General features: G+C 38.8%; 17 protein-coding genes across 20 annotated transcripts in view; 7 read left to right on the forward strand and 10 right to left on the reverse strand.

Moving 5' to 3' along the window:
• The first annotated feature begins 878 nt into the window (after positions 1-878).
• On the forward strand, positions 879-7208 carry ccdc173 (coiled-coil domain containing 173). The gene is made up of 9 exons (XM_041807637.1): positions 879-1001; positions 2213-2421; positions 2514-2687; positions 2760-2965; positions 3072-3228; positions 3303-3442; positions 3530-3722; positions 5729-5893; positions 5981-7208. The coding sequence occupies exons 1-9, from the start codon at positions 947-949 to the stop codon at positions 6332-6334; spliced, it is 1653 nt and encodes a 550-aa protein (XP_041663571.1). The 5' UTR covers positions 879-946; the 3' UTR covers positions 6335-7208.
• Positions 7209-8388: 1180 nt separating this feature from the next.
• Positions 8389-16550, reverse strand: ppig (peptidylprolyl isomerase G (cyclophilin G)). Its single transcript, XM_041807639.1, has 13 exons — positions 16435-16550; positions 15758-15841; positions 13261-13335; positions 13065-13172; positions 12843-12887; positions 12667-12754; positions 12532-12561; positions 12301-12440; positions 12006-12183; positions 11739-11924; positions 11559-11649; positions 11239-11378; positions 8389-10201 (listed from the first exon to the last, which is right to left on the reverse strand). The coding sequence occupies exons 2-13, from the start codon at positions 15816-15818 to the stop codon at positions 9205-9207; spliced, it is 2139 nt and encodes a 712-aa protein (XP_041663573.1). The 5' UTR covers positions 15819-15841; positions 16435-16550; the 3' UTR covers positions 8389-9204.
• A 492-nt stretch (positions 16551-17042) lies between these two features.
• fastkd1 (FAST kinase domains 1) lies at positions 17043-25610 on the forward strand. Of its 3 annotated transcripts, none has more exons than XM_041806336.1 (15): positions 17043-17349; positions 17468-17961; positions 18041-18109; positions 18323-18448; positions 18533-18931; positions 19008-19118; positions 21388-21519; positions 21589-22075; positions 22155-22269; positions 22340-22468; positions 24182-24313; positions 24412-24525; positions 24878-25022; positions 25097-25211; positions 25304-25610. In XM_041806336.1, the coding sequence occupies exons 2-15, from the start codon at positions 17627-17629 to the stop codon at positions 25397-25399; spliced, it is 2505 nt and encodes an 834-aa protein (XP_041662270.1). In that variant the 5' UTR covers positions 17043-17349; positions 17468-17626; the 3' UTR covers positions 25400-25610. The 3 variants fall into 3 exon arrangements, with proteins under 3 accessions (XP_041662270.1, XP_041662271.1, XP_041662272.1); XM_041806337.1 differs by having other exon boundaries at positions 17506-17961; XM_041806338.1 differs by having other exon boundaries at positions 17043-17227; positions 17506-17961.
• Positions 25611-28023: 2413 nt separating this feature from the next.
• Positions 28024-31017, reverse strand: klhl41a (kelch-like family member 41a). Its single transcript, XM_041807581.1, has 6 exons — positions 29893-31017; positions 29658-29815; positions 29462-29569; positions 29189-29374; positions 28356-28502; positions 28024-28223 (listed from the first exon to the last, which is right to left on the reverse strand). The coding sequence occupies exons 1-6, from the start codon at positions 30976-30978 to the stop codon at positions 28112-28114; spliced, it is 1797 nt and encodes a 598-aa protein (XP_041663515.1). The 5' UTR covers positions 30979-31017; the 3' UTR covers positions 28024-28111.
• Positions 31018-32405: 1388 nt separating this feature from the next.
• bbs5 (Bardet-Biedl syndrome 5) lies at positions 32406-37707 on the reverse strand. The gene is made up of 12 exons (XM_041807406.1): positions 37548-37707; positions 37102-37184; positions 36956-37021; positions 36750-36799; positions 35321-35448; positions 35077-35212; positions 34867-34962; positions 34604-34666; positions 34366-34500; positions 33598-33681; positions 33365-33388; positions 32406-33258 (listed from the first exon to the last, which is right to left on the reverse strand). The coding sequence occupies exons 1-12, from the start codon at positions 37607-37609 to the stop codon at positions 33157-33159; spliced, it is 1029 nt and encodes a 342-aa protein (XP_041663340.1). The 5' UTR covers positions 37610-37707; the 3' UTR covers positions 32406-33156.
• A 1807-nt stretch (positions 37708-39514) lies between these two features.
• col28a2a (collagen, type XXVIII, alpha 2a) lies at positions 39515-62627 on the reverse strand. The gene is made up of 35 exons (XM_041807608.1): positions 62481-62627; positions 61656-62230; positions 61144-61164; positions 60953-61012; positions 59885-59938; positions 57726-57770; positions 57616-57642; positions 57492-57536; positions 57337-57381; positions 56627-56680; positions 52495-52563; positions 52309-52377; positions 52112-52180; positions 49597-49665; positions 49160-49228; positions 48984-49052; positions 46276-46344; positions 46086-46157; positions 45905-45973; positions 45750-45821; positions 45474-45542; positions 45222-45290; positions 45061-45129; positions 44629-44697; positions 44475-44543; positions 44279-44347; positions 44056-44124; positions 43897-43977; positions 43683-43718; positions 43562-43598; positions 42184-42741; positions 41788-42080; positions 40503-40746; positions 40141-40332; positions 39515-40066 (listed from the first exon to the last, which is right to left on the reverse strand). Exons 1-35 carry the CDS (start codon positions 62614-62616, stop codon positions 40059-40061), a joined length of 3690 nt encoding a protein of 1229 aa, XP_041663542.1. The 5' UTR covers positions 62617-62627; the 3' UTR covers positions 39515-40058.
• Positions 62628-67463: 4836 nt separating this feature from the next.
• On the forward strand, positions 67464-71487 carry LOC121522914 (ATP synthase subunit beta, mitochondrial-like). The gene is made up of 10 exons (XM_041807610.1): positions 67464-67614; positions 68183-68356; positions 68458-68632; positions 68850-68971; positions 69878-70062; positions 70196-70354; positions 70446-70568; positions 70649-70861; positions 70956-71157; positions 71243-71487. The coding sequence occupies exons 1-10, from the start codon at positions 67512-67514 to the stop codon at positions 71338-71340; spliced, it is 1554 nt and encodes a 517-aa protein (XP_041663544.1). The 5' UTR covers positions 67464-67511; the 3' UTR covers positions 71341-71487.
• Positions 71488-71520: 33 nt separating this feature from the next.
• zgc:172182 (coiled-coil domain-containing protein 89) lies at positions 71521-76680 on the reverse strand. Its single transcript, XM_041807611.1, has 7 exons — positions 76604-76680; positions 73961-74433; positions 73595-73725; positions 73377-73513; positions 73211-73287; positions 73036-73135; positions 71521-71629 (listed from the first exon to the last, which is right to left on the reverse strand). Exons 1-7 carry the CDS (start codon positions 76661-76663, stop codon positions 71543-71545), a joined length of 1065 nt encoding a protein of 354 aa, XP_041663545.1. The 5' UTR covers positions 76664-76680; the 3' UTR covers positions 71521-71542.
• Positions 76681-77465: 785 nt separating this feature from the next.
• lrp2a (low density lipoprotein receptor-related protein 2a) lies at positions 77466-141585 on the forward strand. The gene is given in 82 exon segments (XM_041806558.1): positions 77466-77556; positions 77559-77738; positions 82192-82299; positions 84166-84288; positions 84751-84867; positions 85284-85394; positions 85519-85632; positions 85727-85843; positions 86365-86508; positions 86615-86734; positions 87490-87618; positions 90073-90242; positions 92650-92873; positions 94964-95170; positions 95264-95466; positions 95575-95715; positions 95867-96070; positions 96625-96817; positions 97427-97552; positions 97719-97849; positions 99343-99480; positions 99580-99861; positions 99945-100184; positions 101852-101971; positions 102430-102546; positions 102689-103069; positions 103407-103421; positions 103714-103962; positions 104566-104777; positions 104906-105090; positions 105171-105399; positions 105558-105735; positions 106991-107119; positions 107826-107992; positions 108128-108271; positions 108414-108523; positions 109547-109724; positions 109813-110026; positions 110119-110358; positions 110499-110687; positions 111979-112911; positions 113011-113176; positions 113255-113413; positions 113506-113795; positions 113892-114092; positions 114834-114860; positions 114966-115001; positions 115091-115333; positions 115432-115557; positions 117326-117445; positions 117991-118122; positions 118721-118922; positions 119007-119302; positions 120257-120923; positions 122949-123119; positions 123202-123429; positions 123545-123718; positions 124520-124716; positions 125035-125280; positions 125453-125581; positions 128393-128512; positions 129076-129192; positions 129552-129668; positions 129747-129884; positions 129974-130096; positions 130995-131123; positions 133952-134083; positions 134180-134311; positions 134421-134564; positions 134656-134821; positions 134911-135039; positions 135130-135353; positions 135479-135658; positions 137232-137351; positions 137497-137587; positions 137709-137776; positions 138416-138533; positions 138623-138743; positions 138962-139069; positions 141065-141172; positions 141260-141331; positions 141413-141585. Coding segments are annotated over 82 exon segments (14238 nt in total). The 3' UTR covers positions 141581-141585.
• Positions 141586-141614: 29 nt separating this feature from the next.
• On the reverse strand, positions 141615-154781 carry rdh1 (retinol dehydrogenase 1). Its single transcript, XM_041806560.1, has 6 exons — positions 154610-154781; positions 150481-150516; positions 147619-147949; positions 144004-144262; positions 142741-142904; positions 141615-142658 (listed from the first exon to the last, which is right to left on the reverse strand). The coding sequence occupies exons 1-6, from the start codon at positions 154610-154612 to the stop codon at positions 142429-142431; spliced, it is 1023 nt and encodes a 340-aa protein (XP_041662494.1). The 5' UTR covers positions 154613-154781; the 3' UTR covers positions 141615-142428.
• A 136-nt stretch (positions 154782-154917) lies between these two features.
• Positions 154918-165254, reverse strand: dhrs9 (dehydrogenase/reductase (SDR family) member 9). The gene is made up of 5 exons (XM_041806561.1): positions 165086-165254; positions 161698-162014; positions 157835-158093; positions 157590-157753; positions 154918-155418 (listed from the first exon to the last, which is right to left on the reverse strand). The coding sequence occupies exons 2-5, from the start codon at positions 162008-162010 to the stop codon at positions 155195-155197; spliced, it is 960 nt and encodes a 319-aa protein (XP_041662495.1). The 5' UTR covers positions 162011-162014; positions 165086-165254; the 3' UTR covers positions 154918-155194.
• A 7519-nt stretch (positions 165255-172773) lies between these two features.
• Positions 172774-188706, forward strand: abcb11a (ATP-binding cassette, sub-family B (MDR/TAP), member 11a). Its single transcript, XM_041806927.1, has 23 exons — positions 172774-172940; positions 173058-173142; positions 175421-175554; positions 175635-175806; positions 177575-177699; positions 177772-177946; positions 178023-178136; positions 178224-178334; positions 179850-179975; positions 180071-180274; positions 180373-180543; positions 180626-180815; positions 183346-183415; positions 183510-183765; positions 183852-183956; positions 184043-184204; positions 184296-184499; positions 185137-185378; positions 185465-185621; positions 187193-187390; positions 187484-187690; positions 187856-188002; positions 188127-188706. Exons 1-23 carry the CDS (start codon positions 172774-172776, stop codon positions 188325-188327), a joined length of 3723 nt encoding a protein of 1240 aa, XP_041662861.1. The 3' UTR covers positions 188328-188706.
• A 4893-nt stretch (positions 188707-193599) lies between these two features.
• LOC121523110 (glucose-6-phosphatase 2-like) lies at positions 193600-195024 on the reverse strand. The gene is made up of 5 exons (XM_041807883.1): positions 194807-195024; positions 194616-194725; positions 194442-194520; positions 194201-194346; positions 193600-194111 (listed from the first exon to the last, which is right to left on the reverse strand). Exons 1-5 carry the CDS (start codon positions 195022-195024, stop codon positions 193600-193602), a joined length of 1065 nt encoding a protein of 354 aa, XP_041663817.1.
• Positions 195025-195823: 799 nt separating this feature from the next.
• spc25 (SPC25 component of NDC80 kinetochore complex) lies at positions 195824-203016 on the forward strand. The gene is made up of 8 exons (XM_041807884.1): positions 195824-195938; positions 198496-198667; positions 198904-198969; positions 199190-199336; positions 199447-199572; positions 199940-200038; positions 202310-202444; positions 202840-203016. The coding sequence occupies exons 2-7, from the start codon at positions 198517-198519 to the stop codon at positions 202432-202434; spliced, it is 714 nt and encodes a 237-aa protein (XP_041663818.1). The 5' UTR covers positions 195824-195938; positions 198496-198516; the 3' UTR covers positions 202435-202444; positions 202840-203016.
• Positions 203017-203143: 127 nt separating this feature from the next.
• Positions 203144-213943, reverse strand: nostrin (nitric oxide synthase trafficking). Of its 2 annotated transcripts, XM_041807881.1 has the most exons (16): positions 213848-213943; positions 213662-213747; positions 213495-213578; positions 213224-213286; positions 213055-213136; positions 212906-212968; positions 211195-211293; positions 210955-211080; positions 208230-208328; positions 208025-208150; positions 207526-207634; positions 205243-205331; positions 205013-205138; positions 204085-204337; positions 203886-203978; positions 203144-203806 (listed from the first exon to the last, which is right to left on the reverse strand). In XM_041807881.1, the coding sequence occupies exons 1-16, from the start codon at positions 213941-213943 to the stop codon at positions 203670-203672; spliced, it is 1731 nt and encodes a 576-aa protein (XP_041663815.1). In that variant the 3' UTR covers positions 203144-203669. The 2 variants fall into 2 exon arrangements, with proteins under 2 accessions (XP_041663815.1, XP_041663816.1); XM_041807882.1 differs by lacking the exon at positions 212906-212968 and having other exon boundaries at positions 213848-213892.
• Positions 213944-216550: 2607 nt separating this feature from the next.
• cers6 (ceramide synthase 6) lies at positions 216551-247159 on the reverse strand. The gene is made up of 11 exons (XM_041807841.1): positions 246813-247159; positions 244011-244116; positions 243787-243917; positions 232585-232642; positions 227164-227214; positions 226988-227080; positions 222002-222130; positions 221645-221751; positions 220204-220360; positions 220011-220034; positions 216551-217516 (listed from the first exon to the last, which is right to left on the reverse strand). Exons 1-11 carry the CDS (start codon positions 246980-246982, stop codon positions 217358-217360), a joined length of 1185 nt encoding a protein of 394 aa, XP_041663775.1. The 5' UTR covers positions 246983-247159; the 3' UTR covers positions 216551-217357.
• A 3658-nt stretch (positions 247160-250817) lies between these two features.
• stk39 (serine threonine kinase 39) overlaps positions 250818-286035 on the forward strand; it is a 53495-nt gene continuing 18277 nt past the window's right edge. The window contains exons 1-15 of the mRNA XM_041807842.1: positions 250818-250904; positions 251237-251382; positions 255843-255955; positions 256218-256326; positions 259912-260050; positions 260370-260425; positions 263046-263155; positions 263331-263432; positions 264628-264761; positions 264864-264912; positions 268075-268140; positions 275292-275414; positions 276113-276142; positions 276489-276545; positions 278763-278824. Coding sequence (XP_041663776.1) covers positions 251277-251382; positions 255843-255955; positions 256218-256326; positions 259912-260050; positions 260370-260425; positions 263046-263155; positions 263331-263432; positions 264628-264761; positions 264864-264912; positions 268075-268140; positions 275292-275414; positions 276113-276142; positions 276489-276545; positions 278763-278824 — 1256 coding nt within the window. The 5' untranslated portion in view covers positions 250818-250904; positions 251237-251276. The remainder of the gene's footprint in view (positions 250905-251236; positions 251383-255842; positions 255956-256217; positions 256327-259911; positions 260051-260369; positions 260426-263045; positions 263156-263330; positions 263433-264627; positions 264762-264863; positions 264913-268074; positions 268141-275291; positions 275415-276112; positions 276143-276488; positions 276546-278762; positions 278825-286035) is intronic.

Raw genomic sequence — 286035 nt, forward strand, 5'->3', positions numbered from 1 at the left:
TACAGCTGCTGAACATAAGTATAACAGAAGTGTTTTTATAGGATTTTTATGCCTTTAATAGTAGCGAACGTGTTAACATCTCCCCTATCTTGACACTAGGTCAGGTCAACAGAGTCCATTCATTTCCCATCTAATTCAACAGATGCTGTTCATCACCTGACTCATTAGGCTGCACATGACCGCCCTCACCCCCTTTAGGGCCAGCTCACTAGTTTGACACTCTTTTCTCTTTAGAGTGTATAATCACGCACTGATTTCTGTCTAAACCGTATGAATTAAATCATATGGTATCTTTTGGTGTATTTGCTTAATTGGGTCTGTTTTACTCTGAACACAAATATTATAAAGTCCAACAATAAACCTGGACCTTTTATTATGCCTCTTTCTTCACATTCTTTATGTTACTAAAATATGGCTGGATAAATTTGCTGAAGGCCCTCATTAAGTCATTCTTAATCTCATCACTCATAGCAAAAATATTTCAGAGCTAATTTTAACTCCCAAAAGTAATTCAATGTCATATAATTCAACGGCCTTCAGTGATGAAGTTACAATAGACTGTTAATGCATTGTGTTGGTCCAGCTCTGTACAGATACTTTACGATGCTTTAACGTTTTAAAGTTAGATTTATTTTAATCTGTTTGCCAGCCGTTTCTAGCAAATTTATAGTGAAAGATTCAAATAATCCTTAGAGTAAACTACTAAGATCTATAACTGGGATGATGTCAGATTAATGCTGTGATAAATACATGTCAGCTCACAGCGCCACCTGCCGTCCATCAGCAGAAAGCCTTCAGGCTGGCTCAAGTGTTGCCTGGTGACGACGCAACAAACGCGGCTGCTGACATCAAGTCACCTGGTTAGAGTCATAGCTAGCTCCTAAAAATTCATATTAATAATATTTTGTTTGTTGTATTTGTTAATTCTTTTAAAGGTGTAACTGAAATGCAGATGGCGTCGGTGGTTCAGCACGGTCGACGAAGAGGTTCCAGTAGGAGAGGTAAGAGCAAGAAAAGAGAGTTTGGGGTTTGCAAAATGTACTAAAATGTTCTGGATTTTAAGGTTAAAATATGTTTTTATTGCTAAGTCTGTAGCAGGAGTAGCCGCCTGTAAGCCTTACAAGGTCCTGGATTAATCAAAAATTAATTTGAACGAAACGTTTTAATTGACCTATAACCTATTTCTCTTCAATTAAAACAACTTCCGGCACAAAGGTAGGCAGCCTGTTCTAGGGCTTTTACATTTTATATTCCCAATAAGGTCATAAACAGGATTCAAGGGAGGGGAACTGTGTAAAAAAAGAGTAAAAATCTTCCTATCAATCTTAGAAAAATTAGAATAATGATTGATTGAGTTGCCATTTTAAAGTGTTCCCTCACTCTGTCTTAATCATCTCAAGATTCATTATATGAACTAGTGAATCTATTATTTTAAAAATATTTTTTACATAAATGTAAATGCATAAATCAGTATATATTTCTTATATATACTGTACAGAAAAATCAGTTGGACCCCTGCTCTCTGTCAGATAACTTCGTGTTGTAATGTTGCATGAAAAACTTTTCAACACAATTAATGAGGAAATTTAATCTAACTTAAATCTCAAATTTCTGACTTTAAACTCAGATTTGTGACTTTCTTTAATCTCAGAATTCTGACTTTAATCTCAGAATTCTGACTTTAATCTCAGAATTCTGACTTTAATCTTAGAATTCCGAATGTAATCTCAGAATTCTGTTTTTAATCTCAGATTTCTGACCTTCTTTAATTTCTGATTTCTGACTTGAATCTCAGAACTTAGTCTGTAGTCTCAGATTTCTGACCTCCTTTAATCTCAGAATTCTGACTAAAATCTCAGAATTCTGATTTAAATCTCAGAATTCCAAATTTAATCTCAGAATTCTGACTTTAATCTCTGATTTCTGACTTTAATCTGTCATTTCTGACTTTAATCTCAGAATTCTGACTTTTTTCTCACAAGTCAAAAGAAAAATCGTCTCAGTTTTTTTTTAGTGGCCCTAATCCTCTTCCATAATTAAGAGTGGAAGCGTGCCATAAATGTATGTTTGAAAGTCTTAATTGAAGCGCCTTTGAACGACCTGAAAGACACAACCTGATGGTGCACATTTACAGTTCCCTTACAGTGAAGAAACTTTATTTTTTCAGTTATATATGATATCTTTTTTCAGTTATTTCTTCTCTTTTTAACAGTGGTTTCAGCGGATGATGCCAACAAAATAATCCCGCCTGTAGACCTCAGTGAAGTCGCCGTTTTATCCAAGGCTGATTGGCTGAGGATTCAGGATGAACTGAACAGGGTTAACAAAGAGAAGGAGCGTTTGAGAGAGGAGGCAAAAGAAAGAGAAAAACTCCATGTGAAATCAAAGGAAGTGGTTAAGATGTGGTCCAACACCATCGCTGTAAGTTGCCAGCACTTAGAATTTCCCTCTGATTAAAGGAGTGATGCAAAATACACAACTACTTGTTAGCACATTGTTTACATTTGTCACAGGGTCAAAGGCAGAAAAAGCTGGAGGCGAAGAAGATCCGGGATCAGATTGAGGAGGAGAAAAGGAAACAGATTGATAAAGAAGAAGCTGAATATAGAGCACAGAAGAGGAAAGAGGCTGTCGAAAAAGCCAAGATGGAGCTTTATTATCAAACAGACCGAGTTAAAGGATTACACGTCAGTATCACTTCAAAATGACTCTCCCTTTCCTCTTTGCTTTTCACCAACTAACTGTTGCTTCTTCTGCAGCGTGCACTGCTGTTGACAGAGGTGCTGAAAGAGAGGGAGGCTCAGATTGAACTAAAGCAGAAAATCCAGAGCGCATCCAAAGATGTGGATAGAAAATACACAGATATGGTGAAGACTAGAGAGGAGGAGGCCTCGAGAAAAGACCAGGAGAGAGGACTGGAGAAAAAGCGGGAGAGGCGGGCTGTCGCAGAGGAACTGAAAAACCAGCAAGTCTCACATTTCAAGACAAAAAACACCCCAATGTTTAGTTTCAAATAAGAGTCAGAGAGATGAAAACATTTGGTTTGACTAAAGTATTTTTTCTTTCTTTAGGATCAAAGAAAACAAACAAATGAGAGAGCGAGAGAAAGTTGAAGTCATGAAGGAAGGAGAGGAAATCCAACAGCTTCAGGAGCTCTATCAGCAGGAGCAAAGGATGGAGGAGGAAAGACAAAAACAGCAGAAGAAAGACCTCATGCTAGCTAATCTGGTAGCATTTTTACACTTTCATACCGTTTCATCCAGCTCTCTATATATGTACTATTAAAAGCTTTGTTTTTGCAGGAATATCTCTCTACTAGGGATCTTATTAAAGCAGCTGATGCACAAAAACAAGCAGCTGAAGAGAAGCAAAGGAAGCTTTTTCTCTCTGCAAAACAAAAAATGATGAAGCTGCGGAAAGACAAAGAAAAGGAATTATTTGAGTAAGAGACAAATTAAGCACACCGTTTTTAAATCCTGGAAGGTACAGTAAGGTTTAATCATGTTTGTGTTGTTGATGTATTCTGAAGTGAGGCTCAGGCACACAGGGAGAAGATCATGGACAAACTGACGGTCAGACAGCAGGAGCAAACAGTCAGTGAGGAGCAGAGGATCGCAAAGGCTGTCGCAGAACAGGAGGCGAAGCGAGCACAACAGCAGCGGGAGGAGTATGAAACAAAGGCGACGATGCTGAGGTCAATGGCCGAACACAGAGAACTGATGGTAACACAAATTCAGAAAATGCTTCTAGGTGGTTTAAGTGCAGGATTAGTATTTTCAAGCTTTTTGAATGCCTCTTTTCTCATCAAAGTAAATTCAGTGCCAGGTGAACGTCAGAATCATCTCATTTTAAAACTTATGTGCTACACTTACCTGACAAACTGGTACAAATTCATACCCAAGTTATAAAGGCACCACCTGACACATCAACATGAGATAGTCATGGATGAAATTATTGGCACCCTTTCAAAACTGTGGGTAAATCATTTTATTTCAAGCATGTGATGCTCATTCAAACTCATCTGTGGCAGTAACAGGTGCTGACAATCTAGAAATCACCCCTGAAGCCAGTTAGAATGTCTAAAAGTTGACTCAGCCTTTGTGTTGTGTGCCTGTGTGTGTCACACCAAGCATGGAGAAGAGAAAGAAGAGCCCAGAATTTTCTGAAGACTTAAGATGCAAAATTGTGGAAAAATATGAACTATCTCAAGGTTACAAGACCATCTCCAGAGATCTTGAAATTCCTTTGTCCACTGTGAGTAATATAATTAAGAAGTTTATAACCCATGGAGCTGTGGCTAATCTCCCTGGACATGGACGAAAAAGAAAAACTGACAAAAGAATGCAACGCAGGATAGTTGGAATGGTGGATAAACATCCTCAGTCAACTTCCACACAAATTCAGGCAGTCCTGCAGACTCAGGGTGCAAAAGTGTCAGCTTGGACCATACTTTTTCATCTGAATGAGATGAAGTGCTATGACAGGTGACTGAGGAGAACCCCACTGCTGACAAAGAGACATAAAAATCCAGACCAGACTGCAGTTTGCAAAAATGTACCTGAGTAAGCCTCAATCCTTCTGGGAGAACATTTTGAGGACAGATGAGACTAAGGTAGAGCTTTTTGGAAAAGCACGCCATTCTACTGTCTACAGAAAATGCAATGAGGCCTACAAAGAAAAGAACACAGTAGCTACAGTCAAACATGATGGAGGTTCAAAGATGTTTTGGGGTTGTTTTGCTGCCTCTGGCACTGGCAGCATTGACTGTGTGCAAGGAATCATGAAATCTGAAGACTATCAAAAGATTTTGGGCCGCAATGTAGGGCCTAGTGTCAGAAAGCTGGGTCTGCATCTGAGGTCATGGGTGTTCCAGCAGGATAATGACCCCAATCGTACCACAGAAAGCACCAAGAAATGGTTGGAGACACAGCACTGGAGAGTTCTGAGGTGGCCAGCAATGAGTCTGGATCGAAATCCCATTGAACACCTATAGAGAGATCTCAAAACTGCTGTTGCAAGAAGGCACCCTTCAAATCTGAGAGGCCTGGAGCAGTTTGCAAAAGAAGAGTGGTCCAAAATTCCAGTTCAGAAGTGTAAGAAGCTTGTTGATGGTTATAGGAAGCAACTGGTTTCTGTTATTTTTTCCAAAGGGTGTGCAGCCAAATATTAAGTTGAGGGTGCCAACAGTTTTGTCTGGACCATTTTTTGAGTTTTGTGTAAAATTATGTCAATTTCGGCTTTTTTCTTGTTTTTTTGTGTTGCTCCAATTCACATAAAAGAAATAAACATGTGTATACAAAAATATTTGTAATTGCAACAGTTTCTGGGAGAAATTATGTATTTTCTGGTAAAATTCCAGGGGTGCAAATACTTTCATCCATAACTGTATTAACTGCTTTACCATGGTTTAAATAATATTTGCAAATCCAGTTTTGGCAGCCTCAGGGCAGACAGCCCATGGACAGACCAGGGGCACATATTTTTGCTAGAAAAGCCTAAAAAAGTATATTTGCATAATATGTCCCCTCTAAGACATTAAAAGAGAATTTGCTTGCCTAAATGGATTTTTAAAATAATCATAGGCAATGCAGGCCTCATTTTTGCCTGTAATATAAGTAGTCTTGTTGGTTGGACTTGGCCGGAATGGCTTAAAAATATCTATGATGAAATAAGACCAGTAAACCTGTTCATTTCTTAGTGTAACTTGTAATGCTAACTTTTTCATCAGATCCAAGAAAAGAAGCAGAAGGAGCAAAAAGAAGAGCAGATCAGAAGAGAAACACTTGAAGCCAAGAAAGAAGCAGACAGAATATTCTCCGAGAAACAGCGTCTGAAGGCTCAGAAAATCAAAGAAGACCGGAGAAAACTACAGGATTTCTATGCAACACAAGTGGTATTAATGGAACAACTTTCACCACACCATTCTAAATGTGAGGCTAGAATATGTGCATGTTATTTATTCTTTTTCTTCTAAATACAGGCTGAAAAAACAGCAAAACAACAGCAGTTAAGAAAGGACGACTACGGTTACGAAGTGAAGAACACAGAACTCCTGATTGAAGATGAGAGCAGGTTTCAGCAGTACTCACAGCAGGTCATAGAGGCAGCAGCAGAGGCTCAGAGGAATGTGTTTCCACTCTGCAAAGCTGCACGAGAGGGGATCGGAGGAGGGCTCGGCCCCGTGTTTAACGGAGTCAGGCCGAGCTACCTTGTTCAGGACTGCACTGGTGCTCAGATGCCTAAATATGTCTCTGGTGTTACACAGAACATTAAAAAGCTCAGTGAGACGGTAGATATTCAAGATGCTAAGAGAAGACTCGGGTTTACCTGGTAAAAGGTCTCTGAGGTTTTAATTGTGGTTTTTATGACCATATCCCAGAAATTTCCAGACATAAGGGGGTCTTTAGCTTTTCTTAGACACGAGAAGGGGGGAAGGTTGATATATAGTAATATTTAATACAATATGTCCCTAACTGATCACTCAGTAAAATGGTCTTTGTATGTTTGAAACTCAGTGTATAATCAACTCATCTGGGCTAAAACTTCAACTTTAGCTCACACCAAACCTAATGATTTATCACCCCTTCATTAAAGGAATGTACCTGGATGCATGTTATTGATGTTACCAACATTGATTACATCATTTTTGGGTTATCAGATTATGTAAAGGTCCAGTATTTATTCTTTTTTTTTTTATGTTGTAACATAAAATAATTGTGTCTGTGTACTATACTACAAGCAAGCAGACAATCATCACTCTCGTCAACTGACTGATCGTCAACTGGAGTCACCCATGTCCCCAGAACACGATTAAAGGTCACATATTTTACCCTTTTAAATTAAGTTTAAATTGGTTTCAGTGGTCCGCAAAACATGACTGTGAAGGTTGTTGCTAAAAAAACACTCCAGTATTTAATTTTTGCATGTCTAAAAAAAACCCCTCTGTTTCATAATCTGACATGCCAGATGGATTTGTTTCACACATCCTTCTGATAAACCTTCTATAGACAGCATTTGGAAAAGGGCCGAGCCATTGAAAAAACAAACTCTGAGGGTGACTGGATGAACGTTCTGTCTCATTTTTATAGGCCAATCAGAGCAACAAAACATGGCATCGTAGTTCCTAACTGAGATGCGTCGCCACAACAAACTCCATAGATAGCTTCATAATGCGAACCATGGCGACTGTAACATGTCAGTACACAACTTTTGTCGTTTCTGAGAAGAAAAAGTCACTGCTGTTCTTCTTTTCACAAAGATATGTCAAATTCTGATAAAACTGGTGCTTTAGCAGCATCCACGCTAATCTCTTCCACCATACCTGCACCGGCCTCTTCTGGCTGCTTGCATACGTCACGACTCCGCCACGCCTGAGAGTACTGCCCCTCAACTCTGATTGGTTCTGTGACTTTCTAACCGGGCCCAAACTGTTCAGATGGGAGCTTTGCAAGATGGATTTGCATATCCATCTGCTTTGCAAGGATATCTGTTTTAACCCTGCTCAGAATGAGCTGTTTCAGTGTCAGTGGCTTTAAATGTTATTGAGCTGTATGACTCAGCCCCTCTCAGGAAAAGGATGTGGCTCTCCTGATTCTGCTCGCAGCTGGCAGGAGGATGAGGGGAGGAAGGCAGAACTTTCTTCCAAGCAGGGGCGGGGCTAACTCCTCACATGACATCACGAGAGGAAAATCTGAGAACGGATTGTTTCAGCACACATTTTCTGAAGGGGGGGGGGGGATTTCCTGCTTGTTGGGGGGATTGTGGACAGGCAATGGGCATAGATTTTAGTTAGAAAAGTCTGAAAAGTGTATTTTGCATCATATGTGACCTTTAAATTAAGAACAAGTGAAGTTGTTGTGGTTTTAATAATATCTTTTGTCTTTAAATACCTACCTAAACAATTATTGGGAGAATATTCTGTTTCTACAGTAGTCCACCTATCAGCCATGATTTATTGTGCATGATACACGCAGACTTATCTGTCAAATCTTGATTCAATCTGCAGTTTTCTGCATCAACTTTCCACTTAAAGTCAAAATACATCAACTAATAATTGATAAAAGACTTAGATCGATAGACACGTAACAGGCTAACTTTTTAAAACTCTTTTAGCTTATTTGATAGTATGACAAACACTGAATCTGTCAAGACAAATCTGGCCCTTGTACAACTCTAGTTGATGATACCTGCTCTATAGCATTACAGGACTTTCAACATGGTGCATGATCAGTATTTTCAACTTCAGGTGTCCCCATGATGTTCTTATGTCTCTGAATTTTCATGTTTCTCTTAGCATTAAAAATAAAGTCTGAAAATTTAAAGTTGAGCCTTTCAATTCACTGCAATTATATTCTTAAAACTATTTTGCACAAAACACAATTATACAAATTGTTTTATGTTGTAATTACAGCTTGACATTGGCATTTTTTCATTTAAGAAAAACAAAATGGGTATCTTGAAACTGGTAAACAAGAGTTGACAGTAAAAGGTTGTGGATTCACAAAATAAAAAGTCATGGTGGTACATTTCATCAATGGGAGAGGCATGCAAGAAAATACAGGTGTTCTCTTTTAGTTTGATGGTCGTAAAACAAAATAAAAATTAAAACCTTTGACGTTTAACAACTTAGGCACTCCTCTCAAACACCGTTTTAAATAACATTAAAACTAATGTCCTCATGGCAAAGACATTAAAAGGCTCTCTTCTGCAGTAAAATCTTAAAACATGTTTTTACAAAAAGTCTGAGATTTAATTACTACCGTAAAGTCAAAAAACAAAATTTACCAAAGAATGTGAAACAAAGAAAAACTATGGACCTGGCGCCTTCACGCCATGTACAATTAAAAGACAAGCTGGGGCTTTTTGTCCAGCTGATTGAACAGTTCAAGCTGTAGGTCAATCTTCTTTTTAGTCACGATTCATTATCCTTTAACCTCTCATGCAGCTTCAGCTTCCCAGCAGCAGTGAAATCCACAACTTCCAATCAGAACAAAGTCCAGAGTGTAGGTAGAACTGATTTATCCAGCCTGGGGAAACTAGTTTGAATAGGTTTGGAGCCACTGTGTTAGATGTGGCTGAACTGCTCCAGGTGAATAAGTTAGCACCACTCTGGGTGGAAAGCTCAAGCTGCACATGTGTAAAGGGTAAAAAAGACAGGGATTGATTTTAGAAATCCAAACTTTCTTTAAACATGTTATCACAGTCTTAGTCACTGTCAGAGCTTGAGCTCGAGCTTGATTTCTTCCTCTTGCTGACACTTCTGCCATCTTTACCTTTTGTACTGTCTGGCCTGGGTTTGGCCGGGCTTCTTCTTTCTCTAGATTTTGAGGTACTATTCGCCCTGCCTTTTCTGGCGTCCGGGCTCTTTCGGCTCCTCCTTTTCCCGTCTCTGTCGCTGTCAGAGCTGCTGCTTCGTCTCCTCCTCCTGGTGGTAGCCTCTCTGTCTCGGTCCTTTCTGTGAGATGAGCGCTCTTTGCTGTGGTCTCTTTTGTTGCTCTTGCTTCTGGAGCGCCTGCTTCTGTGAGAGTCTCTAGGTTTGTTTCTGTCGGGGCTTCTCGTCCGACGGTCTTTATCCCTGGAGGATCCTCGTTTCTTATTCTCTCGGTTGTTACTGTGTCGTCTCTCCTGACTCCTGCTGCGGTCTCTGGCCCTGTCTCTGTCTCGTTTTTCTTCTTTGTCTTTTGAAGGTGCCACTCTGTTCTTATCCCTGCTCCTGCTGTTAGACCTGTGCCTATCTTTTGTCACTGATCTTTCCTTGCTTTTTGACTTTGCTCTAACTCTCTCCCCATTTCTTCCTTTGGCGTCTTCTTTATTCTTTTTATCCGTCTCATGACCCTTCTCTCTATCTCTACTATGATTGGATTCTGACTCCTTTTCTTTCTTAGCAGCACTTCGGTCTTTGCTCTTTGAGCGACCTCTTTTGTCATCACTTTTGTGCTTGTGTGCCCTATCTCTGCTTTTTGACCTCTTACTCTTCTCTCTGCTTTTACTACGGCTATGAGATTTGTCCCTTTTCTTTGCCTTGTGTTTGTTTTGTTTCTCATCCTTCTCGGCAGTGTCCTTGTCTTTGCTTTTGGATCTATGTGGCCGAGTTTTCTTGTCTTTTTTAGCCTCAGCTGCGTTTTCATGCTTTGTGTTAGACGTCCGTCTCTCTCGTCTGGGAGGTTTGGCAGCGTCATCCTTGGCTTCATTCATGTCACCTCTGTCACGGGGAAAGCAAATGGTCATATATGGACTAGAATAAGGCAGGCAACATTTTTGACCACCATAGCCATGTTTAAGACATCACAATTAGGCATTGATTAGCTTTAGAAAATCACACAAAGACTTATCCCAGCTAAGAGCACAAAAATACATTTAATGTGCAAGTTTTGATTCGCATGTAACTAATGCTCTAATGTGTCCCTTTTTTATTGTCTTCTGTAAGAGTTTATGATTTTATTTGTTGCTTATAACATAGAATTTGGGGCTTTAAACAACTTTCCAAGAGGGCCAACTTGAGTGAATTCTTAATGTGCCGTTTCAAATCAATTTTAAGGTTTTGGAGAGGACAAAGCATTTGAAATGGCATCCTAACAAAGAAGCCCTCTGATGTACTATGTTTACTGGACTTGTTTTACCTGTGGATCTGGTAATTTGTGAGTTATCCCCTGATGTCAATGTTTGGTGTGATGCATTCTCACAGGATAGGTGAAGTCAGTAATGTGCTCGCATTTACCATCATTTCTGAAGGATACCAGTGATCCAATACTAATGTGAACTTTCTGGCCTGACTGTACAGACAAGTAAATTGTTTTAGACCTATATTTGGCTCAGAACATGGCTCAACAAATAGAATCATAATGTACAGTATCTCTGTGACCCTAAAGATGTTCTCCTGCTGATTATTGAGTTTTACTCCTAAAATAGCAATAAAACAGGGGGCTGCATCACAGACTCTCTCTATCTCTCTCTCTATTGTGCTCTATATGGGCAGCATCACTTGATTACGAAACAGCCTGCAACTGGCTGACCCTCACAAAGGGAAAACAATCAAAACAAAAATGTCCTGCATGATTATTGAAATTACCAGAGGTCCCTAAGTAATAGTAGTCCCATGCAATAAGATATTAGACTGGAAAAAGTCTGTAATTTTCCCACTTAAGTGTTCAAACATAGAACTTCTTGGGAGTGTTATGAGCATGATCAAATCAGATCAGACTAAAAAAACATTGCTGAAAGTTTGAGTGACATTCTTACTTGTCCCCCTTTATCCAGCGCTCCCCAGTTACGGCCCTCATCCTCTGACGATTCATCTCCAGGCGCCAGTGCGGAGGGGTTTCACTGCGCCGAAAACGATCTCTGGACCTTGAGCGAGAGCGTGATGGAGTTCGGTACCGCTGAAAGAGAGAAATGGAAAAACAGTTACTTCTGCTCTACAGAATCAAAACATTTGAAAAGTGTCACAGATTAAATTGAAACTGTTTAAATTAAATATGAACAGATTCTAATTTCCTTAGAATAATGACAAAGTGCTTAAAGTCTCAGCGGAGCTCTCCTTGTTGGAAAGGTGGACCTACCCTTGGACCCCTGCCTTTAATCTTTCTCCCGGACCGTGTCATCACGAGTCTTCTGTGATATGCTGACCGAGAGTTAAATGAAATGCCGGCACTGGAGAGAAAGAAAAATAAATAACTAAATAAAGCAACACCATTTCATGTTTATGTTTGTCACAGTCACTATAGCTGAAGCAGACTCACCTCTCTCTTGGCCTCTCTTCTTTATTTCGTTCATTCTTTTCCGTCTCCTCCTTTGGCTTCTGCACCTCCTGGGGACTCCTCCTCATGAGGAACCGATTCTCTGGGATGGGAGGTATTTCTTCAGGACGTACAGTAGAAGTAACTAAATCTTCTTGTTCTTTTTCTTCAGCACTTTCAGCCTCAGACCTAGAAAAAGCATAGCAAAGAAAATTAACAACTATAGGTACTGTTTACATTTCAAAAGAAATATGAAATGAAGTTATTTACTTTTTCTTCTCCTTCTTCTTCTGTTTCTTTTTTAGCTTTTTGGCCTTCTTTTTCCTCTTCTTAGATTCCTTCTCTGATTCCTCAGAATCAGAGGATGATTTGGATGAGCTATCAGAGTCGCTGGAGCTACTGCTGGAACTGGATGAGGCTTGCTCCCTCTTTTTCTCATCTTTCTTTGCTGTAAAGAAATGAGAATTGTTTAGGAGCACTGCATGGTTAAATCCAAGAAGCTACATTGGCAAGTTCAAGCTGGAGTTTCTTGTAAAGATGCAGAGAATGTTTCTGGCAAACAAACCTTTTGATTTTGGGACTAGCTCTCCACAATTCAACACTTTGACCTCAGCGTATGGTCGGCTGTTAGGGTCCGTTTTCTGGTTCTCCATGGTTTGAACAACCTCTTGGCCAGAGATTACATGGCCAAAAACCACATGGACACTGAAAAAATACGGTAGTTGGGAGCTTAGATTCAGTTGTGCTGATCTGCATCAAAATAATGTGCAATCATTCAGTTTAAAGTGGCACTTACCCGTCCAGATGTGGCGAAGGTTTCGTTGTTCTGAGGTGTCACAGCAGCCCGTCAAAGGAAAAAAAGGCACATCACTATTTGTACAACACAGTGGACAAATGATCTGCATTTTTTCTAAAGAGACTACGTGCTTACATGAAAAACTGTGATCCATTAGTGTCTTTGCCCCTGTTAGCCATAGAAAGTAGGTACTCCTTGTTGTGTTTTACAGCAAAGCTCTCATCTGGGGGAAAAGGAGAAGATTGTACTGCCATCTTGAAGCCAACGTCGGTTTGGATAACAACTGACAGCTCTGACTGTGGCCTCTTTACCTTCAAAAAAGCCTCCATAGATGGATTCACCTCCTCTTCCGTTACCTGTGATACAAGAGAGAAGAAATAGAATTAGGAAAGGGTGTTGCTACTGAAAAAAAACAAACAAACATAAAAAAAGATTTATGTCATTTGAAAACTTTAGCTGTCTGGTAAAAACCAACAGCTTAGTAATGCTATAATAATAACCATCTTTAGGTTGACCATATTTGTTTTTAGTACCTTCACTGAAGTCTCCTCCTTGAATCATGAAGTCTTTTACAATTCGATGGAACAGACATCCTTTGTAGTGGAGTGGTTTTTGGGTTCCTTTCCCGATGCCTTTCTCACCTTGATGAAACCACAGTATGTATTAATATCAAGCAGTTCAAAAGTAAGAAGTTTTCTGTCATATTGTTGTGCAAAATTCAATATTTACCCGTGCAGAGGCATCTAAAGTTTTCACAGGTTTTGGGACAGATGTCAGAAAACAGTTCCACTATGACTCTACCAACTTTGAAGAAAGAGAATTGATACATTATGAGAAATTAGCTTCAGATACACGTTCTCTGACATCAGCTACCAAAAACGAATGAAGTTGAAAACAAGACGAGCCAACATAAACTCTCTGTCGGAGGAGTTAAAAGAGCATTACGTCATTTAAGAGGCTGTGGTTGGTGGTGATGTTGAACTGTGATGCAGAAGAAGTTATTCCAATAACTCTTTTCCTTCTTGTTTCTGTAACTTTGCACTAAATATGACTGATTTTTGTACACTACATTTCTATGACAGACCACCTGACAGCAGAGGTGGAAAGTAACTAATCACATTTACTCAAACTACTGTAACTGAGTAGTTTTTTGGATACTTGTACTTTTTTGAGTGCATTTTGAAATCAGTACTTTTACTTCTATTTAAGGAAGTTTTAACCAGAATAACTGCATTTTACTTGAGTACAATATTTGTTATAACTTAAGTGATCTGGTTAAAGATCAATATTTATTTGTTATTATTGCCAATAATGACCCCCCTCCACAAATACTGAGATTGAATTAGGGCTGAGCAATTCATTGAAAATTAGATTAAATCACAATATGGCATGCTGCAATTTTGAAATTGCAGAAGTTTGAATATTTCTTTTACATTAAATTTGTGTCAAAACAGCAGTTTGAAACTTTTTTTGCAGCAGAGGTGCTATGCATGATATGTCATGCAGTCATTCAAATGCCATTTTTAAAAATAGTCTATAAAAAATCCTACCTTCATTTGTGTACGTGTTGTCTTATTAAATAAGAGAATTGCAAAAATCCTTCAATGCACCAATCACATCCACTTTGCAATACGAGTCCAAATCATCATGATTAGATATTTTTAAAGACTTTAAGACGCTCTAAAAGAGAGTTAAGGAATATTCGCATATTAAATCACAATCGCAATATTGGGGAAAAAAATTGCAATTAGATTATTATCCAAAACCGTTCAGCCCTAAATTGAATATGCAATTGTTTTTAATTTCCTCATCTTAAGTATTTTCAACCAACAAAAGAAATCATTCTACATTATTGCAATAAATTAAATATAAACTGTTCTTTTATTTTCTTCCTTAGATACTACATGAAGCACTATGAATTACATTTTTTTATTTATATACTATAAATATATACTCAAATAAACACAATGCCAGTAGTAAACTGACTGATTTACTTAACATGCCTTGTTAGCAATCATCATAATGACAAAAAAAGCTCGGCCAAACAAGTGTGGTGCAAACATCAATATGAAAGTCAGTAACCAATCGTGTTGGACGATTTTGAAAAGATATCTGATTGCAATTATTTGGACTCAAATTGCAAATTCAGTATGAATTGTTGTATAAAAGGGAATGATCATTTTTATGGCATTCTCATCAGTGACAGATTTAGAAAACAGATTTTGGAAAGTCCTACTTATAACTTTTTTCCATTTTTGGTTATGTTTTAATAACCAAAATCTCTCAAAATATGTATAAATATAACTGATCATATATTTTCATAGTTCTTATTATTAAATATTTGTTAAAAATAACACAGTTACACTAATTTCAATTTCATTTAAATTTAATTTTAATTTGTCATAGTTGTAGCCTAACTGTCATTAAAATTTCATTGTGTAGTCAATCAAAGTGAGGAACCCTTTGTTTGATTTGATTTATGAATTTTATTCTGATGTATTCACTAAAGAAACTAATTTAAACTACACTAAATGACTTACTTTGGGTATTTTTGAAGGAAAAAGTAAAAAAAAAGCAAGATATAATTCTTTTTTTTTTTAATTCATAATTTCACACTTCAATGAGTTTACCCCTTAAAATTCCAAGTGGTCTGATTACAGGCCACTAGTAGTCTGGGGGAAGTAAGGACTTTTGCAAACTACTCTAAAAAACTGACTCATGTAAGCACGATGTGTGGAAAATTGCATCTCTGCTGCAAAAAAATGTATTAAACTCATATACTGACACATTTCAGTTGAGAGAAATATTGCAGAATTTGGTGGATTTGAAAAATTGCAGTAGGACATACTGTGATTTAGTCTAAATTTAGATTAATTGCCCAGCCTTTGTAGCTACTCAGTAACTAAAGTAATACTTTATTCTTGAGTAGATTTACAGACAAGCAATTTTACTTTTACTTTAGTAAATTTTTACTGAAATAACTGTACCTTTACCAAAACTAGAGTCCAATAGTCCTGTCCTATTTCCACTGGTGTCTTGTAGCGTCCAACATAAACTAAAATTATAATACAGCTCTAAAATTGGATGGACAAAAAGTGATTATAACTAAAACTATAGTGGCATTGTTGCAGGTCTATCACGCTGTGTTGATTTAGGCTATACACAAAAATAAACTGATAACAGTGAATATCAAGATGACAGCATTAATAAGAGTGAACTTTCTTACCAAGCACATTACTGATTCCTATGTCAAGGAAGCATCGAGGGCGCTGAGCCTTGACCCCCATGATCACCTTCACTGATCACACACCTGAGAATGAGACACAGATGACAAAGAGGAGATCAAAACACTCAAAATACAACTATCTCAGGAATGTGCTAGAAGATCCTGTGAAACTACCGGTTACACCGGGTTTGACAAACTAATGGTAATCACTGCAACCCACTTGGTGCGACATAATCAATATCTTGACTGAATCATTGCAGGACATCACATGAGTAACACTGACCCAATTACCGCAATAAAAGCAGCTTGATTACAAGGGAAACTGGGTTGGCTAATATTCGTATATTTATGACTGGCATGCTAACGTTAGCTACCTAGCAACGATTTAAAATCTGGCTTGAGCTAAAGAGTCAAATGAGAATTTTAGTTCTAGTTTCCCATGTTGAAAATTCACTCGCGTGCAAACCCATTAATCTAAATTTTGTTGTTGGGGGTCCGCATAAACACCCAGACATCCACATCATCTTTCTAAAGTTAGGCCTGGTTTTAGCATTAGCGTGGCTACCTAGCGAAGACAACATGAAGGGGTTCTTCTACAACGGCGAAAACCTCACAATTTGGAAAAACGGGAGACATAAATATATAACGGAGACGTGGTTGATGCGAAATTGAGCTACCTGGAAATGTAAGAGTATTACTCCATATAACGAGCAGTCCTCTCAAACGACGAAAATTAAGTTTCATTCAGTGTAGAGCTCAATGTTTTCCAAAGATGGCGCGGCGGGGACGTCAATGTATTTCGAGACGCGTGCGCCAGTCAAACCGGTGGGGCTCGCATCTTGTTGGTTTAGTGATACAGTGCCCTGAAACTTTCCTGTAAGGTACAACGTATTCCCCTCTGCGAGGGTCGTCCACATCAAAAATTCTTTACAAACGGAATCACTGACGCACTTGGGTTCTGCCATTACGACCAATTAGCAAAATACGATAAGTTATTATGGACTGTATCTTACAGTTTATGTTTGTCCTTCGGTTCTATGGGAAATGTCTGTCCTAACTGTGGCCATCACTGTGCCTCTTTCGGTTAGCAGTGTTCCTGATATACACTTTTCATGTGATCAAACATATACATTTTTTTACATACTACTCTGTGACGGGATATATACATGGCGTAATTGCTTTTTATCTAGCGTTCAAGACCTAAAGCGCGCATTGACTAATACCTGCCAGGCAGAACCCGGGGATGCCAACTGCCCTCGCTTCATTATGTCACTGCTACGGAAGTTAACCGTTGTAGCACACATGATGGGTAATTTTGACTTTGAGCCGGGGCTTTTAATGTCATTATTCTATTTGTGTCAGTTAAACAATCTGTTAATCTATTTAGACTGCAAAAATCCAGCTTTGAATCCAATCAGCAGGGGCGAGCTCGGGTTGACAATAATTTAAGACAATTGTTTCTCCATCCACGTGAGTATCATGTTAGCAATCTTAAGCTAGCCACTGTCTGCTAACTGTAGTGGAGTGGGGAACCAGATGGATGTCAATCTTTGAATGAAGCTTTCTACAAGAGGAAATCGCGTGAACCCGAGGTCAGTATGTTGTACACATCTAATACCATATTCCTTAAATTGTTTTTATGATTGAACCTTAATAGTTTCATGTATAGCTGCATTGAGATGCTATTTACAGTTTCGTTTCTGTTGACAGGTTCTTGGAGTAACACCTTACCTCTTCTAATTCCTCAGGACTGTAATGATGTGGACATGACACCTGCTCACAGAGTGCACCTGTTGGTTTGACACTGAGGTGGCTGCTGGACTCTGTGCTGGTTCAACTGAGAGCTTTTTGAGGTAGAGATCTGTGAGGATGTTTAGGCTCCGTTGTGTGAACTCCTTCCTCCGGAGGCTCCTTCACAGTGGGACAGTGAACAGAGACCAGGTTCTGGAGCAGCTGCGGGTCTGCTCTGTGGCAGACCAGGTGTTTGATGTGGTGGGCAAGAACACAGCCAAACTCTCAGTGAACCATGTCAGCCTGGCTGTGGGGATGCTGTGGGAGTTTCAGAAAGAGAAGCCTCAAATTCTCAGGACTATTGATCTTGTCAAGAACCACCCACAGTTTTTGACTCTCCGGGTCTTGGCGGAGAACAAAATTGCACACATGGAGGATTCTGAGTTAATCGATATGCTTTATAATTTCCTGAGGTACATAATAATATGAACAAGAACAGGTTTATGTGTTACATGGTGGACATGATAATAAGTCATGTTGTGAATCTTTTAGGTTTAATGTGGATCAACATGATTCTCTAGTTCAGCAAATGGTGTCAGAAGCATGGCTCAGAATAGAAAGGTAGGACTGTATTATTCAAGACATTATTTCAATGTATTTTTTACTATTGAGATGCAAGTAACTATGCTATTTATTCATCTGGAGACTTTAAATGATTTAGGTAAATTTAGCATGTATGGAACTCTTTAAAGTGCATAAAAACGACAAATTTCTTAATTCATTTTATATTAGCTTCTTATTAAGTATATGATTAACTCATGTGAACTTTTGCAGACTTTCTCTGGCGTCCCTGTCCAAGTTTGCAATATGTCTAAATGATCAGCAGCTTCATCACAGCCCTCTGATGGGACACATCACACACATTGTTGATCAAAAGCTGCCATCTATTGATGATGTCAGGTTGGTTTTTAAATATATCCAACCAAAGACCTCAAATGTAAATTCTTCATGTTGTGTATTGACTATCTGGCTGTGCTTTCCTAGAATCCTCTCCACCCTGATGATAAGTGTGTCGTCCCTGGTGTCTCCCCGACTTCGGGACAGCCTCATCACCAGAGCAGACCTTTTGCTCGACTCCATGGATCATTCACATTACAACAACCCTCGGAGAATAGTGCAGTTCTTGCGCAGCATGAAGTACATCCACCGGCCCCTGCTGGAGAAGTGCAACGAGATCTTCTTGTCAAACATTCCCAGTATGGACGCTGAGAATATCAGCATCGTCTTGGGGTTGTGTCAGTCCCTGCAGTACAACAACTGCGACTTCAGACTGGCTGTGAAGCAAAGACTGACAGAGCTGATCGACTCCAGCACCGATCCTTTCTCATTCAGTAAACTCTTTGTGGCTCTGGCTCCGATGGCCAGTCAGGAGATGAGAGAGGGGTCAGTACCGATAGCAACAGCGTAATCCTCACCACTTTGAGCTCATATGTCTCTAATGTGGTTTCCCCTCTTTTAGGTTGGAGAATAACGCCCTCCTATTGGCAGATGAGTTCAGCCCACACCAGGCTCTGGCTGTGAGTGAAGCTCTGGAGGAGATTCAGAGCAGGAATCTTAGCTTACTCAACAAGTGAGTTTCAGAAACAGCCTTTTACATGACAAAGACTCTTCAATAGTGATTTGTTAAACTAAAGGCAGGGTGAGATGTTTAAGCCAAAACAGAAACAAGCCAGAAGTTCCTCATGGGACCTTCAATGTGTAATTTTACAATTAAGTTCCTAAGAGAGTTTTGAAGTTGATAGTGGATACTCTTGATCAGAGGTTCTAAATGCTATAGATAAAAAAATAAAGGTGTTAGAGACCGGGAACTCCCATAGTACCTGAAGGTGTTTGAAGCATAGTTGAACACAGCTATGCACATTGAGGAATAGTCATGTGCAGACAAGGCCGTGCATAAGGGGGGATAATGGGGAGAGCTCTCTGCAGCCAAGCCAAACTGGGGATCAGCAAAATCATAGTCCATGGTAAACTTAAGATGTGATATCCATATTTTATATTTAACCTGAATAATAATCACTCTTATCAAAGAAACGAATATATTTTTTGTCGTTTGTGTCGTATTATATAGCCATCTAAAAATATAAATTCCTTTTCTTAAAAAGAGAATTAAAATGGGTTAAAAATATCAGAAATTGGTGGAAAAAGTGGTGTAGTGGGAATTTATAAGTAGAAAAAAATGGGTCAGAAGTGAAAAAATGTGGCAAAAATTAACAGAAATTGGCAAAAATGGGTTAGAGTGGCAAAAATGAACATAAAAGTAGTAAAAGGGGATTAAAAAGTGGCAAAAATGGGTGGTAACAGTGGTGAAATGGGATTTAAAATGGAAAAAAACGGTTTCAACTGGCAAAAATGGGCATAACAAATGGTGTAAAGTGGTTAAAATGGGAATTAATCAGTGTAGAAAGTGGTACACAGGGTTACAAGTGGCAATAATGGGTCAACAGTGGAAGCAAAGGGTGGGAAGTGGCAAGAATAAAAAAAAAACAGGCAGACAAAAGTGGTGGAAATTGTTTAAAATTGACAAAATGGTACTGAAGTGGCAAAAAATGTGTTTTAATTGGTGAGGAAGGTTATAAAAAAGGTTAAATGTGGCAAAATTGGTGTGAAGTGGGTAAAAAGAGGCAAAATGGGTCTAAATTAGGGCTGAATGATTTGGGAAAATAATCTAATTGTGATATTTTTCCCCCAACTTTGCAATTGCATTTGATATGCAATTATTTCTGAAGTTCCTCATCTTATGTTACTTACAGCAAACACAAGCAATAATCATTCTATACTATAACCAACACAATATTAGATTAAACTAGGGCTAAACATTTCGAAAAAAATAACTTCTTGTGCTGATTTTGACTCCTATTGCAAATTGGATATGAATTTTTGTATTGAAGGGAGTGGTAATTTTTTATATCAGTCTCATATTTAATAAGAAAAATGTACAGACATGAAGAGAGTAGGATTTTTTGCAGACTATTGTAAAAAATGTTAATTGAATGGTTGCATGATATGTAATACATAACATCTTGACTGCAAAAAAAAAGGTGTAAGCTGCTATTTTGGCACAAATTTCAGATCAAGGAAATATTGCACCTTCTGTGATTTGAAAACTGCAGCAGGCCATATTGCAATTTAATTTAATTTGCGGTTAATTGCCTTAGTCCAAATTGTGCAAAAATTGTTGAAAAGTGGCAAATCATAGTTGCAAAATTCAGTGGGAAAAGTGGTTAAGCCCAAAAATAATTTGACACACTTATCAACTCCAAAATGAGGGAACTGTTAGTCAGTACGCTAGCACCAACGGTTCTGATAAATCACACATTTATTGATATCATCAATAAATCACAGAGAGTCCATTCTCTGAGTTTATCAGGAGCCCAGACAATTCTGAGAGCAGACTTTTTGACAACTTTGATTTCAGCATAAATCTCACCAAATTACCAGGTTTTTATTTTACATTTAATAATTTCATACTGTATTTTCATAAAAATTGATAAAATATACAGTTTGAAATAATTTTAAAAAATATTCCTATTTGTTTTAAGGCATCTGGCGACCCCCATGTTGAAAACCACTGCTCTAGATGACCTACAAAACCATACTAGTCCATTAGCTATGTCACTTCAGTATCAAATATTTTGGGGTAGTATGAGTCGAGATCACACTTCTTTCAAAAATATTCTAAAGTGAAGTTTTACTATAGATTAGGAATTTTGGTGGAAAATAGAAAAAATATATATTCCTTTTTCAGAAACCTCTACCCATGAATGTCTAACAGGAGTTTTAAATATCGATGTAAAAGAAAAAAATTAATTGATTTGTCAAAATGTGTATTTTTTTTCTAGAGTAGCATCAGTAATCCAAAGAAACCTTCACGTCTACAAGCCAGTGGAAGTAGCCAGAATCACCCAAGCCTTTCTTATGTTGCAGTACCAGAATCCTGAACTCTTCTCTACTCTGAGAACCACTCTGTTAAAGTAAGTGCCCTCTTTGTTTCCCATTTAGATTTTTATAGAACAAGCACTGAGGATGTTTCTTTCTGGCAGGTTTTTACAGGGCAGCATCATCCCCTACGAGGTCACCATGCTGGCCCGCGTTCTCTCCATGCTGCCCAGCATTCGACTTGACGAGGGCATCATCTCCCGGGTGGAGGCGGTGGTGCCACAGTGCAACCTCAACGACCTCAACGCCATTTCTTTTGCCGTGTCCAAGTGGGTGCGCAATGACCCCTCCTACCGCCACAACACCCCCAGCAAGTACGTTCGCCTGCTGCAGACCCTGAACCGCTGCGGTCATGAGAGGCTGCAGACTGCTGAACGGCTCGACCTGCTGTTGGAGGAGCTCAAGTACATTTCGGGGGAGTGGTTTGAGGAGATGCTGGTGGAGGAGACGATGGTGACACTGAAGAAGATGATAGACCAGATCAGCTGGACCAATGGGCCTGAGCTGGCTCTGTTCTTAACCAGGATAAACCACATCTGCCCTCCTTTGATGGACCAAATCGCCAATGTGGCCATTAAAGACATGGACAAGGTGTTTTGTTGTCATTACAGCATGTGAAGTCTGAAAGAATCAAACATATATTAACCTTTCTTTTTCTGTTTTTTCAAAGATTTATCACTCTGCAATATATGCCATCATACTTCCCTTCTCTGTCCTCAATTATGATCCTGTTCAAGCAGATGAGTTGTATGATGCTTGCATCCAACGTATCACTCCTCATATCAGTAAGTGAGTCAGTTAACACACATTTCACTTCTATCTTCAGCCTTCCCTTACAATTTTCTCTGTTTGTAGGCTCCTTTGACCCACATCTGCTAGTCCTCCTGGCGTATGCCTTTGCTGTTGCTGACACTTTTCCTGAAGTACTCGTCAGAGAAATCTTCAGTATCAACTTCCTGGGAAAGCTGGACGCACAACTAGAAAGTATGTCCCACTTAGGCTGCAGTTGTGTTAAGAGTATAACTGCTAGCATTCAGAAGTATTTAAAATGTACAGTGTCATGCTGATTTTGTGATTTTGTTTGCATATTTATCACACTTCACAATTTACAATCACATCACAATTTAAATATCTCACAACGACAACCCAAGTAAATTGAAAATCTATTTTCTAATTGATGATTTTATTTATTAAGGGGAAAAAAAATCCAAACCTATCTGGTCCTGTGTGAAAAAGTAATTCCCCCCTTAACCTAATAACTGGTTGTGCCACCTTTGGCAGCAATAACTGAAATCAAACATTTGTGATAACTGGTGATGAGTCTTTTGCATCGCTGTCGAGGAATTTTGGCCCGCTCTTCTTCGCAGAATTGTTTTAATTTACCCATATTGGAGGGTTTTCCAGCATGAACTGCCTGTTAAGGTCACACCACAGCATCTCGATTTGATTTGATTTGGCCACTCCAAAACCTAATTTTTTTTTTTTTTTAATTTTTGAGCCATTCAGAGTTGGACTTGCTGGGATGTTTCTGGTCGTTGTCCTGCTGCATAACCCAAAAGTGCTTGAGCTTGAGGACACAAACTGATGGCTGGACGTTGGCCTTCAGTATTTTCTGGTAGACAGCAGAATTCATTGTTCCATCAATCACAGCAAGTGGTCCAGGTCCTGAAGCAGCAAAGCAGCCCCAGACCATCCCACTGCCACCACCATGTCTAACTGCTGGCATGATGTTGTTTTTATCACATGCTGTGTTATTTTTACTCCAGATGTAACGAGCCACACACCTTCCAGAAAGTTCAACTTTTGTCTCGTCAGTCCACAGAATATTTCTCCAAAAGTCTTGGGGATCATCAGGATGTTTCTTGGCAAATGTGAGACGAGCCTTTGTGTTCTTTTTTGTCAGCAGTGGTTTTGGCCTTGGAACTCTCCCATGATGCCATTTTTTTCCAAGTGTCTTTCTGATAGTTGAGTCATGAGCTCTGACCTTAACTGAGGCCAGTGAGGCCTGCAGGTCTTTGGATGTGGTTCTGGGTTCTTTTGTGACCTCCTGGATGAGTCGTCGTTGCACTCTTGGAGTCATTTTGGTTGGCCGACCACTCCTGGGAAGGTTCACCACTGTTCCCAGTTTTCTCCATTTGTGGATAATGGCTCTGACTGTGGTTTGCTGGAGTCCCAAAGCCTTGGAAATGGCGTTGTAAGCTTTTCAGACTGATAAATTTCAATCTCTTTGTTTCTCATTTGTTCTTGAATTTCTTTGGATCGTGGCATGATACGTTTCTTTCGGAGATCTTGTAGCCTACTTCACTTTGTCTGACAGCATCTATTTAAGGGATTTCTATATTCAACAAATCTGGCTGTAATCAGGCCTGGGTGTGGCCAGAGAAACTGAACTCAGCTTTCCAAGAACTGTGGTTAATCACAGTTAACTCATGATTTAACAAAGGGGGGCAATTATTTTTCAAATAGGGCCAGATTGGTTTGGATTTTTTCCCCTTAATAGATAAAATAACCCTTTACAAAAACTGCATTTTCTATTTACTTGGGTTGTCTTTGTGAGATATTAAAATTGGTTTGATTATCTAAAACATAAAAGTGTGATAAATATGCAAAAAAAAAATCAGAAATCAGAAAGGGGCAAATACTTCTTCACACTACTGTATATATTTAGATGTGTCTCAATGTTGTTGCTTTCTGCAGCCCTCCCTGATGCCCTCAACATGCGGACGAGACTGCGCCTCATGGAGCTCAATCGTGCCATTTGCCTCGAGTGTCCTGAGTTTCAGGTTCCCTGGTTTCATGAGCACTACTGCAAACAATTACAAAAGAAAGGTAAAGGGTGCAGATGAAACTACAATCCAGTTAAGGATAGTTTTTGAAGGAAATCTAAGTAACTGTTTCGACTAATTCCTGGACTAAATGCTTTTCAGGGAATGGTTCTCTCAGTCCAGCTCAACAGCAAATCCATAGAATACTGGGGGAAGTTCTGGGCGGTATAAACTGTGTTCGAGGAGCAGTCGTCACTCCATATTATTACAAAATAGGTAAGTGAGATTGGATTACTTCACACAGTTGCACTGTTGTAGTGATTTGCTCTTTTTTAATTATAATAGATCCAACTCAAAATTAAGTCTCACCTGTGCTAGAAGTTACCTGTAGTCTCAGGTAAATTCTCCCTGTAGTGTACCATATAAAAAGTCATATAATCTACCGATATATGTGGCCAGTATAGTATCAACTATAAATATTGAGTTAAATTTATATATGTCAATACTGAGCTACACCATGTGGACAAAAGTATTGAGCCACCCTTGTTAATCGTTGAATTTAAGCATTTCAGTCAGACTTGTCACACAGGTATAAAACATTCTGAAACTGCGTCTTTTGTCTCATCAGACTTTGAATGTGTCTTGGACAAACGCCTTCAGCCGGTGCCATACAGCGAGCCAAGCACTCTGCAGATCTCAGACATGGGGAAGGTTCACTGGGGGACGAGCTCAGTAGAAAACGGCATTGATGAGCTGCCACCTGGAGCTCAAAGGTACTTAAAAATACAGACAATCTGACTTCTCAAATGTGAAATGTGTTTGACACAGTCTTCTTCTCATCACTCAGAGTTGCCGTGGATTTTCTTGATCCAAGGTCTTTCTGCAAGAACTCTCACCACATGAAAGGGGAAGCTCTGATGAGAAAAAGACACCTTGAAATTCTAGGGTATCGTGTTGTTCAGGTCAGAAAACAATCTAAGGTTGCACGTATTATCTCTACTTAAGTATACTAAATATCACAGCTGAAACTTTGTGAAATCTTTTTGTTTTTCAGATTCCTCACTTCGAGTGGAACTCGATGGAGCTTTCAACGCGTGATGCCTGGAAGGAATATCTGAAGAAGAAAATATTTAAAGAGCTTTCATCTTGAAAGTTTTATTTATTGAATGTTTGGAAGATGTTACATTCAACAGTGAGCTTTCAGTTGAAAATTTTAAGACTGAAGGACTGAAGAGTCTAAAAATCACAGTGATGCATCAAGTGTTCCTTAGGTTGACATGAATCTACCTCATTCATGTTAAAGATTGTGAATCTTTTTTTTGTATGAAAAAACGTATTTCAAAATAAAATGTTAATCTCAATTTTCCTCTATTGCTTATAAACGGAAGTAATATTCTGACTTGCACCATTTGTACAACTGAAGAGTAAAAGTGAGACGCGCATCTTGGCCACCACGCAGTCTGAGTCACGTGTGCCTGGCACGCAGGTCTCATGCAGAGAATCTTGAGAGAGAGGCCTACCATTTTTACATGGGCTGGTTATCAGCAAGAATAGACAGGAGAACGATAGAAAGAGATATTTACCTTGTTTTAGCAACTATGTCCGTCCACACTGGTAGCATACCTTTAGCCTCATAGCATAATTACCTACGTCATTTTTTTGGGCCAAATTATATCTGCCTAACTATACTCTCCTAATGCTGCTGATTAATTGTGCCTTATTTTTAAGAAAATCTTAAAATATCACTTTGGCATGGGGTTCACGATATATATTTGTGATTTGTTTCTTACTGTTGCAAGCCAATAATTCCAGGATTTGCCACTTTCCAACACCTTTTAGAACACTGGGCAAGTTGCAAAGCACTGGAAACAATGCCATTCGTGGCATTAATTTTGGTGTTTCAAAATAAGATGCCGTTAAAAAAGGGGTTTCGAAATAAAATGGTCATATTTATCTCAAGGACCATCCAGCATCATGAAGTGCTTTAATGTGAACTCTTTCATTTTCAGTCAGCTCTCCACCTTTTACCATTTTGAACAGGAATGAGGGATTTCAAACTGAATTCACCCAAATTTGAGCCGGCTCACTGGGCTTCTTTGAGAAGTCAGAAATTAATCAAGCATAACATTCAACCACTAAAACTCATTTTTCTCTTTAGGAATGCAAGTAAATAAGATAATTTCACATATTCATCAAGAAATATTAATGTGCTTTACTATTTTTTCCGTTTTTTTGTAAATCATTAAATTTGAAAATTCATTGATAACAATAATAATTATATTTAAGCATTAAAAATATCGTTTGGGTTAAAGAGCTTCTACATATTGGTGTATTAACCATTGCAGAAACACCAAAAAAGGTTTTGTAATTACCAATGCTGTTAATTTAGGGCAGCTGTGGCATAAACCTTACTTTGGTTAGGGTAGGGTGGTCTAATAAATTTGTTAAGCACTGTATATACTCAAGTAAAAGTAAAAAGTTTAAAAGTTTACATTAAGTACTCAGTGGCTTCTAGGCCTGAACAATTTGGGTAAATAATATTGTGATTATTTCTTCAAGTGTTGCATTTTCAATTTGACATGCAGTTTTTTTTTAGTTCATCTTAAATAGTTTCAGGAAACAAATGAAATAAATCATTCTAAATCAAAACCAACACTATTAGATAGATTAAACATATACTGTTCTTTCCTGTAGGCCAGGCCTATATATGAGAATGACATATGATGCATGAATGGGTGTGATTTACATATCCGTATTTATCTACTTTAATCACAGTAGTAAACTGGTTTTTGTTTAATTTAATAGCTTGTGGCAATCATGACAACTATGGCTGAATTATTTTGAATTGTATCTTAGATGCAATCTGATTTGATGTATAGAAGGGCATTATCTTTTTTGTCATTCTCATTTTTAAATAAAAACATTTACAAAGCAATACATTTTTTGTGAACTATTGTAGGAAAAAAATAATGCTTCAATGTTTGCAGAATGTGTAGCACATAAAAAAAATGCATGAAACAGTTTTTTTTTTCTATTGCAACCTCTGCATTTCAGAAATTGCAGCAGGACACATTGTGTTTTAACTTAAATTTAGATTAACTATCCAGCATAAGAAGCTACTGAGGAGTTGTATAGTGAAATATGAACCAGGTTTTTCAGGTAAAGTCCCACCTTTATAATAAAGTAAAATACAACAGCTGGTTTGGGATGTGATCTGGAATCATTCCCTCTCTAAGTATTACTGTGTAGACAACAGAGGTGGGAAAAGTGCATGAGTACTCAAGTAAAACTACGGTTACTGTACTCTGGTTAAAGCTTGAGTGAAAGTTAAACTACTGATTCTAAAATGTTCTCAAAAAGTACTAGCAGCAGAAAATCTGCTTATTTACAGTAATATGAGTAAATACAATTAGTTACTTTGTGTTCCTGGTGGCCACATTGTATTTAACACATGCTGCCCCCTTTTTTTAACAATCTGATGAAGGTCACGTGCCAAACTGTTGCAAGTACATTGCTTTTTAAGTGTATGGGCGTTTTCTTGGAATTTCTTATTCAATTCCTGAAAAGAACCTTCATTTTTATGCAAAGTTTATGTTTACAAATCATAGAAAAGGGAACTCTTGTCACCTAGTGTTTTAAAACAAAATCAACATAAATGTTTGGTAAAAAAAAGAATAGTAGGCCTACATTTAAACACAGTGAGGACTCAGGAGGAATATACTCACCAAAATAATCACAGAATTTATTAAAGCAGCCAGACAATGGAAATAGGACACTAATGTGACCTGTCAAAGTCAATAAAAACAAGCATGTACATAATATTCTTGCCTACGGTGATGAAGTAAAAGTCTGTCGACTGACTTTACAGTCTGGGCATTTTGGCTGCATTCAGTCTCATGGACACACAGGAGGCTCCAGCTGCGTAACGCATCTCTCGAATCATACCTGTCCACTCTTTCTTATCATCTTGATACCTGGTAAAACAGAAAAAATTAAACACTTTAAGATAGGGGTTGTAGTTCTGGTAGGAGTTAATTATTAGAAAAACAGCTGACATTAATTAATAATGAATCCTGCCAAATATTCAAACTGAAATCAACACGTACTGCCAAATGTCAATGACTTCTGTGGGTGCACACTCTTTGTTTTCATTCTCCACCATGGCGAAGCCTCCCACAGCGTACAGCAGCCCTCCACTGCTCACCAGGTTCACTGAACTCCTCTCCTGTGGAAACTCTGTGAATGGTGACCACCTGCAACAAGGTACAATTAGCTACATCATGTCGTATATCAATACTTATTTTAAAAAATGTCAGTTCTTTTGGCTTCATAGTTCCATGAAGGATTTATAGATGTGCTTCTAGTTGGGGAAATACAATTAAAGGAAAAGACTTTAAAATGTACTAAATGTTTTTCATTATTCAAATACTTTTTAATGAATGCCTTTCACCTCTACTAGATAACAGTATCAATTTGAATCAAAGGTTACATATTATGTAAAATGCACTTTTTCAGGCTTTTCTAGCAAATATATGTGCCCCTGGCCTGTCCACAATCGGCCCCCCAAGAATCAGAAAAATCTAATTTATTCAGACTATTTATTTCAATACAATTATCTATATATACATATATTTAAATCTTTTTTTCACTTTATTTTCCATACCAAAAACATTCCAAACCGTGACTTCAAAACCAAGGTACGCACCGAACCAAAATTTTTTCGTACTGTAACACCCCTACATTTTTAATGGCTTACTTTCTACTTTTATTGGATTAGATTTATAGACCAGTACTTTTACTTCTACTCCTACTCAAGTTAATTTTGCCCAGAGTAACTGTACTTTTACTTGTGTACAATAGTCTGGAACTTTTCCCACCTCTGCTTTCCACTCCTAATGAAACAATCATAATGAAATAAAACGATGATGAAAGCATTTACTTGTTCGTTCCAAAGTCGTAGGCTTCACATGTCCCAGTGAGTCCTTCTTCATTGATTCCACCAGCCACGATTATCTTCCCTTTGTGGATCACTGCACCAAACATGGATCTGGGCGTTTTCATTGAGGCCACTTCCTTCCACTCTGACTTCTTGTGGTTGTATGCAAACATCTTGCTGATCGTCTTACTTTAATCAGCGACATGATAAAGAACAACGTGTCATGTGCAAATCATAATTTGACTTCATAAATACACGTTTGAATCACAATCTTACTTGTCATCTGTTTTCCCTCCTATGCAGTACACCAGGCCGTTCTCAGAGACCACACAGTGGCCGTGGATTTTCAGGGGCAACTTTTTGGCTTCAGACCACTTCATTTTCCTAAAAAATGGCAGGCAGGTTACTCAAAGAATGTCATGCATAGATAAGAGCCTTCACTGAAGAAACACGTTTAAAAGGCTGGACTCACTCTGTGTCATAGCACATAACAGTGTCATGAGACTCGTTGGACTGTAAATCTTTTCCTGCCACAGTAAAGATGAGGTTTTCAAACTCCCCCATAGCAAACAAACAGCGAGGCGAGGGCATGGGAGGCAGAGCGATCCACTCAGAAGACAGACTGTCTAACTGTAAAACACATGGATATCTTAACAAACTAATTCGATCATTTAAATGGGGTTGGCTCTATGATGCCAATAAAGTACCTGGTAGAAGTAACACTGCAGAGGGGTTTCTTTGTCCTCTTCATCTACAAATAGCCCCCCCAGCACATACAGGTTGTTCTTCTTTGACATCAGGCTGACATGGTTTCTTGGGATCTGCTCTGCCATGGCAGCCAGGAAGCACTCGTTCTCCTGGGCGTCGTAGGCGACAGCGGCCGTGTCAGTGATCATCAGCACCATGTCTCTTGCATACATACCATGTCTGCGGCTATCGTTCAGATAGCCAGGCAACTTCCCCTCCTCTCCTTCCTCATCATCCTTTCCTTTCTTTTTCTCCGGTAGCTTCCCTGCAAAGGCCTCTTTTATCACTTTGATTTTTTTGACCAGTTCAGGGTCTGCCTTTATCAGCTCATCCTTCTCCACCTTCTCCTTGAAGTACTTCTCTGGGAGCAATCGAAAGCGGATGCAGTCGAAGGCCTCCCCTAAGGATTTTGCTCGCTTCTCCTTGTCTTTCCTGATCCACTTCATGAGGGACTCAAAGACCACCTCCTCCTTCTCCACATTCAGCACATCGGCTCCAATAATGGCAAAGAGTTCAGGTGGAGCAAGCTCTATGAAATCGTCATCCTTCGAAATGATCTCAAAGCGATCTGCAATGTAATCTCGAGCCGCCATTGCCAGCCTGACACAGTTCAGCATCAGTCCCAGCCTGTAGATGGCGAGGCAGTTTGCCTTTGAAAGCCTCTTCTGGAGATAATTCACACAAACTGTGAACACTGACGGGATCTGGAAGCGATTAGAAACCGCCAAAATGTCCTGCACATTATTGTCGTTGATGTCGATCTCAGCTGAGTACATGTAGTTTATGATCGCCTCCAGAATGCCAGGATCGAGATTCTCCAGAATGACCTCCTTTTGGTCCATTTCTTTGCCGTCCTCTGAGAAGAAAATCTCCCTGAAGTAAGGACTACAGGCTGCCAAAATGAGACGATGGCAGGGGATGCTTCTGTCCCCAACCTTCACCACACAGTCGATCAATTTATTCTCATTCAGAAGCTCTTTGAGTCCATCCTGTAGCAGAGTGGTCTGAAAAAGACGCAGATCTTCCCTCAAACCCTGGGGATCCATTCTGTAAAGGAAGGGAACTGGCTGGAAGTGGATGAAAGAGTGTCCTGTCTGGTGAAGACAGAGAACTATAGGCAGCCAGGTCTGGGGCGACTTCAATATAACCGTGTCCCTCTAAATATAGACAAACAGCCACTCCATGAAGAATTCAGTTTGGCTGGATCAGAGAGCTCACACAGCTGTCATAGAGCAAACACTACTGTGGGGCCTTGTCACCATAGTGATTTGTAACAACACTGTTGTATGTCCACACAGGAATAACCTATGATCTTCTCATGTCATTTAACCTTTACCTTCTGTAGAGTGAAATCAAGTTTGATAACTTAAAACACAGACTAACAGCAATTTGTTCCAGAACTTTCATAGATATGGCTCACGTTTACTACAATCATGTGTGTATTTATGGACGTGAATCATGATTAACCGACACAAGTGACCACTTCATGACAGAGTGATACAGTCTTTGTGTGTTAGGCATCCACAGAGGAATTATCTAACACACAGACAGGGTCAGGGAACAGCTGCAGCCTCAGGAGGTGACCGTTTGTCCTGTTTTTAGATTTTTAAAATACCTCAATGTCCTTAGCGGTTATGTGTTTAACATTAGATCATTGTGTTCCTTACACATTCAAATCAATTATGGGTGAGATAGAGCACAAAGATACAGCAATAATGACTAAAACATTTATTATTTTTATCAATTTAAACATCAATACATTTCAAATTATATGCACAGAAAACTATTTAGCAAATAATTCAACAATAAATACATAACCTTAGTCACTAAAATTTTCCTCTTATAAAAAGTATGTATGCAAATTGTACAACCTTTCATCTAACACATATAAATACACAGTTTTATCATTAAAGTCCCTGTGAAGTGATGACAAAAATAATAATTTAGGTCCTTTGTATGACTGGCCACTGTGATATGAACCACCAGGCCAAATTTCAGTCATGAAAATTATCTCTAAGGTTATAAAATTGAGCTTCAAAATCATCAAAAATGAGGCAGTAAAATCTGCTCTAGGACAGTGGTTCCCAAAGTGGGGGTCGTGAGATGCCTTCCAAGAAACAGCGAGTATTTTTAAATGGTTTTAAATTGTGTATTTTGCGCATTTCTGAAGAAATATATGCATAAAATTGGTTAAATTACAAATAAAAACATGGTCATTTGTTGAAATTTATGCTGAAATCAATGTTCAGAATGTCCTGCACATGACGATTCTTGAATGTGCATGCCTGTGTTCAACTATGCCACAACCAATATTCGGGACAGTGGGGGTCCCTGGTATTCGTCACTGTTACTTCGGGGGTCACAGGCTGAATAGTTTGGGGACCCCTTTTCTAGGATGGTGTGGGCGTGTGTAAAATGTGCTGAAGCCACGCCCACTCACAAAAAATACAATCCTCTCAAATAAACAAAAAAAAAGCTTCTGATCATAGAACAGCTGCCTGGCTCTGTGCCAGAGCACACAGACAGAAGTTGGGGATTAAATCTACTGTTTTCTGGCACAAATCTCTCTGTTTTGATACTTTTAATGACATGCTGACCACCGTGGCTGACAGATTTGGGAAATTTACCTCACAATGAACAAAAACACAGCATATAACTGGCTGTTAACTTTTAATGAAGACAGTGACATCAGCTAACAACAGGCTGTATTGAGATGAACTGCTCTGTGATTTTATATCATTGTAGCATTAGGGGGCAGGGTTATTCCCCATCAACACTGGTGATGTCAGAGGCTCCAATATTTGCCTTGCCCAATCAATATTTGCCAAATAAAGCTCAGAATTTCTGTAGTTAATCATGATTAATTACATCCTTTTTTAGCCAGTTTTAAAATGTCATGTTGCTGCATTCAAAACTGTTTTTGTGTCATACTGATTTTTTTCTACTATTTTAAACTAAGGGTGATTCACTTCCTGTTTGGAAACCTACTTGCTTTTATATTTAGATTGAATACATTTTATGCCTTTCCGAGACCAGCAATCAATCCTGTGACCCATGCACTGAGGACTATAGCCTCAGTATATGGATGCCTGCTCTACCCACTAAGCTAAACTGGTGCCCAGCTGTGTTTTTTTTTTTAAGTAAGTTAATAATTAATAGTAATTAATCTGTGTTTAATGTTGACAGCCCAAATTATTGTTTTTACATACATGTCTGATAACATTTCAGCCCATGACTTCCCACAGTCCTTGCAGAGTGAATCCATCCTTCAGTTTTTCCACAGCAAGGCCCAGCTCCTCAGAGAAAACTGGCTCACGGTCTTGTTGCTTTGAAAGACAAGTAAACAAATGTCCAAAAGACATGATTACACAACACATTAAACAAATTAACTAAATACTTCAGCTGGCATCAGAATGAACTTTTAGATTTTACCTTATTCCCATCAGCAAAGTATGCCTGTGGGCAAAAACACACACATATCACACATTAGAATAAGAACAAGTTATGATTAATAATCTGCTGATGAGCATCCCCCTTTACAAACATGAGCACCAAGCAACACCAATTCATGTTTGTCATTACAGCTATTCTGAGAGTCTGAAAACGAAGCCGCCCTGAAGCCCAGCAGAGTGATCAGTGTAAGGAGGGCCAACGGAAACACTCACGGTGAACGCATCAGTCTGCTCGTCTGGCTCAATTTCCACATCATCAGGAGGCTGTTCCACTGTGAGCTCATCCAACGGCTGGGGCTGCAATCATTGAAAGAGAACAAGAATAGCTAGACTGGTGAAATAGCCAGATATGATGGGAGAAATTCAAACCGTGTGAATTTTACATGTTAAATACACAGATTCAGAAAAACATGAGTACAAATACATCATTCTTACATGCTTGAATGCAATACGATCAGTGAGTAAGTGATTCTACAGTTAGGTCTGGAAGTATTTAAACAATAATATAATTTTCAAATCATTTTCCTTACCACAACAACGGATGTGAAATAAAACAATCAAGATTTGACTGAGGTGCTAACTTTCAGTTTTAACTGAAAGGGTTCCAAAAACATGCTATTTATCATTTAGGAATTTACAGACTTTTAAAAAGAATACCTCTGACAGCATATGATACATTTGATAGCCCTTTATAACTCTTGGATGAAAATCCTTGGTAGTCAATGAAGTCTTTTTTTGTCTTCAGTAAAAGAAAAATTTGTTCTTTTTGTCTAAAATTGGGTGATTGGCTTAGCCACTGAAGAATACTCCACTTCTTTGCCATATTTTAGTGAAACCCCTCCACTTAAACCTCAAAGTCTGCACTCCAATCAAATCTTGATTGTTTTATTTCAAATCTATTGTCAAAGTAAACAGAAGTAAAATGCTAAAAATTATGCTGCTATTTCAAATCCTAACTGTGGTTCTGGCATGGATGCCTACCTTTTCTTCCATTTCATAGTCCACTCCAAAGATGGGGTTGGCAGAGTATACCTTATGTAATGAGTTGATTTCTTTTAGTGCATCTTGAAGCTTCTCTACGGGGTCAATCTTAAAACCCAGCACATAACCACCGCTCTAGTCGACAACAAGACAAAGTTTAGTTGTGTATTATGAGTGTCAAAGTAAGAGGAGGAACAACTGATATTGATTTGCAATTGTGGTACTGTGATCAGCTTACCTGGCGTGAACTCTCGATCACCAAAGCCAAGCCGAACTTTGAGTCTCTTATTCTGATGGACCACTAAAACAGGACAAAGAAACAAGATCACACATGCAGCTAAATACAGGGATGCCTGTAACTGAAATGGGACTCAGTTGTTACAACTTTATCGCAAAAACACTTGTATGCAATGTTTAATGACCCTACAAGTGTAGCAAAGAGTGAAGACTCTTATATTGTTGTATTCATGCTTTTATTTTATTTTATTTTACTACACTTACAATCTGGAGGTAAGGAATGCTGACATTGAAGCTCTCGTTCATATTGGCATGCCACACAATCCGAACATTGGTGATAAAGAAGGTACCAAGGTTACCCTAAATTTAAAAAAACAACACAGAAAGAGGAGAAAATACAAAGTCATGATTCAAACTAATCATCTCTGATTGTGAAGAATAATATTTCAGCTGACACATTTTATGCTTTAATACCTGATCACTGGATAAATTCCAAACTCCGTTGATTTTATCATACACTTGTTCCCGAGGCAAAAGTCTCAACTGTTTATTTTGAATAAGAGCAGCTCGCAGTTTCAGATCCCTGTACATTTTAGATGTCTCATAGGCCCTGAAACCAAACAACATATTTAGTAAAGTTCATTACAACATATATTGCACTTTATGAATCTTAAATAATCTACAAATTAAACTGAACACTCGTCTAAAGTTGTTTTACCTGTGCACAGCTATGACAGAAGTAAAGAGCCTGGGACTTCCTGGAACCACGTTTGTAAAAATGAACTCAAATCTAGTGTTGTTGGACTTTGTCAAGATGTAGAGTGCCTCAGTTTGTCCCCTTAATTTCTGCAAAGAGAAAAGTAATAAATTGCTATTGTATACCTGCCTTTATCACATTTATTAGTTTGTATTTTTAAATCACTTCTATGGGATGTCGAGATGATATTGCAAATTTTGGTTTGCCATTGAATAGATAATATCATGAGAAAAAAACCCCCTCAGAAATCAAACAAAAAACAGCAAAAAAGGAAGGAAATTTGTGTTTGGTAGATTATTTCTTTGTTGTAACAACACCTCTTAGCAATAATCTTATATCACAGGAAATCATGTTTATTTACCTTTTAAATGGTGCCACATCTGTAAGGAACATGTATTTGTGGGATGAGCAGTAGAGCTAAGTATGTGGGTTGCGCCCATGTAAAGTTAGCCAAATCTGCTCTGCCAATGCCACACAGCTTATTCTGCCATAGACTCTTGTTTGGTGTTTTTTGGTAAACTGGATGATTGAAGTCTGGAGAAACAAGACATATTGGCAATTCAACAATTTAATCATTTAATAAACAGGAGCCTCAGTAGCGTGTGGAAGGACCCAGAACCCAGCACTTCTTCCTCATGCTGGTCACACACTGCTGTGGGATGGCATCCCATTCTTCAATCAGCATTTGTCACCAGTCAGCCAGTGTGGTTGTTTTGGTCACTCTGGCACTAACAGTACACCCAAGCTGATCCCACAGGTGTTGGCAAGTGTTGTCATCTTGGAGATAGAGATCAGTCCCACACTGTGGAGAGATGGGATTGCCACTGGTTGCAGAATCCCATCTCGCTATCGCTGCAATGAGATTGCCTCAAACGATGACAAGCCTTGTTTTCCCAGTGAGGGAGATGCCACCCCACACCATCACACTGCCTCCACCAAAACATGTTACTCTATCAGTGCAAAACCAGCATAGTGTACTCTGTGTCTTCTCAACACTACAATCTTACTGCTGTAGGCAGCATCTGGACTCATCACTGACCATAACAGGTGCCAATCAGGCACCTGATTGTCCGCACCTAGGAGTACTAGAACTTCAAAACAAGTGTCAATAGCAACAGGAAAATAAGCTGTCTCAGTACTGGCAGAGAATATTTGGCAGATTTTTCATAAGCGCAGCCCACACACTCAGCTCCCCTGCTCATCCCACAAATGCACTGTCCTTACAAATATGTCACCATTTAAAAGGGAAATAAATAGGCTTTCCAATTTTATAATATGTATTTCAATTGAGTGTTTTTGTGCTAGGTTTATGTTACGTTTTCTGAAAGTTCCAAACAACCTATTCCTAAATAAATATCAACTGTTTTAAAGGGGAAAAGGGTTTACTTACAGAGTTAGCTGTCCTTGTTGTAATGTTAATAATGGAGTTGTAACCAACAGCTGCAAATTAGCACACACTTTACATTAAGGTCAGCCATAAAATGTCATGCATTTTAAAAATAAACGTTCAACACAGAAACATGTGGAGTTATGGGCTTATACAAGAGAAAAAGTCAAATATGATGTAATTTTTGCAGTATGTGAACATATACTCACACAAATTGACTCTTGGCAGGGCCAAAGAATGCCAGATGATTCTCAGGTTTGTTACTAACAGTCGTCCTGCAGGAAAGGAAGCATTACATCGTCAGCCTCCTTGGGCTTCAGATTGGTGGTTATAATATTGCTCAAATAAATGTTACCTCGATCTCCGTTGTTTCCTTTTGTGTCTTCTATGGAGTCCAGACAGTCTATTAATACTTCTCCTGGGCGAGTTTTCATCTGCCTGTATCATACATGAAAATGATCAGTTGTGGCCGAGGGACGAAGCGGGTTTAGGGATTTTAATGCTAAAACGATGTGACAGTAACGTTATACTACCACAGATACTGATGACAACAGCGTTGTAACATTATTGGGCGAAAGTAAGGCACCTCTACAGATCTGATATTAAGATGCACTTAAAGCATTTTTTAATGGGATAGCAAATTAAGCTAACCTAAAAAATACAGAAAACCTTACAGTCTAATAACAGCAGCAGCGCTTTACTTTGTGTTACTTTGGTTATCCACTTAGCGCAGCAGAGCTAACTAGCATGTATAAAGTCAAAATATTCCCACATATTTAACTCAAAGAAACGTTAACTTACTGAGCTGTTATGTCAAATCTTACGTCTCTGTCTTCCCAGAGAGCGTCCAAGACAGATGCCATGGTTGCAGTTTTTCACTCTCCAGAGTTTGAGAGCGATGTGAACAAGGTTAGCGAGCTAGCATAAGTGCTACACAGGCTTATCTGAAAAAGCCTTTCGAGCGTCACGATCACCGTGGCAACTGTGATCGGGACGGCAAGCCAAATGGACAATATTCACAACATGTGACAGGTTTTTTTAAACTGAAATAATAATGGGAAAAAATAAAATATCAGTTATTTTGACCATTCACATATTTTGAAATAGCCATAAACTTATGCAAATAATTTAAACATCTATGTCAAAAATACGATCAAGTAATTATTTATATACATATCTTAAAAATAAAATCAGCAGTATAGAAAAGCTCATAACATTTACCACCTATAAATAAAAACATATTTGGGCTATCAACTAACTGTGTCTCCTGTTACTCTCGAATACTCAGCAGGAGGTAGTCTATGATGTTTATATAAAAACAGAAGGCATCAATCACCAAAATCTTCCAAATATCTTTTTATTATCATACTAGAACATTTCCAAAAGAAACCTACGAGGGATTCATTAAACGTCATTGAAGTGCTGATTGTTCGCACCTGTGTTCTTAGTTGATGAATGTCAGGTGCTCAAAGCTCCTAATTAGCATAGGGAAATACATTTTCTATACCCATATTAGGACATATAAAGGACGTGTGCAAAGACAGAGGGTACACTGGAGTGAGAAAGACCCAAGCTATCAGTAAAGTTAAATCAATCATAAATACAACTGAAATAGTTTGATAGTTTTGGAGTGTATGCTTCAAATGACGCTAAAAGATGAAGAGTACATTCTATTTTTAGCACCAGTAGTGGATATTGAATATGCTGTTAAACAGTATGCACTGTTGTTGTTGTTGTTTTTTTTAACCATTTTATTGATTTTATAAATCAATCATGGTCAATATAATTTGGCTTTTAGACAAAAAATCTTTTTCTAATGTGAAGGAGAAAACAGATTTCTATAAAGCAATGTCAACTGAATACAAATATGTAATGTAAAATGAGTGTTCTTTTGTCTCCATGCTGTAATGGTAGCCAGGAATACTGATTAACCAGTAACTGGACCCTGCAGACACATGTCTTTTAACACATTCACTCTACTCAGGTGACCCCTATTTCACTAATTGGGAGACTACTTGCACCAGTTGTCTGGACCTCTGTTGAATTAGGTCAGTCACTTTAAGAGGGGGGAATAATTATGCAGTCACTTGTTTTAAATTACGTATTTTAATTGAACTGTTATTACTTTGTAGAAATCTGTTTTCACTTTCACATCCAGAACCAGGGATGTAAGAAGATCCACAGATCATCTGATCCATAGTTGAATTAGTAGAAAAGGGCCCTTGAGGAGCCTGTAATGAAACGTGTTTTTATCTATTTCTTTAGTGTCATTATTGAATAAAAAGCAACAAAATGAATCGGTCAACAGACTGAAATTTGTATCAGATAGAGTAAAATAAATACTGGGGGGCCTCTGCTCCTCCATTAAAAATGTCCAAATGGTATAGTCCAGCACTGTGAAATAATGCAAGTAAATTCATTTGGCCATAATAAAAATACTGCTCATACATGGGGAAATTATGCTTCAAAAATACATTAAAATGCATATATATTTGTAAAAAATGATACAACATTTGTTGCCTGGCTAGCCAGTTAAGGGGGGCCTGTGTAATATTCTCTCGGGGGCTCAAAACCCCTAGCTACACCCCTGCTGTGGAATATTCTTACCTAAAAAACAAATAACAGATATGAAAACTTGGGTGGATGTCAGGATCTTCTTTAGCATGGTTGGTGAATTAAGCTCAATAGAACCATAAGGAACAGACGAATACATTTAATTAATTTATTTTTACTATTAAAAACATACAGACACATCAGATATACACATACTGTCCAAACAGACAGGCCGTTAAAGGATAACACAGACATAAATGACTATCTATCGCAGCTGCCAGTAAAACCCATATAAACACATTCTTCTGACAACATTCAGAGCACACAACCCCCCCCTGCATATTTCTGCATTTAAAACATCGTAGCATCCCTGTATTGATAGAGATATATTTAGTACATGTAAAGAGATGGCTCACTGAGGTATAAGAATAAGAAACAGAATGTTTTTAAATTTTCCGAACTCTGAAAATGAGTTATCCTCACTTATCAAGCACCATAAAATTTATTTGAGGTAATAAAGTTTATATCTTTATGAGTAGCTTAGTAAGTCAGTCACTCATTGGGTTGGAGGAGTGTGTTCAATAGAGTTGATTAGGATGGTTATGACTTTTGTTCCATTCAACCAGAATGACATTTTTGATTGAGGACAGAGGTGTTAGAAAAGTGCACGAATTTTCTGAGCACAGGTGAGAAAAAATTGATCACTTTGAAATAACTCGTGTGTGGAATTTATTCCAGTGAGGATGACTTCTTCTCCATTTATCCTGCTGGGAACAAAACAGAATAATATTTAGAAATTAAATCTAAACAGATAATCATCCTCAAAATCCTCAAAACTTACATGTTCTGAACAGAACACAGGTCTTCTTGCATTCATCTTCTGTTTCATAATTGTTGTCATTTCCACCACAGCCTCCATACCAAAACTGGGCACAGGCATTGGCCTGTTTGTCGTAGTACCAGCGGATGGTGTAGCTCCTGCAGGTGCCTTGGCTCAAGGTGAGGAGACAGCGAGGATCAAGAACAGGGGCCTCTGGAGGAGACATGATGTTTCAGATGCATGTTTTCCAAATAATATGTAACACTAGACAGGTCATTTTATTCACACTTGCCAAAATAGATGAAATGAAGATACTACTATTAAGAATATCTATCATCCTTTATGCTGGTGCTTTTCTATGAAAAAGTCCTGTATGCACTGACCTTCAGGCACCACCAGACTCACTGAGGACTGCAACTGATTAGAGTTCAAAGATGAAACTGAGCCCAGAGATGATGAAGAGGATTCGGATGAGGCAGAGGATGATGAAGATGACACGACTGCCTCATTGAGGGTAGTGCTTTCTCCAACAGATATGAAAGTTGTTTTGTTGACTACAGCTACTGTGTTACTGCCCCGTGAATGAGCTCTCAGGTCTAAATCTTCACCCTCATCTTCCTCCACCACCTAGAGTGAGAAAACAACACATAAATGTGTCAGATTTGAGAAAAATTCTGTCATTAAAAGGTCAAATATGTGGCAGTCCATTTCTGCCACTTAAAAAAAAAAAAGGTGAAAGTAAACCATTCTAAAAAAAAATCCTTAGTCATACTTATGAGATAAAAACTTGAAATTTTAATATTAAAAGTCATAATTATGAGATACAAAATCAAAGTTAGGAGACAAAAAGTCAAAATTATGACATAAAAAAGTTAAGAGATTGTTATCTTATAATTATGAGAAAAAAAGTTAAAATTATGAGATAAAGTCAATATTGTGAAGTGGCTTTTATCTCATAATTTAAAATTTGATCTCATAATTTAAAAATTTGATCTCAAGATTATGAATTTTTATCTTATATTATTCCTTTTTATGTCATGATTGACTTTTTATCTCTTAATTTCAACACTTTATCTTGTAATTATGACTTTTTCTCTCTTCATTATGACTTTTTGTCATAATTTTGACATTTTATCTCAAAATTGAATTTTGATTTCAAAATTTCGACTTTTATCTCATAATTGACTCTTTATCTCTTAGTTATGACTTTTTGTCTTGTTATAATTACTTTTTACCTCATAATTATGACTTTTTATCTCTTAATTATGACTTTTTGTCATAATTGATATTTTATCTTGTAATTATGACTTTTAATGCCATAATTTCAAATGTTATCTCTTAATTATGACCTTTATCTAATGATTATGACTTTTTATCTCCTAATTTTAACTTTTTGTCATAATTTGAAATTTTATCTCATAATTTTAACTTTCTATCTCATAATTCTGACTTTCTATCTAATAATTATGACTTTGTATCTCATAATAATGTCTTTCTAGCTCATAATTTAAACTTTCTATCTCATAATCATGACTCCATATTCTTTTTTTTTTAAAGAATTTCTGAACTTTCACATTTTACTTTTTTGTCAAGTTGCAGAAACTGGCTTCCATACAAATACCATAGAAGTTTTCATGAAAACAATCCAGAATGAATTCCATTAAAAACCTGAACAGGGAGAGGATCAGCACTTATGGGCAGTGTGAAAGTGTCTCCACGTCCTCGACTGATGGTGCGTCTCTGATTTTGATTTTCCTCTTCATAATTGTAGCCGTCTGTGTTTCCGTAACCATTATTCCCATAGATATTATATTCAGTGGTCACTTCTCCATTCGCACCGTTTCCATTTACACCATAGCTGTGCCCATTGTTGCCATTCCAGTGTCCATTTGTAATACGATTGTAAATAAGGGCTCCATTTTCATCTTCACAGAACTGGCTGACCAGTTTAGACTCCAGTGCTGGAAAAAGAAGTTAAAAAAATCCTTTAATTACTTACTCTCATTTTAAAGTGTTCATTATTATGTTTAAATGGCACACAGTAAAGAGTAATCGGATTGTCACCTGGTAGAGTGTTGAAGTCATCAATGAGGTACATGTGCTCACTGTCAGGGTCAGAGGCAATAAGGTTGAGCTCTCGCAGGAACTCTGCCTGTGTTGGATCAGAAGAATTGACAATCCCCAGTGCATACATCTCAATGTTAGCAGCATGAGCCTCCCTCACAGCTATGTCCAGTTTCACAGGCTCCCGTTTGTCAGTTTGACCGTCGGTGATGACGATAGCTACTTTCCTGACACCAGACCGAGCACTGAAGAAAGCCTCCTGGGTTGCTTTTCTGATGGCGGTGCCAGTGTAGGTGCCCTCGCCCATATAAGGCATTTTCCTGATAGCCTGCTTGACGTCTTGTTTGCTCATGTAGCGTACCAAATTAAATTCCAAGTGGACATCCAGACTGTAGAGGACCAGGCCGATTCTGGTGGCGTTGCGTCCAACTGTGGTCCGGTCCACCAGTCTGATGACGAAGTCCTTGATGATTTCAAAGTTTTCAGGGCCGACGCTCTCTGAACTGTCGATGACGAACACAAGTTCCATCGGCCTTTCTTTGCATTTAACTCCACAGCCTGAAAACAAGGAAAGACTGTCACTACATGTACTTGACATGTGTCCTAAACTCACACTTTCTCAATGGTGGCATACAGGATATGTTTAAATTTCTAACAGTGGACAAATGGTGGTGCCTGGGGAAATGATGAACCCAGAAATAAAATGATCCATCAGCTGTTAAATCCTCTGTCATCTTTCAGTTTCTTTTTGTTGTGGACTCACTTCAGAAGCTCCTGAGCAGCCTAAGTATATTGTTTTGGGGGATATGGACATCATGAGCCCACATATTGGCCCCGCCCACATGAAACCAAGCCAGGAAAGAGGTGAAAACTTTCTAACGGTCCAAATCCAGAATGTAGTCACATGTAGATTTCACTATTTTCAGTATTTACACTAACCATATTCCAACATATCTAGGGTATTGAGACAAAAACGTCTGGATTCCACTTTACAGGGTCTTTAACATGCTTTACCACCACGTTGTTGTGAACAAATACAAATACATTTTAATGTCATAATCTCCATAAAATGCTACTTTCAGAGTCTAAACCAAACCAAAAAACAGGACACTGAAACCGTATGACATTTAGAATTGTGAAGGAGCGCATGCACAAAATGACTCACTAGATGCTTTCTTTATGTAAGTGACCCTGTTAATGCAAACAGTTAAGTCTAGAGATTTCCTCAACAAACTGTTCTCTGTTAAATTTTTTTTTTTTGCAAAATTTTCTGCCCTAGGCTAAGTAAATTTTACTTCCTGTTTGGATAAAGTCTAGCTTTTACTTTGACAATAAATAATGACTTTAAGCATGAACTAAACTTGGCTTGTTTTCTTACCACAGATTTCTTTGATCAGCTTAATAATGTCTTCTCTCTGAAACGTATCAAAAACATCTTTATAAGTAAATAATCACTGTATTTTGGGCTGTTCAAACACTTACTGAATCAGAAAACTTACAGTAAGGCCGGCTTCTCCTTTAGCGCCTGGCCTCCCCTGAGATTAACAAAAGTTGTAAACAAGATCACTGTTTCTGTATTTAAATAGTTTATCTGCAGTGGAAAATAAGCTGCATACGTTTTGCTTATACATATATCACACTACACTCCTGATAACAGGAGTAGTAAAAACATTAAATGGGATAAAAGTACAGATGAATTTTCGTTTTTCTTACAGCTTCACCAGGGACTCCAGGATCTCCCAGGTCTCCTTTAGCACCTTTTATTCCCCTCTCACCCTGGAACCCACGATCCCCCTGAAACAAGAAGTTTCTTAATCAGCACAAATCCCTTTATCCAAAGATTTTTTTAGCACATAAGTATAAATCCATCACCTTAGCTCCAGGAAGTCCGTCCCCTTGAGGCCCTCTTGGTCCTGTCATACCTTGAGGTCCTGGCTCACCCTGAAATAAGATTTAATAAATTACACCAAAACATCCTCCAATCTAAGGGGATCCTAAATAATCGCTTCTTTATGCTTTTTGCCAGACAGGTCTTATATCAGCACATATTAATGAAATCAAATTAGCTTTCATGTGAAACAAATGCAGCATTTACCTTTGGGCCTTGAATACCTTCACCTGCAGGTCCAGTTGGACCAGGAGGTCCTTGCCTTCCAACATTACCCTTAAAACAAGTACAGCGTAAGTCTTTAACCAGCAGTTGAACTGGTGTCATTTTGAGCTTCAACTCAAATATGAATATGAGTATTTTTAGAATTAAGACATGCTTCTTGTTAGATGATCTCTCTTACTGGTGGTCCTTGTATGCCCTCTCCTGGTGGGCCCGGCAAACCTGGCAGTCCTCTGAAGCCAATGTCACCCTGAAACAGTGATTTCAATTTTTCCGTTACCAGTTTCAGACATGCTGAAAAGAAAAATCAAGTCAAATATTGTAAATTCACAAACCTTTGGACCAGGGATTCCTATTCCCTCTGGACCTGGCTCACCTGGTAATCCTGGCAATCCTGGAGGACCCTGAATAAGAACATAAAGGCATTTTCAAACTTGGACAGCATTTACCTGTCAAAAAAATATAAAGCCCCTGTGAGGAACTCTGCTGCCCCCTGTGGTCAAAGTTGGACATCCTATTGCTCTTCTGATCTTGTCCTGTGCAATTTAGGTGGTTCATTTTAATACTACTTCTTTTAAAGGTCAAATAAAATGTTTCAGAAAATCCTTAAAGGCTGCCTCTTCTGCATGCTTATCTGATACTTTCCATATGGCAGCAAATAAATGCATTAAAAACCACAATATAGAAACAGTTGATCTTTTTTCTCATGTTCTAAAAACCAGTATTGACTTCTCAAAGGGGCTTTAAGTATGAGCAGTCATACAAACCAAAGGGCCAGGGTGGCCTTCGCCTTTTGAGCCAGTTGGACCTGGTAAACCTGGATGTCCACGCTCCCCCTGGTTTCACAGAATTAAAGTAAAACAACAATTTAATGACAGTTTGAAAAATATCTTTGAATAATTCTGTTAAAGAAAATCATAGTTTTTACCTTTGGACCAGGTAATCCATGGCCTGTTTCCCCAACAGGACCAGGTGGACCAGCGGGGCCGTTGTCACCCTGCAGACAACATCATGAAGTCATGGTGTTCAACAGCAGAAGCAGTTTTTTTCATGCTTTAGCTGCTTCTAAATTTCACTTGACATTTTGTTTGGCTGCCTGCTTCTTGTCTACCTTTGTGCCAAGATCTTTGTGGGCAGACAGTTTGATGATGAGCTGTTATTCATTTATTTATTTTTTTACCTTTGGACCTGCTATGGAGCGTCCTGGCTGCCCTGGCATGCCCTGCTGGCCTGGTATCCCACGTTCACCCTGGAAAACAAGGATTGGCACATGACTAAATATATGTTGCATGCTCTTCTTTATTTTGCACCGACTTGATCTGCCAACACTTTGCAGAAGTCTTGTTTTTGGCTTGATTCAATGGGTAGATATGATGCTATAAATCTATAACAGAAATGGAAGTGGGAAGGGCTGCTACTATTTCAGCAATGATATACTTGTCTTATTCTTTCTCACCTTTGGTCCTGCAGGTCCTGAAATCCCAGGAGGTCCATGTAACCCACGGATGCCCCTCAGACCCTGGTCCCCCTGGTCAGGATTACAGCACACATTATCTGATTACAATTCTAGCCAATTAATACAAACACAAGGACAAAAAATCTCAAACATACTTTTTCTCCTTGGGTGCCAATTCCTTGTGGCCCTTCAGACCCTCTTAAACCAGGCAAACCAGGCTCCCCCTGAGAAAGCAAAGGTAAATTAGACAGAAACCTTAAGCTGCAGCGAGTAGCTCTAAACAGTAACTTCTTTTTTAATTGAATACTTAAATTCATTTATTCGAGTGCATTTTACCTTCTGACCTGGAGCTCCATCCTCACCTGGAAGACCAGGCAAACCACCCAAACCAGCTGCTCCAGGCTCTCCCTGTTAAAGCACAATAGTATAAATGGATTATTGATAGATTCATTACACCAGCACAACCCATATGCCAACACTGACTGACTGTAAATCAACACGCTCAGTTCAGAACTTGTTGTCTTACCTTAGGACCTGGCTCGCCAATGCCTCTATCTCCTGTAGCTCCCTGCTCTCCTGGTAAACCTTGATCTCCCTAGAAGAAAAAAATACACACAATGCCACAGATTATTATGAAAACGTACCAAACCTAGCCTAACCTCTGGTGTTTCCTAATTATGAATCCAAGGCAGCATTTCCTCAGTTCCTCAGGTCCTGTGTTTTTGCCAAGTCAATGAATGTGTAGAAGAGCAGACCTTGATCATACATGTGAAATTTGAAGACAATCAGATGCTTTATATGAGAGTCAAGGTGACTTCCTGTCAAATGGCAAGAAATGGAAATTCTCACCATTGCCAGAGAGGCGTTCTTCAACAAAATGTCAATATTGAGGCCTTTATTTCAAACTCTAAGCTTGATAGCTTAATCATTGTAAAAAAGAACACACAAATTGCCTATTTGTGTCACTTCCTGTTGCCTGTAGGGGGCGCTTTTATTAGCATCTTTTACATGTAGGCAGATTCACTGTGATACAGATGTGTTGCCTGGAGAACACAGAATGATTAATACAAAAGTTATAACTGCTTAAAGTCATGTGGTTTCATAAAAATACCCTTTGAAGTTGAGCTGAAGCTAGTGGACCCCCTGTTGGGATTCTGGCATGGGTCCAAGAAGCGTTTTTGCAAGTCTACTAGGGATGCATACGCTGAACGAAACTCATCAGCCTAGGTTGAATGGTCTATAGGGGCTGATTGGTTGAATTGATGTAGGAGGGAAAAAAAATCATAGGGGGAAAACTCAAGCTTTTGATAACTTTATATATCCAAATTGTTTAGAATCAGCAAAAGAAATCTGGAGTCAATCAGATTAAATCCCTCTGACTAGTTAGTTAAAATCTGAGGCCTGTAAAACATCCAAAAAAGCCACAATTTGACCTTATCCTTCATGATCTTACTTCCTGTACCAGTGTTAATTTTGTCGACTAAAACTCTGACTTAAAAATGTTCATTGACAGCCTTGTTTTCATGGCAAAACAAGACTAAGTGCGACAGGATGCTACACCCGAAGTGTGTGAAGGAGAGGTACAGCAGGTATTTCCTTCCTGCTGCTGTTAGGATCTACAACAGAAACTGCTCAAAATAATCTGTGCAATAACTAATTTCTATGTATAATCTATACACGTTTGTATATATATATATTGTGTATACATATGTGTATATAGGTGTACATATTTATATTTCCACCAAACCCAACCTGTAATATACCCAACCTGTACATAACTGTTTGTAAATACTATTTATATTTTGTAAGACAATGTTTTTATATTCCATACTTGTATTTATTAGTGCTCTTGCAATACTTCTTTTATTTGTACTCTATTTCTATTGTGTTTCTGTCGCCAAATGGCCTGTTTTCTCTAATACTTTTTGCTGCTGTAAACTGGAATTTCCCATTGCGAGACTAATAAAAGGAATATCTTATCTTATCTTATCTTAAGACCACCAAAAAAAGATCTGTGAACTAAGTTTAGTTTTCATCAACATGACTAAATCTAGACTAAAATGTAAAGTAGTTTTCTTTGGACATTAAAAACCCATGGTATTTCTCTACTGTGGGTAAATCTGTCAAAAAACAATGCATCTATAACTATTCTGCCTCTCAGCTGTAGAAAGCAGGGACCCCAGGTTTGGCAGAGTGCATGGAACACACTATCATGATTTGGTACCTGATTTAGACAAGAGAATAAATACTTGGACGAAAAGTAAAGACTAAAACGTGAGGACTCTTTATGGACTGAGACTAGACTAAAATGTTTTGGAGTTTTCGTCGACTAAAACTAGACTAAAACTAAAGAGGGTAGAATGACTTAAATGGGACTAAAACCAAAAGACATTTCGTCTAAAGATGAAGTCTAAAATTAAAAACAGCTGTGACAGCTCATGTTTTCCAGTCTTGTCATTTCCTGTTTTATTTTGTATACTTACCTTGTGTCTCTTTTCCAGATCACGCCTTCCTGTCCATTCCTACCTGTTCCCCACATCTGAAATCACCTCATGTGTTTCACCTCCATTGATTGTCTGAGTAGCTACACCTGGTGATCCTTGTCTGGGTTGTCTTCCCTCTCCTTGTGTATTTAAACCATTCACTCCCTTCCCTCTGTGCGAGATCGTTTTGTTCTACTCCCTGTGTGCATTACTTTCGAGCCTTATTATCCTGATAGACCCTTTGTGTTTTGACCAAGTTTATGACCTTAGTTTTCCGTGTTTTGCCTGCCGTTTTTGTACTTTTGTCTGAGCTGATTGACCTCCTGTGTACTGAACCTTGCCTCCATTAAGCGGATTTTGACCTTTTACCTGTGTCCTGTGTCTGCATGTGGATCCTTTGTCTGGCATTTTGTGACATTTTGTTTGAAAGGACATGATCCATATGAGAACCAGTTTCTATTTATTTAGGGGCCCTCAAAAAAGGCTGATTTTGGCCCCTGTGAGGATTGACTATCTGTGAATTTGGGGCATTTTAAGGCCTTCAAATTAGCGATAAGTTTGCTGTAACAATCATAAAAGAAGTTTTCCTTCAGTTTTAATAGGGTTCTGGCTATGATTTCAATGCTCTGGCCCTAACAAGGCTACTGAAGTGTATGCTTCAATGAAGCAGTCAATGATACCTAAATGAAAAGCTATACCTATGACATGTGATCTAATACAGAACTTTGAGATAAGTGGGTGTTCCACGTACCTTAGGTCCAGGTAAACCCTCTCCTGGAAGTCCTCTGACTCCTGGAGGACCCCTTGGACCTTCAACTCCCTGAGAAGTGATGAAGATTTGAGGGCTTTTAATAGAGATGTGGTTATACTCTAGTACTAGGTGTGAACTTGACATGATAAAAACACAGATGAAGACAATTCACTCACCTTCTCTCCTTGTATGCCCACTCCTGTGGGTCCAGCCGGCCCTGGAGGACCTGAAGGCCCCAGGTCACCCTGAAAGAGATTTGCCAGTCTGAGAAATAAACTGCCAGGTGCACATTTTACCTTTGTGACAATTCATCAGGGATTTATCAAAATACCAAGCCCCGAATAATTTCTGAACACTATGAAACTCTTACAATCTGCGAAACTCAAAGGTAGTGATGAGTTAAATAGTCTAAGCTTGCAGTTTCAAATTGGAAGAAAACTGAATAAAACAAATGTTATAATTAAAACTATGGCTACTTTTATTTCAATAATAGCTTTAATGACATGTAAAAACATATCTTTATTTAACACTGACTTCAACAGTACATTTATCTACCCAATGCCCCAAACTTCTTCAGTTACAGTTGCTGTGAGGTGTTGGATTTATTACCCACCCTTTCTCCTTTGGTTCCTACCCCCTGCTGTCCCCTCGGCCCCCTTGGTCCAGGAAGCCCCCGATCACCCTGTGGAACAAAATCAGGTCATCCCCGTCAGTTAAATCACATACAGCTACCACTGGATCTCAGCCAAGTCTGCATTGTTCTCTGTTTAGAAAGTGTGGAAAAGAGCATGTTGGCTCCTGTTTCCCTCTTTTGATTGATAAAAAATGATCCCATGCACAAGGAATGGTACTGTTTTCCCCCTGTCGTCCTGGTGCTGCATGATCCTTCCACTTTTTCAAGCATCATTGATTGATGAAGCAGGAGGGAGTAGCATGAGTAATATCAGAATGAAATGAATGGAAATTTGATTGTATTACATTTATGTGTGCTTGTGTGTCAGACAGAACCTTCCTGATTCCTTTTTACAAGACTTATAAGATAGCAGAGGAGTAAAATGAAGGAAGTCTGGTGCAGGATGAACAGATGTTTAGTTGCTTGAGGACATTTACGAACAACTACATAAATATTCTCCTCCCATTGTCAGTTTGATCTACAAGTTGGGTCTTGTGAGAGGGCCATTTTTAAAACACTGCCTGGGGTATTATGTGCTAATCCTGCTTCACTGTGCTGCTTTTTATGTTTGTTGTACATTTCTTTTACTAGTTACCTTTAACTGGATCACATCTATCTTCTTTTGCAGTCTTTTATAGAATATATGAGGCAGCATGTTGCAGCATGGGAAATACTAGTGCTTTAACAGACATAAGACATCAACAACAGAGTGAGGAGGAACACCCGAGTTCACACCTGAGTTCTGACTCAGGGAGCTGGAACAGACTAAGATGAGGTTTCTGACAGATACAGGGCACGGACTGCAGAATGACCCAGAAACATACATTAAGATCCAAGGATTCCTACACAAATGCAACTTTTCTTTAGTAATGACATTTTTGTTTCATAAGTACACTATATTGCCAATAATATTCACTCACCCATCCAAATAATTGAAATCAGGTGTTCCAATCACTTCCACGGTTACAGGTGTATAAAATCAAGCACCTAGGCATGCAGACTGTTTCTACAAACATTTGTGAAAGAATGGGTCGCTTTCAGGAGCTCAGTGAATTCCAGCGTGGTACTGTGATAGGATGCCACCTGTGCAACAAGTCCAGTCGTGAAATTTCCTCGCTCCTAAATATTCCACTGTCAACTGTCAGTGGTATTATAACAAAGTGGAAGCGATTGGGAACTACAGCAACTCAGCCACCAATTGGTAGGCTACGTAAAATGATGGAGCGGGGCCAGCGGATGCTGAGGCGCATAGTGTGCAAAGGTCGCCAACTTTCTGCAGAGTCAATCGCTACAGACCTCCAAACTTCATGTGGCCTTCAGATAAGCTCAAGAGCAGTGCGTAGAGAGCTTCATGGAATGGGTTTCCATGGCTGAGCAGCTGCATCCAAGCCATACATCACCAAGTGCAATGCAAAAAAGTTTGGTGGAGGAGGAATAATGTATGGGCCTGTTATTGGGGTCTGGGCTTGGCCCGTTATCTCCAGTGAAGGTCTATTTTAATGCTTCAGCATACAAAGACAGCTTGGACAATGCTATGCTTCCAACTTTGTGACTGTACCCCAATGCACAAAGCAAGGACTATAAAGACATGGTTTGATAAGTTTGGTGTGGAAGAACTTGACTGGCCAGCACAGAGCCCTGATCTCAACCCTATCTAGGATCTTTGGGATGAACTGGAGCAGAGATACCAAGTCAGACCTTCTTATCCAATATCAGTGCCTGGCCTCATAAATGCTCTCCAGAAGAAATGGGCACAAATTTTCACGGAAGCACGTCAAAATCTTGTGGAAAGCCTTTCAATAACAGGGAAGGCTTTTATAGCTGCAAAAAGGGGGGCAACTCCATGTTAAAGTACATATATTTAAATAAAATGCCATCACAGCCCCTGTTGGTGTAATGGTCAGGTGGCCAAATATTTTTGTCCATATGGTGTTTAGTGGAGGAGTCCCCTGATAAAGTAAATGAAGCAGATGACATTTTATTATCAAATAAAAACTGTGCCATTTGATTAAAATGCAGTGCTTCCTTAGTGACAGATGGTGACCCAAGTTATCAAGTTTTGCATCACTCATGCATACATTTTGTTTGAATCAGTTTCCTGTTATAGAGATCTCAAAAAAATCTACACATTATCGTGAAAAAGTAAAAAATAAAAACAGCTTTTGTATCCCAAAATAATAAGATATAAAAGAGGAGATCACAAGACATCACCCAAAATCTACTCACGGAATTAACTAAAACATAAGGATGTAGTATGTCCGCTTTGGGCTTCCGTACATCAAAGCCTTTATGCCACTAAGGCACATGTTTGAGACCCACTGAAAACAGCACCATGACCCACTGGGTCCTGACCCACCAGTTGAAAACCAGTGACCTAAAGCACAATGATGACATTTTTTATTTGGTATCCAGATCGTTTAAGTACTTTTTAAATAAGCAGACTTGGAAAATGTACCTTTGGTCCTGGAAATCCCTCACCATGGGGTCCTTTTTCCCCTTGAACACCCTGTGGTCCTTGAGGCCCCTGCCAACAAAAACCAGAAGGGACACCCAGACAATGATTATGTCAAAGTATTGGCAACACAGTCACAAAAATCTCAATCAGAGGGTATTTTTGTTTGTTTGTTTTATAGCTCCAACTTCATCACTTACAGGAAGTCCAGGCTCACCCACTCCCGGAGGACCAGGTGGACCTGGTCGGCCCTGTAATCCCATGTCACCCTGAAGATGCAAATGGAAATTTTATTCAATAGGATCAACCAAAGAATGCAAAAAATAAATAAGAAAATCATTAGATTATAAGAATATGGCCAGAGAATGATCTGTAATATGACTCACCTTTGGTCCAGGGAGGCCTATACCAGTTTCCCCTTGAATTCCTGGAGGACCAGGTTGACCACGCTCACCCTGAATTAACAAACATGACATCTCTTAGTGCTATAGAGCTTAAATGAGCATCAATCAAAGACCTAAAAAATGTAAATTGGGGATATTTTTGTGACAATGATCATTCTGTGTTTAATCCAGTCCATTTAAACCTTTGATTGTCTTTTATATGTGAAGTATAAATGTTACACAGAGAGACCGATTTAACTCATCACTAAATATGAATGAAAACATGAAGCACACGTTGTGGATGTGCTGCTTTGAAGTTAAAACTTCTGCTTACAATCCTTCCACTGTTGTGGGTTAGTTGGCATGATATCAAATATCTCTCCACAGGTGAGAACAAATAAGAGCTTAATTTGAGCTTAATAGTCCACAAACAGCGTCAAAAAATCAAAGCATAGCTGGGAGCCCTGTACTGCTGCCAAGTTCGGATTAAATTACATATTTGTTTGATGTCTGGGTGACTTTATCTCAATTTGTATAGGGTAAAACATGGTTGTAGTGCTTGTTAATTAAATATACACCACATTATTTTATACTGCTTTTGAGAGTAATTAGGATAAGTAAAAACTGCTAAGGGGGGATTACCCAACCCTTCAATCATTCTGAGAGAATGACAGAATTAGGTACAACAGATTGTGTTTTAAAGCCCACAGATATGAAAGTAACACAAGCTCTCCTTCCTCCTGACATCCCTGCTCTTATCTGCAAACAATCGGTTCCATTTTAACGGCTTTTGTGCTCTCTGTTCCTTTTCAGTTATTTTCTGGTTAACAGTTATGTCATTGCGATTATCTTTTCTAACCTGTCTCCTATATAGAGCATTTGGGAAGAACTCCGGTCCATCAGAGCGACAAGATAAAATGAGGTAGTAAGCATGCACAATTCCAGTGCTACCCTTAGCACTACTGGATAATGCTGCGTAATCTGTGTGTGAATGGCACATTTATTCTTGGTGCATAAAATGCATGAAGCTTTCAGTGTGGCTCTTTGCTCTTATTTTAATAAGCTAATGGGGCCCAGTTCTGATTAAAATGCTGCTTAACTACAGCTACATCTGAGCTGATAGCTACCGTGGCAGCAGCCATTGCATGCATTGGCAAACCTCATCCATAATGATCACCGACTTATGCTGAAGCAGGCCGGGAGAAGAGCAAAAAACATCCAAACATGAAAAGCTTTCAGTGTTTCTCTTTGCTCTTATTTTGATAAAGAAATGTTGTCCCGGAGGTGAGGTGAGGGAGTGAGGAGAAGAGCCGCTGCTCCTTCACACCGAAAGGAGTATCTGATAAGGATGCCTCCTGGACACCTCCCTTTGGAGGTTTTCCGGGCACGCCCAGCTGGGAGGAAACATCAGGGAAGACCCAGAATGCATTGGAGGGATTATATATCCTGTCTGGTCTGGGATTGCCTTGGGATTCCCCAGGAGTTGGAAAGTGTTGCTGGGCAGAGGGATGTCTAGGTTGACTCGCTTAACCTGCTACCACCGTGACCCGGCCCCTGGATAAGCGGGAGAAGATGGATGGATGGATGCTGTCCCGTTCTGACAATACTACCGCTGTGGCTACATCTGAGCTAACTATTTCAAACTCATGCTGAAGCAAGTTAGCAGAAGAGCAAAAACATTATTTCCATTATGGAAAGCTTGCAGCATTGGTTTTGCTCTTTATTCCATAGAGAAACGTGGTCCAGTTCTGATAAAACTACCGCTATATCCAAGCTAACTGTGGCAACCATTGATACTGGCTTTCAGTGCAACTTCACCCTGCCTGAAGCCACCGCCTTGTTTTCCTCAAATGATGCCGATTGGTCTGAACCATTGTAGATTGGAACTTTGCAAGTTGGAGTTGCCTGATGACAGACATGAAGGCCGGCTTTACACGGTTACCAATGTGCAGGTTTTGAAGCAACACTCTGACCTATAGACAGCTTCCTTTTTAAGAGAAGGTCTTCAGCAAGACAGTGCCAGAGCACATCTTGCATATATTACAACAACACGTCATTGTTGTTAAAAAATCAAAGTGCTGTACTGGCCTACCTGCAGTCAGTTTTTGTTGCCAGCTGAAAAATGTAAACAGCAAAACTTTTAAGCAGCTGGGATCCTGCATCAAATGAGTATGGGACACATTCCACTTTCACAGAAAGCACGCTGCTCACTTCCCAGAATGCTTCAGTGTTATTAAAAGGAGAGTCAATGTTACAGAGTTGTATTCATGACTCTGCCCCAACTCTTTTAAAACATGCTACCTGTGTCAAATTAGAAATGTTGTTTTTTGTGCTATTTTTAGCAAAAGAATGGTTGGAGGTTTTTTAAAATCATCACATTATGTTTTTATTGACTTTTACAAAATCTCAGTTTTTACAGCCTTTGAACCACCGAGTGATGCTCATCTTTACAAATGTTTTCAGTCATATGGTGAGACCTGAGCATGTACAGTGCCCCCTTTCTGATTCCTGATTTTTTTTTTGCATATTTGTCACACTTCAAATCTGACGGTAATCAGGCCTGGGTGTGGCCAGTGAAACTGAACTCAGCTTTCCAAGAACTGTGGCTAACCACAGTTAACTCATGATTTAACAAGAGGGGCCAATTACTTTTTCACATAGGGCCAGATAGGTTTGGACTTTTTCCCCTTAAACTGCATTTTCTATTTACTTGGGTTTTCTTTGTGAGGTATTAAATTTGGTTTGATGATCTGAAACATTTAAGTGTGATAAATCTGCAAAAAAATCAGGAATCAGAAAGGGGACAAATACTTTTGCCCTGCCCTGTATGTACGTATGTTGTAATATGAGAGTCTTTTTGAGACACTAATAATAATAATGCTGTACGCTCTTTCTGGTCTGTAGTATAATAGCAGGATAAGCTATTAGGAGAGTCTATAGTTGTGATACTCAACACATGGCTCTAGACCCACATTTGACTCTTTTGTGATGATTTGTGGCTCTTTTATGTCTTCATTTGAAATATCCCCCGGAAAACCTTTATGGAGAGAAACTATGACCTCAGAAATGATCCATTGCAGGTCACATTAATCAGTTTTAATCACCATATTAATACAATTGGCTTTAATTTTTATTATTTGTCTGTACATTTCCACTGCACATATTTGCATTTTTTCTTGCCTTTTTTAAAATTTTGCTACTTTTTATCATTTTTTACTGCTTTAAGCCCACATTTGCCATATCTTTTTGCCCTTTTTTTTACTACTTCTATTCCATTTTTGCCACCAGTGTTTTGCCTCTTTTATCTTGCTTTTTACTATTTGAAATTTTTTCCTTTTATGCCATTTTTCGCCCATTTAAGCTGCGTTTTGCCATTAAATGCTACGGTTTAAGTATTCTTGCCACTATTTGGTGCTTTTTAACCATTTTTCCCATATTCTTGTTAATTCACATCACTTTTACATTCATTTTTTGCCATGTTTTTGCTGCTTTCTGACAGTATTTCCCACTTTTTGCCCATTTAAGTCACTTTTACACTCATTTTTTTACCCTGTTTTTGTTGGGTTTTTTTGGGCCATTTTTCAACCTGTCACTCATTTTTTTGGTAACTTCTCACCCATTTTTGCCACTTACTGCCCTATTCTGTCACTTTTTCTCCCATTTCTTCCACTTTTCACCCACTTTTTTTCGCCATTTATGCATACTTTGTCCCTTTTCACCCCTTCATTGCCACTGTTTGACCATTATTTGCCAACTTGTACTTATTTTTATAGCCACTTCAAAAAGTTTTTGCCACTTTCCACCACTTACATTGGGGCTCTTCCTAAGACATTTTCAACAATTTGGCTCATTGGTGGAGAAGGGTTGAGTAACGCTGGCCTATAGTGTAACTGTAGCTGATGCTTTAGCCTGTGTTGGTGAATCACAGTAATAATGGGGAAGACTTTGGCTCACTGCCACATGCTCACATAGGGGGTTTATTACTCAGACAAACAGGCCTCTGTGTCATGCTAAAGACCAGGGTACTAAAGCTCCTACCTCTTGTTTAAACTAATCATAAAAGGAAATGTAAAGGTCACAGCAGATGTGCAGCAGCATGAGGCGAGTAAAAGTTGTTGAAAAAAAAGGGGCTGACCTGCTTTCCCGGAAGGCCCTCAGGACCGACGTCTCCATGTGGTCCCGGTAATCCCTGAGAGGAAATAAACACACAGGTATTCATTAAGAAGTTCCCAGAAACACATTTTGTGTCTGTGCAAGTTTGTATTTTCTGTGCCAGTCTTTAAGGTTAGGAGGAAATGTTCGATATGATGTGGTGACTTGTGCAAATATCATTTTCCTTATAAAGGAGCTCTTCATTTGTCTTTAAGGAAGACAGCAAATGAATGGATTTTTCTAATCAAAACAATAATAATGGAGTCTAGTGCATCATCCTAGGTGATCAAACCATAAATCTGCTTGAGTATCCCTTTATTTTATGGCATAAACTTCCTTCTTTTGTCTGCTTGTTAAAGCAAACTGCCAAAGAGAGTTTTCTAAAGAATTAACACCATTTCCATTTGGTGTGTGTGTGTGTGTGGGGGGGGGCTGGAGCCTATCCCAGCTGTCATTGGGCGAGAGGCGGGGTACACTCTGGACTGGTCGCCAGTCAATCGCAGGGCTGACATATAGAGACAGACAACACATAGAGACAGACAACCAGGCATGCTCACATTCACGCCTATGGCCAGTTTAGAGTGATCAATTAACCTAATGAGCATGTTTTTGGTGGTGGGGGGAAGCCGGCATACCTAGAAAGAACCAAGAATTAACACATCAAATAAATTTTAAAACTACAATAAATCTGACCTGCAGACCTCTGAGCCCTCTTGCACCAACTGGACCCTCAGGACCCTAAAAATCAAACAGTGATGAGATATGAGCATTAGATCACATAGAGCATGGAGAAACTTCAAATTATTAGACTGAAAACAGTTTGATCAGTGTTGATTGTGTCGTTGTACCCTGTCTCCTTTGATTCCTGGAGTGCCGCACTCGCCCCTCTCACCCTGTGCAGAAATCACAGCCACTTTAATCGCCTCATACAGAATATAAATGTTATCATCGTTGCCAATCTGGATGACCTACCCGCTCTCCTTTGTATCCCGGTTTTCCCTGCAGAAAATAAAATGAGAAAGCTCTAATGTGTGAGCACACGACAGTAAGAATAAATTGATTTTCTTTACTCAGGCATTTACCTCAGCGCCCTCTCTCCCAGGTAGGCCACTTAATCCTGCTTCACCCTGATAGAAAAACACAGCATTAATTAAAAAGTGCTACTTTAAGGTACGGTCTGGGCTGCAGGAGTAGAGAGGTATAGAAGACAGGAAATTAAAGAAACTTCAAGCATTTCAAAATAAAAGCTTGTCAGCCCTAAACGTAAGATGAAGTTGAGCTAAAGATTAGATAATTGCATGACTGTTTACAACTATAATTTATGTGGAAATCTTAATGGAACCAAACTAGTTAAAATCTTTATGTCAATATCATTTTAAAGGGGACATATCATGCAAAAATAACCTTTTCAGGTTTTTGTAACAAAATATGTGCCCGTGCCCTATCCAGAAAATCCCCCCCCCCCTCCAATTTCAGAAAATGTGTGCTGAAACAAGCTGTTCCCTGATTTTCCCCTTATGATGGCATGTGGGGAGTCAGCCCTGCCCCCAGGATCAATTGGCCCTCCCTGCTTGAAAAATAAGTTCCGGCCTCCTCTCCTGATCCTCCTTTCAGCTGCAAGCTGAGAGGAGGATCAGGAGAGCCACATCCATTTATCATTGCCAAAAAAATTTGTGTGATGGCAAACTTTAAAACAGTCTTAATTCAGTTACAATGAATGCTGTTTTATAAGATTTAACTTGATTAAATAAAATGTGTGGTGTTGGTTTAAAGCTGGCCAGAAATAAAAAGTCCTTGTCATTTAAATAGTATGCCATCAGTTTTCTAAACAGTTTACTCAGTGTCTTTCAGAGGGTTAAAAACACAATGACCTTCATGTACAGAGAAAAATGATCTGATGATGATGATGTAAACCAAAACTACTAATGTATTGTCCTCTAAAGCAGTGGTCGTCAGCTGGTTGAGTCATGGGACCCCCCATCAACTCCTCAAGGAGAATTGTGACCCAAATTTTGGAGATTTTTTTGGTCAATCAGATGTCCTTACATGTTACATAATAAAACCCTTTAAGACAAGTTTGTACTGGTGTCAGGGGTTCCCAAAACATGCCTGTGAAGTTTGTTGCTGAAAAAAGCTCCAGTACTGGACTTTTACATGTCTAAAAACTTCTGTTTCAGCCCTGTTTAGAATGAGCTGTTTCAGTGTCTGTGGCTTTAAATGTTACTGAGCTGTCTGACTCCGCCCCTCTCAGGAAATGGATGTGGCCTTATGGATGTGGTTCTTCAGGAGAGGAGGACGAAACTTTCTTCCAAGCAGCGAGAGCAAACCTGACCAAATTAGCAGGGGGAAAAACTGTCAAATAATTGTTTGAATATTTTTATTTTCTTTCGAATGCATGTCATTTTCAGGACCTTTAACAATGAGATCAGTCCCTATATCAGAACTAGCCACAAGGGGGCGATTGAAATATTTTACTCTTACATTTCTGTGGCTATCATGTTGTCTATCACTGGGTTTGATGCCAATATGCTGTGTAGTGGTAAGTGGATAAAACCCAAGCAGGAAAATTTCACTCCCAAAATACCTGTTTCCATAGAAAACTGCAGTTTTTATCAAGAAAGAACGGGCTGATAAATACATGTTACATGTTGTTTTAACAGCTGCATTTGATAATATTCTAGGGGTCAGATGGGATGATGTAGGGGGCCTGATGTTGATTATTCCTGATATATAGAATAATAATGGGCTTAAGACTGAACCTTGTGGAACTCCTCATGCGATGGGAAAGGAACTTATTAATTTATGTATTCATATCTTTATACATCTATATAGCAACTATATAATAGCAGTGACTGCTTTGAAACCTGAAAGAATTCTTCCCCTTATTTCTTTAACAGCACTATAAAGTGAATTTCTTAATAACATCCTTATATCAAATTTGATTAGCAATTAGAACTTGATTGACCTTGACTATGAGGATAATACAATTAGGATGTTTTTTTCCTCTTTAACAATCAATAAATATATTTTTAAGTCAAAAATATACTAAGAATAAATGAGAATATTGAATACTGTCATACAAAGAACATATTAGTTCTAATTTCTCAATGATTTTTTTCAGTTTTACCAAACACTGTTACATTAAGGTGTTGAGCACTCATTATGTAATATTGGGGTGACTCTTGAAAGAACCTGCCAGCTAAAAAATCAATAGTCCATAAGTCCATCAGAGAGGGTGTACCTTTTGCCCTTTAAGCCCCGGGACTCCATCATCTCCAGGCCGACCTTTCTTCCCCTGGAGAATGAAACAAAGTCAGTGTTAAAGTTGATCTTATGCCATTAAAATGCTACTACTTCTTTGTTTGCATAAAAACAGGGCAGGATTTGTTTAAGAAATCCAGAGCATGAAGATATTAATGTTGCTTATCTGTGTTAAATATACCATTACTGATGCAAAGGCTGTCTGACGGTTGAAGCTGACAGTTGAAGTGAAAGGTTAACATGAGTCGTCTTGTCCAGAGGGCCGCGGGGGTTATTGTGTTGCACCTGGACAGCATGTGTCTGCTGCTGTCCACCAGAAATCGCTAGTTTGTGACCATTAAACTAATGAGAGCAATTATGAGAGCCTGTTCGTCTGAGTGTAAGAATTTAAAGAATCTCTCAGAGAAGAAAGCACCTGGTTAATGGCCTTGCAGCTGTCTGTCAGCGACGCGATTTATCCAGAGGCTTGTTTGAAAAGTTTAACATCATCTCAGTTGTTTTTTCAGACAAGGAGAGGGGCTTCAGTGGAAGTCTGCAAATGAGTGGGCTTATCTTCTAGTGCAAAAATACTGCCCGTTTTCATCTTTGCATAGCTGACACTTGCAGAAGGGTTGCAGGTGAGATTTATGGTGGTCAAAGGTCCAGTTTTACAGGGAGCCTCTGGTTTCCATGGGGGCATCGTATGTTACATGAAAAATGCAAAATACTTAGCCGAGACAGGGCACACAGAGTTGCAACAAACATATTTCTCTGGGAATAGTTGTCTACAGTGTCTACACTCTTTTCCTGTTGCCATAGATTTGCCTACAGAATGTGGGCCAGGACCACCTATCCACTTACTCTGCTTGTGCAAATGCCTGCAGGCTAAATTGAAAAAGAAAAACAGCAAATAATTGTCCTGAATTGTCAAAAACTGCACAATTATCATTCCTAAAATATCAGGCTCATGTTTAGATTTCAGGCATCCGTCCCTCTGACAGACTGACTTTGACACTTCAAAGAAAAATGGTTGTGGGATATTTGGAGAAGTTTGAAACTAAGTACTGACCGCAGGCCCACTTGGCCCCCTCTCTCCTTTCTCACAGGCGCATCGCTGAGCCAGAGGGCACTGAAAAAGAGACAAGCTTAGCGTAACTGTCAGAAATGTAATTCTATATAGTAAAAGTTGGCTCCTTCACCTCATTACACATAACTTAATGTCAAAGATGCTCTCGAAGAAATGTTCGTAATAGTACTCACTCCTTCATCAGCCAGGCCAATCTGCAAAGAGAACAAAAGCTCATTAGTATTACAGAGTATTTTAATTGTAGTGTTGCAGCGTGCTTTTTTTATGTCAGCAGTATATTTGGGAAACTAAAGATGTAAATGAAAAATAATTCAAATCAACATCTTCCTTCTGCTTTTTAAGAAAGCAAGTTAAATATCTCAATGAAAGTCCTTATAACTGTAAAGAGGCTGATATCCCAGCTGTTGCACCTTAAAGGAATATAGTGTAATACTGCAAGACAAAGTAAATCCTGGGGGATTTATGCGCATGCAGATGTCAAACAGTATCTTTCTAAAGCTGTGCAAAAAGCTTTAAATCCAGAGCTGTCACTCACATTCTTTCATTTGTTTCTCCAAAGCATTGTCATCATTCCATCTCTTAAGGAGAACCTGAACAAGCCTGCCCATGTGTCATCCCTGAAAAGATTCAAAGTAAATATATTCTTCTGAGTGTCGTCTGCTGATAGACGAGGTATTATACTCACAATCTTAGTGACGATTTTCCCAACAATGTCTTCATCTTGTAAATTATGGAGGAACTGGGAGGCTGGGGAGCTGGCTAGAAGCCGGAGTTGGGCAACGTTTGCTGGCTCGTTGGCTGCACGGGTGATGCCCAAAGTGAAGAATTTGATGCCCTGGTTTTTTGCGTCAGCAACAGCAGAGAAAATATCAGGATTCCTCGGGTGGGAAATGCCGTCTGTGAGCAGGACAGCGACTTTGATGCTGCTGTGACTGGATTCTTCCAGGTAGATCTTGGTCATGTTGGTGATGGCGTAGGTGGTGTAAGTGCCGTGGCCGATGTAGATGATGGGAGCGATGCGAGTTTTGAAGTTTTCGGCGCCCCTCCAGTCCCTGAAGGTTTGCTCTGTGATGACATGGCTGCTGTACTGCAGGAGAGCAACCCTCAGGCTCATGCTGCGGCCGGTCTGCAGCCGTACCCCTTGGAGCCTGTCCACTACGTTCATCGCAAACTGTTTCTCCTGTTCATGATTGTCTTTGGCGCTCTCAGAGCTATCCAACAGGAATGAGAGCTCCAAACTGCAGTCCTCATCTAGAATGGCTGTATGCACATAGAAGAAGATGAAAATTCTCAATATCACATGCTTTATAAGTTTCATAATTTTGACTGATAATAATTCTCTTCCTTCAAATCTAAATCAACGCAAAAGAATTAAGTATGGATCAGTTCAATCTAGATAAGACCATGCACATGCAGAAATATTGATGCTACAGGCAAAAAGAATGAAAGAATGCACACATATTTAGAATGAATAAAATCTTTGCAATTGCAAATTCATTCATTTTCCTACCTTGTCCATCATGGATATTTGCAGCCAGAGGTTTGTTCTTGGATTTCTTGTTAGATTTCCTTTCCTCATAAAAGTCCTGGGCCCACACACTGCACAGTGCTGCAAGCAACAGCACTGATGCAAAGGAGGGGAACATCTTTGCCCCAGCTATGGAGAAAAAAGAGCAATATAACTAAGCAATATGGTAACCCATAATTATCATTTCTATAGCAAATCACATTGGAGCATTTCTGCATCTTCACTTTTAATCCACTAAATCAAAAAGCATCTTAAATAGAAGGTTGACACTGTTTCTTTAGGTTGACTATATCCTTGTTATCCACTCACAGTCCAACCTCCTTTGGGAAAGCTGCAAGATCTACTTCTTTCAACGTGCAGCTTTAAACCTGAACCTGAAGATGACAGAAGTCACAGCAGAGGTTCAGACTTCCCAACGAGCTCCCGTTAGCTCACTGATCGTGAAGCAGCAGTAGCAGCAGCAGCAGCAGTGTCAGTCATCCTCAAGAGCAAAGAGTAAGAGACCCTGAGACACTCCTCTTTTATAAGGAGGCACCCACAGACCAAATCCTATGGAGCCTTGCCAAGACTCCCGCTTTGCCCTAAGGGCAGGGGAAGGCTGCTGGGATTGGTTTGCAACTGTGAAGCAACCCTTTTGTTCAAAAGTGCATTTAATCTCTTCAAGTACCATAAAATGAGTGTGTTCATAGAGGGTAACTCGTGTATATGCTGACAGAATTGTAAGATATATGCTGTAATTGCAGCTCACCTTATTTTCATGCAAAGTTAAAGACTCTTCTAAGCTTTATAACCTTTGCAAACCCCTGCAGTACAGATACAAAGTGAGATTTTTGATCATTTCTTACCTATGTGTTGGGGAAAAAATTTGGTCCCATCTGTTAAGTCAATAAAGCTTTGCCGTATAAACATGTTTCAACACAACAAATAAGCATTATAATAGAATAGCATTACTAACACAGGATCGCAGCAATAAAATGCAGCTAAAAGCTTTTTTAAGAGTCGATGTAAAATGGCACTGATGCCAGCATAAATTCCATAGGTATGAGGGGTTTAAAATTTAGAGGCCCTAATGGCAAAGGCCTGCTAACCTTTGGTCTCCAGCTTGGACATTGGAATGACCATAACAGCCCTGCCTGAGGAAAAGGGAATACAAGTTGTAAAAATCTCTACATTAATCATTAAATTATAAAGTACTGGTGACTACTGAAAAAGTGCTAAATGAGATGCTTTTTACCTTAGGGAGCAGCAACTTATGACAGCATTCTGACAGAAATCTAAACAAGACCAACCTATGAAAAGCAATAATCTTAATGCAAAGAATTAAAGCTGTAATATTTTAGACAAATACCATCTGAGGGGAAAAGTCCAATGCACGCAGATTTAAACTATCTCTAAACCAAACATTTTGAAAAATGTCACCTCATTTGAAAAAAGTGGAAGAAATAAGAAAGGTTTTTACTATGCCATGTTTTAGATACCTGCAAGGTCAGGTAAGCTCATACGGCCTCAGAGTAACCTCATATGCTTTAGTGCTCTAGATTTTGACTACCTTTAGGCAGCTATTGTGATTTGTTTCCATTAATTATCCCTATATGTAAAGGGGGTTGCAGCCACAGGTGAATGACATGCAATATATCTTTTAGAAAATGTATAACTGGAAGCGGTAGGTGGTATCACCTTCCAGCCTCAAGAAGATGACCATCTGATCGTTGAGCAGCAGACATGACCTTTAAGCCTTCTCCTCCTGGTGTGGTGTGGTCCTGGCTGAGGATTCATGGCGCTTTCTGTCTGCTGTGTTCAAGGTGAGGAGGCTTTGTGTTGCAAAGCTCCAGGCAAGCAGTAATTAGAGGAGACTTTCTGACACAATGGAATGTTGCACTGGATGAATGATTGCTAAATGGCAAAATCCACTCTGTCACTCTGCCCCATGATGACTGACAAGCTTTCATACTGGGCCTGCATTACTTAGTTGTTAAAATGAGAGACAGGTTGTGTTTCCTGGAAGTTCCTCAATGAGTGTTTTTGTTATGTTCTCTTTTATGCTTAGGACTACTGGAGAACACAAATGCTTAGACCGACTTGCAAAGAGAACATTTTTAAACCTAGGAAGAACAAAATGAATGACAATGAATTTAAACTAACTGAACAATCTGTTTTAGACTTTTATTAATTTTATAAATCAACTATGGTAAATAAAAGTGGGCTTTTAAGACAAAATAAACCTCTTTAATATCAAAATGAAAACAGATTTCTTCAAAGTAATGTCAATTAATTAAAAAGACATAATGTAAAATAAGTGACAACATAAACAGTCACCCCCTTCAAGTCAGTATTAAAGAGCTTTAGCTGCAGTCACAGCCCTGAGTCTGTCTCAGGTCTCACTCAGGCTCAAACATCTGAACACTGCAATTTAACTTCATTCTTCTTTGCAGAACTGCTCGAGCTCTGTCAGACTTTTTTGAGTCCAACCATAAAGTCACTATTGGATTGAGACCTGTGCTTTGACTTGACCACTCTAGAGCATTCTATGTAGCTTTTGCTGTATGCTTCAGACTGTCTTGTTGGAAAATAAATCCTTCCCAAGCCATAGTACTCCTGCAGACTGAATAAGATTGTCCTCCTGGCTATTCCTATATTTTGCCGCATTCATTTTACTCTCTGCCTTTATAAGCCTTCCAGGGCCAACGGCTGAGAAGCATCCACACAGCATGATGCTGCCACCACCGTGTTTCACAGTGGAGATGGTGTGTTTGTGGTGATGTGCAGCCAAACACAGCATCTTGTCTGATGACCAAAAAGCACCATTTTGGTCCTATCAGACCAAAGAACTTTGGAGTCTCCTTCATTCCTTTTGGTGAACTCTAGTTGAGATTTAATGAGTTTTCTTCAACAGCAGCTTTCTCTTTGCCACTCTCCCATAAAGCTTTGACTGATGCAGAACAGGGGCAACAGTGATTGCCTGCAGAGTCTCTCCAATCTCAGCTGCTGAAGCTTTGAACTCTTCAGAGTAGTCATACGTGTCTTGGTTGCCTCTCTCACTAGTCTTCTTCTTGCAGCTTGTGAGGACAGCCTGATCTAGGCAGATTTACCATATTCCTTCCATTTCTTCATGATGGATTTAAGTGAACTCCGGAGGATGTTCAGTACCTTGAACACTTTTTTCGTATCCATCCTGTAATGGTAGCCAGGAATATTGATTAACCAGTGACTAGACCTTGCAGACACTGTCTTTATACTACAATCACTTGAGACACATTCACTGCACTCAAATATTCCCAGTTTCACTAACTATGAGACTTCTAGCACCAAGTGGCTGGACCTGTGTTAATAAGGGGGGTGAATATTCATGAAATCACTTATTTGACCTAACATGGTTTGTTTAATTGACATTACTTTGCAAGATTCTGTCTTAACTTCCACATTAAAGAGTTTTTATGCAATAAAAATCATTAAAGGGTAGAACATCCAAGGGGATAAATACTTTTGTACATAACATTTTAAAATGATCTTTCTTAAAGGGGACATACTAATGCCAGAATCTCCTTTTCAGGCTTTTTCTAACAAAAATATGTGCCCTTGGCTTCTCCAACTCCCCTCATGATGTCATGTGGGGAGTTAGCACCGCCCTCAGGTTTGGTTGGCCCTCTCCACTTGGAAGAAAGTTCTGCCCTCCTCTTCAGATTAGGAGAGCCACATCTATTAAGCCACATCCATTTACTGAGAGGGGTGGAGTCATGGGCGGAGTCAGACAGCTCACTGACATTTAAAGCCACAGACACAGAAACAGCTCAGGGCTGAAACAGAAGGGTTTTTAGACATGCAAGAATCCAATACTGGAGTGTTTTTCAGCAACAAACTTCACAGGCATGTTTTTGGGGACCTTTGAGACCAATACAAACTTGTCTTAAAAGAGTAAAATATGCCCCCTTTAACTTTATAATGATACACTGCAAGTTGTAACTCATATAGAGCAGAGAAGTTATTTCTATGGCAGCATATGCCTCTGATTGAATTCTAAAAGAGAAAGTTATCTGTTTCTAGGCTTATTTTGTCAACGCTTCCGGTCAAAGCCTGACTCTTTTCTGCTGATTTTATCCAATAGATATATAAGTAGAATCTCATCCTGCTATCTTTAAGCAGTCAGATGTACTCATGGAGCATCCTTGTCATGGAAGAAGTTAAAAAGGATCTCTGTGCAGCATGTTCTCATTAATTCATCCTTCACCCACCCTGTTACAACAATTTCAGGCATTAGAAATGACTATAGAGCAGAAATACTCTTGTCTCAGATGATCCTATTATTATCATTTGTTAAATTTAACCTTTATTTAATCAGGTTAGTCCCCTTGAGATCAAAGATCTCTTTTTTTCAAGGGAGACCTGGCCAAGAATGGCAGCAATAAAGTTTCAAATATCAAACATACTCTGACTCACACAGTTCACAATAAACAAAAGGTACAGTATTAATAAAACATCATGTATATTCAGTCACTAGGCGCTGCAGTTTAAATGCAGTCTGCAGATTATTTCAAGCAGAGAAAAAACACAACAAAACAAAACAGAAAACCTAAAAGCTTTTGTAGGCCGTGAAGAGACATTTATATTGATTTGAGACTGCTCCATAACCAGCTAAAAACAAGGTTTTCGCACGTGTTGTGAGCCAAAGCTACTTTTATAACCTAGCTCCCTCATATACGTCTTATTATTGAACTAAGGGAATTATGAGAAATTTACATTTTTAAATAATATATAGTCGTTATTCGGTGATAGTTTTACTCACCCCATTTTCAACTATGTAAATATATTTCATGAAATAAACGAACTCAATTGCAGTATCACCATGTAGCATTTAGGGGCAGTATTAGCATCTGTATGTATTGGTTGTTGCCGCCCTCTGCCGGCACGCGAAGGGATGGCAACACGGCGGACTACGCATGCTCACACCGGCTTTTGAATTCACTGAGTGCTTACCAATATCTGCTGTGTGTGCCTTCACCTTCAGCCATCTTAACCATGTTGGGTGCTGTGGGACGGTGCAGCAACGGGGCTCTGCAGGCTCTAAAGCCTTTAAACTCTTTAAGAAGTACGAGTGGAAGACAAGCGGCCCTTTCTTTAAGTGAGTGACAACTTTTTAGAAAACACGTACCGGCTGTCAGCATTATATGGGTCTGTTTGCATTGTATTAACGCCAATGTTTGCACGCGCTATAACTCAGGCTTCTTAATAGCATGAAGTTTTTAATCCATTTGAAACCTGATTTTATCTATTTCCTTGTAAAGCAGCTGAGATAAGAAACATGCAGTTATTTGGGTGTCTGTGTCTTTAATCAGACCTTGTATATACACAAGTGAACTGTCTCCAATGAATGACCTTCCCAAGTGTCTCAGCACAAATCAATGTGTTACACACCTCTGAAACTTTTCACGCTGTGGACTGCATTGTCAACAAAACACGAACAGTGCTGTTAAGAAGCAGAAGTGCCATATATATTTGTGCAATTTGCAATGATAACCTCATGCTCCATTGTATAATGCAATATATCACATATAAACTTAAATTGAGCTTTGTTTATTCTCTTTCTGTGTGTCTTAGTTTCTGAAATCCTGCTGATTCTTTTGAATGTCAAAGCTCTTTAAAATAACTGAGTTGAAGTCATTGTCCTTTCTATGTTGCTGTCCTTTCAGGCAGAGGCTATGCTGCCCCAGCTGCAAAGGCAGCACTGGCCAATGGCCGCATAGTTGCTGTTATTGGTGCTGTGGTTGATGTCCAGTTCGATGAAGGCCTTCCTCCCATTCTCAATGCCCTGGAGGTGCTCGGCCGAGACAGCAGGCTGGTGCTGGAGGTGGCACAGCATCTGGGTGAGTTTGCTGTACAGATACTTGGTAGAAGCACGTGAATATTCTAATGTCTTGTCAGGAAAATACCCATTTCTTTATTGTTTTTCTTGTGTTTTCTCTAGGTGAAAACACAGTCAGAACAATTGCCATGGACGGCACAGAGGGTCTTGTCCGTGGTCAGCAGGTTCTGGATACTGGAGCCCCCATTAGGATCCCCGTTGGCCCAGAGACTCTGGGCAGGATCATGAATGTCATTGGGGAGCCCATTGATGAGAGGGGTCCAATTAGCACCAAACAGTAAGTGTTGAGGAGGGTTTCATGATGGCTGAGTTATGTTTTGATTATTGTCAAATATTCCCACTGAAAGTCCAATATTAAAAATGTGTAGAAGTTTGTAGTTTTTAATAAACAATCAAAGGTAAACTGTTTTCTTCTTTGCTGGTTATAGGCTTTTTTTGATACCAGAGAAATAAGAATATTTTAACAGCTTGTAAAAATAACTCATATCTTTTAGAACTGCTCCCATCCATGCTGAAGCCCCTGAGTTCACAGACATGAGTGTGGAGCAGGAGATCCTGGTCACTGGCATCAAAGTGGTAGATCTGCTGGCACCCTATGCCAAGGGTGGAAAGATTGGTTGGTGGATTTATATCTCAAATTGTATTTTCTTTGCACACATTTTTAGCTTTTTTATACAACAGTTTGATAACCGTGTATGCCAGGGGTGTCAGACTCAAGGCCAGGGGGCCAAATCCAGCCTGTGGTACAGTTACATCCGGCCCGCAAGATCATATCATATTTCTATTATAACTGGCCAACCAGTTTGAGATGAGGCTTGCAGATTTCCTCCAGTATAAAAATTTAAACTTATCCTTGATGATTTAAAATATCCTTGTTAAGTCATGAAAATCTGAAATGGTGTATGAAACAGTGAAATATTATTATAAAAAGTCAAGAAAGTGGGAAGTGATTAATTTGTTTGTCATATTTGCAATTTTGCATCTCAAAATTGACTGAAACTTATTATTTTGACTTTTCATTTTATAGTTTGACCCGTTCAACTCATAATTTTAATAGTTTATATCATATTATGACCTTTTAGATAAACAATTTTAAATTTGGAGTCATATTTTGACCTTTCAACTCTTAATTTCAGCTTTTTAATCCCATATTTTGGCTATTTAGACTTACAATTTGGAATTCCAACTCACATTTTGACCTTTTAAATTAATAATTTTGACTTTCTTTTATATTTGCATTTCTTAAAACATTTTGCTGTTTTAGTTTTGTGTTTTTTAACCCTTGAACTAATAAAGTTGACTTTTTATCTCAGATTTTGAGCCTTTTAACGTATCATTTTGACTTTTTATTTCAAAGTGATTTAAAATCATTGCTACATTTTTTAAATTTCTGGCGAAAAAGAGGTTGACAGTATATGGTCTAATTTTAACCATCTCAGGCTTTCAGGTTAGACTTAAATCCAGAATCTGGCCCCTGGTGTGATTAAGTTTGACACCTCTGTTGTACACTGTATTCTGTCAGGTCTGTTCGGCGGCGCTGGCGTTGGAAAGACTGTGTTGATTATGGAGCTGATCAACAATGTGGCCAAGGCTCACGGTGGTTACTCAGTGTTTGCTGGAGTGGGAGAACGAACCAGAGAGGGAAATGACTTGTACCATGAAATGATCGAGTCTGGTGTTATTAACCTGAAGGACACGACCTCTAAGGTGACTATTTTTACGTAAATGTTTTATCTAAACACAGTTCAGTTTTTCGGACTCATGCATAGGCTATTCGGTGCAACTTTTTAAGCATGAAATAATGCTAGATTCTCCTTGATTCTTGTCTTAATTTTCCCAGGTAGCTCTTGTGTATGGTCAAATGAATGAGCCTCCAGGTGCCCGTGCTAGAGTTGCTCTTACTGGTTTGACTGTTGCCGAATACTTCCGCGATCAGGAGGGACAGGATGTACTTCTCTTTATTGACAACATCTTTAGGTTTACCCAGGCTGGATCAGAGGTATGCTCAAGATTTTTCCTCATTAGCAGACATCCTTGCAAAAATGCTTTTCATTATCTTGCAACTGCATATCTACGCCCCTGTCCTGCAGGTGTCTGCTCTGCTAGGTCGTATCCCCTCAGCTGTGGGTTACCAGCCCACTTTAGCCACTGATATGGGAACAATGCAGGAGAGAATTACCACCACCAAGAAAGGCTCTATCACCTCAGTACAGGTGAGAGAGGGCAATCATTGTCATTAAAGTCTGATTTTCTAGATTATTCTTGCATCACATGCCCCTACTTTTTCTTACAGGCTATCTATGTGCCTGCTGATGATTTGACTGACCCTGCCCCTGCAACAACTTTTGCCCACTTGGATGCAACAACTGTGCTGTCCCGTGCTATTGCTGAGCTTGGTATCTACCCCGCTGTGGACCCTTTGGATTCCACGTCCCGTATCATGGACCCTAACATTGTGGGTTCTGAACACTATGATGTTGCTCGTGGTGTGCAGAAGATTCTTCAGGCAAGCTTCAAGTTGGATGCTTAGAAATTTAAGAATAGCTGGCAACAATTTAAACAATCCCAAAAATATAATATCTAACTTCTATCTTTTGCAGGACTATAAATCATTGCAGGACATTATTGCTATCCTGGGTATGGATGAATTGTCAGAGGAAGATAAGCTGACTGTAGCACGTGCTCGTAAGATCCAGCGTTTCTTGTCACAGCCATTCCAGGTAGCAGAAGTTTTCACAGGTCACTTGGGAAAGCTGGTGCCTCTGAAGGAAACAATCAAAGGCTTCAAGAGCATCCTAGGAGGTAGAGTGTCTAACCACGGGTAAAACAGGTCTATATGTGATAGCAGTAACAATAAAATTAATATTTATTCTTTTGTTTCTTTAAGGTGAATATGATGCCCTACCAGAACAAGCTTTCTACATGGTGGGTCCCATTGAAGAAGTAGTCCAGAAGGCTGAGAAACTGGCAGAAGAACACTCTTAAATGAAATTTTTTGCAAGATTTTATGAGACAAACATTTGTACAGTATGATTTCTTTGTAAGGAACTTCTAACACGTCTTGCCAAGTATGTTAATGTTGTGGTGCTGTTTCTCTGGAAAGGGGAAGATAAAATAAAACTTGTTAAAATATGTAAGTATGAACACTACTCATTTTAATGAAAACACGACTCACACAAGTTAAAATTTATCCCATCATGTGTCGAAGTTTCTTATTCAGCTCCCTCTCTTGTAAGAGAAGGCTGCTGCTGTGCTCTTTGTAGGCATCAAAGTCCTGTAAAAAAACAAAAAAACAAAATTAATGTACCCTCAGTCCTATATTGCATAATTGCAATTGCAATTTTCAATATACAGTCATGGATGAAAGTATTGGCACCCTGGAAATTTTCCAGAAAATACACCATTTCTCCCAGAAATTGTTGCAATTACAAATAGTTTTGGTATACACATGTTTATTTCCTTTATGTGCATTGGAACAACACAAAAAAACAAAAGAAAAAAGCCAAAATTGACATAATTTTACACAAAACTCAAAAATGGTCCGGACAAAATTATTGGCACCCTTTTAAAACTGTGGGTAAATCATTTTATTTCAAGCATGTGATGCTCATTTAAACTCACCTGTGGCAGTAACAGGTGCTGGCAATCTAGAAATCACACCTGAAGCCAGTTAGAATGTCTAAAAGTTGACTCAACCTTTGTGTTGTGTGCCTGTGTGTGTCACACATGGAGAAGAGAAAGAAGAGCCCAGAATTGTCTGAGGACTTAAGAAGCAAAATTGTGGAAAAATATGAACAATCTCAAGGTTTCAAGACCATCTCCAGAGATCTTGAGATTCCTTTGTCCACTGTGTGTAATATAATCAAGAAGTTTATAACCCATGGAACTGTGGCTAATCTCCCTGGACATGGATGGAAGAGAAAAATTGACAAAAGAATGCAACGCAGGATAGTTGGAATGGTGGATAAACATCCTCAGTCAACTTCCTCACAATTCAGGCTGTCCTGCAGACTCTGTGCAAAAGTGTCAGCTCGGACCATACGTCGTCTTCTGAATGAGACGAAGCACTATGGCAGGAGACCGAGGAGAACCCCACTGCTGACAAAGCAGCAAAAGCTGGGTCTGCGTCAGAGGTCATGGGTCTTCCAGCAAGGCCATGACCCTAAACATACCTCAAAAAGCACCAAGAAATTGTTGGGACACAAAGGGTTGGAGAGTTCTGAGGTGGCCAGCAATGAGTCTGGATCTAAATCCCATTGAACACCTATGGAGAGATCTCAAAACTGCTGTTGCAAGAAGGCACCCTTCAAATCTGAGAGAACTGGAGCAGTTTGCAATAGAAGAGTGGTCCAAAATTCCAGTTGAGAGGTTTAAGAAGCTTGTCGATGGTTATAGGAAGCGATTGTTTTCAGTTATTTCTTCCCAAGGGTGTGCAACCAAATATTACGTTGAGAGTGCCAGCAATTTTGTCTGGCCCATTTTTTGAGTTTTGTGTAAAATTGTGTCAATTTTGGCTTTTTTTCTTCTGTTTTTTGTGTTGTTCCAATGTACATTAATAAAATAAACGTGTACACCAAAAACATTCTTAATTGCAACAATTTCTGGGAGAAATGGTGTATTTTCTGGAAAAAATTCCAGGGGTGCCAATACTTTTGTCCATGACTGTCGATTTCAACTGACCAGTTTGAACTGCCGATATTTAGCTGTGGCTTCATCCAGAGCAGACTGGAGAGACGTCACTCTTAAATCTGCATTGACAGCTTCTGCCTCCTTTTGAAATCTAAAGTCAGATAAAGAGATACTTTTAATATATGAGGATACCTTCCATAGCAGCATTGTCTTTTCAGCGTCTTACCTGTCCTCTGCTTTTGCCCTGGCTTTTTTTTCGTCTTTCAATTTCTTCTCAATCTGCAGGATCACCTCTTGTTTCTCCTGTTTTTAACAATAACTTTTGTAAATTAAGTGTTCATTCATGCCTAAATGTTATTCTACTGAGGGCACTAAATACTCATTTCCATCACCTGTATCAGTGTCCCTCTCTCAAAAGACAGCTGCAGCAATTTGTCCTTCGCTCTGGTGACGCTTCTTATGCTTTCTTGCATGTCAGTTTCCTTTAAAGCATGCTCCTCTCCAACCTTTTGTAACTTCATCTGAAGGTCTGATCATGGATAGAAGGCCAAAAGTTCACAAGTGCCTGTAACAGTCTGTATTACTTCAGAGAATTCTGTTTGCAACTCACCTTTGCACAACCCGACAGCATCTCTTTGCTGTTTCTGAACATCTTTCAGCTCATCTAGTAGCGATGCTTCCTTTGTTTGATGCTGAGTTGCTTGCTCCTTGAGTTTTAACTGGCACTCTGATAGTTTCTCCCTTAAACACAGAAGAAGAATCAAAGTTGTATGTACAGAAAAAACATAAGCTAAATGACAGTTCCCTGATGCCCAAAGTTTAGTAAAACTATCATGTCAAAACTCAAATATTTAATACAGAGTAATAAAAGAATTGCATATCCTTAGATCACAAAAATGTTTATTAACTTCCTTTTTTTTCTACCATCAGATTTATCTTTCAGCAATCTGGAAAACGTACAAAAAAATCATCTTACCGATATCCATTTTCTTTCTTTGTGAAGGTCTCGGTTAGTTGCTTGATTTCTTGTGTCAGTTTTTGAACTAACACTTCTTTATCCTCTAACTTTTTAGAGAAAAGTGTTTCATTTTCAGTCTGCAGCTCTTTGTTTTCCAGCTTTAAAAGGCCATTTTGATTTTTGTACTCCGTCATGAATGCTATAATCGCTTGATTGTTGCTGGCTAAATCCTTAAATCTCTTCTCCATTTGATCTGCTTTCTTTCTTTCACTGTCCAGCTCTGTCTCGCAGTCTTTCATGCAGCTCTCCAGCTCTGTATTGATTTTCTGAAGGGCTTCACATCGTAGAAGGAGTTCATCTGCTCTCTGTTTCAACATGCATATCAGCCCTGATTGTTCATCAATCCTGGACCGCAGCATTCCAGTTTCTGTTGTCTCATCCAAAGAAAAGCAGCTGAGTTTTGCCAGTGACTTCTGAAAACATTCCATAGGCTGGGAAAAAGTGAAAAACACTTGTGTTAAAAAAAACACATTTGCAGCTTCAATATAGTTATGCTGTTAGGGGGCTAAGTGAAGAGACTTTAAGTAATATTCTGCTTTATTCAAAAGGCTTATAATCATAAATAGGTGGAGAAAATCCAATTGAGATATAACAATCTGAACTTGGAAGCGCTCTCTGTCAGACTGTGTAATCTCTTTGTCTTTCATTACCTACAAAGTGATGCTCATACTTAAAATCTGTCACTGTCTTGCCAGGTACAAATGACAAATTAACAAACTTTCTAATTCAAAAGGATTTATTTATTTATTAACTGATATATTTATCATCCAAACCGCTTATTCTTCAATACTAAAATAACCTAAGAAGTTAAGGTCCATTTATATCAAGACATTAACAATCAAGAACTGGAGAAACACTGATGTATTAAGAAGTCTGGTCCAAAATAATGTCCAAATAAAGACATTCAAGAATAGGCTACCTATATATTTATACTCCAAAGTAAGTTTGATTTTAGATATTTTCTTTAACCAAAAGATGTTTTTTTCAGTTGAAATTGAATAAAAAGCTGGGTTTAGGTTTTGTATACTCTTAAAGTATTTGTGACCAAAACTGCCCCACAGAAGCCAAATAATAATGCAATTTCTGATCCCCCAGCCATCGCAGTAGTAAACAATAATTTAATTTTATGATATTAGGCTTTCATTCTGGAGTCAGCTTGAAATTTACAGTTGACCCTGTTCATCACCAAATACCTACCATTTCCCAAATATCTTGGTTTCCTATAGGGTTAATATTGTAACAGTTTATTAAAATCTTAAATAATATCTGCATAAAAATCAAAGTTGTTGCCCATTATTTACAGATTCAAGGCTGTAATAATTGCCTTCAAGGAAATCCAATTTGCATGTAGTATATAAAAAATATTTCATTTTTGGGTATTTTACATTACTTACAACCATTTTTTGTTTCACTTGAAATGACATTTAAAGGCTTAAAGAAAAAAAAACTACTTTTGATATCAATGATCAGGTCTTATCATGATTTTTAAAAAATTATGTAAAAAAGGTGAAATTCTTTTAAATGTATTTTATTAATCTTTATGTATGGCGTCCATTTTTGTCCACTTACATCCTGAGAATAACAATTTATTAAAATCTTAAAAAACAAACAAACAAACAAACAAAAACACTAAAAAATATATTTTTGCAAATTTCCAAACTCAAGCCTGTTAAGATCACCTTCAAGGAAATCCAATTTGCATGTAGTATATAAAAAATATTTCATTTTTTGTATTTTATATTACAAAAAAAAGTTTTTTTTTCACTTTAAATGGCATTTAAGAAGTAAAAAAATTATTTAAAAAAACTTCAACATTAAATATTTATGATCAGGTCTTATGATTTAAAATCTATGTATTTATGGCGTCCATTTTTGTCCACTAACAGCCTGAGTCTAACAATTTACTAAAACCTTCAAATAATAATAATAATAAAAAAACTAAATTGTTGCTTATTATTTCCAAACTCAAGGCTGTGACGATCATAATTAAAGAAATCTAATTTGCATGTAGTATGTAAAAATATTTCATTTCTCTTGTATTTGACATTACAGACATCAAGGGTTTACAATTAAACTGATATTTTAAGGGTTAAATTCTTGAAAATGTATTAATTAATATTTGATGCTTATGATCAAGTCTTTCTTGATTAACATAGAAAAAAAAAAATTAATGTGTACTAATTTTTTTATTTATGCATGATGCCATTATTGGCCATTAACACCCTCAGGTTAAAACCTTATTTGACACTAATTCTTGTTTAATATTTTTTATGAATAATTTTATCAGCTACAGAGCTGCTGAATAACAGGAGTGCAAAATTTCAACAGGGAGGGCGTGAAACCGTCTGAAGTCGAGTACGAGACGGTAACGGTTAGTGGCTGTTTTTCCTCACCTAGCAAAATACTTTTTTCTGGGATTCGACATTCGCTGTTTTTAATGGAGATTTATGATATAATTTTAATAACAGAAATGCTTTTTTACAGTAAAAAATGGATATATATGTATTTACAGTGAATTTCCTGTTTGTTTAATGTGAGGTAAAACAGAGAGACGCTAAAATAGCTAACATTTTTTCTTCGTTACTGCTAACTTATACATACCTCAGTCACGTCGCCCTCCATCTTCAAGAAGTTTTCTGCATTTCTTTGTGGAGTTGCCATTGTGAACGTAAAGGGAGTTGTGAAGCTCTATCTCTTGTTTTTAAATAGTTAAACCATCATTCGTTTTCTTCCTCTGGGAGCATTTTAGTGAAAAAAACGCCGTAACACGCCAAAAGTTAGAGTTGCTCGGTCTCCAATGGCAACGACAATCTCCTTTGATTTACAGCCCTCAGCAGGTGAGCTGCTGGTACGCTGTTGGGCCGCATGGGGGAGCTGTCGGGCTTTTGATCAGCTGCCTGCACTTCGACGGTATGGCTCGAAGGAGCATTATGTACAGAAATCTTCACGTTAGTGTCATTCCAGGTGATAAAGTAGTTTTAAAAACAGTTTGTGGAAATGTTGATATGTTTCCAGAATTATTGCATTTTTAAGCATTTGCAATTAGTCTTCCATGACTTTACGTAGAGTGGAGAAATATATTGGCATCCGTACTATGTTTATTATCGTACTGTGTTTCAAAGCTGACGTATTAAATTCCCCTTTTGGCATCATGAAATCACTCATTTCCTGAGGCCTACTTTAATCAGTTTGATATGGGGAAATTTATGGTAAACATTGGTTCTTAGTCGGATTTTAACCGGAGACTTTAGGATTACGTGACTCTTCTGGGCCTGTATGATCCCCTGATTTAAAGCGTTTCTTTATTTTGTCTTTCTACAGTTTTAAAAGCCTGTTTTATCGTGTTTTTATTTTGCTTCAAATCACAGGTTGGCAACTTCCTCTCAAGTGTAGAGCAAGTAAACAATGACGACGGCCTGCTGAGAGTGAAAAATCACTGGCACTCGGGAAAAGTCGGAGCTGCATGGCATTATGCAGATTCCAGGGCCAGAGGGATTTATCCGGAGGGCCGAGGCTGGCTTGGGGGAGCGGCTGTCCTGGCCTTTGTGCACGCCCCCTTCATCAACTAGCGGGCCAAGAAAGACAGACAGAAGAAAGCAACAGCATCTCAGCCTCAGTCCCTACAGCTCCTCCATCTGCCCAGCGGAGCTGGACGGACCAGCCAGAATGAGGAGAGCACTGATACTTCAACTCTTTCTCATCTTCATATGCTGTGTTAGATGGTGCCACTCTGAAGGTAAGTGCTCTGACTGTTCTTTTCTTTACTTTTTTTTTTTTAGTCACACTGGCTGTCAGCTCAATGATTCATTGAGGACCTGCTGCAGAGTTGTGCTACAAGTGGTTCACTCAGTTCAGTAGCTGCTCGTCAAAACAAACCAACAACTGAATTTAATTATCAGCCAGTTTAACAAACTTCTGTTTTATCTTTGGCTCAGAGAAAACTGATACAACAGAATAAATGTCACGTGAACATGAATCATAAAGTTGATGCAGTACCCAAGCCTCTCATTTATTTCTTAGGTGTCCATTAGGTAAAGTAATTCCTCCACCAGGGCTAAATGTTTTACCACGTAGTATTACTTTAAAGGTTGAGCACAAAGCCTTCCTCAGACAGATTGGAAGTTCTCTTGAGGAACTTTTGCCTGAGCTTTACTGTTGCTAGGTAACAGAAAAGAGCATGTGACTTACAGACAATCTGTGAGGACTCAGCTACTGGTACAAATCTCATTCAGCGGAGCAGATTTTTACGCTGCAAAACACAGATTCAGACCTGACGAAGGCTCAAGGAAGAGCTTAATTTTCTGACTTGAGACAGAGACAGGGAAGGACAAAATGCACAGGCTCTGATTTTTATACGTCAGTCTTGTGTTTGTCTGTTGTGTATGTAGCACAGCTAGATCCTACTTCTCAAATTGTAATCTGCTTTCTTTTTGCTCAACCCTTAGTATGTAAGCTCCTTAGTGTGAATCAAGCAACTAATTACACTGCAGCTGCTGCAGAATGGGACCATTTCTACCTTAGGAGCAGTCTGAAGCTTGGAAAAAGTGTACCGAGAGTGAGGTCGTGGCTAGAGCTTTCATTCATTTCTTAAATGAGGAGTAGGCCGACTGTCCATACCCCCTCAAAAAGTGTTGCTTACTCTGAGACTGTAGCTTTTAAAACAAGCCACAGAGCATTTCCCTTGACATACTTCAGGTGCTTTTAGCTGACATCTGCTCATGACAACTGAAGGGTACAAAATGATGACTTAAACAGCACGCTCTCAGTAGACTTGCCAGTGAGTTCATGTTGATCATAAGGATTTGTTGTGATTAGCTGACAGGGATGTAGACTGCTTAAATTCATTTAATAAAGTCAATTATCTAAAGCCTCAGTGCAGCCACTCCATGTTATGTAGTGTAAATTGTTTCTAGAAAGCATTAAGCTGATGTGTTACACGATCTTTAACCAGACCTAAAGTTGGATTTATTTTGTAATGATTTATTTATTCATGTGATCATTACTCCTTCCTTGAGCTTTGGTAACACATTATCCAGCCCTTTTTGGGTGATGCTGCCACAGAATGCTTACACTAGCATAATAGCTAATGTGACAGTCTGAGGTGATTTCCCAGCGATGCACCGTTAACACCTATTTTTGCTGCTCCAGACATGTTTTACCAGTAAACTTGTTGTTTTTCTTGTAAATCATTGCCTAAATAACCTATTAAGTGCATAAGGTAGCACATGTAATTGAGTTACAAATTAATATCTTGTCTTACAGCAGGGTAAAAGAGACAGATGAGGTTTTGCAGTTAACGTTCTTGAATCTGCAATAATTATTTTTCTCTAATCGTTCTTTCAGACACTCAGTCTTGACCAGCAAATTCACTCTTAAACCTCACACATGCCGGCCTCTTTTCCGGCACAGGAGCCTAAATCCTTGTGCAACAGTTACACTGCGTTAGAAACAGGAACACAGTTGGCACCAATCAGGAGCAAATCCTTTGTTTTCCTGCAGCTCTCTGTCTAGGTTACAGACGCTTTGGATGAAGTGTGTGTTCCAATAAACAGTTGGCAACCTGTGACTCATTGTACAGGGATAAAATAAGTCGTCCAGTGGCCGTTGCATAGTACTTTGACAACTTTATTCAGCCATCTTTTAGTCATTTTTTTGTTAGGACACGCTCCAAAAATCATGTTGAGTATTCCCCAATTCTAACCAGACCATGGCTTTATTCCTTACTCTATTTATTCCTTCCTTTTGCTCCCATGCCACTGCCAAAGCCTCTCGTTTTTTTCCCAGTTTTGTGTGTAGCTGTAAGAGCCAAAGTCACTTGTTTGGCAATTGACTGCTTTCTGCTGCATTGATTTCCATATGAAATAGGCAGCAGCACTTCGCTCTGACAGCATAGACAGGTCCAGCGTCTCACGCTGCCAGCAGCCGCTTTCTCCACTTTTCTCTACTCACATTCAGTGAGTCCAGAGGACTTGGCCAAAACAAGACGGCATTGATGAAAGCTTGAAGACATCTTTCAGACGCCCCCACGTGACAAGAAAGAGGTGTTTCAGTAGTAGTGAGTAGTGGACAGGTGTTTTCTTAATGGCTGGCCTTGTGAGGGGGAGCTTATGTTTCCCTTTTTTTTACTTTATCGCGGGAAGTAAGCCTTACTGTACTTTCCCTTCTTCTTTTCATCTCCAGAGTGGCTTATTTTAGGGTGACACTTCCAGTTATGAGTTTGTGTCCCTGCTGGCACCTCTTTTGTGCCATTGTAAATTCACAGTGGGGTTTGAAGCATTTGGGGGGCTTCATTCTAATGAAAATTCCTTTATTGCTCTTCTTTGTTGGGCAATAGTAGGACGTCCTTATCTTCCTGCATGGAGAGTGTGGTGCTGTCTCCTGCTGTGGGTTTAAGTTCCTAATTAAAAAGACAAAACTAGAAAAGAGGGGAAAGGAAAACATGTAATTAAATAGACACCATCAAAACCTGAATACTTGGACTCTGAATCTGAAATGAAGTTATTAGTGTTTACTTTTTTCTTATATTGAATGACAGTGAAATTGTGGCATTGACAGGATAAAGATGTGGAATTAGGGGATTAAGGGAAACGTTACAAAGAAGACATTTTTCACTGAATGTAAGCAGACCCCTCACATGAGATAGTGCTGTTGAAAGGTTCAGCTTCAGTGTATCTGTCACCTTTCCCAGAAGTGATACTGTCAGGAAACACTGTTAGGAAACAGTGGCTGCATTTGAAAGCCTCTACCAGATCAGTTTCTACTTGGCATACATGCTTTAAAGTCAACCGCCATGGTCTAAATGTATGGCAGCTGCAACCATCTTTATGTTTCCCTCAATGTTAATTCATTATTTAGTTTTGCAGTTTCCACTGGTCAATGTAATAAGCTCTCACGAGGTTAAAAGTGAGGTTTTTACATCAGGTCATTCCTGTTTGTTTTAGTATGCTCTGCATTGTTGAAGGGAATATGTTTATCTTAATTAACGTTCATTTTTTGCTGTTTACTGTACACAGCCCTCATCCCTGCTGCCATACAATAGATGATGCGATAGATGAGACCTTAAGGGTCACTGCCTTTCAACAAAGGCTCCCTTTTTTAGCAGATTGTGAGCAATTTTATCATTAGTAAACTGAACAGGAAAAAGTTTTGCTTCCTGGATGGACGTCGAGGGGGGAACGTGCAGCTTGTTTTGTTGTGTTGGTCTTAAAGTAGCTTTCTTGTTTGCTGGCTGATTCACTAAGACAAGAATTCTTGACGGGGAAGTATGCAAAGCTTTTAGTGTAGTAGAGCAGGCAGTGATCCCACAACTGTTTGGGAAGTGATCTGCCTTTAAAAGAGAACATTAAATAACAGAGAGGACTAACTGCTGACTCAAATACAATCAATGTCCCATTCAGACAACATTTATGAAGTTAGTTTTAAGGCTGTGTATTTTGTGGCAGCTTAAATTCAACTTTGTGTACATAAGAATTTATTGTATTAGCCCCAATATTTTGCTACTGTAAGAGGCTAATTGATCAACAAGTGAGAAAACTAGATCAGATAGAACAAAGGTAGACAACCAACCCCAAGTGTGCACCATCAATCACCACCTCACAGCTCCTCTCAAAGAATTTGTGTTGAAACAGTTGTGGTACCACCCAGTACCACTATTTATTCCAATTACATCTCAGACCAGACAGGAACAGCAAGCACCATATATCAGACTGTCAGAGAGACAATCAGAAAAGCACATTCCTATATGGACAGCTCTGATGGAGTGCACTGCCTTCGAACTATGCTGCCTGAATCAATCTCTCCTGGAAAACGTCAGGGAAGGTAGAGTGGTGGTGGTACCTTATCTCTACAGATGCCACTCAGTGAGAACATCAAACGGAGGCTCATGATGAGAGCGGGGAAGGTTGTGTAACCGTTGGGGGGAGATGGCTGGCACGCTTGTCTCCAAGGCTCGTCAATGCTGTTAACAACACCCTCCATCAGTGGAAGGCACCCCTACCTATGTGTGTGTTTTTTAAATCAAATAGAAATGAAGAGTTTATTTATTCTCTCTTGATGCTACAGTTTTTATGCCTTATTTCCCTTCGACAAGGGTATAAGTGAAGAAACAGATGAAAATGACAACTATGGATACATTTTAATAGCTTGAAATTGCCCCGAATTATATGACATTAAATTTGACTTTTCCATAGGATGTGAGTCGGGGCAGTTCCGTTGTGGGACGGGGCGATGTATACCAAGTGACTGGCACTGTGATGGCACATCAGACTGTGTGGATGACTCTGATGAGCATGACTGTCGTAAGTTACTCTTTATATTACTCTGTAAGGACCATTATTCTAGCGAATAATACACTTATTCTAGTTACACGTCATGTCAAAAGATTTAAACATTTTTAAAGCATAATTAGCTAAATTAGAGCCCTCTTAATCCCACACCCATCTGCTCCCTTCCCTCTGACCATTACCGCCCACTCCTGCAGCACATGCCATCTATTCCCACCTGCACCTGCAACAGATGTGCCCAATCCCACCTGCATCACACATGGATTTTGACATTCCATGTTGAATATTCAGAATAATAGACAGTGCATTCAAATAAAGGCAATAATGATGTGTTAACTTATGCATTTCAGGAAACCCTAAAAAACAGCCTCATCCTTTTTATGCATGACGGTGCCACACATGGATAAAAAAGCAGCTGGGAGTCTCAGACTGATTTAATCCTGGTTTTGTCTTGGTAATTGAATTGTCAAAGTAATATTTTCTGGCCTTATTCACACATCATTTATTAAAATAAATGAAGTTTGATTGATTGATATCATTTATTTTGAGGTCATACAGAGGTGAACTTGTTTCTTTATCTCTGTAAAGTTTGTGTGTCGCACTTCCATCAGCTTTCCCAGATAGGAGGCTATTCTTTACACTATTTATGCAATTACCATCTTCATCATTATATGCTTAAATGCCACATATTTTACCCCTTTAAGATAAGTTAATATTGGTCTCAGAGTCCCCAAAGCATGCTTGTGAAGTTTGTTGCAAAGAAAATAAACCCCTCTGTTTCACGAGCTGTTTCTGTGTCTGTGGCTTTAAATGTTACTGAGCTGTCTGACTCCGCCCCTGACTCCGCCCCCTCAGTAAATGGATGTGACTTAATGGATGTGGCTCTCCTGATCCTCCTTGCAGCTGAGAGGAAGATCAGGAGAGGAGGGTGGAACTTTCTTCTAAGCAGGGAGGGGAGGGTGGTCCAACTGAGCCAGTGGGCGGGGCTAACGGCCCACATGACATCATGCAGGGAAAATCTGAGAACGGCTTGTTTTAGCACACATTTTCTGAAAGGTGGAAAGGGGGGTGGGTTTCTGATTCTTGGGGTGATTGTGGACAGGCCAGGGGCACATATTTTTGTTAGAAGAAGTTTATTTTGCATAATATGTGACTTTTAAAGCAAGAAGGTAATGGAAATGGGTTTTCCCCCAAATAATTGCATAATGGCTAGCATCTCTGTGTACAGGTGCATTTGCGCAGTGGTAGGCCAACAACACAATAAGCAGAGCATTAAAGCTGTGCTTTTTGAATTATTTGCAGGGATTCAGTGTGCCCACCGATGTTTTAATAAAGCATCACACAGCTCACCTGCCGTGTGATGCTGGCTACACGATGACAGACCCATTTACAAACACGTTTATGCAGCACCAGTGACTACAAAACAATGATTCTAACATCAACGTGTGACATCTCTCCTGTATCATTTTATTTTTATGAGCACAGAGAAGTGCTTTAAAGAGAGCTTACTTTGATCAGGGATCATGGAGCAGGTGTATCATCTCATCCAAATACGTTTCCCTATGGGTGTGTGTAAACTAAGTCCAGTTGTTTTCCGGGATGTGTCCCTTCCTCTTAACGAGCTTGTAGCAAATGGAACACATTCAACTCAGGTGTGACCAATTCGAGCAGTAAGATATACTTTAATTTAAACACAGTAGTCCTTTGTTTGCATTCCCATGTAAGTATTGAGGATTAGAGACATGTAGAAGCAGAAATTTAGACAAGAATACAAACAATTCACTTTTGTACAAATTTTTTGTAGAAAATGTACATTGCCACTTTCATAACTGGTGTAAAGTTGACTGTCTGAAATAATGAAATGCTCTGTATTATTTACAGCTCAGGTAACATGCGACGACCGTCATTTCCAGTGCCTGAGTGACGGTGAGTGTATCCCTGAATCATGGGTGTGTGATGATGAGGAGGACTGTGAAGATGGCTCAGATGAGAGACAACGTTGCCGTAAGTAATGTGCATTCAGCATTAAAACAGTTTTAGTAATAGTTTCACTGAAAATATCACCTAGCTAGTCGTTACTCCTGCTGTGTTCAAACATAGTAGTTTGTCCTTTTTATGCATTTAAATCACAAGTATGTTTTGAATGTTTCTCTACCAGTGATTCATTGAAACTTGAGTATATCCCACTTGTTTTTATTTAATTTTCTCCATTTGAGTTTCAAATTTTGTGGCTAAAAACATGCATTAAATGCATAGTCTGGAGAGGCTGATGAACTTATATGACTTTGAGTAATAAGCTCTTTATTAGTGGCTGGTCAATGGGTCTGTGGCACAGGAATTTAGGGAATTAGATAAGGTCTAGGTACTTATATCTGCAGTACAAGAACATCACATGCATATGAGAACCACTGTCAGTGAATAAAAGCTTTCTTCATGCTGCTAACTCACTCTCCGATCTTTCCCCAGCTGGAAGGACATGCACCAGTGGCCAGTTCAGCTGCAGTAATGGGGCATGCATCCCTGGAGAATACCGATGCGACCGTCTGGCCGACTGCTCAGATGGGTCTGATGAGAGAGACTGCCGTAAGTCTTCTCCAGGGTGGTTTCCCCTTTTTTTTTTTTTTTAATCTCGGGCTCCTGTGGCATTTTAATCAATTTGTTAAGATTAAGAGGCTCGCTGACTGACAGAATGGGCCACAATATGCTTCTTGTTGTCAGAGGTTGATTGCAGATTCTTTGGTGGATTAGTCAAGCTGAAGTTCAGCTGCTATGCTATTATTGTGCCGACATGGTCGACTCACAGCGCTACACACTGTGGTAATCTCACAATTGCATAAAGAATGCTGTGACAACTGTTGTTGTTATGGTGGTGGCATTAAATTTACGTCTCTTATCCTTCCCATTAGCCAAGCTTCTCACATTTTAAAGGCTACAGAGAGCACAGTTGTCAGGCTGATTTGGATGAATAGGATTGCCCTGATGATGATTTAATCTTTCAGATTACCCTGAGTGTACGGAGCTGAGGTGTGCTAATGGGGCCTGCTACAACAGAACCCAGCGATGTGACCAAGTACTGGACTGCCGCGATGGCTCAGATGAGGCAAATTGCAGTAAGAAGGCAGTAATTTTTTGCAACAAATGGTTTGAGGGGGCCACTATCAAGCTGTGCAAGAGATAACATCCATAGCATTAATTCATAAACAAGTTTGTGTCTTCCTGTTGTGTTTTCTTTAGCACAGCATTGCAATACAGGTTTGTTCCAGTGTCATAACGGGGTCTGTGTTCCTCAACGCTATGTCTGCGACCATGATGATGACTGTGGAGACCGAAGTGATGAGCTAAACTGCAGTACGTTGTCTTTAACTTTCTATGCTTTTCCTGTTAAACAGTTATACTTGTAACTGATTTTAATTGTGTTTCAATATTCTGACTTCACCTACAGCATATCCTACATGTAAAGGGAACTATTTTACGTGCCCCAGCGGCCGCTGTATCCACCAAGTCTGGGTTTGTGATGGAGAGGATGATTGTGAGGACAATGCAGATGAAAAAGGCTGCGGTATGTCTATAAACATTTAAAACAAGCTGTTAAATGTAGTTCATTTTACTATCTAGGACTAAAAGTAAGACATTTGGCTGGTAAAGATACACAAGAAGTAGTTAAAAACTCAGCTAGCCCTCTGTGTGATCCTGATTCATGCCCAGTCTCCATGGTTGGTTCGGGCTAGCAAGACGCTATGCCTGCACTCCTTTAAGTGTGTTATTCAAATGGCTCTTTGTGGCACAAGATCGTGCAGCCCCCCAAAGGGCTTTAGAATTCCTACACACGGCTGTGAAGAGTGTGTGTTTTTAGAGGATGGGCTGCAGAAGTCCTCTGAGCCCCCATGTGACCCCCTCAAAGCTCCACTCCCCTGCATCGATTTAAAGTGACAGTAATTTCCCTAACAATTAAATCTCCGTCACGGTTTCCTGAAGATCAGCACCCCAAACTTTTTAAAAGGGCTTCCTTTAAAATTCTTTAAATTACAGTCAAACAAACTTTCTGCTATTAAAGAGGACATGTTTTGTTTTTGTCTTCAGATAATGTACCGCGGGAGTGTTACCCCGGAGAATGGCCCTGTCCATCCTCTGGCCTGTGTATCCCTATGGATCAGCTGTGTGATGGGACGCCACACTGTCCAGAGGGAGAGGATGAAACGAACACCACTGCTGGACACAACTGCAGTCAGTACCAGTATACTATAACTAATCCCAAGTACACATCAGAGTTATTACTATTTTCAGAGCTTGAAGTTTACTCACTCACCAGTCTTGTTTTTGTGTTGGTTAGGCATTTGGAGATGTGCCTCTCTAAGCTGTGAGCATCACTGCCATGCTTCTCCTGATGGAGGGGTCTGCTCCTGTCCTTCTGGATATGTCATCAACAGCAACAACAGTCGCTCATGCATAGGTACTAGGTCTTAACAATTTTGGAAAATAACTTTCTTTTATTCCTAAACAAGGGCTAAACAATTCTTTCAAAGTGTCTAATTCTTATGATTTTGACTCGTGTTGCAAACTGAATATGAGTTGTTGAATTAAAGGGTTTTTGTCATTCATATATTTAATAAGAAAAAGTACAAAAATGAAGAAGTAGGATTTTTTCTAGACTATTCTAAAGTAAATGGCACCTAAATGATTGCATATGTCACGCATAACATCTCTGCGGCAAAAAAAAATTTAAAACTACTTTTTTGACACAAATTTAATTTCAAAGAAATATTGCCCCTTTTGCAATTTGAAAATTGCAGCAGGCCATATTGCGATTTAATCTAATTTTCGATTAATTGCCCAGCCCTAATAGGTACACGTCCTCCACTGACATTACACCACACTTGTCCCATGATGGAAGAATGAGTTGGAATATCAAATGCCTTTCAGTTTAGTCTAAAGTTTCTGCTTTTGCTAAGAAGAAGAAACAGTAGCAAGCGCTGGAAACATTTTCATATGTTGATGGAGTAAATGCAAATACTGACAATAAAGTCCAAAGCCTGCTTGAGCCTGATAGGCTAAAATAAGATTTGTAAGGTCTGGAATTACTTTGCAGCTTCACTCTTTATTCAGATTTAGCAGCTCACAGACAGTTTGCAATAGATGAGCATTTTTGTGACTGAAACAAATCAGCATTCAAACCTTATGTTCTACGGTTTTGATTCCTTGCTGAAGACTTTGACGACTGTTCGATGTGGGGTGTGTGTGACCAGCTGTGTGAGGATCGCATTGGCTCTCATCGCTGCAGCTGCCGACAGGGTTACATCTTGGAGCAGCACAGATACTGCAGAGCTGACGTATCAAGTGAGTATTTCCTTTCTGTTCATATAAATGGTCTTAAACTCATGCGCCCAGGGATTGAATGTGTGGCTAATTCATCCAAATGATGTTCATTATTATGGCCCCTTTCCTGTTTGCCAGGCACTGCTGCTGCCTTACTGACCGTCTGCTCATCCTTCTTGTGCATTGTTGCGTACCGGAGGTTGTTTTAGCTAATCTCTCTCCTTTGTGGAACATAGAAAGAGTGTTGACTGAGAGGCTGACCTCTCTGCCTTTGGTGAAAAGAGTGTGTCATGGTAGTGGCTAGAAAGTGCGCTACCTTCTGAGTCAGAGAGTCTGTCTGTAAATTTCCACTGATATACATGTGCATCTCAAAACATTTAAATGTCATGGAAAAGTTATTTTCCTATGATTTAATTCAATAAGTGAAACTTCCATGTATTCTAGTTCATCTTTACAAAGTGAAATATTTTAAGGCTTTTTAAAATATTGATAATTATGGCTTAGAGCTCACAAAAATATATCGCTTCAAAATATTAGAATATCACCAAACATCAGCTCAGAAAAGATGTATAATACAGGAATGTGGACACTCTGGAAACTTAGTAAATAGTTGGAGCTCCTTTTGCACAAATTACTGCATCAATGCCATGGAGCCAATCAGTCTGTTGCACTGCTGGGGTGTTATGAAAACCAGGTTGCTCTGATAGCAGCCTTCAGCTCATCTGTATTGTTGAGTCATCTGTTGTCTACCGTGGGGTTCAGGTCAGACCAGGCTGGCCAATCAAACACAGTACTAACATGGTCAACAAACCAGTTTCTGGTAGTTTTGGCTTCACTCTGAACAGGTGCCAAGTCCTGCTATATCATGGAAGCATGAAGTGCTATAAAATCTCCTGGTAGATGTTTGACAGTGTTGACCCCCAAACCATCACTGACTGTGGAAACCAGAAACACTGGACTTCAACCATCTTGGATTCTGTGCCTCTCTGATCTTTCTACAGAATCTGGGACCTTGATTTCCAAATGAAATCAACAATTACTTTCATCTTTAAACAAGACTTTGGACCCCTGAGCAACAGTCCAGTTCTTCTTTGGTTTGGTAGTTGTGGAACTGGATGATGTCGGGCATTGGCTTCTCCCCTTGCTTGGGTTTCGGAGCCAGGGGCCGGTGGGCGCAATCCAGCTCGGAAGGGGCAGGCAGAGTATCCTCGCCCAGGAGCTGGGTCAGTAGTGTGGAGAAAAGGTCAGTTGGTCGAGGGCCCTCAATCGATTTAGGAAGCCTGATAACGCATATATTGTTGTCCGGGCCAAGTCCGCTGCTTTGGCTTTGAGCTTCTCGTTGTTAGCTGTTAGCTCTGCACACAATAGCCTCCAGGGATAGCAGGCATTTGCTGGCAGAGTTCGGATTGGACTCCATAGACAAGATGCATTATCCGTGGTCACACACAGTGTTTTGCATAGTGTCCATTTTGGATTCTAGGGTAGCAAAAAGGGGTCTTGAATTCTGCTGCTTGGTCTGTCTTGTGGGTTTCCAGCAGACTAGTTAGCGCAGCCATGCTGACCTCACTGGAATCTGTCTCTCTTGGCGGTGAAACTTCCCTTCTAGTTAGTCTGCCGTATTTGTATGCCATTTCTTGAGCTATCCTGAAGACACAGTTTTGAAATTGGAAAATTAAGTTTTAAAAAAAAGGGGAGAATCGTTTGGGAGCGCAAGATAAAGGCTTCTACTCCTCATCTGACCGGAACTCAGGGTCCAGTTCTTTTTCTCCCCCTAGCCCAGATGAGTCCCTTATGACGTCTGTGGTCCAGAAGTGGCTTGATGCTGAGAACACAACATTTGTAGTCCGTTTCCCTGACCTGTCTGTGTGTGGTGCCTCTTGATCCACTGACCTCAGCCTCAGTCAACTCTCTGTGAAGCTCCCCTAAGTTCTCGAATCTGCTTTGTGTGACAATCCTCTGAAGGCTAAGCTCATCCCTGTTGCTTGTGCACCTTTTCATACCACCCTTTTCCCTTCCAGTCAACTCCTCATGAACATGCTTTGATGCAGCCTCTGAGAACAGCCTGCCCTTTCAGCAGTGACCTTCTGTGGCTTACCCTCCTTGTTTAGGATGTCAATGATTGTCTTCTGGACATTTGTCGAGTCAGCAGTCTTCCCTATGATTGTGGTTGTGTGTACTGAACAAGATTGAGAGAATGAAGGCAAAGGAAACTTTTCTATAATATTCAAATATTTTGAGATATTTTTTATTTTCATTAGCTGTAGGCCACAATCATCAAGATTAAAACAAAAAAAGTCTTGAAATGTTTCACTTTATATGAGACGAATCTAGAATATATGGAAATTTAACTTAAAAAAATGAACTTTTACATGATATTCTATATTTTTTAGATGCACCTGTACAAGCTCAGCACACGTACTACTAAACCAATCCTTGTTTTCAAATATCTCATGCTGTTGTTTTTCTCCTCTGCAGCTGGAGTCCCATCCTTGGTATTTTCTAATGGCAGAGACCTTCTAATAGGTGACATCCATGGAAACAGTTTGCGCACTTTGGTCCACTCACAGAACAGAGGGGTTGCAGTTGGAGTGGACTTCCATTACAATCTTCACAGGATTTTCTGGACTGATACCATTCAGAATAAGGTATATTGTGATATGTTGTTTGTGCATGAGAACTACTGAAATATTTTGTTTTCCCTGTTTAAAAGTTAGTCAGTCCCTTGTTTTTGGAAATGTTAGACTGGAGCTAACCACAATGAAATTCTTTTGCTATCCTTTAAAATATCAGCAATGTTGATACTATAATAATGGGATAGCTGTTGGCTCTTTAGCAGCAGGGCAGTAATGAAAGGAAGGAGATGAGAAATGGAATCCAAATGGCCTAATCTTGAAACCTGTCTGATAGGCAGGTATGATGTTCGCATACCAGGGTGCAATTTTTGTAACTTGATCTTGTTCAGAGTAATCATGCTGTATTTGTTTTCAGTAGTGCTGCCCATTTATATGGATTCTTTTGCCAGCTGAAAAGTCTTTGTTCAAACCCTCAATGTTTTAAACTGCAGCCAGTGGGCCAAAGGGCTAAGACATTTCTAAGACTGGCATCTGATTAAATGTAGTGAGGGTTCAAACAGGGCATGTGAATGCAACCAGAAAGGTTAAACTACCAGGCTATTTCCACATCTTCAGTTTCTCTTTAAACAGGTCAGTTGAAAATGGATCTAGTTTCCAAAGAAGCAAAGCTGCTAAGGGCAGTAACCCTCTAGCCAGCTGCTTGGAGGCTTCCAGTCTGAGAAACTATCATAGAATTGGTGAAAGGGCAGTTTCAGAGAACCACACGGCTTTGTAGAGATTAAAAGGGCAGAACCTTCATGCAAGCATGTAGTCTCACTCTGCCTTTTTCAACTGTAATTTCCAGAATGTTTCTCATACTGTTACCTTAAATCAGTGGTTCTCAACATTGGGGTCAAGACTCCTTTGGGGTTACGAGACACTGAAAGGGGGTCTCCAGATGCCTAAAAAACTAAGAATATTTTTAAAATTACGCTGTTGCCACTTAACACCAATTTATTTTATTTTAACAAATTTTTGTTATTAAAAATCAATTTTTGTTCATTTTAAACCCTTTCTACCAGTTTTTTTGGCTTTTCCACTTCTAAACCAATTCTTGCCACTTTCTGCCTTTTGTTGCCTCTGTTGACACATTATTGCTACTATTAAACACTTTATACCACTTGTTATACCAATTGACCATTTTAAAGGTCACATATTTTACCCTTTAAAGACAAATTTATAATGGCCTTAAAGGTCCCCAAAAGATGGCTGTGAAGTGTGTTGCAGAAAAAACACTTAAGTATTGGATTTTTCCATGTTTAAAAAATCCTCTGTTTTAGCCCTGCTCTGAACGAGCTGTTTCTGTGGCTGTGGCTTTAAATGTTAATGAGCCCTCTGACTCCGCCCCTGACTCCACCCTTCTCAGGAAATGGATGTGGCTAAATGGGTATGGCTCTCCTGATTCTCCTCTCAGCTGGCAGGGCCACATATTTTTGCTAGAAAAGCCTGAAGAAATGTATTTTACATAATATGTGACCTTTAAACACATTACACTGTTTGATATGCCCATTTCTGCCAGTTTCTGCTTATTTTTATGCCTAGGTTAACCCCTTTTTTTAAGTTTATATGAATTTTTCATCCCAGTTCACAAAATTACCACCAATTTTTGCCACTTTAAAGCCATTTCAGCCACTTTTTAATTCCCTTTTACCACTATTTATGACCTTTTGCCACTTTACCCATTTGTGATGATGTTAAAATCCAATTTTTTGCCATTATCAACCCATTTTAGCAATTTTTAACACATCTTAATTATGTTTTTAACTAAAGGAATTTGCATTTTTAACACACATGAATAAATAAATATATTTGATTCTTTGATAAGTGTGGTTATTATTCAGGTTAAATATAAAATGTTGATACCACAGCCTAACTTTACAATGGGTCATGTGTTTGCTGACCTCCATGAGCGCCCTGTTTGGCTGAGTCCCAGAAAGCTCTCCCATATCCCCCCCCCCTTATGGACAGCCTTGTCTCCACATGACTGTTCTTGACTGTGCAATGCTGTGTTCAACCACCTTCAGGTACAGTGGGGGTCCCAGCACCTTTATTTTGGGAGTCACAGCTTACCATTTTAAGCCTGTCTTTTAAAAATTATTCACATGCAAACATTTAATACTGTCAATTTCTAATGGAGCAAATTCTGTTTAAATCTTGGAGGCAAAACTTTGAAATTTGAAGAAAGCCTAAACTCCCCAAATGCAAGATTTATGGACTATTCTGTTCTCAGAGAAAAGGCCTTGGATAATGTCTCACATCATGATTATTTAAGTAAACTCATGATAGAATATCTTTGTGGCATTCAATTAGTAATACTGCAGAGTACCTGAAAAACATTTAGGTGTTTCAGTGACCTAGTTTAGTATTTTCTGTTTATTTCTGGAGGCACTGACCACTGTAGGACTAATTTCATATCAACAATTGTGTCTTTTTTATTCAGGTGTTCTCTGTGGATATGGATGGCTCCAACATGCAGGTTGTTTTAAATATATCAGTCGACTACCCTGAGAACTTAGCGGTGGATTGGGTGAACAATAAACTGTATGTGGTGGAGGCCAGCGTCAACAGAATTGACATGGTGGACTTTGACGGAGGTAACCGGGTCACACTCATCACCGAAAGTCTTGGAAACCCTAGAGGGCTGGCGGTGGACCCCACTGTCGGGTAAGCACATCTCCCCATTCATTCATCTACCCATTCCCGAACTCCACATACAGTAACTGTTGTGCTCCAATGGTGTGGAATAATGGGGTGTGTGTGTGAGATAAGCAGATTGCCCTGGGTGGATTAGTGAGGAGCAATGTAAGTGATGACCCTCATTGTAATCCAATAGTACAGTTCAAGGGGGGAGGAGAGCCATGTGGCAGTAGATGATTTTCTTATCTTAAATTAATGTAGAGGTCCTCGGTTGGATGCAAAGCCACCCACTTGGAGACAAAAGGCCCTATGGCATAGAGTGCATTTCTGAAAGTTAGACCAAAGAGATTCAGGGTATATCCATCTACATTTTTGTATCTAGACTGAGCAGAATCACAGCACAAAGCTGGGCGCAGAGCACACAGAGGAGGGATTATGTACCTTCATTACACATAGGTGGTCAATCAGAGAGTCATTTCCCAAACCAAGAATCCCCGGCTGGCATGATGGTATTTTTCTTACACATTAGATTATGGTTTTAATTCTTTATTAGACTGAACTGTGGCTGGATCTTGAGACCTTTTGCTTTTAATAGTGCCACTGAACACACAGGACACTAAAAAAATTGATCTTTAGAGATTTAAATTCTACTTCACTGATTCATTGCCAAAACACTAGAAAATATCAAAAAGTATCTGTTAACATTTGTATATTTATTTCATGTATAAGATTTATTGCAAATCCAACTCCTTGTTGCATGAGAGTGCATGAGCATTATTTAGTCATAACACACTCTGGAGTGAGTGCACGCCAGTGGTGGACACACTACTCAACCTCAGTACTTGGATCAAAGTATAGATACTCCTAGTCAAATTTTAGAGTATTTATCCATCCATCCATTTGCTATACTGCTTATCTGTTTGGGGTCATGGGGGGCTGGAGCCTATCCCAGCTGTCACTGGGCAAGAGGCGGGGTATACCCTGGACTGGTCACCTGTCAATCCCAGGGCTTACATGTAGAGACGGACAACAGGCACGCTCACACGCACACCTTCGGCCAGTTGAGAGTCACCAGTTAAACTAATGAGCATGTTTTTGGTGGTGGGAGGAAGCTGGAGTAGCCGGAGAGAACCCACAAATGGACGGGGGAGAACATGCAAACTCTGCACAGAAATTTAATCAAAAACATCTTAAAAGGCCAAGTTACATGTTAACATAGGACCCCTTTTTGGATATCACCTTCAAAATTCTTGCATCCATTGAACTTGTGAGTTTTTGGAGTTTCTGCTTGAATTTCTTTGCAAGATGTCAGAATGGCCTCCCAGAGCTGCAGTTTTGACGTGATCCCACCCTCACAGATCTTTTGCTTGAGGATGCTTTAAAGGTTCTCTTCGTAGCATGAGATGGTGCATTGTCATGCAGGAAGGTAATTTTACTATGGAAGGCACGGTTCTTTGTACCATGGAAGAAAGTGATCAGTCAGAAACTCTATATACTTTGTCAAGGTCATTTTCACACCGCCAGGGACCCTAAAGGGATCACGAGATACTGTCCAAAAACACAGTAAAATTTTAAATGATTTCAAAAAGTATATCAGCACTTGCAGCAAAGACTTGGAGCATTTCTTCCAGAATATCGTTATGTAAAATATAATGTTTTAAAGGCTGTTATATTCTTTTGGGCTGTTCCATGGTGAGAAAGTCCCAGTGATAGTCTCAAGCTGAGTGCACATTATGTACTTAAACATATTGATAGTAGGGATCCCCAGTCTCCGGCACTGTTACTTTGGGGGTCCCAGGCTGAAAAGTTTGGGAACCTCTGGTCTAAGGCGCAGTTTTATTCGGAGTCCTCGTGATAGCAGTGCACTTGCTAACAATCTGACTACTCCATGTTTTAAGACAATGACACCAAAGAACATAAGTTCATTTGCTATTTAAACAATGTGAGTGTTGGGCATAAAAATAACAAAATAGGAAAGACACATGCACAGCCCAAAATGTGATGTATGGCTGCTAGATATATTTAACAAGGAAGACGCAGCTACTATTTTATGATTCTTTGGTGTAAATAACACCTCAGTGAAAGCTAGAAGATTTAACATTTAACCTCCTTCACAGGTATATGTTCTTCTCAGATTGGGAGGCACTGAATGGACAACCAGGCTTGGAGCGGGCTTACATGGATGGAACCAACCGCTATGGGATTGTTCGAAGTAAATTGGGCTGGCCAGCTGGTATCACACTGGACTTAGAGGCCCAGCGTGTCTACTGGGTTGATAGTCGCTATGACTACATCGAAACTGCAACTTATGATGGCCTCCACAGGTAATTAATTATACAGCTTTCACCATGTAACCTCATCTGATGGGTAGAATTTAAATTACATTGTAAAATTCTTTCCCTTGTCATTTATAACAGAAAAACGGTGGTCCATGGAGGCACTGTGATCCCACATCCATTTGGGATTACTTTGTTTGAGCACAATATCTATTACACTGACTGGACCAAGATGGCTGTGATGAAAGCGAACAAGTTCACAGACAGCAGTCCCCAAGTTGTTTACAGTTCACCTCAGGCTCCACATGGAGTAGCAGTGATACATCAGCTGCAGCAGCCATATGGTAAGCCCTGCAGTTAGCTAAATATGTCGCTTTTTATTTGATGTAATGCGTAATTTGTTTTTTTCATATTGCTGTGCCAGTAATAGGGATGTTTCCATTTTTTTCCAGTGTCAAACCCTTGTGGTGTGGACAGAGGTGGATGTGAGCAGATCTGTGTTCTGAGTCATAGGAGTGACAATGGAGATTTAGGTTACAGATGTAAATGTCGCATGGGCTTTGATCTGCATGCTGATGGCAAGCGATGTTATGGTGAGAGAGCATTTCTCTGAAAACTATTAGATGTGTGTAAAAGTGCACCATAAAGATGTAAAGCTGTTCCTACTGGTGTTAGCTTTCTTTCCTGTTATGTTGTAACGGTAAGACTTCGGTATTGATAGTCTTCTTGATTTCTTTTTCTCAGCTGTGAGGCAGTTTCTGCTCTTCTCCAGCCAGCTGGCCGTGAGAGGCATCCCATTTAACCTGTCATCTCAGGAAGACATCATCTTACCCGTCACTGGATCACCGTCTTACTTTGTTGGGGTGGATTTCAGTGCTGAAGACGATGCCATCTTCTTCTCCGACACTGCCAAAGATATAATCTATAAACAAAAAGTGGATGGGACTGGTGAGTATCTTCTTGGTCCTATTGCTGCATATCCTAAGAAATGTACACATGGTGTCTTAACAGTAATCCTTGTAGTGTTTTCTGGTGTTTTCTCTGCTTACATCCTTGGAAAATGTCTTGCCTAGCAGAGAGCTGTACCATGTGATTCAGGCAGGCTTATACAGGGAGTTACGGGAGTGCCTGATGGGGCTGACTGGTACTATGGGGGAGGGAGTGGACAGGAGTATGGACAGTGGAAAAAAGATCATAGAATCAACTTATACTCGAAAATAAATACTTTAAATTATCAGGACAGATTAATCCAACATGCATTTATGATAATTAGTCTCAAAGCTATCACTTAGTACTTCCTAAAATGATAATCCAGGAGCAGTGACAATGCACAAGAACAGAAACTCCACTGCTCTGATCAGAGATGTTGTTTTTGGTACTGCTCTAGTTTTTTTTCTGTCAGGTTCACATGGGGAAAATGCAAGCTGACAGCCTATTTATTTAAATGTGTTCCTCTTTCATCTCGGTGTAAACCGGGGGTCTGACTGCTTTGATCTGCACAGGCAGGGAGGTACTGGCAGCCAATAGAGTGGATGGAGTGGAGGACCTGGCTTACGACTGGATTTCAAAAAACCTCTACTGGACTGACCCTCGATACAGGAGCATATCTGTCATGAAGCTGGCTGATAAGTCCAGGAGAGCAATCGTACAGAACCTCAACAACCCAAGGGCTATCGTGGTGCATCCTCTCATTGGGTAAATTAAGATAAGATGGGAGCAAAAATATTTTTTCAGGATTGTTGTGGTTTGTCAGAATTTTACATTATAGCTTTTTTTTCGATACAGACATGAAGAACATGTCTGTAGGAGGTTACATTAGTCAATATAAAACTATTTAAAGGTTGCCAGGATTCAGATAGATGAATAGTTTTCAGATAAAGTCATGATTATATGGGTAAACAGGGAAAAATTCCTACCTACTGTACAATGGCCTCTCAATGTCTAAGCATGAACTGGTATAATCAGTGATACACAATTCTTTCAACCTGGTAAAATGTCCTCCAATATTGCCTTATAAGGAAATATTCATGTAGAACAAGCTGTTATTTCCAGTTACCTCAAAGTCATAAGGCCTATACGTCTAACAGCTGAGATTAGTTCAGAGTGAAGGGCAGTATTGTAGAGACCACTAAGAAGTTGGCTTAAACAGAAAAGCTCAACAATGTGGAAGTATCCAAAATCTGAAAATCTGAAATTATAAGTTGTGCCTTTGTAACCTGAGTGATTTGTATCTTGGAAAGTTTTTAAAGTAGAAACATTTGAGCATGATTTTAGGTTGATGCTTGTATTTATTTTACATTGCAGTTATATTTTTTGGACTGATTGGTACCGGCCGGCAAAGATTATGAGGGCTTGGGGTGACGGGTCACATGCCCTGTCTATAGTAAACACTACTCTCGGCTGGCCTAATGGCCTGGCTATTGACTGGAGGTGAGTCATACATCCTAATAGCCTTTTAGCAGTCCCATTTCACCCACTTAACAAGTCTTAACCTGTATGTAATTTTTCATCAAATATTGTGGTTGCCAGAGCAATTATTTTTTCAGTTATATATTACTCATTTTTCTACTCTTGCTCTGTCTTTATCTCCACCCAGCTCAATGCGTCTTTACTGGGTGGATGCCTTCTTTGACAAAATTGAGCACAGCAACTTTGATGGGCGGAACAGGCTTTCTTTGGATCGTATTACCCAAATCTCACATCCATTTGGTCTCACCATTTTTGAAGGTAAGTGCTGAGTCTGTAACCTGACACGCCAGATGGATTTGCTTCACACATCCATCTAGAAAACCCCCCGTATACGGTAGGGATGGGCAAATAATTGAAAATTAGATCATATTGCAATATGGCCTACTGCAATTTTTAAATTGCAAAAGTTGCAATATTTCCTTGACCAGAAATTTGTGTCAAAATACCAGTTTTAAACAGTTTTTTTTTTTGCAGCAGAGATGTTATGCATGACATATGCAATCATTTAGGTGCCATTTATTTCAGAATTGTCTAGAAAAAATCCTACCTTCTTTATTACCTCTGCCAAGGAGGTTATGTGATCGGCAGGGTTTGTTAGTTAGTTTGTTAGTTAGTTTGTTAACAACATAACTCAGAAAGTTGTGGACAGATTTTGGTGACATTTTTAGAAAATTTCAGAAATGGCATAAGGAAGAACTGATTCGATTTTGGGAGTGATCCGGATCATCGTCTGGATCCAGGAATTTTTTAATGGATTCTGTACTATTGGGAGATAGGGCTAATGGCGGAGGTCTGTGCTCTCCGACTGCTAGTTTTTGTACTTTTTTTGTATTAAATATAAGAATGAAAAAAAACCCTCATTGCAACAATTCATATACTATTTGCAATACGAGTCAAAATCATAATCATTAGACACTTTTAAAGAATTGTTCAGCCTTTGTTTAGGAATAAAAGAAAGTTAAGGAATAATCACATATCAAATCGCAATTGCAATATTGGGGGAGAAAATCGCAATTAGATTATTTTCCAAAATCGTTCAGCCCTAATAGACGGTGTTTGGGAAAGGGCAGAGCCTTTGAAAAAAAGACTTGGAAGGTGATTGGATGAACGTTCTGTCTGTCACATCTTCACGGCCAATCAGAGCGACAAAACACGGGACATTGTAGCCGCTACTGATGAGTAAACGCCATAGAGGACTGCATAACGTGGACCATGGCGACTGTAGACATGTCAGTACATGACTTTAGTCGTTTTGAAACGACAACAACTCAGTGCTGTTATTTGTTCTTCTTTTAATGAAGACATGTTGTCAAGTTCTAAGAAAACTGACGCTTTAGCAGCATCCACGCTGATCTCTTTCACCATAATTGCACTGGCCTCTTGTTGCTGCTTGCTTATGTCACGACTCCACTGTGCCAGAAAGTAGTGCTCCTCGACGCTGATTGGTCCTGTCACTTTCTAACCAAACTGTTCAGATGGGAGCTTTGCAAGATGGATTTGCCAGTAAGAAACATGGAAACGGGCGAATCCATCTGCTTTGCAAGGTTACTGAGTCTGCCTATATAGTAGCATTAAAGGATCATACATTTTACTACAATTTAAAGGAAGCCTACTTCACTATAATTTACTCAGACTGCGGTTTGTCATTCTCGCTTTAATAATGCTCATGTTAAAAGAGCAGTTACTTTTAAAAAGAGGAGATGAAAGATAAATTAATCAAGGTTATGCCCTGTTACTTCTGTGTCTTGAAGGCTATGCATACTTTACTGACTGGCGCCTGGGTGGCATTGTACGTGTTCGTAAGACTGATGGTGGAGAGATGGTCGTTATCAGAAGGGGAATCAGCCACATCATGCATGTCAAGTCTTTCAACTCCAACTCTCAGACTGGTCAGTAGCTCCTCTCTCTTCACTCTGCTATTCCTGCATAGCTGAGACTCACGCTTGTCAGTCATATTCCTGGTAATTACTCTCCACTTTCCTTCTCAGGTTCCAACCTCTGCAATAGGCAGACAAATCCAAACGGAGACTGCAGCCACTTCTGCTTCCCGGCCCCAGACTCTCAGAGGGTGTGTGGCTGTCCGTATGGCATGAAGCTGTTGCCCAACCAGCAGACGTGTGTGGAAGATCCCTCCAATGAACCCCCAACACTACAGTGCGGGGCCAACTCCTTCTCCTGTGGCAATGGCAAATGTGTCCCAAACAGCTATAGATGCGATGGTGTTGATGACTGCCATGACAACAGTGATGAAGTCAACTGTGGAATTAACAGTAATGTCTTTTTTTTTTTTTTTAATCCCAGTTTGCACTTATAGACTAGCTGGAAAAAAATTATTTGAATTGTCTCCTTTCAGACACCACTTGCTCTCCCACTGCATTCACCTGTGCCAATAAGCGCTGTGTGCCAACGAGATGGCGTTGTGATGGGCAGAACGACTGTTTTGATAACAGCGATGAGATCAACTGCCCTACACGGGGTCCAGGAACATGCCCTGCCAATCAATTCACCTGTGCCAACAACCGCTGCATCCCACATACCTGGCGCTGTGACACTGATAATGACTGTGGGGATGGTTCAGATGAAACAGACTGCCGTGAGTGTCATTACAGCTTAACCCTTTATAGGTCACTCATTGAAATGCTTGGAAATTCCAAATTTAACCAGAAACCAGTTGAGATGATTTGAGCTTTACATGGTGCTTATTATGGTTGAAGTATACATCAGAAGATGGACACTGTGGTCATAACGGTATGCATGTGGTCAACAACAATACTCAGGTGGCGACTGTGGCATTTAAATGATGCTCAGTTGGTACTAAGGGGCCCGAAGTGTGCTAAGAAAATATTGCCCACCCCATTACACCACCACCAGTCAGAACCATGAATAAAAGGCAGAATGGATCCATGATTTCACATTTTTTACGCCAAATTCTGACCATCTGAATATTGCAGCCAAAATCGAGACTCATCAGACTACAAGCAACTTTTTTCTAATCTTCTGTTGTCCAAGTTTGGTCAGCACATGTGAATTGTAGCCTCAGTCATTTGTCCTAATACATTAATTGTAAAAAAAAAAAAAAATTAATAATACGTTTAGCTAAATGAGTTGGCCATTTGTCTTCATATAGATATTCTACGCCCCTAAAGGGGCCATGGAACCATAGATTGTCACTTCAGTCAACTTCCTTCAGAGCCCACCATTCCAAATCTCTGTGATACAGTACAGATTTTTCTCAGCCAGTCAGTGGAGATCAGTCAATTTCATGTAAAGTGACATCACACCATCTGACCAATCAGCAGTTGCCCGAGCATCTCAAACTTCCTGTTTCCTGCAGAACTCAAAAAATGAAGTTTTGGGGCCCTAAAATCATAACTAACCATGATAAGCTGATAAGACTCTTACATTTTAAAGGTGAATAGTAGCACTATTGATTTGATTTTGAGATTGAAAAAGTCAAAATGATAAGTTTAAAGGTTTACAATCTAAAATAAAAAATCAAACTTATTAGGTCAAAAGGTCAAAACATGGCATTTAAATTCAAAGTAATGTTATTAAAATGCAAAGACATGGAATAGGAAGTTGAAATCATGATTTTTAATGGTCAAAATATGAGATAAATTTAAAAGTCATTGGTTTAAAACATCATAGCATGAGAATAATTTTTACATTTTGAGTTTTAAAGGTCAAAATATTACTTCAAATTTAAAATTGAGGATACAAAAGGCCAAATTATGAGATGAAAGTCAAAGTAAGGAGTTCAAAAAGTCAAAACGTGAGAAAAAAATCAAAAGCGTGAGTTTAAAAAGTCAAAATCTTACTTAAAAATGTAAAATTGAGGATGTGTAAGGTCAAAAACAAGATGAAAGTCAAAATTGTGAATTGAAAAGGTCAAAATATGAAATAAAGATTCAAAACCGTAACTTTGGGTCATAATTGAGAGATTCAAAATTAAGAATATGAAATGAAAACAGAAATGCATTTTCCCATATTCCTGACTTTTTATCCAATTGTTTTAACTTTTTATGTATTCTCATTTTTATGACTTAACAAGGATATTTTAAGTCATCAGTGTTGAGTTTACATTTTTAAACTGGAGTAAACCTTCAGACCTCATCCCAGTGGGCCAGTAATAATAAAAATATGATATGATCTAGTGGGTTGGGTATAACTGTACCACAGGCCAGATTTGGTCCCCGGGCCTTGAGTTCAGCTCTAGAGTATGCTTTTTGATTTATGCTGTATCACATTTTGTGCTGACAGATCTTGGAAGCACATGCCACCCAGGTCAGTTTCAGTGTCCCGATCATCGCTGCATAGACCCCAACTACGTCTGTGATGGTGACAGGGACTGTGTAGATGGTGCAGACGAACAAGGATGTGGTAAGTATTTTTCATTTTAAAAGCTTGTAATTTTTTTTATTTTTATTTTATCACTAAAGAACACATTTCTTTTTATTATTAAATGCATTAAAAAATTAGATTTATTATCAGTTTTAGTATCGACTCTCCTATGAAATCATTAACTTTCTCAAGCTTAGCTCCTGACTTTGAGAAATTATAATTTCAAGCTTTATCAACAATTTTACAATAATGAATTAATTCACTTGAGCAGTCATTCATGAATTAACTCATTTATTCAGTAACAACCTCTATGTATCAGCTGATCATGCTCAAAAAGTTGCTGAGGTCAATTGAATGCTCTTTAAAATTCAACAAGCATTTGTTAATCCTCTTAGTTTATCGACCTGATTTCCTGTGTTTCACAACGAGTTCAGCATATATAGAAAACTGCAGAAATATTGGATAGCAGGTTTAACACGCTTCAATGGATTTTTCAGTCTACAACTGCACGGCTAATGAGTTCAAGTGCTCCAGTGGTCACCAGTGTGTCAACTCCTTCTATCGGTGCGATGGAGTCTACGATTGCAGGGATCGCTCCGATGAGCGGGGCTGCCGTAAGTATTGGACAACAAAGTTGTTACTGAAGCTTTACTCAGTGTTTCATAATATTTACACCTTTTTATGTTTTGAATTGAATGTCAAAATATCTCTCTAACCATGGACGCTGCTCACAAACAATTTGTGGTGTTTCCTCAGCTACTAGGCCTCCAGGCATGTGCCACCATGAAACTGAGTTCCAGTGCCAGTCAGATGGGAGCTGTGTGCCGTCTACCTGGGAGTGCGACGGTCACCCAGACTGCGAGGATGGCAGTGACGAACACCACGCCTGCCCTCCTCGCACCTGTGCCTCCTCTCTCTTCCGCTGCGACAACGGGAACTGCGTCCTGCGCAGCTGGCTGTGTGACGGGGACAACGACTGCAGGGACATGAGCGATGAAAGAGACTGTCCCACACCACCTTTCCGATGTCCGAGCTGGCAGTGGCAGTGCCCTGGCCACAGCGTGTGCATCAACATCACGTCGGTGTGTGACAACACTCCTGACTGCCCCAACGGTGCAGACGAGTCTCCTCTCTGTAGTAAGTCTGATCTTTGCTCTCTTTGTAAGCCTGGAACATGATCTGTTTTATCAGAGACTCTTGATTGTTTTATTACATTTCTAAGTTTGCTGGCCTTCTCAAATTCTATTAAATTTCACATCCCATGACAAACAGGATCAGGATCATACACAATTAATTTTTTTGACATTTCTGTAATGCCTGCGTTCTGTAAGCAGAAGGGGCCATGTTTTTGTGTTGGATGTTAAGTGTTTGTCTTTGGATTTTTGTGTTTAAATCATGCATGTGTGTGATTTGAGCTGTATTAACCTAAAAATTATATGTGATTTTCCTTTCTTGCTTTTCTCACTACTTTCAGATGAGCCTTTACCAGGTAGGAACAAACTCTTAATCATTGATAGAAATGCTGCAAGTAGATTTGATTGCTTTTCAACAACTAGTAAACATACGGTAATCAAGACAATGTTGGCAGTAGAGTGAGTGTGGTAATTGTTGGAACAAATGTGCGTAAATGTAGTTGGTAAGCTCAGAGTAGCATTTCCAAAGAAATAGTTAGAATGTACATGAATTATATTATTTGAGTATTTGTGCTGCATGAGTTATATACATGAAGGATTTTTATTTCCATTTCTTGAGTTTTAATTGTGCTTCCCCTTTTAATTCAGATCAAGAGAGCTGCTCTGACAACAATGCCGGCTGCACCCATGGTTGCATTCAAGGTCCGTTTGGCGCCCAGTGCACCTGTCCCCTGGGCTACCAACTTAGCAATGACTCTAAAACCTGCCAGGATATAGATGAATGTAACCCCCCTGGACAGTGTAGCCAGCACTGCTTTAATGAGAGAGGCTCTTTTCGCTGCCATTGCCAAGATGGTTACACTCTGGAAGCAGACCAGCGTACCTGCAAGACCTCAGGTGAGGTTTCTCAAAGCTGCTGTGAATAGATCATAATCCTCTCCTGGTATCAGAAAAAACTGAACTATGATTTCATAATTCAGAAAAACAGGATATGGGCCAATAATCTTTCCCACAGTGATTTGGTTGTCAAGATGATTTGCCTTTACTTCACATATCTCAGTTTCCTGTGCTGTGCAGGGCAGGAATGAGCAGTGATAAAGGGGGAGCTTTGGCCCCCAGACTGCCAGACAGACACAATGTCTTTCTTCTCCCTTGTCTCCCCCTGCTGCTCTGATTTCTTAAGATAAGACAAATAACATATATGTCACTCACTGGCCATCATTGGCATTATTAGGACATAATCACCAACAAAGGGCTGTTTATAGGGAGCGTGCCTGACATGAGCTCCTCTTCCACACAGATAACCCGCTGAAAGGCTTTGCAATACAATAGGTCATTATTTGGACAAAAGTGCATTCCCCATGGATGGCTATCCGAGCAGGCTCTATTTAACAGCCCTGGTGTAGAGTTTTGGTAGACATGCAAAAGCTGACAAGTGATCTTATTAGCATGAGAATGGACATGTAAAAAAGATAATAAACGTTTGATGTCTGCTTACAGATTCCCGTCAGGCGTTCCTGCTAGTGGCCAGCAGGAATCAGATTGTACAAGATGAGATAACTGCTCAGCCTAATGTGATCAGGTCTCTTGTTCGAGATGGACGCAACATAGTAGCCTTAGATTTTGACTCAGTCACAGACCGTGTTTACTGGTCTGACACAAGCCAAGACAGAATCTGGAGTGCAAATAAAAATGGCACAGACAGAACTGTGGTGAGTTTTTTTTCTTGTAGCTGCTACAAACTGTGCAGAGATTCTTTTTGTATTTATTCCTAGTTTTACATACAGTATAATGCTCTCCTTTAAACATATTTACCTAAGAAGTAGTCTCCTCTGGATAGATATTTGACAGTGGAGTGACTGTAACAGAGAGCCTGGCTGTGGACTGGGTTGGCAGAAACCTGTACTGGACTGACTACGTTCTGGAAACTATTGAAGTGTCCAGACTTGATGGCAGCCACCGTACGGTGATAGTCAGTGAAAATGTGACCAATCCCAGAGGCCTGGTGCTGGACCCAAGGGAGAGGTCAGTGACATACAGAGAAACAACATGTAATGTATGGTGAGGCCTCTGCAGGGAGTAAATGACAAGCATTTGTTTTGCAGTGCTCACCTGATGTTTTGGACCGACTGGGGCAGGAACCCCCGCATTGAGAAGGCCAGCATGGATGGAAAATTCAGGACTGTCATCATAAGCGACAAACTGTACTGGCCCAATGGTCTCACTATTGACTACCCAAATAATATGTTGTACTTCGCTGATGCCTATTTGGATTTCATTGACTTCTGCGATTATGATGGCAACAACAGGAGACAGGCTCTGGCCAGTGACCTGGTGAGTTTCTCAGAGGAAAACCTTCATTCTGGCACATTATGAATTATCTGTAAAGCTCCTGTTCATGTACAAGATTTAAAGTGAAGAGAGAACAATAAGTTTCCTTTTATAGTATGTGTAAGACGCACTTTTTTTCTTTTGCTACTCTCTATGAAAAGGTACTGCAACATCCCCACGCAATTACCATTTTTGAGGATTTTGTCTATTGGACCGACAGATACATCAACCGAGTGATGCGAGCCCATAAGTGGCATGGGGAGAACCAGACAGTGATGCTGTTCAACCTCCCTCAGCCCATGGGTGTGGTGGCGGTTCACCCAGCGAGGCAGCCTGCAGGTAAGACAATCAATAATCTCTGTTGGTTCAGTTTTAGCTGATGTTGACAACAGGTTGGAAAAGCACAGGACTACGGGACTCAAGGAAAAGTGCAGTTACTTTGGTTAAAATGTACCCACGTAAAAGTAAAAGTGCTGCTCTATAAAGTAAAAAGTTTTTAATTTAAAGTTTACTTTTAGTACTGAGTAGCTACTGCAGAGTTATACTATACAATTTGATCTTTACCTATTGGCAAGAAAAACAAGAGAACAACCCGGTTGTTCATGTAAAATCATGAAATCATCAATGGTCAATCCGCGATGGATGTGAAATTAAATTAATGCTGAAGTTTTGCTAATATGCATGCCTTTACAGCCTGCCCACCAAGTGAGGGCAAGGGTGTCTGTGTAAATGCAAAGTATTTTGGGGTTTAGCGTACCAAACTATACCAAACCGTACTTAACAAACCGGACCCCCGATGGAAACACGGCTATAGTCTGCTGCTGACATACTATTCCTGCGTGAACTTGCAGTCCTCCCGTGTTCTTTGCCTGCTGATTAGGGCTGCACGCAGCAGCACAGCGCTCCAGACTTGCTTCCACTGGGTGAGGTTGCTCACCTTCAGTCGGAGCAAACCTGCGGTGCTTTGGTTTACGGCGCAGTCGTCCTGTGTGGAAATTACAGGTTACACGTTTTACAATATGACAGAGCTGCGGTAACTCTTAATTCTGTGGCAAGGTGGGTTTCTTCTGGCAAGAACAGAGGTTGGAGTCAGCGTCATAGCCAGGCAATGTATCCTGGTGAAGAATACGCACTATGCATCCTTTAGACACACCTACAGTCAAAGGTGGGAACCCTAACTAAGTGGATAACTTCGCTCATGGTGCAAATGTGTCTCACAAGCAACAATCCACCAGAAGCATGAGCAAAAGAGCCCCAGCTGAGATCACTACACAACTTAAAAAAAAAAAAACGTATATAAAACACATCATTATTGTACTCAAGTGAAAGTAAAATTTCTTTGGTTAAAATTTACTTAGGTAGAAGAAAAAGTCCTGTTTTCAAAATTTACTTTAAAAAAGTACAAGAACCCCAAATCACTACTAAATCACAGTAATTTGAGTAAATGTAACTTTCCACCCCTGGCTGACAGTTGTATCAGCTGTTTTATTTATTGCATCACTTCTATAAAAGTCTCAGAATAATTCTGCAAAACATTTTAAGCTTACTCTTTTAACCTTCTCTTGTCATGCATGTGTGGTTTTATCATTTTTAGGTGAGAATCACTGCTTGAGGAGCCCCTGTACTCACATCTGCCTGCTTTCCACTGTGGCACCAAGGTACTACTCATGTGCCTGCCCCTCAGGTTGGACTCTGGCGGAAGACCAAATCACCTGCAACAGAGGTATGCATCTCTGCCAAGTGAAGGAGAACACTCGTCACTTGGTCTGAGGAAAAAGGAAGTCAGGTCAGATGTTGATAACTTGATACACTTACACGGGGTAGTCATCTAAAAAAGCAAAGTCATCCAAGTGGGAAATATGGTTTTCAGTTTATATTTGAGGCCATCATTGTGTTTTTAGAGCTGACAGCCATTTTTGAAAACACCTAAGTAGCTGAAAATTGATCCAGGTACTTGTCAACAGGGTCCCATTTAGAATCCCTTGTAAACCGTTGTCCCAGGCATAAATATTTAGAATCATATAAGCAAGGTCTTAGGAAGACAAGGGACCTTTAATTCAAAGTCCTCCTTGGGTCAACAGCTTAAGTCATCTCAGGTTTCAGCCTATTCAAGCCAAGCAGAACACATTTCCCCCCTGAGGCCAACAATTATCCAAGAATGAAAATGCCCCACAACCATTCATCGATTCTAATCTCTGACGACAAAGAAAATCAGATTGTGGAAACAACTTTCACTAGTCAATCCTCATCATAGATAAGAGACTGATTGATCAGGATTCCTATTTTACACCTGATTTCAACCACTGAAACTGGCATTATCTGTATTCAGGAAAAAAAGCTTTCATAGACTGTCATTAGGAGAGAACTTTGCAAATACTTTCTTTGTCCTTTCTCATTGATTGCATTCATTTTATCTTTTTTACTTGAAGGTGAGGATCCTTTCCTGGTGGTTGTGAGAGACAGCATCATCTATGGCATTTCCTTAAATCCAGAGGAGAAAACTAATGATGCTATGGTCCCTGTGGCCGGGCTTCAGAATGGCTATGATGTTGATTTTGATGACAAGGAACAGGCCATCTACTGGGTGGAGCACCCTGTAAGTTACTGTCCAAAGGCACTTTACTAGTCTTTGAAACCATGTCAGTGTTTAATTTGAGACTCCTAGGAAAACATTTGCCCCGCACATCAACATTCATCAGTGATTTACATAAATCTGTCCTCCTTCTGCCAGGGTGAGATCCACAGAGTGAAGTCAGATGGTACGAACAGGACAGAATTTGCCCCTGCAGCCATTCTGGGCTCCCCTGTCGGTCTGGCCTTAGACTGGATAACAGAGAACCTGTACTACACCAATCCAGCCACACAGTCCATTGAGGTGAGGCAGATTATACTTTTTAAGGTTGTGTTGTTATCATGATCACAACCTATATTTTCTTATTGTACCAGCAGTCAGATGACGGGATATCACAACTAAACATTAAGATGACTTGCCCCTTTTTGTCTTTCTGTTGGACCAGGTTTTGAAGTTGCGAGGGGAGGTACAGTACCGTAAAACTCTAATTACAAACAACGGTTCTCCAACTGGCACTGGAAGTCCTGTTGGCATTGCAGTGGACCCAGCACGTGGGTAAGCCCCATTTGACACAGTGCTGGCACAGCCCGTCATCCCCACAGCTACTGAGCTGCAGCAACCTCCCCATTGCCTTCTGCTCGGCCTCTAGAGAGAACTCAGCGGGGGTTGCTGAGTACACCACTGCACACTTAAACCCCAGTGGCGTAGGGTATTTTTAGGGAAATTAGAAATAAAAATCAAAGACATCCTTTCTCATATAAAAGATAATAATTCTGATTTGGGTAGCATGACTAATCCATTCTCTCAAGTATGACTTTTTCCTTTGTGGCACCTATCTTCACGAAAATCCTGTACATTCCAGTATATTTATCTCAGAGAGGTTTGTCTTTTAACCTCACACAAAGTTGACATTTTGTCTTCAATTGTCTTATTTCGTAGTCTTGGTTGTTTAAAGGGGACACAATATACAAAAATCACTTTTTCAAGCTTTTCTTACAAAAATATGACCCCTGGCCTGTCCACAATCCCCTTAAGTAGTTTCTCCACCTTTCAGAAAATGTGTGCTGAAACAAGCCCTTCTCAGATCTTCCCTTCACGATGTCATGTGAGGAGTAAGACCCGCCCCTAGGTTTGGTTGGCCCTTCCCGCTTGGAAGAAAGTTCCGCCCTCCTCTCCTGATCCTCCTCTCAGCTGTCAGAAGAGAAGAAGATCAGGAGAGTCACATCCATTAAGCCACATCCATGTCCTGAGAGGGGCGGAGTCAGACAGCTCACTAAGATTTAAAGCCACAGACACAGAAACCACTCGTTCTGAGCAGGGCCGAAACAGAGGGGTTTTTGGACATGCAAAAATCCAATATTGGAGTGTTTTTTTCGCAACAAACTTCACAGGCATGTTTTGGGTACCTCTGAGACCAATATTAACTTGTCTTAAAAGGGTATAATATGTCCCCTTTAACAATCAAATGTAGCAGAAACTATTAAAAATGATCAAGAATAGGGATTTATGACTAAATAAAAAATATAAAGCACATGAAGTACACTCAACCTGTTCTTTCTTTTTTGAATGTTTTCTTAGAAAACTGTACTGGACAGACCAAGGAACAGAGAGTGGCATCCCTGCCAAGGTGGCATCTGCAGACATGGATGGTTTAAACCCTGTAATCTTGTTCACCAGTAACCTCGATCACATTGAGTTCCTCACTGTGGACATCCAGGAGAACAAACTCTACTGGGCTGTCACAAGCACTGGCATGGTGAGTCTTACTTTATAAGATTCTGACATCATTGTTTTAGTGTTACACATAAGCAAGTTTCCCTGACTGTTTGGTGTATGAATCACAGATTGAGCGTGGTGATCCAGATGGAAGTAACCGCATTACCATCGTGACAGGCCTGTCTCACCCCTGGGGTGTGGCTGTCCATCAAAACTACCTCTACTTCACTGACCGTGACTTTGAGGTCATCGAGCGTGTGGATAAGTCCACGGGTGCCAACAGGGTTGTGCTGCGAGACAACGTTTCTGGACTCAGAGTCCTCAAAGTGCATTTCAGAGAAAGTGAGTGGATCTTTTTTGTGTTTTCCAGCTATTGTTTCTTTTCTTGTTTGTTTTTCCTTGTTTGTCAAATTTTATATTCTTTCCAAACTCAGCCTCAGCAGGAACATCCAATGGCTGCACCAACAACATGGGTTCGTGTGAGCAGCTCTGCCTGCCTCGGCCGCAGGGTCTGTTTACCTGTGCATGTGCCACAGGCTTTAAACTCAACGCTGACAACAGGACGTGTGCTCCCTACCAGTCCTATGTGGTTATCTCCACACTGTCTGCACTCAAAGGCTTCAGTCTAGAAGGGGCAGACCACTCTGAAGCCATGGTACCTGTAGCTGGGAGGGGTCAGTGATTCTCATCAAATTACCATTGACTTTTTTTTAAGAAAAAATTGACTAATAAATTAAAAACAAAACAAAAATGATACAGTTCTGTGCTCAAAAGAACAGTTATAACCCCATAACAACTGTGTTCTCCTCTCCAGGCCGTAATGCTTTACACGTCGATGTCCACATGGCTTCGGGCTTCATCTACTGGTGTGACTTCAGCAGCACTGTAGCAGCACAGAACGGGGTCAGACGGATCAAGCCAGATGGCTCCGGATTACGTAGCGTTGTAACATCTGGAATAGGACGCAACGGGGTACGAGGGATTGCTGTTGACTGGGTTGCAGGTATGTCATGGTGCCTGCAGACATGTTTTAACCACTTACTACGAGGAATGATAATAGAAAGCACTACACAAACTTATCTGTTCTTGAAGACTTTCTTTGTAAGACATTTAAGAAGGCCTACAGTACCAGTCAAACACCTTCTCATTCAAAGGTTTTTCTTGATTTTTAGTATTTTCTACATTTTAGATAAATATCAAAGGCATCAAAACTATGAAAGAACACGCATGAATAATGTAGAAAAGTGTTAAACCAGATTATGTTTTATATTTTAGATTCTTCACACTAGACACCTTTTGCTTTGATGCCAGCTAGGCACACTTTTGTCATCCTCTCAATCAGACTCATGGGGTAGTCACCTGGAATGGTTTTCATTAACAGGTGTGCCTTGCCAAGATTTAATTTGTGGAGTTTCTTGCCTTTGTAATGTGTTTGAGACCTTCAGTTGTGTCGTGCAGGGGTAAGACTGGTACACAGCTCCATACAGTGAATAGCCCTATTCGACTACTGTTCTAATACATATTTTGGCAAGACCGACTCAACCAAGCAAAGAGAAATGACAGTCCATCATTACTTTAAGACAGTGTTACTCAACCCTGCTCAACCAAAGAGCCAAATTGTTATAAAATACATCTGCAAGAGCCACCACCTAAGAGGTGAAAAGTGGCCAAAATGGTTTTAAGTGGCAGTAAAAATAAGTTAAAGGTAGCAAAAAGATGGTCAAAAGCAGCCAAAATTGATGAAAGGGGCAACATAGGCATAAAATGGCAAACACAGAGAAAAATGGCAAAAAAAAGGGTGAGAAGTGATTAAAAAAAGAGTAACAGGTGGCAAAAAACTACTGAAAAATGATTAAAATGGGCAAAAATCAGCAAAAAGATGGCAAAAATTGGCAAAAAGGTGGCATTTAATTGCAAAAACAGCTAAAATGTGTGAAAAGTTGCAAATAAAGGGGCAAAATATTGTAAGATGAACTGGACTTCACCTAAACACCTAAACCCAATTAAAATGTTTTGGGATCAGTTGGACTGCAAAGTGCAGCCAACAAGTGCTCAGCATCTCTGGGAATTCCTTCAGTACTGTTGGAAAAATTCCAAATTCCAGTGACTACCTCATGAGTCTGACTAAGTTGTTTGGTTTAGTTTAAAAATGTTTTGTCAAAGTGCATGACTCACATTAAAACGGGATCAGTTCTGCAGTGGTGACGTAACAGAAATTTTGATCTGATAGTTCAGTGAAAGCAGGGAATCTGTTGTGTTTGCAGAACTTAAAAATATTCTAATTCTTTCCTCAGGAAACCTGTATTTCACCAACGCCTTCCTTACTGAGACGTATGTGGAGGTGCTCCACCTGAACACCACTTTTCGCAGGGTGCTGCTGAAGACCCAGGTGGACATGCCCCGCCACATCGTGGTGGATCCCAGAAACAGATACCTGTTTTGGGCTGATTATGGTCAAAACCCCAAAATTGAGCGAGCTCTCTTGGATGGATCAAACCGCACAGTTTTGGTGTCATCAGGGATTATTACTCCACGAGGTCTTGCTGTAGACTGGCAAACCGGGTACATTTACTGGGTTGACGACTCTCTGGATATGATTGCCCGGGTCAACCCACAAGGAGGGGAGACGGAAGTAGTCAGGTATGGCAGTCGCTATCCGACTCCTTATGGAATCACAGTGTTTGAGAACAGCATCATCTGGGTGGACAGAAACCTCAAGAAGGTCTTCCAGGCAAGCAAAGAGCCTGGTAGCACAGAGCAGCCAGGTGTCATCAGGGACAACATCAACATGCTGAGAGATGTCACCATCTTTGACCAGCGTACCCAGCCTACCAACGCTCAGGAGCTGAACTACAATCCCTGCCTAGAGGATAATGGAGGCTGTGCCCACTTCTGCTTTGCCCTCCCAGCATCCATTGTCAACAACCAGGAGAAAAAATGTAGCTGCGCTTTTGGAAATCTTGCCGCAGATAACAAGAGCTGTGTAGTGTCGAGGGATGATTATCTCATCTACACAACCGAGAGCACCGTTCGCAGCTTGCGCCTTGACCCAGAGGACCACGCATTACCATTTCCTGTGGTTAATGTGCCACGCACATCTGTGGCTCTAGATTTTGACCTAACAGACAGGAGAATCTACTTCACACAGAGCTCAGGGGCCGGAGCTAGCAAGATCAGCTACATTAGCCTGTCTTCTCCTACTGCACCTCCTGTTGTGGTGGCTTATGGTATGTTTTACTCTACAGCACACTGTTTATGACTTCTCTTTGGAGGTTTTTATTGATTTACTAATAAGCACCATTGATTTGGTTGTTGTGTTCTGGCAGATCTAGGAGCTCCTGATGGTATCGCATATGACTGGATAAACAAAAGAATTTATTACAGCGACTATGTCAACCAGAGCATCAGCTCCATGTCAGTGGATGGCTCTCAAAGGACTGTTATTGCCCATGTGTCCAGGCCAAGGGCCATCATGCTGGATCCCTGTAGGGGGTAAGTTGAAAAGATAAAAATCTCTTTGTGTCATTAGATTAAGCCGAGATTAAAAATCAAACCCTCTTTGTCCCAAAGATACATGTACTGGACAGACTGGGGAACCCATGCAAAGATTGAGCGAGCCACCTTGGGAGGAAACTTCCGAACTGAGATTGTAAACAGCAGTCTTGTGTGGCCCAATGGACTGACCCTGGACTATGAGGAGCAGAGGCTCTACTGGGCAGACGCCAGCTTGTAAGATCTAAAAGAGAATATCCACTGTTGAAATATATCCTATTTTCTGTCTTGATTTTCAAGCTGTCGTCTTTATTTTGCTCTGCCATCAGACAGAAGATTGAGCGATCCTCTCTGACAGGGGCCAATAGAGAGGTTATTGTCAGCACCGCCATTTACCCCTTTGCTATGACCATGTTTGGCCAGTTCATCTACTGGACCGACTGGAACACACGCAGCATTTATCGAGCCAACAAGCATGATGGTTCTGACCAGAGGGTCATGATTCAAAACCTTCCATCTCGGCCAATGGACATCCACGTCCTGGCTGCTAGGAAGCAGCAGCAGTGTGACAGTCCCTGCCAGCAGTTTAATGGAGGCTGCAGCCACATCTGTACACCAGGTACAGGCAGCTTCATATCATGGCTTTGTATTTTATAGAGCGGTATTAAAACCCCAGCTAATGATTGAACTTTTTGATGTAATTTCTTCCTATTAGGACCCAATGGTGCAGAGTGTCAGTGTCCATCAGAGGGCCGCTGGTACCTGGCTGACAATAAGCACTGTATCCCTGATAACGGGACTCGCTGCCAGCCGGGGCAATTTACCTGTATGAACGGCCGCTGTATTCGAGCCCAGTGGAAATGTGACAATGACAACGACTGTGGAGATGGCAGCGATGAGTTAGAGAGAGTCTGTGGTAGGGTTTCCTTTTAAAAGCTAATTTTCTTTCTTGGTTCCATTTGTTTATAAATAATCTTCAATTTCTTTATCATAGCAGAGCATGTAGAGCAGGGGTGTCCAAGCTTTTTCTTTTGGGGGCCACATACAGAAATATATAGGGATGGTGGGGCCACTTTCATAAGCAGGTTTAAATATGCTCAGTGATTGGGTATGCTTCAATAATGATAGCTGACAAGGTAAATAACCAATCATTTTTTAGGATTTTGGGGAGGCCAATAAGATTCAGGGGGCCCTGGTGGACTCTGGCTACCACTGGCTCCACCCCTGGAACAGCATTGGTGCCACTTTTTGCTGCTGTAATCCATTAGGGTGTTATAAATAAAGATATCTTTATTATTTCAGTTGCCAATGTTTACTATTTATAGTGTATCTCAATTTAATCCTTTAAAAAACTAGCATAAAAACTTGTCAAAATGTTTGTTTACAGTGTTTGTATGGTAGTACTGCCTTGTGCTGATACTAAGAAGAATAATGCAGTCTAGGGCAAGCTTCATGCTCTGCTGAGGGCCATATTTCATTTAATTTAAATAACTTTTGGGGGGCCATACTTTGGACACCACTGATGTAGAGAAATCAAATTTTGTCATGCATGTATAAATCAGAACTTTCTTTTCTTCTCTATTAATGAAATTCTCTTTCTTTTACCTTCACTAATACTAACATTTTCTGTGTTATTGCTTTAAAAATGCTTTCTCAGGATCTAAACCTGTCTTCAACTATGTTGGTGTGTATTCTTGCAATTCATGATTATATTTCTATTAACATGCACCTAATTTCTACTGAATTAACACTAACAAATGAATCTATTCCCTAATAACTTTGCATGCAGTCCCACAGCTGCTGTCATCCTTTATTGCCTTGTCAGGTAACATGTTTTTCCCCACTGCCTGTGCATATCAGTCTCCTTTCTCTCCATTGGCCAGAGCTCTGACCTGTTTTGATTCTGATTGGCAGCCTTCCATACCTGCGAGCCCACTGTGTTTACTTGTGGCAACGGCCGTTGTGTTCCCTACCACTACCGCTGTGACCACTATGATGACTGTGGAGACAACAGCGACGAGGCTGGCTGTCTGTTCAGACCGTGTGACCCCAACACAGAGTTCAGCTGCAACAATGGCCGCTGCATTGCAAAGGACTATGTTTGCAATGGCATTAACAACTGCTATGATAACGGGACTTCTGATGAACAAAACTGCCGTGAGTGTCTTAAATCTTCAGTAAAATTTGAAGCTTAAATCATAATAGTTGTTACTTTACATATGGATCCTAATAATTATAACTTCTTTTAATCTTAGCTGAGAGAACCTGCCAGCCAGAGCACACAAAATGTCAGTCCACCAACATCTGCATCCCTCGTTCCTACCTGTGTGATGGAGACAACGACTGTGGGGATATGAGCGATGAAAGCCCCACGCACTGTGGTGAGTTTAGTACCAAAATACAGCTCTGGACTATAGAAAGTACTGCAAAAATCTTCTTTACTCTAGTCCTACCTTTGAAGGGTTTGTGTTATATTAAAAGAGCATTTTTGTCTGATTGCGTACAACAAATAATCATTACAACAAGATGCATTGTTTTTCAGATCTCATAATGCAACGAAAACTGGTTCATAATTTTTTAAAACATAGTTAAACTGAGTTTTCTATTATTTAGATTTTTTTAACCTGGAGACAAAGGTAAAAGATCAAAGTGCTCAAGGTCCCTTCAATAAAGCATAAAAAGGCATAAAAAAGAGGTCAAATTAAAAACTCAACTTTAACTTCTTTTTGCCACCTTTTCCCCATTTTTTCCATTTTTATCCCATTTTTGCAGCTTTTTTTAACCATTTTTTTGCCACTTTTCATCCTTTTGCTATTAAATACTACTTGTTTCCTTTTTCCCCTAATTTTTGCCTCTTCTTTTTGCCACTTTTTTGCCCATTTAAGGTACCTTTTGCCATTACATACCCATACCCTAACCCTTATTTCCTTTTTTTTTGCCCATTTTTGCCAATCCTGACTGCTTTTTGCCCATTTAAATTCATTTTTTGCCACATTTTTGCCACTTTTGGACCATTTTTTGCCACCTGTAACTTTTTTTGGTCACTTCTCACCCATTTTTGCTACTTCATGACCTTTTTTTCACTTTTTCACCCATTTTTGCTGCATTTGACCATTTTTGCAAGCTTTAACTTATTTTTATTGCTATTTCAAGCCGTTTTTGCCACTTTTCACCATTTAGATTGTGGATCTTGCAAAAGTGTTTTTCAACAATTTGGCCCTTTGGTTGTGCAGGGTTGAGTAACACTGATTTAAGGCATTGATAAGATGCATGCATGCACAGAACATCACCGTAATCAATCAAAGGCAGAAAAATGGCAGCAACAAGTCTTTTCTTTGCACTCAAACTTATTTCTGAAGTAAAAGTCCAACCTCAGCTTTAACATCTTTACAAGTATAAAGAGTTTATAAAGTTTAAAAAGAGTTTAAAAATGTTTAGCTAGCATAGCCTTTCTGTGTCTTAGCATGCTCTTTCATAGAAATGGTTAGTGACGCTGCACACCCATTGGTGCAAAAGTTCAAGCTGTTTGTGAACTTGAGCCTTCACCTTCTTCTTGATCTCATTAGGTAGAATAAAGTGTGCCAAAGAGACACTGAAAAAGGCTTCCACACATGCGGAAAAGATATGGAAATTTGCAAGTGATCTCTTGAATTTTCCAGAGCTGTAACTCCCCCTAAAGTCATTTCTTACATCCAATATTATAAACACAACGTATTGTAGGCTATGTTGTTACTAAACTAACATTCCATGCTGCATCATCATTTTGCTTCACTGTTAAGAGATTCAGGATTTTAAAAAGGGAATTATGTTTAAAATAAAGATCAGGACAGAGTGTATTACATGTCAGATTGAGGTTTCTGCCATTCAAATAAAAATCTAAAATTAAGATAAGTATGAAACACAAGATGGAAAACTAATTCTTTTTGACACTGCATGGTTGGTTTGAGAAAAAACGTATTGCTCATTGGGCTTCTCCAGAGGTCAGTTGGTTGCAAAATTATTGGAAAAATACAATCAAAAAGAAAAGAAACAAGCCAACACATTTAGGTTAAGTTTTAAATGTTCATTGAAACTATCTAGTGTTGATTACACAGGATCCCACACTGTCCAGTCCTCAGAATACCTCCATGCCTGTCTTTTCTCCTCTAGCTGCATCCACATGTTCCCAGAATGAGTTCCGTTGCTCCAGCGGCCGCTGCATCCCCTCCCACTGGTACTGTGACGGAGGGGCCGACTGTGCTGACGGCTCTGACGAACCCCTCTCTTGCAGTGAGTGTCACACAGCTCCCTCGCCCCCAAGATGGGCCTGTTGGCTTTGTGCGTCCACCCCCGCCCCGTTATCAGCTGCTCACTTATTGTGTGGTTGTGTCCGTGTGCGTCTGCATCTGTGTGTGAGTGATGTAGCAGAAAGCGCGAGTCAGTGGTGTATGTCTTTGTTGACAACGTGGTCAGTCAGGCCTCCTATTGTGCGCTGCATTCCTGTGTGCTGACGCCCCTCAGTGTCCTCCGACAAACAGCACCTCCCCCCTCCCTTTGTCCATCAGGGGTTACAGAGCCTCACTTTGGCTTTTGTTTAGATAGCTCACCATGCATGGGAATGGGGAGTTGCCATGACTATTTTGAAAGCTTTCCCCCTCTTTTATTGTGTCATTAGAGAAAAGCAGAGGGAAGACCTGAGGTAATTGGCAATCACGAAATGTAAAAAATGTCTATCCAAAAAAAGTTTAAATTAGATTAAACTTCACTTGTTTTTTTTTTTACAAAATAGTGTTGTGTTATTAACACTTGTGTGCTTTTATGATTTGTCTCTGCAGCCACACTCACCAGAACCTGCAACTCTGATCAGTTTCGCTGTGATGACGGCAGGTGCATCGCCTCCTCTTGGATCTGTGATGGGGACAACGACTGTGGGGACATGAGTGACGAAGATCAGAGGCATAACTGTGGTATGCATCCTTTTCTTTCATATCTTCTTTCTCTTTGTCCTCTTCCTCATCCTTGCTGCATCTCCTCCCCTCACAGCCCATCCTCTTGTTTCCCAGAACTCCTCCACTTTTACCCCCCTCTCGCTTCCCTCATCCTGTCGTTATTCAGGACGCTGATGGATTAGGATACACACCACTGGGGGAGTGTTGTGTGGGAGAAACTGGCAGTCAGTGCCTGGCATCTTAGTCTCCTGTAGAAGGTCTCCATCCCAAGGAGCTGACATTCCTGATTTCTCCTGCCTCACTCGTTACTTTGTGCATGTCTCCTTTCTCTGGCTTCCAGGCTCAGGCTGGATCAAGACTTTTATGTCTCACCAATGTGTGCTCCAACAATAAGGTGCCTGAAGCTAAAGACTTCAGCAAAGCCTGAGCCTCTGTAGGAGACTCACTTCAAACAATGTGCATCAATCACATTAGATGGATAAAGAATTTGAAGTCACGGCTGCATGTTTGAAAATAGAGATAGGAATGTATGGTTTGCCAAAAATGCAGGTTGACACTGGGTCATCACTATTATTATTTAACGTTTGTAAACCCCTTTATTTATTTTATTTTCCAGCCAATCGCACTTGTTCAAATCTAGAGTTCACCTGTGTGAACAATCAGCCACCACAGCGGAAATGCATCCCACGTGACTGGGTGTGTGATGGAGACGCTGACTGTGCAGATGCTTTGGATGAACATCAGAACTGCACACGCAGATCCTGTGGCATCAATGAGTTCACCTGTAACAACGGCCTCTGCATACGCAGCGCCTACAGGTTAGAAGAGCATCATAAATACCTCTAAAATCTGTTTGTGTTGCAATGTTAGCTCACCTTCTGTGGCCTTGTTTTTAAATTCAGGTGTGATCGACGAAACGACTGCGGGGACGGAAGTGATGAACAGGGTTGCACCTATCAGCCGTGTCAGCAGCATCAGTTCACCTGTCAGAACGGCCGCTGCATTTCCCACGACTTTGTCTGCGATGGAGACAATGACTGTGGAGACGAGTCTGATGAGCTGGAGCACATGTGCCACACACCAGCACCCACCTGTCCTCCTGGAGAGTTTAAATGTGACAATGGGCACTGTATCCCCCTGAGCCAGGTCTGTGACAGGAGCGATGACTGCTCTGACAACAGTGACGAGAAGGGATGTGGTGAGTGTGAAACGTTTTTCAGATAAGCTGAGAAAGGTTATGAATGATGTACTGTTAGCTTTATGTTTTCCTGCTGCAAGCTCCCTCTAGGGCAGTGATTCTCAACCTGTCAGGCATCAGGAGCCACCACCATCTCCCTTAAAGGGGACATGCTATGCAAAAATCACTTTTTCAGGCTTTTCTGAAATACCAGAAAAATCCACCCTCCTCCCCTCTCTTTCTCCACCTTTCAGAAAATATATGTTGAAACAAGCTGTTCTTAGATTTTCCCCTCATGATATTATGTGGGGAGTTAGCCCTGCCCCCAGGTTTGGATGGCATTTCCTGCTTGATTGAAAGTCCCAACCTCCTCTCCTGATCCTCCTCTCAGCTGCCAGCTGAGGATAACAAAAAAAAAGACCTATTTCATGCATGTGTTTTTCACCAATCATGATTTGATATATTTGACCCAAACCCAGTGATGAAGGATGTGACAGCTCTAGAATATGTGGCAAAAATATATCGGTTGCCCCCTTGTGGCTGGCTGTAGTATAGGCAAAAGGGACTGAATTCACTGCTAACGGCTAAAAAATAAGGTATATTTCAATGGAAAATAAAGACATTTAAATGCTTTTTTAATGTTCTGCCCCCCAGAATATCTGCCAAGAAAAATATCTGGCCCTTGTGCAAATGTTGTTGTTGATCCCCTTTCATCTTCTTTTCAGAATCGAGTTTTTGCCAGGTACATTTTCACACATACAGGAAAGTGACTTGGTGTTTGGTGCAAAAAAAAAAAAAAAAAGGAGGAGAAGAAAAATATTAAGAGGCTAATAATGATATTAAGAGGCTAGAAACTTTAATAGATTGTTGTGTAAAAATATTAGGCTTTATATTTTCATGTTTAAGTTTAAGGTAACTTATAATTATGCAGTTTTTTTAAAGACTTAAACAAAGTGTTGTTCTCATTTTCTGTAGGTGTAAATGAATGCACAGACCCATCCGTCCACCACTGTGATCACAACTGCACCGACACACCCACCAGCTTCATCTGCACCTGTCGTCCTGGTTACCGCCTCATGTCCGACAAAAAAACCTGCGATGACATCAATGAGTGTGCGGAGACTCCGAGTGTGTGCAGCCAGATCTGTGAAAACACGGTCGGCTCCTACATGTGTAAATGCGCCCCGGGATTCCTCAGGGAGCCAGACGGACGCAGCTGTCGTCAAAACAGCAACATCTCACCCTACCTCATCTTCAGCAACCGCTATTACCTGAGAAACCTGTCAACAGACGGAGAGGCTTACTCTCTGATCCTGCAGGGTTTGACCAGTGTGGTTGCCATGGACTTCGACCGTGTTGACAAACGACTTTATTGGATTGATGTGAGCCGCAGAGTGATCGAGCGGATGCACTTTAATGGCAGTAACAGAGAGGTGGTGGTCAATGGAGTTTTACATGGAGAGGGCCTTGCAGTCGACTGGATCGCAAGGAAACTTTACTGGGCAGACAGCTTCTTGGACTGCCTGAAAGTGTCTGAGCTGGACGGTCGGTTTGTGAAGAAACTGGCTGAGCACTGTGTGGACCCCAATAACACCTACTGTTTTGAAAACCCCAGAGCAATTGTGTTACATCCAAAATATGGGTGAGTAAGAGAGAAAGTGGAGTCATGTTTTGTGTTGGAGCTGATAAATGTATTGGCTGGACTGCTTCTGGCACTGTAGCCTTATTGCACACGTTCCCTATTAGGATAAATGATGGTGAACTATAAAAATGAATATTTCAAAGGCAGAAATGATCATATTTGATCTTTTTATGTCCATCTTTTTATGAATACTATAGATATTAGTGTTTTATTAATTGAGACTGTCATTTTCCAAAAAATAAACAAAAAAATCTTGTAATTTGGTTTTAGCTACATGAAAAACACATCAACAATTAATCCATTCAATATACTGAATCGTAACCAAATGAAGGCTATTGTTTGTTCATGCAGGATACCTTATCGCCTCTAAGCTCCCACAGCTGATCAGACCTCTTTCTCTCAGCACAGCTGTGTATTTAAAATATGACGTACTTTTCACTCATCCTTTGCATTAATGCTCATGCACCATGCTGCTGCTACTGCTGGCAAAGCTTAACCTCCTCCATCCTAGCTGCCTCCTTTATAGCATAACACTTGTTGCACCCTTTTATTCAGATTCATGCTACTATTGATTAATCAGTTTTGAACAAATTCTACTGTACTAAATGTGCATTGTTATAAATGTATCTATCTATATTGGCAGGGGCGACCCTGGCCAAGGTGAGGCCCTAAGCAGGTTCTGATATGAGTAATACTGGAGAAAAAAACGCAATTAGATTATTTTCCCAAATCACTCAGCCCTAATTAGAACCATTGTGGGAACTTTGACATAAATTAACAAACTAAACAATGGAAGAAGTTGACTTTTGACAAGAGTGGTTGCAGAGTAAACGAGACGGACATGATGAGAGTTTCTGTGCTGCAAACATCAGGGGAGAGAGAGGGAGAGTGAGAGCGAGAGGGACACTGTGCACACTTCGTTGGTCACTGATGGCACCGATCTCCAAAAATAGATATCTTTAGGGTTAATTTACTCGTGTGATGGCAGGGTGCGTTGTATATTTATTACCTGGATCATATTTATCATGCAAACACCGGACTGATGTGCAGAGAGAGAAGAAAAAAATACTTAACGTGAGGCCCCCCCCCCACAGTGATGAGGCCCTATGCCGGGCCTATTCAATAGCGGCCTGAGGGCCACATGCGGCCCACAAACAACCCCAAAGTGGACCAGCCTGTAGTCATGTCAGAGATACAGAGGGCAAGCTGTTTTGCAATTTTTCATAAATTCCCACAGTATTTTAGACCATGAATGCAACACTCCCCGTAGCCTAGCAATAGTCTACCTACAATGCACTGCGTTGTTTTGAAGCGTGCCTTGCAATGCTGACAGAAGTAGACCCAAAATACCAAGTATAAATCATGTCCTTTTCAATTGTAGCTACAACTCTGCAAATTAAGTTTTTATGCACTTTAAAATATGCCTGGATAAGATGACACCAAAATTATTAATTACAGAATTTCATTTTATTTTTCTTCTATTTATTTTTTCATTCAAGTGAAAAAAAAACATTTCTTCTACCTCAGGTTGTGTTCAAATACAGCTCTGTTGTGTTTTTATGCACTTTTTGATGTGCTTTTGTCATGTTGTAAAATTTAAAAGGGAGACTTTGAATAAAAAGTGCATATATTTTATCAAATTGATCTGTATTGGTTCCAAATTTGACATTACCAGCTGTTTACTGGGCGCTGAACGTGTCCGGCCTAGCTAATTTTCCTGATTTCAGAATTTGGCCTGGTTGAATTTGTAACTGACTAGCCCTGCCCTCTGCCATGCGTAGTCTGCATATAGGCAGGGGCGGGCCTGTATATGGAAGTTTCTAGATATGTATGCCTTAAAAATTCAAAGCATGCTGCTTGACTAACCTAGGGAGCATCTTTTGAGTAGAGCCTTCTCCCAGTAAAACTTTATAATTTTGCATATAAATTTAAAAAATGTTTAAGTGATGTTTGCTAACCCTAATCATATAGATTGTCTTCTTTTTGTAAGCTACATTTGCTTATCTGTCTTTTTCCTCTCGTTAGATATGTTTACTGGACTGACTGGGGAGACAAAGCCTTTATTGGTCGTGTTGGAATGGATGGAACCAACAAAACCACAATCATCACCACAAAGATAGAGTGGCCTAATGGGATCACGATCGACTACTCCAATGATAAACTCTACTGGTCTGATGCTCATCTCAGCTACATTGAGTAAGAACATCCCTCTGATGAAACCTTAATGGCTTTAGTATATGCAGATACCTGTAACCAGCTTTACTTTTTTCTATGTCAGATACTCAGACTTGGACGGTCTACACAGACACACAGTGTATGATGGGAATTTGCCTCACCCTTTTGCCCTGACTGTGTTCGAGGACACTGTTTACTGGACCGACTGGAACACACGCTCAGTAGAGAGAGGCAACAAATATGACGGCTCTGATCGTCAGCTCCTGGTTAACACCACCCACAGGCCGTTTGACATTCATGTTTGCCACCCCTACAGACAGCCTATTGGTGAGTGTTGTGTCGCACAGATTTGCCACTTCAATTTAAATACAGTTCTTGATTACAAGCTGAACAATACCTGGCTTGTGTCTGAGGGCACTGATTGTGACTCTTCCTCTCACAGTAAGCAATCCTTGCGCTGTGAACAATGGAGGCTGTTCTCACCTGTGCCTCATCCGTCATGGGGGGCGGGATTACACCTGTGAGTGCCCTGACCATTTCCTGGCGGTCCAAATAGGAGGTGTGAACCGATGCCTGCCCATGTGCACGAGCACGCAGTACAGATGTGCTAACAATGAAAGGTTTGTCGTGCTTTATTCTAATGATCATGTGTGATCATGTGATGTAGCGTGCAGCTGTTACTGGTGGGCTAATTAGAAGTCAGATCTTGCAATATACCACAAAAGGCTTGTGTTATTTAGTAGTAGTATTTTTTATTCAGTCATAACACAAACTCCAAACACTGAACACAATATAGGAATTGTAAATAAAGCCAATACAGTAGTCAGTAACAACCAAAAAAGGCCTAAGCAGAAGCAAAATGCTTATAAAAGCCTATCCTAATGTCTCATCAATTCAAGCTACCAACCTCCAGAAATGCAAAGAAACAATAACAGATAAATCAATCACCCTTGTAAGCCTAAAAACAGCTTTCAAACAACTTTAAACCTGGAGTTTTGTTTTTTTATTTTCTTCTAGGCTGACGTACTAACAAGCTTAGTCCATAATTTGTATTTTGAAAACACTTCATTAAGCTGTAAATATGTGTTTGCAATGTTAGTATTGGGGGACAGCACCCCCTGCTGTTTGTAGCATAAAATAGTGTTCCAAAAACATTTCATCCTTTTAGTGTTTAGCGGACAATTGTAAGTCATAATTTATAGTGATGGGGTCAACAGAAGCTAAAATATTCTTTTAAAAATCATTATCTTTGTATAAATAATTGCAAAAATGATGGACACTTCAATCCCTTTATTTCAGCTGCAAGCTCATTTACAACTTTCCTCCTGTCACAGAGTTTCATTTTGTTAACTTGGCAAAGCCATGGGCTTTAAATGGTTAAAAGTGGGCAAGAAAGATGCTTACCTAACTCTGCTCAACAGGTGTATTCCTATCTGGTGGAAATGTGATGGTCAGAGAGACTGCAGAGATGGTTCGGATGAGCCCTCCACCTGCCCCGCTCGTCACTGCAGGCTCGGCCAGTTTCAGTGCAATGACGGGAACTGCACCAGCCCACACTTCCTGTGCAACAGCAACCAGGACTGCCATGATGGCTCAGATGAAGACCCAGTGCTGTGTGGTAGGCTGTGTTCTTCTTTATTTTATTTATTTGTTTTACTTATTTATTATAGGGGACAGTGCACATGGGGCTGCATGGTGGCAGAGGGGTTAGCGCTGTTGCCTCACAGCAAGAAGGTCACTGGTTCATAAAAGATGCATACATAGCTGCATGTAAGTGTGAATGCATAGAGATAATAAAATGGTTAAGAGTGATGATTTTTCTCATTGTAATAGATATTTTGTGGGTTGCTTTGATTGCTTTGACATCAGTTGTTATTCCAAGCATGTCTCTGTGCACGATTGCCCCACTTAACCGGCCCATTTAACTTTTCTCTAGCTACACATCAGTGTGAAACCCGGCAGTGGCAGTGTGCAAATAAGCGCTGCATCCCTGAGTCATGGCAGTGCGACGGTGAGGACGACTGTGGGGATCAGTCCGACGAGGACCCTGCCCACTGCTCCACAAGAACCTGCAGCCCCGGTCAGTTCAAGTGCCGCAATGGACGCTGCATCCCCCAGAACTGGAAATGTGATGTTGACGATGACTGCGGCGACAACTCTGATGAACCATTAGAGGAATGCAGTAAGATTCTTTTTCCTTTATATTTCATTACAAATGCATGCCTTTTTTTAAATATAAACAGGGCTTAAACTTAAGGAATATATTAGATCAAGCATAATCAAATCCTAAAGTAGGAAACAAGTGCAATAATCGTTGTCTAGTTCACTTAACACCCCTGGTGCTCTCTCTATAGTGGGACCTGGGTATCGATGTGACAACCACACAGAGTTTGACTGCAAGACAAACTACCGCTGTGTACCACTGTGGTCTGTTTGTAACGGCCAAAATGACTGCAGAGACAACAGTGATGAGCAGGGCTGTGGTAAGTCCTGCTTACTTTGTGACTGTGACTAAAAGAGTTGTATTTCTTAGGATGAACGCTGGCATCAACACCTATTGTTAAGAGATTTACAGGTTAATTACATCTTATGCATTCTGCTATGTAGTGAGATGATTCAAGAGATCTTAAAAGATTTAATGTCCATGCAGTGATTGAAGGGCAATTAGCCAACACCTCAGCCTCCTGTTAAACATTAACCAGTGAGGTAGTGGGAGGTACTGATGGAGAGGGTCTCACCACTCACCCTCCCCCACCATTTGCCTCTCCCTGAGAGCACCACAGATTTATGATCTGTCCGGTGCTATGGCTCTACATACACGTGTGTATATGTGCGTGTGCTGTTGCTCTGTCCTTGCGTGGGGGCAGGGTTCACACAAGCTTCTTTGTACTTTTTCTACGATTCCAAACACACTCGCCGCGGCCCTCCCGTCTCTTATCAGAGGCCCTCTCTCCATTAGTGCCATGCCCGCGCAGGACGGGAGATCCGTGCTAATCTTCCTGTAAGAATGTAGCAGATGGGCCAGGTGGAGGGCTAGGAGGGCGGGACTCGCTCACACGGCGCTATCTTTGACCCCCAGCACTGTGTGGTAGAGACGGCTCAGAGCAGCTCTCCTCCGCTCCTCTCCCGTCTGTGCTTCTCATCTCCTTTAGTCTTATCCTCCACAGAAACACACTGGGTAGAGGTCATAGGTACACTGCACTACTCCCTTTATGGCTGTCGTAATTAAAACATGAGATGCTGTTTATTTAAAATGTTTTCATCATCACTTAAGACCTAAAAATTATATTTTTATGTTTTTATTAAGAGTTTATTATACAGATCTATGCTGCTTTCATCAGAGGGATATTCTAAGAATCTGCTAAAGCACTGTAAATGAATATAATAACTGTAAGAAAGCACTCAGCTGCCAGTTGTTGCAGAGTTCATTTAAGCAGTATTAAAACCTTGCAGTCAATCCAGCCTGCAGACTGATTAGGTTGAGCCAAATGAAGCAAATAAAAAGAAGAAAAACGTATTCCAATCTTTGCCTTTTTTCACGTCTTGTTTTTTTTAACATCAAACCCTCCTGTACTAAGACAGAAAAGACCTGTGCCATATAAATGGTTCTGCATTTAGATGGTATAGATTCACGCTACCTGAATGAGTGAACAAATTCATAAAAAGCTTAAAGGCTATTATGGAAAACGCTTTGGACTTTTTTCTTAGAAATATTTTAAGGTGGCACCATGTTCCATGGCTTCAACTAATAAAAAATTTTCAGAAAAGCTACTGCTGCAAAACATTCAGGACAAAAGGAAGCTGCAGATCCAACATCAGCTTAAGAATTTATTAACCACAGGGTGCACAGTTGGCCTAGCAGTCTAAGGCATGATCCATGTACACGTTCGGCCCGGGTTTGAGACTTGTGGCCCTTTGCTGCATGTCTCTCCCCACTCTCATCCCATTTCCGGCTCTATCCACTTTCCTCCTCTGTCAAATAAAGGCACAAAAAAGCCCAAAAATAAAATCTAAACAAAAGAGAAGAATTTATCAGCATCAACAGCAAGCTTTATTGAGAAAGTTTAACTGACTATAGAGAATAAATAATCCTGTAACCATTTCAACACATCTGCCCTCTGCAGTCAGAAAACGATTCTGTTGCTACTCTCACATGAAATCTTACAGAATCAATACAAGGGCTGAACAATTTTAGTAAAAAATATCATTTCCATTTTTTTCCCCAATATTGCGATTATTTTAGGTTCCTCATGGGTGGGCAGCCTGGGTTTGAATCCGGCCTGTGGCCCATTGCTGCATGTCTCTCCCCACTCTCTCCAGTTTCCAGCTCTATCCACTGTCCTCCTCCTATCAAATAAAGGCCCAAAAAAGCCCAAAAATAAATCTAAAAAAAACCAAAAAACAAACACATTCACGACTGTATTTGTTGAAGTTTTTAATCAAAAATGAAATTTTCCTATTTTATGTTACATTTGAAGACATCATAACACATAGAATACAGTCGTCTAATTAAGTGATGTTGTTAGCATCTTTGCTAATGTTAGCAAAGATGTGCTTTGCCTGAAGGTGGAACTTATGACTCATCGTGCTTCGGTGTAAAGACAGTTCCTCACTATAGCATGTACCCACAGTTTTGGTTTTATCTTAACTAACATTCTCCAGCTTTTTAAAAAGAAAATTGCCGTTAAGCAGACCTGGGTCTGTCTCCTCACTCATCACTGCTGGCTGTGTCTAACCCTCTCACCTCTTCACCCCCAGGCATATAAACATCTGCGCTGGAGGACTACGGGAGCAAGCTGTGGTCAAACTTAGTCATATGATTGAATTGCGTTATAATGTTCTTAATGCGTTAAGGTTTCAAGATTAATCACAAGTGTTAATGCGTTAATGTTAACAGCCCTAGTTGTGACACATGTAAAAAAGGCTATTTTGCAATGAAATGAATATAGTGTGCCTTTAGACTTCAGCTTGATTTTTAGTGGGCAAAAAAAAGATTGAAAACCCCTGGTCTACATTATCAAATGCTGTACTAAAACAGAGCATGTTATCATCCAAGTTGAACCTGAGATCATAACAGTTTTGACTAGTGCCACCTCTGTAGAGTAAGTGCACAAAGGTCTTCAAAAGTAATTTTCAACCTTCAAGAGTGGGGCAGGTCTTATTTTATGTGGTCTATGAATTCTTAAGGTTCCTAAACTTGAAAAGCAACACTAGAAGAAGAGTAGAGTTTTAGAGATGGACTTACTCATGTTTCACAATAAACATATTTTTATTAATCTGCATTTTGGTCCCAGATGAACTGACCTGTGATCCTAGTGGAGACTTCCGCTGTGACAACCATCGCTGCATCCCACTGAGATGGAGCTGTGACGGAGACGATGACTGTGGGGACAACTCTGATGAACGCAGCTGCAGTGAGTGCTCTTTAAAACCAACATCTTTCAACTTAACTCGAGAGTCTGCCTAGATTCTGCCAAGTACTTAGAGGACTGTGAACAGTGGACAGCTGAGTGCATTGTTTTGATATCATGTAAGTGTCCTTTAAGTAGGTGTCATATGACATTATAGCTGAGCTTCTAACGGCAAAAAAGACCTGCTGTGATTTTATCAGACAGCAGGGTGGTTTTGTAAGAGGCTGAACACTTGAGCAGACGGTAAAGCCCTTATCAGCTGCTAAAGAAACAGGCTGTCCTCAGTGTGTCAGCGAGAGGGAGTGAAGGAGTGTGTCACCCTTTGCCCCTGAGAATTTAAACATGTCTGAGAACATGCCGGCTAATAGTGATAATGCAGCTTCTCAAAGGAGGAACAGTGACTGGGGTTAAATCATGATGGTACCACTCCACTTGTTGCTGCATGAGCTCACCGCTGAGTAACGGCTGCTCATGCTGGTGTCTGAGTGAGAATATGGTATGTTTTTTATCTAAATGTGCAGGAAAATAATACGCTGTTTTCATTCCTTCTCTATGTTTTTCCACAGCTCCACGCGCGTGCACAGAGAGCGAGTTTCGTTGTGACAATCTGCGCTGCATTCCTGACCGTTGGGTCTGTGACCATGACAACGACTGTGAGGACAACTCGGATGAAAGGGACTGTGGTGAGTGGAGGCTCTTTGTTAGCTGGCTGTTTGTGAGTAACGGAGGGCTGCACTAAACAAAGGAGCAATAAAACTTCAAGTATTGAAGCATAGAATAGACAGACAGGACCACCTATAGTCATCTATTCAAAATAGTTTATTCACTGGGCTGCACTCTTATTTTTTCTTAAAGTGCTTATAGAATTTAAGACAGTGAACTGTTTTTAAGCATCCCTGAAGTTGAGATACAGGAAATAAAAGGTTTGTTATTTAGGAATAAATAAAACCATCTTGGGACTTTTACTGTAGTCATGGCAAACACAAGGGAGAGCCTGGCATTGCAGAAGTAAGAGATAAGCTTTGGTTTGGCTTTGTTGCAGAGCTGCGAACTTGTCATCCTGGCTACTTCCAGTGCACCAGCGGACACTGTATCGCTGAGCGTTTCAAATGCGATGGCAACCCCGACTGTCTGGATTACACAGACGAGACATCATGTCGTAAGTGTTCGTCCACATCACCTGCAAGAGTTTTAAAAGAAAGTATGTTTCTTGATCATTACATTCTGTTTCTTCCAGCAACCCGCTTCCCCAACGGCACATACTGCCCCCACTTTCTGTTTGAGTGCAAGAACCACGTATGCATCCAGCCGCACTGGAAATGTGACGGAGACAATGACTGTGGAGACAACTCAGACGAGGAGCTTCACCTTTGCTGTAAGAGAGAAAAATCACACAAGCTTGTCGATCCTGCCTGGAGGAAAAAGGACATTTTTGTAATGTGAGTGCTTTGTGTTCATCCACAGTGGAAATCCAGTGTGAGACTCCGTTCCGCTTCCGCTGTGACAATAACCGCTGCATCTACAGCCACGAGCTGTGCAACTCTGTGGATGACTGCGGTGATGGCTCTGATGAAAGGCAGGAAAATTGTAAGGATGATTATTAGCAACTCAAATCTGCTATGTTCTAGTTGGGGCTGAACGATTTTGGAGAATAATCTAATTTCAGTTTTTTCCTCAATATTTCAATTGTGATTTGGTATGTGACTATTCCTTAACTGTCTTTTATTCCTAAACAAGGGCTGAACAGTTCTTTAAAAGTGTCTAATTCTCATGGTTTCACTCGTATTGCAAATTGGATATGAATTGTTGCATTGAAGGGTTTTTGTCATTCTTATATTTAATAAGAAAAAAGTACAAAAATGAGGATGGGATCAGCCTTTAGGGGCTGTTCCATAGAAGCACGAAAGGTGGCACTGTTGAGGCAATTATTGAGGGTCATCTTTGAAACCTATATCAACTTTGCATTTTTCACACCCCACATTTGTTTGCCGATTTTTCTTTTTTGAGGACGATAAGGGGCACAAAAAGGCTCGAAATGCATGAAAATAAAAAAAGGACAAACATGAGTGCTTGGGCCCTAATTCAAGACAATATCTCCTTAGTTTTAGTCTTTGAAAGCAGTGTAATGACTGTCATGTATGCCCACACCTGGAGGGAATAAAATCCCCTGATTTAATTGGAGAAGACTTTACACAATGGTAATTTTTAGTCTTAAGTTGTATACAAACATCAAAATTGAATAAATGAAATGAAAAATGACGAGCCCTTTTGGGTCTTGCCACTAACACTTAGACTAATAAAAAACTAAACTAAAACGGAGCATTTTTGTAAAATAAAAACTAAATTATACCAGCAACCTAGCAGGAAAAACTAGCTAAAACTAAACTGAAATGTAAAACAAAAGGTAAAAATGAAACCAAAATGAAAACTGATAAAAAAAAAAAACAAACTATTAAAACCTTGTGGCGTGCTTCTTTCCTTTTAGGCCAGAGCCCAACTCATGGACCCTGTACAGATGAAGAATATAAATGCAGTAATGGTCAGTGTATCCCTCTGCAGTATGCCTGTGATGATTATGATGACTGTGGGGATCAGTCAGATGAGCTCGGCTGCCGTAAGTAAAAAAATACTATAAAAATAATCATGAATTTATATATAATAGTAATGCTGTATACATATTTATGACAAGCTTCTTATTCAGCTGTTTTTTCTATTTCTAAATCCTGTTTTTATCTTTATTTTAATTCGCTTTAAGGGTTTTGTCAGCTGTTTTGCAACTTTTTGTTTTATTCGTATGTGTTGCTTCTTCCATTTGTCATCATATTTTGACGTCTGAAGATAATACAATTAATATTAACATAATTTTAATGATTATTAAGTTTAGATCTATTGTTCAGCAGCTTTCAATGTGTAATGCACACTTTTTTTTACTGTATTTTCTATCACTGCCATGACTACAACCTGATAGAGTGCCTGTTTGTTATCACCCTCGACCGCTTCCTGGTTTAGTGTATGAATAAACTTGTATGAATTTATTTGTACAGCTTTTCCAAACATTTTAACACAGAAAAAAAAATTATTTAACAAAAATTACCAAGGTCTAAATTATTAGCCCCCCTTGTGCTTATAGTCAATAGTGTCTACTTTTTAGTGGATAACAGCCTGCAGTCATTTGTTGTAGTTTTCAACAAGTCTCTGTCACGTCTCCTGAGGAATCCCAGACCATTTTTTTTTTGGCAAATTTCTCAAGCTCTTCCAGATTTGATGGCCTTCTGGCATGGATCTTTGTCTTTAGTTCACCCCACAGATTTCAAATGGGATTCAGGTCAGGGCTTTGTGCAGGCCACTCAATAACATTCACGTTGGTCTTCTAGAGCAATGGTTCTCAACTGGTCAGGCATCAGGGCGCACCACCAATCCTTTAAGAGAAACTGCGACCCAAAATTTCAAAAATGTTCAACCCTTTACTGACAAATGTTGCAGTTCGGACCCTAAATTAAAAAGAAAAATACACAAAGAGACAAGACAAAACAAACACGTCATTACAGAAGGACAAGCATGCATGAATGTATCTTATTTCAACCCAGGACAACGTGGAAATTAGGTACTTTCTCAAGGAATTTCCTTGTTATCTTAGAAAAACAGCTGTGTTATCCAAAGAAAAGTGGATTAATAAGTAGAAATCTCAAGACAAATATTTAGATGTACTTGTCATGAAAAGAAGACCTTTGTATGAATATTCTTTAGGCACACATTTGCAACCCACTGGAACCCACTTTTGACCCATCAGTTGAGAACCACTGTTCTAGAGGTATTTCTCACCAGGAATGAAACGTTTTGAGTTGTCGTCGTGTTTGAAGACAAAGTGACGATTTAGATCCAGTTTTGCTGCTGACTGTTTGAGATTTTCCATCAATCTTCACATATCCTTCTCTCTTTGTGTTTCCTTCCATCTTTACGAGATTGCCAGTTTTAGTTGCATCCCCACAGCATTATCCTCCTACCACCATGTTTCACTGTGGGTACGGTGTTCTCTCCCCTCTTTCTCCAAACATCAGCAACGTCTCTGTGGCCAAAGAGCTGTAGTTTAGTTTCATCTGACCAAAGGACACGCTTCTATTATGCAGAATCTTTCCTCAAGGTTGTCCTTAGCAGACTTCAGTCTGGCCTGAAGGTGTCTCTTCTGTAGAAGTTTTTCTTGGTCCATTCCTGTGCAGGGCCCTCATGATAGTCTTCATTGAGACTACAATTCCTGACTTGGCTAAGTCCTTCACTAGTCTTGACAGTTGTTCTGGGGTCTTTAGACACATCTCTCTCTAGTTTTCTTTCCAGAGTCTTTGAAATCTTTCTCTTCCTGACCTTGCCAGGCTTGTTCTGGACCCTGTGGCTCTCTTGGGACTTCCTGATTCTTCTCACTCCAGTTCTAGACACTTTGAAACTAGGGCTGAATGATTTGCAAAAATAATCTCATTGTGATTTTTTCCCAAATATTGCGTTTTAATATGCGATTATTCTTTGGTTAATCTTGTGTATTTTTCGAAAAACTCAAGCAATAAATAATTCCACACATAAGACCATGTGTATTGAAAACAATGAAATAATTTCCGGAGCAATGAATCCATAGTAGCGTGAATCTGAATATTGGGGTGCAGCAGGCTTTAAGTTATAAAGGGGACAGCTGGGGTGGGGGAGGTGAGGCTGGCTACCAGCTGATTGCAGCTGTGGTATGACTTTCATGAAGGCTTCATCAACTTTAGAAAGAATGAGCTAACTATTATTACTTGTATTGCAAATGTGATGTCCTTTGCTTTGTTTAAGGGCATTATCATTTTTATGTGACTCATTTTGATGAAGAGAAACATACATAATACACAAAAAAGAGGATTTTTGTAAACCATTATAAAAAAAATTGACACTTGAATGTTTGCATAATGTGCATAAAATCTGAAACTGTATTTTTTTGACACATTTCAAGTTAAAGAAATATTGCAACTTCTGCGATTTGAAAATCGCAGTAGGCCATATTGCAATTTAATCTAATTTGCGATTAATTGCCCAGCCCAATTGGAAACGTTGTGATAACTTTGTAGATTCTTCTCCTGCTTTGTGAGCATCAACAATTCTTTTTCTCAAGTCTAAACTGATTTCTTTTGGTTTTTCCCATGATGCGTTCTCCAGAGACAACACCATCTTTTACTTTTATACGGTGTGTTAATTGAAAATAACCCTCCGTTTAATCTTGATTTCATAAGCTTTGAGCATCACAGAGTTAAAGCACATCATTGCTCATTAGTGGTTTGTGCTATGGCTCAACTAAAAGGTCAGTTCTAAGGGAATATTAGTTTAGACCCTGGTAGTTTTTTGTGAAATGATTTTGTTTCTGTGTGCAAAGTAAAACAATGTTTGGAAAAGCTGTGATGATTTTGTATTTTTTCTCCTTAGACCAAGGCAGTGGGCACACATGCAGTGACAACATCTGTGAACACAACTGTACCGACCTGACATCAGAGGGTATGCTCTGCTCGTGCAGGCCGGGCTATAAGCCGAGACCAACGGAAAAACACACCTGTGAAGGTAAAGGACTTCTTATTAAGTCAGCTGTCAATACTATGTAGAAAACATGCACAGAAATATGTGCAGCTGCTGATTTTATTTCTCTTTTTCTAACAGATGTGAATGAATGTGAGGTGTACGGCACATGTCCTCAGCAGTGTAAGAACACAAAGGGCAGCTACGAGTGTTTTTGTGCCGAGGGTTTTGTCTCTTTTGGTGAGCCGCATGGGACAGAGTGTGCTGCTCAAGGTGAGAGAAAAAAGCTTTGACACACAACAGAACATTCATAATGAATATACCCCCTCCCTGAAATGAATTACTGAAATAAAACTTTCACCACGCCTCATTTTCTGTGAAGGAAACCCACCAGTGCTGCTGTTGCCGGATAACGTTCGTATCCGTCGTTTCAACCTGTCCTCTGAGCAGTATTCAGACTACGTGGACAATGCCGAGCACATCCAGGCTTTGGACTACCTGTGGGATCCAGAGGGAGAAGGACTCAGTAAGATAAACCTCTAATGTTCTTAGCTTCATGGCATATGAGGAAGTTAATCTCTAAATTTTGATAAGCTTTATCTGTTGCTCTGCTGTAGGTATTGTTTACTGGACAGTCTTGGGTCGAGGATCTCAGTTTGGTGCCATCAAACGAGCCCACATGACCACGTTTAATGATAATGGCAACAACCCAGTTAAAGAGGTGGACCTGAACCTGAGATATGTGGCTAATCCAGATGGCATCGCTCTGGACTGGGTTGGCAGGTAACTCTCCAATAATATTACTGTACTTTTACAGAGGTTGCTTTTAATATTTCCCATTTACTCAGTATGTATTTTACCATCATTTACAGGCACATTTACTGGACAGATTCAGGCACCAATCGAATTGAAGTGGCCAAATTAGATGGGCGTTACAGAAAGTGGTTGATCCACACAGACCTAGACCAGCCAGCAGCTATTGTTGTGAATCCATCACTTGGGTAAGAAGCTGTAGATCTTTACTTTAAAATTTCTGCTGTTGAAAATGTTTTTACCCATATTAAGACTCTGTTATGATGCTGTGTTGGCAGGATGATGTACTGGACAGACTGGGGCAGGAAACCTAGAATAGAGTCAGCATGGATGGACGGACAGCACAGAGAGGTGCTGGTAAAGGAGGAGGACCTGGGCTGGCCTACTGGGCTGGCTCTGGACTATCTTAATGGGAACAGGATCTACTGGTGTGACTCCAAAGAAAACATCATTGAGTCCATGAAGCCTGATGGGACGGACAGAAAGATTGTAATATCAGGAGGTCAGAGAATGGAGATGTTGGACAGCCAAATATGAAGATATATGACTAATTTGTTGACTTCCTTTGTTAAAATCATATAAAGAGTATAACTTGTATTTAAAAAAGTGTGTTTTTCTGTGTTTCAGACATTGGACATCCCTTCAGTCTGGATGTTTTTGAAGGGCATGTGTACTGGACCACAAAAGAGAAAGGTGAAGTGTGGAAGACCAACAAGTTCGGGAAAGGAAATAAAGTCAAAGTTCTTACCATCAATCCCTGGCTGACTCAGGTCCGCATTTACCAGGAGCATCGGCACAACCAGTCAGGTCAGAACACAGAGGGATTTATGGGTGGTGCAATTTTATTTCATTTTAAACTTGTGTTAAAGTTAATATATTATTATCCATCCAGGATTTGATGTCACCCCCCTTTTTGCCATGAGGTTCTTATGAAACATAAAGAAAAGATTAGCACTAAATAATGAAATAGATAAAAAGAAATATGAACAATTATGATTACTTTACAAAGCTCTTTTGCAAACAAGACAGGTCTAACTAAACTGTACTAAACCAATTATAATACCAGGTATTTTGACTGCAATAAATCAAAAGACACATAAGAGCAGATATAGTATTAATCTGATTTTTTCAAAGAACTGTGAAATAATAAAAATTGATATTTATTCAAATACATCTAATTAGGATTTTAAAATAACTTGTTTTATTTGTGTCCTGGCGAAGAAGGACAGTTATCACAAGTAGTTGAAAATTAAAGTTGTAGAAATTTGAACCCCCAGAAGGGGGCGCCAAAGGTCTCTGGCTTTGTCTGCTTTGAGGGTGATTGGCATTAGAGGTGGGCAATATGGAAAATAATCATATCATGATTTTTTTTTTTTTTTTTTTTTTTTATGGCCAGATCACAATCTCGATTTTATCACAATTTTTTAATTCAATTTTTAAGACAAATTGTAAGTTAATAACCAGAAAAAAACAGCCTTTTTCTCTGAATAATTTTTCAAATACTGTGTAAACAAGTCAGGTTTTTCTTTTTTTCCTCTGCACCAACCTGTTGGCCAATGCATTATATATCTATATCTATATCTATATGTATGCTTAAATTTGGGTGAATTCAGTTTGAAATTCCTCATTCCTGTTCAAAATGGTAAAACATGGAGAGCTCACTGAAAATGAAAGAGTCTGCATTAAAGCACTTCATGATGCTGGATGGTCTTTGAGACAAATATGACAGGTGGTCTAATAAATTTGTTAAGCACTGTATCTATCTATCTATCTATCTATCTATAGATATATATATATATCTATATATATAATTCTTTTTTTTACATTTATTTTGGGATTTTTTGTGCCTTTATTTGATAGAAGAGGACAGTGGACAGGGCCAGATAAAGGGGACAAGAGAGTGGGAAGAGACTTGTGGGAAAAAGGCCACAGGCTGGATTTGAACCCGGGCTGCCTGTGTACATGGGGTGTGCCTTAAAGCACTAGGCCATCTGCACCCCATGTATTAAATATTTTTTAATGTTTTTAAATTATTTTATTTTAAAATAAAACCCCTGACTTAAAGTTGGGGGTTCTGGAGGTCTTCTCCCACAATACATTTAAGTTCCAAACATTTATTTTCCTGCACTCTGATCTATTTTCTGGAGCCAATTTTTGCATTTTCTGCACCACTTTAGAATTATTATGAATTATTATCCCTTTTATATTTGGATGAAAGAGTTTCGCTGTCCCTGTATGTGTGAAAATGTTCAGGTAGGCGGATGAGCTGTAAAAAAATTTTTTTGTCAGTCATTTGTTGAAGTTCTCTACAAAAGTTTTCCCCCTTAGAAATTGACAGACAAGATTTGACAGTATTATTATTCTTCTCTTTCCCCTTTAGTACCAAACCCGTGTAAGGATGTATGCAGCCACCTGTGCCTCCTGCGACCTGGTGGGTACACCTGCGCCTGTCCACAAGGCTCCTCTCCTGTAGAGTTTGACTCCAGTACATGTGATGCAGGTAAACGCAAATCCTGAGTCTGTTGGCTGTCTGCATTCTCATGTTGTGTTCATCAACCCATCCTGCTGCAGTGTGAGTTTTTATGTTTCTGTGGTGTGTTTGTTTCGTTGTTGATTTTATGTTTGCATGGCGTTTGCTCCTGCAGCCATTGAGCCGCCTGTTACAATGCCCCCTCCATGTAAATGCATGAATGGTGGAACCTGCTACACTGGTGAAGGCGGTCTGCCAAAGTGCAAGTAAGTTTAGATGTGCCATAGCATGACACTTCATCAGCCATATTTAGGGCTATGTATGCTATTTAAAAAAAAACAACAACTTTATCTCATTTTATTATCCTGCTCTGCGTGGCCTCTGCAGGTGTCCTTACGGTTATGCTGGAAGCTTTTGTGAGGCGGGAAAGTCAAGAGGTGCTCCAGCAGGAACAGGTACTGTGTTTCTAATGGAGACCTTTTATTGCATTTAAAGTGTTGCATTAACTGATTCTCCTTTCACACTGATAAACATGTGGAAGCATCGTACGGTCCTGAACTGTTGGCTTTACTGGGGCAGATTAGTGCCAAACATTATGAAGTCACATATCTTGCATATATCTGGAAAACTGTCACCTCAGCAGCTTACAAAGGTGTTGACTGGACAAATTTATCAAACAGTCACTTAATAGATAACATGCCATTTTTAATTGGTCACTTTTTAACTTCTCTAATGGTTTAGTGAACTAATGGACCATCTGAATCACATGAGCAATATTTGACTGCAGATGTTGACTTCACTATCATTTAATCACAGGAGGAATTTTAAAAGTAGAATTTTATTTATCCATTTTACTTGTTTATTAAATAGAGACACATGCAGTGAACATTGCCTCATATGTTTAATATAAATCTGAAATCTTTCTCTTCAATTAACAAAATTTATCAGATATAATCAAAAACAGCCTTGGTTCATTTTCATTATAAGTTTGATGTCATGCATACAGGTTTTTATGCATTGCTAATTTTACAAGCAGGAACAGTGGTTGAAGTGTCCTAAATGTGCATTTATCTAAATACTCTGCTTTTCTCCAGCTGTGGCTGTTTTACTGGCAGTCATCATCATCCTGATTACTGGAGCCTTGGCTGTCGGGGTTTTCCTCAACTACAAACGAACAGGCTCTTTCATCCCCACCATGCCTAAACTTCCCAGGTACCTTTGATTTTGACCCTTTTCTATTTCTGTGTAATGAAAACTGGGCTAAAGTTGGAGATCAAACTGTATTGTTTGTTTTTGTCCAGCCTCAGCAGTCTGGTAAAGTTTGCTGACACAGGGAACGGGGTGACGTTTCGCTCAGGTGATAACGTTGATCTGGGACCATCACGCATCGGAGTGTCATTCATTGACACGGCCATGCAGATGGTGAGTGCAGCAAAGATGCTTCTTAGTTGTAAATATTTTCCCCTAAAGTGTTTTGTCAACATTTTTGTGACACACTGAAAGTGCTCAGTGTGGTACTTATTGACAGCTTAAGGTGGAGCATCACCTGCAGTAATGTAACACCAGCAAGTTTTGAGAAACAAATACTGCTGTGTTTTTAGAGAGTAAAAAGCAATGTCATTTCTGTACTTTCTCTACAGGATGAAAATTTTGCTGTTGAAGCAGGAAGGCAGCCAGTCACATTTGAGAACCCGCTTTACGCCACTGCTACTGTGTCTAGTGATCCTGCTGTCATTCATGCAACACAGGTAAGAATGAGGGAATCAGGGAAGGTTTTTCATGTTTCACTTTTTCTGTGTCTAACCATCATGGAATCAAAGACACATTATAATGCTACAAAAAACACACTGATATTTCCTGTAGTTGACCAATAACTACAGGAAATGGCTCGGTGGGTAGAGCAGGCACCCATACACTGAGGCTATCAACCTCAAAGCACTGGTTGCAGGATCGATTCCTGGTCTCAGTGCATGTTTGGTGCATGTCTTTCCCTACTTTCTTTCCCTACATTTCCTATCTCTATCTGGCTGTCCTATCTAATAAAGGCAAAACCCAAAAAAATAATCTTTAGAATTAAATTGCAAAACCATCTTGTGGAAAAAGTCCTATAAACAGCTTGGTGACTTTCAAAATTGCAGCTATTTGACAAAAATGACATGTTTTAATTAGGGCTGTTAACATTAACACATTAACGCTTGAAACGTTAACGGTTAAAAAAATAATAACACAATTTAATCATTTGACTAAGTTTGACCACAGCTTGTTCCCGTCGTCCTCCAGCGACAGACCCAGATCTGCTTAATGGCAATTTTCTTTTTAAAAAGCTGGAGAATGTTAGTTCAAATAAAAAAAAATTAAGGGTACATGCTGCAGTGATGAACTGTCTTTACACCGAAGCACAGAGAGTCTTAAGTTCCACCTTCAGGCAAAGCATATCTTTGCTAATGTTAGCAAAGACGCTAACAAAAACATGGGATCAAGCCATGGTCATACCACTCTCTTTAGCCGTTTTAGGACCGTTTTCTTTTTCTGCTGCTCAGATAAATGCAGAAAAGTGCTCCAAAACTTTGAGCAAGTCCTGTTTGTTAACAATATTAATACAATGTAGAAATCCACGTTGGGATTGGCAAAATTGAAGTTAATTAGTGAACATTACTAGCTGAGGATGGAAATATGATGCGTTCAGGCAACCTCAGTAAATTAGATGACTGTATTCTATATGTTGTGATACATTCACATGTCACATAAAAATGAGAAAATTTAGTTTTGATGAGAAACTTAAATATATACAGTGTGAATTTGTGTTTATTTTGAGGGATATACAATAGATGTGACAGACTGAATCATAGCTTTTTAACTCAAGGACTACTCAGCTAAGACCACTTGTAGTTTAAATATTTGTCTTTATTTTGTCTTTCCCGCAAACTATAGAAAGTATTGATAGTGGTATGGATAAGAACTCAGATCAACACTTTAATGTGATATACATAGAATTAAAAGAATAAAAATAAAACTCTTGAAATAAAAAACATTTAAAAATCTAAAACATAAAAATATATTTAAACTATAAAAAAATGCTGTGATTAATCATGATTAATCGAGTAACAGCACTAATTTTGTATAAAGGTCTTTTGATTAGAAAAGCATGCATAGGCCTGTTTTTTAGAGTTTTATCAGTGAAAATCGAAGTTGATTTTTGAAGGGTCCTGGGGAGGCTCCATGATAAATGGTTTGGAAACACTGTGCTACGCTTTATATTACACACTGCAACTTCAATAAAGAAATGTGGTCCAGTTTGGATTACACTGCCGCTATAGCTAAATTCACGCTTGTCCCTTCACCAGTAGCCATTGTTTAAAGGCTTGTAGTCCCTCCAAGTAAACCACACCTGTAGTTACTGTTTTTGTCTTCAAATCATGCCAAGTGGTCTGGATATAAACTGAAACAAGCATAGCAGCTTGAGGTTCAGCAAGTTGGATCTACCTGATGACAGAAATAGTGTCTGACCAATCCACCTGCTTTGCAAGGTTACATTATTCAGGAATGCAGCTGAATGTAAAAGGTGTTTAGTGTTGGCATTTTCTAGCCAGCAGAGCCAGCAACATTCAGAAAAATAGTAACACATCAGTGGAAGAAGACAGGACTTGTGTACATAGTTCATAGATGCTGCATGGCTCCTTGCTTGAATAAAGATGTAGTATGGTGTCTGATAAAACATGACATAATAGTCTGCCTCTTCGCAGGTGACTGTTAATGTGAGTGGTGAACAGTTGGAGAATAACTTTGTGAACCCAGCGTACCAGAGCGCAGGAATCGTAAAAACATCATCAGTCAACTCCAAACCTGTGCAGGTAAGTCCCTTATAGCCTTCACAGCTGCATCAAAGAACAGAAACAAACATTTTCTGCTGCCACATCACTGTTTGTTTCCTTTCACAGGAGTCCAGGTGGAGTTTATTCAAGAGGAAATTAAAGCCAAGCACCACATTTGAAAACCCTTCATACTCAGAGGTCAGTTTGGACATGTAATGGTAAATTGATCACCTTTATACAGATGCAGAACAAAAGATTCATGTACATGTCATTTTACAGATGAAGGATGAAAAGGCTGTAGACAGCGGGGACCCCTCTGCCCCTGAGCCCTCTCCGTTTGCACCCCCCACCAAGCCGGTGAAGAAAAATCGTCCGAGCGCCTATTCGCCAACGGAGGACAGTTTCAAAGACACAGCCAACCTTGTGAAAGAGGACAGCGACGTATAACCCCGTCTGTCACAGGCGGGAAATGAAGAAAAAACATGCTTTGCACAGAATTTATTTTTTTATGCAGCCTGTGTACAAACTCAGAGTGTTGTAGGAGAGAGAAACACATTTTCTATAGAATGAAGAAAAAAGTCACGTGTGACTACGCCTTCTGATATTTCTTATGCCAATTCTTGTGTTAATGTTTTCTTTATTCTGATGTACAAAATGTATATCTTTGCACTGAAGCTGCTGATAGAACTGTTAATAAGATGTATATTTGTAAATTTGAACAGTACGATTTTGTCATAAAATATCTTTGAAATAGAGCCTATGAACTGTTCAACATAAACACAATAACAGACGTGAAAAGAACTGCATTCTGAATGTACAGTACTTATACGATCAAAGGTTATTTAGTGATATTTTTATTACCACTGAGCAACACTGAAGATGTATTTACTTCATCTTTTACATTTATATACCTCATTTCAGAGCTGGAAACTAGGAAAAAAATAATTGGATCTAAACCTTATCATTTCTACCTTTTCTTCCCCAGACTTTGAATCAACATGATCGTTTTTACTAATGATATTGGATATCAGCCAAAATGGTTTGGAGCAATACTTGAATGTGCCCATATTTGTCACATTAAATGAATTTTTAAGTCACTGATTAGCACAACATGAGCGGAGGATGCAGATGTAGACAGATGTTTTATAAATTTATCACAGATTGATTTATTTTGTATCATAATGAGGACAATAAAAACCGTGTCTGTGATCATCCACAACATGCTGCTGCTGAAGATGAATGAATAAATTTCCTATTTTGTAACACAGTTTGGCTCTTTTTCATTCTCACACTACCTATTTGATTTTTCTTTCATCCTTGGGTAAAGGGAGGAGCGCATTTACAAAAAAGTCAGACACAAACGATGGCATGTAGGACAAAGGAATCCACAGAAACTTGGCGTCCCAGCCTGCGCTGTAGCGTATACGTGGGAATTGAGCAGTTAGTGCGTGCTGCATACACCTGGTCACCTTATACAGGTCTGAACTGCAGAGGATGCCCATGGAGAAAGCCTGGGCTTTTATATCTAATGGAGGGAAACAAAAGGAGGAGGGATTACTTCAGAATAGTCAGATTGATCTGTTGCTGAATGAGATGCTTTCACTCACAGTCGTCAAAGTACGTGGCCCCGTAAGAGTCTTTGACGTCCTGAGGGAGGCGGCTCCACATCCTCTTTAGGTCAGCTTCAATAGGATCCAGCTGTGTTAGTCCTGTCTTGAAGAAGCCTGGCTCAATCATGCACACTTTGACACCAAAGTGCCTCATATCTCTCCTGTAAGAAAACAAAAACATTGTTAATTTTAATGTAACTCTGAGAATTTCCTTCTAAAACAGACGAAGGTCACAACTAGAGCTGTCTGCAGACCAAAGAGAATTTTAGAAAGAGATGGAAGTTCTCCTCTTTTACACTTATAGCAATTCAGAGGAGCCAATGACTGTCTGTGGTTTCCTTTGATGCAACACAAATTTTATAGACAACTCTTCTGTTAGAGTAACAGGTTTCAGGTATTGCACATCACTATTTTATGTTGAAATGTCCCTTTATATTGATACATGCCTGTTGGTTGTGTGTAAAGGCTTGTCTTTGCATTATTTGTTTATGCCTCTGCTAGCCAGGGCTAGAGACAGAGTCTCCATTGTCCATCTTTCCATCACCTGTCCTCTCTGACTCAAGGGTGACATCACTAGATTTGTGAAGTCATGGGTCAAAGGTCAAGGCTATCAGGCTTTATGTTCATGCCTTGCTAGTGAATGTGATATCTCAAGAATACTTTGAAGGATACTTTTCTTACTTTAGACAAATGTCCACTTTGACTCAAGGGTGCTGTGATTAGATTTGTGAGGTCATGGGTCAAAGGTCAAGGTCATTTGGCTTTATGTTCATGCCTTACTTGTGAATATGATATCTCAAGAATACTTTGAGGGATGATTTTCTAACTTTGCACAAATGTCCACTCTGACTCAAGGGTGATGTAATTAGATTTGTGAGGTCAAGGGTCAAAGGTCAAGGCCATAAAGCCTCATGTTCATGCCTTGCTTGTGCATGTGATATCTCAAGATTGTTTTGAGGCATGGTTATCTAACTTTGCACAGATGTCCACATTTACTCGAGGGTGACCTGAGTACATTTGGAGGTAGGGTGAAGGTTATTGTAACCTAAATAAATTTTGGAGGGTGATTAGACAAAGGTTCTATCAGATTCATTATGGGCCAGGGTGAGCTGAACACATTTTGGAGATCAAAGGTCAGTTTTTATATACCAATTTGACTCCCACACACATAACTAGGTCTGTTATTATATGTTTTCCCACATTAACCTCTTTAAAATACGTCCTAATCTTAAAAGAGACTGTAATAAATCCTGAGGGTACCTGAGGGAGTCAGAGAAAGCCTCCACTCCATATTTGGACAGACAGTATCCTCCACCTGTGAGAGACAGTCTACCAAAGATGCTGGCCACATTCACCACCCTTCCCCGAGCCTTCTTCACCAGAGGAAGAAACTGAAGGGTGACATCGATGACTCCGATCAGATTCACATCCAGCACCTTTGTGAAATCCTCCATCTGCATCCACTCTGTGGGGCCGATGGGTATGGACCTGCCAGCGTTGTTCACCAGACCCCACAGACCTGCAGACACACCAGGCAGGATACAGCAATTGTAAAATACTTTGATTGGCCAGAAACAGACTGCATGTTTGGAATTTGTGACACAGCTCTTCATTCAAGGCCTGAGTACATGTCTTGTGAAAGCCTGCAAAAGCAAGCTTTAAAAGCTGCATGCAAATGTTCTGTATACTGTAGAGAGAATGAGTGGCATGTTCAGTTGTTAAAACAGAAGCAGGTGTGGATCAAATATGAGAATTGTTTAGTTACTTTTTGATATTAATAAGGGGACAAGAGTAAATAAAATAGTATCAAAATAGAATTTTATTGACCCCTGGCCCACCCCTTACTGTTTTTGTCTTAGACTTTCTTCTGCACCTGAGTCCCAGCTGGGTTCTTAACTGTTTACAATACACAATAAGAAGAGGAAAGTTTACAATAGGAAAGTAAACCCTGAAGCTGCGATTTACAAAAAATAAATATATAAATATAAAAATATCATGAAAATAATTATTTTATAAAGAAACGGATGTATTATTAACACTTTCATCTCAAATAACATCTCATTCTTAGTGCTTTTTCCCTTGAAACCCTCACAAATACACTCAGATACATGCAGTGTGCACATAATCCACCAGGGGGCAGAAGGCAAACAATTTTTAATCTGCTACAAGCATTTTTCAACAGAAAGTTTATTGTAAAAATAAAATCAGGATGAGCCAGATTTGTCACAAAACAAAACTAGTAAATGTAATGGCTCATATATTTAAATGTGACCTGATGTGATCCAAGGAGAGAGAGCTTTCTGTTGTAAAACACTGTGGAATTTAAAAACTGAGGATCTACCTTTAAATTTTTTTTTTATTACTGGTGATTCATACAACACAGATCATTGGGTTTTACACAGTTGGACAGTCTTTTCTCCATACAAGATGAGATTTTCATCCATCTTTTAATTTATAAATCCATTTTGGGAAAACTATCGTCATTTTTGACTCAAAAACCCTGTTTTCATCATGTTTTTGTTCTATTGTTCTAACAGTAAATATGTAATGTAAATGACTCTCTATATCATTGTAAATGAGAGCTGCCCCCTCTATGATTTCTTAAGTAAAAATTAATATTAGTGACTAACAGATTGATTAATTCCGCTTTTAATTTGGAGCGATTTTATAACCTTGCCAGCATTTTTTATCTTGTTTGGACAGATTTGGTCCATCTTTCGTTCATTTGTATTTGCTGTTTCTCAAATAATTTTTACATTTATTTTGCATTTATATCAGAATTTTAAACCTTTTTAGACCCGTCCTTGTCCTTCTGAGTGGAAACACAAGTTTAGTTTTCTGTTTTTCTGTAAAACTCTACCCCAAAAACTCAAGTTAATAATAAACCGGAAATGACGTATTATATTAGAAGAAGAGTTGGAGCTGAAAAGCTAGATTAAAAAAGTAAAAATTTAAGAAGCTGACGTGGCCAAAAGGGACTGTTGTTGATCTGTTCTCATCCTTATGAACCCCTCCCCTCCCCCGACGCTAATTTTTCTGGTTAAATTTAATTTATTGAGATGTTTGTGTCACTTTAAACTCACCTGCTAAAGTCTAACGTACCTGCAGGGCGATGTTTGGCCAGTAGGTGTCAGTAGTTGCACTGTAATGTTATCAACTGACGCAGCTCTCCTGGTTTAGCAGCTCAGTGGTATCTGCATTAGGCAGTCTGTCAAGGCGTATTCAACGCAAATTCTCATAAACGACTGTCTTTCTGTGGCAAGCGCCATATACATTTAAATTAAATTTATCTACATGTGTAAAGTAAGTTTACATGTTACTGTTGTTTTAGCCATAAAATGAGGAAGTTAACTAGCGTTAGCATCCAAAGCTAATAGCTGATTGTATTATGTATACATGCAATATTTGCAAGACCTTTCATGCATTACTGGTTAACAGTAACATTATGTTTCAAGAATAAGCTTCATTCCATGTCTAGTATTTGCACGTAGTTTAGTTTGGAGACATTTAAGGTATTGCCAGACGTGCAAAACACGACACATAACCGGCAAATCACTGTCCAAGTTTATGGGTAAATTCCATGTATTATGGGGTGTTATATAGCTGAATGTACATGCTACAACAGGGATAATACAAACAGAAGCTATGTTAAAGCTAGAAAAGGGTGGGAAACGTTTCCCTTAACCTCCCTACAGCAGCTGCAGCCCCTCACCCAGGAGCTAGAGCCTATCCCAGCTGTCATTGGGCAAGAGGCGGGGTACACCCTGGACTGGTCGCCAGTCAATCTCAGAGCTGACAGACACAGACAACCAGGCCCGCTCACATTCACACCTATGGCCAATTTAGAGTCACCAATTAGCCTAATGAGCATGTCTTTTGTGGTGGGAGGGAGCTGGAGTACCCAGAGAGAACCCATGCGTGCACGGGGAGAACATGCAAACTCTGCACAGAAAGGCCCTGACCGGAAAGCCAACCTTCTGAGGACCTTCTTGCTGTGAGGCAACAGCGCTGACCCCTGTGCCGCTGGCATCCCTATGTAAGTGTGTAAAAATGTATTATAATAAATATACCAGATCCACAGTTAAATAACTTTAGTAAAAGGTGAACTAGAGTGGGCTCATCTGAACTGAGAACTCCAGGGCTGAAAAGTGGTCCCACTCCAGTCTTGGATATCAGTTACCAAAAATTAAAAGCACAGTCCTGCACAATGCAAAAATTGAAAAAATATGTTGGCAATGTTTGATTTAAACAATGTGTCATTTTCAAAGTTATAATATAAAAAAACCCTCAAAATCTTAAGATATGTTCAACCAAAAGCTGCCTTGAGCAATCTTGTTGGATTCGTTTCTCTAAATGCACTTTTGTTGTGGGTTAAATGTACTTTTTAAACGCTTTAGTCATGTTCTGTTTACCAATGTCTAAATAACAGACACTGTACCAACCTTTGTACTCATACTAGTCCAAACCCTGCTGTAATAAAGCCCTATTTTGTTGATTGAAAAGGATAACTTAATGACTGTATGTAAACAGGGTTAAATGCCAACATATCATGATTAAATATGGAGATTTTAAAAAGTACATTCTGTACATTAGTGTCTGCTCAGCCCAGCTTATTATAACAAACATGTTCACTAATAATGAGATATCTTAAAAGTTCACACCACAGTAAGGCTCTACTTTTATCAATTTATGAAGAAGCTTTAGTGCTCTGCTGCCTGTGAAACTTCAGCCAATGAGTGAAGCTTTTTCAGTAGGAGGATGATGAGTTGATGATGGGATGCTCCAGGTTATATTTTTATCTCCTCAGTGCCTCACTCTGACTGGCACCCCTATCTGTTTGAGCAAGTGTGCCCCCCTGTGTTCACCCCGCCTCACCTCGCTCTCCGACCTCTCTGCTCACAAACTCCACCGCCCTCCTGATGCTCCCACTGTCTGTAACATCCAGCAGGAGGGTCTTCAGCCTGGGGGAGGTTGCTGCTGCCAGATCTGCCGTGCCTTTCTCTGTCAGGCATGCAGCGATGACTTGGACACCTCTCCCATCCAGCTGTCTAGCCAGCAGGTTCCCGAAGCCACTGTCGCAGCCTGTGATGAGCACATGTTTCTGTGTGAGGCCGTCCACGCTGTAAGACTCTCTGATGAACCGGCGGATCAAAGCAAGCGCGACCAGAAGTAAGGCACAGGACAACGCTGGGTGTGAGAGGATTACCTGAAGCACACATCAAGAGTCAGGCTTCCACTATCATTGTGAGAAACAAACAATGAAGCATCTCCCTACAGGGCTTGACTGTGCAGACTAAGATAAAACAAGAAGCAGGATTATTAACCCCTAGCCTACTGCTCTAGTCAAGTTTGACCTGTTTTCACATGTAAGTGCAGCAAAACACCTTAAATGTCACTGTTTTAGTCAAAAATGTAAAGAAATTTCCTGAAAAATGCACCAAAACAATCTATCACACTTTGGTGGTACATGAGATTTTAATAATTATATCTCAGATGTAATGGTATTGGTATTTTCCTACCTAATGTACAGTGCGTATAAATAATATTCACCCTCTTGGATATTTTGTCCTTTTTATTGATTTTATGATTCAATCCTAGTTGACAAAATTTGGCCTTTTTTTGGATTAAAAAACCCCTCTTAAATGTGAAAGTGAAAGCATTTATAGGAAGTAATGCCACTTAAACAAAAATATATAAGGTAAAATTAGTGATACATAAATATTCAGCCCCTTTAAAGGGGCTTAACTTATTCAACAGAGGTTCAGCTGATTGGTGCTAGTAGTCTTACATTTAACATTTAGTTAATCAGTATTCCTGGCTACCATTACACCATGAAAACAAAGAATACTCCATCATCATGAAAGTGGAGGAAGAGCACATATGTAAATCTGCCTAGATCAGGCCATCCTCACAAACTGAGTGAGTGTGCAAGAAGGAGACTAGTGAGAGAGGCCACCAAGACACCTATGAAGGAGCTACAAGCTTCAGCAGCTGAGATGGGAGAGACTCTGCAGACAACAACGGTTGGCTGGGTTTTCAAAGCTTTATGGTGGCTAAGAGAAAGCCACTGTTGAAGAAAACTCAGATAAAATCTGATAAAATCTGACTCCATGGTCAAGCAGGAGAAAGTTCAGTCCTGTGTTGAATCCTTTTCTTCTCTGCAGAAAGAAGCTTCAGGTCTACACCACCACACGTTAGCTTGTGTTTGTCTGTCTGTGAGTGTTTTTTGTTTTTGCATCGCTATATGAACGGCATGAAGCCAAAAGTGTCTGCGTAAAGATGCACGACAGACGCACCAATAGACTCGGCCACATGGCAGTCAGAAAAAGATCCTCCCTTTATGTGTAAATCAGTCATGGACACAGGCACCCATTTCACACACACTGGTACTAAGACCTGAGCACAGTTAGAGGGAGGTTGAGTTTGTGGCACTGATAAATTTAACTCATCAAAGTGCTCCACTGAGGAATCCTCCATGGCTGGAATCCACCCGCATCCGGCGGCTGTCATATCAGGCCCTGACATCAGTGTGTTGGCTGGTATGTCATAGTCACACTTTACATCTCTCACGTAGGCCCCCATGGAGGTAGAAACACTAGGCTACAGTACCAGCTAGCCTGCCCATTAATGCACCTTTGATCACAGCGCATATTAGAAAATAACAGTGAAAACCTGTTGGGGATATTTGAGTGCACACCTTTTTTTCTCTTCTGGGCAGAGAGGTGGAGAGCAGTGTGCAATTGCACAGTAAAACCCCTTAGAGGGAACAGTGATGACAATCTTATTCAGTCTGCAAGAGAACTGCAGCCTGGGAGAAGATTTACTTTCCATCAAGATAATGACCTGAAGCACAGAGAAAGCCACACAGCAATGGTTTAAAGACAACAAGGTGAATGTTCTGGAGTGGCTGAGTCAAAGCCCAGTCCTCACTCCAGACCTCAGTGTGGCTGGATTTGAAAATGTCATGCTGATCACCATGCAGCCTAACAGAACTTGAGCAGTTTTGCAAAGAAGAATGGAGTAAAAGTGATTTTAAAAAGCAATAAAAGAGTGAAACATCCAAGGAGGTGAATACTTTTTATAGGCACTGCACATATGAATGGAGCTGATCTGCTCAGCGCTTGTCAGTGATTTTCTGATGGGTGCTCGACTGGTTTGCTCATCTTCATCTTCACATTTCATTTTTTGTTCTAGGTTCAAAATAAAATGAAAAGTGAAAGGTCACGTATGCAAAATAAATAATATTTTCAGGCTTTTCAAACAGAAATATTTTCCCCTGGCCTGTCCACAATCCCCCCCCAAGAATCTGAAAAATCCATGCCCCCCCCTTTTTTTCTCCACCTTTTAGAAAATGTGTGCTGAAACAAGCTGTTCTCAGATTTTCCCCTCATGATGTCATGTGGGGAGTTAGCTCCACCCCCCATGTTCAGTTGGCCCTCCCCGCTTGGCAGAAAGTTTCCCCACCCTTCCCTGATATTCTGAGAGGAGGATCAGGAGAGCCACATCCATTTCCTGGGAGGGGTGGGGTCAGGGGCGGAGTCAGACAGCTCATTAACATTTGAAGCCACAGACACAGAAACAGCTCGTTCTAAGCAGAGCTGAAACAGAGGGGTTTTAAAACATGCAAAAATCCAATACTGGAGTCTGGGGACCTCTGAGACCAACATAAACTTGTCTTAAAGGAGTAAAGTATGTAACCTTTTAAGATAATATGGTTCAAAAGAGGAAATCACTTACCTCAAATAAACATGATGGTAGATTTTCCATTGACATCTGAGGGGAGAAATACTGTTAAGTGTTTTTCATTTAAAATATTACAGAGAGGCAAGAGAATCCCCCCTTAGAATTTCTTTAGAAGATCAATGTGTTAGATATGAAGCATGAGCTTTTGTTGCTTTTCACCTTTCATATTGAACTTTTAGAGATATCTGTGTTAAAATCCATATTAGACTTTCAACCAATGCTGTGGAAGCACTTTAACATGTGACCATGATACATTTCAGATGTTCCAGACATTTTATCAGAGACACATTTTCCATCTTAACTTTGCATTTAAGGTTTAAACCTGTGAGAAATGTCTGTGATAATGTGGACAGATTAGTATTTTTTATTTCTTTTCATTTCTGCTCTGTATGTGCACAAGCCAATTATAAGACAAGCAAAAGTCCTCTTGCTTTCTTTGAATTATTCAATGTTTTACTCATCAAGAATATTTGCCATGAGAAGTGTGAATAAATGCATTTTATTTACTTTAATTAAATTTAATTTTAATTATTAAATACTTTGTGTGAAACCAAAACACTCAGCAGTACCTTCAGGCACTGAAAATAACAGTCAACAAACTAGAAAAGCACTCGCAGAGCACAGACCTCCGCCCTTAGCCCTATCTCCCAATAGTAAACAATCCTTTAAAAAAATTCGTGGATCCAGAAAGTGATCCGAATCAGTCCCAAAATCTAATCAGTTCTTCCTTGTGCCATTTCTGACATTTCCTGAAAATTTCATTGAAATCTGTTCACAACTTTTTGAGTTATGTTGCTAACAAATGAACAAACCCACCCGACCACATAACCTCCTTGGCGGAGGTAATAAATAAATAAGAAGTGGGAATAAAATCTTTCTCCTTCAGTCTCAAAATCATGCAGTCTGTATCAGCGTCTCTTTTCTTTCGTCTCTTCTTCAGCGTGTTTGCGGAGTTTAGATGAAGCAGGTGCGATGCCGTGCGTCTTTTTTTATGTTCCTCTCTGCTCTAAAGAGAGTACAATGTACTTTATTTACTCATTTATTGCGTCGTATTATGATCTTTCATTTCTATATTATAGTTAGATCATGAAAAATTAGTGAAAATTTGTATTTCAAAGACCTAAGTTAGTAAAATCTGAATATTTATATATATATTTTTAAATATCCATCTTTTTCCCTAAACGTCTCACGGGCCGTATGACACCTGCTGGCGGCCGTAAGCGGCCCGCGGGCCGAAAGTTTGACACCCCATCATATTTTACTGTACATCTCTTCAGTAGCTACTCAGCACTTAAAGTAAACTCTAAATCAAATAGTTTTTTCTTTCACTTGAGTAGTGAGTACTTTTACTTCTCCTAAAGTTAAATTTACCCGGAGTAACTTCTTTTATTTGGGTAAAATAGTTTTGTACTTTGTCAAACCTGTGAAGGATCATCACTCTAAGGCAGTAAAGAGCCGCATGTGGCCCTTTGGTGACCAGTTGCGGCTCTTTAAAGGCTTATTTAAAAAAAAAAACTTGAACTAAAAACCTTTATGAAGGTAAACACTGTCATCAGTAAAGATTCGTGGTAGGTCACATCAATAAATCTGTTACCCACGCGAAGAAGACAGGCTTTAACTTCCCAATGTAAACGTTTGTTATTTTAAATCGTAAATCATTACCGTCTGACGCACTCGACGGAGGAGCGTGTGTGAGAGAAGAGCGCAGAGGAAGTCCGCAGGTGGTGCGTCTCTTTCGTAAACTCATTCACCGAGTTCTGCTGTCTTGAGTTTAATATGAAGCTTCCCATTTCCTCGTTTTAACTTTTCCTCCAGCCACTTCCTGCCGATGCCATCTCACACCCATATCTTATGACAATAATGCCAATGCGCGTCAACATAAACGAGCATAACACACACGGATCACGTGGAGAAAACATAATATCTAATATCTAGTGAAAGTTGTCCAGACGTGGGTGTTTTATTTGATCTTTCATGCTTAAATGGTCATAAATATTGTCAAAAGAGCAGAAATATAAAACCAAAGCAAATGAGGCAGAGTGAAACGATGTGTCTGGAGAGCTGCAGGTGTGAGGCAGGGCTGGTTTTAGTCATTTGGAGGCCCAGGGCAAAGACCAATATGAGGCCCCTCCCCCTTTAACTGAAGAATTAATAATGAGTGGGAAAAAAAATTAGAAAGCATCTCTTATGTTTATAAAGCCACAGAACTTCAGTAAATGCCCCAGTGTGAGATATAAACACCCAGATAGCCAACCATAAATCATCATTTTCTTTGAAAAGCATCTCATTGCTCAAACTCGGCACATTCTAGTCTCTGAAAAAATCTTTGGGCCAGGTGGAACTGTCATAACGCTGGTGTAGGGCCAAAGACTGGTATCTCCAAAATGACCACTTTTCAGGGAATGAAAAAATGTACCTGTTGACATATTCTATTGATTTAAAATTGGTTTAAACCACTGACAGATGTAAAAGGTGACCAACAGCACTGATTTATAAAAACAAATCAAAATCAAAAAATTGAGATACAAGGTTTTAGCCTGATGTCAGTGATAACACACACTATACAGACATTTGCATCCTATTTAACCTCATAATTATCCATCAATTCACTATTTTATTTCATTTCAACTACAGATGAACTGATCTAGTATCTACCTTACATTCCCAGTTTGGATTGTGGCTCTCGCTAAAGTGATTTTTTAGACAATGTGGCTCTTTGGTAGAATAAGGTTGAGTACCACTGCTCTAATGTTTCGGAGTAATCGGGATCAACCCAGACATACCTGAATGAAATTTCCTTTATATAATAAAAACTGAATTTACACCTGCTGGTTTGTGAAAACATAAATGTGCTGATATATGCTTTGTAGCATCATATTCAAACAAAAGACCACATTAGCAGTTTGCAGCTATATTATGCTAAAACTGAAAACTAGCTAGTTAACTATCAAGTATAGGCCACGCCTATGTGAGATTCCACATCCGAGTGTTGGCCCCGCCAACGTTCAGAGGGAAGAGGATTCTCTGATTTATTGCAGGATGACATGAGCTTATATACAGTGACTCTGTACTCTGTCCGAGAGTTACACAAACTAGGCAATTAAAGATATTATTTGATGCATGATATAATATGTTTGAGTTACCCCATGTGCATTACACAAGAACTTCCTGAATTATATAACTAATTACAAATTACAGATTAGTCAAAATATCTGCCTTACACTATATTAAGCTTTAACACCCTCTAGTGGGTTAATCTGGTAACAACAAGACCACATGCTAGACTTCAGTATTTCAACATCAGGGTTATTCCACTAAATATTGATTTCTGAACTCCTTTTCAATGTTATAATTCTGTTGTTTTTGATGCATTATTTGCAGTCTGAAGAGCGTTGCATTTTAACCCATGCCTGAATTAAAATATCACACACAGTATTTATATAAATGACTGGAGGTAACATTGTTTTTTTTTCCATTTTTCCAGGGTTTTATATTACTGTATAGGACTCTGAAAGCTCAAATGTTGACCACCTCATATGCAACAGCCTATTTGGTAATGGTTACACAACAAAAAAACTCTCCAATCTTAACTAAATATGATTGCTCATGCCTTCCAAAATGATGATATGTAGTACATGTAATGTACATATTTCTTACTGTCTAACATGACGGAGAGCTATTTATGCATAAATTTATGATAAACTATTCTTTACCTTCAACTCTACTTCATTTATCTGACTGACAAAGAACCAGTTACCTTTAAAGGTAATACATTGACATTTAAAAAGATCATAGTTAAAAATATTTGTTAAAATGTTAAACTAGTGCACCAGAGCATGCAGTCTGATCCCCATTAAGTAGGTCTATAATGTTCTTAAAACATGCATGATTCAGTACATGATAAACCTTTTAAGAAACCTGCTTCTCTGCACAATGATTACTGGAATTTTGCACTGTTTCATCAAAGTCAATTTTCTTCAAAGCTCCTTAACCATTGCACTTTTCTAGTATATAGAAACTAATTTATTTAACCTGTTAGGATGTTGTATTTATGCTAAGTGAGCGCCAAGCTGATTTACACCTGCGTAATGTTGTGAAATATGAACTAGTAAAGCAAACGTACCATGTCTACAGGTCTTTAGATGAAGATTTAAACAGTTTTCTTCATCAGGAGTTAACCTCACAGTCCTCTCTTCGACAACACAGGAAGCTCCCACTGGAGGCGTGTTGTGGTGTTGCGAGAGGTTAGTGTGTCTGCATGTGGAGTCAAGGTCCAGAGTGTGTACTACTGCAGTGTGGGGATTGTATAAGAGACAAAATGACACAACATGACCTCTGTTTGATAATTTCATCTTAAATCCAATGCAACACTATAGGGACCATTCACACATAGTTTTTACATTAAAATATCCTATTGTCACACAAAAAACATCCAGTCTTCTGAGTTTATTAAGAGGAAATTAACAAGTAACAGAAAAAGAGCAGCCAAAGTCCATTCAGAACAGAAGCTTTGAAGGCGGTGTTCAGATCTATACCACGTGACTAAAGACATAAAGGCTATAATCAATATGGCAGGAGAAAAAAACAAGTTTAACAATCTAGAGGATGAGGCTTATTTAATGATTTAGGCATGAGATGAGGTGGTCAGTTTAAGCACTCATTTTTGTTGGAGTGATACTCATCATGTTTGACCCAAACTCTAAGGAACCTACAGTACAGATACTTTTGGTTTGTGATTAGTGCTGTGGAAAAACTTGTCAGTGAACCAGGTTGGCATGTAGGACAGAGGCAGCCAGACGAACTTTGCATCCCATCCCACGGTGTAACGAGCCCGAGGATGAACGGCAGAGACTGCGTGCTCCATACAGTTGACCACCTTCATCAAGTTCCCGTCTGCCAGCTGTTTAAGTCTCCCTTCACACAAAACAAGAGCTAAGAGAGAAACACACTTTAGTCTGAAAGAATGTACAATTCTGATGAGCTTTAAAAAAGGCATACAAAAGAGCAATGTTTGTTGTTGCTTAATATGAAGCATGGATGATGGGACAATACAAAACAACCTGGAACAAAACAAAATTATCTGAAAGTTTAAGATACGAACAATATGCTAAAGATGACAAAACTATTAGCCCCCAAGTGCTGTTACACTGGGCAAGGAATTTCTAACACAGCTTTTCCAAACATCCTAGTTATATTTTGGATTCATACATCATTTTACTTTGCACACAGAAACAAAATTATTTCGTAAAGAACAAAAAACTACCAGGGTCTAAACTATTAGCCTCCCCCAATGCTTATAGTCATTTGTGTCTCCTTTTTGCTTGACAACACCCTGCAGTCATTTGTTGTAGTCTGACTCGTCTCCTTAGGAATCCCAGCCCATTCTTCTTTGGCAAATCTCTCCAGATTTGATTTTTTTCTAGCATGGACCTTGGTCTTCAGTTCACCCCCACAGATTTTCAATAGGATTTAAGTCAGCGCTTTGTACAGGCCACTCAATAATGCTCACTTTGGTCTTCTGGAGGTAGCTCTTCACCAGGTGGGACGTATGTTTTGGGTTGTTGTAATGTTGGAAGACAAAGCAACAACCCAGGCCCAGTTTTGCTGCTGACTGCTTGAGGTTTTCTTTCAAAAAATTCACATATCCTTCTTTCCCCAAGATTCCTTCCACCTTTAATGGATTCCCCACAGCATAATCCTCCCACCACCATGTTTCACTGTGGGGACGGTGTTCTTTGGGTGATATGCCTCTCCTTTTTTCTCCAAACATCAGCAATGTCTCTACAGCCAAAGAGCTCTAGTTTGGTCTCATCTGACCAAAGGACATGCTTCCAGTATGCAGAATCTTTCTCCAGGTTGTCCTTAGCAGACTTCAATCTGGCTTGAAGGTGTCTTTTCTGCAGACTTTTTCTTGATCCATTCCTGTTCAGGGCTCTGGTGATTGTTCTTTTTTGAGTCTACAGTTCCTGACTTGGCCAACTCATTCTGTAGTGTCTTGGCAGTTGTTCTGGGGTCTTTAGACATATCTCGCTCTAGTTTTCTTTCCAGAGTCTTTGAAATCTTCCTCTTCCTTCCTCTGCCAGGCTTGTTCTTCTCTTTGCATTTCTTGATGATACTTCTCACTCCAGTTCTTGACACTTGGAAATGCTGTTATAACTTTGTAGATCTTTCTCCTGTTTTGTGAGCATCCAATCCATTTAAATTAACATTTAAATGTAGCAAAGAGCTGCCCAGTAAAAACAGAAATAGCACACAAACACAGCAAACATAAAAACATTAGGAGGAAAGAAATAAAAGCAGATGAGAACACCATAAAAACCTATAATATTAAATGCAAACACAATAAAAACATCAAACAAATAAAAGCCATAAAAACACAGGGTCTAGAAAAGTAAAAGACATAAAGGGGCAGAGATCACACAACTGAATCAAAAGCCAGAGAATAAAAATTAGTTTTAAGATGCGATTTAAAAGTCAGTACGGTAGCGGACGTTTTGATTTCAAGTGGCAATTTGTTCCACTGCGGTAGAGGCTCCATCACCTTCTGGTTTTTAATCTGTTTTTTGGGCATCAACAATGTGACAGCTCAAACCCTTACTGAAGTTTTAACCCAGTTTTACAAGCTTCGAGCATTACAAAGTTAAAGCACATCATTGCACAGCAGTGGTTTGTGCTATGGCTCAAATAAAAGGTCCGTTCTGAATGCAGGGTAATAATTAAAACCCCTGTAGTTTTGGGTTTTTTTTGTGAAATAATTCTGTTTCTATGTGCAAAGTTACATAAAATAAGCATCCAAAATAAAACAAGAGTGTTAAGAAAAGCTGCGTTAAAAACTTCTCGCTCTGTTTAACATCATTTGGGAAATACTTTGAAAAAATGTAGATTTTCATAGGTAGGGGCTGATGATTTTGTCCTCATCTGAATCTAAAAAGAATCTAAAAAAGACTCATCATGTCACTGACAGAGCTTATGTACAATTTCATGACAGGCAAAACTCCTATGGACCAAGTTGAGATCCATAAATGTCACTTGTATGATAAGTGCATGCACTAGTAAAAGAAAGAAAGTATAAGATTACTTATCAAAAATGTGCAATAACTCACAATCCTCAAAGAAAGTACTTCCATAGTCATCCCTCACATCCTGAGGTAACCTCTCCCAAAGTTTAGTAAAGCCGTTCTGCAGAATTGTCACATCCGTCAAACCCGTTTTGAAGAAGCCAGGCTCAAGGCAGGACACTTTGACTCCAAAATGAGCCATATTTAAACTAAAACATAACAGAGTGCTGTTGTCAGTCATTAAGACATTCATAAGACTCACAAATTAACAAAGCAGTATCTAATCTCACCGCAGACTGTCAGTGAAGGCCTCCACTCCAAACTTCGACACGCAGTACGGCCCGCCAAACGCGCTGATTCTCCCAAACACGCTGGCCATGTTCACCACTCTGCCTCTGGTCTTCTTGATGAGAGGAAGGACGCTCAGTGTTACATCGATTACACCGATAAGGTTGACGTCTATCATGAACTTGAAATCATCTATGGTGAGCCAGTCATTGGGGCCAGATGGGAGACCGACTCCAGCGTTGTTCACTACAGCCCACAGGTCTGCAGAAAGACAAACAAAACAAGATAGACAACATGCTTGTCTTCAATTAATACTTCTGACACCGCAAGAATTACAGGAACTTGCTCCTACCTGTTAAGAGTTAAGTAATGAGGAATGAAGACTCTGCAAGTTAGCTTGATAAGATGCACTCTATAAACAAAGAGAGACAGCTGACTCCACCCTGGTTTAACCTGAGATCTTTCCAGCAAGATCAACTGTAAACAAGTAATAAATAAGTAAGACTTTTCCATGGAGAGCACCAAATTAGCAAAACTGGAGATCCTCACAGGAGCTTTAAATGACATAATGAGTGTTAAACCAGCTAAAAGTTGGAGCCACTGACTTTTTTGGATCACTACTAAGAGGGCGCCTTCTCCTGCATTTTCTATTGCTGTGAAGGAAGTGGCAAATCTTTTTAGGGAAACTAAAGCCTGGACCTGACAACATTGGTAGCAGAGTACTAAAAACTTGTGCAGATCATCTAAGCAGCACCTTCCAATAGATCTGTTTACAATCTCCTACGCTGCCTAAGCTTTGCAAACATTTGTTTGTTATCCAAGCAGCTCCTCCAAAGCACTAAATCACCTTTGACTGCTTTGACTTCTCTAGTGATGGCAACATTTAATAGTGCTTTCAGACAGACACGGTTCTGGTTCTGGCTCTGTTCTGGAGTCTCATAACCTTGGTGCTTTCTGGCGAACCAGCCAGCGTTCACACCAGTTTAAGCAGAACCAAAGTGGGAGGACATGCTGGACATGTATCACCACATCCAGCTCCACTTATGTCCAAGTCTTTCTTGCTGTTCCGCTATTCCTTCTTCAGTTTCTTGAGTTAGTTTATTATTTAGTCTGGTGTTCAGGTGAGCCCAGCCTTCTGCATATAACTTGCCCTTCCTTGTACTACTCTCCTGCTTCACCTGGAATTCTGTCCCAGATTACAACCAAACATTTTGTCTCCCCAGCAGACATCTTTTTCTACATTTTCTGCTCGTCTTCACAACCTAGAATGTGACATGCCCACTGATGAGGTCACGGTTCCCAAGAAAGAACCAACTATTTTTGGTTCCAGCTGAGAACCAACTTTTCAGATTCAGAAGCAATTTTTTTTTTTTTTTGTTTTCGGTTTGAAAGCGCCAGCTGGTTCAAAGTTAGGTTCAGGAACTGGCTAGTCTGAAAGGACAATGAAAGGATTGTTAAGAATGAGGTTTTAACGCAGGTCAACAACATCTTGACCTTTTACAGTTTGCATATACGCCTGGAGGATGCAGTCATCACATTTTTGTACAAGAATCACATGCCAGACTCTTACCTTCTGACTTCTACTCAGCAGTCAACATCATCCAACCTTTCCTGTCAAGTGAAAGGTTCATCTATCAATCTAAACTTTATCCCAATCTGACTGGTTGGATTATTGAATTTTTTACCAAAAGGTCAGTGTGTGAGTGAATGGTGTTCTTTTTCATCTTCTTCTATCAGCTCTCCTCAGGGTTGATGCATGGTTGCATGATTACTGGTTTTAGAAAGTCTCCTTCTAGTCCACTAACAGCTGTTATCAAAGCAGCTGGTTTTCAGATAGTGGAGAGAGCAACAAATACAGTACCTGTAAAAATGTGTTCTCCCCTTGGATGTTTTATCCTTTTATTGATTTGTTGCTAACAGATTTCTACAAATTACTGTCAATTATGAATATGTAATGTCAAATAAGTGACAGCATAAATATCACCCACTTTAAAGGGAGTGACCTAATTCAACAGAGGTCCAGCCAGTTGGTGCTAATGGTCTTGCAATTAGTGAAATGGGGATCACCTGAGTGCAGTGAATGCAGTACAAAGACAACTGCGTGTGGAAGGTCCAGTCGCTGGTTAATAAGTAATCCTGGCTACCATTGCACCATGAAGACAAAAGAACACTTCAAGCAACTCAAAGAAAAATGTTATTGAAAAGTATAAGTCAAGGAAAGGATACAAAAAAAAAAATCCATCCATCATCAAAAACTGTAAGGAATGTGGCACATGTGTAAATCTGCCTAGATCAGGCCGTCAAAGCTTTATGGGAAAGTGGCAAAGCGAAAGACACTGTTAAACTTATTAAATCTCAACTAGATTTTACCAAAAGGCATGTGGCAGACTCCATGGAAGAAAGCTCTTTGGTCTGATGAGACCACATGGTGCTTTTTGGCCATCAGACAAGACACCAAACACTGCAAATCACCACAAACACAGCATTCCCACTTTGGAGCACGGTAGTGGCAGCATCATGCTGTGGGGATGCATCTCAGCAGCCGGCTCCAGAAGGCTTGTAAAGGTAGGGGGTGAAATTAATGTTCCTAAATAGAGGAAAATCCTGGAGGACAATCTTATTCAGTCTGAAGGGAAGTAAGCCTTGGGAAAAGATTTAGTTTCCTTCAAGACAATAAGCCAAAGCATGCAGTGAAAGCAACACAGAAATGGTTTAAAAGACAACAAGGTGAATGTTCTGGAGCGACTGAGTCAAGGCTCAGACCTCAATCCAATAGAGAGTTTGTGGCTGGGCTTGAAAAGGGCTGTCCAAGTTGTGTTTTGAACTCTATCCTGATGCTACCTTCAAAAAGGTTCAGCAAAGATCATTCTTCAGGATAAAAGAAAGGCGGCAGGCTAGATGAATGGCCAGTTATAACAGACAGGCCCTGAGGAGGGTTAATGTGAAACTGAATTGTCCAAATCAGAGAGAGTTTGAGCTTTTGCCCTCAGGTTGTCAATTTATTATGCCTGTGTAGAAGACTACAGACTCTGGCCTTATTCATCTCCAGTTTATTTACTTAATAGCAATCAGCCCTTATGATCTTATTGCACTATTAATGCTTATGTGCACATCTAGGTTTGGAATAGACAGATGTAAGAGTGTTATCAATTTGCTCATAAACAGAAATTTAAAAAGCGTTCATCCGTGGAGAGGATGGACCCAGCTTTAAGCATAATGATGTGAAGGTGTCTAACATGTCTTGACTGCTGCTGATGTTACATACAGTGCTTACCAAATTTATTAGACCACCCTAACCCTAACCAAAGTTAGGTTTATGCCACAGTTGCCCTTAATCAACAGCATTGGTAATTACCAAAATCATTTTTGATGTTTCTGCAATGGTTAATACACCAATATGTAGAAGCTCTTTAACCCAAATGATATTTTTAATGCTAAAATATAATTATTATTGTTACCCATGAATTTTCAAATTGACTGATTTACAAAAAAACTGAAAAAATAGTAAAGCACATTATTATTTCTTGATTAATATGTCAAATTATAGTTATTTATTTACATTCCTGAACAGAAAAATTAGTTTTAGTGGTTGAATGTTATGCTTCTCAGAGAAGCCCAGTGAGCCGGCTCAAATTTGGGTGAATTCAGTGTGAAATTCCTCATTCCTGTTCAAAATAGTAAAACGTGGAGAGCTCACTGAAAATGAAAGAGTCCGCATTAAAGCACTTCATGATGCTGAATGGTCTCTGAGACAAATATGACAGGTGGTCTCATAAATTTGTTAAGCACCGTACAGTATCCCCAAAAAGACCACAACAATGTTAACAATGAAAGTTGACCCCATAAAACACTCAAACCCACTCACACTTCTGCCCAACCAGATCCTTGATGAAAGCGGCTGCTTTGGCGACACTTTCAGAGTCAGTGACGTTGAGGTGAAGGGTCGTCAGTCTGTCAGAGGCGCTCTTCTTCAGCTCGTCTTCACCTTTCTCGGTATAGCAGCCTGCAATCACGGAGAAGCCCAGCTTGTCCAAGTGCTTCGCTAACAGATTACCAAAGCCAGTATCACAGCCAGTGATGTAGACGTATTTATCTCTTTTGTTGGTCACTCGTTCCCTCTCCTTGTACCAACGATAGACAAGCCAGAGAAGCACCAGGCCCGGGATAAGCAGGAACATTTTTCTACAGCAAAGAAAATCATTATTAAACTATCTGCACAAGCTTTTATATTTTGGGGAAACATAAATCATATTAATACAGTTATTATGTGCCCTTTCTTTTTATGCTGTCAGAGACATAATAGTACAGTTCACCTTAATTCTATACAAAACTGGAGCTTACTGATGAAGGCCAAATATTTCACTGCTCTCTTTTCTTTACTGAGCAAACACAAAGCCTACAAATTCCCTCCAGGCAAGACTCTCCAGCAAGATATAACATGAGAACACATTTTTCTGTGAGATGCAATGCAAATTATAAATGACTCCCTGCCCCATCCTTTCCACAGCCAATATACAATGAAGTTCTTGCAATGTTAGCATCTTAATCCTGAAATGTGCTAAATCAACTTTAAATGTTATTTATTCTTTTTTGCACCATAAAGATGCACATTATTTAAACACTCTTTGTCATTAATACACGACTAAAAAAAGTGAAAGGAAGCAGACAGACAGGAAGCAACATTTCATATACAGTGCAGTGAAAAAGTATTTGCCCCCTTTCTGATTCCTGATTTGTTTTGCATATTTATCACACTTAAATGTTTTGGATCTGTTATCTCACAGAGACAACCCAAGAAAATACAACGTGCAGTTTCTAAATGATGATTTTATTTATTAAGAGGAAAAAAATCCAAACCTATCTGGCCCTGTGTGGAAAAAGTAATTGCCCCCTGAACCTAATAACTGGTCGTACCACCCTTGGCAGCAATAACTGAAATGAAGTGTTTGTGATAACTGGTGATGAGTCTTTCTCATCGCTGTGAAGGAATTTTGGCCCACTCTTCTTCACAGAATTGTTTTAACTCAGCCATATTGGAGGGTTTTCCAGCATGAACTGCCTGTTTACAGTCACACCACAGCATCTCAATTGGATTTAAGTCCGGACTTCGACTTGGCCACTCCAAAACCTTCATTGTGTTTATTGTTAGCCATTCAGAGGTGGACTTACTGGTATGTTTCTGGTTGTTGTCCTGCTGCATAACCCAAGAGCACTTGAGCTTGAGGGCATGAACTGATGGCCGGACGTTGGCCTTCAGGATTTTCTGGTAGACAGCAGAATTCATTGTTCCATCAATCACAGCAAGTGGTCCAGGTCCTGAAGCAGCAAAGCAGCCCCAGACCATCCCACTGCCACCACCATGTTTGACTGCTGGCATGATGTTCTTTTTATCACATGCTGTGTTATTTTTACTCCAGGTGTAACGAGCCACACACCTTCCAGAAAGTTCCACTTTTGTCCTGTCAGTCCACAGAATATTTCTCCAAAAGTCTTGGGGATCATCAGGATGTTTCTTGGCAAATGTGAGACAAGCCTTTGTGTTCTTTTTTGTCAGCAGTGGTTTTGGCCTTGGAACTCTCCCATGAAGCCATTTTTGCCCAGTGTCTTTCTGATAGTTGAGTCATGAACTCTGACCTTAACTGAGGCCAGTGAGGCCTGCAGGTCTTTGGATGTGGTTCTGGGTTCTTTTGTGACCTCCTGGATGAGTCGTCGTTGCGCTCTTGGAGTCATTTTGGTTGGCCGACCACTCCTGGGAAGGTCCACCACTGTTCCCAGTTCTCTCTATTTGTGGATAATGGCTCTGACTGTGGTTCACTGGAGTCCCAAAGCCTTGGAAATGGCTTTGTAACCTTTTCCAGACTGTTAGATTTCAATCACTTTGTTTCTGATTTGTTCTTGAATTTCTCTGGATGGTGGCATGATGCGTTTCTTTCTGAGATCTTGTAGCCTACTTCACTTTGTCTGACAGCTTCTATGTAAGTGATTTCTTCATTCAACAAATCTGGCAGTAATCAGGCCTGGGTGTGGCCAGTGAACTTGAACTCAGCTTTCCAAGAACTGTGGATAATCACAGTTACGTCATGATTTAACAAGAGGGGGCAATAACTTTTTCACATTTTTTCCGCCCTTAAAAAATTAAATAATCAAGAATCAGAGAGGGGGCAAACACTATTTCACTGCACTTATATACATACATACATATATATATATATATATATATATATATATATATATATATATATATATATATAAAATCATATGTAAGGTCAGAATTTTACTTAAAAACCAGATCAACTGAGACTTGATGAAGATATCTCCAAGCTTTTGATCTTTAATATACTGTATCTTTATATTGTCATAATAGGACAGAGAAGTCACTATAATTTGTGTCCAAATGACTGCCAAAGAATATATTCAAACTTTATAAGTCTGCTCACAATTTTTTGAAACCAAAAATATTTAATTTGTTTGTAAACTACTTGAGATATCATTATAATACTAAAATATTTATGATTCACACCTTTCTGACCACTGATTGCTAATCTGATCATTTCAGTTTAACTAATGCAGCACATGTAGGTTCATAGAAGTCTTTTTCTTTCGTTAATATCAGACTGGTTTTAGTTTTCAGTGCATGTGTGTTTAATATAAAGAAGACCATCAGCTTTGGTGGTATCAAAGCATTGAAACTCTGCTGGTAACTTAAATTTTTACTGCAAACTTAACGTAGTTGAATCATTATGGAAAAAACTTGATCTAAAACTAAAGCATTCTGAAAACGCTACCAATCCAAGGTCAAACCCTGGAACGTTTTTGTCATGAATCATGAAGCCTGAAATATTGCAAGCATGTTGTTACTGGGCTGAGGATGGGCTGAGCTACCTGTGGTAATGTGATAATCAAATATTTGACTTCAATAAACAGGATCATTACGATAAACCTTGTCAGTGTTAGAAACCGAGAAGCGGAAGCATGTAACCAGGACAGTAAGAGCTCGACTGCATCAAATATTTTTTAAAAAATCACTACACAAAGAGTTTAATGATGTTCTGATGACAGTTTGCTCTCATACTGCATAATTCACATCAATGTTTTCATTATCAGCCTGGTATTCACACTGAATTACTAACTACATTCATGCTTTCTAGTTTTAAAAGCTAAACAAACATCAAGAATGGACTCAGAGAGGTTGTGAACCAGGTTAGACTTGTTGAACATCACTTCGGAGAGCGCAGAAAAACAAGAAAACTTACGTATACGTTTTTATTTTAGCTGCAAAATCCCGTGTCACCGTGCGGAGCCGGAGGATGAGCACCTCACGAAGGACTACTGCAGAGTTCTCCCGAAATTTGACGGGTTCCTTTTTGTTTCAAGTATTTATCAAACTCCGACTTCCGGGGAAAGTCAAGTGCCGGGCCTCCTCCTCTTTCAGCCTCTTCTCCCAAAAAACTGGTAGTCTGACATGCGCCCCCTGCTGGACGGCACAAACACTGTCACCTCGACACTCTCTCTCTCTCTCTCTCTCTCTCTCTCTCTCTCTATATATATATATATATATATATGTATACAAAAATCAGCATTTTTAATTAGTATGACTTGCAGTTAAACTTGAGATATACACTACTTAGACCAGTGATACCCAACGCGTGGCTCTTGAGCCACATGTGGCTCTTTTGTGTCTTAATTTGAAATATTATTCCCCCAGAAAACCTTAAAAAGTGATATGTTGTCTTCAGAAATGATCCATTGTGAGTCTCTTCAGTCAATGTTTCCCCACACTTACACAGTTTATACAGGTTTTATTTGCATTTTAGCCTCTTTTTCTCCTTATTTAACACTTTTAAGCCAGTTTTACTGCTTTTAACCCATTTTTGCCACTTCCTGCATTTTGCTGTTTGCAATTTTTTTGCCCCTTTTTGGCCCTTTGTGCCACTTTTTTGCCCACTCACTCTGCCTTTTGCTATTAAATACTACCTTTGTGACATTTTACCACTCTTTTCTGCACATTTCTCACACATTTTTATTGATTTTTGCCCATTTTTAGTCACTTTTCACTCATTTTCCCCCACGTTTTTGCTACTTTTTGGCCATAATTGCCACCGATAAGTCATTCTTCCCCACATTTTTGGTCAGTTCTCACCCACTTTTGCCACTTCAACTTTCTCCCCATTTTTGACATTTTATACCTATTTTCACTGCTTAGATTGTGGTTCTTGCTATTTTTTTTTTTTTTTTTAACAACAATTTGGTTCTTTAGTTGAGCAGGGTTGAGTAACACTGATTTAGACTAAACAGAGTGAAGGAGAGATAGAGAGGGCAGTTTATTATAAAGAAAGAAATTCAAAACAGACAGCAGTAGTTAGTGACTGAAAACTGCAATAGTAATAATCATAAAATAATAATAATAATAATGTATTACATTGAAGTGATGGTAAAAGAAATACACAAAAACTCAAAATTTCAGCCACAAAAGTTAAATGATATTGTCTGTGACATAAGACATACATTTCAAATTTCAGTGATTAATTTGATCACAAATAAAGTGCTCATAAAATACCACCAAAATAGAGCTTTTAACAAAAAAGAAAAGAAAAATCCTGGGGAAGAAACCCCCAGCGACTTCTTTATATATTTGCACTATTTAGTTCTATAAAATCATCTTCACTGAATTCATTTCAAACAGTGCACTGTGCTCAATATTACAAATATTCTTTTCAGAAAACAATGCTAATATTGATGAGTAATTTTATTAACTCTCTCTAAGGTGATGATGAAGTGCTAGGGATGGGGGGCACCAAATGAACATCTCACCAAGGGCATCAAAAGGCCAAAGCCATTTTCCAATTTTTTATTTATTTATTTATTTTAAACAGTCATAAAAATAGGAAAAAATATCAAAAAGTGGGTCTAATTTTGTTTTTCAATCCTTTTTTTTTTTTTTTTTTTTTTTTTTTTTTAAATTTTGTTGTTTTAATGAAAACACTTGAGGGAAAGGGAGTCATGTGACCTAACGGGATAGGTGAACATTTCAAAATAAAAGCCCTCATGTCAGAATGTATGCTTATGAAGCCTATGTCTATGTTTTACAGGATAATAACAGACGTATGCACACTCTACAATGTTCTCAAAATAATGTCGATGGTAAAAGTACTGGTAATTTAATGGTAATTTAATGGACTATATTTATAAAAGGAGGAAAATAAATTAATATGAATATTAACCTGGACTGCCTGAGGTATTTATTCATGTACACAGCAGAAGTCTGATTTTCCATTTATGATTGATTATTTAGTTTATTAGTTTAATTGACAGGGGCCAGCAAGCAAATTTAGTTCTTTTTTTTTCTTTGCTCTTTGTAGAAGTATCTTAATCTTTTTTTTTTTTTTTTAAACAAAAGCAAATTTAGTTCTTTTTTGCACTTTGTAGAAGTACTTTTATTTTTTTTATTTGATAAAGAAGCAAATTTAGTTCTGAGATCCAAAGTAAATATTTGGGGTGCAGATGGCCTGTAGTGGTTAGGTCAGGCCCAGTATGCATGGGCAGGCTGGGTTCAGGTCCAGACTGTACCTCTTTGGCTGCATGTCAGTCCCCACTCTCTCATCCCTGTCTACGCTCTATTCACAGGCCTGTCTTTCCAATAAATGCAAGAAAGCTATTAAGGGATAATTCAGGCAAATTTCTGTTTGTTCACAAAAACATTTACATCTAGTATGATAATGAAGGTGCTGGCTTTATGACAGCATTGATTTTCCAGTTATTTTTCATGTGTGCCTTTTTTCAGCCGTACAGGCAGAGAGTAGGACAGGCTGATGAAGCCTCCACTAGATGGCAGTGTTTCTGTGCCTTCTGGCTCATGCCAACATTTACCTATTGTGTATTTTCACTCTGATTATTTGTTTATTCATTTATTTGTTTGTTTATTTTATTTACCCACTTTTTATTGTGTGCATACAGTAGTAAATAAACCTTTCCACCAAACAATACAATCACAAATTGAAAATCTGACTCCTGCTGTGTACATGGATAAATACCTTAAGCAGTCCAGGCTTATTTGTTCAGATTAATTTATTTTCCCTTCTAATATGAACATAGTCCATTAAATCACAAGTACTTTTACAACTGACATTATTTTTAAATACACTTTATTGACAAAATCGACCTAATATTATACTATATAACACTATATACTAAAACACTATATATATATATATATATATATATATATATATATATATATATATATATATATACTAAATAACAGCAGTTGATGGCGACTTCTGAGCAAAACATTTGACATGAGGGCTTTTATTTTGAAATGTTCACATTTCCCATTAGATCATGTGATTTCCTTTTTCTCCTTTCATCAAAACAAGAAAACAAATTTATTGACTTTGAGAAAAAAAAAAATAGACAAATTTTTGATAAGTGTTTCTTTCCATTTTTGCAACAGAGATGAAAAAATAATTTAAAAAACAGCTAATTTTTCCAATTTTTGTACACAAAAGGAAAACTTGGAAAATGGCTCTTTTTTCACCATTTTCTGTCTAAAACAAATAAAAAATTTACAACAGTTTCTTTTGATTTCTGAGGCTGGTTTCAAACAGAAATGTAACTACCAGAAAATACGCGGACCGTTGATGCTAGTCTTTCTTTCTTTCCCTCTTTGGCCTCACACATACTTACAGCTATTCTGGTTATTCTAAGGAAATTCAGGTAAAGTTTTTATTTTTAAACAGGATGCAAAGAAATGTTCTTAAAGAACAGTTTTAGTGCTGTAAACAAACAAACAAACAAATGATCACCATAGGCCACAGTAAGTTTCCATTTTTAAGTTTAAAGGCCCCTTTTGACCTGGGGCCCCCAGCAGACACCTGTCTCACCTGTTGAAGCAGCGCCGCTGCTGTGAGAAAAACCCATCAGATTAGGGCGATTTTATTGCAGAGGGCTTTTAGAGCCCCTCCCTCTCCTGCTATTATCAATCACGTGTTGTGAATAATGAGCGGCTGTAAAAAAGGAGCAAACTCTGAACACAGAGCCCTCTACTACTTGTCCTAGCGGGCATTAACCCCAAACGTGAGTGTGATTAATATGACTGTATCTCCTTTATAGCATGAATAAGCAACACGCTTGTAATTTGAGCTCATCACATTATAACATCTCTGAATTAAGGAGACTGTACACTGTCGGAGGTATTAAGGTAGTTATTTTTACTACAGTTTGTTTAAAAGTCCCCATGAAATCTGTTATTGATTAAATCTAAGCCACTGTTAGCCATTAAGTGACTACATTTTTATTACATTAATTAAATTGCATGTACAGAGACAGCTTGTGACCACAACAACTAGCCTTTCTGTCATTTAACCCACTTTACAATCCCTCATAATAAGCAGTAATAAATACTATAACAACTTTACCAGACCTTTTATTCACTTCTAAGATTTAAACATGGGTTTGATTTACAAGAAACTGTGTTTTTACTCAAATCAATAAATGAACAAACTGGTTTAGTGGTTAAATTTTGCCGTTCAAAGGCAGTCTAGTAAAGGTCAAACTGCTGACACAGACCTTATCAGTCTAATGGAGGTGCAGATAATGGGAAGGAGAGGCAAGGGTTACGTAAAATAATATAGTTAAGGGAGGAATTTACTCTGATGAGCCTCAGAAATGCAGGTGAAGTCCTGAAGCGAGCAGAGATCAGGTAAGGTATGACTTGGTTTTCTTCCATAGAAACTGTTAACACTGCCAGGATTATCGTCATTATTAGATTATTAAGACCAAACAATTTGTAACTTTACATTTGTTAAAAAACAAAAGCATTATTATTGGCCTAAGAATAATAAATGTCAGCTTGTTAATTCAATCATTTTGGATATGTCGTGTTTAATGAGATGAAGCACAAGTAATCCAATGACCAGCTCTAAATTCTGACATTGTATTAGGACTGAATCCACAGTCCTAAGTGAGGACGCATCTGCCTGAGTCAGAGAAGCAAACATGAAGAAATCAGTCACACTAAATCCAGCAGAAGGAGAAGAAGGCAAAAGAGGTAAGAGATCTTTGCATTAATAAAAAGTCACAAAAGACAATTCATACTCACTTACAACCCGCCAAAATCACTCATTGAGGTTTTCCTTCTGTTTTGCAGACATTGAGAGAGGGTGAGTCTATAAAAAAATCAACTGTCTCTTCTGTGTAGTCCTTAGGGGTCCACAATCACGCCAGCGTGATTTCATCATGCGCTACTTTTGTCACATGACAGCATGAAAACAAAGCCACATTTTGCATTGCAGTCACTTCATGCGGAAAGCGTGATCTTTGAGCTTTCTTTCAGTTTTTGTTTGATGTCAAAAGGCCAAGTTAAACAGGAAATATGATCATTTTAATTTGATATAAAAATTCATGTTACACATAAGAGACTGTGGGCCATGCTGGTACTGGACTGGTACTTTTTCATAATTTCAGCATATTGTAATTTCTTTTTTTAAATGACAATATATTGTTTTGAATAACATTTTTTAAAAATCCCCTTTGTGGGGTGTTGTGTCTCTTGCAGGCCCTATATCTAATAGAGTAAATTAAACTTTAAAAGAAATAGCTTTCATTTTATAAAGCTGAGGTAGTGCCAAAAAGATTATACCAAACATAAGCATGGCATACATTTTCTGAATGGTTTATTTTATCAAAAGACAATTAACAAAATGGCAAAATAGCCAGTGGACCTCTAAGGGTTAAGACCATTGTATATTTCCAGCTGTGACTGAATGATTGAGTGATATATGCGGCACATTTCACAGAGATGAGAAGAAAAAAGGAAAAGCACCCACAGTGGGATATTTTCAGTTGGTAAGTATAAAGCAAGTCTTCTTTGCTGCACTTTTTAGATATAAACCTAGCACAAAAAGTAAGGAAATTTGTATCTGGTAGATTATTTCCAGTGCTTCTTGAAAATTAATCTTATACCACTGTAAAGCCTGTTTATTTCCCTTTTAAATGGTGCCACATTTGTAAGGAACATGCATTTGTGGGATGAGCAGCAGAGCTGAGTATGCGGGTTGAGCCCATAGGCTGTAGAAAGAATTGGACAAACCCCGTGTGACGTCAGTCGTCTGATTACAATAGGCGGACTCAAACGGCTCTTGAAGCCACTCCATAGAGGCTTCCATATTGAAATCGTGGTCTCAATCAAATTTTGGATCAACCTAACGGCCCGCCCACTAAGCGCAACTTCCTGTCAGCCTGCTAGCTAGCATTCTGGTTAACAGAAACAGAGCCTCTGCCTGCCGAGTTATCTGTCAATCAAATGAGACGAGCCAATCATCCTAAATATAATCCAAACGATGATGGTACAAAGAAATTCACGTCCGTACAGTGGGAGCACAATAAGACACTAGCTAATGAGACATGTTTGGTATTTTGAACCAGGCTGTAAACCAGTTTATTTCTAGTGTAAAAAGCGGCTGTTTAACATGTATCCCTATGGGACTTCCCGTGTTCCTGCAGCCAGCCCCAAGTGGACACTTGTTGTATTGCAATTTTTTGCACTTCCGCATCAGCTTCATTTTTCAGGACCGGAGGTTGCCGCTTAGTTGCGTCCATGAAAATTTGCCAAATCTTCTCTGCCAGTGCCAGCCTATAAGAATCCCTCTGTGCCTTATCTGAGGTTGTGGTCAGATTCACCATTTGTGTTTTCTGGCGGTTGTCGCTGTTTTCAATGAAACCAAACTTGAGATAGCTGTCATCATATTTTTCAGTCTAGCTGGTTTGGGCCCAGCATCACTTAGTGAAGTTGACTTGCTTGAATATTTATCCATTGTTGCTTGCTGGACAAACTGTTTTCTGAGCAAAGTGACTGATGCATGACGAGTGAGAGATTTAAGTGATATCTCAGAATAATATCTGAGTTTGTATCGGCCCAAAGCGGACTTATGTGGGAGTCATGACATGGCATTACTTTAATAATTTATTTTAAATTATTTTGTGGACCCCCATCCTGTGGCTTGCTGACCCCCAGGGGTCCGGCAGACCCCAGTTTGAGAACCACTGCCCTAAAGGATGCATAGTGTGTATTCTTCAGCAGTATTGTCTTGCTATGAGGTTGACTCGCCACTTTGTTCTTGCCAGAGGAGACCCACCTTGCCAAAGATTTTTGAGAGCTACTGCCGTATTATAAAAAATATTTAACACTTTCAAAAGTGTTGTTTAGGGACATATTTCAGTCTTTGAAGACAAGTTTATATTGTTCTCAGAGATCTCCAAAACATGCCAGTGAAGTCTGTTGCTGATAAAACACTCTCGTATAGGATTTTTGCATGTCTAGAAAGCCTTCTGTTTCAGCCCTGTTTCTGTGTCTGTGGCTTTAAATGATAATAAGCTATCCGCCCATGACCACACCCCCCTCAGAAAAAGGATGTGGCACACCAATTTTACAGACACTTTGATCCAAAGTTAAAAACCTGATTAGGGTTTGAACCATAAATCTCTCAGACCTAAATCAGCAGGGTAACCCACTGAGCTATCCAACATCTTAGCTGAGAGGAAGATCAGGATGGGAGGATGGAACTTTGTTCCAAGCAGGGAGGGCCAACCACACCTGGGGGCGGGGCTAACTCCCCACATGACATCATGAGGGGAAATCTGAGAACAGCTTGTTTCAGCACTCATTTTCCGAAAGTTGGAGAAAGACAGGAGGGAGGGAATGGATTTTTCTGGTATTTGAGGGGATTGTGGAGAGGCCAGCGGCAAATATTTTTGTTAGAAAAGTCTGAAAAAGTGATTTTTGCATAATACGTCCTCTTTAATTACACGTATTGCGGACTGAAATAGACATTTAAAAATGTTACATTAACTGCATGTGAGTTCACTTCTTTCAAACTGCTTGAAAAAAAACTCTCGATAAATGTGTTTGCAGTTTCGTTTTGCTACTTGCAAAGACGTGGTGATGATGGTGGTGGGGAGCTTCTGCGCTCTCGTTCACGGAGCAGCGTCACCTCTCATGCTGCTGGTTTATGGCATGATGACAAACACGTTTGTGGCTTATGAGCTGGAGGTCCAAGAACTGAAAGACCCAAACAAGACGTGCATGAACAGCACTATCTACTGGATAAATGGGTCCATATATGAAACACCTGAAAACAGCACCGTGCTCTGTGGGTGAGTCTTCACTTCAATCACCTGTTTGCATCACCATGGGGAGCTGGTGCTGAACTCATTTTCTGCTCCCTGCAGGGTGGATATTGAAGCACAGATGACCATGTTTGCATATTACTATATTGGGATTGGATTAGGAGTCCTGGTTGTTAGTTATTTTCAGGTAAGCAATTACATGCTATTGGAAAGTGATTCTGTGTGGTGACAGGGAAACACATTTTTTTTTTCACTTATATTTCTTTATTTTCAATAAACAACAGAAATACAGGACAAGACCATTATTATCCAAAACATAACATTTAAAAAAGTGAGAAAAATAAAAAATAAAATAAATAAACAAATAAGGGGAAAAAAAACCAAAACAAAACACAAAGCAACAAGACAAAGCCCCTTTTAAAGATAGCAATGAACTTTGCCGTAAGACATAGAAGATCATGAAGACTTTATAATAATTTATAGAGCGTTACAGAACAACAGACAGTCAATCTTTGGGTAGGGCAATGATCGTGTGTATTTTGTCTTAAGAGTAAGACGAATCCTGCTTGTTCCCAACCTTTTCCTTTTACAATAATTGCAACACTTTAACACTGCCCAACAGTCGGGAAAAAGGCCCCCAAATTTCTTCATAACATTCATCTTTCCTTTTCAAAATAAAAGTTAGTTTCTCCATAGCACAACAGTCACTCATTTCTCTCAGCATTGACTCAGCTGTGGTCTCTGTGTGTTCTTCCATGAAAGCGCTATCAAACGTTTTCCTTGAAGCAAACACATATTTATAAGAATTTTTGTATTTCTTGGTATGACTAGGGTGGCTGGATACAACCCCAAAATAAAAAGCTTGGGGTCAAGAGGCAGCGTAATTTGTATCATTTCTTCAATTATTTGTGAAATTTCACTCCAGAAAGCCGCAATCTCCTTGCACTCCCATACACAGTGGAAAAATGTGCCTTTATATTGTCCACATTTAAAACAACTGTCTGGGATATTGTTATTAAATTTATGTAACTTTGCTGGTGTGATTTATGATCACATTAACCAGTTGTATTGTAGCAGCCTCAGTCTTGTGTTTGCAGTTTGGTTTTGTGCCTCAATACAAATTGCACCCCAGTCATTTAAAGAAATATCCTCCTGCATGTCTATTTTCCAAGACTCCAGCTGATCAATACCGGATTCAGATGACTTAGAAACCAGCATAGCATAAAATGCTGAAATACAGCCTTTTTTATGGCAGCTCTCAGAGACAAGTTGTTCAAATTCATTTAGAGGAGGAAGAGTCAGTGACTGATTACAAGAAGCAGCAATAAAACTTCTTACCTGTAAGTATTTGAAGAAGTGGCTGTTTGAGAGGCCATATTTTAGACGTAGCTGTTCAAATGACATTAGATTCTCACCCAGAAATAAATTTACACTTTTATTTAGACCTTTATTTGACCAGAGATGGAAACCCTGGTCCTTTTTGCCTGGTTCAAAGTTATCGTTACCCCAGTTTGGACTAAAGCGAGATAATGAGGAGCTGTCCCCCCATAGTTTCTTAATGATATACCAAACGTTGATCATATTTAACACAATTGGATTGGATGATTGTTCTTTCAGCTTTTTAATATTTGCATAGTATAAATATGCATTTGGTGACATTTGTGGTCTAAGTGAGGAGGATTCAATATGTACCCATGCTGGGGTAGGCTCAGAGGAAAAGTAATACATTATGGTACGCAGCTGTGCTGCCCAGTAATACCACTGGAAATTTGTGAGGTTAAGCCCCCCTCTTTCATACGGTAAATATAGCAATGTAAGATGTAACCTGTGGCATCTGTTATTCCAGATAAAGTTGGAGCATACTTTCTTTAGTTTAGTAAAGTAACAGGTGGGCAAAGGTAGAGGTAAGTTTTGGAACAGGTACAGTAGTTTAGGAAGGACCATCATTTTAAGTACATTAATTCTTCCAATCATAGAAATTGGCATAGTAGACCATCTTTCAACTGATTTATCAATTGACTCTAAAATAGGATCGTAATTAATTTGGACAATTTTTTCCATATCAGGAATTATATTCACACCCAAGTAAGTAAATTTATCTGTTAAATTAAAATTAGAAGTATAAGCCGGAGGATTACATCTATCCTTTTCATTTAATAACAACAAAGAGGACTTAGGGTTATTAACTTTGTATCCAGAAAACAGCCTAAAGTTCTGAATTTCTTCTAATAAGGCTGGAATAGAGTTTGAAAGGTTTGTGAGAAACAAAATAATATCATCTGCAAGTAAAGCTATACGGTGATCTAGTTGTCCCAGTCTGATACCTGATATGTTTTGATGTGTTCTGACTGCCATTGCAAAGGGTTCAATGGCTAAGATGAATAAAAGCGGTGATGGGGGCAACCCTGTCGAACTCCTCTGGGGGAAACACATTATTATCAACAAACTCTGATTTCATATTTTAGATTTTCCTCTGGGTGTCAGCAGCTGCCAGGCAAGTTCAGAGGATAAGAAAGACTTACTTCAGAAAAGTGATGCGGATGGAGATCGGCTGGTTCGACTGTAACTCTGTTGGTGAACTGAACACGAGGATATCAGAGTGAGTCAGGCTTCTTTGTCAGCACACGTCGAGCTGTTATCAGTGTTATCAATAAGTCAGGATTTTATGTTCCTCCACAGCGACATCAACAAGATCAACAACGCCATTGCTGACCAGGTGTCTATCTTCATCGAGAGGATCTCCACGTTTGTGTTTGGCTTCATGGTCGGGTTCATCGGAGGGTGGAAGCTGACTCTGGTGGTCATAGCTGTGAGCCCTCTGATTGGTGTAGCTGCTGGACTGATGGCCATGGTGAGAGGACGGCTTCCTGTTAGCAAGATTAGAAACTTCTTTAATGTTTTTGAAGCATTTCTGAAGAGCTTTTATGTGGTTACAACAGACTGAAATGATAAGTACGCCTCCTGATAAGAACAACAAAAATGCAAATTATACAAACAGCAAAAATACTGAACATTTCAGTATCACTTTACAATAAGGAACACAAAATTTGCACAGTTAGTAGGTAATGAATGAGTAATTAACTAGCTAACCATCACTAACCAAATCGATAAAGTACACAAATTTGAAAAGTTAATAGGTAACAAATAAGTATCTAACCACTAATTGACCATCAACAAATGAATAACTAACGACTAGGTAACCATGAGTCAGCCATTATTTAAAAACACAGGTAAGGTACACACATTTTGAATAGTTTGAAGGTAACAAATGTATAACTAATGACTAGTTAACCATTATCAAATGTAAAACTAACTACTAAGCCGTTAACAAATGTGTAACTAACTAATAAATCACCATTGTTGAATGCATAACTAACTACTCCATCCATCCATCTATTGTCTCCCACTTATCCCGGGTCGATTGGAATGTCAGGTTGGCTTTAGAAACTTCAGCTTTCTGTATTTTATCTAAGAATAGGTTTTTCATACTGGTTTTAATTTTATGTCCTATATTTTAACATTAAATACAGTCTGCACTCAGGAAAAAGCTCTTCCTCCACTAAAACATTCTAATGTAGCAAACGTAGCTTATGTGGTTCTGTTAGCTGAGTGAGCTACATAGATATGTAGCGAAAGCTAAAGCTCAGGGAGCTCATGGTTATCTACACAAATGAAACTACTTAGCTATCTAATGTTAGCTATGTAAGCTACGTTATGGATGTAGCTCATATGGCTACTTTTGCCAATGATACATTTGCTAAAGCACATTTACACAAATGCAGCTACTTAGCTACTGACCTAATGCTAGTTACATAAACTATGCAAGATGCATTACCTACAAAGCTTACATAGCTACGTTTGCTAAAGCTGACATTGCTAAAGCTAACTTAGGTACATTGGCCTATAGTAATGTTGGCAATGCAGCAAATTTGGCTTATGTCGCTCCATTAGCTTAGTAAGCTACATAGGTATGTAGCTAGGGTAGCTAAAGCTCATGCTCATGGAGCTCATGGATATTTACACAAATAAAGTTACTCAGTTACAGACCTAATGCTAGCTACGTAAACTACACAAGCTGCTTACATAGCTACGTTTGCTAAAGCTTACATTGCTAAAGCTAACTTAGATAAATTGGCCTACGTAGTTATGTTGACTATGTAGCAAACGTAGCTATGTTAGCTCTTACAAAGCTAAAATTTAAAATATAGTTATATATTTGTAACTGCCAGACTATGTTTATGAATAAAGTCATTTTTTAAATCTAAAATTTAAAACTATGTTTTACTAGCAAATTATGGCACTACCGTTCTGACAGAGATGGCATCTCAAAATAACAGACTGTAAGAGGGAGCACCTGAGAGCTACAGTCTGCTGCCAGACTATTTTGAAAAAGCCACTTATTTGATAGATGTTTTTTGGGGGGTTATTTTTTACCTTTATGCTGTGAGTACATCTGAGAAAAAAAAAAGAATCAGCAGGCACACTGCCACTTTAACCACATCCTTAAGTGTCTATATTTCAAACTGAATGAGTTTTCTGCTGCGGGGTGTACCTGTCTGCTATCAGACATAAAATGTAAATGTCTTTTTTAAAAATAATCTTCTCTGTTGTGTCTTTAGGCCGTCGCCAGGCTGACAGGACGAGAGCTGAAGGCGTACGCAAAAGCGGGAGCGGTGGCTGATGAAGTTTTATCGTCCATCAGAACTGTAGCAGCATTTGGCGGGGAGGAAAAAGAAACTGAAAGGTAGTTTTTTTCATTTCTATTATCGAAAGAAGTAGCTCTGTTTGTTTAACCTTGAGCAATTATTTTGCACAGATATGACAAAAACCTCATAGAAGCTCAGAACTGGGGCGTGAAAAAGGGTGCAATAATAGGCATCTTTCAAGGATACCTGTGGTGCATCATTTTCCTTTGTTTTGCTTTGGCCTTTTGGTATGGATCTAAACTGGTCATTGACACCAAGGAGCTTTCTCCTGGTACTCTCATTCAGGTATGTTCTGTTGAAGACATTTATTTTCTAATACTCTTTCTTCTTCAAAAACTAATGAGTTGAATATACTCAACAGGTGTTCTTTGGAGTACTCATGGCAGCGATGAACCTGGGCCAAGCTTCACCCTGTCTGGAGGCCTTTGCTTCTGGTCGTGCTGCAGCAAAGACCATCTTTGACACAATTGACCGGGTAAAACCAGAATGCAACTCAAAACGGCACATTTAAAAAGAGAACTAATCACATTAAAAATAAAGCTATGTGTTTTTATATTCACAGGAGCCAGAAATCGATTGTTTCTCAGATAAAGGCCACAGATTAGAGAAGGTAAAAGGTGACATTGAATTTCATAACATCTCTTTCTTCTACCCATCACGGCCTGAAGTCAAGGTAATTATTAACTCAATCACACTGTCATGATCCAGGTTTTGATTTATTATGTTTCTGAGTTTTCATATGGTTATCTTTGTGAATTCTTGTTTTCTAGTTTGATCTTGTTTTAGGTTTGGAGTTTATTAGGAGTTTTCTTTAGCCCTCGTGTTTCTTGTGTAGTATTTTCCTGTTTCTAGTATTTAGTTACTCCCTGTGTTTTATGTTTAGTTACTCCTTGTATTTTATGTCTAGTTATTCCCTGTGTTTCATGTTTGGTTAATTCCTATGTCTCATGTTTAGTTTTACTCCCTGTGTTTGAGTTCACTCCTTGGTTCTTTGTATCCTCCTGTGTTTTCAGTGTTTCTGTAGTTTTGCTTCTTGTGTTCAGTTTTCAGTCCTTGTGTGCTTCTTGTGTTAGGTCCCATGTTTCCTGTTTTATTTTGTAGTTGCCTTCCCTTGTGTGTTATTCCAGTTTTGCTTCCTGCCTGAGTTTCCCTCCACTTTGATTATCCTTCACCAGGTTCACCTGCTGAGATCATGAGGAAAAGCCATTAACAAAACTTACTTAAAACAAAGTCCAACAAAAGCAAAATCCACAGGGAGCACGAGGAGAAAACACTGAGATTAACACGAGGAGTCTGGCTGTGTCTGGCGGTTTATTGCAAATGTCTTCCTCGTGCTTGTTACTCCTCGTGTTAATCTCAGTGTTTTCTCCTCGTGCTCCCTGTGGATTTTGCTTTTGTTGGACTTTGTTTTAAGTAAGTTTTGTTAATGGCTTTTCCTCATGATCCTCAGTTGCTTTTTCCTGGACTTTAGTTTGTTTAATTAAATCTTTCTGTTTTATCTGCATTTGGGTCCTCCCTTTTGAGTTTTTTCCCCGTAACCCGTGACAGAATAAACCGACCCAGACACAGGGAGACACAGAGCTTAAATACACAGGGAGTGATTAACAATGGCAGACAGGTGTGCACAATCAGACACAGGTGAAACTGGTGGAGGATAATCAAAGTGGAGGGAAACTCAGGCAGGAAGCAAAACTGGAATAACACACAAGGGAAGGCAACTACAAAATAAAACAGGAAACATGGGACCTAACACAAGAAGCACACAAGGACTGAAAACTGAACACAAGAAGCAAAACTACAGAAACACTGAAAACACAGGAGGATACAAAGAACCAAGGAGTGAACTCAAACACAGGGAGTAAAACTAAACATGAGACATAGGAATTAACCAAACATGAAACACAGGGAATAACTAGACATAAAATACAAGGAGTAACTAAACATAAAACACAGGGAGTAACTAAATACTAGAAACAGGAAAATACTACACAAGAAACACGAGGGCTAAAGAAAACTCCTAATAAACTCCAAACCTAAAACAAGATCAAACTAGAAAACAAGAATTCACAAAGATAACCATATGAAAACTCAGAAACATAATAAATCAAAACCTGGATCATGACACACACAGTATTTGGTCAGCAGTTTCTCCATTCCCAAAGTTTAACTTTACAACTATTTGTGTTAGATTTTAGACAACCTGAGCATGCAGATCAAGGCAGGAGAAACCACAGCTTTTGTTGGACCAAGTGGATCTGGAAAGAGCACCACTGTCCAACTCATCCAGAGATTTTATGACCCAAAGGAAGGCATGGTAATAATCTGAGCCACTACACAGCTACACGACATATCACTGAAAAGTTTAAAACTTTCAGTGCACTGATAAAAATCTACAATTCATGTTCACAGGTGACTTTAGATGGCCATGACATACGTACTCTAAACATCCAGTGGCTCAGATCTCTCATTGGTATAGTCGAGCAGGAGCCGGTGCTGTTTGCCACAACGATTGCAGAAAACATCCGGTTTGGTCGACCTGGAGTCAACATTGAGGACATCATTGAGGCGACAAAACAGGCTAATGCTTACAATTTCATTATGGATCTACCACAGGTATGTTTGTGTACTCAAAGGTGATAAAAAAGTAACAAAAACAGTCAAACATTTGAGTCTGAAGAGGCAAAATGAACATGCTGCTTCTTATCCACAAGAAATTTGATACCCTGGTGGGAGAAGGTGGAGGACAGATGAGTGGAGGACAGAAGCAGAGGATTGCAATCGCTAGAGCTCTGATACGCAACCCAAAGATCCTGCTGCTGGATATGGCCACTTCTGCTTTAGACAATGAGAGTGAGGCTGTAGTCCAGGAAGCCTTGGATAAGGTCCGCTACTTATAGGTTACATAAATGAATGCACTCTGATAATAAGCCAGCTGATTACCCTCTAATATTCCCTTTTGTGCAGGTGCGGACGGGCAGGACGACTATCTCTATAGCTCACCGTCTTTCCACTATCAGGAATGCAGATGTGATCATCGGTTTTGATCATGGACAGGCTGTGGAGAAGGGAACGCACAGTGAGCTGTTAGAAAGGCAAGGAGTCTACTTCACCCTGGTCACCCTGCAGAACCAAGACACGTCTAAAACAGACAATGGTATGCTTTACAGATTCATATTAAAGTAATCAAATCTTTAAACGTGGCTTTATGGAGGGCTGCTCAGGGACTGGCACCCTGAGTAGTTTGGGGCACTTGGCTTCATTCAATCAGTCAGATTTAGCAATGTCTTGATCCATATATATATTTAAGCTGTTATTTAACTCCAATTGTGCTTTCTTTCCAAATTAACAAAACTCTTATATAATTATTTGCTGAAATATTCTGTCTCTCTAAAATGCCTCGTGGTTTAGATCTAACCCGCTCACTGGCTGGGCCATATAACCCCTCCCCTGATATAAAACAGTCATGCCATACTAGCAAACATGAGTCCTTAGTGCACTGTATGCCCATGGTTGAAGGGTGTGGAGCACCAATCAATCAGATAACAACATCATAGAAACAGCTCCAACACAGGATCCAAATCCCATAGTTCACATGAAAGATCTAACTCTTTGAACCAGCTTGCTCACGATCAACATAACACTGGTGAGGGGGATTTTGTGGCTCTTTCTTGCCTTGAAAAAGGAAAAAAGACAAGGGTCTGTCCACTCCTAACACACATCCTTCATACTTTTTGTTTATTTGCACAAGTTTCTGCATTACAGTGCTGTGCTAGGTGGAGAGATGAAGCTCTTCTTTTCAGTTTTCTTTTTTATGTACACAGCAAGAAAACAAAGTGTTGAATTCTCAGTGTTAAACATTTCAGAGTTGATTTTAATTCCCAAAGTGTGATTTATAACTCCATTCAGAGTTAAATGGACCTCTATGTTGGAGTTGTTTGACAGATTTGATGCAATGAATGTTATTCCAACTCTGTAGAGAGTTCATTGTTCTAAGCTCCGCCCACTCATGCACGATTGGGCAGTGTGTTGAGTTTTAGATGGATTCATATGTGTTAAGATGGGTTTAGATGTTGACTGGTATATAGTGATCACTGCTGGGATTCCTTTGCTTTTGTTTCGGGGGAATTATTGTCATTTTTCATGTTAAACACTTCTGCACCGTGAGTGAAGTTATCCACTGAGTTGGTCACTTCCAGCTTGTGGTAGGGGGAAACATACATAAAGTAGGTGTGGAGGGCAAACTCTCGATCAAGGTTATAATAATTTTAGATTTATTCATACGTATGTAATTTATTTACTTTATACCTTTTCTTTCAACTTTAAGATTATATTTGATTTTTTTTTGACTGATTTGATAGTTTAGTTTTTATTTTGCAAAAACACTTTTAGTTTTATTTGATTTTTTTTAAGCAATGTGGGATATTTGTTAGGGGCAATACCCAAAAGTGCTATTCAATTTTCATTTTATGTATGTTATTTTAATGTTTGTATACAACCCAAGACCTTAAATTACCATTCTGTGAATTCATCTTCAATAAGATCAGGCCACTTTATTCTCTCCAGGCTTGGGTGTCCATGTCAGTCAGTGTGCTGCTGTGAAAGACTGAAACTAGGGAGATTTTGTCTCTAATTTTATTTTATTTTAGTTAGTTTTGTTAACATAGAATGAAGTTTTGTTTTTTATAAATCCTAGTTTTTATTTAGTTTCAGTGTACTAAAATAATTTGAACATTTTAGTATTAGTTATTTAGTTAGTTTTAGTGAACTGTAAAACCCTTGCTTTCCACTCAGGACATGTTCCAGATCTGTATTTGTCTCTTTGTTCCTTTCCTGCAATAAGACGGCTGACTTTGACTTTACCAGTTGTTCAATGCACCGTACCGTATCTTTATTAAATTTAATAGGTGCCTTGCACTGTGTAAATAATTAAGATTATAGATATCCCACTTTACACCCAAAGAGAAAGGAGAAGACATGATACTGTATAAAAAGCACACTTTAACGTGTGTTAAAAATTAACACTACAAGATACTTACAATATTAACACTTTTCAAAAAGTTAATTTAACTCTGTACCCTTGAGAATTATACGAACTTGCTAAAAGTGTTAAATCTAACACAATAGGAGTTAAATCATCAACACTGACGATTTGCTGTGAGTGCAAGTTTTGTCCAACATGGTGTTTGAAGAGAGGTTTCAGTACAAGGGAGGGTGAGACAAAGAGCTGTAAATAGTCAGAAATGCAGAAATTAAAACTTGTTCAAAAAACAAATAGAGGGGAAAAAGTGAACAAACATGACTGACAGAACATGAGATTGTACTTCTTTTTAGAAGTGCAGCATTTTCGTACGAAGAAAAACTGACTGTGTGCGAAGACCTTTAGTTCAGCTGCTCTACCAGGACTTGAACTGGTGACTCTCATGTTCTTACAGGCTGAGCTACTGCCACCCAAACTGCTTTTAGTATCCAAAATTTAAATTTTGGTGTGACTGAGTGTGCCAAACATCTGCAGACTTTTTACGTGGCTAAAGCTACTTGCTGCTTTTTTCTTTTGACCCTCATATTTTACACCGTGCATCTGAATCATGCTGCCCTTTTGCTTGAATTACATAATTATTACTGGTCATTTAAAAGTCAGTATTTGCAAGAAGTAAAGCGGTGCCGCTTTGTTATTTCCCCTCAAGATGAAATCAGTGAAGCTCTTGAAGACTTCAGCGTCAAAGCAAGGAGTGGAAGCCTCAGAGCCAGCAAGAGGTAATCAGGCTAAAAAAGATCTGATCAAAAAGATAAATGCAGTTTTTAAAATATACATATATATACTCTTATGCTTCCAATATTCCTCCCATAGGAGCATTACTCGACTGAGATCTCAGAGCACTTTATCATCAGGCAGCCTCAAGATCCTCCCAGACATGATGATGACACCAGGATCACAGACATATGAGGAAGGTGCAGAAGAGGAACAGGAGGAGTCAGCCCCAGTTGCTCGTATCCTCAAATACAACCAGCCTGAATGGCCCTACATGCTGCTGGGCTCACTGGGAGCAGCTGTGAATGGCTCTGTTAACCCTATCTATGCTGTCCTGTTCAGTCAAATTCTCGGGGTAAATGCTGTGATTTCTTAACCCTACTTGTGTGTTGGATTGAAGTTATGAATCCCAAGTCATTTTCACGATTTTGATATTTGCAGACGTTTGCAATTCGTGACTTGGATGAGCAGAGGGCGCAGATCAACGGGATATGTGTTCTGTTTTGCATTGTGGCTGTGGCGAGCGTCTTTTCACAGTTTTTACAGGTTTGCATCCAAATGTACACATTTACAGCATACATCACCACATCAGAACAGAATGATTTAGTAATGACATACATTTGGGATTCCAGGGATATGCTTTTGCAAAATCCGGAGAGCTGCTGACCCGTCGTCTAAGGAAAGTGGGCTTCCAGGCCATGTTAAAACAGGAGGTTGGCTGGTTTGACGACCCCATCAACAGCCCGGGAGCGCTGACCACCAGACTGGCCACTGATGCATCCATGGTGCAGGGGGTGAGTAGCAGATTTATATGCCTGTATCCATTATTTACAATATTAATACCACAAATAGCCAACTTAGAATTGTCCTGGTATGATTCTTCAGGCAACTGGTTCTCAGATTGGCATGATCGTCAACTCACTGACCAACATTGGAGCGTCTTTCATCATTGCTTTCTACTTCAGCTGGAAGCTAACTTTGGTGATTTTATGCTTCCTGCCCCTCATCGGGCTCTCGGGAGTGTTCCAAGCCAAAATGCTGACAGGATTTGCAAATGAAGATAAAAAGTCAATGGAAGAAGCTGGTCGGGTGAGCCACACAGACGTGTTACTCTTAACCAGATAGCCATATTAGCGAGGTGCTGATTTTCATCAGACATAACACTAATGCTGTTATGGCCCATTCTTTTATGTTACTGCTATGTTTCTACTTTTATGTCAAAAATAACCCTAACCCTTTGTAATTGAATAGCCCTGGCATATATATTCTCTTCTTTCCTGAGTCTGTTTGCTTATACAAAATGAAACGCGATTAATATAGATTAAAAATGAATAATATTTAATCATGATTAATTGAAATAAATCCACAGAAACCCTGTGATTAATCTGACTGAAAATTTTAAACGTTTGACATCACTAATAAATAAATAAATAAATCCCATGCAACCTGAGCAGAGCTTGAGCAGTTTTGCAAAAAAAAGGAATGGAATAAAATTGCAGTGTCCAGATGTACAAGACGGACCTTTCCACACAGACTCAGTGCTGTGATTGCAGCCAGATGTGCAGCTAATAAATACTGACTTGAAGGGGGTGAATATTTAAGCAGCCGCTTATTTTACATTACATATTATATTTAATTGACATCACTTTGAAGAAATCTGCTTGTACTGTGATATTTTTGCACAAAAAAAAAAAAAAAAAAAAAAAAAAAAATATTGCTCCCACAGGTATCCAGTGAGGCTCTTGCGAACATCAGGACGATTGCAGGCTTGGCCAAAGAGAGCTCCTTCGTGGAATCGTACGAGCAGAAGCTCGAGCTTCCATATAAATCTGCCAAGAAGAAAGCCAACATCTACGGGCTCTGTTTCGGTTTTGCCCAGTGTGTCATCTTTATGGCATATGCTGCTTCGTTCAGATTTGGAGGCTATCTGGTTAGCTCTGAAGGGTTACAATATATGATTGTTTTCAGGTTGGTCAAATTATTTATTGTATTAAAATCTGCATTTCTTATGCTTGGTCTTACGTTAACCCAGTGCTCATATGATGCTTCTACAGAGTGATCTCAGCTGTTGTGATCAGTGGGACAGCACTGGGAAGGGCCTCCTCCTTCACTCCAGATTACGCCAAAGCCAAAACTGCTGCCACTCAATTTTTTAAACTCATAGACAGAGTTCCTAAAATCAGCACAAGCCAGACAGAAGGAGTGAAATGGGTGAGTGATTTCTTTTGGCATGCCAAATGATACATTAAAGACCCTGTAGAGTGAAAATAAATCTGTATGTAGGTTTGTTGTATGATAGGTCACTGTGTTATGAACCCCCAGGTTAAATTTCAGTCAAATAAAACATCTTTAAATTTATAAAAATTAGGCTTCAAAATCATGAAAAATGAGGCAGTGAAATCTGCTCCAGGTGTGGGTGTGTCTGTTGAATGAACTGAAGCCACGCCCACTCAGGAGAAATACAGCCCCCTCAGATTTAAAAAATGCCACAACCTGAATGGGGGAACGCACTCAAACTATTAGCTCACCCTTTGACCTTACATTGACCTTGTGGTCACAGTACAGCTGACTGGCTCTGTGCCAGAGAAGAGACAAAGTCTGTTCTTTTGCTCAAATCTCTGTTATGATGCTTTAAATCAGTGATGCTCAAAGTGTGGCTCTTTTGTGATGATTTGTGGCTCTTTAATGTCTAAATTATTATTCCTCCAGAAAACCTTAAAAAAGTGACACTTTGACCTCAGAAATTACCCATTGCAAGTCACATTAATTTGCTTTTTTTTTTTTTTTTTTTTTTTTACCTTTTTTCACTTTTGTGCCATCTTTAATGAATTGTTACTGCTTTAAGCCCACTTTTGCCACTTCTTTTTGCCATTTCTTTTAGCAAGTTTTATTCCATTTTGGCCTTTTTTTCACCAGGTTTTACCTCTTTTAACCTGCTTATTGCTATTATTCCCCTTTCTTGTCATTTTTTGCCCATTTAAGATGCCTTTTGCTACGAAATGCCACCTTTTTTGCCACCCTATACTGCTTTTTGCCAATTGATTCCCACCTTTTTGCTGCTTTTTGCCTATTTTAGTCAGTTTTCACTCATTTTTTACAACATTTTAATATTTTTTGCCCTTTTTGGCCATTTTTGCCACCCTTTATTTTTTTTTTGTCACTTTTTACCCATTTTTGACACCTTTCTCTCAGTTTTTGCCACTTTCCTCCCAGATTTTGTCATTTTGTATTCTTGCCACATCTCTCCCAGTTTTTGACTATTTTTGCCACCTTTAACAAGTTCTTAGTGCCACTTTAACCCATTTTTGCCACTTTTCCCCACTTAGATTATGGCTCTTACAAAGTTATTTTTCAACAGTTTGGCTCTTTGGTTGAGCAGGGTTGAGTAACACTGCTATAAATGATCCATAGACCACTGTGGCTGATAGATTTGGCAAATTTAGAGTATTTAACTGACTGTTAACTTTCAATAAGTGCAGAGACATCAGCTAACATCAGACTGTACTGAGATGAACTGCTCTGTGATTTTAGATTGTAGTGTTCTGCACATATTTGCCCCGCCCACATGAAACCCAGTCAGGAAAGAGGGGAAAAACTTTCTAATGGTCTAAATCCAGAGTTCAGCCACATGTAGATCTCTGTGTTTTCACATGTTTACAGAAACCGAATCCCAACATATGTAGTGTGTTAAGACTCAAATTTTGGATTTCACTTTACAGGTTCTTTAAAGGAGGTAACTTTGTTATGGTTGAACCTTTTGTCGCCCTGTTCTTCATCTTTAGAATTCATTCAGAGGCGATGTACAGTTCCTTAATTGCAAGTTCACCTATCCGACTCGGCCAGATATCCAGGTACTGAAGGGCCTGGTTGTGTCTGTGAAGCCGGGGCAGACTTTGGCGTTTGTTGGGAGCAGCGGTTGTGGGAAAAGCACCAGTGTCCAACTGTTGGAAAGATTTTATGATCCCGATGAAGGAAGAGTGGTACGTAGACTAATTTGGACTTTGATGTTATTGATCCCTGAATGGGCTCATCCGTTCCAAAGCATCTCTTAACTGTGTTATCCTCCATTTCAGTTGATTGATGGTCACCCGTCTCGTACAGTGAATGTGCCCTTCCTTAGATCTCAGATTGGCATTGTGTCCCAGGAGCCAGTGTTGTTTGACTGCAGCATAGCAGAGAACATACAGTATGGGGATAATACTCGTACCGTCAGCATGGAGGAGGTAGTGGAGGCCGCTAAGAAAGCCTTCCTCCATGACTTTGTGATGGCACTACCAGATGTGAGTGGTTTTTGTAGTTTTCTTACCAGACATGACCACACAATTCTTCCAGGTCAAGTCTTAACCTCTGTTGAGTCTTCTCATCATTCGTACAATGCAAACTAAGTCGCATTAGCTTGTGTACTATTTTCATCTTTCTCCGCTTTCTGTCAATAACTTTGAAAGAAATATGAGACTCAAGTTGGCGCCCAGGGCTCCCAGCTGTCCAGAGGACAAAAACAACGCATTGCCATTGCTCGGGCCATTGTCAGAAATCCCAAAATCCTGCTGCTTGATGAAGCTACCTCTGCCCTGGACACAGAGAGTGAAAAGGTAATCCATGTCTTAAACCATAAAACAGCATGGGCATCAGTGTATATTTGTTATTATAGGCATCTTTTATGATATCAACTCCATGTGCTTAAATGATTTGTGACATAGCTCTGTTTTCCTGCAGACTGTCCAGGCTGCACTGGATGAGGCGAGAAAAGGTCGAACCTGCATCGTCATTGCTCACCGCCTGTCTACGATACAGACCGCTGACATCATCGCTGTAATGTCACAGGGAGTTGTGATTGAACAAGGCACACATGACACACTGATGGCTATGAGGGGGGCTTATTACAAACTGGTCACCACAGGCGCTCCTGTCAGCTAGGCCCTACACAAAAGATTTTAAGGGAAATTATTTACTTCTGAGTTATAAATTGGATTATTAGAATTTATTTCTTATGTGCAATTTGTAGGGAATTTTCCCAGAATTTCTTGTAAATTCTTGTCAGGAATACAAAAACTCGGGAAACCTTCAGTAATTTGTCAATATTTTAATTGGGATTTTTGGAAATATTTAGGAAATCTGCATAATTTTCCCCAAAATGTTAGGAGAATCTTTATCATGGGTAATGTTTCCAGACACTTCTGTGAATTTTTCCATACTTTTGAGAATTTTTTCACTAAAGTTGTTTAACATTTCCATTGAGAAATTTGGGTTATTTCCCCAGAAAATGACAGAAATTTACAGTTTCTACATCAGAAATATCTGGGAATTTTTCTGGTGATGTTTATTAGGATTTTTTAAAATTTCAAAATATTTTTAAGCATTTCATGAAAATGTTGAACTTTTTGTATATTTAATTTTACTTTTTTTTAAAAATCAGGCTGAAAAGTTTGACATTAGAGACTGTATATAAACCAGAAGATTTTGGCAGAGATTGTGTTTTTTTATACACAATCATTTTTAGTGATTATGATTCACATTTTTCACAATGTAAAGAAAAATATTTATTTTGTATTTTTAAAAATTATGAATTTTTATGGTAAAAATAATGCATATTGCCATCATTTTACTGCTTTATTGTATTTTTTAGTGTATTAAATTTGTTTTTTTTTAATTCTCTTTACTTATTTAAGTTAATGTGCTCTTATACATAAAAATAAACCCAGAGGGGTTTCTCCAACTACAAAAAAATCATCTTCATTTTTGAGTGAATGTAATATGTTTTTTATAACATTTTTAGTAAAGTTTTTAAAGGAACTGGCAAGAATGCATACATGCATTTTAAATTGTGGAATAAAAATTGGTTCATTTCAATTTTCTTTTATTTAAATTCAAAGTTCGACACTCTTGTAGTTTTTCTCTCTAAATATTCAACCAATGTTTGGTGCTATTATAATACACAGTAAATTTAAAGTAAATTTTACTCAAACGGAATAAAATTAATAAAAATTCTCTCTGCTTGCAGAGTAATATTTGCAGTTATTTCTATTCTAAAATGTGTTTTTATTTAACTCTAAATGATGATTTTGTGCTCATGATTAACTAAATAAACAACCCTACAGCAATTAAAGAAGAAAATGAAAATAGTTTATTTATTACAGATATTTTTTCTCAATTCAGTTTTGTACTTAATCCTTTCAGAGCTGCATTTAATTCCTTATAGTTTTTTCATATTCATAGAATTTCACGTTATGTAGAGCTCTTACTCTGTCTTTAAAGCTACACTTTATTCCGAATAAATAATTCTGCTGCTTTTCCACCTAAATGAAGGAACAACAGATTGTGTTTTTGCCTTTATAGGTATAAGACTTGATGTTCTAATATTAAAGAAACATTTGTGATGAACGTATGGCAAGGACCCAAGAGCAGAGCACGAGATGAGATAAGGTTAAAGGAGTTTATTGACAATAATATTGCAAATGATGGTGAGTGTTCTGGCTGGTGGCTGGCAGAAGCACTGGCAGAGAGATGGAGGACCAAATGGAGTTAGACAAGGCAAAAAAAAGACTCACTAGATTTGAAGGTTGAGGAGAGGAGCCAGGCAACCTGATTATATGCTGTAGTATAGAATAATGACTGAAAGTTCAACACCAAGTGAGGAGAGCTGGATAGCCAAAGGCTAACTGTCCATGAGTGACAGCAGCTGTTTTACTCCAGCAGAATTTCATCTGTGTTTGACTCCAACTCTGGCAGTGGATGGTAATAAATAAGCTAAAAGAGAGTCAATTTTACTATTTTTGAGTCTCCCCAGATTTTCCTCTCAGCATCTGGCCATAATAAAATGCTCCCTACACAGATGTTTCTTCAAGCTCGGCTTGTGGGAACCTCAGCACTTAGGACCGTTAACATCACTTAGTGCCAGGCCTCAGGTGCCAGTAATGCTAGGCAACCACAGGCAGGAGGAGGAAATTGATTGTGAGTTTAACTAATCTGCCTGATCTTGTTACATCAGACACTCTATTCTACCTCATTACGTTTTTGCTGGTTAATATTGGAGTTTGCAAGTTATGTAACTCAAAAAGAGCACAATACATACACACATATGGGCCATGGCCTACCCACTTGTGCCGCAGGCCCACCCTGAATAACAGGGAGAAAAAGACTTTCCTTTGCCAACACTTCTATTCATTCATGTTTAATGTTTGAATGCTTTTAATAAGAAAAAATACTGTTTCCTTTTTTTATATAAAGATATCATATCTGTACTGATGGGTGTGTTAAATCATATCAGGCCATTTTATGCTGCCCATACTGGTACAGCCAGCATAGAGGCCCTTGTATGCATGTCATGTTTGCAGAGCAGCAGATGGATCCATGCGGGGCTGAGGGTTCTGTTAATGGGACTGAAGGCCTACATGAGAAGGACACAGACTCAACTTTCAAATGGGTCAAAATCAGACCACTTATCCAGGATTTAAAACCTTTCCTTCATCCATCTCATCCACATTGACTCATGCTGCTTCTGTAGAAATAGTCAGATCTATTTTAATAGACTTACTCCTTTTTTCCTTAGAGTCTTACCGACTCTCAGAATAAAAAACAATAAAGTTAGATATGGCTTATGAGTCCACAGGTGTACAAAAGGCTGTCAGGGAAAAATCTCCAGCAGTTTTAAAGTCAAGATTGTTATAAGAAGGTGAAAAAGTTGAACTACTGATATTAAAAGGCCCAGCCAGAAATGTAATCCTGGCAGCGTGTCTGTGTAGGACTATGGTTCACTCAGAGGTGAGCAGGAGAGAAGCTGTTGAGTAAATCACAGGAAAAGTGGGCTGAAAAAGAAAAGTCGAGAGTCTGACAATGGAAGAAAGAAAATAAAAACATCAAGTTTTAAATGAGTGTGTGTGCTTCCATTAGCCCAGCAGTGCCCTAACAAGTCTCTGGAGCCCTGCTCCACAAATGTGAGACCAAATTAGCCCAGGGTTAACTCAACTTCAGCTGGGTTGGGATCTGGTGATTGAAAAGTCCTTAGCAAGTATTTTACAGTCCTTTACATACTCATCAACTCAGTGACCTCTCATACCCTATGGACGAATCATTGTCATCCTGAAATCTCCTGGGAAATATTTTTTAAAAATGATAATAATAATAATTACTATTATACCACTAGCACTACTACTACAGTGCTTAACAGATTTATTAGACCACCTGTCATATTTGTCTCAAAGACCATCCAGCATCATGAAGTGCTTTAATGCGGACTCTTTCATTTTCAGTCAGCTCTCCACTTTTTACCATTTTGAACAGGAATGAGGGATTTCAAACTGAATTCACCCAAATTTGAGCCGGCTCACTGGGCTTCTCTGAGAAGTCAGAAATGAATCAAGCATAACATTCAACCACTAAAACTCATTTTCTCTTCAGGAATGACAGTAAATGATTACAATTTGACATATTAATCAAGAAATATTAATGTGCTTTACTATTTTTTCAGTTTTTTGTAAATTTGAAAATTCATGGATAACAATAATGATATTTTAGCATTAAAAATATCATTTGGGTTAAAGAGCTTCTACATATTGTTGTATTAACCATTGCAGAAAAATCAAAAATGATTTTGGTAATTACCAGTGCTGTTAATTTAGGGCAGCTGTGGCAGAAACCTTACTTTGGTTGGGGTGGTCTAATAAATTTGTTAAGCACTGTACTACTCCTACTACTCCTACTCCTCCTCCTACTACTACTACTACTAATAATAATAGAAAATATTTAATGAAAAAAATCCTGAAATATCCATGATTTTTGTTTTCAGAAATTGTCTTCAGAAACTACCAGAAATTTTCAATCATTTTTCATCTAGAACTTTCAAAATATTCTGTTAGAAATAGAGAAAAATTTTCATGAATTTTACCCCAAATTGTATGTTGGAAGGACTCCCACGGGAAATTTCAAGAAACTTTGGCAGTTTCTAGGAAATAACAAGGGGACTTTTTGTTTTTTGTTTGTTTGTTGTTGTTGTTGTTGTTGTTGTTGTTGTTTTTGTCAGGAATTAGGGGTAAAATTTCCCCAAATTTGTCCTGCTTTTTCAAAATCCTCTGATAATTTTTAGGAATTTTCCTCGAATTTTTGGAGACTTTAAATAAATATTTTGGGAAACTCTGGAAGATTTTTCTGGATTTTTGTTAAATCGTGTGTATATACAAAAACTTTTGTGAGATTATTTATGAGTTTTCCTGACACATTTAGAAGATCTGAGTAAATAGTTGGAAACTTGATGGTATAATATGGATATTTTCCTTAACAACAACAAAAAAAATCGTTTGGAGGTATTTACCTGGATAGATTTTTCAAAAATTCAAACGTAAATTTCCTATACCATTTACTTGCTTTTGTCAGAAAACTTTGAAAAACTTTAAGGAAATTGGTATAGGGAACAGGAAATATTCTTGACTATCCCTGGATATTTAAGAATTTAATTTATCTAATTAATCTTTTTTTTATTGATGAATTATCACAAATAATCGATAAAGGATTATAAGTTCTCTGGCATTTAAACTGAAGTATTTGCTGATTATTTACAGTTTTATGAGGATTGCATGGTTCATTCATTCCTTGTGAATTTTTGTTTTTGAAGTCATTTTGAAATCCTTTAACCATAAATTGATTGAATTTTAACTTGTATCAGTCAATGATCTTATTTTATTCTAGAATGACACAGAAATTCAGACATACATTTAAATTAGCATGAATGGGCATGAATAACTTTCCCTTGTAGTCTAAATGTTCCTTAGTGAAGCGTTCTACTTAAATGTTTGAATAACTTACAATTCATTTAACTTAATAATGTTCTGCCTCACTTGTCTTGACCTTAAAATTGCAATATATGAAATGTAACACAACACTGTGAGTGAAAATGAAACTATGAATACAAAGTTGATAAAAAGTGTTTTCAGTTTTATTTACAACATTTATAAATATGGTTTATCATCAATACATAATATCTTTAGTACATTCACACAGCAGTTTACACTGTGCATGTTAAACAAAAGAAACAAAGGAAAGACAATAAACAGGCAGTGTGGACATGGTATTGCAGTTTCAGTGCTTATGTAACTGTGCAAACACTAAATAACAGTCTGGTGGATGATCAGTGTGCGTCTGATCTGCAGTAAGGATATAACTCCTCTGATGAGAGCATTGGAGGCACCTCTACATTCTAAGACAACTTTCTCTCCTCATCTCCAATCAGCAGATGCACACAGTAAGGAATAACAGCAACCACCCCAAGAAGAACTGAAGCACTCTTACAAAATGATAAAATGTAAAACAGAAGCTCAGTGTGAGTGGGCAATTTAATTAAGTCATACAGCTGCAGAGATGTCAGAGTTGCTGTCACACACATAAGTTTAAATCTGATTTTGTAGCTGTTCTTTCCCTTACAGCTCTCACTGAACATCTGAGAGTTCACCGCCAAGCCCAGACCGAACAGGGCCCCCAAGTTTCTCACCAGACCAGCAAAAGGTGAAGTGTCGAGATGGATCCAGTCTGGGTTAGCGCACCACTTCTTGGCTTTAGTGACTGACCACAAGAGATTGATGTCCATTGATTGGAGCAGCAAATGAAAGCCAAGAGCAAAGCAGAAAAGGAAAATGTTGGTCTGGAGGTACGCTTTCAGGCTTGCATTGTAGACCGAAGGGATGTGATTGAACACTTCTGCAACCAGCATACCTACACATTCCAGGAAATAAAAGGTTAACAATCAAAGCCGCTGATGTAAAATAAAGCATGAGAATTTTTTTTATCAAGATAAAACTTACCTGCTAACAGGCCAAAGATAACCTGGTGTGGGAAATGAGTGGCAATAAAAACCCTTGAGATACAAACACTTATCTGAATGAGCCAAAAAATCATCCACAGACAAGACTTCAGAAGACGAAACCTGCAAGTTTGGAAATATTTAGACCTGGCCAGAAATGGAAAACAACTCGTGTGATGCATTCTAAGGACAAAATAAACACTTACCTTTGAAAACTCTGCACTGAAGTGACAGCAGAAGACGGCCTGGTAAAGCTCAGAGCAGATGTGATCATCACATACCAAACACACGATGAGCCCATGGCATGACCAGATGGATTTCCTGTATTCAGAGACATCAAAGATCATGTTTGGTGTTGTAAGATAGAGCTGAAATAGATGCTATAATCTTGAATGTTTGGTATGCATGCTGCTTACCTGGCCCTGTTTCACATGTGATATGAAACTGCTCCAAATGTGGGAATGAATTGTTGTGGTAGAAGTGAGTTTCATGCACCCACCAGTAAGGTCGCTGTCCAAACAGAATCCTGGAGAACAAGAACCAGATTAGAGTCTGTGAAGACACAAAATGCTCAAAAAATTAAAGATTACATTTAGATTATACTTACCATTTCAAAATAAGATTGCACCAATCTCCGATAACAGCCACCCATATCATCTTGATTCCCACATTGTAACTAAGATGAAACCAAAGGGGGAAATAGATGGAGAAAATATTTCGAGGGTCTCCAACAGTAGACATCAAGTTCAAAAATTCGTGGCATTCCCTGTAGTTGTTCTGGAGGTGCTGTATTACCAGCACCCCACTGCTGTATACAAAGTCCATCTGAGGTTTCCGAAGAGCCACAGCAACCTCTTCAGCCTCAGTCAGAGCACCATGAACCACCTCTACACCTAAGATAGCTTTATATCCAAGCCTGGCATTGTAAATCATTCAACGACACCATGGCAACATCTGCAAGCTCTTCAGGTTGAACCCCCCCAAGAGTAAAATAATGTGTTCCCAAGTCATGAGAGCTCAGCATTTTAAGAGATGTTACCAAAACTGTTTGCACGCTAGCTGGGTATCCATTAGATGTTTTACAGACCATTGCTTTTTACAGTTGTTACATATTAGCCATTAGACACACTGAAAGAGACAGTGGCCCACGTAATACCCTGCATCTTTTCAGCCTCATTAATATTCTCATTCTCAGTAAATGTAGCAACTAAATGGGCTTCCCATTATACTGTCACTGAAAAACACAGTCCATCTGGCATCAAAAGTTAGGGATAATAATGTAAAACCACCATCAGAACGTTTCCTTTTTATTTCAAAACAACATATGACTTATACAAGGACATGAAAAGTTTTAAAGACGTATTGTGAACATAAAGTTGACTAGTTTGGAGCAACTTGAACCTCCTTAGATTCACCACAGGGGGGTAGCAGTAAGAGCTTAAGGGCTGCATTGTGCATTCATATAGAATTGAAGGGGCTTTATAAAACCCCTGTAAGCATTTTAATTTTAAGATTAAACAAAATATAGTGCACGGTTCTATTCACCTAGAGAAAACATTTCCCATTCGAATTTTAAAGCAATATTTAGTTTATGTTCCAGCGGAAGAAGAATACTAATGGCGTCATTTCCGGCGTCCAGTCCCCGCCCCGTTCCTGTCTGTAAACCGCGGATATTTGAAAATAACGGCTAGTTTAATACGCCAAACATAAAGAGTTAGCCAACAGCGGCATATTATAACGTAAGTATTCTGTCTGAATTCGGATAGAAAAACGAATTAAAATTATACTTTAAAGTACTCATCTGGTTCTTTCTGATAAGTCGAGAGGCTGAAGTGACGGATACGTTACCGGGGATGTTTCTCAGCTAATGTTGGTGTTAGCCTCTGATGTTGCTAGTTGCTAGTAGATAGTCTTGTATCCACTCTGAGTGTTTTTGTATCGGATAAAATGTTCCTCTTGGAGAAAAAAAAAGCAATTTCATGAGCGTTCTTACAGTACCGGACCACAGCATTGCTCCATGTTTTAGAGAGTACGTGAACATGGTCCGTTAATTCGGAACAAATAACGAACAGATAACATTTCTCCGAGCGTTACACATTAGCCTGGGGAAGTTAGCATCTTGGCTTGTTTGCCTCTCTCCCTGTCATACAGTGGTGTCAGGGGATGTCGGGAAAACTAATAAATCTTCTGCTTGTTGTTTGTGGGGATAACAAAAGTGGAATCACTAGTCTGTATACATTCAGAGATGGCGTTTGAACTGATGTCAAGAAGTTGGAAATGTTGATGGGTCAAGTGTGAGGACTGATATAAACATTACGTTGAAAGTATTATTTATATCTGTGGTGTGCATCCTTATGAGGTCATCTGGTCACTTTTTAGTTTGCAGAAACCGCCGTTTTTTAATATTTGAATGTCTTGATCTTAAAAATAAATCCTGGCCCCTCCTTTCTTACCATAAATAATATCGATCACAATTTCATTTAATTTCTTCCCAAAGTCAACCTAAAAATTTTTATCAGAAGCACTATTTAACACAGTGTCCAAGTATAAAATCAGAAATGCTAAATCAGTTGTTTTGTTGTAAGTTTTGTTTATTTAAAACATCTCTTAAACTCTTTCTTTATTTTGAGTAATTCAGAGAGTCATTGGTACAACGATACAGGCCGTTGGGTAAATATGCTTAACCATGGGGAAGAGTGTGTTATCTTTTACCAGTCCAAACCATTTGTCATGCTGCCTGCAACACAACTCAACATTAAAGTCAGTGTTAACTTGGGCAGCTATTTTTAATTTTAGGCTTAGTTTTAGTCTTTAAATGAAATGCATTTTAGTTTTAGTCATTTTTATCCTTTTCTTTTTAGTCGAGTTTTAGTCAATGAAAACCCAAAAACATTTTAGTCTAGTTTGAGTCCATGAGAAGTCCTCACATTTCAGTCTTTACTTTTAGTCCAAGCATTTATTGTACCTGAATCTTTTACCAAGTCATGTTAGTGTGTCCTCTGCACTCTGCCAAACCTGGGGTCCCTGCTTTCTACGGCTGAGAGGCAGAATAGCTACAGCTGTATTGTTTTTTGACAGATTTACCCGCAGTGGAGAAATATCAGGGATTTCGAAAGTTTGACAAAAACTACATTACATTTCAGTTTAGTTTTAGTCATCTTGAAGTTTAGTTTTTGTCATCACAGATGTATTTTTGTTAGTTTTAGTCTAGTTTTTGTCATGGAAAAAAGGCTGCCAACGAACATTTTTAGTCATAATTTCTTTGACGTAATTCACACTGATTAAAATTTACTCTTATTACAGCTCATATTAACAGTAAATTTTGGGGTGTAGATGGCCAAGTGTAATGGTTCGGACCTCAGGACTATGAATGAATACCCAAAATCAGGTACTGACCCAGCACCAATACATCCAATACCTATTACCTACCTAACCTTGCAAAGCAGATGGATACGCCCGTTTCCTTGTTTTTCACGGGCGAATCCATCTTGTTAAGCTCCCATCTGAACTGTTTGGGCCCGGTTAGAAAGTGACAGGACCAATCAGCGACGAGGGGCAGTACTTTCAGGCACGGGAGAGTCATGACGTAAACAAGCAGCAGCAAGAGCTGGTGCCGTCATGGCGGAAGAGCTTAGCGTGGATGCTGCTAAAGCATAAGTTTTAACAGAACTTGACAACAATTCTTTGTTAAAAGAAGAACAATGAACAGCAGTGAATTGTTTTCTTTTCAAAAATGACAAAAGTTGAGTACTGACATGTCTATAGTCGCCATGTTTTGCGCTATTCCTCGGTAGCTGTGCATGTCCAGCTCGATAGCTGCTATGTGACGTGTTTTGTTGCTCTTATTGGCCCGTAGAGATGTGACAGACAGAACATTCATCCAATCAGACTCCTAGTTTTTTTCAAAACCTCTGCCTTTTCTCAAAGCTTTCCTATTGAAGCTTTCCCAGCAACCTGGGCTCCAGGACCCCCTTAAGGGGGTGCCAGAGATCTTAAGGGGGTGCAAGGCTCTGTCTGCTCTGAGGTTGTTAATATTAGATAAATATGCTGGCAGACTGGGTTCAATTCTGGCCTGTGGCTCCTTCCTCTCATGCTATTCCCAAGTCTCTGTTTCCAAGTCTATCCACAGCGCTCCTCTATAATAAAGGCATAGAAAGGCTCCCAAAAAAAAAAAAAACTTTTAAAGTGCCTCTTTGTGTTTGTTTTCAGTTAAGTCCCATCAAAGCTTTAGAAAATATATATCTTCAAAGTTTGATACAGGATGAAAGTGAATTTTTACTGTTTTTTCTGTTGTAGATTGTCTAACATCCAGTAACCATGATGTCCATCACTGATCCAAGCATGAGTGACAGATTCACCAGTGCAATGGAGGAGATCCACAACAAACAGCTCAAACGATATGGTGAAATAATCGATGCCACCACAGAGCTGTGCCAGTCTCACAGACAGTTTGTCAAGTCTGCACTTGGTATGTTTGACAGTTATGTTCAGAATATCAGTGTTTATCTATCAAATTGCTTTCGAGCATCTATGTCATGCAGTGAAATATGCATGGTTGTCTTGAAAGTAGATTCGAAGCATTTCTAGGGATATTTTGAGTGTAGATATCCGAACTTATCACTGCAGAGCTGGGAACAGGATAAGGCCTATCATTTTTGCAACTATCTAAATTAACATGAATTTATCTTTTTTCCATCTGTGAAGATTCCTGTTCAAAGAAATGCAAGGATGACGAGATACTGTTTGAGACAATACATACATTCAAAAAAGGTGAGTTGATATGCACACCATTTTACCTTTGTCTGCATGTGAAAACGTTCATTTACATCAACTTAATTTTATCCACATTTTCGCTCCATCGCTAAAATAATTTTTCTGATTTGAATGACTGTTTTCTGATTTGCACTACAGTCCCTTGAGCAAAATTGAAATAAGAGTGTAGTTGTTTTTAATAAACACTTCCTTGGATTAATGCAGTATTTTCTCACAGACTTGGAACAAAAAAACGCATCACTGAAGGAGAAATGGCATGCTGTTTCCGAAGTCATGTCTGAAATACAACAGAAGGAGATGCATAAAGACGACCTTATCCAGAAAATAGAGAAACTTAAAGAAGAGCAAGCCAAGAGAAAGGAGTGTAAGTTAATATTCTTAAAGAAGTTACTAGTGATTATGAAAGAACTCTGTGTTTGACTGTAGTATACAGGTGTTTCAGTCATTGACGCTTTTCTTTTATTCTCTTTTCAGTAATCCATTCACAAAACAGAGTAAACAAAGACAGACTGAAGAATCTAGGGAAAGCCAGACTAGTCTTTCAGGAACATTTGGGGCTGGAGGTGCGAACAATCCTTGGCAAATCACAACTGGTTAAAGGTAGGGCATATAATAACATTATCATGTCCTGTGTTAATGAGTCCTGTTTGTTTTGACTTTCACTGTTTTAATACATTTATAGGAACGTATGGGGAGACTATGAGGGTTTTGACTATGTACAGCTTAGGGGTTTTCTGTCTGGATGTTTGTGGGCCCCCAGCTTAATGAGAAAGTATTAGTAAATCCTGACTGGGCCACCATCAGGTCTAGACCCCATGATTGGGTCTAAGAATTTCATCTACATCTGTAACTGTGCTGTCAGTAGAAGTAAACATGCACTCTCGATTTACAAAATGATCTTTGTAGGCTTTGTAGTATATCTATTTTTAAGTATATGCAATCTAATGTATTTATTGTTCTTGTAAAGGTGAAAAGTTGCAGTTTGTTTTCCGGAATATCAACCCATCAGATCAGGACAGCGCCTACGTTGTCACAATGGGAATTAAAGCAGATGGATGTTATCAGAGTAAGTTCTACACACATTCAGTATTGCAACATTCTGTATAATTTTTGAATGTAGGTAACAACCCAACACAATATTATCAAGTCTGTGTATAATATACAGTTCTGTGAAAAGTATTTTCCCCCTTTCTGAGTCCTGATTTCTTTGCATATTTATCACTTAAATGTTTCTGGTTTTCAAACCAATTGTAATATTTCACAAAGACAACCCAAGTAAATACAAAATGTAGTTTCTAAATGATGATTTCATTTATCAAGGGAAAAAAATCCAAACCTACCTGGCCCTTTGTGAAAAAGTAATTACCCCCCTTGTTAATTCATGAGTTAACTGTGATTAACCACGGTTCTTGGAACGCTGAGTTCAATTTCACTTGCCACACCCAGGCCTGATTACCACCAGATTTGTTGAATGAGGAAATCACTTAAATAGAAGCTGTCAGACAATGACAATATAAAGATACAGTATATTAAAGATCAAAAGCTTGGAGATATCTTCATCAAGTCTCAGTTGATCTGGTTTTTAAGTAAAATTCTGACCTTACATATGATTTTATATATATATGTATATAAGTGTCGTGAAATAGTGTTTGCCCCCTCTCTGATTCTTGATTATTTAATTTTTTAAGGGTGGAAAAAATGTGAAAAAGTTATTGCCCCCTCTTGTTAAATCATGACGTAACCGTGATTATCCACAGTTCTTGGAAAGCTGAGTTCAAGTTCACTTGCCACACCCAGGCCTGATTACTGCCAGATTTGTGGAATGAAGAAATCACTTACATAGAAGCTGTCAGACAAAGTGAAGTAGGTTACAAGATCTCAGAAAGAAACGCATCATGCCACGATCCAAAGAAATTCAAGAACGAATGAGAAACAAAGTGATTGAAATCTATCAGTCTAGAAAAGGTTACAAATCCATTTTCAAGGCTTTGGGACTCCAGCGAACCACGGTCAGAGCCATTATCCACACATTGAGAAAACTGGGAACAGTGGTGAACCTTTCCAGGAGTGGTCAGCCAACCAAAATGACTCCAAGAGCGCAATGACGGCTCATCCAGGAGGTCACAAAAGAAGCCAGAACCACATCCAAAGACCTGCAGGCCTCACTGGCCTCAGTTAGGGTCAGAGTTCATGACTCAACCATAAGAAAGACACTGGGCAAAAATGGCATCATGGGAGAGTTCCAAGGCCAAAACCACTGCTGACAAAAAAACACAAAGGCTTGTCTCACATTTGCCAAGAAACATCTTGATGATCCCCAAGACTTTTGGAGAAATATTCTGTGGACTGACAGGACAAAAGTGGAACTTTCTGGAAGGTGTGTGGCTCGTTACACCTGGAGTATAAATAAAACAGCATTTGATAAAAACAACATCATGCCAACAGTTAAACATGGTGGTGGCAGTGGGATGGTCTGGGGCTGCTTTGCTGCTTCAGGACCTGGACCACTTGCTGTGATTGATGGAACAATGAATTCTGCTGTCTACCAGAAAATCCTGAAGGCCAATGTCCGGCCATCAGTTCATGCCCTCAAGCTCAAGTGCTCTTGGGTTATGCAGCAGGACAACGACCTGAAACACACCAGCAACTCCACCTCTGAATGGCTCAAGAAAAACAAATTTAAGGTTTTGGAGTGGCCAAGTCAAATTGAGATGCTGTGGTGTGACCTTAAATGGACAGTTCATGCTGGAAAACCCTCCAATATGGCTGAGTTAAAACAATTCTGCAAAGCGGAGTGGGCCAAAATTTCTCTACAGTGATGAGAAAGACTCATCACCAGTTATCACAAACGCTTGATTGTAGTTTTTGCTGCCAAGGGTGGAACAACCAGTTATTAGGGTCAGGGGGCAATTACTTTATCACACAGGACCAGATTGGTTTGGATTTTTTTCCCCTTAATAAATAAAATTATCATTTAGAAACTGCATTTTGTATTTACTTGGGTTGTCTTTGTGAGATATTAAAATTGGTTTGATGATCTTAAACATTTAAGTGTGATAATAATGCAAAAAAATCAGGAATCAGAAAGAGGGAAAATACTTTTTCACAGCACTTTAGGTCTGACAATGTTATCTTAAGCATTAAGAATACTGTACATTTATAAAGATAAAGTGACGCCATGTTCATGTGTTCATGGCAAAGTTATATTTGTGACAAGTATTAAACAGTTAAATTTCTCTTTTTTGCAACAATATAAAGAGTTAATATGACATGATTTAGTCCGCAACATCTATAATCAAAGGTTCTATAATATAATTCAAGTCTTTATTGTCTGCAGTTGTGTCGAGTGACCCTCCCCTCGAGTGTTTGCCAGTCTTTGAGAGTCGGCTTCAGGAGACCAATAACCTACCTGCATTCCTGGCAAACATCAGGAAGGAGTTTATCGCTCTGGCACGGTGCTGAGAGTGGACAGGTGGGAGGATTAAAAGCAAAACAATGAATGTTTGCTTCTTACTGGACTACTTTTAACTATAAAGCAAGCTGGCGGCCCGAGGGCCACATCAGACCCCCCACATCTTACCATCCGGCCCCCAGAACATTATTAAATTCTGAAATATGCAAAGAAAGAAATAGCTTGATGCATATAAGGCAGCTTTATAAAATTCCCTACAGCTACTATAAAAATGAGATTGTTATAAATTGTCCAGATTGGTTAAATGTTTGAATCATTTTATAGAACACCACCAGTCACCCACCCAAGTTAAACACACATTTTAATTTCATTCTTGATCAAAACAATTGCTTTCTTTCAACCTCAACCCTTTTCCTGCCTGATATCCAAAACTAAAGACCTTTTTTCTCACACAGGTTTTTCTCCAGTCGGGACACACCATATTAGCAGTAATGGAGAACATAACAGCCTCCATGCATTCAGCTAAAATATCTCAATTGCCCCCTTGTGGCTGGCTACAGTATGAGGACTGATTTTACTTTTAGAGGCTGAAAATGGCATACAGTTGACATAAAATAAAATATTTAAAAATATGTTAATGTCTCTTGATTTAAGTTTATTTGAAAGCCTGGTCCCCAAAGCATCCATCAAGAAAAAACCTGGCCCTTGTACAAATGTAGTTGATGACCCCTGCTATAAAGAAACTACACTGAGTGTGGACTTTTAAAGTCATAACTGCTGGTTGTTGTTTTGTTTGTGCTCATGCTTGTCTTGTTTTTTCAAAGCTTGGTCTTATTGTATTTTCCCGAAGACTTCTTCCTTGACAGTGATTCAAACCCTCAGTATGTTTGGGTGGAAATACTGACAGGTCTTTGATACGTGAAGTAATCAGACATTCATTATAACTTTAACATTCTCCATTTATTGTTGCTCATATAGTAGTCACTCAAATGAAAGGAGTCAGTAAACTGGTCGGCTAAATCTGTACTTTTGATCTATTTAAACATATTTATGAAATGCCCATTCTAGTTTTTATTCTGTACAAAATGAGGAATAAATAATGAGAAAAAAATGATTAAGGTTTAAAATGTACAAACACAGCATCAAGAACTTCAGAAGAGAGTGAGCTAATCCAGTTTGTTGGCAGATGAAGGTGCAATAATTTGTATTTTTTTCTGTGAGTTTTCCTCAGTTGAATTTCTGCTGCAGGAGTGTCAGTCTTTAATGGTATGATGATTTTTGCAGATCAGGCCTCAGACGATTTGATGCTACTCAACACGGGTAGCTCCTCCACATAGGTTGATGGGAAATGTCCCGTCTTTCCGTTCAGTTGGCCAAACCACCAACCAGTCTCCTCCTTTCTATAAATGTCTAAAAGATCTCCTGTGAATCAGAGAAAATAATGCATCATAGGACTGGTTAATAACTGTGGAAGAGAACGTGCTGTTTAGTCGCCGCCTACCTTCTTTTAAAGTCAGCTCATCTTCATGTTCAGGTGTGAAGTCATACAGCGCTTTACATTTTCCCAGGCTGCTCATCTCTGCTGTTATTTGACCTGTTAAATGTCAATAGTTATCACTGCTTGGCACATGTATGAATGCAAACCTTTTTTTCATCATATTGGAAATAAATCATTGCATAGATCTCTTTGGTTTCATCACCTTGTTCTTTGTCATCGGTGTGAGGCGGGTCGCCGTTCACAGTGCTGTCACACTCCACAGCTGCGGCTTCCTGTGTCGTAGCTGATGAAGCGACCTGCTCAGGTGCACTTGTTGAGGTCTCCACTGATCGTTGTGTCCCAAACTGAGCAGGTCCTTTGTAAATGATTGAAGCTCTCAGTGACTGCCGGGATCTGAACGGGGTCCTCCTGAGTTTGACTGGACGACTCAGTTGAACGATGGTATGCTCACAGTCCTAAGACAGAATAAGATTTGTTTCCTCATGCAATTTCTGTCTTAAAAAGCTGCTTTTAAAGGCTGAGATTCTTCAAAATGTTCTCAAAATTCTGAGCAACTAAGAATAAATAAATCCCACATGGTCCAAAAGTGGCAAAACATAAAGATAAATGGGTGAAAAATGACTAAATGGGCAAAAATCAGAAAAAAGGTGGGAAAAATGGGCTTAAAGCATCGAGTAGTAAAACGGGAAATTAGTGGCATTTAATTGCAAAAGGCAGCTTAAAGGGGTGAAAAAATTGCAAAAAGCTGGATGAAAGTGTCAAAAATGGGCAAAAATAGTAAAAATGGAATTAAAGCAGCGAAAAAATACAAATAAAGTCAATGGAAATATGCAGACAAAAAATAGAGGTTGACAATTAAACCTCCTGTATAAGTGTGGGAAACAAACTGATTAATGCTACTTGCAATGGATAATATCTGAGGGAAAAATTTCCTTTTTAAGTTTTTTTGGGGGAATAATGTAAAGTTACTCTGGTTAAAACATACTGAAGTAGAAGTAAAAGTACTGATTTCAAACCATACCTGAAAAAGTACAAGTACCCGCCCTTAAAAAACTTCTTAATTACAGAAATGAGTAAATGTAATTAGCTACCTTCCACCCCTGTCCTTAACATAGAACAAATAATCATACCTTGTCTTTCCACTTCATAATGCTGTCTTTAAATCGGTGAAAGGACTTGGGTTTCCCCTCTAGTTCACACAGCGATAAAGAGAGTTTGTAGTGGGTGGCCTCCAGGAGATCCAGTTTTAGAGTACACTGAAGGAACAGAACACTTAGTGGATCAAATTTATGATCAGTTCAAAGTAAAAGTCCATTAGTGCACACCACTATCCATCCACCACACACCATACTCTGCTTACCTCATCCAGCTGCTGCTCTGTTTCCTCAAGGTTCTTCTGGTTTGAAAAAGAGGGATTTTCTGTGTAGCTTTTTATCAGTTTTTCAATGCCTATAAAGAAAATTTAAAAAGTGACTGAATAAAAAAAACCTTGGTTCTGTTTTGAGATAGCTATACTGATAGAAATTTGATTTATGCCTTGTCCAGAGTTTGATATGTAATGTTCATGCTTTAATTCTTATAGGATAGAAAAATTCTGGCTATGTAAAAGTAAAAAAAAAAAAAACAGATTTAAATTAGGGCTGAATGTTTTGCAAAAATAATCAAATTAGGATTTTGTTTTTCCTAATATTGCGATTGCAATTTTACTTGGTGGAGAAGTTTCTTCTCAGAACACACTCCCTGGGTTAGTCAAGCAGCATGCTTTGACTTTCCAGGGAGTGCATAGGTAGAAACCCTCATATGGACTGATACATTTATGACTATGTGTACTGAAAACAGTACAGTTATTTCAGAAGCAATCAATCCATAGCAGCATGTATCTGAATATGAAGGTGCAACAAGCTTTAAGCTATAAAGGAGGCAGCTGGGGTGGAGGTGATGCTGGCTATCAGCTGATGCAGCTTAGGGTTAGACTTTTGTGATCTAACACTAAGTTTCTAAGTTAGATGGAATGAACTAACTCTTTTTGCTTATATTGCAAATCTGATGTCAATCACTTTATTGTAAGGGATTATTATTTTTATGTCATTCACTTTTATCAAGAAAAGGAGTATTTTTTTAAACAATTATTTAAAAAATGACACTTTTATGCAGGGGTGCCAAACTCAATCACAGCAGGGCTGGATTCTGGATTCAGGTCCAACCTGAGGGCCTAACAGGGTCACCTTTTTAATCATAAACTGTCAACCTTGTTTCACCGGTAATAAAATATGATAAAAATAAATAATGTAGTACTGAGGATAAATGACTTTGACATTTAAAAAGTTAAAAGATGAGTTTAAAGGCTCACAATCTGAGAAAAGTAAATTTATTAGTTAAAAAAGGTCAAAACATGAAATTGAAATAGAAAAATAATGTTTTTAATGGCAAATATATTAAAAAGAAGTAAAAATCATGAGATTAAAAGGTCAAAATATGAAATAATTTTTTAATCATGAAATTAAAAGTCAAAAAATGATTCATAATTTTAAATTGTGAGTCTAAAAAGTCAAACTATGGGATTATGAAGTCAAAGTTTGGAGTTGGAAATATGAGATAAAATACAAAATAATTGGTTAAGAAGGTCAAAATATCACTTAAAAATCAGAATTATGAATCTTAAAGCTCAAAATATTAAATGAGAAGTGAAAATTATGAGTTCAAATTCTCAAAGTATGAAATTAAAAGTCAAAATCCTGTTTGAGTTCTAATTGTGAGATGCTAAATTGAAAATGTGAAATTAAAACACAAATTAATTACTTTTCCCACATTCCTGACTTCTTATCTAAATATTTTACTCCTTACTTAACAAGGATATTTTAAATCATCAAGGATAAGTTCACATTTTTATACTTGAGGAAATCTGCAGACCTCACACTGATGGGCCAGTTAGAACAGAAATATGAGATCCTCTTGCGGGCCGGATTTTGCCCCCGGGCCTTGAGTTTGACACCCTTGCTTTAATGTTTGCATAATGTGCATAAGATCTCTGCCACTGCAAAAAAACCAAAAAGATTTATTAAAATTGTATTTTAAGTTAAAGAAATATTGCAACTTGTGTGATTTGTAAATTGCAGCAGGCTCTATTGTGATTTTTAACCTAATTGGTGATTAATTGCCCAGCCCTTATTTAAATCAACTGCATAGGATTTAATCTTAAAAATTTAGTTGGTCAAAATAACAGGATTACAGAATTGGATAGGATCAGGTAATTCAAGCTTATTTTCTATTCAGATCTTTGAACAACCAGGTTAAAGATGAGCTGGATTACCTGATCTTTGCTGGAAAATACTGGATTACCAAATCTGGGTTTTAACCCCTTAAAGCCTGTTGTATCCTATTTGATACATACTTTTATGATACCTCTATCTAATCAATATGATCATAAATTACTAATAAAACTCCTGAATACAATCTGATAAATGATAAAAATGCCCTCAAGTGGATTATCAGTTACCAAAAATGTAATGTAATGCATTTTTTGGATTTCAGTAGAAAGTGAAATAAACATTCCAGTTCCAAAAAATTAGAATTTTCTGGCTATAATTTGGGTTTTCAGGCTTTTATGGGTTAATTATCCCAATGAAACAACTAAAAATCTTGCCTTCCCGGTCTTTCTGTGTTCTTGTGATGCTGTCCTCCAGACGCTGGAGTTTGAGTTTGATGGCGTCTTTTCTTCTCTCTCTGCCCATGAACGATTTGCTCTCTTCTTCCTGATTCATACAGACAACATCAAAATAGCATCAGTAACTGTGGTAATCTCTGTTAAAATCTGCAGAGTATACATCAAAGCTACAGGGCTGTACATTTACACATAGATATAGAAAAATCAGGAACATCCCACTGTGTTTTTAAAGTAGACCTGCAACAAAAATATACTTCAGAGCTCACTGACTAAACAGCCTTCATCTCACACCCTGTCACAAAATGACAAGTACTTCTTCATATCTGCTGCATGAGTGCTCCCATTAAACAGACACCCCCCTGCAGAGATGCATTTGAGTATTTCTGAATGGGTGACTCACTGAATGAGTCTTAGGCCTGCAGACAGGCATCTCTCCAAAATGCAATGTGTCTGAGATGTACATAAAAACCATACTTACATAATAATCAACCATCAAAAACTCAGCTTTGCTATCCACATGCATGATGTTGTTTTCCTCCACCAGGGTTTGAATGTCTCTGTCCATGTCCACCCTTTGAGTGGCCTGTTCAATCTGTTTTTGGCCCTAAAATGATAGAAATATTTTTATTTAAGCCAGGGACTTGTCCTGCATTCATGTGAGGATAAAGGAGGATATGTCTTACATGACTGATGGTCTGCCCAAAGCCCGACGTGAAGAGGTTGTATCTGTTCAAAATGTCACAGAGGACTTCAATCCGCTGTTTCTCCAGCTCTTGAATGATCTGGAAAGCATAATGTAGTGTTATGTTTTTGCCAACCCACTTTGAAAACTTCAAAATAAGGTTTTCACAAAACAAGATTTTTGAACTCCAATAAAAGACTAGACAGTGACATTAATATCTGGTTGAAAGAAGGGAAACAAAACCAGAGATTCTAAACATCCAATGTTGGGAAATTCTTCTATCTAAACATAAAATATTGCAGGTAAATTTTTGTTTAATGTAGACGGTCTGCAGGAGTTTGGCCTAAAAGAAAAGTTTGATATTGATCATTAGAATTACATATTGTGCAATTTTAATGCATGCTATATTAAATGTGAATTTTGACATCCTTGCAAGAGGCGATAACAGGCTTTCACAACTCAGTGCATGCTGGTGTGTTGCAACCGCAGGATGTGGCTACATGATGCGGTGTGCTGCACCGTGACAGAGATGCCTTTAGATTCCCACAGGTCTGTCATTAAAGGTCACACATATTTTACCCCTTCAAGACAAGTTTATGTTGGTCTCAGAGGTCCCCAAAACATGCCTGTGAGGATTGCTGCCAAAAAAAAAACACTCCAGTATTGGATTTTTGCAAGTCTAAAATCCCCCTCTGTTTCAGCCCTGCTCAGAATGAACTGTTTCTGTGGCTGTAGCTTTAAATGTTACTGAGCTGTCTGACTCCGCCCCTCTCAGGAAATGGATGTGACTTATTGAATGTGACTCTCTTGATCCTCCTCTCAGCTGAGAGGAGGATCCATGATGGCCATGATGTAAGAATGTTCCAAATCAATTTAAAGGAAGATATTGTTAACCTTGTTGGAATGGCAAATCATAATTTAGAAGATGCAACTTCCCGTTACCAGAAGGTGGCACTGTGACTAAATGAAAACTCTGACATTTGACTCTGCTTAGGCTGTGAGTCTTATGATTCTTGTGAAATTTGATAAATAAAATAATCAGTTAAAAGTTAGGACTATTTTTGCACTCTGCCAAATAATTCATCCAACTTTGACCCCAATATTGGATGTGCCCTGGGACCAAAAATCTAGCTTTTGACAATGTTTGATCATCTTGTCTAGAATGAGCTAAAAAGATCTGAAGTGAGTCAGATAAAAAGTGAAAAGGGGGACAAATGGCCAAAATTTGGCAATCATCTTCTTGTACATTTTTCTCAAGTCTGGACATGCTATATGCCTCTAGATCAGGGGTGTCAAACTTAAAAAAGATAAGTTTAAAGGCTCACAATCTGAGAAACGTAAATGTTTTAGTTTAAAAAGGTCAAAACATGAAAATGAAATTAAAAAATAATGTTTTTTGAAGGCAAATATATTAGAAAGAAGTCAAAATAATGAGTTTTAAAGGTCAAAATATGAAATAAATTTTGTAATGATGAAATTAAGAGTCAAAATATGATTCAAAATTTTAAATTGTGAATGTCACCTTTTTAACCAGAAACTGTCAACCTTGTTTCACTAGTAAAAAATGGAAAAAAAAAAAAAAAAAACTTAGCACTGATGAGAAACGATTTGACATTTAAAAGTTAAAAAGATAGTTTAAAGGTTCACAATCTGAGAAAAGTAAATTTAGTAGTTCAAAAAGGTCAAAACATGAAATTGAAATAGAAAAATAATCTTTTTAAATACCAAATATATTAAAAAGAAGTAAAAACCATGAGTTTAAAAGGTCAAAATATGATTCAAACTATGGGATTATGAAGTCAAAGTTTGGAGTTGAAAGTATGAGATAAAATACAAAATAATTGGTTAAAAAGGTCAAAATTTCACTTAAAAATCAGAATTATGAATCTTAAAGCTCAAAATATTAAATGAGAAGTCAATATTAGGAGTTGAAAACCTCAAAGTATGAAATTAAAAGTCAAAATCCTAAATTTGAGTCCTAATTGTGAGATGCTTACTTGAAAATATGAAATTAAAAGACAAATTAATTTCTTTTCCCACATTCCTGACTCCATGTTTAAATATTTTCTCCTTATTTTTTCAGATTTTTTGACTTAATAAGGATATCTTAAATCATCAAGGATAAGTTCACATTTTTGTACCTGAGGAAATCTGCAGTCCTCAGACTGATGGGCCAGTTATAACAGAAACATGAGGTCATCATGTGGGCCAGATTTAACTGTTCCACAGGCCGGATTTGGCCCCCGAGCCTTGAGTTTGACACCTGTGCTCTAGATCTTCGGGCATGTGTGTCAAATGTTGTCCAGGGTTGTATTCTAGGGGGTGGTATGGGGCTATTTAGTGATTCTCATGCACAAAGCAAAATCACATGTAAATGGCCACCACTTTTGAATTCTGTGCACATTTTTTTTGAGTTTGGGGTCATGTTAACCCCCCAAAAGAGCAATTCTTTAGACAGAATAATAGTAATTCCTCTCATTCTGGTGCACTGGCTTAAAAAAGTTTTATAACACATTTGGTGGACTGTGGTGGTGCTCCAAACAAAGTGCTTGAATAAACTGACCCCGTGGTCCTTCATCATTTTTAGCAGCCAAACACTCCCTGGTTTAACTCTTATCACAAATGAGGTGTCCTTGAGCAAAGACACTGAACCAACCTGTCCACTCACAAAAAACCTCTCTCCACAAGAGGACCACTCTAAAAATTAGATCATATTTTTTGTGCACCTGGTAGCAGTTTTTCAGTGTGTTTTCCCACTTGAGTCTCATTTGATGACCCTCCAAGTTGATATTAAAGTACTCCTCATCCACCCGCGCCTGCATCTCTGCTGACTTTGTCAGTCTGTTCAGCATCTGAAAGTCAAATACAAGGGGCAACATATACGTCATTAATGTGATGGTAGCTTCTCAGTATTTACTCCTAGACAATGGAAATATGAAGAGGAGTAAAATAGACTTATATTGTACCTTTTGTTTTTCTTTTTCAGTGCAGATGTGTTTGTTGTTCTCAACAAAGTTGAACAAAGCTTCATGTTCTCTTGTTAGTCCAACCAATTTCTTCTTGATCTGTTTAAAATGAAAACAACAGAATCCATGTTGATATCACCGACTAAGCAAAATCAAATAATAATCAAAATCAAACATTTTATTATTGCATTCTTAATAAATTGATGAATATGTGTTATTATAGGGAATCTTTCTAAATGTTACTGTGCTCTACTTTATCTTGATTTATCCATGTTTTGCACATTTTCAATGTTATTCCAAAATTCAGAGAAGGAAATTTATCTTGAGGATGTTTAACTCTTTTTGTGGATTTTATAAATCAATATGAGTTTTTTTTAACAACCTCAACAACCAATTTGTTGTAGTAGGCTCACAATCAGTGACATGGGGATCACCTGAGTGCAGTCAATGTGTCTCGAGTGATTGTAGTATAAAGACACCTGTGTCTGAAAGGTCCAGTCACTGGTTAATCAGTATTCCTGGCTACCATTACACCATGAAGACAAAAGAATATCCCAATCAACTCTGAGGAAAGGCACTGAACATCCCCAGAGTTCAGTTAAATCCATCATCAAGAAATGGAAGGAATATAGCACATGTGTAAATCTGCCTAGATCAGGCCATCCTAACAAACTGAGTGAGCGTGCAAGAAGGAGACTAGTGAGAGAGGCCACCAAGACACCTATGACTACTCTGAAGGAGGTACAAGCTTCTACAACAGCAGTTGCTAGGTCTCTTCTCCAGTGAAAGCTTTATGGGAGAGTGGCAAAGAGAAAGTGACTGTTGAAGAAAACTCAGATTAAATCTGGACTAGAGTTCACTAAAAGGCATGTGGGAGACTCCATGATCAAGAGGAAGAAAGTTCTGTGGCCTGATGAGACCAAAATGGTGCTTTCTGGCCATCAGATAAGAGGCCCAACACCACACATCACTACAAACTCATCATCCCCACTGTGGAGCACAGTGGTGGCAGCATCATGCTGTAGGGATGCTTCTCAACAGCTGGCCCTGGAAGGCTTGTAAAGGTAGGAATATATAGGAAAATCCTGGAGGACAATCTTATTCATTTTACAAGAGAACTACAGTTTTTTCCAAAAAGACAATGAGCTGAGGCATACAGCAAAAGCTGCACAGAAATGGTTTAAAGACAACAATGAATGCTCTGGAGTGGCAGAGTCAAAGCCCAGACATCAATCCAATAAAGAATTAGTGGCTGGACTTGAAAAGGGCGGTTCACGCCTGATCCCTGTACAACCTGACAGAGCTTGAGCAGTTTTACAAAGAAGAATGGAGTAAAAATGCAGTGTCCAGATGTTTGAGCCTGCTTGAGACCTGTCCACACAGACTCAGTAGTGATTGCAGCCAAATGTGACTACTAAATACTGACTTGGAGGGGTGAATATTTTTATTTCATTGACTGTAATTGTAGAAATCATTCACTCTGATATTAAAGACTTTTTCTTTTTATAAAGTCAAATATTATTGACCATAGTTGATTTATAAGATCAGTAAAAGAGAAAAACACCACAGGGGATGAATACTTTCTATAGACACTGTAGGCTTCACCCTGATAATAGAAACTGAGGGTAAACCCCTGCCAGAGCTTACTCAAATTCATACTAAATTATCAACCTGTTTCTCTTTATCTACTGAGAGGTCAGGATTCTTTTACCTTGAGTTGCTCACTCCAGTTTGCAGTAACAAGTTTTCCATTTCTCTCAATGGCATTGTCAAGCTGTCAATGATAATGTTTTACTTACAACATGATTGGATACCACAACAAAAAGATTAATGAGTCAATATTAAAGATAAGTTTCATACAGGCCTCTTCCTCTTATTTTGCTCTTCTAGAACTTGTCTTATTTCCAGAATTGCTTCCTGTTGAAATGCGTTTCCCAATGATCTGAACGAAAAACAAAGTTAACTGAAAATCCAAACAGTTGTTTAATATTTGAACAGGCAGGTCAGTTAAACTGAGGTTGAAAAGTACCTGTGGGCGTCTGCTCTTGAGTACATCTCATCTGACACATGACACCAGGCGCTGTAGGTGGAACTGAGTGGGGGAGCCAGCATGAAAAGGTTAGAGCTGTGGGCTTATTAGCCCAACACCTGCCAATGTTTAGATCACGTCTAACTCGCTGGGTGCATGTTATTTCCCTGGATGCCACTATTTCTGTGTGCAGTGAGTCCCCATGAAGAGGTCATTAAAGCACAAAACAGACAGGAGAACAGCATAAAAACATCCAAACTGTGTTTCTTACTTATTTGGCATTCCTTTAGAGGCTCTGATGAGTTTGCCTGCAAGTTTTTGAAGTCCTTTGGCGTAGGTGAATTCCAGCTCAGCCCTAAAACAAGGAAAGGTTTCAACCATGAGTCAAACAGTGACTCCCGTCTATAAATACTTCAGTCTGTCTGTAGGGAAGCCTACCTTTGCTGAAAAACTGTGAGGAGCTCTTTGCAGAAATACTCCCCAGTTTTTGAGAACCGTTTAACATTTTGATAAAGTTCGTTATACTGAAAGACAGATAACACAGTCTTAACAGAACACACATTTAAGTCTCATTTTCAACTTTTAAAGAAAATACCAAAGCGTCTTTGTGACAGGAATACTCACAGAGCAGGTGCTGATAGGGTCCTTCATCTTAAGACTGTGGCTGTTTGTTGACTTTGGACCGAGAACTTTGACCACCCTCCGCCCATAGTCATTCATGCGGAAATCACCTGAGTGTGTCCGTGTGCTATAAAAAGGAAAATTCCAGTTAGAGGTGAAAAAAACTATAAATGTAAACTCAGGTGACATGGCGAGTCAGCCTGCCAGCGATAAAGGAGAGCATATAAACACAAAACAAAACCCTGTAAAACTCCCATCTGTCAGTTGGTGCAGCTCAAATATCCCACATTGAAAATAAGGGAAGTGAGTGGGTGCCACTATCTAGTAAGTTCCCATTTTTTTAAACAGCAATACAGTCTAACATTAGCACTTATGTAGTGTTTTTGTCCGGCTTTGTCCAAAATTAACCATCAACATTTGAGGCTCTGATTCACCACCTATTGTAGTTACTCAGACTCTGGGTGCTGTTTGGCAAACAGGTGGTGCACACTTTTTTTTTAAAGAGTTTTATTTTCACCTAAACCGCTGCTCTGCTGCAGCTGAAACAGAGGTCGTGGGAGTGGTTCTATTTAATCAGAACAGGGACAGTTTGGCGGTTAACACTGAGGGGGAAACCTGAACTACCCACTGAAGAATACTTTAGAGTTGTTCAATCTAAGTGAAAACCTGGCACGCCATTTGGATTTGTTTCACACATCCATCTGGAAAACCTTCCGTAGTCGGCGTTTAGGAAAAGGCAGAGGCTTTGAAAAAAACACTTGGAGGGTGATTGGATGAACGTTCTGTCTGTCACATCTTTACGAGGCAATCAGAGCAACAAAACACGTGGTGTAGCCACTACCGAGGAGTAAACTCTATAGAGAACTGTATAATGCCAACCATGGGGACTGTGGACTTGGTCGTTTTTGAAGAAAAAACAACTCACTGCTGGTTTTTGTAGTCAAGTTCTGATAAAACTGGCGCTTTAGCAGCATCCACGCGAATCTCTTCCACCACAATTGCACAGGCCTCTTGTTGCAGCTTGCTTACATCATGACTCTGCAGTGCCCGAAAGTACTGCCCCTCAACGCTGATTGGTCCTGTTTCCAACCGGGGCCCAAACGGTTCAGACGGGAGCTTTGCAAGCTGGATTCGCCAGTGGGAAACACGGAAACAGGCGAATCCATCTGCTTTTAAGTTTAATCAACTTCAGTTATGTTGGCTTAACTTGACTTTGTTTAGTAATACTAAATAATATTGTACTTTCCCTAATTGCAAAACCCAGTTAACATAACTGACTAAATTTAAATTTAATATGCTGTTTATTAGAGTGCACCAAAATGTTGCCAACAGTGTTGGAGAACTGCAAAAGGTGGGAAAAAATAGTAGTAATATACTTAATTTCAGCTGCAACATTCCCTTTGAGATCCAAAATCTCCTGTTACAGGGAAGTTCTGGCAACAACAGCATCATGAAAAAGTTTCCAATTAAAGGTCACATATTTTACCCCTTTAAGACAAGTTGGGATTGGTCTCAGAGGTCCCCAAAACATGCCTGTGACGTTTGTTGCTGAAAAAAAACACTTCAGTATTGGATTATTGCATGCCTAAAAACCTTCTGTTTCAGCCCTGCTCAGAACGAGCTGTTTCTGCGTCTGTGGCTTTAAATATTAATGAGCTGTCTGACTCCGCCCCTCTCAGGAAATGGATGTGGCTCCCTGTTCCTCCTCTCAGATGCCGGCTGAGAAGAGGAACAGAGAGGAGGAGAGAACTTTCTCTCAAGTTGGGAGGGCCAACCAAATCTGGGGGCGGGGCTAACTCCCCACACGACATCATGAGGGGGAAATCTGAGAATGGCTTGTTTCGGCACACATTTTTTGAAAGGTGGGGGGGTGGGAGGGAATGTAATTTTCTAATTCTTGGAAGGATTGTGGACAGGCAGGGACCAGTGTTAATTTTGGCAGCTATTTTTAATTTTAGTCTTAACTTTGGTCTTTAAATGAAATGCATTTTAGTTTTAGCCACATTTAGTCATTTCTATCCTTTTTAGTTTTAGTCTAGTTTTAGTCGACAAAAAATCAAAACATTTTAGTCTGGTTTTAGTCCACAAAAAAGTCCTCACATATTAGTCTTTCCTTTCAGTCCAAGCATTTATATTCTTGCCTAAATCTGGTACCAAATCATAGTAGTGTGTTCTCTGCACTCTGCACAAACCTGGGGTCCCTGCTTTCTACAGATAAGAGGCAGAAAAGGATTCTGAATGTCCGACAAAAACTACATTACATTTTAGTCTAGTTTTACTCATCTTAATGAAAACTAAACTTCTTTTTTTTTGTCAGTTTAGTCATCACAGATCTACTTTTGCTGGTTTTAGTCTAGTTTTTGTCATGGAAAGAAAGGCTGTTGGCGAATAGTTTTAGCCATAGTTTAAGTCGAGAAAATTAACACTGCCAGGGAAACATATTTTTGCTATGCCTGAAGTGTATTTTGCATAATGTGACCTTTAGAAAAATAAACAGTGAAAATGATGAGCAAAATTAATTTAACAAATTACTACTGCTCCCAATATTTCAACCATCTCTTAATTCACTGTTTACACCCAAATTATCCAGCTATGCCTTATATTATTGGCTGAAAATTGTTAGTTACAGTTATAAATCATCAAGCTTTTTAAATGAGTTTTTCTGGCTGATTGCTCTGATTAAATAGACAACACATATTTGCAATCGTCATGTTTTTTATTGAATAATTCAAACAGCTTGTGTCCACCTCGTAGGAGGACAAATGGCCTTTTCATGAAATGCCTACCAGAAATGTACCAGAATACTTAACAAAATGCTTTAATAGGGAATACAGCATGTAGCCATATCAGATGCACACACATAATACTGTTATTGACATCTCATATACAGTTTGAGTGGAGAATGGGTTGAAAAGGGTGAGTAAACTTTGCACATTTTGGCATCTCTTTGGGGGTGTAGCATTTAAAGTAAACCCAGATCTTCAGCATTTTGCTAATACTCGTTACAATGGTGAATGGTGGGATAAAAACGGCTGTCTTAGTGGTGTTGAAGATGATTTTACCTTTTACTCTGACATCAAAGTAGAACCAATGTCCCACTACCATCTGCAAACACATTTATAAAAAAATAAATAACATAAAATGACACAAACATAAGAAAAAGCCACCCCCAGTATGCCGGACTACTGAATGTTGAAGTAGCATGCTTACATTGTAAAATGAAACGCTTTCATTCATTGGTTAAAACAGAGAGTGAGTTGTACCAATAGGAGTGCTTTGATATTTCACTGAGTGCAGCCTGATGCAAATACATAGATGAAGAGAATAAACTGAGCAAGAAATTAGTAAAGAATGAAATTGATAACAAAACTGCATTCACAGAAATCTATCAACAACTTCCAGTACCAGACAGGCGATGTTCATGTCAAAAACACACACTCATACACACACACACACACGCAGAATGACGGATGGTGTCTTCAGCATGGCTCCAGTGTTGTGATATCAGCTCAGTCAGTGTTCGTCTGGATACAGAGCTCCCGTCAGGTAGCCATTAGTCCCGTGATTTTTGTTGGTCCCATTGGTGCTGCTGCTGTGATGTTTTTGATTGGGTGGAGGGCTGTCGTCCTCATCAGAGCTGGACTCAATGTCGCTGCGGTCGTCTTTAGACACCTGCAGAAGTAAGAGGGATGGATGGAGATTAAATTTTTCTCATTAAAATTTGTATCTGTGTCATTATCAGCGGCAGCCATGCGTGGCGGTGCTACAAATGGGCTTCAAACCAGGAGGTGCTCTGCCAATCAATATGAGGCAACAAGCTGAAAGAGCTCTGAGATGTGTTTGCATGAGAATCTCTGAACATATTATTCTATTTTTATATAACATGATTGTGCCCATTACTGATTTATTTTGCAACTACTTTTTCATTATTGATATATATTTATTCTGTAAACAGTTCATTTACAATTCCCAACCAAAAAGGTGTAAATAATTGTAAAATATTACAAGACAACACATTGTATTTTCCATATACAGTTAACATTTTCCTCTGCTAAGATTACAGATACAAGTGAGTGGCTCTTTTTGTATACAGTGATGATGACAGCTAAGGTTAACGGTAGTGAGACTACTCTTTGTTGACCCACAGATGGGTGATATTTGTGACAATGGTAACTTTATATGTAATCTTTAATAAACTTTGGGTCGATGACCATTTAAGCTGAACTAATGCTCTCTTTGTCCTTCTGCCAATAAAAGAACAGCGCAAAAGTGTGACAAAGGTGTAGCATGAATCAATAAAGTGGCAAATTCTCATTCTGTAAAATACTGAACCACATAATATTTAACATGTTTGACTGACAACCAATCCATTAGCACAAAAACTGTTCAGAAAAAATTGTTGTTTGGAGGATAAACTCAAGATCTACTTAAATCTATAGGTCAGGAACAACAAATGCTAATTAGCTGCTACCTAACCCTGCTTACTCTCAACAGAAAGCTAGCAGATCTGTGACTTTGTTTGGGTACATTTTTTTAGGGGCTGTAGTGTTCGAATAGCAACACTCACAAAAGTAGTAACAATGCTAACAGGCATTTGTATTGCCTCTTGAAAAAGAGATTTTTAATCTCAATGAGGTTGTTCTCCTGGTTAAATAAAGGTTAAATAAATAAAATAAATGTTAGCATAGTGACAATAACATTAATGAACAGGCTTTTGTATAGTAGGCTATACGCTATGTTAGCATAGCCACACTCACAAATTGCACAATTCTGTTAGTATACTTAATTTCAGTAGACTTTAATGCAGAGCAGACCACTAAATTACAGCGCTAGTATTGTTTCAATTGGTACACTGCCATTTTACTCTTAAAGGAACTGGCAATGGCTCTGTTTTCTACCTCTATTTCTTTCCTGTTGCTAACACTAGCTAGCTAGCAAATGCTAACATTAGCTAGCGTGTTGACATTAGCTAACAGTACAATGTCTTCACCAATATGGCGTTCACTGTGGGTGCCAAGTGTAAATTGTTCCACCTTTAGTTTTTGTCCATTTTGAGTACAACGAGTAGTAAACTGCTTTTGAGTGTCTGCATAGCTAAACTCACAATAACATTGCTAACAGCCTTTCATATTATATACACAAATGTTAGCATATCCACATTCAGAAAATAACAATGCTAACAGGCTTTTGTATTGTATATATATATCATTTTAGTATAGCCACACTCAGAAACAACAGTCTAGCAGGCTTTTGTATTGTACATGCTTGTTAGCATAACCACTTTCACAATTACATCGCTAACAGCCTTTCATATTATATACACTAATGTTAGCATAGCCACACTTAAAAATAATGCTAACAGGGTTTTGTATTGTGTATACCTGTTAGCATAACCCTTTTCACAATAACAATGCTAAAAGGCTTGCATATTATATAAGCTAATGTTGGTATAGCCACAATAACAATGCTAACAGGCTTTCGTATATATAAGCTAATGTTGGTATAGCCACAATAACAATGCTAACAGGCTTTCGTATATATAAGCTAAGGTTGGTATAGCCACAGTAACAATGCTAACAGGCTTTCATATATATAAGCTAAGGTTGGTATAGCCACAGTAACAATGCTAACAGGATTCTGTATTGTATCCCTAGCAGGCTTTCGTATTATATACAATAATGTTAGTAAAGCCACAACAACAATAACAATGCTAACAGGATCATGTATTGTATATGCTATTGTTAGCGTAGCCACACTCTTACTAACAATGCTAAATTACAAGCAGGATTGCTGCAAATGATTGCATGTCTATTAGAAACATAAAAATAAAAGCTCATGAAAAGAGCTCTTGGGTTTTATTGGTAAAATCTAATTTTTCTTCACTCAAACGTCTAATATCAAACTCTCAAGGGAAAAAAGTTGTTTCTGCAACGTTTTGTTAGTTACTTTGTCTGACTCTTACCACCTGCCAACATTTACAGGCATATAAAATGGCTATTTTTTTTTTTGTAATTGATTGATCTCTCTGGTGATGTTTTGCATTGTAGCTTAAAAATAAGCATCAACATTGATGTTAATGTCTTTTATCACCAGAAATTAACTCCTCACAAAAGTAATCATACATTAATAAAATATAAACAAGACATTCAGCTTTGAGGCTACTTACATGTAATGGATTCCATTTTCCCACCTTGGAGGTTGCAGGTTAGGTAAGAGAACAGGAAGGAAAAGTCAAAAGTTGAAAACATTACACAGCATTTATGTATTACAAGCAACAAAACACCCTACTGTGAGAGCACAGCTATAACTGGCAGGATTTGCAGAGGGACTTAAAAGAGGAGCCAAGTGTTGTGACTCACTTTTCCTCTGGAGATGGCTCGGCACGCTGTCTTCACTATGAGGTAGGACCAGAAGGAGTGAAGAAGCTGCAGCAGGATCAGAAGCAGGTTGAAGACCCACCAGGATGGGTAGGGCCCGACAATCTCCCAACTCTCAAACAAGGTTGTGTTTAAAATCCTTCAATAGAAACAAAGAGGGAGGGAAATTACAGGCTTGACATGTTTATTATAAAAGTATGCTCTCTTAAAGGTAGAAAAATGCATGAGCAGAGATCACAGACAAAGTCAGAAAAAACAAGGTGTGCTCAAGGCCAGCTCTTTGTCTTTCAATGATATGTTTGCACAAAACATGACTGCCTTTCATGTACAGGAGGCCTTTGTTTGTGGTTCAGTTTATGAAAAGCCATAAACCTTACTGCAATTAAAAATTATGATGAAGGCAGAAAAGGGCAATTCAAGTGTTATCATGCAACTAAAATTGCAAGGATCTGTGTTAAATTTATCCCTGAGCCAATTCTTGCAAATGTCTATCTGTGAATCATCCTCCGGATCCTGAAGCCATGGCAACAGCTTTACAGTAATGACAACTTTACAATGTGTGTGGAGGCTGACAAAAATGAAATGAACCACTGCATTACAGTGTGGAAACAAAAGACGAAGGAGCTGTGTGGTCCCAAAATCCTAAAATCCTATTGTTTTAAAAACCTTCTTACTTCAAAGTAACCCTCGCTATAACAGACAGTAAACTTGGATCTAGATGCCTAAAATAGAATTTTATGTGCTGATGCAGAATGGATGGTGTCTAAAAGAAGAGCAGACAAGTGCAGCTACCTGACTGGGAAACTAAATCGTGCCTCCTTTCACTGGGGAAAGGTGTGATAAGAGTGCTGCTGATGACTGCAAGATGTGCACGTTTCAGGGCTAGAATTGATTTGTGGTTACTGCAAATATCATCAAAACAGTCTTTCAGTCGGCATTTACCAGCCCCCTATAATTTGACTTTTAAATTTGTGGGCAACACAAAGCAGAAAGAAATTAATTTAATAATTTAAAGCTGCCTCTCTTATCTGGTGAAGCAATTAGGATGGATTGGCCTCAACTTGAAATGCTGAATAATGAAACTTAATTACTGAACCCCCTTAAAATTACAAACAGTGCTAAAGAGAAGAAAACAAACAGATGCTCTAAAAAACAGGTGAAATTTCGATCATAAAATGATCTCCTTTTCCATTTGTTTGGCTTTCTTTGCTGTCAAAAGCTGCAGTATCCATAGTAACTATTACTTAGCAACAAAATTCAGAGATGCTGCAGAACTGGAAACTGAGAAAGAAGTAAAGAAGCACTGAAATCCTCGTGACACTGACATGCATTTTCATCTTACAAAACCTGCACACTATCTATTCTCCAGTTGGATTTATTTAACAGAAACTTACAACATGCAGACAGGGTGAATAATACTCACCAGACAGGGTAAACTCCCAGCCTGGAACTGATGAAGAGAATTGCAAACATTGCAAACAGGAGGTTGCACAGTATCTGACATTTGGCATAGTTGGCCATCTTGGCAGCCTTGGAAGGAAAAAAAAGCAACAAAATTTAAACAAATGCTTTGACAATCTCTTAAAGAGTTAAAAATCCAACTTTTCTTAATCTGTATAATGACCTAAAGAATAGGCTAAACCTGTGATTGTTCTTTATATGGATTCAAAATAATGATAGTATACAAGGGCTTCAGTTTTGTTGGAATAATAATGTATAGCTGCACATACCACTCCACCCACACATCTCTGCCTCCATCTGCAGCATTTAGCACCCTCACCTCTATCAGCACGTCGGCTGCATCATGGAGACACATGACCAGGGTCCCCACTCGTGCCATGTTGTTCACATAGGAAAAGGTGATGAGGGAGATCGTTGCCACATGGTGCAGGAACATGAGCAGGAAATCCTAGAGGACACAGTTGCCGAGGAAACATGAAATGACCAAACAAAGTATGGTCAGAACTGCCTTGAGGTTTTTTTTCTGAAATTAAGTGCATGCAGCACAAACCTGAACTGTGAATACAGCGACACACAACAGCTTTATGTGTCAGTGTTGAGGCACGTTTTCCAGTCTTCCTACTTACAATTGTACAGCACAATGGTGCCTGTGTGCAAAATTGGCACAGGAAGTACATGTTTGAGTTTCCTTGACCTCGAAATGTCCTTCGCATGAGTTAGAAACTGCACGTCATTGTTGCGCATGTCTCAGAATAAAAACTCTATTTTAGTGAGCCGTGTTCGTCATGTGCCTTTGCACAACCATTGAAAAGATATAAAAAAGTTCTGACAACACAATGACTAATCACCAGCTACACAAACAAGCATAGCAAGAATGCCCTCACTGTCAGAGCTCGCTGACCACTCTGTGCTGTGATTGAAATGTGTTTTCAGCTTTGCAAAGTGCTATTGTGGAGATTTTTCTCACATGGCTCTGTCATTGTTTAAACTGCAATTCAACCATTTGGAAATTATTTAAAAATCTTGATTAAGGGAAGATCGTCTCTTTTTTTTTTAATGTCACATATTTAACCCGTTTAAGACAAGTTTATATTGGTCCCCAAAACATGCCTGTGAAGTTTGTTGCTGAATAAACACTCTAGTATTGGATTATTGTATGTCTAAAAAAATCCCCTCTGTTTCAGCCCTGCTCAGAACAAGCTGTTTCTGTGTCTGTGGCTTTAAATGTTAATGAGCTGCCTGACTCCACTCCTGACTCTGCCCCTCTCAGGAAATGGATGTGGTTTAATAGCTGTGGCTCTCCTGATCCTCCTCTTAGCTGGATCAGGAGACAAGGGTGGAACTTTCTTACAAGCAGGGAGGGCCAACCGAACCTGGGGGTGGGGCTAACTCCCCACATGACATCATGAAAATCTGAGAACGGCTTGTTTCAGCATACATTTTCTGAAAGATGGAGAAAGGGAGGTGAGCGGGAATGGATTTTTCTGATTCTTGGGGGGAGTAGAGACAGGCCAGGGGCGTATGTTTTTGCTACAAAAGCTTGTAAAAGTGTGTTTTGCATCATATATGACCTTTAAACATGACAAAGCATAACAGAAACAGAACCCAATAACATTCTTAAATTAAATAAATGCAAAAACATCCATCATTAAAGTTTGAAATAAACAGTACAAAAAATTCTCAAATCAGCTAACTGATGGGGAAAGAACAAAGACAGGGTTGGATCTAGACCAGCAGTTCTGAACTCGTTTACCTTCAGGTCACCACCTCCATAATAACAAATCATGACCCAAATTATGTAATTTTTTTCAATAGTCGCCAAATATTTTTCTCAGAATATGCTACGTTCTATGCAGGCTAATATCTTCACTTATTTCTTGACTACATATTCGTCCTGTTTTTGTCTCAGTGACTCCTAGAACACATATTCCAAGCTTCTAAATGGGGAAATACAGACAATGTTATCCTCTTCCCATGGTGAGAGGTATTTTTTATCAGCTTTCTATCCACTTCTGCAAGGAGAACTTCCTTAAATTGTATATTTACAGATATACAGACATCAGTTACATATGCAAGTGGAAACTAGACAAATATCAGATCATACTTTGTGATCTTGGGGTGATCAACAAGTCTGTAAGAAGGGCTCAGGCCACCCTTGGCCACCCCTAAGGTTTGCCCATAATGAAAGCAGTGCTTTAACCCTCAGAGCTCACAGCTACTGTATTCCTTCACCATCATGTCTCACCTGGACTTCTTGTCTTAAAAAGCTTGTAAAACATCAACCCTGTGGTGTATAGTCAAGCTCTGTACATGCTTTTTTTCAGGACAACCTGGGCTATAAGAATATATCTACTACAGTAATGTCACTGGAATTTAAAAAAACAACAACAAAAAAGTTATAGGATACTAAAAACAAAAGAAAAATGAATCGGAAATTGAAACGTGCTGATTTTTATTGATAACACAAACATTCTGTGACTAAGGTTTTCTAAACATCTACACATACAAAAAAAAAAAATCCATGCACTTTTTGCAGTTAGATTAATTCGTGCCATTCCTCAAAGCAGTAGAGACGCAAAAGCTTGCCTTTGGTCGACAGCCTCTCCCATAATGCATTGCAGAAAACAATATGGCAATGCCCAGGCAGAAAGCCAAAGTCAGTGATGGAAAATGAATTAAAAATGGATAAAATGGCGCTTATTATTGGATGTAACGATGTGGATTTCATCTTTCAAGACCCCGAAAAGTCACCAAAGTTCTGGGCTTGCTAGAACTGCGTTCTTTAGGGCTACAAAGGCAAACAAACGACAGCAAGGCCAGCTTTCAGAGGAAAAAGAGTGTCTATGACCTATGGTTCAAAAGCTATTAATGTTTTTATAAACTTGTAACTTCTTGTTGTATACGACAACGCCAACCTCACAGACCCTGGAAAGTCAGCATAGTTCCACTAGACAATGTTCTATAAGAGCTACAAATGCATGGGGAACATAATTAGAAAGACACAATGGAGAGCTTTCATAGGAAAAAACAAGTTAGTGTCTACAACCTGTGGTTCAAAAGTTACCAAGCAATTTCCAAAGGTGTGTCCGTGCCAGGTGAGCTCTAAGGGTTAAGGTGGTTTAACGATAGACGAACAAAATTTAACTGCTATTTCATGATCCTATCGAATAGATTAATGGCATAGAATAGAAAAACAATGTAGTAAAATAAAAATTGGAGTAAAGCACAGTACTTACTAAGTCCCTTTGTTGTGTTTTACAACTAAAAATGTACATTCATCTCTATTTTTCCACTGACAAAATCAAAATAACTGACTTGATATCCAGGATGCAGTCATGCTGCATGGGAAAGCATTTCTCTATCACAGTGTTACTCAACCCTGCCCCACCAAAGAGCCAAATTGTTGACAAATGCCTTAGGAAGAGTCACAATGTAAGTGGTGAAGAGTGGCAAAAACTGATTAAAGTGGCAGTAAAAATAAGTACAAGGTGGCCAATAATAGTCAAATAGTGGCAAAAAAGAGGCAACAAGGGGCAAAAAGGGGCAAAGTAGGCATAAAATGGCAAAAAAAGTGGGTGAAAAGTGAAAAAAAAAACAGGGAGAGAAAATGGCAGAATAGGGCAGTAAGTGGCAAAAATGGGTGAGAAGTTACCAAAAAATGAGTTACAGGTGGAAAAAATGGCCAAAAAGCAGCAAAAACATGGCAAAAAATTTGTGTAAAAGTGACTAAAATTGGCAAAAAGCAGCAAAGAGTGGCATTCAATGGCAAAATGCAGCTTAAATTGGTGAAAGTGGCAAAAAGGCAAAAAAAGGCAAAAAAAACTCAAATAGCAAAAAGAAGGATAAAAGAGGCAAAAAAACTGGTGGCAAAATAGATAGAAGAGTTAAGATAGATAGATAGATAGAAGTAGTTAAAATGGGCAAAGGAGATGGCAAAAGTGGGCTTAAAGCAGTAAAAATGGATTAAAAGTAGCAAAAAAAAATTTTAAAAAGCAAAAAATTGCAAATAAGGGCAGTGGAAATGTACACAAAAAATAAAAGGTTGAAAATTAAAGCCAACTGTATTAATATGTGGATTTAAACTGATTAATGTGACCTGCAATGGATAATTTCTGAGGTCATAATTTCCCTTTATAAAGGTTTTTTGGGGAATAATATTTCAAATGAAGACATAAAAGAGCCATAAATCATCACAAAAGAGCCACATGTTGAGTATCACTGCTCTATCACATCTACAGTAATGTTTCAGCTTAAAGCATCAAGCACTGATCCAAAGAAGTGTCATAAAAAGAAAGGAGTATGAAGAGGAATGGAGTAATGATGCAAGATAGAGAATGAAAGCAGGCAGAGAGTGTGCGGGGAGAACATACTGGAGTTGGCAGGGGATGCAGAGGACCTCCTCAGTGTAGAGCTGTGCATGAAAAAACTGAAAGGAGAAACAAAAAACAGACAACATGCCAACAGTCAACAAAGAGATGACAGAGTGAAGGCAAACACAGCGTGGCATCATGGGAGGCTGCTGAGTGCAGTGTGATGTGGAGAAGGGAGAGCTGGGGATGGACTGAAGACAGGAGAAAGATCATGCATGCAAAGTAAGACAAAATCAGCCAAGAGTGGAGGCATTTTGATGACAAAACAGAAAAGAGGTGAAGGTAGCGATTTAAGAATGTTTGCACCAACTGATCGTGAATCTCAGTTCTTACAAACATTGAACAAGAAGGACATTTTGAAGCTTAATGCCTCATGCCATACGTGACTCTAACGACCTGTAGTTTTCTAAGGATGCTATGCGATGAAAATGATATGTATTTTTAGTTTTAAATGTTGGATTCCTTATAAAAATGGGCCTGAAGGATCATCAATAACTCAAGAAATTCTATTACACTTCCATGTAACAGAAGTATAAAACTTGTCAGAATTGAATTCATACACAAAATCAAATTAAAGCCTGACCAAGGAAAGAGTTTTAACATCCTAATCTTGAAAAAAGAATCCTTTTAAGCCTTGAACTACTTTGTTCTCATACTTGAGCTGAAATAGTGACTAGTGAGTGAGTTTACACTAAGGTGAAGAGCAAATATTCAGAGACTAAACACTGCAGAGTCATGTTGACAATCCAAAAACGGATAGACAGTCAGCCAAAGATAATGTCTTCCCCATGACGCTGCTTCTTACAGTGACACAAACAAACTGAAATGTTCTGCTGTCCTCGAACTAAATGAATCGTCTTTTAGCTGGGTTAAGTTTGAACAAATATTATTCTGAAGGCATGAGGTACGTTTATGAGGCTTGCAGGCATTCTTACCTTCCTCCTGATGTCTGTGAACTGGGAGAAGAGTAAGGACAGGTAGAAAGAGAGCTCCAGGATGTAGTAGTAATGGATGTCCACAGTCAGCGGCTGCATGAACATAGAGAAAAGTTCAAATAAGATCTAGAGACGTCTTGTAAGCATCCTTGATAGTCAGTGGAGTGTACTTTTACCTGATAGGGGTAGTTGTACCAGCACTCTTTAGTGTTCCAAAGCCATGGAGTCTGCAGGAAAGGAGAAGAGGAGTTTTAATTTTTTAACCCAAAAGAAACTACTAAAAATATCTCAAATTTGATCAAAGGATTATGAGTTAGAGACAAGGTTTATGTAACTGACATAAACCTCCCATAGACGGTGTTTGGGAAAGGGCAGGGGCTTTGAAAAAACAATCGGAGGGTGATTGGATGAAAGTTCTGTCTGTCACATCTTTACGGACCAATCAGAGCAACAAAACATGTGATGCAGCCGCTACCAAGGAGTAAACTCCATAGAGTGGGGTTTTCAACCTTTTCAGCCCTCAACAAAATAAAGGCGCCAGAGACCGAGGATCCCCACTGTACCTGGAGGTGGTTGAACACAGCCATGCATATTCAAGAATAGTGCAGACAAGGCTGTCCATAAGGGGGGTATTTTATATTTATTTACGTGAATAATAACCGCTCTTATCAACAAGACAAATATCTTTATTTGTTCATTTGTGTAGTGAAATAAAAATAACTTTTGTTACAAACATAATTGAAATGGGTTAAAATTGCTAAATTTGGTTAATAATGGCAAAAAAATGATGGAAAAGGTGGTGAAATTAGATTTCTAAAGAATAAACGGTGCTTAACAAATTTATTAGACCACCACCCAAAGTAAGGTTTATGCCACAGCTGCCCTAAATTAACAGCATTGGTAATTACCAAAATCATTTTTTATGTTTCTGCAATGGTTAATACACCAATATGTAGAAGCTCTTTATCCAAAATGAAATTTTTAATGCTAAAATAGAATTATTATTGTTATCCATGAATTTTCAAATTTACAAATTTAATGTATAATGTATATATAAAATGTATAAAAAGGTGACTTCAGTTTGAAATTCCTCATTCCTGTTCAAAATGGTAAAACGTGGAGAGCTGACTGAAAATGAAAGAGTCCACATTAAAGCACTTCATCATGCTGGATGGCAAAAATTGGTTAACTGTGGTTAAAATGTTTGTAAAAAGTGATGGATAGAGGCAACAATGGCTCAACAGAGGCAATTTAAGGCAGAAGGTGGCAAGAATTGGTTTAGAAGTGGCAAAAACAGGCAGAAAAAGTGATGGAAAGGGTTTAAAATGGACAAACATGGGTTTTAAGTGGCAAAAATGCTCTAAAATGGGAGAAATTAGTGTTAAAAGGTGATGAAAAAAGGTTGACATTCGCTAAAATTGATGTAAAGTGGCAACAGTGTAATTTGAAAATATTCTTTGTTTTTTTTTAAAGCATCTGGTGAGCCCCTCAGAGTGTCTCGCAACCCCCAAAGGGGGTCCGACCCCAAGGTTGAGAACCACTGCCATAGAGAACTGCATAACGCGAACCATGGCGACTGTAGACGTGTCAGTAAACAACTTTTGTCATTTTTTTAAAGAAAACAAATAACTGCTGTTCTTTGTTTGCCTTTTAATGAAGAAATGTCATCAAGTTCTGATAAAACTGGCGCTTTAGCAGCATCCACGCTAATCTCTTCCGCCATAATTGCCCCGGCCTCTTGTTGCTGCTTGCTTACGTCACGACTCCGCCACACCCTCTTACTCCTAATCAGTCCTGTTGCTTTCTAACTGGGCCTGAACTGTTCAGATGGGAGTTTTACAAGATGGATTCGCCAGTGAGGAACACGGAAACGGGCGTAGCCATCTGCTTTGCAAGGTTAATACTTAAGTCAAATTTACATTAAAAACTCAATCTGGAAATGAGTCAGACTTTTATCTGTCTTTCCCTGATAAAATGCTGCATTTTCTTTCATAAAAATGCAATAAAGATAAGATATTTACACTAATGGGCATTCAATAGAACCTAGAAGACGCAGACTCCATTATGGACAAAATCAATGCAGTGCTACGATGCTCCCACACATACAGCTGGAGTTCAATTCAACATTTTCTCATCATCAAGACCTGACACATGAATATCAATGTGCCCGCTCTAAAAAGAATAATTCCCTTAATGGATTCTGAATGAAATCAGAGCGGTTTCTAAAATACTGACTCAGTGTTCTAAGAGCGATTGTTACAATGCATACTTCCACATAAGAAGGAACCAGAGGGCTTTCATCCTCTTATGAGTAATGCTATAATGGCATCTCGCTGACGAGTGCGATGGTAACGGTGATACATAGGAATGTGCTATGAGCAAACAGTGACCCATCACTGTAACTGAGTTTAAGACTCCTGCACTCCTCTCCAGACCTGCTGCTCTATTAATAAACCCCACAGAGAGCAGAGCCTGCAGCCAAGATTGTCAAGGAATGAACTATTTTCACAAAGTGCTTTGTCATCCAACTTGGTGTCCTCTGATATTTGTATTTATGCTGCTGTCAAAGCTATGGCTCAATTGAATGCTTAAATGTCCCAATTAATATGAAACATATTCATCTGCATCAGGGGTTACTAAACTTTCCAGCCCATGACTCCCCACTGTCCCCGGAGGTGGTTAAAGTATACATTATTAAACACAGCCATGCATACTGGCTAATAGACCTTTCCCAACAACATAGAACACAGCAGCCTCAAAGACCTATTTTTCATACAGTAATTCATCTGAATGTTGATGTCGAGCATACAGCCTTAGTCATGGCAGACTATTCAGTAAAGCACTGCCTCGTCACCTTACAACCAGCTGATTTACTCCAAGCATGCTATTGGCTGATCGCACTCATGCTGCCATATTTAAACTGCTATAGCCTGGCTACACTTTGCTCCCTCTGCAAGCCACTTTTGCAACCCTCCTCCACCCCAGCTCCTCCTTTATTCTACCTCTGACTTAATCAATGTCATTCTGTTGTCACTAATACTCCTTTCCCACTGGCCAAAAAACCCATTTAAATACGCTAACAATCTGCTCCTGTCGGCAGTGGGAAAGGCTCTAATCGGCATTCAGTCCCGCGTCAACTGACCCTGCAATGGACACGGGTTTTTATCGGCTCACCTCCGATTGGCTCCAGTGGGAACGTCACACCCAACACCACGGGTGAACGCGGGATGACTTTGGCGTAACGCGCCTACGTCATAATATCGCGCCTGTAACTTGGGGCAACAAAAGGACACTGGTAGCTAAGGGACGAGCATTGTTGTCTCCTCTGTCTGTAACTTCGGCGTCTCTTGGCCATCTCAGCAACAAATTCCATCCGACTTGATAACATCAGCCCTCGAATGTTGTTCAGTCTGCACTGAGTTTGAAAGAGGGACAAAAGTACAAAGTACGGATAACAGTTGACCACCATGTCCATGGCTTGCATGCTTCTTTCCATTGTTTACCTAGCTGTGTTTCGGCACGCTGATGAAGCACCAGAGAAAAAAAAAAACAGCCACGCATCTCACCTCTGGCGATCAGACCCGGGTCTGCCGGCAATGGGAAAGGAGTCACTTGCTGATTGTTAGCGGGTGTACCCACGTTTAAAAAACCCGCTTATGGGGAGCAGGTGGCCTAGTGGTTAAAGGCGCTCCCCATGTACGCCCCCTTTACTGCATGTCTCACCCCCACTCTTGACCCTGTTTCTGACTCTATCCACTGTCCTCCTCTATCTAATTAAGGCACATAAATGCCCAAAAATAAATCTTAAAAAAAAAAAAACAAAACAAAACAAAAAAAAAAAAGCTTATACATGCTAATTTTAGTGGGAAAGCGGTATAATGCCTGCTCTGCTCTTGTTTTTTTTGCTGCTTCTCTCTCTGCCTCAGGCTTTCCTTGTCGGCACGGGAAGAGCAGGAATATGGGCTGTTCCTGCTTAATGCTCGTGGAAGGGCAGGGGGATCCCAAAACAGCCACACCACCAAATATAAAAAAAGTCATTTAATGCAAATATTATAACTGCTAATAAAGAAAAATATTCATAACAGCAAATCAGGTGTCTTGCAGAAATCAATTTGACCTGTGTTTTAGCCCAAGTGTTATCTTTTATTTGATTAGAATTATTGGCCTCAAGTTTGTTTGGCAAAAATACAACGGATAAGCTAGTCTCACAAAAAAGTAAGGTTTATGCCACAGCTGCCCTAAATTAACCGCACTGGTAATTACTAAAATATGTTTTATGTTTCTACAATGGTTAATACACCAATATATAGAAGCTCTTTAACCTAAATGATATTTTTAATGCTAAAATATAATTATTATTGTTATCCATGAATTTTCAAATTTACTAATTTACAAAAAAAAGATAAAATAGTAAAGCACATTAACATTTCTTGATTAATATGTCAAATTATAGTTATTTACTTGCATTCCTGAAGAGAAAAGTGAGTTTTAGTGGTTGAATGTTATGTTTGATTCATTTCTGACTCCTCAGAGAAGCACACTGAGCCGGCTCAAATATGTGTAATGTATATATAAAATGTATAAAAAGGTGAATTCAGTTTGAAATCCCTCATTCCTGTTCAAAATGGTAAAACGTGGAGAGCTGATTGAAAATGAAAGAGTCCACATTAAAGCACTTCATGATGCTGGATGGTCTCTGGGACAAATATGACAGGTGGTCTAATAAATTTGTTAAGCACTGTACATGTATATATACACTAGCTACACACTAACCTTACTACATAAGCCGATGTAGCTTAGCTAGCTTTAGCAATTTGAGCTTCAGCAAACACAGCTACAACTAATGTAGCAAAGTAGAAAATGTATCTGCATGGCTAACATAGTGACTTTGTGAGCTTGGCTTCAGCTACATTAGCTACATAGATACTTTGTTTCCATTGAAAATGTAGCTTTGTCAGCTACCTTTGGTGCATTAGATTGTTTCCACAGAGGACGTGAAGGACCTAACCCTTACTCTAACCCTGAATGGAAGTTTAATCCAGTTTTATTTTGAAAGTTTTACCTTGTATTTCCTTTCTGATGGCAGCTCACAGGGACAGTCTGCAGCCAGACCCCTCATTTCATATAGGCAGCTAAAAATGCTGAAACACATTTTGTGCACTTGCACTTGCACTTGCAAAAACGGCCGGTTCCCTTTTCATTATTACATCCCTGCTTCTCAGACAGGCTGATTCTCTGCAGCTGAGCCGAGCTTCTTTGTTGAACATATAAAGCATAGTAAATGTAAAGCATTATTTAACAATGTGAGTTTATTTTGTCAGCTACTTCTCATTTCTTTAAAGCTCATTGTCAGATGTATTATAAATGAAAACATTTTCACTGTGCTCTACAACAATCCTCCTTTAAAAATGTGTCCCTAGTACCAGAACATCCATTTGACTTGCAAGTCTCATGACTATGCACCAACGTGTTTAGAAAACCACAGGATTTTCATGCAAGGCATTCTGTGGAAAATAGATCCAAACCACAGTGACTCATGCAAACTTACATTCATACTAACATGAGGCTAAAGCTCATTTGTGTATAAGAAAACGTACCTTTTTAAGGAAGCGAACTCCATAGGTGAATATGTATAGATAGAATGTAAACCTCCACCTTAAAGAGAAAGAAAAAAGGAAATACATGAATATGAAGCTGAGTTAATCTCAGTGGGTTACAGTGGTGGACGACCCATACCTTGAAACTGTAAAGTGTGAGAGACAACAGCCCTAAGCTGTGATTTTATTTATTTTTGTTTAGCCTTTTTATCTTTCTAATTTCCACTTTTTCTCAAGGCTACATTATTTTCATTTCTGATTACAGATCCAGTAAGTCAAAAAGGGAACAAGAGTTTTATCTGCAAAAACCCCAATAGACACATCTTCTGCATCAAACCTTAGACTTAATTAGCACATTTTTTCTGTGCACTGTTGGATGTTTTTGGAAATATTGCTCCTTGTGGCTGTCAAAGCAGTAATTACAAGTGTTAAGGTCCTCTTCTCTATTGAAAATAGGCCTTCCCTAATTAGTGGAGTCTGAGACTCACTCTGTCCAACAAGTAGACCAACCCGTCATACTCTGTGCTTTATATAACCCGCATATAATCTACAGTAACTACACAAAGGGAGGGAGAGTGATCAGAAGGTCTGAGCTCACAGGCAGAGAAGGAGCTGCCTTAGCTGACACTTCAGTGATCAAAGCTTTGCTGAGTAGGGAGATGTGCATATATATATCTGTATCTCTACACCATCTCATAACCTTCAGCAACTGGGAGGGAGGATTTAGGACTGGCCGAGTAGCAAGCTCCCTTTCAGCACAACACTGGAAGTTGCATCAGACAAAATAGTTGGAGGAAAAGCTCTGCAGGGCTGGGATGAGAAACCCCCTGTTGTGCGTTATTAAGCTGTCACAACATTTCACAAATTTACACCAATTAAAATCTTGTTTTCTCCTCCACTGGGGACTATAAGCTAAGATGTATGCATTTCTGAATACAGGGTTGTATAAAAGACAGAGCCTGATTTCTGTAGAGTTGAAGAAAAACACCAGTTGTGAACTCCACTGTTGTGATACAAGTGTTAATAATATCATGTGAGGTAAGTGTTGCATGCGTTAAAGGCTGTTTTTGTGTTTCAAATCAAATAAGATTTGACAGTCGTCTCCTAAAAACTCAGCATGAAGTCAATGAAACAAAACAGAGTCACTCAATAACATAACTTACTTAAAACTAGTCTTTTGTTTAACTATTCATGAAAATCAGTTACACTTTAATGAACACTGGTACATTACTATCAATGCTTGTGGACGCCATCATTAACCTCCTGAGACATGAGTTTTTGTTTGGAATGCATTTTTAGTTTCTCCCACTTATCTGGGATCAGAAGGACCTGATTATTTTAAAAGCTCTGCCTTGTCTTTGAATAGGAATTAGTTTTGATTAAAAATGATGCCCACAAATCTCCTGAACGTCCCGTTTCTGCAGAAAATACTGCACTGGGTCAGTTTTAGAGTGATGTTTTTGCTCTGTGTGTCAACCAGGGGGTCAGTAGCTGGGTGTCTTCAGTCAATCAGAAATGGTGTCAGTAAATAAGAGAGGTATGGCTGGAGTCTTTTGATGATGGACCACAACATGGATTTGTTAAGGCCAAGATTGAAAAAAAAATTCCAACAACAGTTTGAAATTTCTTGGAAATATTCCTTTCTAAATCCACAAAAATTCCCCATATTTCTCTCAAAGTTCATAAAGTTATGTTTTCAAATATTCTCCAAATGTTACAACTTCAAACTTTCTAACAACAGTCCTGTAAAAAAACTCCCATGTAAATCCCTTAAAAATTCAAACAAATCCCTCCTAAAATTTCAAAGCAAATTCTAAAAAAAATGTACAATTTTATTCCCTAAGTTCCATGAAAATTACAGAACATTCCACCAGAGAATTCTAACATATTCCCTAAAATTTTCATTATAATTCTGATAATTTTAAAGGACCCCACCTCACCCTAAATTCCTAATCAAATTGCCCAAATTCACAAATATATTTCCCAAATAAAAATTTCAAAGAAATTGCCTAAAATTTCTGTGAAAATTCTGAAAAATAATTTTAAAATATCCCATAAATTCTCCTTATTTTTTGACCATTCCCCACATGATTCAACCCAAAACTTTGTCATGAAGCCTAAATAAAACAATTTTTTCAAAACCGATAAAATTCCTGAAAAATTTCAAGCAAATTTCTTCTAAAATTTTAAGGCGAATGCACAAAAATATTCCCCAAGATTCCATGAAAATTACAGAAAATTCCACCAAGCATTCAAACAAATTCCCTAAAATTTCCATAAAAATTCTGGTAATTTTAAAAGACATCACCTTATTCCATATTCCAAATCAAATTGCCAAAATTAACAAATAAAATTCCCCAAAAACCAAAAAAATTCAAAGCAAATCCTCCCCCAAAAATTCAAATAAAATTCACCCAAATAATAAACACATTTGCCAGATTTAAGCATAAATGCCTGAAAATTTCAAAACAAATAGCTTTAAAATAAAAAAAAATCCAAATCAGACTGCTAGAATTCACAAATGGATTTCCAAAGTTTCCATAAAAAAAGCTAACCCCCCCAAAATAAAATAAAATCCACTCAATTTATAAATACATTTCCCATATTGTAATGCAAATGCCTGAAAATTTCAAAACAAACTGCATTAAAAATTAAAAAATGCCAATCAAATTGTGAAAATTTACAAATGGATATCCCAAGTTTCCATTTAAAAAAAGAAAAATAATTTAAAGCAAATTCCCTCTGAAAAATCAAATAAAATCCACCCAATTCATAAATAAATTTCCCAAATTTAAGCGTTAATGCCTGAACATTTCCAAACAAATTCACCTTTGATGAAACCCTCCAAATATACAAACATATCTCAAAGTTTCCATGGAACTACTTGAAAATTTCCAGATATATTCCCAAAATTTCCATGAAAATTACTAAAAAATACATACAGAGGAATTTTAAGTAAATTCCTTAAACATTAATGGACAGTCCAGACAATTATCTGAAAAATTCTAAAAGCAGAAATGATTATTTTGTTGTAGGAAATCCAAGTGTAATGTTCCCGCATTCAGACAGAGAAATTTAACCCCCTTTGTGTTTGATCCATAGTATTGTAAACCAAATTAAAAAGATGAGTCTACCTGGCATATGAAGACTGTTGCATGGCAACTGGTTCTTCAAGCCAGCAGGAGTCTTTTACAAGTGCCGTTGAATCGCTGCTATATATGTACAATCACAATGACTCACAACTGCTTCCCTGTGAAGAGTTTCTTTCTTCCTTAGTCACACACAGATGGTTTTTGTGTCATTGTGAGTTACCTTTTCTCCCTTTGTGCAGTGTTGATAATGAATGTTGGAGCAAAAGCTAAAATGTTGCACATTTAATGATCTTAGAGCTGCTGAATTTTCTGTACTGATGTAGCAGCAATTATGTCTAAACATAAGTAGTGCTGAGTCACAGCAGATTTTAGAAATGACTGTTTCTATGATGAACTTGTACTGTATAATTCATAAAGCTTAGAGGCAGCGCTGAAGTTAGTGTTACAGTACACAAAGAGGACATCTTTTCATATTAGCCTGATTATACATCTGTGAATCATTAATGATTTATAAGCGATGACACAGGATTTAAAACTGGGACAGATCCACAGATGACTATTAAATCAAATGTACCTGATAAGACAAAGCATCGCCTGAGGGAGAAAATAAATCATTAGAGGGCAACTTTGATTTGATCAAATTCAGTAATAAGGCTGTCTTTATTCAGAGAGTCGTACCTAGCTTTGGGTAAAATCCTAAAAAGCAGGTCATGCCGGCTCATTTAATTCCACTCTGTCACTTCTCCAGGTGGGGTGTGTGAGCACCAGCTGGCTGCAACTGCTCTGAAATGGTTCAACACCACAATAAGTCAATAAGCTCCTGCTTTGATCAGAATTTGGTCGTGTGAAAACCTATATAACTTCTTTCACTCTTCAGACTGGATGAGGTGATCACCTTTGCCCATTTGTCTGATTTGATTTCTATGTTAAACAGTGAAAATAGCCAATGTGTTCCTGCAACAAATTTTGTCACATATTTGGCAACAATCATTTTTTTAGGCTTTCTATCGAAAATATGTACCACTGGCCAGTCTACAATCCCCCACAGAATCAGAAAAAAATCACTCGCCCCCCTCTTTCTCCACCTTTCAGAAAATGTGTGCAAAAACAAGGCATTCTCAGATTTCCTCTCATGATATCATGTGGGGAGTTAGCCCCGCCCCCAGGTTCAGTTGGCCCTCTCTGCTTGTAAGAAAGTTCAGCCCTCCTCTCCTGATCCTGTGAGAGGAGGATCAGGAACGCCACATCCATTTCCTGAGAGGGGCGGAGTCAAGGGCGGAGTCAGACAGTTCAGTAACATTTAAAGCCACAGACACAGAAACAGCTTGTTCTGATCAAAAGGGGTTTTTAGACATGCACGAGTATTTTTCAGCAATAAACCTCATGGGCATGTTTTGGGGACCTCTGAGACCAATATAAACTTGTCTTTAAGGGGTAAAATATGTGACCTTTAGAGATAAAGTGTGTTTATTCATCCTCTTATAGGAACAGATGTGCATGCTGCATCCCACAGCTGTTGTATAGCGTGTGTTGAACACAAACATGCTTGTTATCAGCATGGCGTCCATTGAGCTGCATCTAGGGAGTCAGGCTACAATGATTGAAAGGTATGAAAATCACAACCCTGGAGAGAGGTAGCAGGAAGAAGGAGATTGGCGTCTCTTTTTGTAGAGACTGATGTTTGTATAGAAGTAAAATGCCATATGTTATTTTCTAAAGAGTCTATAAAATGACTTTCTTTTGTGATATAAATATCTAGTTGGGATGACAAATATATAAAATATAAAATAGAGCTTAAATTGAATGCATACTTTCTTTTGAGATGAGCTACAATTGCAATGACCACCCTCTCAAAAATGGCAATTCTTTATGAGAAAGGATAAAAAAGATGGCACCCTCATATCTATATCCTTCAGTAAATATAAAGTGAATGCTAGCTACATTTAATTTTATTTTATTTTAAATAATGTTAACAGAAAAATAGCCTTACCCTGTTAAACGTGTACCTTACTTGCTTGTAACAGAAAATTTAGCTCCAGTTATGATAAGTTCTGTGGTAGATTGTGCTGGGATAAAAAAGTTGCCAGAGTTTATCCTGCAAAATTGTATTTAATCACAACGAAAGTTCAATAAAGGGGAGCTTTTGGATGTTTTCCTGACCTGCCATATAGATTTTATTTCTTCTAAAAAACAGTTAGTTGACAGATATATAAAGATCTTCTTTGTACCCTGTCTTTAATAGATGTTCAGTATTATTTTCAGGTTAATTAACGGCAAAATACAGCGCCAATAGAAAGTGTTCACTACCTTGGATGTTTTACCCTGTCATTGATTTTATAGATTAATCATGGCACCTGGCACCCTTTAGCCTTTTTTCGTTTTCAACCCAAAAATGAAAAAACAGTTTTTTAGTTTCTGAACAAAAAATGAAAACGAAAAAAAAAAACAAAAAAACAAAATGAAATAACGGCCCGATATTGGTTTTTGGATTTTCCCTTTTTTGTTTTGCCGTTTTAGGTCTGGAAACGAAGAAACTGAAGCACGTGACCATGAGATTAATGGAGTCCCTACAAAATAAAATCCAAACTTATAAATTAATAATAAAAAGATAAGTTATGTTAAATAGCACTTTTATTTTTTAACAATGTTACAGTCTTTACTATATACACCATTAGGCTCATTATGATCATTTCAGGAAATAGAAATTAATATATATATATAAATTATATCTTGTGGCCATGGCCAATATATATATATATATACTTAATATTTTTAATTCTCCATTAAAGTTTCTCTATTTCCAGACCTAAAACGGCAAAAACACAAAGGGAAAATCTAAAAATCAATACCGTTATTTGATTTTTGTTTTTTAGTTTTTTTGTTTTTTGTTTTTTGTTTTTTGTTTTTTTGTTTAGATAGAAAAAAAAAAGGCTTTTTGTTTTTGGTTGAAAAAGAAAAAAGGAAAAAAAGGGCGCCATTTTTATTGGTTTTGACAGAAAAATGGATTATACTTTAGCCCCCTAACCCGGTCAGTTTTTTAAAATGTTATTTGTTTTTCCATTTTTGTGACCAAAATGAAAAAAAGACTTGTATTTCCGTTATTTTTCCATTTGTAATCAAATTAAAAAAAAAAAAAAAAGGAAAAAAGGCTCTTTTTTTCCATTTTTTTCCATTTTTGGTCTCAAAGGAAAAAACTGAATAACAGGAGTTTCTCCTGTTTTTGATTCTGGTTTGAACCAGGAAATGGATCTACCAGAAAATACACTGACTGAGGGAGATGAGCTCAGACAACAGAGGCTACTGAGGACATGAAAGCAGCCAGCATGGTCGCTCCCTCCTCAGAACGCTGCCGAGAGGAGGGACACGCTAAAAAACACTCATCTTAATTTGCCTTTCACCCTCAAAATGAGCCCGTAAAAATATTTTAATTTGGCTTTCTCAAAACAAATTAACTTCTGCCACTGTGATGAAGTAAAATGACCTTCATCCAGTGATTTTCTATTTGTCAGTCACTGATTCTGTTGTTGAAAATGAGCATTTTTAAGAAAATTTCAAAGAATTTATTCCTTGATTTAAATAGAACAGGTCATGGAGGTTTCTTGCTCCAAAAACCAACACTTGAACTTGCTAGACTGGATTTCTCTGAGCATATTTTGGAAAATAATAGCTGCAGTGACAATAACTGGTAAACAAACTGCAAGCAGAGTCTTCATTATTTTCAGACTAAATGTGCCGGCTACATACTCCCTGCCTGCATAATGAAAGAACAGACAACAGATCAGCCGTCCTGACAACAGGGAGACAAAGAATGCTATCAGTCTGCGACAGCTGTGCATGAGGGCCTAATTAGAGCACAATCGCTGCTGGAAGGACTGAAGCCGGGCCCATTTGAAGAATTGCACCGTAAGCAACTGAGACAGACAACCTGGCCAAACTGTTGCAAAGCCCAGTGTCATCTGCAGTCATTTTGCTGCATGCAGCTTTGGTTTAGTTAAACAGATAAAAGACAGCTGCACTAAACAAGCTCTAAAATCATGCACACTTCTCATATAAGCACAAACTTAGCCTCTTCTTGTGCTTTAAAGCAGCTTCTCTTTATTTATTCTCCTCTCTAACGCTGTAATGAGAGTCTGGTGGTCTAATCGTCCAACAGTGTTCTCCTGAGTGAACAGCAGCCTCGGGCGGATCAGACTATGTGAGGCTCCCTGTGTCTCAAACTGCCAGATTGGCTCCACTGGTGTCAGACATGACTCCGCTCTGACAGCCACACTCGCTCGTTGGCCTTTAACATCACACTGCTAAGTAAGTACAATCTCCCTGATGGCAAACGCTCCACTGCAGTTTAGCCACTTCTCTATTATAGCCAGAGTGGGCTAGTTGGGTATACTCCTGTTGTAGTCTTGACAAGCCTTGGATAATTATATATGATGTTAAATGAACCAAACTGGCATTTGTAGCTGAAATGTAGTTAACTAAGGTGCAAGATAACAAATAGACAATAGGAACTGCTGATGATTTGAAACATTTTAGATCACATTCAGGAGAGCTTCTTTAATTTTCCTATTTCTCTTTTTTGATTTGACATTGCAAGGGTGTAGTTTTAAAGGTCACATATTTTACTCTTTTGAGACACATTTATACTGGTCTCAGAGGTCCCCAAAACATGCCGGTGAAGTTTGCTGCTGAAAAAACACTCCAGTATTGGATTTTTGCATGTCTAAAAAAAAACCCCTCTGTTTCAGCCCTGCTCAGAACGAGCTGTTTCTGTGCCTGTGGCTTTAAATGTTCCTGAACTGTCTGACTCCGCCCCTGACTCCACCCCTCTCTGGAAATGGATGTGGCTCTCCTGATCCTCTTCTCAGCTGCTAGCTGAGAGGAAGATCAGGAGAGGAGGGCAGAACTTGCTTCCAAGTGGGTGGGGGCAATCAAACCTGGTGGGCGGGGCTAACTCCAAGAGTGTATGGCTGCAGCTCGGAGACCTCTTGGATACAGACCTCTCCTGTACAGACTTCCAGGAGGTAACAGGATTGCCCTGGCACATGCTCCAGTTTTCAAAATAAAAGATCATAGTAAAATGTCACACCTGGTCGCACTGTATGATTAATTTTACCATTTATTTTTATATTTTCATTTCAGTTTAAATCAAGAGGAAATACTTAAAATTTTCAAAGTAAAAGATTGCGGCGGATAAGCTCTCTAACATCTTGTCTTGTATGTTATTTTTTATGTAGATTTTTTAAAATTAAGTTAAGAGGAATATAAGACAGTATTCTTTGTTATATGTTCTTTTATGCATACTTTTTATTAATATACAGTGCTTATTAGACCACCTGTCATATTTGTCTCAAAGACCGTCCAGCATCATGAAGTGCTTTAATCCGGACTCTTTCATTTTCAGTGAGCTCTCCACATTTTACCATTTTGAACAGGAATGAGGAATTTCAAACTGAATTCACCTTTTTATACCCAAATTTGAGCCGGCTCACTGGGCTTCTTTGAGGAGTCAGAAATGAATAAAGGATAACATTCAACCACTAAAACTCATTTTTCTCTTCAGAAATGCAAGTAAATAGTGTTTTTGTAAATTAGTAAATTTGAAAATTCATGGATAACAATAATAATTATATTTTAGCATTAAAAATATCATTTGGGTTAAAGAGCTTCTACATATTGGTGTATTAACCATTGCAGAAACATCAAAAATGATTTTGGTAATTACCAATGCTGTTAATTTAGGGCAGCTGTGGCATAAACCTTACTTTGGTTAGGGTTAGGGTGGTCTAATAAATTTGTTAAGCACTGTATGTCAGAGTACATTCAGATAAATTGTGTGGTTGTTTGTAAATTGCTCTTACAATGTGGTTGTAAACTAACTTCACTGCAAGAGAGCACACACAAGACAGAAATTCAAAACTGTCCTAATATACATGAATTTACCCCTGCTAGCTAAAACTCAAAAATATCAATATCAAAAGCTCACTAAGTTTTTGATAGTTTAAAAAAATGATTTTGTTGTTCTTCTTCTTCTCTGTTTTATTAACGGTCAACCAGCGTTTTTCTTTCTTTCTTCCTGTTTTATTGAGGGGCAATCCAGCAGCTAAGTGTGATATTTTTCCAGTACGTCAGATCTTCTGGTGTGCTTTAATTGCAGTATTTGTGACAGAGCTGAGCTTTAGAACGTGCACCCTTCAATTTTTGCACTGGGAACAGCTTCAGTGCATTCTTGCATTGCACTGTCAAAACCTTGCTGCTACATATTTTTATCTTTGATTCAGATATCATCTTTGTGCTATGATGTGTGCCTTTCACATGAACAGCTTCTAAAAATTGCACTCAAGCAATGATAACAGAAGGTGAAATATAAACAGCAAACTGACCCGAAATAAAAATAGTCACGTATTATAGCCTTAAAGTACAGAGCATCTACTAGTAAGGCCTGCTTTAGTGTTAAGCAGCCATGAAGTTTGCATGCTGTATGGAAATGGAAACAGCATCTCTGATAAAGAAATCAATCACTCTGAACATCACACCTGCTTTCCCTACCTCACAGGTGTGTTGAATAGTAATGCAGTGAACTCTATTCAAATCAGCCTTCACATTCAGCTCCATTACCTATTAAAGAATACTATGGCAAAAATGAATGAGATATCATCACTTTGATGGCTCATGGAGAGTTAAAGTCAGTTAATTTTGCACCATCTTGGACGTTATAACAATCAGGGAAAATTCCCCAGAATTTGGTGCGCTGTATGGTGCCATGCTGGGGCGTAGCGAGCTAGAAAGAAAATTCCCCTCCTTAACTGCTGACCAAGCAACAAATGTGTCATTTTTACAAATATATATGCATTTTAATGGATTTTTTTGAGCTGTAATTTCTCCATTTATGAGCAATATTTTTACCGTGGTTAAATTAAAATTACTTGCATTATTTAGCAGCGCTGGACTACAACATTTGGACATTTTGAAGGGAGGAGCAGGCCCCTCAAATATTTTATTTTACTCTGTTTGATACAAATTTCAGTGTGTTGACTGATTCATTTAAGCGCTTTTAATTGACTAATAACTAGGGGTGGGAATCCCTAGTGGCCCCACGATACGATATTATCACGATACTTGGGTTACGATTCGATGTTACTGTAATTTTAAACATTTTGCAATACAGTGAGTATTGCAATGCCATATATTGTGATCAGGGCTTTACATTAACTTTTTTGCACACTGGCCACTGTGGCTACTTGTTTTTGAACACTTATTAGTCACTAAACATTTCCACTAGCCACAGTTTTGTTGTTGGGAAACTATGTGCTGTATGCCATATTGGGAACGTCTGGTATGAGACAAAACACATGCTCCATTTCCCTCTTTAATGGATATTTAGCTCATAGCAATATCAAAACACTGACTGTTAATACAGCTGGTTTCATAAACATATCTAATTCTCAGTCAGACAGACACCAGAGAATGCTGAGGTTGTGACACTGATAAATTCCACTGGCCAAAGTGGCTAGTTGGAGTCAATCTGGTACCTGCCACAGCTGAAATCCACCTACATTTGGCTAGTTGGTTGGTGTAAACGTCAAGCCCTGATTGCAATATATACCATTTTTTTTAATTGTTTAGCTGATTTAGCATTAGTCTTGCCCTCATGTTTGTCATATTTCTGTAGTATTTTATTTACATGTAGCACTTCTTGCAAACCTCATGTGTCATGTCCATCTATTTCGTGCCCTGCTTGCATTCCTAAAGTCCTTCCCTTGGTGCTGCCATGTTTGTTGTACTTTCTCCTGTTGTATGAGCGTCACCTCTGCCAACCTCACAGGACAATGTCCAATGTCCAAACAATTGATTTTATTTTTCCATTATCATAGACTTCAGTTCATATAAGCAATGAGTTTGAAAAAAATCGATACTTGGTGGACGAGACGATACAACATATCACCAGACAAAATATCACAATACCATGGTGTATCGACTTTTTCCCCACCCCTACTAATTACTAAGAAAATATAATCATAGCAAGCTTCTCAAGGGACCCTCCCTTAGGTGGGCCTGGGTGATAAGTACCCCTTCCCCCTCTGTGCTACACCCATGGTGCCGTGTTTTGCCTTACATGCTTTCGCAGAATCTGGCGAGGGTGCTTGGCTTTTCCTGGTTGCGGCGTTGTCTGAACCAGCGCTGGATGGTCCGCACATCCCAGTCCAGCTGCTTGGACAGGCCCTCCAACCTCTTCTCATCTGGATGCTGGCAAGACAATAAACACCAAAAATATTAGATCTGGCCTTTAGCCACTTAAGGACGTCATCATGGGAAAGACACAGAGAAGACATGCGGCACCTTAGTGATAGCAGTGAAAACCTTCTCCAGGATAGCGTTAGGTTGTGCTTTTTGTGGCCCGTTGGCTTGGATCTTTAGGCCCATGGCACACGGTCTGGCAATAAACCTGAAATCAAAATAACATGATTCTTTTAGATCAGTGGTTCTCAACCTTGAGGTCGCAAGACACTGAGAAGGGGTCTCCAGATTCCATAAAAAAGTAAGAATATTTTTAAAATTACACTGTTGTCCCTTTACACAAATTTAGCCAAATTTTAACCCATTTTCATCATTTTTTTCCCCACAATTTTAACACTTTTTGCCAGTTAAAAACCTTTTTTTTTGCCCATGTTCTGTCTGTTTTTGCCACTTTTTAACCAGTTCTCTCCACTTGAGTCTAATCTTGCCTCTGTTGACCTATAATAGCTACTTTTAACCCCATTCATTCCATTTCATTAAAATGCCGATTTTGCCAGTTTAACCAATTTCTGCTAATATCTACCTTTTTTCTTCCTCAGTTTACACTTTTTTGCCAATTTATATCAGTTCTCATCCCATTTCACAAAATTTCCAACCATTTTTGCCCATTTGAAGCCTTTCAGACACTTTTTAACTTCCTTCTACCGCTACTTATGATGATTTTTGCCTTTTTGAGGTTTTTTTAATCTCATTTTTGCCACTTCTAACCCATTTCTGCTACTTTTAAAATCCAATTTCACCTCCTTTTCCACACTTTAATTCCATTAATAACCTATTACCTATTATAACAAAAGGGATTTACATTTTTATGAATGTTATATACTACACAAATGTTTAAAAAAGATATTTGCTTCTTTGATAAGAGTGGTGAAATTTCAGGTTAAATATAAAGTATGGATATCACAGCTTAATCGTACAGTGGACCATGATTTTGCTGACCTCCATGGGCCCCCAGTTTGGCTGGACCCCAGAAAGCTCTCCCATTTATCCCCCCTAATGGGCGGTCTTGTCGGCCCATGACTATTCTTGAATGTGCATGGCAACCGCCTTCAGGTTCAGTGGGGGTCCTCGGTCTCAGGCACCTTAATTTTGGGGGTCATGGGCTGAAAATGTTGAGAACCACTGTCTTAGATCATTACAAACTCAATTAGGTGAACAGGAAGTGAGTTTTTTCTATTTAGGGAATGAGAAACAAAGTTAAAACACGAGGAGGAACACTGCATCTTTGCAGATGGTTGGTAACAGAGTTCTTTACCCAGAAACAGTGTGAGCATCTGCTCTTCCTGCTTCTTTTTATATTCTACCACAACATGACAACATTTCCACCACAAAAGGTCATCTTGAGGAAATTACATTTTGGCTGAAACAATGAGAAAGTAAGGGAGAGGACACACAGCTGTGATGTTTGCAGTCAAGAATATTGAAAAAAAAAACACTTTTTATAGGCAAGCTACTCAAATTGAGGGAACATAATTACATGTAGAGGTGTACATTAATAATATATGCCTCATGCTATAGATCCTATAGATCAAGGGTGTCAAACTCAAGTGCCAAATCTGGCCCATGGAGCAGTTATACCTGGCCCACCAAATCATGCCATATCTATATCATAAGTGGGCCACCAGTATGAGGTCTGCAGATTGCCTTCAGTATAAAAATGTAATCTTAACCTTGATGATATCAAATATCCTCAAGTCATAAAAATGTAAAAAAAAAAAATACAGAGTAAAAATAATTAGATGAAAAGAAATGTGGGGAATTCATTTGTGTTTTCATTTCATATTTTCAATTTTGTATAGCACAATTATGACTTCAATCTATATGTTTTCAGCTTTCATTATTTATTATTTTAACTTTTTATCCCATATTTTGAGCTTTCACATTTATTATTTGAACTTTAAGCTAATATTTAGGCTTTTTAAATTTATTATTTTGACTTTTTTTCTCATATTTTGACCTTTTCGGTTCACAGTTTTAAATTTCACGTTATACTGTGGCCTTAAAAACATGATTGTGACTTTTTTTATATAGATATTTGCCTTTAAAAAGCATGATCTTAACAACTAATTTTGTTTTGACCTTTTGCACTAATAATATTGACTTTTTATCTCAAACTTTAAGCCTTTTATTTTATCATTATGATTTTTTAAATCTCAAAATCCTTTATCATCAGTGCTTTTTTTCCCTTTAAGGTCTTACTGGTGAAAATGAGGTTGACAGTTTGGTTTAATGTGGACCCTGTTAGGCCCTCAGGTTAGACCTGAATCCAGAGTCCGGCCCCATAGATGCTCATTTTCTGTTTTAATTGACCCATACTTTGCTCATGGTTACTGTTAATTATTTAAACATAAATGCTGGAAACTAGTGGGAGGTCCAACGGGGAAATTAAGGCCTCACTCATTCCTCCCTAAAGAGACCACTGACACACATGCATGCTAAGCGTTGTACACCATCATGTTTCTGAGCTGCTGGTGGATGTTTGAAAAACATGCTCAGCCACATGCATGCAGCATCGCCCATGTAATAACTGGAGCAGCAGAGTTATAGACAGCAGGATTAGAAAGAGCAGCCAGATATTCTGGTTTGATCTTTAGGCAGGTATGCCAACTTGTCTGCACTGTGAGAGCTCTGACAGATGCAGACAGAGGGCAATGCTGCAGGCCTGCAGAAAGAAGGATGATCAAGCCCGGTGATTTGTGGGCTAACCCGATAAGATGCCATTGTTTAGGTAACAGGCTGACGAACATGGACAGCGCGGCGTGCTGCATCACTCACAGGAACACTTCATCGACATAAGCAACCCTATCACAACCACCTGGATCATCGCGTGCGCTTTACACCCACCTTTCGAACACCAGCCGGATCATAAAGATGCAGAATGCTAAAGGACACGCCAGATAAAGATCCTCGGCTTGCGGGAACGTAGCCTCATCTGTGTTTTTTAAGTCAGCCCAGGTTACATTATGGGGGAGCCAGAACCTCTCGTTCCAAAACCACGCCAAAATACCGGCCATTTCCTTGCAGCAAACACCGAGACCGGGTCGGAAGAGAAATCGATGGCCCCGTTGTTTCCCGGAGGTCTCTCACGGGCGATATGAGCGTGCACACTCGGCTGCTGATGAGATATCTGAGCGAGATCTCCACCGTCCGTTTCCCCTCAGCTATCCAGTGTAGGGAAGTAGACTCAATCAGCTCCTCCGCGACTGATTGGTGCGTTGAAATGTCATGCAGTACAGTCCGTGTACGTTATACCTCAGCGTCAGCAAGGTACACCGCTGTATGCATCACACCTTTACGGCAGCATTTCCCCTAACGCTGAAAGGCACTTCTTTCATGGAGTATTTCTCCTGAGGGGACGTGCTTTTGTGTTTATTTCGTTGGTCTTTCACACCTCTTTCTGATATCTTTTACTTTTATTTATAAAAAATATTCCTTCTCAGTAAGGTGCCAGGTTCACTGTAAAATTACACAAAAATAAATAAACAAAAAGGGAAATTTTAGCAATTGAAAGTGATATTTCAGCGGTATTTATGTCAACACGTAAGCAAAGAGCTCCACCAGTCTCATAGCTGGTAAACAACGCCCCCTACTGGCAGATTTCATCTGCAACGTAATTCTGACCTTGCAAATAACATTTGTAATAAATTAATAATGATGTCACATCGTGTCCTTATTTTCAAGTATAACACACACACAAAAAACAAAACAAAACAAAAAAAGACAATATCTATCTATCTATCTATCTATCTATCTATCTATCTATCTATCTATCTATCTAGGGCCTAACAGGTCACCTTTTTAACTATAAACTGTTAACCTCATTTCACCAGTATTAAGATATGAATTAAAACTTAGCACAAATGTTAAGTGATTTTGAAACTTTAAAAAGTTAAAAAGATAATTTTAAAGGCTCACAATCTGAGAAAAGTAATTTTATGAGTACAAAAACGTCAAAACATGAAACTGAATTTAAAAAATAATGGTTTTTTTTATGTCAAATGTAACAGAAAAAAGTCAAAATAATGAGTTAAAGGGTCAAAATATGAAATAAAATATGTAATGATGAAATTACAAGTAAAAATATGATTCAGAATTTTAAATTGTGAGTCTAAAAGGTCAAACTGGGATTATGTAGTCAAGTTTGGAGTTGAAAATATGAGATAAAATACAAAATGATTAGTTTAAAGGATCAAAATATTACTAAAAAATTACAATTACAATACAATACAAAGTATGAAATTAAAAGTCAAAATCCTAAGTTTGAGTCCTAATTGTGAGATGCATTATACATGAGTAAATCTGCAGACCTCATACTGATGGGCCAGTTATAACAGAAATATGACATCATCTTGTGGGCCGGATTTAACTGTACCACGGGCCGGATTTGGCCCTCGGGCCTTGAGTTTGACACCTGTGATCTATATGGATAGATAGATGTAATTTTTTTTCTCATCCTATGTTTTCTTTGTATTGTTTTCCCTAATTTTTAATATTAGTTTATTATGATCCCCATTAGCTGCTGCTTTGCTGCAGCTATTTTTCCTGGGGCCCACAACAGTTTTACCGTGTGACAGTGTCAGAATATTAAGTACTCAACATAACATTTAAGTACAGAGCAACATTCAATGACATCTTTTGCCATCACAATTGACATTACAGCACTAACAGACGTCAAAGATGTTACTATGATAAGACGAGACAAAAATAATACCAAAAACAAAACAGAACCAAAAAGCAGTTCTAGAAAAAAAAAAAATATCATATCAAATTCATGCACTGACCTAAAAATATAACAGACATGGGCAATCTGTTTACAATTCCACAGTGAAGTGGTAGCGATAAATGTCAGAATGTTATAGTGATTATTAATTATTGTTCTAATTAATACAATTATTATCATAGTTATAACTACTATAATTACTGACCTATTATTATTAATATGTTATTACTACCATCACCACCATTATTACTATTAAATCATTACATTACTATTATTACAATTATAATTACTTTTATTGTTATTATTAATATTATTAAACATTTTAAATCAGCTTTAAAATGCATGTCCTTTAACTGTTTTAGTAATCTACTCTGCATTTATCGATCATGTTTATATTGATTCATATAGGCTGTATGCTGTATAACTACAAAATAATCACGTAAAATGGAAGTGGTGTAATTGCACTCATGGTCGGCAGTTCTCTCTTTAAACCAGATTTTGAGTTTCAGAAGGTAAAAAGTAGACAAAAATAATTATCAAAAGGCATTTTTGCTATGATTAAAAAAAACCGTTTTTTTTTTAAATGCAGTGTTTATTTTTTGATGATAGTTCATTTAAAAAGGTGATTAAAATGTTGATCAATATTCTGATTTTCTAATGAATTATAAGTATGAAACTCATAATTTTAACTCTTAACCATTCTAATACATCTAAATCAGTGGTTCTCAAACTGGGGTCCGGGTACCCCGGAGGGTCCTCAAGCCACAGCTTGGGGGTCAGCAAAATAATAAAAAATAAATTATAAAGTAATGCCATATAATTAAAAAGCAAATAAATACATATAGAGACCACAATGCCCTGAAACAATCATACTTAACCGATGACTCCCACATAAGTCAGCTTTGGGCCAATAAGAACTCAGATATGATTGTGACATATCACGTAAATCTATTGCTGGCCCAAACCAGCTAAACTGAGAAAACATGATGACAGCTATCTGGAGTTTGGTTTTATTGATAACAGTGACAAAAAACAAAACGTGTTGTGCGTATCCATGTGTTTGCAAATGAAGCCATGAAGCCCACCAAGTTAAAGCATCATCTGATAACAAAGCATGCAGGATTTAAGGACAAAATAAAAGATTTTTTTTCCAAGAAAAGGGCAACAAAAATAGCAGTTAAGATATGTTTAATCAGCATGAGAATTATGGGGGGTCCTTGGAAAATGTTCTGCCCTGTAAGGGGTCCCTAGCCCCAAAAAGTTTGAGAACCCCTTCTCTAAATCATCCAGAGAATGGTTTAAACTTTTGTCCACACATATATAAATTGTCCCATCGCACTTTTTTAAAAATACATTTTGACACTTAGTTAACAAAAAATGTTAAATACTGTTCAATCAAAAGTGTTTTTTTCCAATCATGTCGGACATTAAACTAACATTGATAGTGATAACAATACTGATAGCAGTAGTAACAGAAATAATAAAGTAAAGAAATTAACATTAATTTGTTACATAGAAAAATAACATAACTAACCTCAATACGAGTAAAATAGAAAAACAGAATTGAATAGAAAAAGTTGTATACTACTGTACTACTAAATAAGTAATAGAGGGGAAAAAGGTAAAAAGAATAGCTAAACTTTTAAGGAAAAGAAACAATATATAGACGAATAGGTTCAGAAAAAAGGGGGAAACAGAAACGAAAATAAAGAAGCAAAAGAACTGCAATGTCTAAACTGTTATTGTATTATTTACGGAAGAGGATTGGGGCCACTGAAAAAAAGATTTTGAGATGCAAATTTCTGAGATTAAAGTAAAAATTCTAAGAATTATTTTTTCTCAGAATACTGACTTTAAACTCACAAGTAAAAAAAAAAATGCATCACATTTTTTTTTCTGTGGCCCTAATCCTCTTCAGTAATTTTACAATATTTATTTTAAAATCAACTCACCATTTCAGGTGTAATTAAAAATTCCTACATGACTGCATTGTCCCTCATTCATTACACAGTGGTAGACAATTTAAAGATGTTATGGTGCCATCTAGTGGTTAAAGGAAACATGTCACTTTCAGTCATGACTGCATGTGACACATGAAATCGTCACACATACGTGTTCCTGTCTCACTCAAAGCTGCTGCCAAGTCTTTTCTTCCAAATAATTATAAAAATACACGTACAGATAGTTTATGTGCGTAGTTTTTAAACTGCATTCACGTAAGTAAACACAGAATTTGTCAAAAATGTCAAATAACTGTAACAGAGTTGGCAGCTTTCGTCTAAAATGATTGATACTGGTGTAAATTCACGTCTTCCTGTCTGCGCACATGCAGCCTCGTGCTGTCACTATCATGTCACTGGAATGGTAGCGTGCGTTGGAGTGTGTGCGCGCGCATGTGTGCGGTCCGTTATTTTCCGGGTTGTGCTCATCGCTAGCGGTAGTTGTTCTGCCTCAGCCGCCAGCTGACACTTTTACTGAGGAGAAGGAGAGGTCAAATCTGACTATCTCCTTCTCTCTCTCACACTCCCTCTGCCTTTCTGTGTGTCAGAGAAGCTGCTAACCAGCGCGGAATCATCCCTATCATCATCATGGCGGATCAAGGCGAATCTCCGGCTCCCGTCCACCACCCGCAACCAGCGCTGACAACCAGCTGGCCAATTACCAGGGAGTCGTACGAGCTGCAGGAAGTCATAGGTTAGTACCCGGAGATGAGATGGACGCTACATGTTATCATGGGAAGGCATGCCGCGGAGGGTTATCATCTCTGAATGACGATGAAGGCCTACCGGCTTTTTCATATGCACCAGCCTGCCGTTTGCAATGTTTTGCAATGCGGATGTTAATGAGCACATTTAGGGAAACTAACGGGTTGTTTTTGTGAGTCTGACGAAGCTTTAACAGTGTACACGCGTGTTATAAGACGGGGTTGTAAATGTCCACTTTCCCCGAGTGTTTTTGGTGACTCCTCCGATAATTAGAGAGAAAGTAATGCCATGACAGCGTATGGCACGTGTCCAGTTTTAAGCCATCAATAAATCACAGATGCGTGCCAAATCCAGAATGTGTTAGTTCAGGTTCACTTATCTGTGTTGGCATGTTAGCAGAATTAAAATGCCTGTCACAGTATTCAGAGTGGGCAGTTCCTAAGATGAAACATCACTTTAACGTCATGATAATACATCAAAATGAGCAGGCCTGTTTCTACTGATAGTAATAATATCATCTAAAACTATTTCTTTTAGCAGCATTGAAACTTTTATATTAACAAAAAATGAGACTCCGCTTCTGGCATGGCTGTAACAGACTTATTGCTATTCATACCTTCAGTACAATTGTCCTCTAAAGCACTGGTTCTCAACCTTGGGGCCGGGACCCCCTTGGGGGTCGTCAGACACTGAGAGGGGGTCATCAGATGCCTTAAAAAAACTAAGAGTAGTTTTTAAATTGCTCTATTGCCACTTTACACCAATTTCACTAAATGTGAATCCTTGTTTAATCACGTTTTAACACCAATTTAGCCCATTTTTGCCACTTTTATACCCATTTTTGTCCATTTTAAACCCCTTCCATCACTTTTCTCTGCCTGTTTGTGCCACTTCTAAACCAATTCTTGCCACTTTCTGCCTATTGTTGCTTCTGTCAACCATTTTTACACTGATTTTGCCCATTTTAACCTCAGTTAACCCATTTTTTCCAGTTTATATCAATTTTTCATCCCAGTTCATCTAATCTCCACCATTTTTTTGCACTAAAAAGCCATTTCAGCCACTTTTTTTTATCTCCTTATACCACTTTTTGTGTCCTTTTTTGCCACTTTTATCCAATTTTTGCCACTTTTAACACATTTATGTTCTTTAAACATCCAATTTCATCACCTTTTCCACCATTTTTGCCATTATTAACCAACTTTAGCTTTTTTTTAACCGATTTTAATTATGTAGTTTTCCGTTAAAGAAGGCTATTTACTACATAGATGAATAAATAAAGATATTTGTTTCTTTGATGAGAGTGGTTACTATTCAGGTCAAATATAAAATAAGGTTTTCACAGCTTAACTTCACAATGGACCATGGTTTTGCTGACCACTATGGGCCCCCGGTTTGGCTGGGTCGCAGAAACCTCCCCCTTTATCCCCATTTATGGACAGCCTTATCTGCACACAACCATTCTTGATTGTGCATGGCTGTGTTCAACCACCTTCAGGTGCAGCGGGGGTCCCCAGTCTCTGGAACCTTTATTTTGGGGGTCGCAGGCTGAAAAGGTTGAGAACCACTGCTTTAAAGCACTGGTTCCCAAATTGGGGTCCCAGGACCCCCTTGGGGGGTGCAAGGCTCTGTCTGCTTTGAGGCTGCCAACATTAGATTCACTTTTCTTGTACTAACTAAAATCATGATAAAACACCTCTGAATAGTTCATGTGTAGATCCCTTGATAAGAAACCCTTGTAAGGGGCTATTTTATATAGATTTGAGCCATGAAAACGTTTAAATTTGATGTTAATTTTGGTTTTCATCTTTTGTTTGTGTGGGTCCTGGGGGTCCTCAGCTCCTCTCGATACAAGTTAGTGGGCTCATAGGAAAAAAGGTTGGGAACCACTGCTCTAAAGCAATAAAAAATGAAAATGAAGGCTAATACCACACAAATAAGCCATTAAAATGTGCCTTTAACCCTTTATGACCTACCATAGAACAAGTCTGCCAGAGTATATCTTTACATTTTTACATGCTGTAGTGCCAATTTTGGGAGTATTTGAATTGGCTGTACACCATTACAACCCTTAGAACCCAAATTTTAATATGTATGTGATAAGTCCATCATAACAAATTAAATTTCTCAAAAGTGCAAAAAAAAAGTAAGAAAATGAAAAGTGTTTTTTTGTTTTGTTTTGTTTTTTACATATTTTTTCTAAATACAGAGATGTTGTAGCCATATCCATCAAAGTTGTGATTGTAAAAAAGTTGCACAAGATCATTTCAAGCATCAAAAAATATTTTGAGTATGTTCATAACTTCATTTTTGACATAAACTCATCTTTATAAGCTGTGTCATAAATGAAAATAAAATGAAATTGTGTTCAATTTGCAAAAAGAGACAGCATCTTTAAAAGTAATAAACTATTTTCAGTAGTGCAACTAAATCTCTAAGCGTGCCAGTTACTTTTTAGCATACATGTGTTTGCAGAAAACCATGCTGAAGCAATAACAAGTGCGACTTGTAACATGCAAGAAAACAACATGATTATAATCCAGATTATATTATATTATGTTGTTTTAGATGTGTGCGCATTATAACTACATTTCTGCAAAAGAAGGAAGGATATTTCTAGAAGGAGACAGAACTCTGGAACACATTGAATGTGTGATATGTTAGTGTTACTCCTCTGGTTTTATATGCAAAAAGAATTATTACTCTATCTCATTTGGTTTCAATTCTGCCTGTGGCTAAAAATAGATATGCAAATGCTCCTGTAGGTTTTAAAGGGTTAATGTCTGCCATCAATCTAAAACACAAATATGGATGTTATTATCTGTAATCGTGTTATTTGTTATTTATTTGTTATGACTTAAACAAAGTTAATCTATATCTAAGATTCCAAAAGAGTGAATAAATGCATGCTCACTAATTTATAAGGCATTTTTTACAATCTGGGCCTATAATTATAATAATAAAAGACACTGGCCTTGTTCAACCTGCAGTTCTTATGTTTTGATTTACCCTGTATGTCCTTTTTTCTCCTGCTTTAAGGGTCTATGTCAACGTTGCACAACCCTGTTCAACCAAAGAGCCAAACTGTTGAAAAATACCTTCGCCAGAACCACAATCTCAGTGGTGAAAAAATGGATTAAAGGGGCTGTAAAAATATGTTAAAGCTGGCAAAAATGGTGGTGGTGGTGGTGGGGGGGTAATAGGCATAAAATAGAAAAAACTGGGTCAAAAGTGACAAAAATGGGGATGAAAAGTGGAAGAAATGGGTGAGAACTGGCAAAAACTTTGTTAGAGGTAGTAAAAATGGTCAAAAGCATGAGTGAGTAGTGACTGAAATGGGCAAAAAGCAGCAAAGAGTGGCAAAAATGGGAAAAATTTGGGAAAAGGGGGGCTTTTAATGGCAAAAGGCAGCTTAAATGGGCAAGAAGTGGCACAAATAGTAAAAAGAAGGGGGCATTTCAAATAGCAATAAGCAGAATGAAAGAGGCGTAAACTATTGAAAAGGGGCAGAAACGGGATAAAAGCTGCAAAAATTGGCAGATAGTGTCAAAAAAGAAGCTGCAAAAGTGGGCTAAAAGTGGAAAGAAAAGGAGAAAATGGAAAAACTGGGAAAAATTGCAAATAAGGGCAATGAAAAAGACAGACAAAAACTTATAGCCTACTGTATAAGCACGAGAAACAAATGGACTAATGTGACATGCAATAGATAATTTCTGAGGTTAAAATTTCTCTGTTTTAAGGCTTTCTTGGGGGATAATATTTTGAATATTAGATTTTGAATAAGACATGAAAGAGCCATGCGTTGAGTAACCGGTCTATGGATACACCTGTTGAAGAGTAACCCTTTGTAAAAGTGGATTTTCTTCCCATAATTCAACTTTTTTTGGACTGGAGACATGCTGTGTCATTTATTTAATTTTAGAACTACAAATGCCAAAATTACAAATCTCAAACTGAAAACTAGCCAAAGGAAGTGTTATAAATTTTTGGCAAGTGTGCCTACTGTGCTGCTGAGCTGACAAGTGGTATCACTAATGATAAGAAATAGCTGCACAGCTGTTAAGTGCTGACTGTGAAGAATAAGGGAGACCCCCTTCACTCCTCTCTTAATCAACTGGTGAGCAGTCGCATCTCTTTCTCTTTCGCCTTATCTGCCACGAGCAGTTGGCGAGCAATATGCTGTGTGTCACCACTTCTAGGTGTGAACGACTTCACTACTACAGCGCGGCTTGATTCGTAACGAGACAAGGAGAAAAAAAAAAGGCTTGGTTTATGTTATTGTGTGAGTGTAATGTTTCAGCCAGCAGACACAGAGGATGAATATCAAAACAAACATAAAAACTGTGAAGCAGATGTGTACCGTGACCCCACAGGGAGTGTTTTTTTCTAGCTGTGTCCCTCTTTGCTCCTGTGCACTTTGTCATTTCTCTGTTGTGGCTGTGATTCCAGGCAGCGGGGCCACAGCTGTGGTGCAGGCAGCCCTCTGTACCCCGAGACAGGAGCGCGTCGCCATAAAGAGAATAAACCTGGAAAAATGCCAGACCAGCATGGATGAGCTATTGGTGAGGACAATAAATATGGGCTTATTTTCCCAGTGTGTGCACCGAGTTATTTTGTAGCAGTCTCTGATCCTGTAGCATTACTTTCCCCTTCAACCATATTTTCCTTGCTCTGTGGCTGATTTTCATGAATGCACTTTACAGTTTGTAATACTAAATATTCCCACCATTTCTGAGAAAGTAAAACAAAGGAACCAGATTAAACAACAAATGACAAGCTGAACTTTATTTCCTGTTATTTCCTGTTGTTTTTCTCTCTCAATAGAAAGAAATTCAAGCAATGAGCCAGTGCAACCATCCTAATGTTGTCACCTACTACACTTCCTTTGTTGTGAAGGATGAACTTTGGTTGGTCATGAAACTTCTGAGTGGAGGTGAGGACCAAATCCTGCCTGCTGTGGTTTGAAAATTACATAAATGTTAAATAAACGTGATGATGAAATCCAGAGCTACGGCCGACATGAGGCTTTTAACACTGAGATTGATAACAGTTATAGAGGAAAGGATGCAAATAAATCAGTCAATATCTTCAGTTTTAAGCAGTAATAAACATAGATGCAATAATATCACTACAATATGATCAACACAACACGAAGGACTTTCCACAGGTGCCAGCTCTTAGCAAAAACAGATGACCTCTCTGATAAACAGCCGGCTACTTTCCTCCTGTTGTTGACTCAATATATTATGATGACTTACAAGATCTGACTCACCTTTCCTGTACATTTTAGCTGCATTTTAACAGTGTATCAACCTAAAATACAGTTATTTTATAATCGAAATGTGTCTTTGCAACAACAAAATAAACTAATCTCCTAATTGTGGGATATTTCTGTTCATGTTTGGCTGTTATTTAGGTTTATAATCTAGGATTTAAGATCTTAAAGTCTTTGAGTGTTTAAAGCAGAAGTCTTCCATTAGATAAACTTAGAAAAAATAACTCTTTTTTAAAATGGCCATGTCAAAAATTAACAAGAGAAATCTAGTTTCAACAGAAGATTGCACTGAATGAATAAAGAAGCTGATTTTTTTGTTGATAATTTGTCATGAAATTGATGTTTTCCCTTTACATATTCAAATTCCTATAACATATTGTTGCCTTAATATTAATCAGATCAGGGGAATCATATGGAAGCCCATATCTGCCGAATGTGAAAGTTAGGCAATTCTTAAGAAAAAAATCCTGAGCAATAAGCCAAAATAAAGAGATACAAAGCCATAATTGTAAGACAAAAAGTCAAAATTGTAAGAAAAAAAAGCCAAAATTATAGGATTAAACAAGTCAAAATTATAAGATGACTTTTTTCCTCATAACGATGACTTTTTATCTCATAATTATGATTTTTATCTCATAATTATGACTTTGTATCTCCAAATTTTGACTTAATGCCTCATAAATATGAATTTTTATCTCATGATTATGACTTTGTATGTAATAATCATGACTTTCATCTCATAATTATGACTTTGTATCTCCAAATTTTGACTTTTTGTCTCATATTAGCTTTTTACCTCATAATTATGCGGTTTTATTTTATAATCGTGACTTTTATCTCATAACTTTGAGTTTTATCTTATAATTATGACTTATTTCATAAGCCTGACTTCTTATCCTGACGTCATTTCTCCATAATTTCAATTTTTTAAAATTCTCATAATTTAGCATTTTTTACCTCATATTTGTAACTTTTTTCTCATAATTATGACTTTTTAAACACAATAAAGGAAACTTGAAGTTTGACACGCAACAGTATCTGGTGGAGTCTGTGTTTTTATTTTTATAAGTAGGGGTCATCTCTCACGAGATGAGACGGGACAAGATTTGGGCCCACGAGATATGAGACTAGACGATTTTTCCGCGGCAAGAAATCTTGTGTGGTTTTGATCTCGTGGTACGAGATCTCGTCACACACCTATTTATAAGCTTAATATCCATTCAGTGATGACTGTCTCTAACAGTGACATATAACACGTCTCTATAATGTGCTGTTTCATGTATAGGGATGTGCTTTATTAGGGAAAATGGAGCATGTGTTTCATCTCATACCAGATGTTCCCAATTTGGCATATAACATATTTATTTTCCTGACAACAAAATTGAGGCTATTGGAAATTTTGAGTGGTTGGTAACTTTGAAAAACTGTGAAAAAGTGTATGTGAAAAGGTTAATGTCAAGCCCTGCTCGTGTCTCACCTTGTTTAATGAACCAGAGAGACTAGCTTTCAGATTGGCTGCTTTTTTTCAACAGACTGACTACTTCATTTATCTGTGGAAAGCCCTGAACATTGAGGAAGAAGTCCAAGGCTTCTAAAATTCGGAACTGTCTTGTTTTCAGTTATCAAAACCATAAAACATAGCTTACAGCAACGTAGCCTGTTGGACTTTGCTACTATTTTTTGACAGCTGTATGCACAACTGTGATGCTCTGCTATACGTACTGAAGAAGCACTCAGAGTATTATTGATAATAAGCCTTCTCGGTTGGACAAACTGAAGTTTTGTTTTCTGCATTATATGTTTTGCTTAAACTTTTTTGTATCTTTTTATTTGGATAATTAAATACTGGCAGAAATGATCAGAAATAGTCCCAATAATATCATCTAACACAGTGGTTCTCAAATGGTGTGGCAAGGCACACTGGTGTAACTTGAGGAAAGTCTAGGTGTGCCATGGGATTTTTTTTACAACCTTTTGTGATTACTATGACTATACAACTATTGAAAATTTGACAACCTCTTATGAAATGAAAAATTTCTGTAGTATATCTGGTGTTTTCTAACCGTGCTTTTGTTTCTTATGCATTTTGGGAGGTAATTTGATGTGAAAATTAATAATAACGTGCAAAAAGTTTTAGATTTCCTACAAGATATTGCTTCAATCAACATAAGGCTGATATAGCTGAAATGTGTGCTGCAAAAATATTAATTTTAGCATGTTATGTGTAATTCAGTTGTTCTCAAATATGGTAGTATTGTAAATTTGAACAACCATGTGTTATTACTACAGCTAGACATCAGCTAAGGATACAGAAAGAACATTTAAAGAGGCAATTTTTAATGGATTTGAAGATGGTGTGCCTTGAGATTTTAGCTTGAGAAGAACTTGGCTCTTCTTGAAATATTCTTAAATATAATTAACTGCATTAAAGGTCACATATTATGCAAAATTCACTTTTTCAGGCTTTTCTAACAGAAATATGTGCCCCTGGCCTGTCCACAATCCCCCCAAGAATCAGAAAAATCCATTCCCTCCCCCCTCTCTTTCTCCACCGCGGTTCTCAGGTTTTCTTCTCATGTTGTCACGTGGGGAGTTAGCTCCGCCCCCAGGTTCAGTTGGCACTCCCTACCTGGAAGAAAGTCCCGCCCTCCTCTCCTGATCCTCAGGAGAGAGGAGGCTCAGGAGAGCCACATCCATTAAGCCGCAGCCATTTCCAAAGAGGGGCGGAGCCAGACAGCTCAGTAACATTTAAAGCCACAGACACAGAAACAGCTTATTCTGAGCAGGGCTGAAACAGGGGGGTTATTAGACATACAAAAATACAGTATTGGAGTGTTTTTTCAGCAACAAACTTCACTGGCATGTTTTGGGGACCTCTGAGACCGATATATACTTGTCTTAATGTGCTATTATATGTGACCTTTAACCTAAGATCTAATACTATGTACCCTTTCCACAGTACTTAAGGCTGGCTTTATTCTGTTGTAATTAACACCTGTGGTCTGCTACGGTCCCTTTGCTCATCTTTTATGGTTATTAGCTTGTCTCAGAGCTACGGCACCATAATGCACTGCCTGTTATGTCCCACTGTTTTGGGGGATAATTAGCAGTTAAGAGACAGTGAAATGATTTGCTTCCAGTCATAGTATTGATAATGTGAAGACTCAGTGTGTAATGTAGCAGCTCTTTTGTGCTCCTCATTACAATGTAAGAAATTGACGTGGTTTTCTGCTGTCTTTTCAGGCTCCATGTTGGATATAATAAAGCACACAAACAAAGAGGAGGACAAGAATCGAGCACTAGATGAGCCTATAATTGCTACTATACTTAAAGAAGTCCTGGAAGGCTTAGACTACCTGCACAGAAATGGACAGATTCACAGGTAACACTTTTAACATGTTTATTATTCTCTCTATTTTTATTTTCAGTGTGAGCCAACCTAGCAGTAGCATGGCCTTAAAAGATGTTTTGAATGTTTAAATGCAAGGTTTTCTGCATTAAAGAGTTAAAAATGTTATGTAACTTTACTCACAAGCAGTGCAGTTGTTATGCTCTGCATATCAAGGTCATTGGGAGGCGGGCTCTAATCTCTCAGCCCCTTGGGCAGTGTGCCAGATGGTGGTGGTCTGTCAGACCTGCTTTCATGAATGGAAGAATCAATGCTGCCCCACATGACTGTGTTTGTGATTTGTTGACCTCAGGGATGTGAAAGCGGGGAATATACTACTTGGAGAAGATGGCTCTGTTCAGATTGCAGGTGGGCTAAAAATCCTGTCGTACACTCTCACACACTTTTCATTGATTTAATAACCCTGAATGTCAGATGATCAAAAAGACTGGTTTAGATTAGTGTAGGAGGACAATGCATAGATCACTATGGCATGACAGTAATCACAGCGACAGGTTGTCCAGTCAGCATCTTTACATGTGTAGTGAAGTTGAGCTGTGGTTAGAGCACGATTATGCAACTTAGCTGAACTACTGTCCTCCTCCCTGTACACATGTATAGTGTGAGAATTGATCTACAGTAGATGGTTGTTATGGAGCTTCTTCCTGTTGACCTTGCTAACAAGTTAGCAAACAGCTAACTGGCTTTATGTCTAATGGGGAAAACATAGACAAACATTACAGCTCTGCACGTTTAGTATACGCTCTACTCGTATAATGTTATGTTTTCAATAAATATTTTTAAATTTGCATCTCACAGATATGAGTTTAACTTTTGATTAGAATTTTTTTATCTCATATTTTAACCTTTCAAATTAATTATTTGGACTATTTATCTCATATTTTGACATTTTCAATTTATTATTAGGACTTTTATCTCATATTTTGATGTATTCAATTTACTATTTTGACCATCTCATATTTTTGACATTTTCAGTTTTATTTTTTTTGGCATTCTTTATTATATTTTGACATTTTCCAATGTATTATTTGACAATAATCTCATATTTGGACATTTTTAATTTATTATTCAAACTTTTATCTCATATTTTGACTACTGCAATCATATTCTGACTTTTCCAATGTATATTTTTGACTTTTTATCTCATATTTTGATGTTTTCAATTCATTATTTTGAATATCTCATATTTTACACATTTTCAATTTTCTCATTTTGACATTTTCTTATCATATTTTAATGTTTTCCAATGTATCATTTTGACAATTCATCACATATTTTGACCTTTCAATATATTATTTTGACTATTTATCTCACATTTTGACCTTTGCAATTTAGTATATGGATTTTATTTCATATTTTGACATTTTCAATTTTATAATTTTGACATTTTATCTCATACTTTGAACTTTTCATCTCCTACCTTTGACGTTTAATCCCAAAATTTGACCTTTTAAGATCACAATTTAAATTTCAACTCATAATTTCACCTTTAAATCTTTAAATTTTGACCCTGTTGGGCCCTCGGGTTAGAGCTAAATTCAGAATCCGGCCCCTGCTGTGACTGAGTCTGACACCCTTGCTCTACACTTTACTTTATGGCACAACTGAGATGAATGCAATATTGCTTATGGTGATAACATCTGAAGGGGTGACCTGCTATGCTCAGCATTTAAGGCCTGTGTCCACAACTGGCTTTTTCATGCTGGCAGAGCTCACAACCTTATATTCAGAGGTGCTAGGTTACAAAAGATGACTCCTGCTTTCTTCGGTTTTATACATAACTTTTTGAAATAGTTCTGTGTTCTTGATATGTCTGTATTTCAAGGAAATACAATCAAGTCCACATGAAGACAGTGGAAAGGTGTTCTATCCTATCATAGGCAGCTGTAGACCTGAAACTTTACCCTTGTAAAGATGAGTCAGATTGGTTTCTCTTTATATCCTGTAGCTTCTAAACTTTGATTGGTCTGTGAGGTAGCAGTGACACTGAGGAGCATAGAGCTCTTCCAAAAGTTGAACTGTTTTCAACTAGGGCAGTGAGAAAAACAGCTGATGCTGAGGGCATTTTTTTCAGCCCCAGTGCTGAGAACTCCAGACTACAATGGCTTTGCATTGAAAACGAGTGTTGCTAGTGCTAAAAACGCTGGCTGTGGACACTGGGACTCTGCTGTTCAGCTTCAGGCAAGAGTACCTGGATGCAGCCGAGGACCTCCACTTCACACCGGAAGTCAGAAAATCGCCGCCATATCTTGTCTTCTGATATCGGAAGTTACTTGGACTGAGCGTCTTCTTTGTTGTATTTTTCCGTGTGTCGCCGCTATATTAATATAGACAAGGCCACCACATAAGGAAATACAAGTAGACAAAAAAAACATGAGTTCTCAGCTTAATAAGCACAGTGATAGCATTACATTTATTTTAATGAATCAATTTAAGATCCAAATCACGTATCAAGGAGCACCAACATAATATGCGACCGGAGATTGACTGGCTGGCCTTACGCCGATGTCGCCACCATGTTGCCAGAGGCAAGTCGCTATGTCATTCAGTACAGTAGACAAGGATTGCACGAGATTTTGGAATAAAAAAGCTGCATACAGATGCATTGTTTTTGATAGATTTATCCCTAATAGAGAAATGTCTGACGAAAACTACATTACATTTTAGTCTAGTTTTAGTCATTGAAGATCTGTCTTTGGCTAGTCTTAGTCCAGTTTTAATCATGAAAAAAAGGATGTCAATGAACATTTTGAGTCTTAATTTTAGTCGACATAATTAACACTGCAGTAAGGGATATCTCTGAATATTAAAAGAGAGCAGGATCATATTTTTATACACATAAAACCTTACTATGTACGTATGAGAGCGTTAAGATGTACTGCTTTATCCACACAGGGAGCTAAAAATGTCACACACTAAAGGTTCTTAAAATCACATGTTTTGGTGTGTGTGTTTTGTGTTTTTTTAGATTTTGGAGTTAGTGCATTCCTCGCCACAGGAGGGGATATGACAAGAAACAAAGTCAGAAAAACCTTTGTCGGCACGCCGTGCTGGATGGCGCCAGAAGTGATGGAACAGGTGAGTCTGGCTCTTTCTGTGCAAACAAACAGCTGCTTATCATATCTTTTATTGCTCTTGATGTGATGCTATTTGTTGATTTATTCTTAACATATTAAGCACTTAACCATGACGTCTACATCAAGCCCCAGAGGTTTCTTTTATTATAACAGATGGCTGTGATTTATCCCTGTAGGTTCGAGGCTATGATTTCAAAGCAGATATATGGAGTTTTGGTATAACAGCCATCGAGTTAGCAACAGGATCAGCACCATATCACCGCTACCCTCCTATGAAGGTAAGTCTTTAGAGTTGAGAAATATTTTTATCAGTATCTTAATAATAACCCCTGTATTTTGTAGCTTTTACTTCCAAATTAACCCTTAGAGCTCACACGGGACGGATCCGCGCAGCAGGCACACCCCTTGTAAATTGCTCGGTAACTTTTGAACCGTAAGTTGTAGGCACTTGTTTTTCCCTCTGAAAGCTCTCTGTTGTGCCTTTCTAATGATGTTCTCATGCATTCATAGCTCTTAAAAAAAGTTTTCTAGCGAGCCTGGAACTTGGCTCTCTTTTTGGGGTCTTCAAAGATTAAATCCACACCAGTAACTCTGATATTGAACGTCTTTTTATCCATTTATAATCTATTTTTTGATTGTTCCTGCAGTTAGCCGGTGAGCATACTTCCAAATTGTCTGTTTGCATCCCAGAATGCATTGTAACTGGGCTGTGACAACCAATGGGAAGCAGTTCCGTCATCACGTCATGCTTTGCTAAATAACGCATGTGCACAAGTTTATAGACTGAAGGAGAAAGTTTGCTTGACTCATAATAGAGAGAAATAAACACAGAGAGGCTAATGTGTCACTCAGAGTCACAGCTCTTTAATAATGACTCAGATTCCCAAAAGTGCAAGGACTTTTGTTTGTAAAAATGTGAATATTTTGAATACTTTCTGTCACAGAATTACTTTTTTAGTCCCACAAAGATGGGAGAACAAGTTTGTGAAAAAAAAATCCCCATAACTTTTAAAAAATTCAAGTGACATTACTGCAGCACACATGTTCTTAAAGCCCAGGTTGTCCTGAAGAAAAGGATGTTTAGAGCTTGACTGTGCATCACAGGATTGATGTTTTATAACCTTTTTAAGACAACAAGTCCAGGCGGTGGTGGTACAATGGTGTAGAAATAGCTGTGAGCTTTAAGGGTTAAAAAAGGAGGCACTGCCTGTAAACGTTCAGCTTAAAACCTTTTCCTGACCCAGCGTGTTTCTGTGAAGTTGCATCATTAACAAGTAGAAAAGTATGCTGAGACCTTATTTTTGACCCAGTGCTTTTGCTGTAATTAGGAACCCCCAGTGATTAGTAAATAGGGAAGCTTTTATAAAAAGGAAGTTTTAGTGTCCCTCTTTTGAGTTTCTTTTCCCTGTCTGCCTTCTGCTGAACTGTGGTGTTGTTTTTTGTAACCTTTTTTTCAACTCTTTTTCTTTGCAGGTTTTAATGCTTACTCTACAAAATGATCCACCTACTCTAGAGACGGGTGTAGAGGACAAAGAAGTGCTTAAAAAATACGGCAAATCATTCAGAAAGCTTATAACTATGTGCCTTCAGAAGGATCCTGCCAAAAGGTTAGCACCGATGACCAAAGAGAGATGATTTACTTTGAAATAAATCTTTTAGGAAATATTGTGCTGTCTTGTATTCAAACAGATATTGTTTCTTTGTTTCAGGCCAACAGCTGCAGAACTTTTAAAGTGTAAATTCTTCCAAAAGGCCAAGGTATTTTCTTATTCTTACCTGTCATTTTGTTTGTTGTTGACCCTCTCTAATGCACCGCCTATTACTTTCTGGACATTTCACCGTAAAAAAAAAAAGTACAGTGCTTAACAAATGTATTAGACCACCTGTCATATTAGTCTCAGAGACCATTAAGCATCATGAAGTGCTTTAATGCGGACTCTTTCATTTTCAGTCAGCTCTCCATGTTTTACCATTTTGAACAGGAATGAGGAATTTCAAACTGAATTCACCCAAATTTGAGCCGGCTCACTGGGCTTCTCTGAGAAGTCGGAAATGAATCAAGCATAACATTCAACCACTAAAACTAATTTTTCTCTTCAGGAATGCAAGTAAATAACTATAATTTGACATATTAATCAAGAAATAATAATGTGCTTTACTATTTCTTTTTCAGTTTTTTTGTGAAACAGTAAATTTGAAAGTTAATGGATAACAATAATAATTATATTTTAGCATTAAAAATATCATTTGGGTTACAGATCTTCTACATATTGGTGTATTAACCATTGCAGAAACATAAAAAATGATTTTGGTAATTACCAATACTGTTAATTTAGGGCAGCTGTGGCATAAACCTTACTTTGGTTAGGGTTAGGGTGGTCTAATACATTTCTTATGCACTGTATATATATTTATTTATTTTTATCTTCAATGCATCAATCTTTGTTTGTACAGTGACATTAACAGAGTAATCTCAAGACACTTTACAAAGAGGGCAGGTCTAGACTTTACTATTTGATGTATTATTATAAGGATCCATTGCTAATTACCATTAGCTCAATGCTAGCAGTATTTAGCCTCATCGCTGTGGTGAGGAAAACCTTCCCTCTATTTATGATTTATTTATGGGCTTTTATGCCTTTATTGATAGAGGAGGGAAGTGGACAGAATCAGAAACAGGGATAAGGGAGCTAGGGAAGAGACATGCGTGGAAAGCGCCACAGGCTGGCTTCAAACCCAGGTCGCCCTAAACCACTAGGCCATCTGCGCCCTGGAAAACCTTCCCTTTAACAGGCGGGAAGCTTGAGCAGAACCAGACCAATGTTGTCAGCCATCTGCCAAAGCTGCACTGAGGGATAGGGTAGGGGGAGAAGCAGAGGGACAAGAGAAACAACAAAACAACAAATAGAAGACAGATTCGTGGCTGCCATGGCCATATATGTATTTTCTGTTTTGTAGGATATGGCAAGAACATCAGCAATGATGGTAGCATCATGTAAAGAACTGGCAGGAATTAGCTGGTTAGTTTTTTATTGGGTTTAATTGAATTAGAACAGTGCAGAACAATCAGCGTGTTATGTGTCTTTATAAATGTGCAAGAAGTAGCGCAACAGCTGAATTTGATGGATTCTTACATTCCTACGAAACAAAAACAACACATTTTAGCAGCCAGCATGCCCATGTGGACCCTAACATGGGTTATATGTGGGCTACCGTATGGGTCCCATGTGGGTTTGTCCGCAGGTTCCATGGTGGCCCCACCTGTGAACTGCAAGTGTGGATCAGCCCATATGAGCCCCCCTACAGGCCCATCTCTAGAGATCCAAAATAGATTCTACTTGTTTTAAGCAAGGCAAAGCAATTGCAAGGATCTCTAGATGGGTCTATATTAGGGCTGAACAATTTGCAAAAATAATCTAATTGCAATTTTTTCCCCAAATATCACAATTGCAATATAATATGCAATTACTCTCAGGTTAATCTTATGTATTTTTTTTTTTTTTTTACAAATTCAGGCAATAAATAATTTAAAAAATAAGACCATGTGTATTGAAAACAATGGAATTATTTCCAAAGCAATTAATCCATAATAGCATGAATCTGAACATGGGAGTGCAAAAAGCTTTGAGCTATAAAGGAGGTGGGGGGTGGGGGAGGTGAGGCTGGCTACCAGCTGATCGTAGCTGGGCTAAGACTTTCGTGAAGTACTGCTAGGCTTCATCAGTTTTAGATAGAATGAGCGAATTATTTTAGCTTGTATTGCAAATGTGATGTCATTTGTTTTGTTTAAGAGCATTCTCATTTTTATGCCACTCATTTTGGTTAAGAAAAACATACATAAAACACAAAAGGAGGATTTTTGTAAACCATTATAAAAAATTGACACTTGAATGTTTGCAGAATGTGATAAATCTCTGCTGCTGCAAAAAAAAGATTTATTAAACTGGTATTTTGACACATTTAAAGTGAAAGAAATATTGCTACTTCTGCAGCAGGCCATATTGCGATTTAATCTAATTTGCAATTAACTGCCCAGCCCTAGTCTGTATTGGTCGCTATGGGCTGATCCACACTTGCAGTTTACATGGGCAATCTGGGGTGGGGCCACCATGGAACCCATTGACAAACCCACATGGGACCCATATTGTAGCCTGCAGCCTCGACTGGTCTTGATGGAAAATCTCAAGTCTGGCCAGTCTTAGACTGAGACAAGGCTGAGTAAAATCCAAGCCAAGACCAAGACATTCAAAATATGGTCTTGAGACTGGTCTCAAGACCAAGACCATTCTCGTGTACTACATCACTAGGCATTTCTTTTGACTTTAACAGTATCTTGATATCTAATGTGGCTGTAGTTCTGCATCACAGGGGGAGGTTGGGTGACAGAACATGTAACCGATGGCAGAGGATAGATATACCAGAATCATGGTCCATAACAATTACAATGAAACATGAATTAGGTACAGCAGCAGAACATCAGTTTCCAGTGCACAGTGCACACTGAGTAGTCACCCATATACAGAGCGATTCCCAGTCTCGGTGCTGTGCTTGTCTGTTCCCACTCTCACTTTGTGTATTTCCTGTCTATCTTCAGCTGTCCAATCAAAATACAGCCAAAAAGAAATCTTGATTCAGATTTTTTAAAGCTTTTCTCTGGCCTTGAAATCTGCTTGGGCACTCTACTAAATACAAATATAAAACAAAACATAAGAGCTGAGGCGCAGTCATTTTTTTTTTTTTTTTTATCAGTGTAGACATTTAAGTGTGAAAATTCTATGTATTGTACCTTTAAACAGGTTTCAGCAAGTGTTTCACTTTTAAACCTTGAAAACATTTTTTAATTGATGGTACTCTTTGTTTTTGATGAATGTAATCCATCATTTGTGATATTTTCATTGATTTGTGATTTTTCTCTCACAGAACAAAGAATATTTGGTTGAGAAGCTTTTGTGTCATGCACCAAAGATTTCCCAGAGAGCGAAGAAGGTATGTTTACACAAACATTCCCTGTAAAATATCTCAGCTATTGACTAAACATGAGCAAATTATGACTGAGTGCAGGGATCGACTGAAGTCTCTCACTCCACCAGAGCGTTGCATTTACAGTCAACACAAGTTACGCACTCTGACTCTCTGCTGCACCTCAAACACTCTATGCCCAGACTGTTGTGTAGGTTATGTAAAAATATGGGCCACTGCAGCGCAAAGACAGAGCGCATCGATGCATGGATGTCCTATGGCGGCTGTCTGGCACTTTAAAGGCAGACGGGACTGAATGAATTGTTAGCGTTAGATTAAAAAGGGAGCACATTATCGCTCACTGTGCCTGCTCTGTTGCCCACTGGCCACAGTTTACCCAGAGGAAGTGCAGTTTTCAGGCACAGCTGATATTGGTTTCACATAACACTCCGCTTGGATGGCCAGGACAGAAATGGGAACAGAGGGCCATCGCCGGGAGGCATGAGTGGCCGAGTGGAGGGGTGGAAATTCACTGACTGGTCCAGAGTAAATGGAGGGCATAGTGGATAGCAGGGCTTTTACTGTGTATGACGTTAACATTACGCAGAGACAGGGCACAGTGTCAATAAAGAGGGAGGCATGATGTTGTTGCGGTTTGTTGATGGTTAATAAGGTAACCACAGGCAGCTCGTGGCCGTATCCAGAAAGTCAGAGGTTGTTTTTTTTTCTTTGATTTTCTATATTCAGCTGTTAATGTATTTAAGCCTCCCCCTAGTTCACATTTAAACCATTAAAGCTCCTGACAGCTTTGTGCTGATGTGGTGCCCCTAGTTGACAAATGATAATGCTCGACGTTTTGCTGCTGCCATCCAGTACATGTGTACTTGATGTTTTTTATGACAAGTATGTAACCCTGATGCTGATAGTCTTATTGGTTTTTCCAGGTCATGAAGAGACATTAGTATCAGTGTCAGTCTGTTTCAAAGCTGGCTTAAAACTCTTTACAGGAGTTATAAACGTCACAGATCATGCAAAATACACTTTTTCAGGCTTTTCTAGGAAAAACATGTGCCCCTGGCCTGTCCACAATCCCCCCCAAGAATCAGAAAAATCCATTCCCTCCTCCCCTCTCTTTCTCTGCCTTTCAGAAAATGTGTGCTGACACAAGCTGTTCTCAGATTTTCCCCTCATGATGTCATGTGGGGAGTTAGCCCCGCTCCCAGGTCCGGTTGGCCTCCCCCGCTTGAAAAAAGTTCCGCCCTCCTCTCCTGATCCGAGAGCCACATCTTTTAAGCCATTGTGGTCCCGTCACTTTCTAACCGGGCCCAAACTGTTCAAATGGGAGCTTTACAAGATGGATTCGCCATTAAGAAACCTGGAAACAGGCGAATCCATCTTCTTTGCAAGGTTAAATCGTATGTATTTTCCAAAAAACACAAGAAATAAATCATTATATATTACGACCAACATAATAGTAGATAAACAAGGGCTTAACAAGTTTAAAATATCTAATTGGAATGATTTTGGCTCATAATGCAAATGATATGAATTATTGTATTGAGGGGAGTGATCATTTTCATGTCATTATCAGAAGAAACAGTGAACACTTAAAGTTTTCTTTCAGCTGTACACTGAAGTATCTGACTGAACTATGATAAAACACATCAATGCTAGTGTTATTTCAGACATTTGCACCAAACTGATAAAAAACTGGATTTTATGCCGTCAACGCGTTAACGTTTGTGATTAATCTTGAAACCTTAACACGTTAAAAAAAATAATAACGCAGTTTAATCATATGACTAAGTTTGACCACAACTTGTTCCCGTAGTCTTCCAGTGTTGATGTTTACGGGCCTAGAGGTGAAGAGGTGAAAGGGTCAGACACAGCCAGCAGTGATGAGTGAGGAGACAGACCCAGGTCTGCTTAATGACAGTTAAGATTTAGTTAAGAGTAAGTTAAGAGTTAGTTAAGATAAAACCAAAACTGTGACTACGTGCTGCAGAGATGAACTGTCTTTACACCGAAACACGAGTCTGAAGTTCCTCCTGCAGGCAAAGCTCATCTTTGCTAATGTTGGCAAAGACGCTAACAACGACATGGGATCAAGCCATGGTCATACCACTCTCTTCAGCTGCTTCAGGACAGTTTTCTTCTTCAGCGGCTCAGATAAATGCTGAAAAGTGCTCCAAAACGTTGAGACATTCCTGTTTGTTAACAATATTAATCCAGTGTAGAAATCTGCGGTGGAATTGGCAAAATTGAAGTTAATTAGCGAACTTAAGGAGCTGAAAATGGAAAATAAGAAGTTCAGGTAACCACAGTAAATTAGACAACTGTATTCTATATGTTATGATGCATTCAAATGCCACATAAAACATAAACCCTAACCCTTTTGATGAGAAACTTTGATAAATACAGTGTGAATATGTGTTTATTTTGAGGGATATACAATAGATGTGACAGACTGAATCATAGCTTTTTAACACAAGCACTACTCAGCTAAGAACACTTGGAGTTTAAATATTTGACCTTATTTTGTCTTTCTACCAAACTACAGAAAGTATTGATAGTGGTATTAATAAGGCTTCAGATCAGCACTTTAATATGCTGTACATAGAATTAAAATAATTAAAACAAAATGCTTGACAACAACAACCTTTAAAAATTCGAAAACATAAAAATATACTTAAACTATTAAAAAAAAGCTGTGATTTGTCATGATTAATCACAGTGTAGTGATGTGATTAACTTGATTAATCTTTTAAATCCAGTAACAGCACTAATACTTTTTAAACCAAGAAATTTTGAGTGTTTCTTTTCATTTTTTGGCTTTTAAACTCAGAATTTCAAAGTTTGTTTTCTTGTAAATGTCCAACTTGTTTCTGTTCAGACGAACATTTCAACTTTTTTGCTCAAAAATTTACAGGTCCTCTTTCTGTGTTAATCTTCTAAGGTGGCCTAAACACGTCTTACATCATGTTTCTTATTATGATTTTAAAAAATGCACATCTAATTTAGGCAAACAGAGCAAACAGGGTCTGAGGTCTTTGGCCCCCACCCAGGGGTGCCCACAGATAGAACCACTGCTACAGACAGTACTCGCCTCAAAAACTGTAGTTAAAACCCCCTGAGTTACAATTCTCTTCAACCTGGACCACCTTGAACATCCTGACCTCCTTTCTCTACCTCTGGTTCTTAGTGTTCTGTAGCTTTTTGTCCCCTGTGGCACACCGTAGTCACGGTAAACTCACAACAGGAAAAAGCACAGTGTGTGTTTAAGAGAGGAGACTGAAAGTCAGGCAGAATAAAGAAACCTTACTCTTTAAATGGGCTTTAATTGGGATCTAACCTCTCCTTGAGTACAGTGAATGAAAAGGAGATGGCAGATCGTCCGGTCGGCTGTCACCAACAAAGTGATCTTAAATGAATTTCTAATGAAAGGAGCTGGGATAATTTCCTAGAATTAAGAATGCAAGGAGAACAGGAAACTACCACTGATGGAACAGAAAGTAATCTGTTAAGGCTTTTGTTTTACTGAAAATAAGAAGGGGAAAAAGAATCACAGCAGTTCAGTGAAACATGAGTACATGTAGGATGTGTAACCAGCAGAGGGCGCTCTAACACTCACAATAGAGGCTCCAAATGACACTTAAAGGCTGTGTCTGTGTGGGTTCTCATTCATGTTAGTCAAAGGGGGGACTGGACTTTGTTTGGACTCTCAGACACTCAAAGTAGGCTTTATAGTTGGAGGATCAGACATAAGTGTCATGTGACTGATGTGAGCTTGGCTCTTTAATTCATTAGAAAGTGAAATCACTGATATTAAGGAGCGATCCATGGCACAAATGATACATAAATACTGACTAAGTCTGACATGGATTCTTTTTGAAAGTGCAGAGATATGATCAATCTTATTTTTTATCCTTGAAAATTCCCTAAAACTCTTACAGCTGATATTTACATATCAGTCAGAGTTTAGTTCTGAATCGTCTTTTTATTTAAATATATACTCTCACATTCACAGTTGGGTTGTTCGGAGGGATGCAGAGTTTGTGTGTGAGGTGTTTGTCTCTGTAAATGTCAGTGAGATGTTCATGCTCGGCTGCTGACTCCATTGATCTGTGTCCATTTCTGAACAGAACAGTGGGAGTCTGGGTTTTATGTCAGGATTGGGGAAAAAAACATCAGAGGGGAAGTTTTTTCTTTAAATCTGACCTTGTGTTGTGCTGGAGGATTTATATGAGCCCGCTGCTGCTGTGATATGTAACTGAGCGCTGCTAGAGATCTGTCACTTACTTTACATACAGCTCTAGAAATAAAAGATTGTAGACTTCATGAATGCTCTTTACTCTTTTGAATAAATAAGAGTGGTACAGCAGGTCTAAACACATCTGAAGCACTGCATCAGACTCTTGTAGGCACAAAATACTAAAACTAGGCTTCAAAAACCTTCAAATTAGACTTTAAAAGAGATCTAAGCATGAGGGATTTCTACAGACAGTCAAATATATGACCATTCATTTGAAAGAGCCTCATTGGACTGCCAGTCTCATAGGTGAAAACCTGCTTATGAAACAAGGATCATTCCTTTAAAGCAGGGGTCCTCAACATTTTCAGCCCGAAACTCCCAAAATGAAGGTGCCAGAGACCAGGGACCCCGCCTGTACCTGAGGGTGGCTGAACACAGCCATGCACATTCAAGTATAGTTGTGTGCAGACAAGGCTGTTCATAAGAGGGGATAAATGGGAGAGCTTTCTGGGTCCCAGCCAAACTGGGGGACCATGGAGGTCAACAATATCATGGTCAGCTGTAAAGATAAGCTGTGATATCCACGTTTTATATTTAACCTGAAAAATAACCACTCTTATCAAGTAAATAAAGATTTTTTGTATTCTTTTATGTCTTAGTAAACAGCCTCCTTAAAAATGTCAACCCCCTCTCTTAAAAACTGAATAAAATGGGGTAAAAATAGTTCAAATGAGTGGAAAAGGTGGCGAGATTGGATTTTGAAAGTAGCAGAAATGGGTAAGTAGTTGCAAAAAATAGATTAAAGTGGCAAAAAATAAATAAAAAATTCAACAATGGTCTTAACCCCTAAAAGCCTGTTGTGTCATATTTGATACATACTTTTATGATGCCTCTATCTAATCAATATGATCATAAATTGCAAAAAAAAAAACCTTCTTAATAAAATCTGATAAATGATAAAAATGCCCTCAAGTAGATTATCAGTTAACAAAAACATCTGATCTATTAAATGGGATACAAAAAATATACATGTTAAATTTGATTGAAATTTAGAGTTTTTTGGATTGCAGTGGATAGTGAAATAAACATTTCAGTTCCAAAAAAATTACCATTTTCTGGCTATAATTTGTGTTTTCAGACTTTAATGGGTTGAAGTGGCAAAAAAAACAGGCATAAAAAGTGATGTATTAAAAAGTGGCCAAAATTGGTTTCAAGTGGCAAAAATGATGGAAAATTTGGTGAAATGGCCTGAAAAATTGGTTTTAATTGGGCAAAAATTGATTAACTGAACAAGTAACGTAGGCAGAAATAGAATGGAAATGGAATGGAAATTAGTAAAAATGGGCATAACAAATGGTAAAATATGGTTAAAATGGGCAAAAATGGGCATGAAAAGTGCTAACAAGAGGTAAATAGAGGCAGTAATGGGTCAACAGAGGCAAAAATGGGCAGGGGGTGGCAAAAATTTGTATAGAAGTGGCAAAAGCAGACAGAAAAAGTGGTGGAAAGGATTTAAAATGAACAAAAATGGATTTTAAGTTGTAAAAATGGCTAAATTGGTAGGAAAAGTGATGAAAACTGGTTAAAATTGGGCAAAAATGGTGTAACGTTGCAAATTTGTAATTAAAAAAAAAATCTTATTTTCTTTTCAAAGCATCTGGTGACCCCCTCTCAGTGTCTCACGACCACTAGTGGGGTCCCGACCCCAACGTTGAGAAACACTGCTCTAAAGCACTGATCATCAACTGGCGGCCCGAGGGCCATATCAGACCCCCAAAGCTTCCTGTCCGGCCCCCAGAAGATTGTTAAATTCAGGAAAGGAGGAAAAGAAGATGTTTTGGTTTTAAGAGTATCTTCTGGCTTTAAATGTCTGCCTCTGTTAAATCTACCCCAAAACAATTAATATTGAAGTGGTTTTAGAATGACTGAACATTTGATCTGTTTTTACAGAAATTGGCTTTTCAGCCATTATTAGTAAATATTGAAAAATGGGAGAGAGTGGCAGAAATGTTGCAAAAACATCCAGAGAAAGTGGTGAAAAGCAGCAGAGTGGCAAAAACTGGTGTCAAAATGTGTTGTTGAGTGGCATAAAGGGACAAAAATTGGCAGGAAAAGGGGTGAAAAGAGGTTAGAATGTGGCAAAAAAAAAGTTAAATAGGGAAAAAGGGGCAAAAATAGGTAAAATTGGCAAAAATGGTGCAAAAAAGTAATGAAAATTGGTTCAAAAGTGGCTATAATAGATGAAAAGTGGTAAAAATGGATATAAGAGTGGCACAAAGTGGATAAAACATTCAGGAAAGAGGGGCTAAAACATAAAGAGTGACCATGACACTGTTTTGAAAAGTGTTGTTTTAAAAGGTTTGGTTTGTGTAATTACTTTAATTTCATAATTGTTTGGCTAAATTACCAGTTTCTCTCAAATGTAGAGACTTTTAAGACCTTAATGGATCGTGGTTCAACTGCAGTTTCATGTGTGTTTAACTCTGAAAGTTTGGAGGATTCCAAAAACATGATGGTTGTTAAAACATGTTAGCCTTTTTAATAAGGCCTTTAAATATTTTCTTTCTCCTTCTTGTTCTTTCTTTGGGTGTCCATCTTCCCCTCTTTCTGTGTGTAACATTTCCATTTCCTAACACTTTTATGCCTCTGTGCGGGGTTAGCCATGACTGGAGGTGCATTGTTTCCCAAATATCTTCACTGCCTCAGAGAAGAACTGGTTAGAGATCAGTTAAGAACTGCTGCTTTAGACTAAGGTAAACATGAAGAGACATACAGCGGAACACCAACGATGGTTATCAGGGTCGCAGATGCATAGAAGCGCCTGGCGGTGGTTCTAGATTTTAGATTTTTTCAGCTAGTTCGTCAACATCGGACAAACATTCATTGCTCTTTTTTCCTGTGCTGTCTGTATGTTGTCTTGGTCCAGGTGAGGAGGGTCCCAGGCTCCAGTGGTCACCTGCACAAGACAGAGGATGGAGACTGGGAGTGGAGCGACGACGAGCTAGATGAAGGCAGTGAGGAGGGCAAGGCGGCGGTGAATCAGGGCAGGGTAGGTGAGACTCTGAAAGGCAACCAGCATCAGCAGCATTTGCTCTTTTAAACCTACTTATAACTCATTTTTACTTTACAATGCACATGACTTACAACTGGGATTCAGAAATTGAGCTTTAAGGGTTGCCTGTCATTATTATTGCATGTCATGTCACCTGTAGATCGAGCTATTATGCAGCTCCCCCTCTGTCTCTGACCCTGTGTTCTCCTCCTTCCCTGATCAGTGTTTTTTTTTTTTGGTAGCAGATGGTTTATCTCTGAGCCAGCCTGTCATAAGGTTGCTGTAATGAGCTGGAAGATGGCTGCAAGGATGTGAGGCAGGAGAAAGTAGACAGCCATGATCAAAGGGCCCTTTGATAAAGATACCCCACTTTAAAGTGTGATGCAATAACTAATAATGCTAGCAAAAGTAATGATTTAGGAAGTTAGCTGTTAAAGATGGTATTTTTACTCTCACTGTCTCTGATAGAAGGCTTGTTCCTTGTATTTTTGACAGTTTGTGGTGTTCATTTGTTATGAAAGTAAAAAGAAAAATCAGACTGCAGCAGATGTACAGATGGTGCAAAAGAAAGACAATCTATTAATGCTAAAAAAACAACTTGTAGTATTTATTACAAGTTCTTTTGTTTATTGAAAATGTGCTAAATGGGTATCACTGCTACTGCATGTGTTCATGTGTTTGATTTTTCCCTCCAGTCACGAAGGGTCAAAGATGAGGCCAAAGATGTAAGTTAGCAGCTCCTTTCATTCATGAATTTAAATATGCAATTAAGATTTTGAACATTGTTTTGACTTGACAGATATTCTTGATCCTGTTTGCTGCTGTATAATTTGATAGCAGAGTTTTTTTTTTCTGCAGATGCAATCAAATTCCCAACTTCAATCAGTTTATTTGTCCAAACATGCTTTATAGAGTTTAATCAAAAGCCCCAGTTTTAAATCCGTCTGACGAGGCAGCAAATCGCTCCTCATTGATTGGTTCAGTGATTGTTGTCTTCATAAACTGAGTCGGGATTTAATGATTTAATGTAACAGCGTTTGTGTCGACTGCCTCTCACTCTCTTCCTCCTAGAATGAGGAGAACGCCAACAATGTCCCTATTGAAGGCTTGTCTATTCAGCATCCCCAGGTGAGGGACTCAGCAGCTGCACTAATTTGTCATGATTCAATGACCTTGATGGCACGCTCATTGTCTGTGCACGTTTGTCTACATTCACGCCATACGTGTTTGTGTGTCTTCATGTGTGTTGCCAGGAGGGAAGCTCTCAGTGGTAATAACTCAGAGTAAATGGCTGTCTGCCTGATGGTGCCAGCTCAGTGCCTGTGTGTACCTCATCTAAAGGCTCACTGCCATTGCAACCCATTTTCTAAGGCTATTGTCGTTTTGAAAATGAGACAGCACAATCTGAGATGTATTCCTGTGTAACAGTTAGAAATTAGCTTTGACAGATACTTAACAGTCACTTCTCATCCATTAATAGCCATTATTTGCCATACAAAGAACCTGTTAATAATAGAGAAGTGGTAATAGCTCATCCATGATGCCTTCATGTGTTGTTCCCTTTCTTTTCCCATACAACTTTCCCTGCTGCATTTAGTGGGAGACACTTTTATGTCCATTTCAAAGTTATTGTACCAGAGAAAGCCCCAGAGAACAGGGCTTCACAAAAAAAAATTATGTGTGATTGGTATAACTTTAAATTTGTGTAATTTTCAAGTCTATGAGTGAGTTTGGAATAGTGGTGGGAATTAAAGCCTTATTCATGATACAGTATATGATACAAAAGGTACATTACATTACGTTATGATACGATATGATACAATACGGCTCGGTAAGATATGATTTATACTAATATGTTACAATTTAATATGAGATATATTGCAGGATAACTCACAATATCCAGATACATTACAGCATTATTCTGTGTCATTCCCAACTGATACCACACAATACCTAACAATACAATACCAGACAAATGGATGGACGCCATGTTACATTACGTTACGTTATGCTACTATACATTAAGATACATTACATATTTAGTGTTACATTACGTTACACTGTGTTAAGTAAACAATAAGATATGATACGGTACAAATCCCAGGGCATCTCACAGTATCACCCCAGCCTGCCTAACCTGTTGCATAACAAGATTACTTTGCACACGTTATGTTACACTATGTTACATTAAGTTATGCAATGTAACATTACTTTGCATTACGTTATGCATCGTACATTGCGTTATGTTACATTACATTACACTTTATTATGTATGCAACGTTATGTTGCAATAAGATATGATACAAATTCCAGGGCAACTCATAATCTTACCCCAACCTGCCAAACTAATTGCATAGCAAAACAACTGAGGATACATGAAGTTATGCTGTGTTACATTATGTTATAATACGTGATGTCATGTTACATTACACTACATAATGTTACGCTACATTGAGTAATGTTACGATAGGATACAAACCCCTGGGCAACACAAAATATCATCCCTAACCCCTTAACCTATTGCTTAGCAAGAAAACTTATGATAGGTTATGTTATGCAATGCTATGTTACATTAAGTCATGCTAAGTTAGGTTATTCTGCGTTACATCATTTTATGTTACCTTATGTCATGTTACATTATGTTATGTTACATTACCTTACACTACATTACGTAATGCTACCTTATGTTACAATAAGATATGATGGAAATCCCAGGGCAACCCACAATATCACCCCTAACCTGCTTAAACTATTGCTTAGCAAGATAACTAAGAATATGTTATGTTATGTTATGCTACGTTACATTACTTTGTGTTATGTTATGCCGTGTTACATAATGTTATGTTACATTATGTTACACTACATTACCTTACACTACATTACGTAATGCTACCATATGTTCCAATAAGATATGATACAAATCCCAGGGCAACTCACAATATTACCCTTCACTCCCCTAACCTATTCTATAACAAGATATTTTAGGATACATTAGGTTGCATTATAATGCGTTACATTACATTACATTTTAATTCTGTCCGTCATCCTGCTGTCTTCTTCCTCTTCTCTTTTTATTCTGCCGTCATCTATTTCTTAAACCGCTTCCATCTTCACTTTCCGCCATTCATGACATAAGCGCCACCATGAGGCATCATGGGATAGAGATGCTGTGAGTCTGTGAATTTGTTAAGAGTGCCTTATTTTAGAATTAAAATATTGATGTTTGGTACCAGAGATTCAATATAACATGAGTCAGCACAACAGTGTATCACTGTATTAATGCTCTGTGCCATTAGCATGCTGTGTAAACAATCTCATCATCATCAGAGGTTTCTCTTCCCACAGGTTGAACCATATGAGGATGCACCCTACATTCCAGGTGCTGTGAACATGGTACTCCGGCTAAGGTAAGACAGAGTCTTTTTCAGAATGTCTTCATTCATTTGGAAATGATTAAAAGGGGGATCTCAAGAAAGTCAACCATGGCAGTGTTTAAATGCAGCTTTAAAATTGCTGCATGTTTCTGGATGCATAGTCACTTGACTTTGACCTAAACGTGCAGGCTTTTAATAGATGCAGTAATCATTACCTGCTCCAAAGGGGACCAGTCATTGCTCTGGATCCCTTTATCTCCCCTCAGTCTCAGCAGTTGTATCGTATGGAGGAGGGTGTCACACTCCAATGATTTTCTGGCTGTGCTCCACAATCAGCTCTCCTGCTCTCTGCTTCCTGCTTTAGAAAAGATTTAAATGTGAAAATGTGTGTCTGTCAGCCTCATTATGATAAATGTAATTACTTTCTATTAAAAAAGTATCTCAATGTAGGGCCTGCTTTCTTGAACATGTGCATACCTTCCCTTTGACTCTGCATGCAGACACACCATTAGGGAAGGAGAGAGCAGTTTTAGGGGTGCAGCTATAGACAGACAATAGAGCTTTTTTTAACATGTGAAGGTCTGCCTGTAGCTCCCTGATGAGCTGGTCACAGAGCCGACTCTTAGTGGAACAGACATCTGAAGGTCCCTCCCCAGGAATCTAGCACAGCACAGCAAGCCCTTTTATTCTCTTCCTACGGACAAAAAATAGTTGTGTGGATGTAACCAGAGATGGCTGGCTGTTTGCCCACTGACAGGGTCATTACACTTTATAATAAAACATACTATTAAGCATAAGTGAAACATCATAGATACTTAATTCATCATTTGTGAAGCACTTTTAAATTATGTATGTGTCATGTGTAACACAGTTAATAAAGCTTTATTGATGCATTTGTGAAGTGTTAATAAATACTAGGGCTGTCAGCATTAATGCATTAATTATGCTTCAAAAGATCCATCATTAATGCAATCATTTTTTAAAACAAATTAGTCACATTCTTACCATACCATACAATACAAACCATGCCATGCAATGCCATACCATAACATACCATACCTTAAACACCATGCCATACCATACCATACAAACCATGCCATGCCATACCATACAAACCATGCCATGCCATACCATACAAACCATGCCATACCATACCATGCCATACCATACAATACAAACCATGCCATACCATACCATACAAACCATGCCATGCCATACCATACAAACCATGCCATACCATACCATGCCATACCATACAATACAAACCATGCCATGCCATGCCATACCATAACATACCATACCATACAAACCATGCCATGTCCTACCATGACGTACCATACCATGCCATACACACCATGCCATACCATACAATACAAACCATGCCATGCCATACCATACAGTACAAACCATGCCATGCCATGCCATACCATAACATACTATACCATACCATACAAACCATGCCATACCATATCATACAATACAAACCATGCCATACCATACCATGCCATACCATACAATACAAACCATGCCATACCATACCATACAAACCATGCCATGCCATACCATACAAACCATGCCATACCATACCATGCCATACCATACAATACAAACCATGCCATGCCATGCCATACCATACCATGCCATACCATACAATACAAACCATGCCATACCATACCATACAAACCATGCCATGCCATACCATACAAACCATGCCATACCATACCATGCCATACCATACCATACAAACCATGCCATGTCCTACCATGACGTACCATACCATGCCATACACACCATGCCATACCATACAATACAAACCATGCCATGCCATACCATACAGTACAAACCATGCCATGCCATGCCATACCATAACATACTATACCATACCATACAAACCATGCCATACCATATCATACAATACAAACCATGCCATACCATGCCGTGCCATACCATGCCATACCATACAAACCATGTCATACCATACTATACCATGCCATGCCATACAAACCATGTCATACCATACCATACCATACAAACCATGCCATACCATACCATACTATACAAACCATGTCATACCATACTATACCATACAAACCATGCCATTACCATACCATACAAACCATGCCATACCATACTATACCATGCCATGCCATACCATACCATACAAACCATGCCATACCATACCATACAAACCATGTCATACCATACTATACCATGCCATGCCATACCATACCATATAAACCATGTCATACCATACTATACCATGCTATACCATACCATACCATACCATACAAACCATGTCATACCATACCATACCATACCATACCATGCCATGCAATGCAATGCAATGCCATGCCATTCCATCCCATGCCATGTCATGCCATGCAATGCCGTACAAACCAAGCCATGCCATGCCATGCCAAGCCATGCCATACCATACCATACCATACCATGCTTAATTATACTTTACCATACCATACAAACCATGCCATACCATGCTAAATTATACCATACCATGCCATGCCCTACTATGCCATACCATACTATACCATTAATGTATCATTTCTTTGTAAGTTGGAGCCTGTTTCAAATCTTTCTTTGTAAATCAAAATCTTGTTATCTGATTAAAAACAATTCAATAAATGTTTTTCATGAGTCTAGATGACAGAACAATGCCATATCAATGCTATGTTAGAAAGCACACATGCCGACCATAATGTGCATTTTTTAATGACAGCTCTTGTTGATATAAATTTAATGTCATCCTTCAGACTTTCAGGGGATCTTGTTAAAATGTGTCACAGCAGAGACATTCATCTTCTGAATCCATTTCTACTTAGACGTGTGTTCACTGTGCTTAGTGTGATCCTGGCATTAGGCTGTCATGTCATCTCTCTGCTCTGTCGACTCAAACATTCAGTAGAAGAGAGGCAGACATGTGACTGACGCCCCCTTTGATCTAAGTCCATGAAGCTAGATGGCATTTTTGTTTTAGAAAGGAGAAGGCTTTTAAACGCTCACACTTATCCATCTGGTGGATTACTGAGACATTTTGCACACATGCTCTCTAGAATGACACGCAGGATGCAATGGAGCGTTTGAATCATACTTACACTTAAGTAGATAAGATTCACTTGACAGAAAGCTTGATTAACTTAAAGTCTTCCACCTATATTTTATGGCTTGACTCGTTATCAGTTATGCTGGATTAGAAGCAGTATGTTCCTTTATTTTGAAAGGGAAATTTGAGTTTAAAGGAGTAGATTCTGAGCTCTTTGCATCGGAAGGAAACCGACCTTATTTCACAGCTGAGGGAAATTGCCTGGTACATTTTTAAGTGAATCATCACAGGACAGGAGGTGCTCAAAAAATGAGATTGCGGATCATAATTTGGGATTTTCTTGGATCTGTTTCTGTTTCCTGGTGAGCAGAAGAAAATGTATTTACGGTAACAAATAACATGACTTTATCTAAAGAGGATGACTGTAAACAGAACATCAGCAGAGTTCTTTACTTGGGCCTCATCACAAAACAAAGTAATTTTAAAATAATCCAAATCCCATGTTTACTGTTAGATGAATAAAGGGTCCTTGCAAAAAAAAATTAAAATCCCACATTAATCAGAATAACTTTATTTGAGAAAGCACTTAACTTCTAATTGGTCTTCTCTCTCTGCTAATAAAGAAGTTCAGCCCATTAGCACAAATGTATGGAAATATGATCCCCCAGAAGCAGAGACGAGGGAAACGCAGCATCATGACTGGACTTTTGTCAACATTTTGCTTGGAACTCGTTCAATCTCTTTTTCTAACAAAGGCACTGAGGTGTCCTGAGAACAGCGTCGTCAGCAGCTTGAAGGGGAAGTTCAGACTTGCATAATGTTGGTGCAATGTCATTGGAGCTTAAATAGCAAAAATAGCACAGAAGCAGATTGATTTTAGTGAACAGCTCAGTCCAGTGGTGACATTTCCTTCTCTTCTTCTTTATAAAGGGTAACGAGAAGTCCACAAATGTCAGTGTCGCCTCTGAGGCATCTTTTTAGTGAATCTGAGTCAACAGTAGTGCTGGGATATCACCAATAATCCTGGAGTCTTGTTAACAAGTTGCTGGCAGTTATTTTAGCATAATAAATTAAATTCATCTGGTTGGAGCCACATCACAAGCTGTCGTTAAGATAATTAAAACAAAATCCTTTATTTGCTTTCACTTTGTTTTGTCACGCTGTAAGTCAGTGGTTCACAAAGATGTGGCCAGGCACATTGGTGCCTGCAGTGTGCGAGATGTTTTTCTGCTCTTTGTCAGTCTCTTTCTCGGCTCAGCACCTGCCCACCTAGGTTTGGATGTGCGTGTAGACTTTTTCCAGGCACATTGGTGAGCCTTGAGGAAAGACAAAGGCTGAATCCCAATCCCACTTAACCCTCAATCTTACCCTCAAGCTTAACCCTCAGTCTTAACTCACCCCTCAAAACTGAGTGTTAGGGCCATCTTGGACTTAGAAATGGGACACCCCTTAATAGCAGTTGTGATTTCAGACTGTAGAGGGCAGTAATGTGCAAAAACTGCATAGTAGTCTGTCAATTCAGACAAAAACTATACAACCGTTCAACTGGAGATTAGGGCCAGGAAATGAATTGAAAACTAGATTCAATCACAATATGGCCTGCTTCGATTTTCAAATTGCAGAAGGTGCAATATTTCTTCAACCTGAACTGTGTGACAAAATGGCAGTTTAAAACTTTTTTTTTTTTTTTTTTTTTTTTGCAGCAGAGATTTTCTGCATGACATATCATGCAGTCATTCAAGTGCCATTTTTTAGAATAGCCAAGTGTCTCTCCCCACTCTCTTCCCTGTTTCCAGATCTATCCACTGTCCTCCTATCTCTAATAAAGGCATGTAAAAGCCCAAAAATAAATCTTAAAAAAAAAAAAAAAAATGTTTTCCAAAATTTCCAAAATTTGCCCTTATGGAAATTAGGAATGCACAATGTCAACAGCATAATATCAGTATCAGCAGACATTAGCTTAAAAAGTCAATTTTCTATAAAAACAAGTAAGAAAATTTGTGCCAACGTATATACAATTGATAAATCAGCCCTAAATATTTGCCTGTATTGACTGTAAATATTGGTTAATTTTAGCAAATATCATACTGTATCAACTGGAAATATGGGCCTAAAAGGACTGTCAGTATCTGCCTATATAAGCTTTCCATATCTGCATACAACAGCTGTAAACGTCCACCTATATTGGCTGTAAATACCAGACTGTATCTTATATAAATTTCAGCCTTTTGATTCAAGTATCTGTCCTAAAGGGCTGTAAAGGTTGCTCTATACAGTATAGGTCCATACTGGCTGTCAATATTGGCCTATATCAGCTCTAAATATCTGCCTATATTGGCTCTAAATATCTTCCTTTATCAACTTTTAATATCTGCCATGTAGGTCTGTAAATATTGGCCCATATTGGCTTTAAATGTCGACATGTACTGTATCTGCTGTAAGTATCGACCTGTACTGGATGTTGGATGTTGTATCATCCTGTATTAGCTGTAAATATTGGCCTAAAACAATTGCAAATGTCAGCCTTGTGAACCTATAATGGTTGTGAATATCCGCCTAGATCGGCTGTAAATATCAGCCTACATCTGACGTGAGCATAGGCTTACACATGAGGACAAAATTATCAGCCCCCCCATGAAAATTTTATTGATTTAAACACATTTTTAAGTGCTGTTGAACAAAACAGTGTTTTTTTAACACAGCTTTTCCAAACATACTAGTTTTATTTTGGATGCTGAAATTATTTAGTTTAGTTATTTACTTTGCACACAGAAATAAGAATATTCCAGAATAAACAACAAATACCAGGGTCTAAATTATTAGCCCCCCTCGTGCTAATGGTCAATAGTGTCTACATTTTTCTGGATAACAGCCTGCAGTTGTTTGTTACAGTTTTCAGCAAGTCTCTGACACGTCTCCTGAGGAATCCCAGCCCATTCTTCTCTGGCCAATCTCTCCAGCTCCTCCAGATTTGATGGTCTTCTGGCAAGGACCTCGTTTTCAGTTCACCCCATAGATTTTAAATGGGATTTAAGTCAGGGCTTTGTGCAGGACACTCAATAACGCTCACTTTGGTCTTCTGAAGGTAGTTCTTCACTAGGAGTCACGTATGTTTTGTGTTGTTGTCGTGTTGGAAGACAAAGTGACGACTCAGACCCAGTTTTGCTCCTGACAGCTTCAGGTTTTCTTTCTAAATCTCCTCATTTCCTTCTTTCTTTATGAATCCTTCCACCTTGACAAGGTTCCCAGTTCCAGATGCACTGAAGCATCCCCATAGCATAATCCACCCACCACCATGTTTCACTGTGGGGACGGTGTTCTTTGGGTGATACGCTTCTCCCTTCTTTCTCCAAACATAAGCAACATCTCCAGAGACCAGAGAGCTCTAGTTTAGTTTAATCTAACCGAAGGACATGTTTCCAGTATTCATAATCCTTCTCCAGGTTGTCCTTAGCAGACTTCAGTCTGGCTTGAAGGTTTCTCTTCTGCAAAGGGGGAGTTTTGCTTAGTCTGCAACCTCACAGTCCATTCCTGTGCAGCGCTCTATGGTCTTCTTTTAGACTACTAAAAATCACTCGGTCCATGCTGGCTGTCAGTATTGGCCTATATCCGCTCTAAACATCTGCTTATATTGGCTGTAAATATCTCCGTACATCAGCTTTTAATATCAGCCTAATAGGGCTGTAATTATCGTCCCATATTGGCTGCAAATGTTGGCAAGTATCTGCAGTCAATATCGGCCTGTTTTAAGCGTAAATATCGGCCCACATTGGATGTTGGTATAGGCTTGTATCAATTGTAAATATTGTCCCATATCAGCCGTAAATATTGGCCTAAATCAATTCTATAAATATCGACTATAAATATCAGCCTACATCTGATGTAAGCATAGGCTTTTCTAGGCTGTAAATATTGGCCTATAGCGGCTACAAATATTGGCCTACATGTGATGTAAGTATTGTCTATGTTGAAATAAGTTTGTGGAGTTTTAGTCAGGCCCACCACACATTTATCAGCTAAAGTTTTTGATAATTCCTTAAACTTTAAGTGTGTTGTAAGGACTGATGTTTTACATCTGAACTTTAACAGCTACATACATAAAATTAATCTGTAATAAATTGGCATATTGGATGTTGACAAAAATCCCAAACCATGCACTCTCTAAAGCTACAGTAACACATGTTGA

This window comes from Cheilinus undulatus, linkage group 15 (genome assembly GCF_018320785.1).
Source record: "Cheilinus undulatus linkage group 15, ASM1832078v1, whole genome shotgun sequence".
NCBI classification, from domain to species: domain Eukaryota; kingdom Metazoa; phylum Chordata; class Actinopteri; order Labriformes; family Labridae; genus Cheilinus; species Cheilinus undulatus.

Excerpts from the sequence above, each read along its gene's own strand:
- ccdc173 (XM_041807637.1), top strand. The coding sequence starts at position 947 with ATGCAGATGGCGTCGGTGGTTCAGCACGGTCGACGAAGAGGTTCCAGT. Across the intron at positions 2,688-2,759 it reads ACCGAGTTAAAGGATTACAC|CGTGCACTGCTGTTGACAGA; the intron begins GTCAGTATCACT and ends CTTCTTCTGCAG. Across the intron at positions 5,894-5,980 it reads ATTTCTATGCAACACAAGTG|GCTGAAAAAACAGCAAAACA; the intron begins GTATTAATGGAA and ends TTCTAAATACAG.
- ppig (XM_041807639.1), bottom strand. The coding sequence starts at position 15,818 with ATGGGGGTCAAGGCTCAGCGCCCTCGATGCTTCCTTGACATAGGAATC. Across the intron at positions 12,184-12,300 it reads GCTAGTCCCAAAATCAAAAG|CAAAGAAAGATGAGAAAAAG; the intron begins GTTTGTTTGCCA and ends ATTTCTTTACAG. Across the intron at positions 11,650-11,738 it reads GAAGAGAGGCCAAGAGAGAG|TGCCGGCATTTCATTTAACT; the intron begins GTGAGTCTGCTT and ends CTTTCTCTCCAG.
- fastkd1 (XM_041806336.1), top strand. The coding sequence starts at position 17,627 with ATGTTTAGGCTCCGTTGTGTGAACTCCTTCCTCCGGAGGCTCCTTCAC. Across the intron at positions 24,526-24,877 it reads TCCATATTATTACAAAATAG|ACTTTGAATGTGTCTTGGAC; the intron begins GTAAGTGAGATT and ends TTGTCTCATCAG. Across the intron at positions 25,212-25,303 it reads TAGGGTATCGTGTTGTTCAG|ATTCCTCACTTCGAGTGGAA; the intron begins GTCAGAAAACAA and ends TTTGTTTTTCAG.
- klhl41a (XM_041807581.1), bottom strand. The coding sequence starts at position 30,978 with ATGGATCCCCAGGGTTTGAGGGAAGATCTGCGTCTTTTTCAGACCACT. Across the intron at positions 29,375-29,461 it reads GGAGGGAAAACAGATGACAA|TAAGACGATCAGCAAGATGT; the intron begins GTAAGATTGTGA and ends CGCTGATTAAAG. Across the intron at positions 28,224-28,355 it reads GAAGTCATTGACATTTGGCA|GTATCAAGATGATAAGAAAG; the intron begins GTACGTGTTGAT and ends CTGTTTTACCAG.
- bbs5 (XM_041807406.1), bottom strand. The coding sequence starts at position 37,609 with ATGGCATCTGTCTTGGACGCTCTCTGGGAAGACAGAGACGTAAGATTT. Across the intron at positions 37,185-37,547 it reads AGATTTGACATAACAGCTCA|GCAGATGAAAACTCGCCCAG; the intron begins GTAAGTTAACGT and ends TGTATGATACAG. Across the intron at positions 34,501-34,603 it reads TGATCGAGAGTTCACGCCAG|AGCGGTGGTTATGTGCTGGG; the intron begins GTAAGCTGATCA and ends GTTGTCGACTAG.
- col28a2a (XM_041807608.1), bottom strand. The coding sequence starts at position 62,616 with ATGTTCCCCTCCTTTGCATCAGTGCTGTTGCTTGCAGCACTGTGCAGT. Across the intron at positions 46,158-46,275 it reads TTGGCGAGCCAGGTCCTAAG|GGAGAGCCTGGAGCAGCTGG; the intron begins GTAAGACAACAA and ends GTGCTTTAACAG. Across the intron at positions 44,125-44,278 it reads AAGGTATTCAAGGCCCAAAG|GGTGAGCCAGGACCTCAAGG; the intron begins GTAAATGCTGCA and ends ATCTTATTTCAG.
- LOC121522914 (XM_041807610.1), top strand. The coding sequence starts at position 67,512 with ATGTTGGGTGCTGTGGGACGGTGCAGCAACGGGGCTCTGCAGGCTCTA. Across the intron at positions 67,615-68,182 it reads ACAAGCGGCCCTTTCTTTAA|GCAGAGGCTATGCTGCCCCA; the intron begins GTGAGTGACAAC and ends CTGTCCTTTCAG. Across the intron at positions 68,972-69,877 it reads TGCCAAGGGTGGAAAGATTG|GTCTGTTCGGCGGCGCTGGC; the intron begins GTTGGTGGATTT and ends GTATTCTGTCAG.
- zgc:172182 (XM_041807611.1), bottom strand. The coding sequence starts at position 76,663 with ATGGCAACTCCACAAAGAAATGCAGAAAACTTCTTGAAGATGGAGGGC. Across the intron at positions 73,514-73,594 it reads TGCTGTCGGGTTGTGCAAAG|ACCTTCAGATGAAGTTACAA; the intron begins GTGAGTTGCAAA and ends ATCCATGATCAG. Across the intron at positions 73,136-73,210 it reads AGGGCAAAAGCAGAGGACAG|ATTTCAAAAGGAGGCAGAAG; the intron begins GTAAGACGCTGA and ends ATCTGACTTTAG.
- rdh1 (XM_041806560.1), bottom strand. Across the intron at positions 142,905-144,003 it reads GCTTTCTCTGACTCCCTCAG|GAGAGATATGAGGCACTTTG; the intron begins GTACCCTCAGGA and ends GTTTTCTTACAG. Across the intron at positions 142,659-142,740 it reads GGCCACGTACTTTGACGACT|ATATAAAAGCCCAGGCTTTC; the intron begins GTGAGTGAAAGC and ends TCCCTCCATTAG.
- dhrs9 (XM_041806561.1), bottom strand. The coding sequence starts at position 162,010 with ATGTTCCTGCTTATCCCGGGCCTGGTGCTTCTCTGGCTTGTCTATCGT. Across the intron at positions 158,094-161,697 it reads GGATCTGGTTGGGCAGAAGT|ACCTGTGGGCTGTAGTGAAC; the intron begins GTGAGTGGGTTT and ends GTCTTTCTGCAG. Across the intron at positions 157,754-157,834 it reads GCCTTCACTGACAGTCTGCG|TTTAAATATGGCTCATTTTG; the intron begins GTGAGATTAGAT and ends GTTATGTTTTAG.
- abcb11a (XM_041806927.1), top strand. The coding sequence starts at position 172,774 with ATGGTGGTGGGGAGCTTCTGCGCTCTCGTTCACGGAGCAGCGTCACCT. Across the intron at positions 172,941-173,057 it reads ACTATCTACTGGATAAATGG|GGTGGATATTGAAGCACAGA; the intron begins GTCCATATATGA and ends TGCTCCCTGCAG. Across the intron at positions 185,622-187,192 it reads AGACAGAAGGAGTGAAATGG|AATTCATTCAGAGGCGATGT; the intron begins GTGAGTGATTTC and ends CTTCATCTTTAG.
- LOC121523110 (XM_041807883.1), bottom strand. The coding sequence starts at position 195,024 with ATGGACTTTGTATACAGCAGTGGGGTGCTGGTAATACAGCACCTCCAG. Across the intron at positions 194,726-194,806 it reads TGCAATCTTATTTTGAAATG|GATTCTGTTTGGACAGCGAC; the intron begins GTAAGTATAATC and ends CTTGTTCTCCAG. Across the intron at positions 194,347-194,441 it reads GCTCTGAGCTTTACCAGGCC|GTCTAAATATTTCCAAACTT; the intron begins GTCTTCTGCTGT and ends ATTTCTGGCCAG.
- spc25 (XM_041807884.1), top strand. The coding sequence starts at position 198,517 with ATGATGTCCATCACTGATCCAAGCATGAGTGACAGATTCACCAGTGCA. Across the intron at positions 198,668-198,903 it reads GTTTGTCAAGTCTGCACTTG|ATTCCTGTTCAAAGAAATGC; the intron begins GTATGTTTGACA and ends CCATCTGTGAAG. Across the intron at positions 198,970-199,189 it reads AATACATACATTCAAAAAAG|ACTTGGAACAAAAAAACGCA; the intron begins GTGAGTTGATAT and ends ATTTTCTCACAG.
- nostrin (XM_041807881.1), bottom strand. The coding sequence starts at position 213,943 with ATGAATGACTATGGGCGGAGGGTGGTCAAAGTTCTCGGTCCAAAGTCA. Across the intron at positions 213,579-213,661 it reads CTCACAGTTTTTCAGCAAAG|GGCTGAGCTGGAATTCACCT; the intron begins GTAGGCTTCCCT and ends TCCTTGTTTTAG. Across the intron at positions 207,635-208,024 it reads TTTTGATGGTTGATTATTAT|GAAGAAGAGAGCAAATCGTT; the intron begins GTAAGTATGGTT and ends TGTATGAATCAG.
- cers6 (XM_041807841.1), bottom strand. The coding sequence starts at position 246,982 with ATGGCCGGTATTTTGGCGTGGTTTTGGAACGAGAGGTTCTGGCTCCCC. Across the intron at positions 244,117-246,812 it reads ATCCGGCTGGTGTTCGAAAG|GTTTATTGCCAGACCGTGTG; the intron begins GTGGGTGTAAAG and ends TTTTGATTTCAG. Across the intron at positions 243,918-244,010 it reads TTTTCACTGCTATCACTAAG|CATCCAGATGAGAAGAGGTT; the intron begins GTGCCGCATGTC and ends TTGTCTTGCCAG.